Raw genomic sequence first — 288,358 nt, forward strand, 5'->3', positions numbered from 1 at the left:
ATTTTGTGTAGTGTTTTCAGGCTTAAACGATTGCAGTGTAAAACACATGTTTGCAATGACCTGTAATACACAAAATACCGCTAATGTTCATGTATGGCAGACAAGCATAGTCTTTGAAAGCTTTGATGTCTGTCTTGGTACTTGAGTCGACCAGAAATACAAAGTCAGCCTAATAATCTGTTATTACACAAAGTTCATTCCAAGGGGTAACTAAAGAAGCTTATAGAGGAAAAGAGTAGTGACAGGTTCGGCACTGGCCAGATTATCAATTAATAACATTATTAGACGAGGAAGAAAGCCAGCTGACAAATCATCAAACATTTTCATCTTTAGGATCTCCAGATGTCGCTGAAGACATCTGGAGAAAGGCACAAAGAAATACAATATTCTGTGTAGTGACAGGGCTCACAACTACTTTGCCATAAACCATTCATGCCTCTTCAAATTGTTCATACTGTATTTTTATTTAATTTCTGTTAAAATCACAAGCTTCAGGTTAGTGGAAAGAAAAAGATACATGGTTTACTTTTTTTTGTTTTACAAACAAAAATCTAAAAGCTGTGAATGTATTTACATTTATCCCTAATGAGTTATTACTTTGTAGGACAACCTGAAACTACAGCTAACAAGTAAGAGACTTTCAATGAACATTGCCTGTATAGCTTCACCCTTCCTCCAATCAACTCTGACAAGTTTCTTTGCAACCCCACAGCATGATGTTGCCACCACCATATGTCACCATCACAATGGTGTGTTCATTATGATGTACAGTGCTGGTTTTTCTCCAGACAAAGCTGCTACTATCTTGGCCAAAAAGTTTAGTTTTGGTCAAGAACACCTTCCACATGCTTGCCGTAAACCCCATCTAGCTTGTGATACGCCTTAAAGATACTTCTTTATTTTATCTTACAGGCATGATTTGTGGAATGCACACAAAAAAAAAAAAAAACAAAAAAAAAAAAACATTGTTCTGTCAAAATACTGTCCCAACTGAGCTGGGAGTCTTTGCAGTTCCCCCCTCTTATATGCCTGTCTGATTAATGTTTTCTCTGACCTCTCAGTTAAATAAATTACCTTGTCTCGGTAGGCTGTGCCATATTCTTTCCATTTTTAAAAGATGGACCAAGCAGTGCTCTGTAAGATGTTCAAAGCATTACATATTTTGTTTATAACCAAACCGTTATTTAAACTTCTCTACAACTAAGGAGTTCACAGAACAGAAATTTCACACAGGTAGATTAAAAAAGATCATGCCACTCTTCATTTTCCCTCCAAAGGTATGTACCCAAGAAATGAAATGGAAGTTTGTGGCTGCAATGTGACAAAATGAGAAAGTTCAAAGGGTATGAGTAGTTATGCAGTGCTCTGTTCTGTATATCACAATCACCAAAACACCTCTCATTTCCAACTGAAACATGAAAAACACAGATAACATTATGTAGACTGACTTTTCTGCAATATAAAGTAAAAAGCTATGGTTAAGGCAAAACAAAACAACAAAAACACTCAGTTTAAAGTAGAGGAAATATAGTTGTTATGTGAGCAAGAATTTATGCTCTGAGAGGGGATGATGCCATGAATTGTGGTTTCCAACAGTGAAAAGAGTCATAGATGTATACAGAGGAAAGCAGAAATTGAGTCCTATTGTTATTTTTCAGGTAACACCAGCCTGCACAAAACATATACTTTTCTAGCACTGACCAAGTATTTTTAGAAAATAAAACCTTTAAAGAAAAGAGCCTATGGAACAATAATTCCACTCTCAGATCCATCTATTATGGAAGCTCTGAAGTTGTATTTTTGTTGAAGTGCCAATATCCTCTCTAGACTAAAATGGGTTTTTGTGGATCTGTACGCCTTTAGTTGAGAAACTTTGTGTGTCCACTAAATTAATGAAATTAACAGAATATTGGAACCTGAGAATTTACAAACATATAATTTCCACCAGATTAGTATTTATTTGTCATAGTGTGCGGTTGTGGGTAGGACCAAAGGGCAGAGAAGGAGACGCCAGAAGTCAGATGAATGATGGTAAGTCCGAGATTTATTGTTCTCACTCACGGACCAGGCAGGGAAACCAGAACCAGGCCAGGACATAGGATACACAACCAGGTACGACCAGGACATAGAGATAAGTACGACCCAAGACACAACCGGGAACAAAGGCAACTAAGGAATATATATAAAAACAGGAAATGCAAAAAAACAAAGAAGTACCCAGAGCAGGGCCAGAAACCAAACCAAAACAGAGTTCAGCAGAACGACCGGGAGGATGTCCCGGCGAGACTCAGAGTTCAGGCGAACGGCCCGGAGGTCGGCCTGTGCAGACATAGAGTTCAGGCGGACAGCTCCCCCAGCTGTCCGCCGGGACGGCCCGGCGAGACCCAGGGTCCAGAAGGACGACAATGGGACCAGAAGCGTGTACAGGACTCTCGGAGATGCTAATCAGGAGGTCAGCCACGCGGAGAGGTGGAGCTCGGGAGAGTGGTGCAGAAAGCGCTGGAAACCTTGGCGAGGCCATGAAGATCTGTAACGGAGCGCCTGAGATGGAGAAAGTGTGTTCTCACACCCCTTATGGAGAGGAACAGGAAGTGGAGGCAGCTCGCCCTCAAGCTCCTCCAGAACAGGAAGAGGAAGTGGGTGCAGCTCGTCCTTGAGCTCCTTCAGAACAGGAAGAGGAAGTGGAGATAGCTTGTCCTCGAGCTCCTCCAGAACAGAAACAGGAAGTGGATGCAGCTCGTCCTCAAGCTCCTCCAAAACAGGAACAGGAAGTGGAGGCAGCTCGCCCTCGATCTCCTCCAGAACAGGAAGAGGAAGTGGAGGTAGCTCATTCTCGAGCTCCCCCGGGACAGGAACAGGAAGTGGAGCCAGTTCGTCCCCGAACCCCTCACGGACAGCAACAGAATGTGAGGGCGGTTTGTCAACGGACCTTTCCGGATGAGGACCAGGAACAGGTCCTGGATCTGGGAGTGAAGGCGGTTCCTCCTCAAACCCCTCTGGAACAGGCTTAGGAACAGGAACCTGGAGTGGATGCAGCTCGTTCCCGAGCTCCTCTGGAGCCGGAACAGGAGCCAGGAATGGAGTCCGGAGTCCCAGGAATGAAAAAAGCGTACCGATCTCAGCTCTCTGTCTCTCTATCTCCACCATCCCAGGAGTCAGGGGACTCTGGGGGAAGAAACCTCCCCATACCTCCAGCCAGTCCAATAACATGTTCGCCACCACCAACCTCTCCCAAAGTGAGCTTCTGGAGGAGAGGAGACAGGAGTAGCGCCAGAACAGCTCCTCTCCAGCTCCTCTCCAGCTCTGAACCCGATCGACCTCTCTCTCGCTTGGTCCATATGGCTGTGTCCTAATGTCATAATGTGCAGTTGTGGGTAGGACCAAAGTGCAGAGAAGGAGACGCCAGAAGTCAGATGAATGATGATAAGTCCGATTTGTTGTTCTCACTCACGGACCAGGCAGAGAAACCAGATCCAGGCCAAGACATGGGATATCCCATCCCATCAATGATTTGGAAGGTAAAATATATCATTAAGAGTTTTTTTAGCAGTGCTTCTCAGGGCCCACCTCAATATTAGCTTTAGCATATCACTGTTATTAACCCAGAATTTTCAACCAAATTTGTTCAAGCAGGTAATATCACAAAACATACAGATCCAACTGAACAGATTTCACAAACAAAGGACTAGAGGAAAACTGGGAACAACTTTCAGAGGGTGTAAGTTCTGCAAAAACAACCATGTCATTATTCTTTTGTAAACATCTGTGTTTGTCCTCTGGTCAAAAGAGAGGCTTTCTCTGCTGTTGCTGAAAACAATGGATCATTGACAGGTCTTGCCTGTTTTTTTCTAGGTCTCCCAGCAGTCCAACTCTATTACTACAACAAACAGCAAAATGTGAAACCAATTTTAGATGAAACCATTTCACATACCTGATGTCAACCAGCTGGGACTATATAAATATACTTAGGAAAATTCAGTATTTTTATACAGTGCCCTGCAAAAGTGCTTATCCCATCTGAAATTGGATGTTCTATGCTAGACTAACAGAAAGTCATACATAATTGTTGGGACCCACAGCCATGGAAACAACATGAAAGATGTGGTACACACTTTTCTGGAACTTTCAAAATAAATTGCATTAACCTACTTTAGGCACAACCAGGAAACGGGGTAACTTCCCATGATGCCACTGCCCATTTAAAACCCACACGTCTCCCACAAGTCTTTCTCTTCCACACCGGTGATCATCGGGATAGGGAAGGCACAGCGCGCCAATATCTATTTACTGGCAAACAGACATAAACTCTTCAACTGGATCCGAGAGTGTCATACGATCCCACAATCATATGCACTAAGTTGAGTACAGTAAGAATGAATTATTGTCTGTGTATCTGGTATTCATTCATGAATCAGAATCAGAATCAGAATCAGAATCAGAAAAGCTTTATTGCCAAGTACGTTTTTGGACATACAAGGAATTTGTTTTGCCGTAGTCGGTGCAATACAATACAAATTAAACAGTATAAACATATCTACAATATAATATAAATATATGTGCACAGTTTTAAGTGAGTGAGAGTAAGTATAGAGCAGTATAAGATGCAAGAGCAATACAACAGTGCAGGTGATCAATGTGCAAGTATGGCAGTGCAAGTAAAGCAGGAGGGGGAGGGGGGGGGGAATGTCAGGGTGGTTTCCGGGCTTTGTTAACAAGGCTGGTGGCAGATGGGAAAAAGCTGTTCTTGTGGCGTGAGGTTTTGGTCCGGATGGACCGCAGCCTCCTGCCAGAGGGGAGAGTCTCAAAGAGTCTGTGACCGGGGTGGGAGGGATCAGCCAGAATCTTCCCTACCCGCTTCAGGGTCCTGGAGGTGTACAGTTCCTGGAGCGACAGTAGACTGCAGCCAATCACCTTCTCAGCAGGCCGAATGACACGCTGCAGCCTGCCCTTATCCTTGGCTGTAGCAGCGGCGTACCAGATGGTGATGGAGGAGGTGAGGATGGACTCAATGATGGCTGTGTAGAAGTGCACCATCATAGTCTTTGGCAGGTTGAATTTCTTCAGCTGCCGCAGGAAGAACATCCTCTGCTGGGCTTTCTTGATGAGGGAGCTGATGTTTGGCTCCCACTTGAGATCCTGGGAGATGATGGTTCCCAGGAAGCGGAAAGATTCCACGGTGTCAATTGTGGAGTCACAGAGGGTGATGGGGGCAGGTGGGGCTGGGTTCTGCCTGAAGTCCACAACCATCTCCACTGTCTTTAGAGCGTTGAGCTCAAGGTTGTTCTGGCTGCACCAGTCCAACAGATGGTCCACCTCCCATCTGTACGCGGACTCGTCACCATCAGAGATGGGTCCGATCAGGGTGGTGTCGTCCGCAAACTTCAGAAGCTTGACAGACTGGTGACTGGAGGTGCAGCTGTTGGTGTACAGGGAGAAGAGCAGAGGAGAGAGAACACAGCCTTGGGGGGAACCGGTGCTGATGGTCAGGGAGTCAGAGACGTGCTTCCCCAGCCTCACGCGCTGCTACCTGTCAGACAGGAAGTCAGTGATCCACCTGCAGGTGGAGTCGGGCACACTCAGCTGGGAGAGCTTCTCCTGTAGCAGAACTGGGACGATGGTGTTGAAGGCAGAGCTGAAATCCACAAACAGGATCCTGGCATAGGTTCCTGTGGAAAAGGGGAAATTAAGGTATAAGCATTTTGCTTGACTTTCTCTCTAAGGCCTGCAGAAGCAAACTGTGTTCCAGAGAATTCCCCAGAGACGCTGTCTTTACAAAGCCGAGTGGAGTGGTTTTCCCCGGTCTGAAAGGACGACAACAGGAGCCGCGTCACCGTGGTAACTTGCAGTTTGGTCGGCCCAACAGAGCGGCCGCCCAGTCACTGCTCCAGAGGTTAGCTGAACCCTTTTGTTCACAGAGCTTTCTTCAAACGTCATCGTCACCCAGACAACTCCTCCTCAACATGTTTCAAACGAGGTTAGGGTTTGGGCAGAGAGATTTAGGGTAAAATGATCTGAATGTTTTCATTTTCTGAAGTTTGGTTTTGTTTGTGTGAAACTCTGCTATCTTAGTGCTAGCAGGCTATCTGCAGCACACATGCTCATTTTTGTGTTCTGTGTTTGTGTGATTTTAAAGTTAAGACAAACTTTATTTAAAGGGTGATTTTAAACACAGAAGATTGATCATAAAGCGCCATCCACGCTTAAGCATTTCAACCCTTTTATTAGCGGTATTTTAAAGGTGTGTCTTTGATTCTGGTGCTAAGCTATCAGCTTCTTTTGTTAGCTTTAACTGCTAACAGCTAAGAACACCGTTCTTGCCTGCTAAAGAATATTTACCCAGAAAGGTTGTTAGTTTTCAATCTAGTAAATAATAGTTCCCTAAACATTATTTTACTAAAGTTGATAACTAGGTAAACACGATTAAGCCCCAATTTCTCCAGAAAGATTTGGCTCTTTTCCAAAATATTTCCTTGAATATTTTACCACTTCCTTAATAATAGTTCTTTGAATATTATTTTAATAAATAATGGCATCTAATGAGACACCATTGAGAATTAGTCATCCAGAAGGTTGGTTTTATTCAGCAGATCATTTTTTAAAACATTATTTTATTAAAATATTTTATCTAATCTTGTATTGTGAATGGTTGTCTAAAGGTATGCTGATTATTGCCTAAATTAGTTCCAAGACTAACTTAACTTAACTTCCAGATTCTTCAGGATAATCCTTGGTTCTCAAATATAAACATTGCATGGTAATGTTGCATCACTCTTTTGGTCATGGTTTTAACCATCTTTAATCAGCTTGTTTATATTGAACATAGCACATTAGTCTTATCCTTTAATTCTGCTTAGTAGTTTAGTTGGATTGTTTTACCATAGTAAAGAGTTTGTTGATTGAAATGTTTGACTTTGAGTTGACTTATTTTTGTTAATAAAGTGTTGTATTTTAAGAAATTGTGTGAATTAATTCCATGTGTGTGCAGAGTTGTGCTGTTCAATAATGTCAGTGCTTGGCTCACCCTTTTGATTTTGTCCTATTACCACCACCTTACTAGGCTGGTATTCACAGAACAACTCTTAATAGACTGAAATATTATTTGATAAAATATTAAAATATTAATATGAAATAATATTCTCAGATTCATAGTCACAACATAATTGTGAAGTGCAAGGAAAAAATAAAAGTGTAGTGTGAATTTGTTTTCATCATGCTTTAATGTTATACCCATAAATAAAACCTAGGACAACTAAATGCATTCAGAAGCCACCTACTGAATAGAGTTCACCTGTGTGTAATTTAATCTCAGTTTAAATGCAACTGATCTGTGAAGGCCTCAGAGGTTTGTTAGAGAACATAAGCAGGAAAACAACATCATGAAGACAAAGGAACCCTGCAGACAGGTCAGAGATGAAGTTGTGGAAAGACTTGAAGCACAGTTAGGGTATACAACAATAATTCAGGCTTCTATTATCTTACTGGGCACTGTTTAATCCACCGTCCATAAATGGAAGGAGCGTGGCACTACTGCAAACCTACCAAGACCTGTCTATCCACCTAAACTGACAGTCTGTGGCCAAGAGGCCCATAGTACTAAAGGAAGCGAAGGTTTCTACAGCTTCAGTGGGAGAATCTATCAACAAGCAGCTATTGTTTGTCCTCCTCAAATCTGCCCTGTGTAATAGTGGCAGGAAGAACAGCGTTGTGGACAGTGGAAGAGCATGCTCAGGTAAAACAAAATTCAGCAAAACACTTCACCGGCACAGCACTATGCAGCACATCACTATTAACACACCACAGTGAAGCATGCTGGGGGCAGAATCATACTATGGGGCTGCTTTTACAGTTGGTGGGAAGATGAATACAGATCAGTCATAGGGAGCTGCAGAAACTTGAGACTGAAGAAGTTTGAATTTCCAGCAGGACAACAACCCAAAATATACAGAAAGAGCTTCAGTGGAATGTTTTAGATCAAACCCTTATGTGTTAGAATGGCCAAACTGAAGTCAAAACATAATTCAGTCTGTGGCAACACTTGAAAATTGGCATTCACAGGTGCTCTACATTAAATCTGACTGAACATGAGCTGTTTCATATAGATGAATTGGCAAAACGTTTAGTGTCTAGATATGTAAAGCTGGTACCCTAAAACATACCCTAAAAGATCTGGAATTGCAACAAACGGGAGCTCTAAAAAGTGTTGAGACAGGGGAACTGAATGCACAACGTTTCACAGATCTTTTATTTATTTTTCGGTTAAAAAAATTATAAAACCTTTTGTAAATTTTCCTTTTACCTCACAATGTTCCATCATATAAAATCTCCATAACATACAATGAAGTTCGTGATTATAGTGTGACAACACAAACACAAAGCTGTCATTTATAAGCTTTGGAGCATATTTCTCTGAAATGGCACGTTTAATGAGTGCTTTCTCAATTAAAAGCTACCCCAAACAGCAACTGTTGGCATTATGGTAGAAATGGGTTTGCAGGTAATTTAACGCCTTCCTGTGCATGCTGCTTATTGTGGAACCCCTGAAATGCCACTGTTTTATTGTCTGTGCACTGATGTATGTGTGTGTCGTATTACAGAGAGAAAGACACAAGGGTAGACAAAATGTGCCCCTCTAGCCTTTGCAATTATCTGCCAATTTTCTGCCCGTCAGTTGCCTTTATCTTTCCTCTCAGATCTCACCTGGGGGTCGGGGACTGTCACACTGTGGCACTTCCGTCTCTCAAAGCGTGCTGGATGAAATGTAGGAGTCCTCCTATTGACCTCTGCCTGCCAGCTCCTACTTTCCTCTCCCTTTAATTGTTTCCATGTAACAGGAGACATTTAGAGATAAGGATAATTATCAATCAGCTATCGCTGCAGCTATTTATGCAGCTAGTGTGGAGGAGGAAGTAGATGGATGCTACTCTTTGGAGTTGACTCAAGATGGCTTGATGAATAGTCTTTCTTTGTCTACAAAGGTTCTCCACTCGCACTTGTTCTGTAAGGAGATAGTGAATATAGTGCCAAAAAGAAATAATAATAACTGCCCTACGCAATTGCATTTTAAAAAATGTACTACAGTATGTAATATGCAAGTTTTGATGTTACAACAGGTGTAGATTTAATCATCTTTTGACCAAGTGGATATTTGCAGGCTGATTGCTTGGTTAAACTTCTTCCATTGACCTTGGTGTCCAATGTGCAACATTTAAACAAACAAAAAGATATGACTCATGTATAAAGAGCATTTAACAGCTTCAAACCGCTTTCCATCTACGTCAGGGTCACACATGAAGTGATAAACCTAATGTAAGCCTTACATTTCTGGCATCACTCATTATAAAATGTCACAACATTATTGGTCTCAAAGCCTCTCCGTCAGCCAAATGGGAGAAGCAGTAATTAGAAAACATGTTCCGGCCAAAGCAAGCGTGATGAACCTCTTGAGATTTTTAGAAAACACCATACACGAAAGGAATTAATGCATCTTGTCTGTTCAGCCTTTCTACTGAACTCATAGAAACCATGAGCGAAACTATTTAGCGTTTAAAGGCTTTCACTCTTTCTATCAGCTCAGACTGAGGAAAAGTGTTTTTATTTTTGTATTCACATACCCGTTAGGTCAGGATATTTGATCAGTAGTCCAGACTGTCACAACTTAGATTGTCACATTACATTACATTACAATACAATAAAATGTTTGATGTTTGTCAAACTAGACCAGCTGAGTTTAAACTGCAAATACAATTTTCTAAAGTTAAATATAATTTATCCGTTCATGTTTTGACTCTTTTTTGTAGTTTGGGTAATATACACTTGCTGGCCCCTTTATTAGGTACAGAATGCTAGTATTGGGTTGGACTCATTTTGTCTTTAGAACATCATGGCATAGACTCAGGCACATTCTCAAAGATTTAGGTCCACATTGCGAAGGTGCTCTATCGGGCTGAGATCTGGGAACTGTGGAGGCCATTGAAGAACAATTTGAGATAATCTGAACTTTGTGACATGGTGCATTATTATGCTTGGTGGAAGTACCAATCAAAAGATGAGTACACTGTGGTCATAAAGGGATGGACATGGTCAGCAACAATGCTCAAGTAAGCTCTAGTGCTGAGTTGGTAGTAAAGGGTCCAAGAGTGAGTCCAAAGAGAAAATATCTCCCACTCTATTACACCTCCACCACCTACGATAATCATTGATACATGGCAGGATAGGAAAAATGCATGCTTCATGTTGTTATAAATTCTGACTTTACCATCTGATAGTCACAGCTGAAATCAAGACTCTTCAGGCAACGTTGTTCCAGATTCATATTTAATTTCCTATACCTTTATTGTCCTTCAAAAGAGGAACTTTGGTTTACAGTAGTAAAAACACAAACTAAGTGAATATCAGTAAAAACAAGAAAAAAGCAAAAGTAGGCACATTTAAAAACACAAAAACAGCTGCTGGCACTGCTGCCTTGCAGCTAGAAGGTCCTGGGCTTGGATCCCAGCCAAGGTCTCTCTGCATGGCATTTACATGTTCTTCCTGTGCATACATGAGTTCTCTCTGGGTACTCTAGCTATCTCCCACCATCCATAAATGTGCATGTTTAGAGAATTGCCTGTAGGAGTAAGTGTGTGTGCATGTTTGTTCTCTATGTCTCTGTGTCGCCCTGTGGTGTTACACCAAGTGGTTATATGAGCTACTTCTGCCTTTCTGTAATCTCAAACCATGCTGCCTATTCTCTGCTGACCTGTGACATCAACAACACGTTTTGTCCATACATCTGCAGCTCACTGGATATTTTCAGTTTTTCAGACTATTCCTTGTAAACCTTAAATATGGTTGTGCTTGAAAAACCCAATAGATCAACATTTTTTAAATAATCAGACCAGCACCTCTAACATGAACTACATTAAAGTCACCTGAATACCGTATCTTCCCCATTCTGTTGCTCCATTAAAGTTCAGCACATCTAGATGCCTTAATGAATTGAATTTCTGTCATGTGATTGGCTGATTCACTTTTGTGTTAACAATCAAGTCAAAAGGTACAACTTGTAATGAAGCTGTCATGATCCACAACCATTTGTATTTTAATTGCACCCAGCTGTTTTCCATGTAGTCCTTTTCACCTCAGTTGTATTTAAGGTCCAGCTTTCTGTCCCTTCATTGTTAAGTTCTCCATTGCTGTTTCCCTGTTTCATTTGTCTCTGTAAGTTCATCATTTATTTTCATAAAACATATCTATACACCTGCCGACGTCCTGTTGCAGTTTTGGTCTTCAATGAACTCATACTGTGACAGTACCAGGGAGTCTATGATGCTAAAAGCAGTTATAAAAGCCTCATCCATGAATTGCATTTCATCTCAAGGTAATGATATTCATAACGAAAGCATGCTACATATGCTTTATATATGCTTTTTAAGCATCACCCCTGTCTAGGTTTAGGACCTCTGTCCCTTTTAGAATACCTGTGAAGCATCCTTACATGTGTGTTCAGCAGCAATAAAACCAGCCGGTATTGACATATGATTTTGTCACAAAATCCTCATCAAAACCTTATAACCTCTAAATTAATTGCTGCTGCAAGTCACATTCTCTGAAAATGAATAAAAAACCTTTAAAAATCAAAACTCAAAAAAGTTTGTAGCCTGTACCTGGGATTGATTTATAAACTTACATTATTTTAAGTTTTGAGCAAATAGTGATGCTTGAAATTCTATTAACTCTTTAGTAATAACTCTATATTTGTATGAGTAAAATATAAAGAAGAGGTGTTTTAACTTTTTAACTGTGTTCTGATGGTTACTTTTCATAGCATGCAAATGTATTTGTGCATTAAAGTTGCACTGTTATGCCCTGGAGCTAAGAATGAACTAGAATAATTAAAATTATGAAATGGAAATCCTTAAATTAGTGGGCTAAAATTGGCAAGTTGAAAGTACTCAAAAGCCTTACTTTTTGTTTCCAGTTAAAAACTAAAGATAATACTATTGTGATTTTTTATTTTTATTTTTTTCATTTTTACCTGCTCAGTAATAAATTAAGCATGCAATGTTTTAATGAAACAAAATAGAAAAGAACAATGACCAAATGTGTCCATCTGCATCAGCTCCATTTGCTGGAGGGCCAAATTTCTTCAGGTTGCACTGCAATCAGGGACCACAAAAAATTATTTCCCCACGTTCTTCAGTTGCTATTTCAGTTCCTATTTAGGGTTATCATTTTATGCTTGTGTTTAGATCACTCCCATGGATTCCTGTGTTAGATGAGTTTGTTTATATTTCCTAATAGATCTGGTTCTTCTCTGTTTAGGTTCTGTTAGATATTTTATTGTTCCTCTGGTCTCCCTGCGCACCTGTGTTGTGTTTGTTTGATTGCACTCACCTGATTTATGTTGAGTTTAAGCTTCGCATGTTTTCTGTTCCCTCATTGTCAGGTCGTATGTTTACCCTCCTGTTGCCCTGTTATCCTGTTAGGCCGTTCACCTGTTGTCCTGTTATCAGCCCTGGTTCCTGAGTTTTCCTTTGTGTCCTGTAAGTTTAGTATTTGTTTTATTTAATGCATCCATCCTTTATGCGCCTGCCGATGTCCTGTTGCCACTTTGGTTCTTCAGAACATCAAAAACACTGTCACCTTGTGGTCTTATACTTTTACACGTTTTGCTACTTCTGACTATGATTTATGCTGCTTAACAGACCAAATAGCCATTTGTAAAAGTAAGAATGTTGAGACAAAATCTGAGCAGGACTCACCAGACTTTGAGACTTCATGGCTAATTGAAATTAAAGCATTCAACCAAGCTATTTGAGAAGTGTTCTGGGAAAAATCTAGGAGAACAAAAATAAGAGCAATAAACCAAACCAACTAGAAAAAGCAAAAAAACATCATCTTTGGTTCAGATTGTAGGAGCACAAAATGGCTGCTTAGAAGTCGTGTTGAGTATTTCAGTCGCTATGAACAAGTCAAAACTTGTGGGAGGTGGATGAGAAATGGAGCTGTTGGGCTTTGAAAAGCATAAAACAATGATTTATATCACCTCTGGTTTCATGGTAGAATGTATGATTCTTTTAAACTGTCTTACAAAAAGGCACTGCTGTCTGAAGGTCAGACATTGTAGTTAGAACAGAGTTGAAGAAAACCGTTTAAATTTACTCTGCACCAATTCTCACCTAGTATCGTGTCCATGCTATACAGGTCCTTCTCAAAAAATTAGCATATTGTGATAAAGTTAATTATTTTCTATAATGTAATGATGAAAATTTAATATTCATATATTTTAGATTCATTGCACACTAACTGAAATATTTCAGGGCTTTTATTGTCTTAATACGGATTATTTTGGCATACAGCTCATGAAAACCCAAAATTCCTATCTCACAAAATTAGCATATTTCATCCGACCAATAAAAGAAAAGTGTTTTTAATACAAAAAACGTCAACCTTCAAATAATCATGTACAGTTATGCACTCAATACTTGGTCGGGAATCCTTCGGCAGAAATGACTGCTTCAATGCGGCGTGGCATGGAGGCAATCAGCCTGTGGCACTGCTGAGGTCTTATGGAGGCCCAGGATGCTTTGATAGCGGCCTTTAGCTCATCCAGAGTGTTGGGTCTTGAGTCTCTCAACGTTCTCTTCACAATATCCCACAGATTCTCTATGGGGTTCAGGTCAGGAGAGTTGGCAGGCCAATTGAGCACAGTGATACCATGGTCAGTAAACCATTTACCAGTGGTTTTGGCACTGTGAGCAGGTGCCAGGTCGTGCTGAAAAATGAAATCTTCATCTCCATAAAGCTTTTCAGCAGATGGAAGCATGAAGTGCTCCAAAATCTCCTGATAGCTAGCTGCATTGACCCTGCCCTTGATAAAACACAGTGGACCAACACCAGCAGCTGACACGGCACCCCAGACCATCACTGACTGTGGGTACTTGACACTGGACTTCTGGCATTTTGGCATTTCCTTCTCCCCAGTCTTCCACCAGACTCTGGCACCTTGATTTCCGAATGACATGCAGAATTTGCTTTCATCCGAAAAAAGTACTTTGGACCACTGAGCAACAGTCCAGTGCTGCTTCTCTGTAGCCCAGGTCTGGGGAATGCGGCACCTGTAGCCCATTTCCTGCACACGCCTGTGCACGGTGGCTCTGGATGTTTCTACTCCAGACTCAGTCCACTGCTTCCACAGGTCCCCCAAGGTCTGGAATCGGCCCTTCTCCACAATCTTCCTCAGGGTCCGGTCACCTCTTCTCGTTGTGCAGCGTTTTCTGCCACACTTTTTCCTTCCCACAGACTTCCCACTGAGGTGCCTTGATACAGCACTCTGGGAACAGCCTATTCGTTCAGAAATTTCTTTCTGTGTCTTACCCTCTTGCTTGAGGGTGTCAATAGTGGCCTTCTGGACAGCAGTCAGGTCGGCAGTCTTACCCATGATTGGGGTTTTGAGTGATGAACCAGGCTGGGAGTTTTAAAGGCCTCAGGAATCTTTTGCAGGTGTTTAGAGTTAACTCGTTGATTCAGATGATTAGGTTCATAGCTCGTTTAGAGACCCTTTTAATGATATGCTAATTTTGTGAGATAGGAATTTTGGGTTTTCATGAGCTGTATGCCAAAATCATCCGTATTAAGACAATAAAAGACCTGAAATATTTCAGTTAGTGTGCAATGTATCTAAAATATATGAATGTTAAATTTTAATCATGACATTATGGAAAATAATGAACTTTATCACAATATGCTAATATTTTGAGAAGGACCTGTATATTGACAGTCTAATGAAAGAGACTTCATCAATGGGTTATGACATGGATGAACATGGACTCTGAACTGTAAACAATGCCGGTAAGAACTTTCCAACACCTTTCAGTATCACACTAACCTACGCCTAACCCAGCCCAGCAAGAGGAGGAATCATAGCTAAATCCCTGTAACGTCACTGTCTGAACAAAAACACTGTGTTCCAACATGGTGGCTTCTTTCCATGCAGATCTCAGGCAAGAACCAGACAGGAGAACTAAAGTCCATGAATGTCTCCTTGCAGGCTTGCAGGCATATCTCTTCAACTTGGACAAAGTTAAGTTATGATCTGCTGTTCGACTACCCATATTCATTCATAAATAGGGGGTAATTAAAACAAGCTTGATATTCTCTTCTGAGGCCTACAGAAGCCTTTTCCTCAGCACGGTTCACATAACAGGTGGTGTTTTGGGCAGAGAAAATTAGTTGAGAATATAATAATCTGAACAATGTTAATTTCATAACATTTGCTTTTGTTTGTGTTGAGAAACTCAGCTATCTAGGTGCTAGCAGAATAGCTGCTCGGCTAATGATTTGTTCTGTGTTGTGTTGTAAAGTTAAGAAAACTTTATTTAAAGGGATTTCTTTTAAACACAGATTGGCCATATCACGCCGTCAACATTTATGCATTTTAATCCTTGTATTAATAGTATTTTAAGGTACACGTTCGACTTTAAGGAAGCTATAGGCTTTCCTTTGTTAGCTGTAATCAGTAACGACTAGCGCCGGTCAATTCAGGGGTAACGCTTGACCCGCTGCCATTTTATGAGTCCATAGGCTTTATCCAGAAAGGTTGTTAGCTTCCAATCTAGGAAATAATATACTGTATATAAAATATTATTTTACTAAATGTGATAGCTAATTAAACACCATTAAGAATCATTTATCCAGAAAGGTTGTTGGTTCTTATCCAAAATAATATTACCATAACAATTATTTTTGTCAGAATCTGCCTATGTTAGGTTTTGGGTTTGAGTTCTGTTTAACTTCTTTGCTCTGCCATGTTCTTCACTTGCTTTATTTCAGTTCATTTAGGCTTAAAAGATTCATTCTGTTAAGCTTCTGTTACTTCCCTCGTTAGATCTGGTTCCCCCTTGTTTATGTTCTTGGGTCAGTTTAATTGTTTACACTACATGCTCATTTGTGTTAATTAGTCATTCTCCATTAGTAGTTTTTTAGTCTACCTTCCACCAGTTGCTCCTGATTCTCCCCCTGATTAGCCTCCACTGTTGATTGGTCCATATTCCACTTCCCTTAGTATGTATCTTCTCTGGTTTTCATTGGTTGTCACTGGTTCCTCCTGTATACTATCCTGCTGCCTACTGGCTCCATGTCCATTTCACTGTCTGGCTTACCCATGTAAGTTGTTCTTCTTTCTTATTATTATTATTAAAAGAAAAACTCTTCAACTCTCCATGCTGTTTCAAAGCGTTGACGTGCATGTTTGTTTGACAAATACAAAGCGTAATATGACAATTTTAATATTTCCTTAATAATAATTCCTAAAATATTACTAAATGAATCTTATTAAATGCCATTGAGAATAAGTCATCCAGAAGGTTGATTTTATTTAGCAAATCATTCTTTGAAATATTTTATTAATATAATGTTTTATCTGATGTTACAGTGTGATTGGTGGTTTGAAGGTATGCCAATTATTGCCTACGTTGGTTCCATGACTAACTTAACCTTATTTCCAGATTCCTTGAGATAATGCTGGATTCTCAAACATAAATAATGTGTAATGGTAATGTTGGATCACTCTTTTGGTCATGGTTTTTAACCATCTTTGATACACTTTTTCATATTGTATATAGTGTGTCTTCCTTATTCTTTCATTTTGCTTGGTAGTTTTAGTTGAATTGTTCTAGGATAGTAAAGAGTTTGTTGATTGAAACATGTTTGACTTTGAGTTGAATTATTTTTGTTTATAAATTCCTGTATTTTTAAGAAATTGTGTGAATTTATTCCATGTGCGTGCAGAGTGTTGATGTTCAGCAATGCCAGTGCTTGACTCACCCTTTTCTCTATTGTCCTAATACCACCGCCTTGTTGGGTGGGTATTCACAGGACAACACTTAACAAGCTGACTTATTATTTAATTAAATAATATAATAATAATCACAACAATGTAATACATTTTAATTCAGCCTTATTACTCTGATGTCCTAAAAAAAAAAAATCCAGTGAAACCTTATTTATTTAGATATAAACTAATTAGTAAATAGAGTCCAGCTGTGTGTAATTTAATCTCAGTATAAATCTATCTGCTCTGGGAAGGCCTCAGATGTTTAGTGAATAAATTAGTGAATAAACAACATCATTAAAACCAAATAACACAACAGACGGGCCTAGGGTCAGGAAAAGAACTGCTAACATCAGACCCCACACCTCCCGGACACAAACTGTTTAGTCCTTCAGTTCAGTGCTACAGAGCGCTATTTGCAAAAACCAGCTGCCACAGAGTCAGTGTCTTTCCCCAGACTATCTCTCTGATGAACACTGTAGACACCGTACAGCCTGAGTAGTCAGCTATTCTGATATGAAACAAAGTAAGCATATTTGCAATGCCAGAGCCTGCCTTTCATTTTTCTTTTCTTTTTAAATTAAAAAACAAAAGTGGCTGTACATACACAATAAGCGCTTGGAAAAAAAGTCAAATTCCTTGTTTCGCACACAGCTTATGTCATTATGCTGAGGTTTTGCAGGACCAACGTGTGAACAGGAGCGTGGGAGCCACATGGTGAGTTAGAATATTTAATAATGACTGAACAAATGAACTTACATAACAAGGCAAGACATGGAACATGGCAGGCAAACAGCGTTATGGAGACAAACAGTCATGAACAGACTGGGTAAGATAAACAGTAGGATCCAGTGGAGAGCAATGAAAACCTGAGAGCATGAATAAAGAGGCAGGGCGGAGAGATGACCAATGAATAGGAAGATCTAATCAGGTGAAATGTGAGGCAGCTGGTGGCACGAAAAATGCAGAGCAACTGAAGGAGAGAGGCTAATTAACGCAGGAAAGTAACAAATATTTAAACATATATTTAAATACTTTTTTTAAGAATGCAGCAAATTCACTTCTCTTGCCTTACTGATAGCTTATCACATAGATACAAGGTAAATAAAAGCTGAAAAGAGCGGCGGGAGTGGCACACAGCCGGAGGTGCCTGATATTCCTCCATTGCAAAAACAACAATAAATCTTATATTGCAGTCTAACTGTCAAAGACAGCACTGCTTTTATTTCCACAGGTATATACTTTGCAGATCAATTGCTACAGGGACACAAAATTCAATTTAAACAAAACTGTGGGTTTTTGTAGGGAAAAAGTCAATATGTATGTGGTGGGTAGCTAACAAGTTTCCAACAGTTTGTTAACCTACTAGACTAAAATAGGCATGTGTACTGTAGGTGTGTTTTCCTGCAGAGCCTTTTTTCAGTCACTCACCTCATGCTGCTTTTAATAAATCATCATTTAAGATCCATATCCATTCCCTCTATACACGCCTGGAATCTATCAACATTTCTCCTTTCTATAAATGTCAACTCTCAAGCCTGGAATATAGATCAAAACTGAGAAAAATGGCAGAAGAAAAGTGATAAATTTAGCAATGAATTGTAATAAGTGTAGAGGGAAGTTGTACCGGCTAATAACGGGTATAAATTACATCTTTCTTGCCGCTTGAAGCTGCAGCTTGTCGATCTTTCTTTGTCGTTAGTCATCTGCTCTCAAAGAGCTGACAAAATACAAACACATGAAAAGAGGAGATGAAAATCTTTGGCAGCAATTCTGACCTTGTTTCTCTGAAAATCATATAAAAGAAGTGCTTTGAAATTAAAAGGAGATGGAACAAAGTCCTCCTGTCTGTAAATCATAAATTATGTCTCATCACAGGACTCAAGAGCATGTTTTCATTCAGTTTTTCCAAAACTCCATAGAAAAATTAGGTCCTGGTAATGAATACATTGCACTTAGAAAGTTTTATCACATTAACAAATCAAAAGGGAAAAACAGTAAAGATCACAACTACTGGGAGGACAGTTTGTGTTATATAAATGCTTCTTTACACACAAAAAATTGCTTTTACATTCCATATTTAGATGTGAATTAATTTAATTCTCAACTCATCAATTCATTTTTCATGTTAGATGAATCACAGGTAGCAAATTTCACAGCACACTGTTGCAAAGATTGAGTTTCCAGCAGAAGCTGGATGGAAACATAATAGCTCTGGGAGATAACTGATCTCCTCTAGTTGAACTGAGGTTAATTATTATAAGCAGTAATTAGGCGGGTTTTTTGGTGGATTTTTTTTAAAGTTTTTACTAGACTAATTAATAAGAAAGGAAACTGATTAATTCAGAGAGATTGATACTTTTCTTTGTATGAGGGGAATTTTGTTGCTACTTAAATCAAAATCCTAATAGGGGGGAAATAGCCTCAAGATTTTTCTTTTCACAGCAGACTTTAGACTGTGCTCTACACTCTTTGTCTCTCCTGGTAAAGATGTGGAAGAAGCTTAAAACAAAATAGACTTTTATTGCAGCAGACAATTCTTACACTTAAAAACTTCAACAAAGAATTATTGTGGTGATTATGCAAAACACAAGATTTGCCCTACTAATTAAGTCACACATTAACCAAATGTTTGTTTTTTCCAAAGTCACCAGTGTCTTACTTGTCTGTACCACTAACAATGTTTGTAAACTTTAGAAGCATTTCTTAAGTTTATGATTTACTTTTTAGACTGATCAGAGCTTCTAGGAACTCCTGCTTAGTAATGTGTGTCGGGAGAGGGAAGTCTATGCATCTTTGCTAACACTGCTGCTCCCGTATTCTGGTCCAATATAAGTGGAAGAACGAGTTACTGTATCATGAGACTGATGCATCATAATGGTTGATAGTACAACAACTGAATAATAGCAGCAATGTAATGTTGCAAACCAAAATATCAACAAAATCATATCAAAACAATACGTAAACAAATAAGTGCTCTGCATGGAAATATAATGAGCAGGACCAAGAAATAAGTTTAATAAATAAATATACTGAAATATTTCACACAGCTGTGTGTTTCAAGAAAGCTTTTCTATGTAAAGAGAAAAACTGATGTTAATGGTATTGTTCAGGGTACATGATGTGACATTATAAAAAGAAGAAAATAAGGATGTTCTGACATTGATGCAGTGATGTTGGATTATCGAATTAGATTAAAAACAAGCTGTCAACAGAGTGGCAGCTCTTCTCAAAGCTTCCATTTCACTTCATGAATGAATGTCAGTTTGTTTGGAGGTTATTTATAGTCAAAGGCTGATTGAAGAGTTTGTCCCTTCATCTGATAATACCCTTCTGTTTTTCTTGAGGTGCTGGTGGAGAGATGTTGATGCCTACAGCTACAGAACTCCACCTTTATGGCCAATACCCCAGCGCAGCTAGACACTGAAAGTATTAAGAGAGGGAATGCCTATAGCATGAATCTGCAAATATATGAGGAAAGCACTGTGTGCAATAATTCAGAGTGTGGGCCATGCCCCTCCTATGTTGCCAGCTCAGTGGACACACAACATGCAGGAGGCTTAGCTTGCTGCCATGGATAATTACCATAATGAATGTAAAACCCCAGACAAACCGACCCCAATTCAAAAAATAGCCTACACGCATATGCCACTTCACAAGACTGCTGACATCTTAAAATAGACGTAAGACCAGACAATATCTGTCATTGCATGATCGCTTTGCTAGAATCTTACCACATATTTGACTTCAGATTTGTTCTGGCTTAGATTTGCTAATTTGTTTTTCTCAGATGCTGAGTTATTACCCTCATGCCCCTATATGACATGCCAGCAGCTGCCCTCCAAGTGCTTTTCAAAGTATAAATAATCACCCACTCTGCTGTGTAATGCATGTTCAACATTTCAATTGCTACGATAACTAGCTGCACTGATGTTGGTAAACATTGTCTCTCCTCTGCAGATCACAATCCAGAAGTCCCTTTCTCCAAAACATTTTGGGCATCAAAATGAAGACTTGAATAGGTAAGTAAAAGTAAAAGCTGCACACTCCCATAACTGTGTAAACAATGCTTTTGGAAAAGCCAAAAAGAATCACCTGGCCTACATAAACAGTACTTTGATTAGTTAGGTGCTGTAGTTGTATTTCTGATCTCCTATGCAAATCCTGAGCCATCCATCATCCCTAAATAAATATGTCATTTATGAATGATGGCAGCTCATGTTCTATATGCAGGAACAAAAAGAAGTTGACCTTAATGAGAAAGAAGTGACCAAGAGTATGAAATAAGGAGAACAAACGAGTTTGAAAGTTCTAAAGTATTTACTGTTTCTTATTCTGCTACTGTGCTGTGCATGCAGGAGATAATATAATTGATTTAGTGTCAGATTTATTTATGGTTTGCAGTGGATGCAACACTTATTTTTGTCTAAATAAACTTTCTGCTTTCAGGATTTATTAAATAGGTGACAATATGACAAGCACATTTTTCTCAACTGCAGCTTCCGAGCCATGTGCCTTAGTAAATGTATCCCCCTACAACGTTGCTGCAAAACAAAGCTTGAACTTTTATTAACCATTAGTGCATGGAACAGCAATAATGGACATAAAGGGTTCAACCAATTATTAAAGTTTGAAACATTACGTCACTCATTTGGCTGTGTTAAAGTTTAATTTTAGTTTAACCGTTAAGGGAACTTTTGAAAATGTGTTTTAAAATACTTAGACACATGCAATTTACACAATACAACTTAGGAGGAAAGGAAAACCATTTCAAATGTACAAAAACATAAATTCTTTCAGTCAAGCTCAGGTTTTTATTCAAATTTGTTCAAAGGTTTTCCATCAAAGGAAACCCAGCAGATTGCATCCAGTCAGTGACGTGCAGCATTCCCTCCTCCCAGATAAGCATGTAGAGACAGTGGACAGTCACTGGCGTTGACTTTGCAGCAATCCCTCATACTGAGCATGCATGTAGCGACAGTGGAGAGGAAAACTCCCTTTTAACAGGAAGAAACCTCCAGCAGAACCAGGCTCAGTGTGAGCGGCAATCTGCCACGACCGACTGGGGGTTTGAGAGAACAGAGGAGAGACAGAAAGACAGAAAGAGAACACAGAAGCACTGATCCAGGAGTACTTTCTATGGGAAGGAAAAGTAAATGTTAATGGATGTAGCTCCTTTAGTGGTTTCATCTAGAAAGAAAAAACAGATCAACTCTGAGCCAGTTTTCAAGTTTAGAGTATGAGAGAGCATATACTGTTAGTCACGGTAAAAGCTCAGTCAGTAGCTATGTCTAGGAGAAAAATAGGGTTAAACACTGAAAGACAGGGCCAAGTGTATCAGTAGAAGGTGAGCATTAAGTTGTTGGCAGAAGAAGCTTGGACGATGCCCCTCTCCAGGAAAGTGTCGCAGGTAGATACAAAGTCAGGCCAGGTGTAGCTTCTAGGAAGAGAAAAGAGAGAGAACAAAAAGTTAAAAACTGAAATAACAGCATTTAATTCAAAATTGGAGAGTAGAATGAGAATGTAGCGAAGAGGGTGAAAGTGGTCATTATGTCCTCCAACAGCCTAAGCCTATAGCAGCATAACTACAGAGATAGGTCAGGATAACCTAAACCACTCTTAACTATAAGCTTTAAAAGGAAAGTTTAAAGTTAATCTTTAATAGGAACTAGCTCAGAACTAAACTCCAGCCAGTCATGTTCATATTCATAATTCACCACCTAAATATTTTGAACTACGTTCATTACTTTAACTAGTTCTTGTTCATTTATCTTAATTTATCTAATATAGAGTTTAAAAACATACATACTGTAGGTCACGACGTCATTCACCAAGCATATGGTTTATGCCATTGCCATCTCTTTTATTCTCTCCTGTTGTCTTTTTTCACATAAAATGTGTTATATAATGGCTGAAAAACAAATGCTCTCAGTCACATATTTTAATAGTTTCATTAGAGTTTGCAAGACTCAGTTCATATTCTCGTATACAAAGTGAGGTGGAAGGTTGGGCTAGTCAAGTTTAAAGCAAAGGGAGACACAGAAGCCTAAATTACCAATATAGCACCTCGCTAAAGCTGAGCTACATCTCTCCGGCCTACATATGCAAACGCACACACACTCAGCAGACACTGAGTGCACACTTTGGAGGGAAAATGCTGCAGCTCTTTCTTTGTAAAATATCCAAAGCTTGCACTGAGAAAACAGAGTGTAAATCTTTTGTTCATCCCCCACTGAGCACTGTTAAATGACATCAGGATGAGTTAAGTTATCTCCATGTTCCTCACTTAAAAAACAGTATTTTCAAAAATGTGAGCTCCTCTTATGAATGCATTCATGCACAACACTGGTCCCATTATAAAATGCAGTGTTGATTAAAAGTATATTTCAATTGCTTTTGTTAAAGTGCAAATGTGCTCTGAAAGTGCTGCACGAGTTAATAAAATATGCATTTTACCACCTCTTTATTAGAGGTTCTAACAAACACAACAGGATTCACTCCTAAGTAATGATCTAAATCCATCTTGGTTTAATTTTTAAATGTGAGACGTATAAAGGAGCTCAATCACAAATTGTAACAGTGTAAACGACTTTTTCCTCCACCTTATGAAACAGATGGAAGGACAACAACACAGAATACATGTTTATGTTATTTTCTGTGTACCATGCAGGCTTTCCAAAAGCTGCAGCTGAGCTACCTGCTGTGTTGGGGAAGAAGGAAGAGACAAGGTTGACAATAAGATTCACCATCTTCATTCATCTGCTTCATTACTATCTTCAGCTTACTGGGAAAAGGCCAATCTACAATCCTCTAGATTCCACTTAAGTAAGCAAGCTGGTAATTTATTACGATTAATAAGATGCTTCCTAGCAGTTGTGTTTTGTGGTTATTGCTTTTTGCGCTTTTTAAGAGTTATAAACTACTCCCTATAAAGAAAAATTGCTAAGAAATTTCAATGAAGAGCCCCTCTGAGAAGATGCTTTTTCATAAAAAATATTTTTTACAGCAGGCTTTATACATATACTTTTTTGCAATCTATTTTTGTTTCTCTGCATGCTTGAGTACATTATTTCATAAGAGTGCCTATTCTTCGGTCCTGTTGCATACAGTGGCAGTCAGAAACAAATTGATTGCCGAGGACAACAACAGCGTTATTCGAACTGTAAGAAAATATTTAGAGTGCAACATGTTCCTTTTCTTTACACACCACACTTATGTGTTAATGTATCCTTATAAATGTCAAATAAGTGCTGTCTCATTTTGATGCTTAAAACATGCTGCCTCTATCAAGGAATTATCAGAAATGTATGATTAAGTGAGAACAAGCAATTAAAGTTTCTCAGCTTGGCGCCACTGATTTTCTATGTATGGTTACCAAAAACACATTTATTAGGGCCTGTTTTCCCATATGCAATGACTGATTTATTGACCATCTGAATGACTAACTGGAAACAAAAAGGCTGTCTTGTCTAGCAAAAATCCCACCACACACAGGACACAGGGAAAAAGACATATAGATAATAAAGAATTTCATACTCCATATTCTATTGAGCTAAATTAGGCTCCATCACAGCTGAGTAAGTATGATGGGAAAGGACAGTGAAAGGCTTTCTTGTAATCATGCGTGTCAGAATAGATTTCTCTCGGGCTGAAAATATGGAATTAAGACAAGGAACGAAGAGCAGACAAACGAGGTAGGCAGGGTTTGATGAATTCCAGTAGGGGGATGACTGACGGCTAATTGAGGAGAGGTAACTGCATTGTTTGACTGCACGTCCCAGAGAAAATAGAGGGCAATTCAGGTTACATAAAGTCATACAGAAGATCTTGGATGTGATAGACTATTATGTAGGCAAACAGGATGAGGTGATTTATGCTGAAAGATGCAGAGGACACAGTTCCTTGGCGAAGCATGCAGTCACTGGAGTGTAAAAATTATAAGAACTTGGGTATTATGAGCTCAGACAAGTCAAGCTAAATGCACCCAACTTCTTCTCATGGGAAGTAGAGACATCAAAGCCAACACTGGAGGTAAAGTTTGACAATGAGTCCAGTTTCATCCTGTCAGCATAAGGGGTGGTTAGCAATGGATACATCACTGAATGCTTTTCGACTGGTTTTGTTTTGATGTATAAAGGGATGTCCCCTGAATTAATTAGAATTCTTGCATGAATGCTTTAAAGCATTCACACAAGAATGCACATTCATGTTGAATACTAACTCCTTCCTGATAGTTTATATTTTAGTTATTACATTTTTCCAATATACGGCTCATTCATGGTAGTGGGCTATGACTTCTTTTTACAACTTCTACTTATCTACTTATACTTTTTGAAATATTTAGTTTTACTAAAATTAAATAAGTAAATGGATTAAACTTTTATATCATTGAAACAATTTCTGTTTTTTAAAGGCAAACTACTTTCCCAAACGTTCAGATAGAAAAACTATTCAAGTTTAAAATAAGTCATAAAACATTAACCTGTTACTAAATCATGTGGCTTTTTCAATAAATTATACTGTTTTTTTGAAGTCACAGTGTTCATTTTTCATAGATTTTAATACTGCTTTTTTTTCCCTCCACTGTTAAGCTGAACACTTACATTACACATTTTTTGCAAGCAACATATTTCTGTTGTCACACCTTCAACAATAAATCAACAATTTCTATAGTAATGTAGGAAAATATTTGATTGTTTATACCCCCAGTCCACACAGCTCACAAAAAATATGAAGCGCCAAGAATTGCCAAATTTCAGGATTCTTGAATTGTAATAAATTTCTGAATTGGTAACTAATTGGTATTTTGTTTTGTATGGAAGCAAATCGTTACCATATTTCAAATGAAAAAGCATTTCAGAAAATGCTTTTTCATTTTAAGAATGTGGCTGCATTGTTTGACTCATAAATGAAATTAGTTATCAATAATCCTATTTGCATTTTAATTTTCTTCTTCAAGACTGCTCATTCTTTCACTTAATTAAAATGAAAAAGAAAAAGACATTTGAGATTTATTTTTCAAAATATGCCCCAGCAAATAGATACCAAAATTCAATTTGAAATGTAAAATTTGAAAATGAAAAAGCATTTCCAGAAATGCTTTTTCATTTTAAGAATGCGGCTGCATTATTTGACCCATAAATAAAATTAGTAATCAATCATCCTATTTGCATTTGCATTTTCTTCTTCATGACTGCACATTTTATGCCATAATCAAAAAGAAAACAAAGCAGACATTGCTTTTTCGTTTTCGTGGTCTGTCCGCAAAGTACTGCCCAGAACTCGAAAACGAAAAAGCATTCCGAGCTGCGGGCGCAGCAGAGTGACGTCAGCAGCCGCTCTTCCTCAGCCTCCTGCTGACCGAGCTACCCATCTTGTTCGGTAGGGGGCGCTGTGCACGTCCACATTGCATTACATTGCAAACGTGCCGAGAAGTTGATTGAATTGCAGCAGGGCCGAGCTCAATTTGTGGCAGTGACAGGCAGAACTGGTAGTTCCGGTGGCAGCCTTATGGCCTGGGACATCCAGCGTGTTTTTAAGCATTTATTTATAATTTTCTGTGAGTGACAATTCAGAATAGCTGCTCTATAATAAACCGGCTGTTTGTGCAATAAATCTTCGTCATCCTTTCAACACGTCACACATACACATAGTGCTATTTATTTTCCATGTCAAGTAAATACAATCACCTTATGTTATGGGTCTAAAGCTGTTTATTAAATAATAATCAATAATGAAATCATTATGTAAAGGTAACAGGCTATAACAACAATGACATCCCATTTGCCAATAGTCAGCATCAGCTTCCACAAAAACAGCGGCAACCGCATTGGCAAGCTTTTACGGCCGGTCTGGCACCTTCTGGCATCCTCGCGGAATCCCCTGCCACCCTGCGGCAGGCTGTGGCAGTTCCGGTGGCAGCTTCCGCCACAGCCTGCCACTGGAACTACCAGTTCTGCCTGCCACTGCCACAAATTGAGCTCGGCCCTGCTGCAATTCAATCAATTTCTCGGCACGTTTGCAGACGTGCACAGCGCCCCCTACCGAACAAGATGGGTAGCTCGGTCAGCAGGGAGCTGAGGAAGAGCGGCTGCTGACGTCACTCTGCTGCGCCCGCAGCTTGGAATGCTTTTTCGTTTTCGAGTTCTGGGCAGTACTTTGCGGGCAGACCACGAAAACAAAAAAGCAATGTCTGCTTTGTTTTCTTTTTGATTATGACATAAAATGTGCAGTCATGAAGAAGAAAATGCAAATGCAAATAGGATGACTGATTACTAATTTTATTTATGGGTCAAATAATGCAGCCACATTCTTAAAATGAAAAAGCATTTCCAGAAATGCTTTTTCATTTTCAAATTTTACATTTCAAATTGAATTTTGGTATCTATTTGCTGGGGTACATTTTGAAAAATAAATCTCAAATGTCTTTTTCTTTTTCATTTTAATTAAGTGAAAGAATGAGCAGTCTTGAAGAAGAAAATTAAAATGCAAATAGGATTATTGATTACTAATTTCATTTATGAGTCAAACAATGCAGCCACAATCTTAAAATGAAAAAGCATTTCTGAAAATGCTTTTTCATTTGAAATATGGTAACGATTTGCTTCCATAGTTTTGAGTCAGTTCTTGCAATTCTTAAGCCATCTGAAATTCATGGCACAAGTTTTGAGCTATTCAAAAATTTTATTTGAACAGCTTAAACTCCAGAATACTGACATACAAAATAGAACTCCAGAATCTAAAAAATCTCAGTTAATTCTTAACCTCCCTCACCTCCTTGTAGGTCAAGGAGGTGAGGGAGGCATTATGGAGCCCAGCGGGCCTGAGTGTTATCAGTTCGAGCTGCCAGCTCAAGGCGCCAACTCAGCAATGCCCGAAACCGCCACTGTAGAGACAGTGGAGGACAGAATGGGTCCAGAATGGGAAATTCTACTGCAGTAGCCACTAAGACTTGTATAAAAGTTCAGCAAATTCAATTAAGAAATCAGTTTTAAGTCTGGGAGGATGATAAACATTATACATGGACTTGATATTTTCAGTAGATGAGCTAAACATTCAAAAGTGAAGCAGCAACCAAATAAGACAGGATTTTGTGATAGACCATGCAAAAAGATGGTAGTAACACCATCACCTTTCCCATCAAGCCTTGGGCAATGTGCAAATTAAAAGTTTGGCAGAGAAGCTTCAGTTAATTCAATATTGCCTGTATTGTCAAGCCAGTCTCAGTAAGGAGAATGTAGTCAAAAGATTATGAGATATTATGATATATTTAAGATGAAGGTTTTATTACAAAGAGATCTAACATTAAGAAGAGTAAAACTGAGAGGGCTTGATATGTACTTCAGCATATCAGCAGAGGATGACCATGACCTACAGTATTTGGAATGGAAATGGAGTTTTGGGACCAGAAAACAAAGTTTACAAAGCGATCCAAGTCAATAAGAGCTGGAATCAGTTCAATTAGCTCAACTGTATTCTCACCAGAAAAACAATATGTGATGACACTGGGAAAGGATGAATGCCTGATGATGGAGTTTTCATTATCAGAATGACTGGGTTGTCGTCTGCCGCTAAAATGCTGCAGGTTGTAAGTTTGACTTAAGGAGGACTCAACAGGTTAGATTGATTGGCAGGGGGTTTAGGTAATGCTTTGTGTGCCCAGTGATGTGGCCTTGTGACCTGAAAGCCAAGTGCTGGGCTGCTGGTGGCCAATGCACACAGCTGGAGCTCCAAGCGTTGGAGGAGAGGCTGTGCTGCTGACATAAGGAGATGAAGATTGAGGTCTATACTAACAGTGGGGGAAACATTACACTGCAAAAGACTTTGAGGTCGTTGGCATTTTAGGAATGTAAAATACTGTGTCAGCTGGTCAGGGGATTGTGAGGTGGGGTGAGAGGATGCACGCTTTCTAGTGGGATCCGCTCTGCAAATTTGTAATGGTGGCTCATCTATGTCCCAAGGAAGCTCTGCCAGAGGTGACAGAAAGGTGAAAATCTCCTCTGCAAACATCAGAAGGGTCTAAAAGCTTATGAAAACGTCTTTTGAGACCCTTTACAGTCCTCCATTGTAAAGGGTCTCAAAAGACCCTTTACAATGGAGGACTGTAGAAGGTGCATCTAGAAAAGCGGCAGTGCTAGTCACATCTTCTGGTACAGGGGACATCCAAGTAACCTCGAGTTTAAAGCAAGAAAGCTGTTCGATGGAATGGAGTTCAGATTTTAGTTCAACTACCTCAGATAATGGAGCATGTTTGCCAGTTCCAAAGCACCTGCAGGAACCTGTTGTCTGTTCTGATGTGTCCTTTACAGTCCAGCTCTTGCTTTATATAGTTTTTTTGTGCTACCACGGCTCCACGTTCCTGACTTTGATACGGGTCAGATGAAAGAACCACTTTCCTCAGGAGCTGTGTCCACTTCACTAATCACCCTACTCTGCCTCATTCTTTGTTGCAATATTCTGTTCCACTCCACATGTAATGCTTAGTGTCCTTTGCTCTCTAGCCTGACCTTCTATTAAATCAGCACTCCTTAAAGCAGTTTGTCATCTGGTTGCCCAGTTGAGAAGCTGGGCAAACAGATAGGGCTTATACAGGTCCTTCTCAAAATATTAGCATATTGTGATAAAGTTTATTATTTTCCATAATGTCATGATGAAAATTTAACATTCATATATTTTAGATTCATTGCACACTAACTGAAATATTTCAGGTCTTTTATTGTCTTAATACAGATGATTTTGGCATACAGCTCATGAAAACCCAAAATTCCTATCTCACAAAATTAGCATATCATTAAAAGGGTCTCTAAACGAGCTATGAACCTAATCATCTGAATCAACAAGTTAACTCTAAACACCTGCAAAAGATTCCTGAGGCCTTTAAAACTCCCAGCCTGGTTCATCACTCAAAACCCCAATCATGGGTAAGACTGCCGACCTGACTGCTGTCCAGAAGGCCACTATTGACACCCTCAAGCAAGAGGGTAAGACACAGAAAGAAATTTCTGAACGAATAGGCTGTTCCCAGAGTGCTGTATCAAGGCACCTCAGTGGGAAGTCTGTGGGGAAGGAAAAAGTGTGGCAGAAAACGCTGCACAACAAGAAGAGGTGACCGGACCCTGAGGAAGATTGTGGAGAAGGGCCGATTCCAGACCTTGGGGGACCTGTGGAAGCAGTGGACTGAGTCTGGAGTAGAAACATCCAGAGCCACCGTGCACAGGCGTGTGCAGGAAATGGGCTACAGGTGCCGCATTCCCCAGGTCAAGCCACTTTTGAACCAGAAACAGCGGCAGAAGCGCCTGACCTGGGCTACAGAGAAGCAGCACTGGACTGTTGCTCAGTGGTCCAAAGTACTTTTTTCGGATGAAAGCAAATTCTTCATGTCATTCGGAAATCAAGGTGCCAGAGTCTGGAGGAAGACCGGGGAGAAGGAAATGCCAAAATGCCAGAAGTCCAGTGTCAAGTACCCACAGTCAGCGATGGTCTGGGGTGCCGTGTCAGCTGCTGGTGTTGGTCCACTGTGTTTTATCAAGGGCAGGGTCAATGCAGCTAGCTATCAGGAGATTTTGGAGCACTTCATGCTTCCATCTGCTGAAAAGCTTTATGGAGATGAAGATTTCAGTTTTCAGAAGAGAACATTGAGAGACTCAAGACCCAACACTCTGGATGAGCTAAAGGCCGCTATCGAAGCATCCTGGGCCTCCATAAGACCTCAGCAGTGCCACAGGCATTGCCTCCATGCCACGCCGCATTGAAGCAGTCATTTCTGCAAAAGGATTCCCGACCAAGTATTGAGTGCATAACTGTACATGATTATTTGAAGGTTGACGTTTTTTGTATTAACAACACTTTTCTTTTATTGGTCGGATGAAATATGCTAATTTTGTGAGACAGTAATTTTGGGTTTTCATGAGCTGTATGCCACAATCATCCGTATTAAGACAATAAAAGACCTGAAATATTTCAGTTAGTGTGCAATGAATCTAAAATATATGACTGTTAAATTTTCATCATGACATTATGGAAAATAATGAACTTTATCACAATATGCTAATATTTTGAGAAGGATCTGTATTAGAGGTTTTTCGTTCAGTTTTATTGAAAGGTCTTCATTCCTCAATAGCTCAATTTCCATTGCAGGGACCTTCAGCCAATGTTGGGATTTTGAAAGCCCTCTGCACATTTCAACACAATTTTATCCGAGTAATGTTGCTTTCCTGGGTCCATACTTTCACAGATAAAATGTCCTTGACTGGGAGTAGTATTTTTCAGATTCTTAAAGGGGCAGTGATCTGTGTAGCAAGATATCCCACAATGCATTTTGCCACCGGTAGTTTTAAATGGAGACTGGAGGTGTAGTACAGATATCCTTACAACTTCCTCATACGTCATTAGGCTGATATAAATACATGCCTTTTAGAGCATTGAAAAGAGAAAGCACACAAATTAGGGATTCCTTTTTACCTGAGTAAGAGTAACCCCAGGTATTTAAATTCCAGGATTTTCGGAGGAAAATTGGCTAATGTATTCTTTTGCAGTTTAGCTGAAGTATTTTTCCTTCCAAAAACAAAGCTCTTTATGTTCACTCCATGATCTCCTCTCAAATCACTGTCCTGTTGCCACACCTTCAACAATAAAAGAACAGTTTCAGTATAAATATAGGAAAATATTTTACTCTTTGCAAAGCTTATTGGGTACTCCAATACACTAGGCTAGTATTTCTGCTTGACCATCATCTGTGCAATCCACATAACCTATTTGAGCACCAATATTAAACATTTCCTCGTTAAATATGATACAACAACACAGTGATTACATTATGTAACCATCTTTCTGTGTTTCTGTATCACAGCAGAAGAAAATTGTTTCTGTGAACATAAATCAATAATTTTATCTAGAGGCAGTGAAAAGATTTTTGCTGTTAGGGGTGGAAAATTCAAGCTTCGATCGTAATGTTCACCAAGGATGTCATTGTTGAATGTATCATTATGTGCACCCCAATGTTGGCTTTAGACCCAGTTCTATTCGTCATTTCTCTTCATTATTTCCTCGCCTTTTCCCCCTTTCCTGCATAGCATTGCAGAGAGGGTCAGACTAAATTCTGAGAGGAAACCAGGGAACCTCAAAGATTAACTGGGTGAAAGCCTTGACATGGTTTATGGAAACCTGAAACTAAAAAACAGTAAAGGTTTTATATCCATTCAACTGTTTACAAATGAATGCATATTCTAAACTCTTTGAATGGCATGATGTGCCTTACTTGATTAAAACATCACAAAGTTTATGTATAAAAGCAGTCCTAATTTATTTATCAGGTTCCCTTGAAACATTTGTAAGTTTTATTTTAAATGTTTATGAAGAAAGTTTCTTAGCTAATAATTATGTTTTAGTCAGTCTCATGTAATCGGTTCAATCTCAGTTATTATGAGCACCGACAGAGTAGATGGTAACTTAGAATTTCACAACCATCAATCCATTTATTTTCTGTTGCTTTAAAGACAATGGGTTGAATTGGCAGAGGAAGAGGAAGCCCCATTTTCTAGTGATATCAAGGCATTCTGTCCATATAGATAAAAGTACCATGTCACCAACTTAACATTTTAAATGTTTCATATTTACTTGTGAATGTCGGCATCATTTGCTCATGCAGTGTGTCCGTTAGAGGTTTATACTGGTTCCTTTCCTATGTGCACAAACACAATTTACTTTCACCATTTTTCATGAAAGACAACATTAGGTCTGCCTCTTCTGCTCCTTTAAACTTTTATTGTGGCCTCATTAACCTTATTGGTACCACCAAGGAGAAACCGCTAGCAAACTGAATTAAATATAAAAGATTCAGAGACATGTGGGTGCGATTAAATTGGTTTGCAAAAGCTGCAATTATACATGCCTCTGGGCAACAGAACATGCTGTAGTTACTTCCACCAAAAATAACTTGAACATTGTCTTCACAAATCACAAATCCTTCATCAGACTGTATCAGTTTATTGCACCAAATGGGATGAAACTGACCCATATACCACACTACATGTAAAGTTCTCATTTTTAAACATAAGCTGACTAAAGTCCCTAATCGTTTTAAAGAAATGTCAAGCTTTTGATGTTCCATGGCTTCTTGGTGGTCCATATCTGTGTTAAATTATTTGACATGTACACCACGATCAAAAGCCTTAATGTTTCCTGTACGGCCCTGTGTGTTATGCAAATTGAGGTGTTTTAATGAAGGTTGCATGAATAATTCAGGAAAGATGTTTCATGGCAGACAAACGGCAGGAACACCCTTAAAAGAAAAAAAAAGAATTTCTTTAGAAAAATCGAACTGATAGACTGTCTCTTTTTTCTCATTGATATACAGAACTGCTCATCACTTGCTAATTAACAAAAACCAGCGAATAGAAAAAAAAAATGTTTTTAATTAGCTTGTGAAGTACAGGAGGTGCACATGTTCTGTATGCTCGGCTTGTCCTATGCTTCTGCTTATTATTCTAACTTCAAAAACCAAATATCAGAATATGTTTCTCGCTAGGCTGCATGGGGGCGTAGTTGTAAGCACTGCTGCCTTCCAGCAAGCGGTTCCTGGGTTTAAATACCTTCCAGGAACTCTCTGTATGGGTTTCAAACATTTGTTTTCATTCCCTGCTTGGTTTTTTTCTCGGTACTCCAGTTGACTTTCACTGTCCAAAAACATGAATGTTTTGTTAATTAGCCACTCTCAATAAAACTTCCAACATTTGGAAGAGACTTCTCACCTTTGCTATAAGTTGACTATAAAAACAATTCAAGTACATCAAAGAAGTGGTTTTTGATGTTGGTGATATGGTTAGTACCCAGGGTTTTGTCTTTTCAAGGTGTGTAACAAGTAAATAAGCAGAAAAAAACATAGGTTATCTGTCATTTATAACCTGAGTGAGGTTCCTATTTGCACTACCAGTAGTAGATGATTTAAGCACTACAAGATAATATGGTTGTATGTTGCAGTTCCAATATGGCACTAAACTGAAGGATATTTTCAGGGTTTTTTTATTAAGAATGGTGGCTGCATTTGATCAAAATTCAAAAATATTCTGTTTATGAAAAATAGAGCATTTTATGGCTTTGTTTGGCTTTAGGATTATTTTGGATTTATAGCGCAATATATAGACCTGTAAGTTGTACCTATTAATATGGGCCCAGATATAAAGAGAACTTCTTTAAGCTTGACAACCTGTTGTATTTGGTCTAGTCTCTTAAAAAAGAAATACTTCTTGGGTTCACAGTTTTATCAGGTGGGCCAAAAAACCTGTTTATAAAAACACTTGCCTCCACCGTTTTAAAATATCTTGCATGTCATTATTTTGGATACTTAGTAGGAAACACATAATTGTGACTTGGTGACAGACAAGATGCAATTTGTAAACCCTGCTAAAATACCCTCACTTTTAGCTGCTAATGGCCCTAAAATTGGCATCTTCTTTAGAGCGTACAGTTTTAAAATACAGGCCTGTTTTTACAGTTTTTAATGATTCTTGACTGCAGCTGATCATCTCCAAGTCAGAAACTAAAGTCATAAGGTAGCATAATTTTACACTGAACACAAATTCTTTAAAACACAGTCTGACATTTCTTAAACCTTTATTCTGCTTGTGAAAAAACAAAAAGATGATTTTAACATGTGGTTTTGACATTCGGATCACCTTGGGCCCAGACAAGCCTATGGACCGGTCAAACTTGGACTAGATCATTCTGGCCAGAATACAAAAAATCTAACATTCAGCAAGTGAGCAGGTGGAGTATGTAAACAGCTTTTGCTTTAACTGTGCAAGTTAAGAGTGCCATTTGCCACATGACGAGGAGTTTGATCAAACACTTGTGTGCAGATTGTGGTTTGTGCCAAGATGTTGCTTTGACAGCTCTGAGCTAAGTAACAAAGGTGAGAATAATTTTCCACCCACACAGCACTTACAAGTCTCTTATCTAATTCTGCAGCAGTAGTCAAGATGAAATCTTTTGTTGGATCAAACCCAGAATGTGTTGACCTAAAAAAAAAAACACACCAAAATGGCACTCTTTAATGAAACGTACACCTGAATAGTCTTATATCATCATCAAGCTCTTTTGGGTGGCTCTAAGTATTGTCATTAGGCTAACCAAAGCCAACCATGATTTTTCTTCCTCTGCACCTGCTGCCCGTTCACCTACAAGTAGAGCATGCAGTGTTGTGCAGATATCTCTGTCGAAGCAGACCTCTGTTCAGTGGCATAGGCATGCTGACATGGTAATCATATTACACATGCATGTTTCATTAGTTTCTGCCACGGTTGAATGTCCCTGCTTCCTACTGTTCAAGCACACAAAAGAAGCGCACACATGCACACAAACATCCACTCAGTCGCTGGCTAGCATTTGAGAGTGTCTGGGCTTGCATCTAAAACAGTTTACTGGGGAAATAATAGCCCTCTAAAAGGATTCTCTGTATGCAGAATCATTCCATTCCATTTGAACTTCAGTGAGACAAATTCAATTTTAGCAAAGGGAATGAACAGAAACAGAAAAGGAACACAAACTAAATGGGTTTTTTTTTAGTTGTGGAGACAGCTCTTACTGACGACATTTTTCATTTTGATTTTCTTTTTGTCTTAAAGATGGAATCAATATGTGTTGGGAAATTTTAATCGGAAAATGCATTTTTGACTGTTCCAGGAACAATGTGTGTTGGGGGGGCGGTTATGAAACAATGCATTCTTCTTCATATCCCCATCCTGCCAATTAAAAGCAACTTCTGTGTTCTCTTCAGCCAGAAACATATAGAAACAGTGAAAATGTTCTACTATTATTTCAGTCAGTCAGTCATTTTCTACCGCCTATTCCATAGTGGGTCGTGGGGGAGCTGGTGCCTATCTCCAGCAGTCTATGGGCGAGAGGCAGGGTACACCTTGGACAGGTCGCCAGTCCGTCGCAGGGCAACACACAAACAACCACGCACACACTCATTCATTATTATTATTATTATTTCAATTAACAGATAACTCCAGGATTTGACTTGATGAGGCACTCCTTAAAACCTTGAAAAAAAAATCTCGCAGGAGGAATCCCGTCATGATAGCATTTCTATATCGAGGTGATTTATTACATGTTATGATTTGGGGTTGTTTGGTTTTTGCTTTCGGGTTTTTTCCTTATATGTTTTCACTGCTCGAGTTTTGAATCATGCTTCTCTTTATTCTTTTCCTGTTTATGTTTTTGTTTCATGTTTTTCTAGTAATAGTTCTATTAGTTTGTTTCCTTGGATTTGCGTTCTGTTCAAGCCATGTTTTGCTCCTGTCACATTGTGTTCTCTGTTAATTATCTTTATCCGGTTCACCTGCTCCAAACTAATCTGTCTCCTAGCTCCACCTGGTTTACACTCCATAAATACACACCTGTTCTGTCTTTTGGGGTGGAAACATTTCTCAGATCATGTCTTGTTTTTTGATCATGCCATGCCTGTCGCGCATGTAGTAGTTACATGTAGACTTTTGTAACTTATAATGATAAATGGTAAATGGTCTGTACTTGTATAGCGCTTCATCAAGTCACGAAGCACTTTACACTACAATCAGTCATCCACCCATTCATACACACATTCACACAGTGTTACACTACATTGTAGCCACAGCTGGCCTGGGGCGGACTCACAGAGGGGAGGCTGCCATACAATCGCCGCCACTGAGTCCTCTGGCCACCATTAGCAGCAAGGCGGGTGAAGGACAGGGCGGGGGGTTCTAACCGGCAAATCACCAGTTACAGGACAAACCCCTACCATAATGGCCACGGTTGCACCCTCTCCCCCCAAAAAAGATCTGGGTTTGTCTGGATTCCGTATTTATAAAAAAGACAAACAGACTTGAAATAGAAGTTAGACAATTTATGTGATTTAAAAATGTATTTGCAAAATTATTAGATCCACTTCAGCAAATTAGTGTCATGATATGTTAGAATTTGTGTTTTTTTCTGTTATGTAGTTAGGTTTCTTGCAGTTAGGGTTTCTAAGTTGTTCCTGTTTTATTTCTGTCAGCCTGGTCCTTTCTGGACTGGTTTCTCCGTAGTTCCTGTTTCATTTTACTTCTGTTTCTAAGTTCTAAGTTCTGAGAAGCACAAGCTTTTTGGCAGGTTTGGCCACGTTTAGCACCTACAAAAACATGCTGTATATATCCTAGTGTTTCCCAACAAAAGCTAGGCAGATATCATTATTTCACAATTTTTTGCATCAGATTGCTCCAGAGAATAAGATAAATACACATTCATTTCTACAGAGAGAAATCTATTAGAAGATCATAAATAAGTCATTTTTGATTGGATGTCAAGGTCATAAGCTACCTTTCAAGAATGCAGAAACATGCTTTAATTCAAAACATACTTCCTCAGCCCTCCTTCTCTCACCTCATCCTAACCCCCTTTTTCTAGCAATATGTTTGTAGACTGGTCAAGAGACAATTTGTGTTTAACTGTAAAATATTTAAAAGCTAAAATCACAATGTTGGTTCACCTCAAGTTCCTCACTAGAAGCATTTTAAGAGCAAGACTCAGAAAACTAAAAGAGGAGATGGATTTCCTGAAGAGTATACCTCCAGACACACCTGTCACAATTCCCCACTCTGTGAACCCAAGAATGTTTAATATTGATGAGATCTTCATGGTCAAAGTTGTTACCATCCACCTCTCTGGGGTGTAAGCTGCAGTGTAAACGCAGTATGTGGCACCCTGAGAAAACTCCACACCTCCCTCTGTGGTGCTGTGTCTGCACAGCATCCTGCCCTTGTAGCCTCGATGCTTTTAAACATTTATCCAGAGTTGACTCAAGCTCCCAGCATGTGCAAACATGTTATCGATTTCTTCCCACAAGGCAATTTCCAGAGTACTTGGCCTAAATATCAGCTCCGATCACATCGAACGGAAGGAATTGATTGACTCTGAACTCAGATTTAAGCTGTACTTATGTTGCACCGTCTACCATGATGACATGAGCACAAGAGACGCAACAAGCAGGGCTATTCTATTTGACATGGTTATGGTCCTGATGATCGTTTCAGAGCCTGACTTCTAAACTGTTCACCTGTACATATCCTCAAAATAGATTTTATGGAGAAAAATGCTGCTTGTGTGTGTGTGGTTGTGGTGGTGTTTGTGTGTGTGTGGGGGGGGGGGGCTTAAAGGATTTATGATGTCCGGAGAAAGATGAGGGCTTAATCCCTGGCAATACAGGGATTATCCCTTTAAATGACCTTTATATTTAACTTCCCTATCCAATCTTGACTTTGATTATAGGAATATCTATTTCAAATAATCAGGCAAGCTAAACAGTTTTGAAGGTAACTTAAGGAGGCTATGAGGTGTGTTAAGATGTAAAATAGATTCAGGGGAAAGCAATGTTTTAAGGCTTGTTCTTAAATAAACGTTCACATGACCAATGGTCGGAAACTAAAGGAGCGCCATCCATCATTCTAGTTGGAGTTCTGTTTCCAATGTCAGCAACAGTCTAACAGCACAGATGGCCTGAAATATTAAGCAGCTAATATGAGTTGTGTTGGGCTACAAAGAGAAAAGCAAAAAAATAGGTTTATATTCTCCACAACAAGCAATCAAAAACTACTAAAGTATAGCAAGGAGTTTTATATTTTTGATGAGTATTAAAATCTAAATACAATAAAGTACATTTATATAAATGGATACAAAAACAATTTTGCTATATTAAATATGACGTTGTAATCAATATTTACTGTAACATTTTTGCATGACTAGACATAGTTATTGGTTTTCAATTTTAAATAAAAGCAATTATATCTCGGTAAACGTTCTTCTTTTAACTTTTGTTTGTAAGAACTGGAAAACAGATGTTTTTACTAAAGGTAATCGGTAAAAATATTCTAAATTGAAATAATGGTGGGAATAAAAGAGGACACTATAAAGATGTGAAGCAACAAAGTATGTATATAGCTATTGCTAAAAGTATTCACTCATCTGCCTTCACACACATCCCATTATTAATCCAATGGAATAAATATGATGTAGGCCCACCCTTTGTTGCTATAACAGCTTCAACTCTTCTGGGAAGGCTTTGTAGAAGGTCTAGGAGTGTGTTTATGGCCTTTGTTCCAGAAGTGCCTTTGTGAGGTCAGACACTGATGTTGGACAAGAAGACTTGGCTAACAGTCTCTATTGTAATTCTTACCACAAGTCTTCTATAGGGTTGAGGCTCTTCCACACCAAACAATAATGTTAGAACAGGAAGGGACTATCGCCAAAGTGTTCCAACACAGTTTGCAGCATTATTGTCCAAAAATTTTATGTTGAAGTATTAAGAGTTTCTTTCATTACTAGGAGCCTGAGCCCAACTTCTAAAAAATAGATCCATACAAAAATGTTTTCATTTAAATTGGTAGACAGGGGGTCATGATTCTTTAGTTCAAAGAGGGCATTGCCACTGCTCTAGTAGAGTTATGGAGTTTAAACGAAAATTCAACATGGAAAACTCACCATTACCTCCAGCTTCGTCTAATTACTCCTCCATGCGGCTCTGCTCCACCAATCAGCGTCAAGTCTGCATTTCTCCCTGGCCAATCATCCTTCAAGGCTCAGCTTTAAAAGATCTTCATCCATGGAACCCTCCGTTCTGCAGCTGAACTTTGACCCTCCTCCACCCCATCTCCACCACTTGGCTTCCAAACTCTTTCCAAATCTCCTCAGGCCTCCACTCCACCACCAGGATCGGATCCCAGGGGGGAAGACATCTTTAAATCTAACCCTAAGATGTTCATTCAAGCGCATGCCATTCTCAGCATTCATGTTTTCCACTGGGGTCCGAGCGCCAAAGATATAAACATTCACTAATAAACTTTTCTAATTGCATCCCTGTCTTCTCTTTGTGAGTCTTTCCAGGTTGAAATGCTTTAGAGCACTGCATCCAAAATTTTACATTGCCCTTAGTAATGCAAAGCTTTTATACAGCTGCTTGGCCATATAAACTTATTCCATGAAGCTCTCTGCGCAGTAATCTGAAGGCCACATGAAGCTTGGAGGTCTGTGGTTTTTGATTCTGTAGGAGCTTCCAAGTCTTCGCCCAATCTGTGCCTAGCAAAAGCTATTTTCAATTTCAAGAATAAATTCAAAATTTAAATAATTGTGACAAACTGTCCCAAAATGGCACAAAATGGCACAGTAGGGGTCTACCTGGATTTGTTTCAGTCTAAACATGTATAACTTTCAATTGCTTGTTGTGTTGACAAACCGGCTGTCTACAGATGTCACTCAGATGTTGTAATTACAACTTATTGTGTTTATTTCCTTCTTTACAGCAAGAGTAAGAGGTTTTGTACATCTGGTTTTTTTCAGGTGGAAATTTTATGGGGGGCATTTAAACCTCATTTAATGAGGTCCAGAATAATTTACAAATTTTCACATCCACATCATCCTCCAGGACATTTCTGTTAGTTGATATCAAGATTTGCAGTTTAGGCATTGTACAAGTTGGCAAATGCCTTGTAAAGTATAAGTATGCATTTTTTGGAGAAAATGGACTCTCAGGATTAAGAGGTTAAGATGCTTATGGCTTGCAGGACTTTCGTCTAGCATTCAAACACAGTGCCTTGCAAAAGTAGTTCTGCTCTTTGAACTTTTTCATATACAACCACAAACGTTATGTAATAAACCAGCACAAAGAAGTGCATTCTTCTAAAATGGAAGGAAGATAATACAATGGTATTACATTTTTTTAAAGATGTACAGGTCCTTCTCAAAATATTAGCATATTGTGATAAAGTCCATTATTTTCCATAATGTCATGATGAAAATTTAACATTCATATATTTTAGATTCATTGCACACTAACTGAAATATTTCAGGTCTTTTATGGTCTTAATACGGATGATTTTGGCATACAGCTCATGAAAACCCAAAATTCCTATCTCACAAAATTAGCATATCATTAAAAGGGTCTCTAAACGAGCTATGAACCTAATCATCTGAATCAACGAGTTAACTCTAAACACCTGCAAAAGATTCCTGAGGCCTTTAAAACTCCCAGCCTGGTTCATCACTCAAAACCCCAATCATGGGTAAGACTGCCGACCTGACTGCTGTCCAGAAGGCCACTATTGACACCCTCAAGCAAGAGGATAAGACACAGAAAGAAATTTCTGAACGAATAGGCTGTTTCCAGAGTGCTGTATCAAGGCACCTCAGTGGGAAGTCTGTGGGGAAGGAAAAAGTGTGGCAGAAAACGCTGCACAACGAGAAGAGGTGACCGGACCCTGAGGAAGATTGTGGAGAAGAGCCGATTCCAGGCCTTGGGGGACCTGCGGAAGCAGTGGACTGAGTCTGGAGTAGAAACATCCAGAGCCACCGTGCACAGGCGTGTGCAGGAAATGGGCTATAGGTGCCGCAGTCCCCAGGTCAAGCCACTTTTGAACCAGAAACAGCGGCAGAAGCGCCTGACCTGGGCTACAGAGAAGCAGCACTGGACTGTTGCTCAGTGGTCCAAAGTACTTTTTTCGGATGAAAGCAAATTCTGCATGTCATTCGGCAATCAAGGTGCCAGAGTCTGGAGGAAGACTGGGGAGAAGGAAATGCCAAAATGCCAGAAGTCCAGTGTCAAGTACCCACAGTCAGTGATGGTCTGGGGTGCTGTGTCAGCTGCTGATGTTGGTCCACTGTGTTTTATCAAGGGCAGGGTCAATGCAGCTAGCTATCAGGAGATTTTGGAGCACTTCATGCTTCCATCTGCTGAAAAGCTTTATGGAGATGAAGATTTCATTTTTCAGCACGACCTGGCACCTGGTTGACGTTTTTTGTATTAAAAACACTTTTCTTTTATTGGTCGGATGAAATATGCTAATTTTGTGAGATAGGAATTTTGGGTTTTCATGAGCTGTATGCCAAAATCATCCGTATTAAGACAATAAAAGACCTGAAATATTTCAGCTAGTGTGCAATGAATCTAAAATATATGAATGTTAAATTTTCATCATGACATTATGGAAAATAATGGACTTTATCACAATATGCTAATATTTTGAGAAGGACCTGTATGTGGAAACTGGGGAATGCCCTTGCTTTTAGCCAATAATTTGTCAAATCCCATTTTAATGCCATTGCAGCTGCAAATCTTGACCAGCTTTGCACATCTAGAGACTAACATCCCCAGTCTTATATTCCAAAATGCTTAAGCTCAGTCAGAGTGGACAGAGATCAGCAAGTCTCTATCCATTCTTTCCATTCAGTTTTTGACTACATTAGGGTTGGGCCATCTTAAAACAGGAGTAGGATTTGATCCAAATGATTCTTTTATAGCTCTGTGTGTTTGGAGTGGTGTTTCTGGTGAATCTCCACTCCAGACTCAAGTTTTTCCTTTTTTTTTTCTAGGATTGCCCTGTAGTCTTCCTAAAGCATGATGCTGCCACCACCAAGATTGAGAGTTGGGGTGGTATGTTCAGGGTGATGTGCAATGCTAGTTTTCTGTCTCACATTGCATTTTGAATGTAAGCCAAAAGGTTACATTTTGTTCTCATCTGACCCTATTTTCTAATGTGGGATTTTTGCAACATTGAATATACAGGTCCTTCTCAAAATATTAGCATATTGTGATAAAGTTCATTATTTTCCATAATGTCATGGTGAAAATTTAACATTCATATATTTTAGATTCATTGCACACTAACTGAAATATTTCAGGTCTTTTATTGTCTTAATACAGATAATTTTGGCATACAGCTCATGAAAACCCAAAATTCCTGTCTCACAAAATTAGCATATCATTAAAAGGGTCTCTAAACGAGCTATGAACCTAATCATCTGAATCAACGAGTTAACTCTAAACACCTGCAAAAGATTCCTGAGGCCTTTAAAACTCCCAGCCTGGTTCATCACTCAAAACCCCAATCATGGGTAAGACTGCCGACCTGACTGCTGTCCAGAAGGCCACTATTGACACCCTCAAGCAAGAGGGTAAGACACAGAAAGAAATTTCTGAATGAATAGGCTGTTCCCAGAGTGCTGTATCAAGGCACCTCAGTGGGAAGTCTGTGGGAAGGAAAAAGTGTGGCAGAAAACGCTGAACAACGAGAAGAGGTGACCGGACCCTGAGGAAGATTGTGGAGAAGGTCCGATTCCAGACCTTGGGGGACCTGCGGAAGCAGTGGACTGAGTCTGGAGTAGAAACATCCAGAGCCACCATGCACAGGGGTGTGCAGGAAATGGGCTACAGGTGCCGCATTCCCCAGGTCAAGCCACTTTTGAACCAGAAACCGCAGCAGAGGCACCTGACCTGGGCTACAGAGAAGCAGCACTGGACTGTTGCTCAGTGGTCCAAAGTACTTTTTTCGGATGAAAGCAAATTCTGCATGTCATTCGGAAATTAAGGTGCCAGAGTCTGGAGGAAGACTGGGGAGAAGGAAATGCCAAAATGCCAGAAGTCCAGTGTCACGTACCCACAGTCAGTGATGGTCTGGGATACCGTGTCAGCTGCTGGTGTTGGTCCACTGTGTTTTATCAAGGGTAGGGTCAATGCAGCTAGCTATCAGGAGATTTTGGAGCACTTCATGCTTCCATCTGCTGAAAAGCTTTATGGAGATGAAGATTTCATTTTTCAGCACGACCTTGCACCTGCTCACAGTGCCAAAACCACTGGTAAATGGTTTACTGACCATGGTATCCCTGTGCTCAATTGGCCTGCCAACTCTCCTGACCTGAACCCCATAGAGAATCTGTGGGATATTGTGAAGAGAACGTTGAGAGACTCAAGACCCAACACTCAGGATGAGCTAAAGGCCGCTATCGAAGCATCCTGGGCCTCCATAAGACCTAAGCAGTGCCACAAGCTGATTGCCTCCATGCCACGCCGCATTGAAGCAGTCATTTCTGCCAAAGGATTCCCGACCAAGTATTGAGTGCATAACTGTACATGATTATTTGAAGGTTGACGTTTTTTGTATTAAAAACACTTTTCTTTTATTGGTCGGATGAAATATGCTAATTCTGTGAAATAGGAATTTTGGGTTTTCATGAGCTGTATGCCAAAATCATCCATATTAAGACAATAAAAGACCTGAAATATTTCAGTTAGTGTGCAATGAATCTAAAATATATGAATGTTAAATTTTCATCATGACCTTATGGAAAATAATGAACTTTATCACAATATGCTAATATTTTGAGAAGGACCTGTATGTACTGAAATTGAAGGATTAATTAAGTTATTTTCAGGCTTTTTACACGTCTTTACCAGGGGTGCAGATAAATGTTGAGGATACTGTAAATGCAATTTGGTCTTTAAAGTATGCCTGATATGTGCTTCTAAAAGCCAAGTAGCCTGTTTCTGAAATACCAAAAGTATTTTGAGGTGATTTACTTAAAGGTTGTCTTGTACTTCTAAATGGTCATTGAATTTTAAAATGTATGTAGTTCAGATAAAAAAAAAGAAAACCTCTCACTGGTAAAGCACTGCAGCTGGAATCACTGGTGTCCTATTGTTGATTTCCTTTTATGTGTTTAATTCAATCTCATGAATGGTCTCAGTGTAATTTAAGCATACCATTGATAAATGTTTTAGAAACACATGGTCAAATCTTATCTTATGCATTAGGTAGATGTGAAATAAAATTGGTAACATCATTATGCTTTGAATGAACGTACTTGATTTGTGTCCATAATTTGTTTGAAATGGGTTAGAATAAATTTATTTTTTTTGTTCACAGTGAAAAGAGCTTTCAACAGGAACTTCAAATTGAGCGCTCGGAATATGAGAACAAGAGGCAGTTTTAAAAGAAATCCATTAAATAACTAGAGATAGCACACAGTATCTGATTCATCCTGGTACTCTGCACAATAAAGTCAGCTAATGTGAAAAGTTTGAAGGATTCTAAGGGTGTAAAAAATTGCTGCAAATTCACTCCAAAGGCCAAAAGGTGAAAGCATAATTCACCATTTAACTTTGACAGGTTCCTTAATAATTTAATTTAACCACATTTGAATTATTCTTAGTCAGTGTTTGTCAAGACGGCTTGCTGCAGTATAAAGTGAGGATCAAAATCGGTAGGAAAGGGGATTTAATTAAAACTGGCATGGTTGTTGGTGTCGAACAGGCCAGTCTGAGTATTAAAAAAAATGCTGATCTACTGGGATTTTCATGCGCAACCATGTCTATCCAGTTAGCGGCAATTATATGGAAAAAAAAGGGCACGTCCATGGCAAACTGGGCAGGCTGGTTCCAGATGACAAAAAGGTAGCAGTAGCTCAAATAACCACTCGTTACAACCAAGCAAGGTATGCAGAATACCCTGTGTGAATGGACATGGCGACTTTTAAGGCAGGTGGTCTACAGCAGTAGAAGACCACACTAGGCACCCCTCGTGTTAGCTGAGAACAGGAAACTGAGGCTAAAGTTGACTCAGTCCCACCAAAACTGCACAATAGGGCTTTGGAAAAACTGAATCTGCAAAATACATTTTTTTTTTCAGTCAGCATGACCCAAAATCTTTGAGGAATGTTTCCAAAACCATGTTGAATATATGCAGGAAAGAATTACCTAATACCTAATAAAGTGACTGGTGAGTGTACTTTCTTTTTGTTACAAACTGATGCTCCAAATAAATTCCAATAAGAAATGAAAAATATGCTCTGGAGATTTACAGACATCATTTTATTCTTGAGTTCACATTTTTCTTACATTTGCTGTGTCCTGTTTATTAAAAATGTAATTTAAAAAAAGTGATAGATCAGTACAAAAAGAAACTATTCTGACAGTAGAAAATAGCATATCTTCCGTAGTTATACTTGTTTATTAAAAATGTAATTTAAACTGTGCAGAAAGGAAAAAGAACAAAGAACAGCAAAAAGCAGGTGAGTATTTGTGGTAATACATGAACATGTGCTGTATGTATAAAATTGTGTAAAAAAAAAAAAAAGGAAAAACTTCAAAATTTTTTGTTTACTTTATGGAAAACCTTTTTGACTCTTCTTTTTCCGAGACAGTATAAAGATGTAAAAAAGTGTTTGATATAGGTTGGTTGGTATAAAAGCAATTTAGTGTTAATGTCAAAATTAAACAACTCTATTACAATATAGTTCATTCTTTTACAGTATGTACAGATTCACACGTGACATCACACTGATGTTTATGACAGAAATGTACACTTTCTATAAAACACCATGGACAAAAACTCTCCCACGAATAAAACTGTTAACACCCGAGTATATTTTATTGAACCATGTTTGGTCAATCAGACTAGGTCTAAAGTAGTAGTAGTAAAAGAAATTAAATGTACCGTCCCAAGAACTAATAAAGGCAATTTGAAGTGAATCCTGGCTTTATGCGGTGGCAGTGCTGGGTCCGCTGGGCTCCCTGATAGAATCCCTGTTCTTAGGTTCAGCATACTCTCCAATAAATGACCCATCCTCATTGAATTCTCCTTCTTCATCTGCGTAATCACCCAAGCTGTTTTTGCTGATGCTGTCCCAGTCTGTGTCATCTCTGGAACCCAACATAGTTCCCTTGAGTGGCTTTTTATCGTTGTCACTGCCATCAGTAACAACAGAGAAGGATTACTGCAGTTAGTGGCACAATGCACAAGCATAAACATCTCACAGCAAGCATACAATGGGAAAAATTGCACATAACTGTTTTTAAGAGACAATCCCAGACACATGCACATACAGCACCCTCATCATTTATTGGCCTTTGGTAAGACTGTGTAAACAAAAGTGTTCAAAATTTAATTAGATTACATTTATACAGTGGAAAAAATGTTTTTAATTATTTCATTTTCTACAAGCAACTCCTTGGAAATAAATGTAACTTAAGTATTTTTTTCTTTTAAAGCACTTTTTTGTCCTGTCACTTAAAAAAGTGGATTAAAGTGTTGAAAAATCCATGACCTCGTGACCTGACACATAGGCCCATTTTTCTTAGCCACTCTTCAAAATGGGAAAGACAAGAGAACATACCAATCAATAAAAGCAGCATTTTTGCAGAATTCTCACACTGAAAATCTGCTGTAGTTGTCTAATACTGAGCTTTTAAAAATGTTTTCCTCCCTTACCATCCTCCCCAAGGTTTGGTTGTAGTAAGATAAACACAGGTCGTCATTCAGCCTATTTGTCACAGGCACAGTGGTTTTATGTCTTAATCATCACTCTGACTGCACCGTTAAAATTCTGGCTGTGCAGGCATATCTTTTTTTCGGGCTATTTAAGATAGGTAAGTCCTTGTCTTTGTTTAGCCCCAAAAAATACAATGATAATGTGACTTTTGTTTGGCCCATATGTCCAAATTATTGCTAAACTAAGACATTTAAAGCCAGTCATTGTAAGTCCATTAAACCAGATTCTTTCAACATTTAAACAAAATGCAACATTGCCTTCTTTACGTCCTATTCAACCAAAATTAGCTTGAAGGTTGATATTGCAAGATTAGGCAAGTAATTATTTTTTATTGTCATTTTCGGACATTTCTGGTCAACACACATCTGCTTTACTTGAATCCCATGTTCTCTTCTATTTCCTATTTTTGAAAGAGAACTGTGTTTTGGAAAGTTTATAACCAAGGGATTCAGAAGGTTGTGGCTTATGTATTACAAATCAGAAAAAAACATAAATATATAAACAATACTGTTAGGAAATGATTTAGTTGCATTTATTGTATTGGAATACTTAGTAAAACCATTAATTGTCTCACCTGTAATTTTGAAAAGTAAAATACTTTCTCTATGTGGGATTTTTTCTCCACTAAATAAAAGCACTGCAACAAAAAATTATTATATTGTTAATTTAAACCTTTTTGTACATCTTTATCAGGGGTGGAGGTCGCAGTGCATTTCACACACATTGTATTTTTGGCAGTACTGAATGCTAGGCCATACTAGCCCACAAGCAAACAACAAAATACAGTATATAACTACATGCACAAGGCGGGGGAAGATGCAGCAACTGCACAGCAGGAAAAAGAGCACACGGGTGGCAGGGAGGGCTTTCTGCAATAACTTCACTACTTGCTAATTGCCAAGCCTCCAAGACCAAAGGCAATTTCAAATCTCTTTAGAGTCAGCGATGGAAATTGCCAGACTGCAGTGCGAAAGATGCCAAGTGGAAGGTTTGTGTCTGTTGCGGAAGAGAAGGCTGAGATTGGTAGAAGGCAGAAGGGGGGAGAAAAGGTGGAACGTATGCAATCCCAGACAAACAGCCTGTCATTCCTGGTATTCCCAGGGGCTCATGTGCGAGCTGAGGAGATTAGATGCCAATTTAATGCCAGGCATGTGGCCAACTTGCAGGTGTCTCCCTTTAAGACACGGGGTCACCTCAAAACACTAATATTCTTCCTCCTTTGCCTTTTTCCCCCAAGTCCTCTAAACTGTCAATTTTAATAACACCTCTCTTCCACTTTGATTTTGTATTCATACCACAAAGCAGTGACGCACACAAAAACTCAGGTGGCTCATACATGACACTGCATATTGAGGCATATTGCAGTTGACACCTGAGTCAAAAAGACGTACAAAATTGTGAGTAGGCATACAAGCACGAAACCCACGCTAAAGGCAAAGATTATACTTTGAGTCTCCTTCACGAGGACTTTTAATAACCAATCTTATCGAGCCCACTTTGTAAAGCCATTTATGATGCAAGCCACATAAGGTCCACATTACAACCTTCTTTTCCCAGGCTTTTCCTTATCAAACCTTCTTTCTCTGACGTCTCTGGAGCGCCGAAGATAAGTAGCCGTTATCTAAGAGCTGTGAAATGCCACTGCCACAACTGCCCGCCCACAGTGACTTTGAATACTGTGGCAAAATGGGGCTGAGAGTTTTTGAGCCTCAGCTTACTCAGGACCTCAATTTGCTGTATCTTACTCCTGCTTCAATAAAAAACCTGCTTCACAAATAGGTTAAGGGAGCCAATAGACTAACATCACTCCACACAAAATAATCATTTATGTCTTGGAAGTGATACACGTTGACTCAATTTGGGTCTATGGCAGGCATTTCAGGAGCCTTTTCTTCATTCTGCTTTTAAATTTTTTATTAAAGTCCTAAATAAGAACATCAAGAGAAACATTTCAGCACATCTACCAGTTTTCAAAATTGCACATTACCTAAAAGGATATTTATTCAAAGATGAGGGAAAAACATTTACATGAGTCAAGCAACTTGGTGCATCAATGATACCTGCTGTTTTCACAGTGAACAGAGGGGCAAAAGGCATAGATGGCGGTCTCAAAGGAGAAAGCATCAGAGGCATAATTACCACTTGTTAGCTCCCCAGACACATGGGATACCAGTGGGTGGTCTATTGCCTTCAGAGATTCAAAGGGCACAAGAGAGCCCTGAAAGCATCTCTGAAGGCAGCCAAGCAACATCACAGCAAGGCTAAGGGCACTCTGGGGGGACAGCACTGCAAACAGCCTCATGAAACCAACCATGAGAAGCATTCTAAGTAGTTTGTTGGAGTCTGTACACGCTCACTAACAAACTCTCCTGTTTGCTGAGGAGATATAGTAACTCTTTATAACACAATATCAGACTATCTGTGTTGTTTCTTCCTACATAGTGCAAAAGAATGGAACACTTGACACTTTTTCACATTTTTAATCACATTGACAACACAACCTTCAGTTAATTTTATTTGGATTTCTTGTGATTGGGCAACACAAGTAGAACATTTTATAAAGTGGAAGAAAAATAATACATGCTGACAGGCTGAACAATGAACGCAGCCAAGAGGCACACGGTAACTACGTAGTAGCTGCAGAAATTCACAGCTCAGGTCGGGGAATCTTTTAACAGGACAACTATTAGTGTTGCCCTCTACATTAATGTAGGAGTGACAAGAACAAAGCCATTGTTGAAAAAAAAAAACAAAAGAAGTTTGGAACAAGTAACATGTATAAGAAGGTGCTCTGGTCAGATGAGACCAAAAGAAGAACCTTTTAGTCCTGGGCAAGTAAATGCTGTTTGGTGGAAAACAGGATCACCCTGAGCACACACTCTCCACAGTAAAACATGGTGGTGGAGGTTCACCTTCCAATAGAACAACACTAAAAATACAGTCAGTAAAGGTCCAGACCTAAATCCAACTGCAAGTCTGTGTAAATTCCGAAAATTGCTGTTTAGAGGCTCTCTCCGTGCAATATGACTGAGCTTTACAAAGAAGAATGGGCATAATTTCAGTGTCTGGATGTATAAAGTTATTACAGACATGCCTCAAAAGACTTGCAGGTGTAATTGTAGAGAAAGGTGGCTCCTTAGAACTGATTCAAGAGTTGATTGAAATGCAGTCTGCAAAGGCAAATTTCAGATTTTTATTTTCAAAGATTTTTGAAAAATACATATATAATTTTCACTCCACTTCACAAATATGCACTACTTTGTGTTGGCCTTATAAAATCCCATAAAATACCTTTATGTTAGTTGTAATGTGAGAAAATTGACAAAAAAGTACAAAGGGTATCCATTTACAAGGCACTGTATGTACCAAAAATATGCAATTATTGTTTACTGCTCTTTCCTTCACAAAAAAAAACTCCTTTGAAATGTGATTTGAAGCCATACTATGTTGATATAAAACTGTTTAAACCGTTAAAAAAAAAACAAAAAAAATGTCGTGTTTAACAGGAATGTAATTTTACAATCATAGCAAAACAAAACAGCAACTTGGCAGGAGCCACACAATTGTGAGTAAGCATGCTCTGAATAATATGATTACAGGCAGAATATAGGCAGAGGAGGATATTTCAGGTGATTTCTGCTCCAAAAAACATCCTATTGTGACACTGTTCATGCAGTCCAAGAAAATACGGTGGAGTTAATTTTTCCATCGCTGCCATTGTAGCAGCTAAACAATGTGAAGCATAGAAATTCAAAAGACGTTTGAAAGCTGTCTGCTTGAAACTAGAAGGCCTAGTTTTTCACCATTTCTAATGTTTAGTTTATGCCTGCTTCACTTCCAAAACCTGTCGATCTGCAGTGGAATCTTCTTCTGTTGCGGTCTCAGCTGAATATATTTCATGTAATATACTCTGTCTTACAATGTGAAATTGTGAAAAGTTTCCAGAGTCGCAGAAATGCAGTGTTAAAAAAACAATCTGTATCAGACAGCATTAAAACCGAAGTAGGGTACATTTTGTAATTAGTTCATTAGTTATGACCTTTTTCCAGACAAATAATTCATTAGTTTATTAGTTATGACCTTTTTCCAAACAATTGCAAATAAATGCATAATTTAGTTTTGGGTTTATGCTAATTTCTTGTCTTATTGGTATACATTTATTTAGCAAGACACTATGGACCTGATATTGAAAAGGTTTGCATGTACAAAACCACGTGCAAACCTGTTTGCATCCACAAAGCAGATCTACAACCCAGGCACTAATCGGATTTCGTGAGTAAAATCAGCTAAACAGCGGACACAAAGTTATTAGCATGTTTGCCTTCATCAATATGTAAAACATATGATAATGACCCAAACATGCAAATTTGTGGGAGGGGATATGCAAATGTAATCCTTGTATCTTTTGATTTTATTATTTCCAACTGTGTCCAAACATAAAGCATCGACTCACAGAACAACTTCAAACTCAGCCTTCTGCATGCGCAATTATGCACTCATAAGCGCCCAGCTCAAATGAATAGATAGGAGAAATAATCTCATCGGGGCAGAGGCTGAGATGACAAACCTGCTGCTGTGAATACCAACAATCAAAGCCAACTAACTGTGACAGTCCAGAAAAGCAGGAGCAGAATGGAACAGAAGGAAAAAAATCTGCAACTGGATCATTTATAATGATGCAGTGCAACAACCCCTGCATGTTTCTAGGAACACAGCTTTTGCTCGCTTTTTCGTCTAGTTCCGCTGGGGGCAGTAGCTGCCAGCCAGTAGCCCCCCAATTTCCTCATTTAAATAGGGCGGTCTGCACCGCTTTTGCACTTGTAATCCATCGCACGCAACACGCCCACTTATTGCACATGCTATTTTTTTTGTGTACAAGCAATTCAGCGCCCGTTATTTGGGATCTTTAAAGATCACGCCTTATGTATTTTATGGATTTCATAGATTTTTAATCTAGTAACTCCAGTTATATTTGCTGAGGATCTCATCCAATTCTGAATAACTTCCCATGATTATTGATGTAAACAACAAGAATGTGAGTTAAAATAAACCCCCAAACCATCAGTCAAAATCCTGTTAACATCACCTAACATCTGGCTTTTGAGCACAATGGAAAAGTGATTAACTGGAAGTCTGACTCATATCAGAGGACTCTCCAGAAGTTCCTGATATTAATTTGCTCTGGTTCTAATCAGCATTAGCAGGTGCACATATTAATTTGCATTCTGGGGCTTCCGAGAGGGCCTTGAAGATTTGAAGCAAACCAGCTTTCATTACAGAAACACATTTTAAGACTGTAGCATCAAACGTTGATGGTTTCTAACTGAAAGCCAAACAAAAGAAAGACACATTTTAGCTTTGTTTTATTGTGACCACCTATAACATTTATTTTAGGCATTTAAAATACATGTTTGATTATTTGCAGGAAAACCCCCTACAATCTGGCATCATTAAAAGAGAGTTATGCTAAATGCTCTAGGATCTCTACCTAGATCTTAACAGCTCATTAACTGGTAATCTGATCCTGTTTTGGGGAGGGATTCCAAAGTAGTGTTTCTTCTGACATAAAAAGAGACGACGGAGGATAGAAAAGGACGTATGGAAAGTTTTGACCAACAGTGTTTTCTTCTGGAAGTGGGACAACTGTGCCGCAGTCAAACTAGTCTTGGCCTTGTCATGGACCAGCAAGAACAAACTTTATGAGCTGGACCATGGCTATATCCAGTCTGTTTTACACCGTGTTCCATGAAAAGAGTTTTTTGATAGTTCCTGTAGGTCACGAACAGAATTAGGACAAAGTTATTTCCAAGCATTTGCTCCTAAAGTATGAAATGACTTCCAAAACGTACTTAACTTCACTTAGTACTTTTTAGGACGTTTTAAAGGCTTTAGCAGGACTGTCACCTTTGCTGTAATGCCATTGAAGATTTTTCCATTGATTGTTGTGGAGGAAATAAATAGTTTTCAACATAACAATTTTTTTTTTATTAAACTCGAATAAAAACATATACTTGTTTTGAATAAAGCTTGTCTCATTTCAGAAACAACCATCTTGGTTAAAATAAAATAAAATAAAAAATACATTGAAGTAGTAAAAAGAAGGGAAGTTTGTCTTTGCAGTAAACTAAATAAATAAATAAACAAAAACTGTCTTTATATTCTCTAATAAAAATGTGAAGTTGATGCCTTTTGTTCCTGCAATCTTTGCATTATTCCATAACCCCCTTGATTTAAAAACTCCCAAATACCAATTAATCAAATATGTTTCAAACAACCTCCACCCATTTCAGGTTTGCTTAAGGACATAAGCACATCTGTACACTAATTTAAAAATTCCAAACTCAAACACACATACTAACATTAAAACAGCCTACATGCACAATGTGGGAAACAGTCTTAAAAGCAGAAACACACGTACAATCCAAATCTAACTACAGAGTAAAAAAACATAATTCCAGCTAAAAGGGAACAAAGCTTAAGCTGAGGGTTATCCACTACTTTGTCTACACTTTGTGATTACCTAGCCCATTAAATGATGAGTACACTGGCTTCCAGGTTGATCCTGGTAAACGTCATGAGCGCAAGGTTTGCTTTTAGGATGGAAAGGGAAAAAAAAAACATAACTGATTTGTGAGTACTCTTTTTTTCCATTTACATTTGTGGTTGTTTGAGGCTTGCAGTGTTGCTAGAACATAAAGCCTAGCAAGGAGCTGAATTAACTTCATTATTATCTGGACTGCAGCTGTGCCCAGCAGCAGCTGCAGTAGCAGTGCAGGGATGTAGCTTACCTGTATTCATAGGTGTCATCATTCATTCCTTGTGACTCCGTGTCAGGGAAGAGATCTTCCTTCTCTTTTACTGAAATAGGCAAATACAACAGTTTAGCAATACTGTTTCACTTTTACAATGGGAGGGAATGATGTTCATTATTGTTGCTGCAGACATTTAAAATACTCCAAACTGAGATTTGCACAAAAATTTATGTATTTTTAACATTTTACCAAGGGAAATAAATCAGATAAGATTATAGATATTTTGTTCTTTCTCAATGACTCCCATTTACACTTAGATCAGGCATTGCAATAAATGTTCAAAATTGTGACAATTTTATATAAAGCTTGACATACTGTGTGCGCATTACATTAAGCTATAACATGCAGAGCATCTCTTCTGCATGTGTGCACAAAGTGCTGTCAGTTCCCTGACTAAACACGCTCTGAAAATAACATGCTTTTGAAGGACACAATAGAAGGAGGTTTTGTAAAAAGACCTAGATGGACAAAGGGCAATCCAGAGACACTGATTAAATATTTAGTTCTTCTTGTCAAACAAGAAGGCAAAGAAGCATAGTAGCTATAGTGGGGAGAAGTCTGGAAAGCAGGTTGGAATGGGAAATAGACCATTTACAGGGACAAAATGCTCTGAGATAGAAACTGGCTTTGATAGTGAATGCTTATTCTCACTTACCATGCTGGACAAGAAATGCCATTATTTTTGCCAAGCAGAACTAACAGGATGGTACAACTTCCAGTGTTCGATTTGCAGGTATAATACGGCAGATGCAAACATTAGGATCGTTGCCCATTCTTCTTTGCAAAACAGCTCAAACTTGGTCAAATTGGAATGAGATTGTCAGTGATTTTTTAAGTTATTTCACAGATTATGAAATAAAATAAAATATAGGTAATTCTAACACATAACCATACTTTGATCCAAAGAACTCCATTGCAGCTGTGGTTGTAGGTTTTGGTGTGTTGTTAAGGTGAACCCCTGCCTCAGTCTTAAGTTTTTTTTAAAAATATTGATCTGTACTTTGTGCTACCCATTTTCTGATCAACTCGGACTAACGTCCTGCTCCTCCTAAAGGAATGTATCCCGACAGCATGATGCTGCCACCACCATGTTTCATGAAACGGATGGTGTGCTCTGGGAATTAGTTTTTCATGATTTACAGATTTTTGAGGACCTTATTAATTTTTTAATTCAAAGTCTAGGCTTGGAACAAATTAGGAACAGTCACTTTTGATTGGCCTAAACCTAGATTAAATTTAATAGGTCTAATTAGGGCTATGTATTAACCAAACATTGACAAAAATCGTGTCAATAAGGGTCTATGTTCAGCTTAAATAATAAAATCAGGTGTATTGCATACTAGATCTTGGTAGTGAGCATTTACTATGTCCACTACTTGGTTTGTGAAAAACATTAACCTGGGATTATTTTAGCTTTCTATCAGCAATTCATTAAGCTTGCTACTCTCCCATGAAGGCCAGATTTGTGCAGTGTATATGTAATGGTTGTCCTGTCAACAGATTCTCCCACCTGTGCTGTGGATCTTTACAGCTCATCCAGAGTCACCATGTGCCTCTTAGCTGCTTTTATGATTATGCTCCTTTTGCCTGGCCAGTCAGTTCGGCTAGATTTCCATATATTGACAGGATTGTGGTTTAGCCATAGCCTTTCCATGTTCCAATGGTGGATTGAACAGTGCTCCATTAGATGTTTAAAGCTAAAACAGTTGTTTTATAAACTCACACTGCTTTAAATGTATTCACCACATTATAGAGCTGCTGCATTTATACAGCGATTAAATTACACACCGATGGACTCTATATACTGAATACATCACTTCTGAAGGCATTTGGTTTTACTGGATTTTGTTTAGAGGTAAAATAGTAAAAGGAGCTAAATAATAATGCAGGGCACACTTTTCAAATGTTTTTTTTTTTTTTGGTAAAACACTTTGAAAACAATTTTATTTTCCTTCTGTCTCACAGTTTTGCACTACATGCATTGAGGTTTGTGGTTGGTACATGACAAAATATGAAAAGCTTCTAGGGGTCTAGGGGCACTGTATGGCAAGCATCTCCAAACAAGGTTAGGGTCAGAGTTGACCAACTCTAAAGCAGAATAGATTTTTTTCTGCAGAATCTTTGATTTACTTCCCTGAGCAAAATGATAAAGGGATCCTTTTCTGGTCAAGGCTAACTGACCTTTTCCCATGGAGAGCGTGTCTTGTTGCTGGCGTGGCAGCATACCTGCATATTTGCCACCTTTGTTTCTCATCACAAAGCACATGATAACTGCAACAAGGGTGAGTAATGCCACAGCACACAGCGTCCCGATGAACCAGCGCTGAGTTGTAAATCTGGCCATTGTCCTTCCCACACCTGAGAACAGAAAGAGCAAGAGACACAGAGCTCAACAATCTTCCAGACCTCTTTAAGCATAAGCAGATGTTTGAGTGGCTAGTTCTACATTGAATTACACTCACATTCCCTTCATCTATAACACGTTGTCACTTCTAATAGAATATTAAACAGGAAAAAATCAAAACAAACACAGATGCCTGAACAAAGTCAACCACTGCATTACATTCACCAGAGTCAATAAACCACCAAGTCAGTGTGTCACTGAAGAGCAGGCATCATTAAATCTTTAATCATCGAAACTCTACTGACAATAGCTTTTTCCCAAAACAGTTCGTTTAGCTGCAGTAACACCTCTTTAATCTGTCTGTGATTATTTAGAAATCCTGAACCGATCTGCCTATGCCCAATGGAGATGTGAGCATTTCTAAATAAAGTGCCTTTCATATAACCAAAGAAGGCATGGAGTGGAACTCAACTGGGGCAATGCTGAGCACTAGGCATAAAATGAACTGTATATAGGACATCTTTCCTTCTAAAGATGTAAATAAAACAGAGTTGTATGACATAAAAAATGTCCCTCTATTATTTGTTTCATTTTTTAGAACATACGGGCGTCTGGAAGAATGCCGCTGCTAAATACAATGGTCAATTCAGTGACCTGTTCAGCATGTAAATGGCAAGAATTGAGAAGTATCAGATACAACACCACACAACTCTCATGGCATAAAAACAGATTAGTTGGTACTAGAGGCTGAGGCTAACTGCTAGTCTGAGAAGCTCAAAGGCAAAAGCAGACTTCTGAGCAGTATTTTGGTAAGATAATTTTATGAATGGTTAAACTATTGTCATGTTTGGATTAGACGATTAAAAACAAGGAAGAGGATGATCATCTAAAGGATTCCCCACCTCAGTAAGTGGATGATAGCAAAGTAAGGCAGCGTCAAAATCAATAAAATAGCAAAATTACTATAAAATATTTTTGCATTTTACACTGCTTTATTTTTATAACAGACAGTTACTTTGACTAGAATTGTTTTGCATGTTTCATTCTAAGTACATTTGACACAGAAGCATTGGTAGCGCACTGCCTCCCACCTCCTTTTCCAGCACTAAAAGGCGTAAGCTAATCTGTACCATAACTGTCAAATACAAATGAGAAAAGTTCATGAAGAAGTATTTGCAGTTGGTTTAAGACAGAGGAACTCTGCGTTGGTCTTGGTTCCTCTCAGACTAGTTGTAAGCTTTAGCTTCCAGGACCTTCTGATTTTGATCATTACTAAATTAACCCCTGGAGAATAATCAAGAGAGTTAAGGTTATGATGTAGAAACATGCCCTGGCCTCTTGTAAATGAGAACTAGTACCCAAACATTTTACCAGATAAAATAAAGGATTAGTATTTACAATTATATACTTCAGTAAAGATATTAAGTCACTGTAATGTTTTAACAGAAGTTCACTTCAAAATTCACAACTATTCCGGCTGGTTCCAAAAACCATCTGTCATCACAACATAAAGTTTAAATGATTTTAGGTATCTTATGATTGTTCAGTCCTTTTAAGGTCTGCTGATTATTTTTAGCATTTTTGTATGAACATAAGGATTCTATATTGTGGTGTATTAAAGCTATTTATCAAAATTAGCTGAACAATAAATTTAAGTTCTTCATTCATTTGGAAGATCCAGTCATAGTTTTATTAGTTTTCAAAGCAAACAGGCCACACATATGTCGGATGTCCTCATGTACTGTTTCAATTAGGCACACTCTAAGTTAATGGGGCTGTTCCTACCTTTGCAGCTGAGTCTTGATTTGAACTATTTTGTGAAAGGGGCTAATGATTGTAGATATGTTTATACTGTTTAATTTGTATTGTATTGCACCGACTATGCCAAAACAAATTCCTTGTATGTCCAAAAACGTACTTGGCAATAAAGCTTTTCTGATTCTGATTCTGATGATGCCTCTTTGCATCCCACCACTCATTTTTGTCATTTCTCTGGATATTGCCGTTTAAAATGCTAGTTTTATCAATTAGCTCCTTGGCCATAAGGAGCATAGTGTACTCTGTCCAGGGTTTGAGCCCGTCAATAATGTAAAAGCTTTGGGAAGTGATTACAACTACAGAGAAGCACCGGTTATCATCACCTAAACAACCAGGCGGAGGATCTTGAGTGGAAGTCAGTGTCATCAATTAAACTATCGAACGTATTTGTTGGAGCAAAAATAAATGTAAGTATATCTAAACACAATCAGAAATAGTTGTGGAAATAAGTAAAGCAGAAAGATGTATATTTTTAGTTACCAAGTATTCCTACTGTACAGGTCCTTCTCAAAATATTAGCATATTGTGATAAAGTTCATTATTTTCCATAATGTAATGATGAAAATTTAACATTCTTATATTTTAGATTCATTGCACACTAACTGAAATATTTCAGGTCTTTTATTGTCTTAATACGGATGATTTTGGCATACAGCTCATGAAAACCCAAAATTCCTATCTCACAAAATTAGCATATTTCATCCGACCAATAAAAGAAAAGTGTTTTTAATACAAACAACGTCAACCTTCAAATAATCATGTACAGTTATGCACTCAATACTTGGTCGGGAATCCTTTTGCAGAAATGACTGCTTCAATGCGGCGTGGCATGGAGGCAATCAGCCTGTGGCACTGCTGAGGTCTTATGGAGGCCCAGGATGCTTCGATAGCGGCCTTTAGCTCATCCAGAGTGTTGGGTCTTGAGTCTCTCAACGTTCTCTTCACAATATCCCACAGATTCTCTATGGGGTTCAGGTCAGGAGAGTTGGCAGGCCAATTGAGCACAGTGATACCATGGTCAGTAAACCATTTACCAGTGGTTTTGGCACTGTGAGCAGGTGCCAGGTCGTACTGAAAAATGAAATCTTCATCTCCATAAAGCTTTTCAGCAGATGGAAGCATGAAGTGCTCCAAAATCTCCTGATAGCGAGCTGCATTGACCCTGCCCTTGATAAAACACAGTGGACAAACACCAGCAGCTGACATGGCACCCCAGACCATCACTGACTGTGGGTACTTGACACTGGACTTCTGGCATTTTGGCATTTCCTTCTCCCCAGTCTTCCTCCAGACTCTGGCACCTTGATTTCCGAATGACATGCAGAATTTGCTTTCATCCGAAAAAAGTACTTTGGACCATTGAGCAACAGTCCAGTGCTGCTTCTCTGTAGCCCCGGTCAGGCGCTTCTGCCGCTGTTTCTGATTCAAAAGTGGCTTGACCTGGGTAATGCGGCACCTGTAGCCCATTTCCTGCACACGCCTGTGCACGGTGGCTCTGGATGTTTCTACTCCAGACTCAGTCCACTGCTTCCGCAGGTCCCCCAAGGTCTAGAATCGGCCCTTCTCCACAATCTTCCTCAGGGTCCGGTCACCTCTTCTCGTTGTGCAGCGTTTTCTGCCACACTTTTTCCTTCCCACAGACTTCCCACTGAGGTGCCTTGATACAGCACTCTGGGAACAGCCTATTTGTACAGAAATTTCTTTCTGTGTCTTACCCTCTTGCTTGAGGGTGTCAATAGTGGCCTTCTGGACAGCAGTCAGGTTGGCAGTCTTACCCATGATTGGGGTTTTGAGTGATGAACCAGGCTGGGAGTTTTAAAGGTCTCAGGAATCTTTTGCAGGTGTTTAGAGTTAACTCGTTGATTCAGATGATTAGGTTCATAGCTCGTTTAGAGACCCTTTTAATGATATGCTAATTATGTGAGATAGGAATTTTGGGTTTTCATGAGCTGTATGCCAAAATCATCCGTATTAAGACAATAAAAGACCTGAAATATTTCAGTTAGTGTGCAATGAATCTAAAATATATGAATGTTAAATTTTCATCATGACATTATGGAAAATAATGAACTTTATCACAATATGCTAATATTTTGAGAAGGACCAGTACATAAGATACTCCCTAAGCTTCCTATCAATGTTTACCTAGGGCTGGGACAGGAAAAGTAGCTTACAGTTATTCAAATAAGCCACATAAAGCTGAGAGTGCCCTGCTCCTCTCTGGCAGTCCAGCTGATTTTGGCAAAGGTGTCACTCACATAAGCGCTTATGTTGAACAGGGCTGGAACTGATAACGGAGAGAAGAAACAGGAGGAGGAAAAGAAACGAGATAGGCACAGAGAAAAGGAGAGAGATGGCGGGAAAAGAGGATTAGCAGAGGAAAACAGGATCCCCCGTGGCTTGAAACCAGCGCATCTCGCAGAAACTCTTCAAGAAGACAGTTCAAAAGCTAAATCTGGGCCTCAGACGTAATTGAGAGGAGCTGTATTTACTCTCACGAAGAGAAGATTTCCAGATGGGAAGAGGACATCACATTTGGTCTTCATCCAGTATTAAGCATAACGACAATTCCTGACACCACCCACCAAGGACAGATATGAGAAAAGGTTGAAATTACGCTGCATCTATTAAAAATGAGATTACATGAGCATCAGTGGCTGTGCAAGGAGAGTGTTAGTTTTATGCCTCTAAGAAAACAAGAAGAAATGTTAGGAACAGGGCACGGGAAACAGGTTGTACTTTAGCACTGCAATAAAAGTAAAGCCTCAGATGTTGGATTTCTGCTGCAATGCTGTCAGGTAGCATACTCAACAAGGGAGCACAATTGACTATATTAAGTCGGGGATGTTACAACACATTGGAAAACTGTTAAGTCAAACTTTTACTGGAGCGAGAACAGTGCAACTAAAGCAAAGTGTGATCAGTAAGTAAGGATCTCTAAACTAACAACTATTGTGTTGCTTTTTCTGAACTGTCAGAAACAAGAGATCATCTCTAAGATTTCATTAGCACAGCCTTGAAGGACAAGCTTTTGCTGAGGCTACGACCAGCTCTGCACTACAAGAATAGCACTCCTACAACCTTGTCTATCGGTATACCAGCTTACGTCTATGTGGACTAGCAGCATCAGCTGCAGGCGCTGGTACATACTGTTCAGAACAGGAACCACAGCTGGAGCAAGGGAAAAATGTTCAGGAGAAAAAAAGGACAATAAAATACAGCAGAAGAAGACAGCAGCAATCTGGCTTCAAGGTTTACAGAGCAGGCAGGCTCAGACATATTTCAACACAGCTGCAGGAATGTAGCAGCCTTACAAACACCAGAATGAGCAATCTGCTTGTTAGTGACATAATTGAAGAAATAATTAAATTAAATTAAAATCATTATGTTAACTATTAAAAAGAGCAAAAGAAAAAAAAAATCATGGTATTTTGCCTTTTTTCTAAAAAATTCAAGCAAAGTCATTTAGGTTATCATTTTAGCAAAGCTAAAGCATTCACTGTTTTGCTTTTTATGAGAATGATGGTGACTTTGTTACTTTTCAGGACTTTAGCATTATCCAAAGGTTTATCAGCTTTAAAGTCAAGTGCTCTTTCTCCTCTGGTTTACAAAATACTTTACCTTCCATAGAATATATTGCTCATTATCATATAATGTTAGAAAATGGCTTTTGTTTATATTGGCCAATTTTCTAACATTAAAATATCAAAATTTGCATACAAGGTTTATACTGAAGCAATTCTATGCATATTCCTTGCATTAACTTTGCACAAGATGACAAGTGATCACTGTTTTTTGTTTTTGTCGGATATGGCTTTCTGCCCAGGAAGGCAAAACTTGGGGTGGCTTTGCAAAGATAAAAAAAAAAAAAAAAAGATTTTTCTTTTACTTACAGTTAAACCCAAAATAATACATAACCCTGGTAGACTTAGGTTTTCATGTATTTTCTTTCAATCAAGAAGTTTATTTTTGATAAGAAATGAGACTGGCATCACTTAATAAATAATCTTTACTGGCATTAAAGCAGTGATCCAAGTGTTTAAGGTTGGAAGGCCTCATAGATGTCAGAACTCAGGCTGGACCAATCCAAAACATTAATATTGCCTTCAGTCAAAAGAAACACTTTGATAAAATTAAACGTTTTAAACCATAATCTGCAAGTGGATGGAAATTATTTTGGCGTCAACTTAATTTGCATGTCCAAGCATTTGGACATGCAGACTTTAAGAAAATATTTTTGTACACAGCAAGTGGCTGATGATGCTAACGTTTGTGTCTCATTCACAGCTTATGATTTGATGTTAAACTGAAGGACTTTTTTAGTGTTTTAAGATGTTTGGGAAGTTTTTGACCCTATCTGGTTTATTTTTTTTTTTTTTTATATTAAGAATGGTCAGACCTCAACTGAATAATTCTGCACCCACAGACTCTAATGGTCTTCTTACACTGTGCATTGCAATCTTAGAAGACTATTCCATGGCACACTATGCGACAAGGATCTAATAAACCTTGGAACAACGTCAAGTTTGATGTGTAAACATTGCAAGATGACTGTTTACAACTAAATCAGTTACGACGAACGGCAATAAACATCATCAGCGCACGCCATTGATCTGTGCCGCCAGAGACAGCCACAACAAACAGACAATGAAGAACGCAACCCTTGTTGTGGCATTTATTTGCCTTGAAATAAATAAAAGCAAAAGGAGAAGGAGGTGGGGAATGTGGATGCCGTTGTGGCTGGGGAAAAGAGGCCAACTTGGGATGCCAGTTTTATGCTGCAATTCAATTGGTGGATTAGGAGATGTAGGTAGAAGCAGCTGTCACACTGCGAGATAGTCATTCAAAATATCTGGCACTTTCAGATATTTACTGCAGGTCATCTTTGGTCGCAAGACGCTAACAACGGCCGTTCTTGAACTAGTCTCACAGTGTGACGTAGGAACGCAGATTTAGAGCCATGACCAAAGATTTCTCCACGATTTTCCTACAATCTTCATCTTTCGCCTGGGACAGCCCAACATTGCACAGTGTATACCGGCCATAAGATACATTTTGCAATATGTGAAACATTTAATTGATGTAAAAAAAACATTTTAAAAAATTGCATTTTTTATTGTTTCTTTGCAGCAGAATCACCTTCAGCCCCTGCTAAATTAATCAGGATGCTTTTAATATTAATATGTATTTCCTTAATTTGGGGGTGGGGGGAAAAACATTGCAACAGTTGAGTTGCCTCATTAGTTTTTGTTTTTTGTCATACCCTCCTCTCAGTATTCACATTTTAAGCCTTAATTTCAAGATAAAGTCAGGACAAAGCCAGACAAATATGAACAACATTCATAAAAAGGACTGCACAATTTAGTTTTCAAGCTATTTGCTAAGGCAGAATTGGAGCCTCTGTGTCGTTTTATTTAGCAGTCTTTGGATATACAGTCCACACCACAAATTTAAAAATGCTTTTCTCACCATAAACTCTGTTTCCTTGTGGCTGTGAAGTGCAAATAGAACAAAATATACATAGAATATTTATATTAGTGTGGACAGAAATCAGGGCTCATCCAGGACACCATTCTAGCAAGAAGTATTTTATTTCATATATAGTGGTCAGGAAACAAATTTAGTGCGTCTGCATTTTTAGTCCATTTTTTTTTTTTTATGAACTGAGTTTGTATGTATGTCCTCACCTGTTTTATTAATTGGACTGTGAAACATGGATACCATCTGCTCACTCTGATCCTTCATTTTAAGAAACCACATTGACTGACTGCTGCTTTTGAGAAAACAATATTTTTCATAGTGACGACTGATCCCATGCTGATAAATGTGAAGAGGAAATCAGGCCTTGATTAATGCGGTCACATCTTAACTTTTAGGTTTAACATCCTACGGATTGATTTGTGAAGACAGCTGCTCTACCAGGCAGCAAGTTATTTTATCTGTTGAGAAGTGATTTATTTTTATGTGACTTTCTAGGCATATACTCCTCTGTGTTTTCTGTCTTTCTTTGCAGCCTACTGAAGTTCTGCGTTTCTCTTGCTTTCTTATCTCATGAGAGTTTTCTCTTTGTTCTATGCCAGCTGTTTGAAATTCTCTCTCAGCTTTTTCTGTTTTGTTTTTCTAGGTTTTTGCAAATGTTTCTGTGTTTTCATCTCACATTTGTGACACTCCTTTGGCATCATAACATTTCCAAACAAAGACCTTTGGATGTAAAGAAAGATCTGTTGAAATCTAGATGTTTTGAGTCAGATTATTGTTCAGAGAAGCAAACGCTAATTCAAGCGCTTCCACCACTTAAAGAACTCACAGTCACGAATGTAAAAATAAGATCCCTTATTCATATGCACTCATTTTGTAAATTTATCACCATATTCCTCCTGTTTATATGCCCAGACTCATGGAGCCCCTGCTCTGTCCTACTGGCATCCATAAATCTCTCCTCTGGATTGATACCCTGAGGACACCTCTTGTAAACAGAAGTATTTCATCTTCCCATCAAGCCTCCGCTCAACTACATTTACAAACAATGTATCAAATGGCTCTCAGGCTGGGCATTCACTGATGCAGGAAGGCGTTTCATCTACAGATGTTTGCAGAAATATAAAATACAAATTTTTGTCTTGTTTGGGTTTATAATTTACTAACATTCTCTTATGTTTCCCTTTTTTCTTGTTCTCTTGCTCTGCAAGGTGATGGCTGGAGGCCTCTGCAGGGCTTTATTTATTGGTGACCATTACTTATTCCACATTTGAGAAAATCTATACAAATTACACCTCCTCTTCCCAACACAGTCATTGGCTTGAGAGAATCCCTTCAACTGCAGGTCATGTGACTCACAATATACAAGATAGCTTCCTGTGAATTTAACTGCACACAATGAAGCAATCATTTTCGTTTATCAGTCATCGATAAGTGTGTCATAAGTGGCATTCATAAAACTACATTTATGCACTTGAGTACATTTCAATAAACTCAAATATCTTCAAAAAGTGTTTCTGTAAGCACTTATTTTGCCTACCTTGTAGTCCACTGTGAAGAGAAGAAAAAATAAAAGATTTGGTTTTAACTATTAATCTGGAAAATGATTTGCAATTTACATCTTAAACCACTAATCCTACTTGAACCTTACATTTTCAATTTGCAAATGGTTGATAAAAGATTAACATGCACAAGTCTTAAACATAACTGATAATTTTGTTGTCAAAAATTCCTCAAACATTTCTATCAGATTTTATCTTTTCAATTGCTTTAGGTCATGGTTGTCTCATTAACAGTACAGAAAAAACTACTTTTGGCTGGGCTTTTAAAATCCTTACTGAACAGTTTTTGCTTCATAGCAAGGTTATTATCCTGTTGTAAGATTCTACAGCCACCTACGGTTTCCATGAAATGTTGTTTATGGTCTGCAACAGTGCTTGGGTAGGTGGAATATGGACTGACTGTGGCTCAATGGGAAGAGTAGTCATCTTGAAAATCAGAAAATTTTGGGTTAAATTTTCCTTCTCTTTTACATGTCCATTCGCAACAGGTCAAGTTGTCTACGAATCCGCATATCGGTATAAGAATATGGGTCTGTGCATTTGTGAGTGTGCTTTGAGTGTTCAGTATCAAAGTGGTATAGAAAAGTGCTAAAAATGGCAGTTAAGTCCATTTATCATTTTGGTGTGACACACACAGATGGCAGGGGCCAACGTTTCCCAGCAGGACATTCCCCAAAGCACTCTACCGACTTGCCTTCTTCCCGTAGTGAATTCTGGTGCAATGTGTTCCCCAGGTTCATACACCTAGTGAGCCACAAGATGTAAAAGAAAACTTATTTAATCAAATCAAGCCACATTCTTTCATTTTTCTGTGGTCTATTCCTTGTTAGTGAACAGGGGTCAGCATAGGCACCCTGACCCCTGTTAGCCAACAATAAGCATAGGTCATAATGTGTATCCTGAAACATACACAACAAATTGCAATGCAATGTGCATTCTGACAGCTTTTTATCATAACCAGCATGACGTTTTTCAGCGCTTTGGGCAACAGCAGCAACTGTTGGATCCAGTGGGCCACATGGGCCAGACTTTCCTCCCTACGTACATCAATGAAGTTCCGTTCACTTTCTGTTTTTGTGCTTGCATCTAACTTTAAAACTAATAATTCAAGCAACATGTTGGTTTGCAGCCACTCACAAAGCCAACCCCCTTTCTTTCTATTTTGATCACCATAGCACAGTTAAAACTGATGCAACCTTGCTTTCAGCTGCTCCAAGGCACATCGCTATGTGGTTTTGGTATATCAAATAAACTAAAGCTGTGAGTTCAGCACATTAAACAAAGCAGTGTTTTGTGTCAAGTCTGCCTCATTTAAGAGGGAAAAATACTCATTTGTAGCTGCAGAATAAGCTACAAGTAGAGCACACAGTTTATTTTTCTCCCTCATTTACCTGCAAGGTTTATAAAAGGGAAATTAAACCCTTAGTCATTTGATTTGGCAAAAAATAAGCAAATGCTTTTCTTTTTTCTGCTTTACTAGCTGGATTGTGGTAGAGTGTGTAGGCTGACAGTAAGAGAAAAGGTACAATCATTTCAGAGAAGGATTGCTAAATTTTCTGAAACTTTCCTTGACCTCAAGGCCAAGGAGAAGAACAATCTCTAAATCTTTATTTCTCGTTCTACGGACTGAACTGTTTTGAGGCTGTGGGTGGAAAGAGAAGTTAAGGTACCTGGAGAAAACCCAAGCATGCGCGTCAAAAGGATAGCTCCGATGAACTGCAGACCTTTTTGCTGTTGGGCAACAATAAAAAACCACCACATTGCCATGGTCTGTATGTTTCTCTATTACTAGCATGTTTCCCAATCCTTATTCATGAGAGCATATACAGAATAAATATTTTCATAATTCCAAACAATAGCTCAGAACTCCAAAGAAATCTCCTGCAGTTGGCCTATTAGATTCTCTATTGCAGTTTTTTTTGGCCCAAGAACTCTCATTCTTGAACTGGTTTGGTTTGGGTGCCTTCGAAGTTTGGTGTTTTGTTGACCACCGATACACCTTTCCGCCAGTTTTGGGGACTTAGCATGCGTCATCAACCATGGGCGTTACGCACAGGGAGAAAGCGTGGTTGTGAGACAGCGGAGATTGCAAACAATGTTCCTTTTAATGCAAAAAGAGGGCATCCATAAACTACAGTTAATACGGAAGGAGAGGGATACGTACAATGTTTTCATTTGCATATGCTCAGTATACACAAGTGTAACGGAAACAATTTGTTATACAATGCTTGTTTAGTGTGTTTTTACAAACATATATATAATGTTCATACTGTACGTTCCTCGTCTTTGCCACCGTACTTGTTGCTTTAATTATCTGCAGCTTCAACCCGCCCATGGGTGACATTAAGGTTCGGGCAAAAAAAACAAGTATTTGGCAGTGCCCAAAATGAACCTGAGTTGAAACTCTTTTCGTCTGGTGGAAACACGCGTCATCGGTTGGAAATCACTTTCGGAAAGCTGAACAGGCTCCGAACCACGTCAGTGGAAAAGGGGTAACATAATAATCCTACAATGTGTACCATATCATTATAGAGACAACTCAATGTGCCTTTTCAGGGTGTATTCACACCAGGAATGTCCTTTGGTCCACATATTTGGTCCGGACCAAAAGCAGACTTTATTTTTTTATTGTTTGGTGCAGTTCGTTTTCACATTGTACTTTTTGCAAGTAAACTATAGTGTAAACAAAGCCACATACGTGACAATTGTTGCTCCCATTGGACAGAAATGACTAGGGCAGGACAGAGCACAGACCCAAAAATGGAGGAAAACTATCATAGAAGTAATGCCTGCTGCATTTCTTTTCTGCACGTTTGTGCAGATATTACACCTGCAAAATCATTGTGAGCGTCAAGAGCAGCTCATTCAACGCAGGTTTCCCAAGTTCTATTTCTAAGTTTAGAACGACATCGGTGGATGTGTGCTGCAAACCAAAGGAGATGATGTGTTCTGCGTGCTCTGATTAACAGGATTTTGTATTCACATCAGAAGTGAAATGCACCAGAGTCCGTTTGGAAGCGATTCGAGACCACCTCAAAAAGTGTTTCTCGGTCCGGTTGTTTGGGAACCCAGAAAGAGACATCAAGGGGACCAAGGGGGGAAACGAACTCTGGTCTGTTTAAACCAAACATGGCAGTTGTGAATAAACCCTAAGGTAAGAGCTAGGCAAAAAACAAGACCTTTTTAATGTATCCCTCCTCCTCAAACTACTTTATATTCTAAAACATAAACACGCTTTGGTTCATATCATTCCATTGTAGCTCTGGCTGTCCCAGTAACATCAGTCCCAGTCTCAGGTTTTTGGCAGACACAAACATGTTTTCTTCCATTATTGCCCTGTGCTTAGTCTCATCTCTGTTCTCATCAATTCTGACCAGCTTTACTGTCTCTGTGAAATAAAAGCATCAGAGGAAGACCAGAATTATCACTTGCATTTTAAAAACATAACTGTTAACATAATGATTATTTAAATAGAGTTTGTAATTTCTGAGAAAAACTCAGTTAGATTTGGGCATATTATTTCGAGCATAAACTTCAAAAAACCCTTTGGGTCTTAAGAGGTTAAGCTACAGGCTTTATGTGGCAACAGACCAGTTGTTTCCCCGTGATTATGTGTCTTGCCACTAAAGGCTGAAATGCATCATGTTGACATAGGGCACACAGACTGGCATAAAGCAGCCCAGTTATTCGAAATGCAATTTTATTCCGATCGAGCAGATTCCGATCAGAATATTCTGATTGGCGCTTTTACATGACGCATTTTTATTGTGATCAGCCCTTTACTACTTTAAATACTTTTTTCCACATAAACATGCCTAGTGTCTTTAAACAATAATTTTCAAGTCTTGCCACAGATTTTCAATTGGATTTATGACCAAACTCGGACATGTCCCTGCTGAAGAGTCCCCACAGCATAATGCTACCCTCACCATGTTTTACATTGAGAAGGGTGTCTTCAGGGTGTTGTGCAGTGTTACTTCTCTGCTTTGCATGCTGACCAAAATGTTCAGTCTTGGATACATTCAGGTGAGTACTAAAGGCAACTGGTGGCTCTAAATCTTATTTATAAATACATAAGCATGTTATATTTTCTTTTATTTGTAAACAATTTTAAAAACAATGTATCCTTTTCCGTCCACTTCACAAATATGGTTACTTCATGTTTGTCTATAACAGAAAAATCCAAGTTTGTAGCTTTAATGTGACAAAATATCACAAAGTTAATAGAGTATGAATACTTTTGCACCTCTACTTCAAACCCAAAGGCTGAGTTTCGTTTCACCCAAAGAGATGCAAACATTAACCCCAGTAGATGCAGTGATTTGATCTACTTACTTGCAACAACCCCAGTTCTGTACTCCTGGGCCTGTGTTGGTCCACATCCTGCTCGAGTGCATGCGCTGAGGTCGAAGCGGAAGAGGCTGTCCCTAACTAATCCCCAAAACTGCTGCTGAGTAGCGTCAGGCGATGTGATGTTAAGCTCAAAGGAATCAATTACCTCCAGCGAAGTCTCATTTACTGTAGAGGAGGGAAGAAAGATGTCAGGTCAGTTTAGATGACATGGCAATTGGGATGGATCAGCGCCAAAAAAGCCATCATTGGTAAGCCATGTTGTATCGTAATGCTACCCAGCTTAAATGGGGGTCAATGTTTCAGGGAGAAGGAAGACGAAGAGATGTCATACTGGATCATACATAAAGCGAAAATGGGAGATACAAGTGGTGACAGGTAAGCCGAGGAGGAATACATTACGACGAAAGGCAAGGAGATGAAAGGTAGAACTGGAGAGCTCAAGAAGATGAGGTTGTAAACAAGTGGCAATGGATAAAAAGAGGAAGATGCAAAGGTGGTATGATAGAAATACAAAAAAACAGATACAATTTTCAGACATTAAAGGGTTAAATGTTTGAAAAGTGTTTAAATGTAAGGAAAAAACGAGAACAGATAAATGGAAATAAGACAGAGTCACAACAAAGAGCTGAAAATAAATTAGAAAGCCCTGGCAATTACAAGTTCAGTAGTACAGCTTTTACATCAAAGAAAAGCCTACATGCAGACTGGTGAAAACAGCACTCTTATATCCTCCTGAAAGCCCTCTCAGTGATGTCACCACTGTGCAAATGTTGGAACTGCAGGTGAGAGCTCGGCATGCCAGATCTTTTGTGCCACTTCGGCGGCGCACAGCGCTGCATATTTTATGTTTCCGGTGACAACAGATTACTCATTTATCTATCACATAGCTGCTATGTGAACCAGCTGTAAGTGCAGACTGCACATATACTGTTGCGCCACATATTCTGTTATTTTTCTCATTAACAGCAAAACTAAATTTTAAACATGCTTTAGTAACATATTAAATCAATTCAGCTGAAAAGAAACATTCAGACACCCACAGATTGCACTGTGTGGGAATATCTGTGTAAAGTCGGACATCTGATACTGGAAAAATAAGCAAAGAGGAGGGGGGGGGGGGGGGAGCAGAGTGTATTGAAGAGCTGGCCAGACTCTGTGGGTGCAGATGGAGGCGGTGCAGGGCTGTCTCTGCATTCACATTTTACACAAAAGACTTCAGAAATGTCAGCAAACGAGGGTGTAGGCTTTGAAAATACAGATCATAATGAAAGCTTCACTCTCGCTCGTTCACCCTAGCTGTACTACCGCATAGAGGCGCTTTCTCGCATAAAGAAGCGCTTGGACGAGGAGTGATAAATGTCAGTGAAATTTACACAAAAGGCACCACCAGCACTGGCTTAAACATTTCTACCGGGAATTAAAAGAAAAAAAGCTGGCGTCCAAGCAGAAATGTGGGAGCTGTTAGAACTTAGCTTTAAGGAGAATGTGGTGGGGGTTCAGTGTTAAACAGTGCCCCCAACTGTCTTATGAGATAATACACCGGAAAAGAAGAAGGATGGACAGGGTCGTTGGAAATCCGATTCTCAGATAGAAATAAATATTTTTTTATGTGTTAAGAAAAGCCCTGGGGTTCTGAACCTAATGCCTCAAGACCTTCTCCATTCTCACAAAATCTTTTACACAGTTGGGTTTTATCAACTGTATTTTCCATAAACTATGAAACTACACAATGCTGGAGTTCTGGTCCAGCTGTCTGGTAAAGGTCTATTTCACTGCTTTTATTGATTTAGATCATTTCTATTTCAAAAATTATTCCATTTGGACTTTTAAAATCAGGACTGGGTTAACCTACTTTGAATTCTTATTATTTATTTCACCATTAACTTTATTTTCTTTCCATATATTGAAAAAAATATATATTATCAGTGGTTTGACAGTTTGGCATCTAAACTGGACTCAGTTTAAGATCCACAGGTCTAGTTTAAAACCCGGATTTAAGAATGTCTAGAGGCCAAAAGCAGCAAAAATGTTTTTAGCATTATTATTATTTTAAATGAGTGTGCATAGATCTGTCAGTTCTGTCAGGTCCCCAAAGCAACACATTCAACTAGTATGGCAAAAATGTACGTTTTAATATGGCAAATCAAAGATAAAAGGCAACATCTAAATGTAAATTAATGTATTAAGGCCTTCAATTTGCACATTGTTTTCTCTCAGTTAAATAAGGAAACTGTTCTGAAAACACAAACATGGGTAATCTGGTGCCACATTTTAGAGAAAGATCAGTAAAATAATATTTTTTCTGGACAGAAATTATGAACATAACACTGTTAATATTTAAGTTGCACAAATCAAAAAGATAGAAAGTTTGTACAACAATCAGCAGGAAGCAGAGCAGCACTGTGTGTTTACATACATTGGTGATACTGAAGAAGAAATCCAGTGAGGATGCCATTTGTCACCGACGGTATGCCCCACTCAAGCAGAACAGAGTCATCCTGAATGTTGGAGGCAATCAGTATGGGCACTTTCCCTGGAACTATCAAAAAGAGAACATTTCAATATGCAAATACAAAAATACAAGAACAAAAGCCACAAATCAGACAATTTAACCAAATGACAATTCAGAATTTTTATTATTTTCAAAAATATACAAATTAGGATAAAAAAAAAAAATTTCATTTCTTTTTGTGTTTTTTACGATAAATGCCTCCATTTCTGTCCATTTTAGTCTAAATCCTGAGCATGAGTCAGAGTAGTTAAATTATGTGAAATGCTAAAAATGGATCCATCTGTTCCTTATTGTCAACAAAGATAAATTTATAGACATAATTACAAAAGAACCATATCTACAACCAAGACCTTTTTTCATCAGTCTTACAAACCTAATAGTATGTCTGCAAATGCTGCAGATCTTTATTAAATTTGACGCAATAACAAAACAACTAAATAATATTCCTTTGTTCAGAGGCTTGTGGAAAGCATAAGCAGACAACATAGCTGAAGATCTCTACATCAAATTTGACAGTAATTGCATTTTTGCTACTAAATCCTATTTGCTTGATTATAACAATTTCCCTGGATACAGTAAGTAAAATAATCCAACTAAACCACAGCATTCCACATTTTAAAGAACTACTGCCTATGGTAAACAGAGAACAAGAGAGAACTGACTAAATCCCAAGAAAATACAAGTGAAACATTTTTGAAATTTTAGGAAATGCACATTTTTTCAGCAAACTCCCCATTGTTTTGAGCAAACAAATGTGATCACGTCAAAATGCTAAATAATTTCCTTCCTTATTTTGAAGGTGGAAATTTGTAATTAATATATGGGTAGACTAGTCTAGGGAACTAATACCACTGATGTGAACATCGTTGAGATGTCGCTATTTATTGAGGAACTTGTTTAGGTCTGATGTTCTGTCTTTGAACTACTTCACTTGTATTATTACACCTTATTTGCACAAATTCATATTCATGATACAATATTTATGCAGTAAGGGTGTTAATGTATTCTGTTGTTATCATACTTCCTTGTGACAGAATTTTTTTTTTTCTTGTAACTGTTGTTTCAAGCATTATTTATTTATGTTGCAGTACATATTTAAATTATGAAATCAATATTAAATTGGGAGAGTTTTACACAACAAAGAATCAATTGTTTGAGGAATAAAAACAATGTTGGTTTGTTTATATACACTGAATAAATAGATATTAACTATATTAACTTAACAGAAGATGTAGAAAGACGGTTGGTCTAATAGAGGAAACCTAAATCCCTTTCTTACAAAGTGTGATCTCAGGTTCAATATTAGGTCTTTCTATTATAGATGCTAAGTGAACTGCAGGGCAAGTGACAGATCAATAAATCAGAAGAACTTTGAACTATAAATGTATGCTTTAGCATCTGAAATCAATATATATTTAAAACCTGATATTTAAATACACACTATATAAAGACACAAGAGACTTTGTTCTAAATGTCTGACATAAATATTTGTGTTAGTCCTAACTGAACCAAAACAAGTTTTAATGTGAATCTAACACTGCTTTTGACGAAACACATCACTTAGTTTATCACAGCACATCTCTCCAGAAATGTAAGTATTTGTTCCTGACTGCATTTGCTACGTGTCTTCTGGCTTTTTATGTTGGTTTTGGAGTAATGGCTTCTTTCTCACTAAGTGGCGTTTTGGCCTATGTCAGTACAGGACTTGTCTAACTGTTGATATTGAAACTCTTTTCCAGCTTCGGCAATACCTTCACAATGCATTAACTTTTGGTCTGGGGTTAATTCTGGGACTGATTTCATACCAAAACATCTATATCTCTGGGAGACAGAAACCATCTTTCTCCTGCACATTCTCAAGTAATTCATAATTGCATATAATAGTTTGAACAGATGAATGTAATTATTTTATTGTGCCGCACAAGAACGCATCGTTGTCTTAAAATACATTCCCAGTTTGTCTCCATTTAACTCGAATGTTGTGAAGCTTACAACGCTATGACATCATCATCAGGATTTCCCCATTTTTTTTTAAATGCATGGTAATCTTATTGCATTTTAAAATTGAGGAAAGTAATAAAAAAAAAACTCTCAGGAAAAGCTCAGTCAGGTTTAATGCCAGACAGTGAAAATATTGATTTGTGTGTTTTTATATAGTGTTTGTAAATGTAATTTTGACCCACTCATGCATTAGTATACAATAAATACTAATGCATATAAGGCTCCAGACATCCTTTTTTTGAAGACAGTTTAACATAGCATTGTAGTTACACCCATTTTCTCTCCATTTTACTTTTAGGTCAATTTTTAAAGACAGAAAAGCAAAAAAAAAAACTTTTAAAAGAAGTTATATCATTTTAAATGACTAACTTTTAAAGATTAGTTATTATCTACATGAATGCAAAAGAAGCATGAATGACTTGTTTCATGGTTTTGCCATCTTACCACCCTCTGGAGTATGGAAGGTGACTGGATCACTCTTAGGTCCTTTTCCCTTCTTGTTAAAAACGCTGACAGTGAGTCTGTACTCCGAGAAAGGCTCAAGCCCTAGCACGATGGCATGAGTCCTGTTTCCAGAGAAAGACTTAGAGTCACGCTCCTCTAAAACCTCGTCAGGACTCAGGAAGCTTTTTATTTTCTCCCAGTAAACCTGTGAGATGACAGCAAGTAGGTGTCAGATAGAAGGGAGAATGTAAAGAACAAGAAGTGCATTCTTTCACTAAATAAGACTCTTTCACTAAATAAGATCATTAACTGTCTCACACATGTTGTACATGTATATTATTTTTTGATCCAAAAGTTCATTATAAAGACATCAGATGCTAGGACTGCAGAATCTTTGCAAAAACACAAAAGTGACCCAAGTTGGAGACCTTTAAGCAACCTGAAAAATGGCTGGTAGCCACATGGGAATTATTAAAGAGACAAATTCAAATCTTTAAGCACTCAGTGAATGCTTCAAATTAAGCACGACAAAGGTTAACCTTACACCCACACTCTTCAGTGTGGACACTGTTAGTGATAGAAGACTCCAGGTAATCTATTTTCACTATCAGTCGCAAGTTTAAAATAATGTCAGAGGAAGCACAGAAACAGCAGGCTATAAGCAGGATTCCAATACCTTATAAAAAGCTATTTATAGGTAATCTGTTTTGTAGCACATGTCAACAAGTTTGTGGGTCATTCTGCAAGACATCAAGAGGGAGCAAGACCCAAATAACAGGCTCTGTTTTGTTCTTTTTGGGCTTTCTTTTTTTTCTATATTCTCTGGAAAACCCACACAGAATAATCAGTTCTTGTAATGCCAATCAATAAAATACAACATTTTATGGCCAGTTTAAAATGTCTCTTTCTTAATTCTGTTGTCTTTGTTTTAAAATATTAGACAAACCCTGTTTCACAGCAACTGCTCACTTAGTGTGATGTCACCTCTGCTCCTAATCTAAATAATAAACAGGCAGGATGAAATATTTTCATTTCTGTATCTGTGCCTTAATATATTAAAGATCTGAAAACAATCATAATCTGACAAAATTGTTATTGGCAGGTGACACTTGCCAAAAATGAAATGAAATTTGTCAATAAATTTTGATTGATGTAACTCTACTCATGGATCTGTCTACCACAGGAAAACCAGAGGGACATTGCTTCAGGTGCTTGTGGCAGTTTAATGTTGTGAAGGAAGGTGTAAAAATGTCTCTTCCTGCTTTTTAGATTGTGGCTGACTAGAGGCCACGACACTGAGACACCAGCATGCATGTCCACTGCTATAGTTTCAAATACCAAACACTTGTTTATTTATATTAATTGTAAACTCACTAACACTCTTCCAAACACTGAAACTCCACGAGTATAGTAAAAAAATATATATTTTTCAACGACAGGCTTTCCTCAGAAATAATTATGGTGAAAATGTGATATCTTTTATAAGGTGTATATAAAAAGTAAGCAAAAGAAAAACATAGTAAGACCAAAGAAACTCACATTGTAACCACCTAAATGACCTCGCACTGTGGCTGGGAGAACTGGGCTCCAGCTGACTCTGAGAGCAGTGGTGTTGATCACCTCCACCGCCACATTGCGCGGTGCTGTGGTGGGAACTTAACAGGAAGGGAAAACAAATTATAGACACAAATATAAAGTGGTTTTGACATTACAAGAAAAAAAGTATATAAAAATGAAGAATTCATCACAAAATAAAATTAAGATTATCTAGATGACTATGGCATCCGGTTTAAAATAACGTAAAACCTGTGTAGAGGTCAGTCAAAAAATGTTTTAAAGATTTTTGTTCTCACAGAGAAGTTATAAATAAAGAAATAAAATGTTTTGATATTAGCTAAACATAAAATAAGATAACATAAAATTAGTGCAGAAGAATTTGTCAAAAAAAACATTTAAAAGATCTTTGTTAAGACTATGCAGTGATCGAGCTTAATTCTTGTTGGGTTCACAAATGAAAACATTACATATACATTACATTACATAAAGAAACATTAAAAAAAAAGACTTAATATAAAAGCCACTAAAGCTAAAATTACATTCAAAGCTAGATAATTCTAAATCCTATTACTGCAGTTTCTACAAGACTAAATAAAAGCACTGATGTAAGAAGTGGAGGAAAAAGCTCAGTAGACCTAGAGCACATAATATGTCGTGATCTGTCAATTGTCTCACAGCTTCTGACTCAAAGGTGGAAATTTGACTTTCTTCTCTTATACAAAGGTTATCTGCCACCTGCTAGATATACCAATTGTGTTTTTCTTGTATTTGTCAGAAAGGTCAGAGGGGAGGAAAAGTCACGACTACACACCTGCACGTGGTAAAAACATTTGAGTAAAAGGGAAAAAATAATAAAACAACTTAACCTGACACATTTTCCCGCAGACAGTGCCAAAAGACAACTGAAGACGCAGATGGAAAAGATAGCACAGCAGGTTCAAAGTGAAGAAAGAAAGAAACAACAGCCAGGTGTGGGAACTTAGGCTTCAGGGTTTATTAAGACATCAGAAAATCAAAAATAAATAAACTGACATGACAAGATTACATATGACTGACCATCTTCTCCAGAGTAACCAGTTATGGGTTTCGGTTGTGGACCCCAGCCGAGGCTATTCCGGGTTTGAATTTTGATCTCATATGGTGCAAAGGTGGAAGTGTTCCTCACGATGAAGGAGGGTCTCATGACCAGGTGCTCCTGCCATTGATCCTCCACCTCCAGTTTTCTGTAGGATACTTTATACTCAAGTCCCGGACCATTATATTCAGTAGGTAACAGCGGCTACAGTATAAAATGGGACAAATTAAAATAAAGATTGTTAAGAACACAAATGCATCTCTGTAAATTAGAATATTACATAAGACCAACAAAAAGGGATTTTTAATACAGAAATGTTGACCTGCTGAAAATGATGCCCATGTACTATCCAGTATCTGCAGTCCATACCTGGTCGGGACTATTTCCAAGAATTACTGCATCAATGCTGTTTTGCATGGCGAGAATCAGCCATGGCTCTGCTGAGGTATCAAGGGAGCCCAGTTTGTTTTATTAACAAAGAATGCGACAGCTGTAGTTCATGTCCTGGATATTTTTCTGTGTTTGGTGGATCTTGAAGCACTGACTGCAGTTGCAGTTGTTGCCTTTTGAATGTGCCTAAAACTCTTGAGTGGGCTTTGCTTTACACTCCTCTCAATGTTGAGGTTATCCCTGTTGTTTGGGCACCAGTTTCTACCACACTTCTTCCTTCCACTCAACTATCTCTTAATGTGGTTCTAAAGAGCAGTCAGTGAACAGCCAGCTTCTTTAGCAATTGGTGAGAAAATGTTTGTGGGAGGACCGTCAAGTCACCAGTCTTCCTCATGGTTGTTTAGGCCATAACACAACATTTCTGTATTAAAAATCATTTTTATTGATCTTATGTTAGATTCTAATTTTCCAAGAAATCTAATTTTGGCTTTTCATTAGCTGTACACCATGATCATCAAAGGTAACAGAAATAACCACTTATATATTACTATATATATATCACTCAGTAAATGTGTTTCACGTTTTATTACATAAATAAAAATTTCAATGATATTGTAATTGATTGAGAGGTATTTTAATTAGAACATTTTTGAATGTCTCAAATCCCAGAAAGGCTGTTTTGATTAAAATGACACATCAACATAAAAAACCCTCTTACGTCCCAGGTGATGTCCATTTCATGGGGAAGGTGGCCATGAATTTTGATGTTTTCCGGGTTTCTGTCCGGTGCTTCAAAGGGAGAAAAAAATGGGTATATAATCAAGCTGTTGCAAAGAAGAGAATGTATCCTTTTTTTTATGTCTGCTATAAGTCACTTGTATTACACTAAACTGAAAGGCAAGAATTCATATTTCATGATCAAAATATTTTATCTTGCTGTAAATATTGCTTTCAGGGCTTCAGTGACGTGAAATCTTTCACACCCCTGACTGGTACAAAGACATATAGCTGCAGGCTGACTTTTTGACCGACAACTTTGAAAAGAAATGTTCAAAGTGAGATGCTTTAAGAATCTGGACATTACCTCAACAAAACATGCAAATAAAAAAGCAAGTCCTACCAGCAGGGGGTGTCTTGAGTCTCTCTGTGGGCTCACTGGGTGGTCCAGGTCCTACAGCATTAACAGCATAAACTCTGAACTGATAGTTGAGGTCTCCGTAAAGAAAGAGCTCAGCTGTTGCCTGGTTACCGGCAACTTTCTGCAGCTCCTTCCACCTGCCGGGCTCCCAGTGGCTCTCCTCATACTCCACCACAAATTCTATACAAATAGAGGAGAGAGGATCAGACATATTTAATCATCACCGTACTACTGAAAAAAAAGTCAATGAATGCTCTCAGAGGAGGCTATAATTGCCATTTACACAGAAACAGGGTCAGTTAGTTCCAGTCTGAAGCTCAAAGATAATGAGTCAGAACTAGGTGTTCTTTCTATGAAGCTTATTAACCATGGTATGTTTAAATATTGTCTGTCCAGGTCTATTTATTATGCAACTGTTTATTTTATTTGGTTACCCCAGAGTGTTACCAATCCCATTTTCCCAGCAAATAGCCCCTCTCGTCAGCATTTATGAAAGTCGGTCTCAGATTTGTTAGGCAAACACATACACACAGATCTAATTGTCCCTGCTAAGTAGGTGGAAGAAGTATGTTGAGAAATACAGCATTGCCAGTGGTGGTTCTTGCATAAATGGCACTGTGAGTGAGGCACAGCATTCAAAACAAAAACAAACACCCACTCCCTCAGTGAAGCCCCTTCTGCAAAAAACACAACACACCTTAATAAGACACACATCAAAAACATTAAGAACTAAAACATTTTGTTCTGGTAATAACTGATATGAATGGACGAAAGGACGAACGGAAGGCATCTATACTCATTGTAAAATAATTCAGCCTGGATCTGACTAGCCAATGTACAGGTCCTTCTCAAAAAATTAGCATATTGTGATAAAGTTCATTATTTTCTATAATGTAATGATGAAAATTTAACATTCATATATTTTAGATTGATTGCACACTAACTGAAATATTTCAGGTCTTTTATTGTCTTAATACGGATGATTGTGGCATACAGCTCATGAAAACCCAAAATTCCTATCTCACAAAATTAGCATATTTCATCCAACCAATAAAAGAAAAGTGTTTTTAATACAAACAACGTCAACCTTCAAATAATCATGTACAGTTATGCACTCAATACTTGGTCGGGAATCCTTTTGCAGAAATGACTGCTTCAATGCGGCGTGGCATGGAGGCAATCAGCCTGTGGCACTGCTGAGGTCTTATGGAGGCCCAGGATGCTTCGATAGCGGCCTTTAGCTCATCCAGAGTGTTGGGTCTTGAGTCTCTCAACGTTCTCTTCACAATATCCCACAGATTCTCTATGGGGTTCAGGTCAGGAGAGTTGGCAGGCCAATTGAGCACAGTGATACTATGGTCAGTAAACCATTTACCAGTGGTTTTGGCACTGTGAGCAGGTGCCAGGTCGTGCTGAAAAACGAAATCTTCATCTCCATAAAGCTTTTCAGCAGATGGAAGCATGAAGTGCTCCAAAATCTCCTGATAGCTAGCTGCATTGACCCTGTCCTTGATAAAACACAGTGGACCAACACCAGCAGCTGACACGGCACCCCAGACCATCACTGACTGTGGGTACTTGACACTGGACTTCTGGCATTTTGGCATTTCCTTCTCCCCAGTCTTCCTCCAGACTCTGGCACCTTGATTTCCAAATGACATGCAGAATTTTCTTTCATCCGAAAAAAGTACTTTGGACCACTGAGCAACAGTCCAGTGCTGCTTCTCTGTAGCCCAGGTCTGGGGAATGCGGCACCTGTAGCCCATTTCCTGCACACGCCTGTGCACGGTGGCTCTGGATGTTTCTACTCCAGACTCAGTCCACTGCTTCTGCAGGTCCCCCAAGGTCTGGAATCGGCCCTTCTCCACAATCTTCCTCAGGGTCCGGTCACCTCTTCTCGTTGTGCAGCGTTTTCTGCCACACTTTTTCCTTCCCACAGACTTCCCACTGAGGTGCCTTGATACAGCACTCTGGGAACAGCCTATTCGTTCAGAAATTTCTTTCTGTGTCTTACCCTCTTGCTTGAGGGTGTCAATAGTGGCCTTCTGGACAGCAGTCAGGTCGGCAGTCTTACCCATGATTGGGGTTTTGAGTGATAAACCAGGCTGGGAGTTTTAAAGGCCTCAGGAATCTTTTGCAGGTGTTTAGAGTTAACTCGTTGATTCAGATGATTAGGTTCATAGCTCGTTTAGAGACCCTTTTAATGATATGCTAATTTTGTGAGATAGGAATTTTGGGTTTTCATGAGCTGTATGCCAAAATCATCCGTATTAAGACAATAAAAGACCTGAAATATTTCAGTTAGTGTGCAATGAATCTAAAATATATGAATGTTAAATTTTCATCATGACATTACGGAAAATAATGAACTTTATCACAATATGCTAATTTTTTGAGAAGGACCTGTATTGTCCTTTTCATGCTTGTTTCAGTCGTATGTAGTTATAAAGCCAAGAAAGCATCAAAAATATATTTTTTGTGTTTTTTACGAAAGATTTTATATGTCCTAAAATATGTTTAATTGTCTTTGGTATATTGTTACTCAGGTGAGGCCTGAACCAGTCAGAGATTGTAAGGTTTTAAAGTAAAGATGGTCAATGCAGCCCAGACTCATAAAAAATTGTGACATAGCTTTTTCATTCAGGATCCCGATAGAAATCCATAACACCCATATCAGAAACAAAGTTGGAAGTTATAAAATAAATCAGATAAGAAGTCATCCTCTTTATGCTACCATCACTTATCTTTTCTTAATCACAGTGACCCACACATCAAGTGTCAGTGGGTAATTTCAGAAAGATCCTCTTTATTGTATAATGTTAACTACAATGTGACACAGAAACAGAAGCTTCTTTTGTTCAGCATGTCTTATATTTAACACAAAACAGTCAAATGAAACGAAGCCCAGGAGGCCTGCCTTGAACTAGCTGGAAAAAAGCAGGTCTATATGAAAATGAAAGTTGTATAGGAAATCATTAAACTTTATGGTGAAGTTGAAATTTAAAAAAAAAAAAACTTTGAAGGTTTACTTCCTTTAAACAGTTGGTCATACTTTTTTGTCAACCTATCAAAGCTACTTATTTTTACAAGTCTGCAAGAAAAAGTCTCTTATTTAAGTCCCTGTAAATTCCACAGCTAAATTATCAATTTTTGAAAGCATTAATGAGAAACAAGCTTTCCTGCTGGGTTTTATTTGAGCAGCAGTTTGCGATGTTCACTTATTGAAGAATTTTATTTAGACTCCATTGACAATCAAAGGGGTTGAACTTTCTAAATCTTCCTTTCTTGAAAAATGAGAAAATTTGTTATATCTTCATTAAGTAAAAGAGGCCTCTAACAGCAGATAGCACATTTTACATAATAAGTCAGCTTGCTGCCAAGCAGTGTTTTGTGAAAAGACGTATCACTGCATTAAGAAATCCCAATACAAATTACTGTAATCAGTGGAAAACTGAAATCATGTTATCAGTCAAATTTCTCTTAACTTTAGTTGTGTGCAGTGCCTGTTTTTTATCTAAGTGATACGGCTTCATCCAGAGTGCAATGGCCTACCAGGAATCGCGATTAATTTAAAAGAAAAAAAAGAAAACTGAGTCCTCAAAAGCCTCCCAAACAAGTTTTGTTTTTGATTTAGTTGATTTGCTTGTTCAGGCAATACAGACAGGGCACCACCATGTGTAGTGCACAGAGTATGGATGTACATAGCAAGTGGCTAATGGACCTGAAGTTGGTGTCTGATTTTATATGTTTTTGTAAGGAGTGTAGAATGCTTATGAGTATCTCTAGTTAGAAAATCTTAGATAATCTGCCTGCTCAGATCTTAACTGGATTATTGTTCACTGAAGAGATTCTTTAAAACAAAGTTTGAGGTTTAAAACACATTTACTCTATATTTTATTTTATAGAACGGATATTTCCAATACTTTCTTGGCACTGGGACTGTCTAAGACTGAAATTGCAATAAAAAACAGAGCATAAACTACAGGTTAAAAGTTTAAAATCAAGGACGGATGTGCATTAGCCCCTGGCTGTTCTGGAGACCCGGGCCGTGCCCAGTCACCGGAAAGCGAGGTCGGGTCCCGAAGAGGAGCGGAGCTCCGGCAGCGCCGTCGTCCCGGCCGAGAAGAAAAGCCTGCAGGAAATTCGGCGGTGGCTGAGGCAGCTGCGGACGTGGTTGGCTCGTTTGAGGCAGCTGCAGACGTAGATGGCTCGCGACGACGGGGCCTACGGTGTGAGGAGGAAGACACTGAAGCAGGTGGAGTAGCAGGTTTACTATGGGGAGGTGAAGAAGACTTGCAGCGAAGCAGGCCGGTACCAGGAAGGGCGATCGCCAACTTGGAACCTTCAAACGGCGGCCTCTGCTTCTCCTCCTCTGCAGCCTGACGAGAGCTACTTTCTGCTGCACGTCGGAGGTAGTCCCAGAGGGTTATCTCCTCTGCCTGGTCCTTGTGGTCACCTCGTACTGTCATAGAGTGGTTTTGGGTCGGACCAGCTTGCAGGGAGATACTTGGGAGTCGTGAGGTTAGGTTTTGTTCCATATTTACTGGAGGTTAGCAACGCAGGAGGCTCAGACAGAATTCAGAAACAGTAGACAAGTCAGAAACTTACAGGAGCTGAACTGGAAACAGGCAGGGATACTGGAAAAAAAGCAGGAGCATGACAGGTGATAGCAGGCAGAGTGAGGCGACAGGGAACAAATTAAATCGGTAAGCTTATCTACAAGGAGGGTTAATGGTGAAACAATGGGAACGAGAGGAGTAGTTAATCAGTTTAATGCTTACAGGTGTGCTGGCCAGGTGAAGGGAACTGAGGTAATGGAGGTTGCTATGGTGACTGGAGCTAGGGAACCCAAAGGCAGGAAACTAACACTAAATTAAACTGGGAGGAACAGGGAAAAGATATCTAAACATAAGCTGACGTAAATAGTAACTCTAGAAATAACTAAATCTAAGGACGTGGAAGGGACTACGTAAAAGCAGACTTACTGAATAACTGACCGACAGGAGCTAAAACGAAGAGAACTATTACTATAATATAATCAAGAGGGAACTATACTGTAAGGCAAGGCTGGGGAAGGAACAACTAATATTAAGGGGAACAAGCAACTGGGTAAAAAATAACAAAAAGGGGTCTTAAGCCAAAGGGGAAAGGGAACTAATAAACTAGATTAATGCCGCAAGACTAAATAAACCTAACTAACAATGAACAAGCACAGGAACACTAAGCGAGAAAGTAAACAAGAAAAAACAAAGAAGGAAAAGAGAACTGTACTAATAATAACCAGAGGAGAAAACCATTCTAAGTAATAAATAAATGAGAAAGCAACCACCAAGGGAACTATGGGCGAGGGAAGAAAGAACTACTAAAACTAGGGGGCAGGAGAGAGAACAAAACTGACATCAGGATGACAGAAGGAATAAACAAACATAACTACTAAACCCAAAAGAATAGAAACACCTTACTGAAAAAGCAAAGAAACACAAAACCCAAAATGGCAGATCCTGACAAGCAGTTTGAGGCAAATTTGCAACAATAGTCTGCAAGGGGTTAATGTTTCCTTTTTTGCTACTTTCACACTGCAGGTCTTAATGTTCAAATCTGATTTTTTCAGGAATAAGATTTTTTTGTGCGGTCGTTCACATTACTTTGAAAATGTCGCAGATCCAAACTGATTCACATGAACATAAGAACAATTAGTGTGTCGTCAAGCGCAGCTCAACAGTAAACACGGAGAAATGGGGGTTATGGTTTAAGTGCAAAACAGAAGCCATTTATTGTCAGCGGGTGCTGTGTGGGAAACACATGAATAAAAGGAGAGTGAAACTCTCCATTTTAGGGAGATCTGACTGCCTATTCAGCACAACAAACTGCCAGCAATGGTGGGGAAGGGATGTTAACAACTTTACAGAGACCGAGTTTCTTCAGAACTCGAGGTAAACTTGTAATATGTCACCACCTCTCCGCTCAACTCCACAGGCAGAAGGCTTGATGCAATCCAGTGTATCGGACTGCAGCAGGGGCAGATCATCACATAATCTGTAACCTCGATAGCATTTTAAAGTCCTCTGTTTGAACGGTTGTATACGAATTTTACAATACAAACTATGTCCCACATCCAGATTATTCCTATGAGCCTTTCAATTAGGCTTGAATAACGTTTTATATCTATTTATTAATGAGCTCTAACGTCTCGCTGTCTCTCCACTGTGCAGTACTATTCTAGCACCCTGTCTGTTTCGCTAACTGCTACCGTTTCCTGCTGGGCGGCCCGAAATTGTGACGAATGCAACGGAATGTGACGTCAAAGTCACATCTAATGTGCCTTGGTCGTTCCCACTGGAGTCACATTCCAAAAGATCAGATACAGGTCGGATTCAGGACCACATATGGACGTGGCTCAAATGTGACTTGAAAAAGTCAGATATGGGACAGATATGAGCGTTCACACTTATTTTAAAAAGTCTGACCTGGTCACTTGACGCCCCAAAAATCAGATTTGGGCCACATTTGCCTGCAGTGCGAATGGGGCCTTGGATAACTTGAATAAACAAAATGTTTTTTCTGCAGTATAGGCTTTGACAGGGGAGCAAATGCGCAACTGATTGTGTGTAGGGTGGCAGAATGACATCTAAGAACTGCCACTGGTGGTGTTTAAAAGAAATACTATGGTGTAAAAAAATTCTTTACACTAACTGTGCAGAAAGCGTAGGGCATGAAAACAACATTTTATGAACAATCAAATGCAAAAAGATTGTATAATTTACAATATTCAAAAGCAGCTGATACGTAGAACGTATAAGAAAGACTTGTCCAATATTATACAATATGCATACAAAGAATTTAAGAGATTTGATCATTTAAAGTGTGTTTTTTATTATTTTACTCTATGCAACAGCTGGGTTCTCAGTCAGCGGGCTCATGTGTGAAATATGCATATGTCAGAAGCCACAGTCCACTGCATGCTCACCCAGGATGAGTGAATGCTGCAAGTCAATGAGTGACTGCAATAAATAATTTATTTAGATAAAACAATTTAATCAAGTTGAATAATAAACTGAAGTTCACTGCATTGTTTGATAACTAGGAACAATATGGAATGTATGTAACTGACTTTGAATCTGTCAGTATGATTGGAATGAATACTTTTTGTAGGGCTTTGAGACAACGTATGTTGTGAATTGGCACTTTATAAATAAACGGAAATGAAAACTGAATTTACGATCTGCTCAAAATCATTCCATGAGGACAAAATATCTACCAAGCCTATTTGTACCATAATTATTTATTGATCACATCATTATGTGACCTAAAATGTAAGATCAAACAGAATTGAAAAAGTAAGGCTGCACCAGTAGCTGCCGATGATCTCTGGGTAAAATGTTGCTCAGTGATAAATTATTCAGCAATACTCCCACTGTTTCCCCCTACACCCGACTTCAGATGATCTGCTTCATTCTGTTAAAACTTTTACCTGTCACAGAGCTGTTGTGATCCCTTCCTGGTATCCAGGACAGAGTAACATTCCTTGATTCCTGATCAGAAATCTTTAAACTCATAGGAGCATCAGGGACATCTGTGAATAAGGAGTGAAATCACCACATACATTTAAGATTATAGTTTAATTAAAACATTTTAGGAATTTTGACTGTGATGGAGACCAAATATGGAATCATACCCAGCACAGTTACAAAGGCAGTAGCAGTATCCTCATCAAGACTTGTTTGTGCAATGCAAGTGTACAGTCCCTGATCATCGAGGTTCACATTCATGATCTGCAACAGGTCACCTTCCATAATGTATCTGAACAAATAAAAACATTTCTTACAGCATAGAAGAAAAGTTTAGAAGATATTTTCTGATTAATTGCGGTTACTCAAAAGCTGCTTTTGCAGTAATAACCAAAGTGTGAATCGGTCGTAGTTTAGTAGTTTTGTTTTCAGTTAAGCAGCTGTTAAGCAGCTGATGAAAATGGTTGACTAATAACTGATACCAAAACAAAATATGGTAATATTATATTACTATGAATGAATGAATGAATGAATACATTACTATGGGTGAACCTTTGAGAAGAGAGAGAACCCAGGACCCCCTCCAGAGCTGGCTCTAACCATTTTGCTGCCCTGGGTGAGATTGTGGTTGCCCCCTATCCTGGTATTCTGTATTTACTATCAAATATATTTTATTTCACAACTTTTAACATAATAATAGAAGGTTGTAGGATTGTTTTTGATTATTGAGACTGTTGATTTTCTAAAATGAATTCCTTTTGACAAGGTCAAAGATGTATCAATAGAGTATTTAAAAGAATACATGTAGAGTTACAGTTCACATTGTTTGTCTCTCTGTGGAGATTAAGAAAAATTTGAAAGTTTAGCCATTTTATTGCAACAGTAAAATTTTAGTTTCCGAGAAACCATGTGTGGAAAGATGTAGCAAAGGTTTCTTCAGTGCATCTGTCCAGGAGAGATTGATCTGATTGACCTGTTGTTGCACAGCACAAGCAAAACATGTAGCTGCAGCACACAGACTACTTGATCTGTTTAACATAAATTATTAGGTAAAATTATTGTTTTTTTAAATAATGGAGGTTGGCACTACACAAAGTTACACAACAGCTACAGTTGCATTAATATCAACTTCACTTTATTTCAATTAAGCTAGTTCTAGAAAATCAACCTGTCAACATAACACGAAAGCAGAGCTTCACCATGTTCTACATCCAACAAGAACAAATAACCTCACAAACAGGGGGCTGTTCCTGCCAAACAACATTTAGAGGAACTCTGTTCCGTCCAATGATTAAATTTGCCAACTACTGAAGAATATTAAAAGGGGGGCAAATGATAACATTCTTCAGGATTTCATTCAAAGCTTTGTTGTCCTATGCTCTTCACACTAAGAGCATGACGAATAAACAATCACGTTATTTTGTTTAATATAGGTGAAACGTTTCATCTTGACCTTTCCAGTCATTTGAAACAGGAATACAGCGTTCTGATTCCATCAGAATCAGGAACAACAGGGCGCAAGAGGCCAGGTTGTTGTTTATATATTTTATTTTCCATATAGAGCATTAGATAAGGATGCCAGACAGGGCTGCACGTTGTTGCTATTATTTATTTAATTCTATGTTTTTTTTATAAAGTTTTCTAAGTTGTCTAGCAGCCCCTTCCAGCAACAGGTAGCAGAAGGACAAGGACCACTTTTTGAGACACTGGAGATTTTATTGAAAAGAAATATTACCTAACATTGAAGTGTTTCCCCAACCAAAAAGATGTACTTCAATTATAGGCTGCATTTTCTAAGTATGCTACTGCAAGAAATGCATTTATTTTAAGGGTTTGTACATATCTCCAATAAGTCCCTGGTTGAGATAAGCAATCACTTCATTAACAAAACAAAAGAGCAATAAAGTGCTTTGTGAGGGAAATGCCTTTGATGAGGACAGCACAAAGCTTATGTTACTTTGCTCTTGTTTCTACCATTGCATTACTACCGAATGCACCAAACAAAGAACTCAGAAGCTCAGCAAAACCACAAACACCATCAAAGCACCTGCAGTTACCTGTAGCTTTGCTCAGAAGACCGAAAGATCTCCTCCCCATCCTTCCTCCAGATCACCTCAAAGGTGTCCTGCAGACTTCTATCGAACACTGCACGGCACATCAACCGAGCCGAGGTCCCACTGATAATATGCACATCCTGAGGTGGAGCCACGATTTTTGTCGGGTCTGAAAACAAAACAGAATTTCAGGGAGAGACATCAAACAGAAAAAGGTGATGACTTGTAAATATTATATGGAATGGCAACAAATAAATTCTGCATCAAAATTTAGATGATAAACACATTTTTTATTCAGACTAATATATTCACAAAACCTGCATAACTCTACAACTTTAAGCACTTACTGAAACTATGTTTGCAAGGTGTGTATTAATTCAAACCAGTGTTTTCACTTCAGTAAGTACTTCTCTTAAAAGACGAATGTAATTTTTTGGCTGACATACCTTTCACTTCCAGCTGAGCTGTGAGACTTGATGTGCCCTTTGTGTTATTGGCCATGCAAGAATATGTCCCTTTGTCTTCTTTTTCTGTGTCGATGATCTTCAAGAAATGCCCGTTCTCAAAAACATGAAACCGTTCTCCTTCAATAAGTGTCCCCTCTTTGGTCCTAGACGGGAAGATTTGGAAAAATATCCATTAAAGAGTGTGTAGAAATGTGCTTTAATTGTTTTTTAGTTTTTTGTTTTCAAACTTATTTCAAAGTAGAAAAATGTAGGTGTCAGCTGTAAGGTCTGTCTCCCAGGCACAGTGTAGTATCTCAAAACAGAACACTGCTATTTTTAAAAAAAACAGCTTTTGCATATAAAGCCATAAAGGCCTGGATTACAATCTCTTCAGAACAGAAAATATATTCAGATTATGCTATCTTTTCCAGAGAAGCAAATAAGGATTTTAAGTCTGCAAACCTGTCAGCATATGAATATATTGATTTATGACTTCTTTGTGTGTAATTTTATTCTCTTTTATATATTATGAGACATGTTTTGTAGTCTTTTCTTAATCTTTTTCATTTCTGTTTATGTATTTTATTGTCTCACGATTCGTCACCTGTCACTGTGACAGCAGATGGATCTTAGCTGGAAAAAGCTCCAACCTGATGGAGAACATCTCTTTGAGCTCAATGTTTTGTGTACATGGTTCAAGATAAATAAACAAATAATCCGCATTCTACAGATGTAGGTAATTACAGCATATTAGCAAGTTACAGTTTCAGAAAAATGTCATTCTTCTTAAGAAGACATTAAACTGTGTATTGTTGAAAGCACTGTTGCATTTTGGAAAAATATAGTTAACAGATTTAGTCAGAGTCAGATCAATTTCAATGGCAGCTTTATCTTATAACAGACATTTTTGCATCAGATTATAATACACAGAAACTCAAAGCAGGATAGGATTATTTCCTCGCTGCCTGCTGTATTACTGTTTAAGCTTTGACTTAGTCTGTTTCAAATGTTCTAAATCAAGGGGACATAGAAGCCTTTTTTATTTTAAGACACAAAAAGATAGATCAAAATGAGCCTGGTGTGAAGTATGGCAAATTTCACTCTACTTACCAAGAGATGCTGGATGGAGGAGAGCTGAAAACGCTGCAGTTCATGACAATGTCCCCTCCTTCTATCACTGCATACACTTGGAAGTCCTTTGTCAGCATAAGAGGTGCCATATCTAAAAGCACATTGAGGGAAGCGAGATTACAGTGGCTTGAATGTGAAGCTATAAATAGCAGAATAGGCAGACCCACTCTTATGAATCGCAGCCTGATACTTGACTCTGTTCTGTGGAGCTGAACAATTTAAACACCAGGATCTCAGGAAGACATTTTTTCTGAAGGAGGTAAAATAAGAGCGATTTATACAATACAGCACCATACTTGTTTCTATAGAAGAAAACTATTCCTTTTGATTTTTTCAGTCTTGCCATCTCACAAACACTAGCAGCAAGACGTTCAGTGTTAAAAGAACATTTATTATAATAGCTTTCAGCCACACATATTAAAGCAACAGAAATCTTAAAAAGAACTGAATGCACTCACTACACTAAATATCTCAAATAATGGTTGCTACATGACAAAAATTAACAGATCATAAACAATCCCTTAATCTTTAAGGTAATGGTTCAGAGTTGCTTTGGATTATTGCTTTGGACTATTTTTCTGACTTCTTACAGCAGCTAGCTGTGCGACAGTGGTAATGCTAGCTGGAATATACACAAAAACAAGTTGAGGTTTTGTGTGTTGGTGTGTGTATTGCTCAATCTGACCAGTCATGCAACCTGTCGTAGTAGATAATATTTATTACAGCCATATAACAACATTTTCTTAAAAGCAAACTATGATTACATTACAGAAAATTACTTTAAATATTTGATGCACAAAACAACCCCCAGTAGACGGCACCAATTATTACCAGAAAAGTCAACCAAAGCTGCAAGGCAAAAAAATTAAATGACCTCGAAATTTTCCTCTTTGTTTTTGTTCCAGCTGCTGACGATCCGTCATATTTTTCCCCTTTTGCCAAAGAAGGAAGGCCGGCCGTCTTTGAATTTGTTATGGACACGTAACAAACTCCCGCCCCTCTCCCTCTGCTCCAGAAAAGATGACACCAAGTAAACCCGTTTTGTTTTATTTCTTTTAGAAATAGCTTGGGTAGGATAGAGTAGGATTTTGGGGCACTTTATAATCGCCACTTATAGTCCAATGTGTTCTAAGTTGTATGTGCATGCAATGTCTTATTGAAACTTTGATTGCTGTTGGACTCTGAAAGCCGCCACGCTTTGAAGCTGTGCGTGTCTCACTGTGTTTGAACACCTGAGCGCAGACTCAGGTGAACTTAAAGTTGGACTGCTAGAACCTCATGTTGGAATACTCACTATTCCTTTGTCTTCACTCTTAGTGTTTTTCCACTGGTTGCCGCCTAAACGTTTTATGACCCTTTGTGTTTCACTGACCTCCAACTTTGGGAGTTTTATGACTGCAGCCTGGTGGAGGCCGCTCCCAAAGCTTTGCTCAGTACCATATTTTCTATTGTTTTTGCCATTACCAGCTGGTTAGATTTTCATACACACTCAATGCTGTTTCATCTTGTTTAGTTAGTTATTTTACCCCTTTTGTGTAGAATTTTTGCATGCTTGATTAGGTGAAGATTATTGAATCAGAATAGCGAGGTGTATCAGGGCTGTTGATTTAATAAATATTCACGTAGAGAAAGATAAATCGTTTGTGTTTATTTTGAGCAAGAGTGATTTGTCTGTCAAAATAAGGTCAAAGTTCCCCACCTTCGGTGAAGCGGTTGATTAAACAGTGACATTTAGTAATAGTTATCAATTATTACTGAGAATTTAATAATTGTAATTATCAAGGGCTTTGAGCCATAATTACAACACCAGAGGACATCTCTGATTTCGATTCGTAAGTAATGATTTTTTGGTTAAGAAATAAAAAGAAATTCAAATTATGATTTTAAATTATAATTCTTGATAAATATTAATTAATCAATAATCATAATTCTTACAGCAGTACGTGACCTGGCAGACTGAGCATGGTTGAAATCTTGTGATTTTACTCACCCTTGACTAAGACGTTAATGTTGGCGAGAACACTGCCATGATGGTTGGAGGCCTCGCACTGGTAAACACCACTGTCCGCTGGTTCGGCCTTGTGAAGCATCACAGTGTCATCGAGCACACGTCTGTTGTTCACTCTGTCATCTGACAAAAACAGAATGTCAAAGCCTTCAGGAGAAAATCTGAAGCTTTATTTTTAAATCGTTTCTTTGTATATAAGCATTTTTTAATCACAAAAGAAATATCTTTGTTTAGAATATTTGCTGTAATCATCAAGAAATATCCTTTTCAGTGATTATCTTTGGGTTTTGAAGTGGATTTCAGAATGAAGTACCAAATGTAGTTGTTAGTAAGAAGAAACATTTGATGACATATTTTGAATTGTAGAATGTGAAGTAATCAAATAGAGAATGTAGTCTGCAGATTCATAAAAAGTATTTTAAATAACTATTTATTGACTAATTTGCTTTTCTACAAAATGTTTCCAATAAAGAGGCTTAATAGGCTTGGTTACCCTGACCTCATGTTCATGTTTAGCTTTAGTAAATGTTAGCCTTTAAAATTAACCTTTTTATTGTCACTCAGTCTTTTAGACTTTAATTACACATACATTCTCTGTAGAGTAATTAAAAATGAGTACCCCTTAGCAAAATGGTATGAAGCAAGTTCTCTAAGTAAATTCAATAGTTACAGTGTACACCTAAATTCAGCATGCTTTTGCTACATAAAGTCCACCTAGTTAACCCTGTACCACACTTAACAAAGTAGTGACATAACACAATGAACTCCACGTCCTGTGGTTTAAAAGTTGCAGGACCTTATTTCTGCATCTTCTTTTACACAAATGGCAATAGAGACAGAATACCCCAGGCACAATTATTATCTCTGACCTCTGAATATTTCTCCATTTCTCCTCCACGTAATGACTGGTGGTGGTTTTCCAGTCACCGAACACTTAATGAGAACTTGTGACCCAATCACAGCCAGCTGGCTCTGAGGAGGTTCTGTAAGCCATGCCGGTGGTTCTGGAAGATGTCAAGAAGAGCTGTTTGTCTCAGCAAAAACAAACAGCGTCTCTGTGTCATTAGTTTTGTCAAGAAAGACTAACCTTCTACTATCACATCAAAGTAATGGACATCCTTTCCGGCTGCGTTTTCAGCCGTACACATGTATTTCCCCTGATCCCTTTCGTCCACAGCAGGGATGGTCAACAGCTTTTTAAAGTTATCCAGTATTATCCGATCAGTCAGAGTTTCTCCCATTTTCATCCATGTTATACTGGGGGTGGGACTACAACATAAAAGAGCAACAGGTTAGAAAATACAATAAATAAACAATAAACTAAACATACTGATAAATAAGCATGGGCTGGGGACAGGCATCAAGGTATACTAAGGTTGAAAAAAGTCTATCTATCTATCTATCTATCTATCTATCTATCTATCTATCTATCTATCTATCTATCTATCTATCTATCTATCTATCTATCTATCTATCTATCTATCTATCTATCTATCTAATGAATTTTGTAGATGTTTCATGTTATATTTCCATGAAAAGAACATTAAATGTTATAGATAGCATTTTTATAACTTTATATATCTAAAAGTTACATTATTTTGGCAGCAGTGAAGCAATAAGATAATATTAGATACAGTAAATCCACATACTATCCTCCTGGTATACACTCAAGCTGAAGATCCTGTCCTTTCAGCAACACCTTCACTGTCTGGACACCAGAGGGCAGCAGTAGGCTAGGTGCTTGAACTGGGAGAGCTGTGGATGTATTTGACAAAAACAACAATATTCCACATTTGTGTGCAAAATTGAATCAGTTAAAACCACACAAACAAGCCGAAAATCAGTTGGTTATCGGCACCTTGTAGCAAAACACAAATCAACTTTCTGTTTAGATCGTGAAGGACTTGGTGTGCGAATATCACTTACAGGAACTATCACTTTCAGAAGAGTTGGTCTCAGATTTCACTGAAAAAAAACGAAACAACATGAGCTTAATAGTTGTTGGGACAGAGGTGCTTTGTTTTATCAATGTGGATTACCTCATTGTCTTTGAGCTTAAAAATGACAAAGCAATGCTTGATGTTTAGTATAAAATGTATATTTTAGTAATAAGTTTAAAAAGAGTGCTAGTGTTCTGCATGTTGGTGAAACCTACATCTCTGCACTTTAACAGACATGGTGGTTTTCTGGACAATGGTGCGTATCCTGGTAAAGGCAGCGAAGCAGCCGTAGTCCTTGCGACTGTCTTTTGGTAAGGCATAGGAGAAGTACAGGTTGCCATTGGTTCCCATGCAGACCCTCTCATCCTGCTTTATGTGCTCCAGAACTAGAAAACATTTGAATCGATAGAGACATCAATATCAAAAAAGTTTGTTTCCTAATTTTCGTTTATTCGTCTGTGAAAAACACTCGTAGGGTTTAATAACAAAGTGGGACACGCAGGAGTATATGTGATAAATGAAATGGAAACAGCTTTAAGCAATTCCTCATTTAATTGTGCTCTATGAAAGCAAATATGTTTTACACAGATTCACAGTTCAGTGCATATCTTCCCATGAGCTGGGTTTAAGAGCTATATATAAGGATATAGCCATCAGCCACTGGTGGTTTTATCAGTGTGAATAAAGAAACCTAATTCAGATTTATAACGTACTGTAGCTGACAAAGAACACAAACTTAGATGCACATCGTCCATATGTTTTGTGATAATCTAAGAAAACAGCAAGTCCTTCAACACACGTTTTTCTTATGTTCAGAGTATTTACTGCCATTAATGTCCCTGGATACATGTAGTTGCCAAGACATGGCAACACTTGAACTGAATTTAAAGCGAGTGCTGTCCCCAAATGTTTTCATTCTGTGTGTCAGTAAGCCTCTCCTCCTGAGCACTTAAGAAACTCTTGTGGTTTTCTTTCAGACATTTGTCTGGTTTGTTGGTAGCAGCTGAGAACCTTCAAGAGGTTCAGGACAATGCAGGACCCCTCCTTCCATTGCAGGAGTACTTCAGTCCAGACAGAGGTTACCTTTTACACAGGAAATCAATTTATTTCTTGAAGGTGGTGGGAAAAGAGTCCTGATTGGAGATAAACCTCTGTGTCTCAAGTGGGAAGCTTTGACATCACTTCAACTTAAATACACACAGTACTCCACTTCCATTGGATTTGCAAGGAGTAACCCAAGATGGTGCATACATTTCAAAACCCTGGTTGAAGCATTTGGTAAAAATTAAATCCCTGAACTTTGGCGTGTCTCAGATTATTAGAACTCCATTGAATATACCCTAGCCTGTGTTCTTCAGGAGTTAATCATGTCAAGCTTGTGAAGTGATTACCCAGGTGTACACAGAAGTGAAACATGCTGAGATTTGAATTTTAGCCTTCATTCCTTTTATGTACATGAATACCTGAGTGCACAGAGCAGGAGAGACCAAAGGCATTCCTAGCATGTCTCTATAATTGCAGGAACTTTATGAGCCCTAAAGTTCATTTTGTATCGGCCTCTGTGGGTTTCTGACAGGCATCTGCTGCACTGTCAAGCTGCTTAATCTCTCAATCTCTTTTATTTTTTCTCTGCACAAGATAGCTGTGTCTCAGGGTGATGTGTAATGTTAGCTGTGTCTCAGTAACACAATCTTTATATCAAGACTGCAGTTTTTTTTTTCTTGTAGATGTGCAACTGTATCAGGTTATAAGAAGCTGAAACAGATGTTTACGTGCATTGTAAGCAACCCATTACCTTTTCATTTATCAATGTCTTTTGATGTTGCTGCTAATTAGTTTTTTTATTATTCTGGCTATGTAGACCTTTAATTAATAAAATTAATGTTTGGCCTTTTATGCATTCTATCGTGGCTCAGTTTTCAACCATTAAAGCCTAAGTCTCATTGCAATGATTAAGAGCATTTTCGTAACACCTGACCCTAACCTTTTTCTAAAAGAAAATAGCTTGAGCAATTTTCAAACCGAAGGCGCAGGGATGCGACCCTCTCATCCACTGGGGTAAACCCCAACACTGCATTAGCCCCATTTACTCTAATATCCCTAGATAAGGTGAGGTAGTGGAAAACTAACATTACACATCACCCTGAACACAGCATACTCACAAGGAAACACATTTGTGGCAACATCATGCTGTGGGGAGCAAATTCTCCCCACAGCATGATGTCATGACCTAAATCAAACTGAGAATCTGTGACAAGATTTGAAAATTGCTGTTCAGAGACACTCTCCAACCAAGCTGACTGAGTTTGAGTGGAATTACAAAGAAATTGACAATAGTTTAGGTTGTAGGCATGCAAAGCTGGTAGAGACATATTACAAACATGTTAAAAAAAAATTTACAAAACGTAAAAATAAATGTAAAGGGTATGAATAGTTTTGCGGTATATGCCATACCAATTTAGCAGAAAAAGCAAAACAAAACCAAAGTTCAAATGACCTAACTATTAAAAAAAATATTATCTTAAGTATTTATTTATTTTCTCAAATGAGCTAAGAAAGTTTACAGAGAAAAACAGTTGAATGGTGGCTTACGAACAGTCATCCAATAGATCTGGCGTGGGGGCACACCTTCTGGGGGGTTACAGTGCAAAGTAATTGGCTCTCCCTCCTTAACGACAATAGTATCCAAGATTTCCTTTGGGAACTTGGGTGGAGCTAATAAAAGTAAACATTGAAAAAACAACAATCTACTGATTTCATGAAGATTATGAGAATCTGTCATCGATCTAATGTTCCTGTGTGCCTTTTACTTACTGGGAACTATGATTTCGATCTCCTCCGTCATGGCAGTTCCTAGCTTGTTGAAAGCAAAGCATCTGTATTTACCCCGGAACTGGGTAAAGTGCTTCTTGTGAAACATGAACGTCCCATTTCTGTTGTCTGTTTTGATTGTAGGGATGTTTGGCAGGTTTAACTCCTGGCCATCCTTTGTCCATCTGTACCTGTTAGAGTAAAAGATGTACCCAGACTTAACAGCAACTGATGTTCTCTGATTTATCTTTTCTGTGCAAACTGTTATTACTTACTCTGGTGGTGGGTTACCCTTGGCGTCACATCTGATAGTAAGTGTACTGTCAAAAGGAAGGGCAATGATGGGACCTGCTGTATGGTTTGTTATAGTTGGAGGCTGCTCCACTTTAATAGAAGACCAGAAAGAGAAATGTTAAATCAAAGCAGTAGGGATAACGTTTTAACTCAAATGTAATCCACACATTTGTTTATCTTATCTGTTTTTGTTTTCGGCTGGTTATTTTTGCTTAATGTGAAGCTGAGTGAATAGCTCTGTATAACCCGAGCAAACAGCTGCCCTAAATAGACACTGACCTGAAATAACACTTGAAAGCTTGATTACCATGCATTCCCCACTTTAAACAAGCCTTCAACCTTCGCCACATAAACAATTTACCTCAAGCTTTCCATTGTTTGCCAAGAGTTTTAAAATCAGTTAACAATCCTGCTCAAGAAGGATTAACTGATGTGTTTTGACATCAAAAAAGCTTTGCCATCTTGTGGATATCTTTTATTGCAATGAAGCGTTGTAAGTCAACATGACATAATAGAACTCTGTAAGCAAGCATTACTAAATATAATTTCAGTTAGCTTTGTGACAGTCCTACCTTCGAATGGAATATTAAGGCTTGAGGCCCTGGATGTGAAGGCCCAAAGCAGAACTAGCAGCTGGCCACCTGCCCACCTCATCACACCCGAACGATTATTGAAGAAATTTAAAAAGAACGTGCTGATCAGCTGTTGTCACTTGTAATGTGTAAGGCACAGCGAACCTGAAACGGTAGGAATGGGAAAACAGAGATCTTATGTTCCACAAACGAAAGAATCAGAATATGCTCACAGATCAGTGTGCAACACTCGTGTTCCCATTTGGCACAGGCAGCCCTGTGATGAGATCTTATGTTTGAACATTAAAACAGCAAAATATCAAAGTTAAATCTGTCTCATGAAGTGCTATACTGATGCTGTCAGCATGAAACTTTGTCTGGTAAAGTAAGTCTAAGATGTTATTATGAACCCCGGATATTAGGTGAGTGGTTTAAGCTTGACACCTTGTTGACTCCATAGAGATACTTGTCTCCAAATATGAAACTCTTATTTTTAAAGTAAGAAAGGAAGCAATTCTTACAATCCCCAGTTGTGTGAGTCAATTAATAAAGATTGTCGGTTACAAAAAGTGAAAGAAGCCCCCACTACTTTTAAATTACAGTCATGTGAAAAAGAAAATCGAATGCCCTGTGAAATCATGTTTATTTGGCCATATTTAATGTTTAATAGCCATTTTTACATTACTGTGAAATTCAAGTAATTTAAATAATAAAAACTGAAGAAAACTTTGCATGTGAAAAAAAAGCTGTTTCTGGCAAAAAATAAATTAGGACATTCTCGCATGTATTACCAATTAAAGTGGTTAAAATTAAACACATGCTTATCACATCAAGCAGCTATGATTAGCACATTGTTACTCAGCATTTTGAATGAGGTTTGCCCTGGTTAAACCACAGACATTTAATTTGGTGAGATCCTGACTGCTGAAGTGAGAGTGAATGCCATGGTGAGAACTGCCAAAAATTCCCATGACTGCCAGTCCAAGCAGGTTTACACTGAAAGCAGATTTCAAGATGCTAAAAACATCTCCAAAATCCCTAAAATGTCATCGCAGGACCTACAGCAGGTTCTTCCAACTGAGATGAAAGCGTCTGCCTGTAAGAGACAAGTTTAACTATTATAGAAGGTGTGCAAGTAATGAAACTTTTCTCTCTAAGAAAAACACAAAGGCCAGATTAATGTTTGCCAAAGAGAATGCGGACAAAGACCCGAACTTCCTAAGAAAAGTAAGTTATATACTTGGCATTAAATGAAGGTTCAAAAAATACAAATGTAGTGGTTTGTCCTAATTTTCCACATGACTGTACTTCTGTGACAGTATTTACGGTAGTCGGTAGAAAAAAGAAAGACAAGATATGAATGACTGGTTGACTGTTAGCCACGCCACACCTGGCATCTAATTTGAAGCTTGAAGGACTGCATTTGTTGATCCCTGATTAAAAACTAAAATATTTAACCTTGAACCTGAACTGGGTGATTCACACTAAACAGAAATTATTGAAACTTTTGTATTTGACTAAAGACAAACAGGGAACATTTTCAGTGTTTTATATAACAACCTTAAAATTAGACAATAAAAACTCAATTTATAGACATTCTCAGACCTCTACTGGAATATTTTACACTATTTACAGATTCTTTGAAGGACAGTTTGTGATCTGCAAAACCTTTTTTTCTATTTCTGAAACCAAACAGGGGGGATTGTTAAATTTTCCTAAAATCATTGTTAAAAACCTGTCTCATCCTGATAAACCTAATATCCTGCTTTGTGTCTTGGGCTGGATCTATAAGCACACCCCTATTGTTGAACCCAAATAGAAAAAAAGTTTGCCTTGCATACCCCGTCGTTGCCTAATAACCGCTTCATTTGAATCTTTCCATTAAAACATGGTAGCTTGTGAAAATTAGACAGAAGTGAACTCAGATAGCAAATTTAATGGTAAAAGAATAAAAAGTGCATTTCAGAAAACAGGGTAAAAGGATGAAACAGATTCTGACATTACCTTCACACTTCAGATCATAATATAAAGTATCCTTAAAAGAATCAGGAGATGATCTCATATATATTTGCATTTCAAAGAGGTGCCCTAGATTCCAGTGGCATGACAGGAAATACAATGTTTTTCCTGTATTTATTTTCGAACATGCAATAGTATGTGAAAGAAAGAATAAGAGAAGGGAAAAAAGAACAAGAAAAGAAAAATGGTGGCATGTTGTACAAAACTGGTGTATATATATTCAAGTGGTGGTGTGAGCTTAAAGTTACCCACCCCTTTGGCGAACACACTTTCACACTGATCTGATAGCATGTTAAGTTTTTGCTACTTGGCCTCTTACATTTGTTCAACAGAGCCTAAACATGCATCTTTGCTTGCTCGTACAATTTGAATCAGTAAAACATGTTGTGTAAATAAGCACTTCTCATGTATTTTTTGCCCTTATTTGAATAAATATTTTATCAATTCCAATGTGAAGGAAAAACCTGTCTAATGAGGTTTTAAAAACCTGCACATGACAATGTTCATTGTTTTTACACTGTAGATTTGAACTGTACTGCTGGCTGGTGGAAACCCATGTCACGCTAACTGTAAACCTAAATGGCACAAAGGCTAAGCTGACGTCTTCTGCAATCAAGAGATCCAAAATGGCAGTCTACTAATTGGACTAAGTCGGTCAGTGTTTTACAGCTTAGTTCTCACAGCACTGAGACTGTGGCGGCAGGGCTGCCTGTGCCACATGGCTTCACCTTGCAGCTAATCCCGCTATCAGGAGAATAAAGGCAGGGACCTCCAGCAGTCACAAGGTATAATGCTGCAGAACGGCTGCGATCTACCCGGAGCTCTCTGGAAGACCCAACTGTTTTGGACTAGATTAAGCTTCTTGAATTTAGTATCAATTAAAACATATTAAGAGATTGGGCATTATTTGCATTAGGTACTTTTGAATTATCTGTGGTTTAAAATAACTAATCTAGTTCAGTGTTTATCTTTATTTCACAGCAATATTATAATATTCCCTCATTGTTGGCTTTTCTGAACAATATACAGCTCTGGAAAAATTACGGGATTATCACAAGCACATATCATTCTGTCTAATAAGGTATGAATGAGGTGGACACCTGAACCCAACAGCAATGTGAAATATTTGAGGAGGATGTGATGAAAATTACACCAACCATCGATTTCTGAACTCTCCCTAAATTAGAAATTTCTATTGTGTTGTTTAGAAAAAATATTAAATAGTTTTCTTTGTGTTTTTTTGTTGTCTGAAAACACAACCTTTTTTTTTTAAACAATTTGTCATTTTCTCCAAATAAATGCTCAAAAAATAGTTTTTGGAGAAGTTAGGGAAAAATGTTCTCAGCAGTAAAAACAGAATAAAAATAATAATTTTACTCAAACATGTAACTATCAGATGTCCAATCTTTATTGAACAAGGGCCAAAATAATCAAATCAGATGTGACAAAAAAAAACTTTAGTTTTTTTTATTAAAAATGCTAAACTAATTTTACTTTGAACTTTTGTATTCTAACATGTTCAACAACAAACTGAACATGAAACAAACAAAGTAGGGCTCTGTAAATCATTGTAGATCAGAAACATAAAAAAGGGTCTTGAAGGTTTGCCATATTTGGAGAAAGACATTTAATCTCCCACATTTTTGTGGATCAGTTGTCTTCTTTTCTGTCTGCACTTTGGACACCCCTTCTGTGAATGATAAACTAATGTGTGGCTGGAGTGTTTTAAAGTTTTCCTGGTCTGTACATGCATTGAGAAATCGACTGGTGAGCAGAATTGGATGATTGTTTGCCTGATCAGCTATGACAGGTGACCGAAAGCTGAAATATCCTATATTTTTCTGACCAGTGAACACATCACATGTAAGTGTTTCCATTTAGCAGTAAGATACCAAAAATAGCAAACTAATTCAAAGTTATTTTCAGTGTCATTGAGGAGCTTATATGAAGTCATAAAAAGCACAGAAATGTAAAGCGTTGAAAATAAAACTTTTCTACATACATGTATTTTCTACATGTTGTAAAACATCTGTGGTTCATTTAGGCTGTGAGAGAGCCAGAAAGAGCTGAATATAAAGCAGATAACAGGAAGACTAAACAGAGTACATGAAAGTTGTTTTATCCTTTTGAATTTTTAACCTCCAGTCTCATCCTACATTTGGAGATGTTGGCAACCTTCTAGAAATTTTTGTGATAAGGTAGCGGTCCACAATTGTTTGGTTAGTAACAGGTTTTACTAACACTAATCAGTCAGTCAGTCATTTTCTATACCACTTCTTCCATAGTGGGTCACGGGGAAGCTGGTGCCTATCTCCAGCAGTCTATGGGCAGGAGGCAGGGTACACCCTGGACAGGTCGCCAGTCCATCGCAGGGCAACACACAAACAACCATGCACATACTCATTCACACACCTAAGGAAAGTTTAGATAGACCAATAAACTTAACAGTCGTGTTTTTAGACCATGGGAGGAAGCCAGAGTACGCGGTGAGAACCCACGCACACACGGGGAGAACATGCAAACTCCATGCAGAAAGACGCCCGGCCGGGAGTTAAACCCAGGACCTTCTTGCTGCAAGGCAACAGGGCTACCAACTGTGCTACTGTGCAGCCCCCATGCTAGTCTCCATGTATGCTTACCACAGTTTATGATTTGCACAATAATTTTGTCTTGGTTTAAATATATAAGTAAAAGATTTGGAGTTTTATAGAAACTCCCCTCACACACTGAACTGACGTAGCCTCTGATATCACCTGAAGCTCTACCGTACAGGTGTGCGAGAAACCTTAAAGGCATTGAGTTTAGATTTAGATCAGATCAAGCAGACTACATCAGGTGGCCAGCAGAATCTAAAAAGCCCTTGCCAGGTGGGAAGCCCACATCCCTGAAATGACACGAGAAGTGTGCTCTTTTATTAAGATTTCTGCTGATCCTCACAACACAGCAACCACCGAAGCAGGCAGTTTTTATTCATGTGCAGCAAATCCACTGCTCTACTGCTGCACAACCAAAAACATTGTGAAGAAAGCAAATTACTGGGCTTTGTAAGCACATGGAGCTCTGCAAACCAGCCTCTTCAATACTAAGCAGAACAAACCCGACACCATTCATTTCAAAAGAATAAATCCTTGGAGCACAGAGTGGCAAGGGGTGCCTAAGTAAACACATAACAAAGCAATTGTTTTTGGAGCTAAGGGATCTATTACCTGAACAAATGGCAGATCACAGTCACAAATCCGCAGGGATTGCATTACCTAAGCCATTACTCGGCCAAAGGCATGAAGAGTGTCACTACTACACAACTAATCCCGACAAACACATGCTGTACACAGTGACCCGCCACACTTCCTTTCTTCCCTTCTAATAGATTAAAATCTCAGTTGCCCAAAGAAGAAACTTCAGCACACAGTTTAAATTCGGGCAGTAATAGTCTTGTGTTAATCTGCTCAAATTCAAAGTAAGGAAGCATGTTTCCACAGAAAAATCCAAGTTTTAGTAAAGTTACCATACTTACAATTTTTGATTGATTTTACATCTTCCACCTTTGCCAGGGGCCTGAGGCAAACACCCCACACATCCATATAAGAGTAAAAAAACAATCAGTAGTTCACGCAAACAACTCTTTCACACTCTGTCTTAAAACAAACATCTCTGACATCTCCTTCCTCTTTCACCACACACTCCTCCTCTCCTGCTGCACAGACACGGCTCACTCCCCACCGCTCCACTCGAGCCACTAAAGAAGTGACAGGAGACCTGCTGAAGTGACATTCCCAAAGCCTCTCACTTGGCAAATAAGCTCTCAAATCCTACGATAATGACTCCGTACAAGCATGTCTTAAACTCTTTCTTTCCCTCTTTGTTTCTTTCTCATCTTTATCCAAGATCCTTCCATGATGCCACCACAAACTGTGTAAAGCAATTTCAACTCAGCCCATTCCAAGTGATTTTATTGCAACCATCTACTTTCTGAGGCCAACACTTTTTGTGAACCTTCATTTCCATGCAGTGCTCCTGGGTGTATGAAAGATGCAGGCTTGAGAAAACCTACTTGCGATAGACAGTATGCTGTTGATACAAATCAAGTTCTTGCATCTTCTTCCAATTTTTCTTTAAGTGGTTTACTGTCAAGCGCCTCTTCTTATCTGTGGACATTTTTCATTTCCTTCGGCATCTTTTTTCCAGCTATTTAAACAATTTATATATCCGGTTTTACGTAAAGGTCTCTGATGATATCTATACTTTAGTCAACGGCTATAAATACTATATTCTCAGGATCAAAGCATGGATTCATCCAAGAGACAGAATAGCAGAGAATATCATATAGAGATATTTCCAGCAGTCAAAAGTATTTGAAATTGTATCACTGAATAGCTAAGGTTAGTTATTTGTACAAATCCTGAAACTTGCACAGCATGATTTGTTAAATCAAATGAAGACAGCACAGGGGTACTCACTGCTAATACAGGGGTGTGCAATTAATTTTTAATATTTCTTTTTTTTGTTAAATTTGTTTATTGAGACATTGCATATTAATTGACATTATCATATAAATATGCCAGATTGTGGCTCAAGCTGATTTATATCTGTAGCCCTTAGATTGAGTGATGTTAAACCGAACTAAAAAACAGGGCATTTGTACCAGTGTACAAACAGCATTCCACCACCACACCTTCCCAACCATCCATCCAATGCATATTTTGTCTAATAATTATAATTTGAATTGTAATCACCTAGAACAGCAGGGTGTTTTCCACTAATAGAGACACTTTATCTTTAAAATCAATAAAAATAATACTAAAGACAACATTACAATTGCAACATTATGGCTTCCAACACTCTCTGTAATGTTTTGCATTGTGGGCACTGTCATCAGTACCAGCTGTGCAAAATGAGACTCCATCCAACAGGCTAATTCTGTTATTGACATGGAAAGTGTATATTCATAACAATTGAAAATAACTGCAAAATTGCATTCCAAACAATCCTTTGGAATATTGTTAATGTACACACTGCAGTTGTGATGGTGCAGCCCTTACCTAGAAGTACATACAGTTAAAAGCTCTCCATTCTGTATGATTCTGTCTTTAGAGCAAGAACCAACTTTAGTGCATGCATGGCTGCTAATGTGACAGCAGTCCCCTTCAAAAAAGGTATGGGATTTTCAAATTAAAGGCAGTGTATGTCTGTAGATTATTAAAGATGTGCTGGCAAAATTTCATTGGCAGTCTTACATTGAATCATGTGTTGCATCATACCGGTAAAAAATTACCAATGTGTGAACAGTAAGATTGTAAATAGTTTTAGAAGGTATGAATATTTGTAATTAGATCAATTAAATCCTAAGCGACCCCATTTAAGGGCTTACATGCTTTATGGTAAAAATGCAGCAACATTTGGCATGTTATACATTCAAAACTGCCATTCTAGATGAGCAACATATCCAGCCTTACCTACAACTCAGACTGAATTCCCTGTTACTGTCTGAAGTATAGTCTGGACATAATTACACACTTCATTTAAGACTGTTTTTACCACGTCATAGAGACCTAGTTGATGTCTAACGAAGCGTGGCTTCTATAAACTCTGGAAAAAAAACAAAAACCTTAAAGCTTAGTCTCAAAAGTAGCAGCACATCAACTGCAAGCCTTTAAAGAGATAAAACTATCAAAAAGCATTATATTATTATTAAATATTATTACGAATAAAATTTAATCATTGCTTTATTGCACATCATGCATGGTAGAGGCAAACAGATTTACTTCAGCTGCTTGAATGTAAGAAAGAAATGAGAAAAAGAAAAGCTTGACATACCTCTACTATGTTGTCGCACCTGTCTATGGTTCCACTGATGAATACCCAGTGAAAAGTATCAAAAAGGGCATGTGACTTTGGCCAAACAGTATGAATTCTCATCAAGAAGCAAGAGATTTTTATCATGTGCTGAAATATTCAATTTTTGGAGGTTTCTGCCTAACTGTGACAGAAACCTGACATATATCTGAAAAAACACATTTTTTGCTATATTGAAATCTTCTTTTTTTTTTTTTTACTTTGTACTATATATTTGACATAACATTCATGAGCAAAAAAATGTCAATGTTGAACTAATCTTTTCTTTGTCATTCTTTAGCCCCAGGTGTCATGCTGCTCCATATTCTCTTTAAAACATCATGAAGGTCTATAAGAACTAAGGCAACATACCTCAAGAAGACCACTGAGGTTTTTCGTTACTGAAAATGTGTCTAAATGGTCCATAGATATTTTTATTCCAAATATAAAACATCTATATGGAGTTTCAGATATATAAAATGTATTTCTATTTAACAAGAATATTTAAATAACACCAAGGCCAGGAATTGAACTGAGGTCCTCTTCAGATATGGCACTAACGGGTCTTTGCTTATTCAGATACAATAGACAGCTACAAGCATAACTGTTCACACAAGGCACTAACCATAATCTCATGTGCTCTAAATGCAAATAAATGCATAAAGATGTCTCATAATGGGCGGTTTAGCCTTATCTAGCTAATTAAAAAAAATTTAAGTAAGCCTAATTACGACGCCTCACAAAATATTCATAACCCTTCGATGTTTTGCATTTTGTCACTTTACATCACAAACCTTTACATGTTTCAATTTAATTGTATGTAATAGGCTGGCACATTAATGCTTATATTTGTGTGGAAGCACAATTCAATTGTACATGGTTTATAAAAATGTTTTACAAATAAAAGTCTAAAAAGTGTGGTGTGCATTTGTACTCAGTTTACTTTATTCTGGTACACTAAAATAAAATCCAGTGCATCCTTTGCCTTCAGACATCACCTACTTAGGTGAGGTTAAAAACAGCAGGATCATTTCATGAAATAATATCCTAAAATTTAAACATCCCAGCAAAATTACTTAATTCAACTTTTAAGAATGAATAGAGTATGGCATGAGTATATAATACAAAAACATGGCTGTACACCTAAACTGGCAGGCTAGGCAAGGAAAGTATTGCACTGAATCATAACAGTAAAACATGGTAGTGGCAGCATGATGGTAATGGGAAGGACGGGGAAGATGGTCAGATTTGATGGCATGATGGACAGAGCATAATACAGAGCAATCCTAGAAGAAAATGTCTGGAGGAGTCCAAAAGACTTGATACTAGGGGGGAGGTTCACTTTCCACCAAGATAACAACCTGAACATACAGCCAGAGCTACAGTGGAATAGCTTAGATTCCATATTCATGCGTGGCATGGTCCAGGCAATGTCCAGACCTAAATGCAATTGACAATGTTTGATAAGGCCTGAAATTTGCTATTCACACACTCTGCATCTAAGCTGACTGATCTTCAGGTGTATCACAAAAAAGATGGGCACAAATTTCAGTCAGGCATTCAAAAGGCACTGTTTCTTAAGATATAATATTAAAATGTTGATGTATGTTTTCAATACAAATGCATTGGCGGACTGACAACATCGAAACTCTAACTAGTACATAAGGTATGCATGAACAACAAACGAGATGCACAACTACAAGTCATGGCTGCTCTTCCACTAAACCTTTGTCATGTGATATTTCTGACCCAGCCTGTAGTGGCCTCCACTACCCAATAACTACAAAAGACATTAGAAACAAAAAACAAAGAAGTTATTTTTTTCTCACTTTAATTGAAGTTAACAAATGACAAATACAACAAACTGGAGAAAGCTTAATCTAAATCATCAGCAAGCAAATATATCTGTATATGTAAAACAGAGAACCACAAGCACACCCACAGTACGTGGTTTAAAGCACAAGAGACAATAAACAAAGGTATATTGTCAACCAAAACATGATAAATCTGCAAAAATATGCCACAACTCAGAGGAATTCTGCAAGGGAACAAATGCAAACTATTGTCACCCCTATTACTCATTTTAAAAATCTAAAAAGAAGAAAAAATATTTTTGTTCCAGACCTCCAGTTTTATTCCTGTTAGTCAAGATGAACATTTTATATGTTGCTTATCAATCAGTAAAGATCAATACAAAAACCGTCTAAAGTCAGGCTTCCCTTTAAACAACACTACTACTATGTCCTTAACCTCTTCCAAAACTGTCAATGCCCTAACATACAGCTTATTTGTATTTCTCTAAGCTCTTAAATATACAAACTGTGCAAACCTGGAATCCACCCAAACATCTCTCTGGCACATCAAACGCAACGTTTTCAAACCTGTGCTTCCAGTATAATGAAAAGAAACAGTAGCGCAGCACATTGTTTACAGGCAGGCCAGGTTTAAAGCAAAGCACATAGCTCATAACTCACAGCATAAACACATTTGACAAAAATGCGTTAACACTTACATACGCATGTAAAATATGAGAAATGCATGTTTTTCAGTTGTCCTCCTGCTCTTTGTACTTCATACTCATCATTTTTGAAATACTGCTCAGATTTGTACTTTCTAACCCTGATCAGTCTCAGCTGGCAACAAAATTTAAGCTTACAGGTTTTTTAATTATAACTGCCAACTTTCTTGCAGAATCACTCCTCCATTGTTTATAATGAAAGCCTTTTACAGTGTGCTAAAGGTGTGTGTATGTTTCTGTATGTGTGTGTGTGTGTGTGGCTCATCAACATTCACTCAGTTGGTGTTTGAATATTTCCTGTACTAGAACATTGTGATTAGTGGAGTGACATGGGGAGATCTGCCTCCAAAACAGGAGCTGGCCTTGCACGCAAATACATAGCATGCTATGACAACCACAGATTCCTCAGTCAAAGGTTTGGTATTTCACTCATGCACAGTTCATCTGCTACTGCTTCTTCTGTCTTTAGTTTTTTTTTCTTCTTCTTTTGTTTTGTGCAGATATCACATTCATTAGAGTTTTTACAGTGAATTTATATTCAGAAATGTTTATGTAACTAAAAGAGTCAAAGTCCTCTTACTAACATAGGCTACAAAAACAAAGTAAATCGCCATGGAAATATGTCCCTTGCATTTGCGGAGTGACAAAGAGTGTTATTCAGGAGCTAAATCAGTTCTGCACGGCCAACAGCACAGAAACGATTCAGACGCAAGAAGTCACACTCAGCTTCCTCCCATCAAACACTGGAGCCATGAGAGCATCCCGTCACTCTTTCCAAAACTCTGACATATTGTTCATCACTTTTTCAGAGAAGCAAATGAGAGAAACAAAGCAGTCTGGTCTGAGATAAGCTACTAATTATTTTATGGGATCATCTTGAAGGCCTAAAGTGGTATTCAAATGGGCTTTGTAAAGTGGTCAATATATTCTATATTTTTTTGTCTCAAAATTGTATAGGAGTAGTCCATTTAATTTATGAAGTTTTTAATGAAGCCTCCATCTCCACTGGCTCCATTTGCAGTTGTTGCAGTCTGTTTGGATGTTTTCTTAGAAAAACAGATCAACTGAAAAACTGGCATTTTAATGAATTTGTTGCAGACCACAATTGTTTTTTCTATTTTTAATAGAGCGAAATACAACACACACTTTTGTAGACTATCCAGTAAACGTTATGTGACTTACTAGCTTTGATTTTCTTTACCTTAGAAAACGTTTATTTGCACAGTGATTAATTTTCACTGAAACTTTAAGGTGAAAAAGGAATATGTTATCCTAATATCTTATCCAGTATTGGTAGATGTCTCCTGCCATTAGCCATGGGTTTTCACAAACATAATTGTGAACACCCTGACTCATATATATGTTCTCTCTCAGTGTCCCTTTAAAATGTGAAAAATCTAGTCTGGGTGTCTAAATGTAATTTTTTCTGTCATTTTCCCAAAACAAATGTGGCGTTTCAAAGGGCTTTCAACTGCAGTCTTCTCAGAACAATCAAAAAATGAAAAGTAATCTTTCAGACTTTACTTCTATTTGCCTGGATTAAATGAGTTTGAGAGAAGAGTTGAGTCCTAAATGTATGTGTGACATTTGAAGGTGTTCCATTTCCATATAATGGATTATATGACTTCTAGCAAGTCAAATAATCCATATAATCCATTTCTCCAAGTTTTACAAACCAATGGTTGAAATTCATCTTTTATTTACATTTCCAAATCCATTAAACTGACATATCAACCCAGTCTTGCTTTAGTGGCATTAAATTAGTTTTGAAAAGTCTGCTTCACTGTGTCATTAGAATAAAAATGTTATTTCTCCAAGATTTCCTAAAACATCATATTTAACAATTTTTAAAAGAGAAAATTACAAAGGTCCAACAGCTAAAAGTAATGCTTAAACCTGGAAAAACACTGGTCTTTTAAAATTACTGTGTGTAATGGTTAAAACAGAATTAATAAGAGGGTGGTTAAAGGAATCATCGGCTTTGAAAAACACAATGATACCATTTTAGATGCTAAATGCAGCACCTTATGATCTGGTCTACCCACCAATGATAAGCTAATGCAGAAATGTCAACATCATCACAGAATTTGTGAACATCTCTAAGTGCCAGGATTCATCTTATCTTCGCATTCTCAGATTATAATTTTAGTCAAGGATTATTGAGTTTGAGACAGCAGCAGAATATTCAGTCAACCAGAGACAGCTTCGAATTATTAGAATATTACAAATATGTTATATAATAATGCTTTAATCTCCTAACACAATAACCATTTCCCTTTTTAGCTGCACTGAGTAGCAGTAAGACTTTCTCCAGACAGCAACAACACAAGATCTGAATAATCTGAACAGAACAAAAAGGACATCCTACAAGAACAAAGGATGTGGTACCAAGTACAGAGAAAAACAACAGTGAACTAAACACAGATCCCTGTGAAACCTCAATACTAATGATGCAGGTTTCAGAGACCAAATATACAGGACACAGAAATCTGCCTGACAGAAGCCACAATATTCTGAAATCTGAAGTCTGATTCCACAACCAACAACCAATACTAACTGTTTAGGCCATATTAAGATTGAACAAAATACAAAGTGACTTGTTTATGCCTATTTCTAACTGGCTTTTACCTGGTTCAAGCAATGTCATGGCTCACAGCTTGGGGCACTTGAGGAGATTTTTAGCCTTGGTTGTTGCGTAAACAACTCTTAGGACAGCTACCATAGAAGTTGAACCTTCCATCAGCTTGTGTGTGCAGCAGCACCACTGGTGTCTGACACAGGCTCCTGAAAGGGGGACCCCTGTGAAAGTGTCAGTGCCTTTCTGCATTTGCATTTTTGGAACACCATGAATTAAAAAGTTTCTTCCTGTCTGTGTCCTTAATTAAAAGGGACCATTAAAGAGTGTTTTAGCAGCTTAACTGCATTTGGTCAGTAGTTTGGATTCTGGTGTATAAAAGTGCATACATTGTTCTGAGATGGAATCAGTCCACATGTGGATGACTCCCTTGACAACTTCTAACAAGTCAACAGGTGTGCCTTGTAAAAAAAGCTACAACCCCTAATCATTTTGGCACCAGTAGAAAAGAAGTTCAACAATGTGGTTGGTCTTATATTCAAAGCCAAGCATCAGGGAAAGCCTATTTACTGAGAACCAGAGATACAATATGCCTTGTGGCAATTCCCGAGCACAGTGCTGCTGGAGAAAAAAAAACAGTCAATACCAACAATGTTGTAATACACTTTTGAGAATTCTTTCAGGGTTTCTTTCCTTTTATCCAAGCACTGTCAAGAAACCTAAGATTGGATTATTTTCTTCTTCAGTGCACTGACAAAGTATGCATTAGAAACAACTTATAACTACCACAGCACATAATTGTATTTCAACTTGATGCAACAGTAAGATTTTGGCTAGTTCATGCAAATATAAAATACAGATATATTAATGAATATTAGAGGACAAAATTTGTTTTTCTTACCTGAGGACATTTTTAGAAATGTTCTGCCAGTTTTAGTTGTTCTTTGTTTGGAGGATTGTGTTTTTTTTACATTTTTCATATCCAAAGGCCAGTAATCTATCCAAAGGCTACTAATGAAGTCAGGCAACATACCTGGCAACAATTATAATTAAAAATCATAATTCAGGAAAATAATTTAGTTTTATGGACAAAATGTGCAATTTGGGTTAACTTGGAAAGAGAAGCCCTTCTGGTGTGCTGATGTCTCGATTGTGGCAATCAGCTGGTAGACGGTGGGCTGCGCCCTTAGCCACTAGCAGCTGATTGCCCTAAATCTCGAACAAAGGGTCATAAATCTATGAGGAGAGAACTCAGCGGAAAAACTCCAGTAATAAAACTGTGGCAAAAGACGTTGTCAGGCCACGAGGCCCAGACCGCACCTGCTTTGAATGGAAAAACTTTAAAAGTCCAACTTCTAATTCCTGGTTAATTTGGGATCAGCCAGACAAAAACATACACACGCACCTTGCTGATGGCATCCGCGCTCCACGATTCAGCACACTTGCACAGCAAATCAAAACAGCTCAGGATAAAACACTTCAATCAGTATTGCATGCAACAAGTTGATACCTTGGATTAACTACTGGTGATTCTAAATCACCTTAACTATGCCTCACCCTGCCCAGACCTCTAAATGCACCTAAAAAGAACAAAATTACTTTGACGTTGATTTCTTCTCTCCACCGTTTGAGGATGGGTCAGGTCTGAAAAAAACGGGGGGGGGGGGGGGGGGGGGGGGGGAACACGCGTCCATGATCAACTAAAAAAAAAAAACTAAACTTCTCATCCATCCAAAATGGGATGGCTGTATACAGACTGTAAACAGATCATACAGCTGTCTCAAGGAATGTTCAGTTTCAAAAATACTCAGACTTACATAACCTCTGGCATCTGAATATGAGTTTACCCCTTAAAGAGGGGTTGTTTGCTATGTTCGTTTTTAAATGGATTATGTTCTTGCTGAACACGTGGGAGACTCTATAGGCTTTTATTAGAAGGGAGATAATCCCCAATGTAGCACATATGAAAAAGCAAAGGAAGAATAAATTATCTCAACTAGTCCAACTAGTCCAACTCCCTTTATGCAACCTCCAAGCTGCAAGATATTTATAAAGAGAGTACCAAGGGAGTATAAAGGGAGTACGATCTAGAGATGACACAATACCCCACAGAACCTTTGTTGTGCTCAAGGTCTAGATATTATGAGCAGAGAGATAGGACAACCAAACTATTGTCACACCATTTACGTAATACGTTGTCTTCTCAAGTAACTCGACAGATTTAATCTCGGATATTACCTCAGATTCTCTAGAAATCAATAAAATGTTTGTGGCAGGTCCTTATACTCTTCTGAACATTAATTCTAAACGTGATTTCAGGGCCTTTTTGATCAGATCAATATCCCCACTATTAACCCAAACTTGGCAGACATTCTAGACATACCAATTACGGTCACTGAACTCGAACTAGCGGTCAAATCATTGGTTAGAGGTAAATCCCCTAGTTACAATGAAGGCCCTACTGCATTAGCCTCTCTCATTTTCGCCACGAGCTTATTCTAAATGGAGTGAATTTTGACAGGCTTTCAAAATCTAAAACACATTTCTTTAGATACCTTCAGGTGTGCAGCTTTATCAGAGGTACTTTTGCAGGCTTCCCCTTGCTCCCAGATAACCAAGATTTTGATTACATTTCTCAAACCCATTTTTTCCATGAAATGTGCCATTTCAAGCATCTTCTTGAATATTCTTAACCTTCATCTAGACTGCTCTGGTGTGGTCAAACTGGGAAACAGATCTTTGTTAGGTGATGTCGGATTGGGTCTGGAATAAAATTCTACACAGGGTACATAAATATTTTATTTGTGCAAAACACAGCATTACACAATGTAGAAGTCTACACCTTACTTATAACACTAAAGCTAGGATTGCAAAGATGTTTAAAGGGACATCTTAATCTTGTGACCGCTGTCAGTTAGAGCCTACAGATTATCTTCATATGTTTTGGCTACTATCCTGTGAGGCATAGCAGGACTGGTAATCGGCATACTGGTCATTTACCCAGTGGGCACTTTAGAGCTGATACTTTTTTTCTGTCTTAACCAGACGGTCCACAAACATTTCATTTGGCAGAGTCAAATCTCTTAACCAGCCCTTCTGAACATTTCACGGTTTCCACCACTCCCTTGTCCTGTCTCCTCTTGATTTCTTCCCATCACTACAATTGAACACTTGGTTTACAGTGGGATATACTCATTGTTTCTGTCAATGACTCATGCCAGAAGCAGAATGAAAATCCAAAAAAGAAAGGGTGGTCCAGAAAAGGTCCGAGAAAAAAGGAAAAATCTGCAAACAGATGTTGCTAAATGTTTAAAAATTACACATACTGTACATTTGATGTAGCTTTGACTTCTGCAGCCACAGTCGTTAAACAATAACATAAAGGAGAGGAAAAAGAGAGAGTGAAGAGAGAGTAGTGGATGATGTGTTAAGTACCAACATTAGCAAAACAATGAGGGAGGCAGTGACTGTGTGACAACAAGGACCTAATGTTTTGGTAAGCATTGTTATCAAGCCAAAAATTGTTTTCTAACTTTGTTGTCAATTTAGTGAAGTAATGCAAACTGACAAGCACAACATTATTGTGCTAAAATGTATGAATATATATAGAGTATAGCCTGGTGAGTGAAAAAGCTTTGAAATGGAACACCTCCATGTACAGCGACATAAATTGTGGCTTAAATTAAGAGAATCATGCACTAATGGTAGTTTTCTATTAACATTAAAATAAAACCTAAACATGATTACAGTGAAATCCTTAGGTGGTACCAAGGATCAGTGTATATCAGTAATACAGCCTACTTTAATCAATATAGTTAGTAGCATCAAGTATAATGAACACACTAAATACCATTTGTTAAAACTAAAGTAAAAAGTACACCTGTATCTTTCCCTGTATGTGTAAATGGAAAATATGCTATTTGTTTAAGTTTTAAAAAATTGCATTATTTTTATTTCAGAAAGAGTTATACAACTCTTATATATATATTTGTAAAATTGTTTTCCATCCTAATACCAATGTACACACACATATTTATAAGGACCATCTGTAGAGATCAATTTTCTGATGATCAATCCTGGAGGACCACCTGGACCAAATGCCTGGGCCACACTTTCTTCCCAGTACTGCTGTTAGGAAGACATTGTTCAGACTGAGAAGAAACACAACCTTTCTCAAACTATCATTATTTATACCACCTGAAGAAATCAGAAAGTGCACAGGTCTCTCTTACAGCCTGTCTCACACCATAATTGTGCCACCATAAAAACATGAAATCCAAAAAAATCTAACATAACACAACGCGAGAAAAGAAAATAGAAGACATGAACGACAGAATAGAAATACACAACTCATGCTTACTACAATTTCTATAGGTCTCCATCACCCTTCTCAGTCACCTTTGCTCTGTACCTCCTGTAGTCTTAATATCCCAACTGTGGGACAATAAAGAATATTTCTATGCTATTCTACCATGCAATCCTATTTGCTGTCAGAGAAGTTGTGATTTCAGTGATAATATTTGCACTAAGAGTGAAGCACATTTCCCAGCCCCTTCGGATAGACTGGGCCAGTGTGCTATGAATGTAATTTCAACCTGGAAAGACTCACATAATGGAGAAACAACAAGAAGACTGTTAAAGAGTTTATTAATGAAAGATTATTTCTTTGGCGCTCAAACTCCTGAGGAAGATGTGAACGCTGAGGATGAAATGAGCTTGAATAAACATCTTATGATTAGGTACGTCTTCCCCCCTGGGATCTGATCCTGGTGGTAGCGTAGGCCTTGGTATGGAAGAAGTTGGGAGCTTATGGTGGAGAAGGGGTGGAGGAGGGTCGAAGCTCAGCAGAAGAGCGGTGTCTTCCGTGCAGATGGTCTTTAAAAGTGATGCCCTGGGAGATGATGGTCGATGAGGAGTGCGGACCTGCCGTTGATAGGAGCAGCCAGTGAGGAGTGATTGGACGAGATGGGGTGGTGAGTCCTCCATGTTGAATTTTCGTTTAAACTCCATTTCAACCTGGAAAGACTCACATAATGGAGAAACAACAAGAAGACAGGTAGAGTTTATTAATGAAAGATTATTTCTTTGGCGCTCGGACCCCTGAGGAAGACGTGAACGCTGAGGATGAAATGAGTTTGAATGAACATCTTATGATTAGGTACGTTTTCCCCCAAAAAGGACCGAGGCCAGGCTGAGGCTGAACTGATGGAAAAAGGAGATTAGTTATGGATGATCTGAGATGAGCGGGGAATTAAAACTCAGCCCAAAAAATCTTTAATGGATGCCAGGTCGGTTGAAGATGGGCTGCACCTGACCAGCGTCAAGGTGGCTAGATGAATGCCTGACAAGGCATAGGATTGAGATGCCTGCCAAGGCATGTTTTTAAACGTCTGCCAATGGCGTGTGTGAGCCCGATGGCTGAATGAAACGCCTGCCAATGGCATGTGTGAGCCCAACGGCTGAATGAAACGCCTGCCAATGGCGTGTGAGAGCCCGACCGCTGAATGAAATGCGTGCCAATGGCGTGTGTAAGCCCGACGGCTGAATGAAACGCCTGCTAATGGCGTGTGTGTGCCTGACAAGGCTGAATGAAACGCCTGCCAATGGTGTGTGTGAGCCCGACGGCTGAATGAAACGCCTGCCAATGGCGTGTGAGAGCCCAACCGCTGAATGAAATGCCTGCCAATGGCGTGAGTGAGCCTGACAAGGCTGAATGAAACGCCTGCCAATGGCATGAGTGAGCCTGACAAGGCTGAATGAAACGCCTGCCAATGGCGTAGATTATATTTTGTGCCAGCGAGGCATCGAGAAACAGAAGCATTGCCGCGGAGGCAATGAGCAGAGAAGGCAAGGAGAGTGAAGGAGAGGCCAGTGAGGGAGAAAGAGAAGAGAATTGAACCTACGAGAAGAAAATGATGAAGATAAATGAGGAAGACGTGACAGTACCTGATAAGAAGAAGCATGAAGTGAAGACTAGGGAGAGGAGTTTAAAGATAAAGTTCATATCTTTGGCACTCGGACCCCGGTGGAAGACATGGATGCTGAAAATGACATGAGAGGCCGGGGCTGAAATAGAAACAGTATGGGAGTTAGTATGAATGAAGGTGGTCTGACTGGCAGGATGAAGAGAAGGGATAATCTGTGCCTGAAAGGATAGCAAAGAAAATTAGTGAGTCTGGCAAGGCACGAGGGATGAGGTGTGTGCCTGACAGGGCGTAGAGAGGGATGAGGCATGAGCCTGACAAGGTGTTGAGGCGGATGAGGCATGAGCCTGACAAGGCGTAGAGAGGGATGAGGCGTGTGCCTGACAAGGTGTAGAGAGGGATGAGGCGTGTGCCTGACAAGGTGTAGAAAGGGATGAGGCATGAGCCTGACAAGGTGTTGAGGTGGATGAGGCATGAGCCTGACAAGGCGTAGAGAGGGATGAGGCGTGTGCCTGACAAGGTGTAGAGAGGGATGAGGCGTGTGCCTGACAAGGTGTAGAAAGGGATGAGGCATGAGCCTGACAAGGCGTAGAGAGGGATGAGGCGTGTGCCTGACAAGATGTTGAAGGGGATGAGGCATGAGCCTGACAAGGCGTAGAGAAGGATGAGGCGTGTGCCTGACAAGATGTTGAAGGGGATGAGGCATGAGCCTGACAAGGCGTAGAGAGGGATGAGGCGTGTGCCTGACAAGGTGTAGAGAAGGATGAGGCGTGTGCCTGACAAGATGTTGAGGGGGATGAGGCATGAGCCTGACAAGGCGTAGAGAGGGATGAGGCGTGTGCCTGACAGGGCGAAGAGAGGGATTGTCAGAGTAAGACATTTTTGGACTTTGTGGCTGTGTTATTCAACTTTTGCTTAGATATTTCTATCTTGGGTTTTGCATCATGTCTTCTAGTTCCTTTGCTCCCTCTACCGCCTCCTAGTGTTTTCCCTCTTAGGTTTCTTTATGTTGGTTTTCTTATGGCCTAGTATAGTTCATTATTAGTATTATTGTTATGGTAATTATTATAGTTCATTGTCTTCCTTGTATTCTCTAGTTTAATCTCTCTTTTAGTATCTGTGTGTTTATTTATGTTTTGGTAAATTGTTCCTTTGCACTCTTCTTGTTTACTAGTTTCCTTTCTAGACTATTTAAGTCAGTATGGTTAGGTTTGTTCACTTTTGTATTCAGGTTTTCTTTATGGGTTCTTTGTTTGTTCTTAGGTTGTTATTGTAGTTCCTATGTTCCCTGTAGTTTCTCTGTTTACTTTAGTTAATAGTTATTCTAGTTTTCTTATGCTTCATCTGATTAAAAACCATTTCAGGTGACTACCTCTTGAAGCTCATCAACAGAATGCCGAGTGTGCGGAGCAGTAATCAAAGCAAAAGGTGGCTACTTTGAAGAACCTAGAATATAAGACATATTTTCATTTGTTTCACACTTTTTTGTTCAGTATATAATTTCACATGTGTTACTTCATAGTTTTGATGCCTTCAGTGTGAAGCTACAATATTCATAGTCATGAAAATAAAGAAAACTCTTTGAATGAGAAGGTGTGTCCAAACTTTTGGTCTGTACTGTAGGTCGACAATGAGAGAGGAATAGGTATATCGCTTATTCTATGCTCAGGTAACAGAGCAGAAGACGTCTCAGTAATTCTTAAAGGCGTCCGAAAGCCCGCCAAAGGGGATTCTTACAAAGGTGGGGAGTAGATAATTTAAACACAGCATTAAAGCCATCAGGGAAAGCGATACAGTGGTCAACCTCGGGAGATAGTAAAATGAGAGAAACCAGATTAATGAGCTGCCCCTGCAGGATTTCGAGCAGAGCCTGAGTGAGATGTTAGAATGCATGGAAGTATATGATCTACCTAAATGTAAACGAGGAGTGGGAAACACAGAGTGCTTAAAGGGCATATGAATGAGGAAACAGATGAGAAAAGAGAATGAGTGTTACATCTCAACCTCAGAGATGAGCCAGGACGAACGTTGCCATGGTGAATGTCAGTGGGAGGAGCCAGGAGCGGGTTGAACGTTGTCGAAGCGGAGGAAATGCTGATGTGGCAGAATTGGAGGCAAACTCCCAGAGGAGCTGAGTAAAAGAAGATATGAAGCTCTGGAGACAATCCATGGATGAGATGAATGAAACAGGGAAGATTGTGGGATGACTGGAGTAGAAGAAGACGTCGCGGCCTGGGGAGTGTGAAGATTGGTTTGAGAGACGAGATCGGAGGAGAACCACTGCAGAAGCCGGGCCGGGTGACGCAGCGACGGGAGCCGCGGTGAAGGCAAGGCGACTTTGGCGACGCTTAGTAGGAGGATTGGAGGAGTTCTTAAGGCGCTTTCCACATGCCCGGAGCTGAGACAGGGGAAAAGGGGCCATCAAGGCAGGAGGCCAGTCGAACGCTCCTACAAGCGGAGGAGGAGGGGGGAATTCGTCACAAAACAGTGCGAGGAACCACCAAGTCGCCAGAAACTAGTCGGACATGTCGCAGCTGATCGTTGAAGCTCAGCAGAAGAGCGGTGTCTTCCGTGCAGACGGTATTTAAAAGTGATGCCCTGGGAGATGATTGGCTGAGGAGGAGTGCGGACCTGCCATTGATTGGAGCAGCCAGTGAGGAGTGATTGGACGAGACGGGGTGGTGAATCTTCCATGTTGAATTTTTGTTTAAACTCCATAATATTTGGAGAACTTTAGTTGAACCTGGTGAGATGACTATTGCTTTTTCTTTACAACTTGATTAAGGTTATCCCGATTATGCAATTCAAAATTTGTACCACATTACAAAAGTACAACAACAGTCATGCACATAAAGGAATCAACATAAAAAATATACAATTATACAATATATAATTAAAGTAGAAACTTTACATACACTTCCAATCAGGGCAAAAGTTCCATATATTCACATCTTTGTGCATATTTGAACTGGTGGATCACAACCAGGTTGCACAAGAGGTACAAGAGACAAAACAAATAGTAGGACAATTATTCCCATGTTAAAACTCGAATAGGGTGTTCCTAGGCTGATAAAAGGTTTAACACCATAGCCTAAAAAATTTAAAATTAAAATCTGCACATAAATCAGACTTTCATATTATTTCCTTAATGAGATTCACTTAATGAGTCATAACCCTCAGATGGCACAGGCAAAACGGGTTTCTGTCATTTCAAGTGGCAAGATTGTTAAGCTCCCCAACCAAGTGTTTCATCTTTGCCATGAGTTTGGTTGCAATAAGAAAGTCATTTCAAATATTTTAAAAGATTCTGAGGGTGTTTGGACAAATAAGTCAAGCTGTGAACCCAACAAAATGCACCTGGTTAGGCTAAGCCACAAGATGTGAAGGGCTGGGCACGGCGCTGGTGGTGTAGGGGTTAAGCGAGCGACCATGTGCAGAGGATATAGTCCTTGATGTGGCTGTCCTGGGTTCAAGTCCTGGATGTCTTCCCCTCTATTTTGCTCTCTTTCCTGTCTAACAACTGTCAAAAAAAATAAATAAAGGCCTCTAGTAAAAAAAAACAAGATGCAAAGGGCTGCGTGCTGGCACATCTTCAATCCAAAATTAGACCCTTACTGATGCAATAACCATAAGACAGCATCTGTAATAGCAGGACTTAAAGAACAAATATGACTTTAAAGTCCACATCTTCTTCAATGCTACTACATACTTGACCCTTTGGACTTTGTTGGAGAGCACACAACATAGGACAAGTTTTATTCTCTGACAGGAGAACTTTTTATCTGGATGGTCCTTGACACCTTTTGATGATGTTAGTGGTGTGATAAGAAGATCACACTGAATATATTTTCTACATGGCACAGTAGAGGAGGCACCATCATGCTGTTCTGGGCTTATTACTTCAATGGAACAATGGAGCTTCGGGTTTTGTGGGGGGAGTCAAATGGGGGAGACTATGTGAAGATGTTGCAGCAGGCATCCCCTTTTGACTGAGGGTCCTATCTGTGCCATGATGACTGGATCAATCGGACATCACTACAGTTCACAACAAACATCTGACAAAGGACCTGCTCTGGGTGAATTACACCCCTAAAATTCAGAAATAAATTTCTTTTGAAAACGTTTGAGGATGGATGACAAGGGAGGTTTATGAAAATGGGGATCAGTTCCAGAACATGGACTGCCTTTGAAACCATCCTTTTTATTGAATTTGTATGTTTGTTTCTTTCATCGATTCCAAGTGTTTTACGATTTTCCAACCACAGTGAGTACAATCAATACAAGAATCAATACAGAAATTACAAACTGAGATAATTTACTTATGAAGACACTCCACACAACTGTCAAATTATCAACATTCTCCCAAATAAAAGTGACTGTTGTTAACAGCACTGCTGGAAATCCAGTTCAGCCTCAACATATGTTGTTAATACTGATTGCTGTTGCACCATTTTAAATAAGCCAACAACTGTTCCCAGTCTTTCACATGCTCTTTCTAATAAGTCAAATTAAACAAAAACATCCTGAATAGAGTAATTTCAAAGTATAGCCAGTGGCGTCAGCTTGTGATTGACATTTCAGCTGAAACGATCTGAGCTTTACTGTTCACAGGCTAAAAAATCCTATGAGACTGTGTTGCAAGAAAGTTCATGTTGTCATGTATATTCTGAATTAGCTGCAAACCAGCCATTGAAATTCTTAACACAAAAAGAAAAGATTAAATGCCCAGTGGATAAATCAGATAGGCTGTGGCAAGCCCTCTCAGCAGTCTGTTTGTCCTCAACACATAAAGTCTCTACGGTTAAAGATGGAAAGGACTTCGTTTTTGTCACAAAACTAAATCTACACACACCGGCCACAATATTAGGTACACTAGTTCAATTGCTTGTTAACACAAATGAAGAATCCGCCAATCTCATGGCAGCAATTCAATGAATTTAGGCATTTAGACATGGTAAGGATGACTTGCTGAAGTTCATACTAAGCAACAAAATGGGGAAGAAATGAGATTTAAGTATCTTTGAATGTGGCATGGTAGTTGGTGCCAAGCGGACTTGTCCGAGTATTTCAGACACTGCTGATCTAGGATAATAATGCCTTGTTGATCTCAGAGGTCAGAAAGGTATGGCCAGACAGATTTGACATGATATAAAGGCTTGAGTGGCTCAAATAAACACTTGTTGCAACAAGGTTTGCAGGACATCATCGCTAAACACAAAACACGTCAACCCTTAAATCACATAGGATACAGCAGCAGGACACCACACGGGTGTCACTCCTGTCAGCTAATAATTGAAAATGGTGGCTACAATTCCCACAGGCTCATCACATTTAGACTACAACAAGTAGTATTGCCTTGATAAGTATTGTTGCAACATTCAGATGGTAGGGTCCATCTTGCCTTGAATCAACAGTTCACGCTTGTGGATATGGTATAATGGTGTTGGAGATGTTTTCTTGCACATCTTGGGCCCCTTAGTACCAACTGACCATGTTTTAAACACCTGACTATTCTTGCTAACCATTTCCAGCTCTTTATACCCACAGTGCACCAATCTTTTGATGGGAGCTTGCAGAATAGCAATGAACCATATCAGTCAGTCAGTCAGTCATTTTCTATATATCTTCCATAGTGGGTCACAGGGAAACTGATGCCTGATGACACCTAAGGGCAATTTAGAGAGAGCAATTAACCTAACAGGCATCTCCTTGGACTGTAGGAGGAAGCCGGAGTACCCGGAGAGAACCCATGCATGCACGGGGAGAACATAGTCCTGGGTTTCTGAATAGCAACAGTGCTACCAACTGTGCCACCATGCAGCCCCTTGAAACCGTCTCATAGAACTCAAAAAATCTAAAACTGGTTTTAATGGACATGACATTGAGATTGCCTTGACTGACATGCTTTTGGTGGCATTATTCTCAAAGTTGCTGTAAATCTTGGTGCAACTGCTAATGCTGGTCAAACAGGTTTGCACATAATTTGCATCTGTATTCATCTACAGATACATCCCAAAAAATTAGAATACAATGTGAAAGTGCAATATTTTTGCCGGTCATGTCAGAAAGTGAAACTCATTCTTATATAACATAAATTTATACAAAGTAATTACTTTATTTGTTTGTTTTGAATTTACTTTAGGTATGCCTTTTTTTATACAGCATGGAAGTCTGATACTTTACCGGAAATGTCTTATTTAATATTCATATAAATCTGTGCAAAAAAGCTACAGGGGTTGGACAATGAAACTGAAACACCTGTCATTTTAGTGTGGGAGGTTTCATGGCTAAATTGGACCAGCCTGGTAGCCAGTCTTCATTGATTGCACATTGCACCAGTAAGAGCAGAGTGTGAAGGTTCAATTAACAGGGTAAGATCACAGTTTTGCTCAAAATATTGAAATGGACACAACATTATGGGTGACATACCAGAGTTAAAAAGAGGACAAATTGTTGGTGCACGTCTTGCTGGCACATCTGTGACCAAGACAGCAAGTCTTTGTGATGTATCAAGAGCCACGGTATCCAGGGTAATGTCAGCATACCACCAAGAAGGACGAACCACATCCAACAGGATTAACTGTAGATGCAAGAGGAAGCTGTCTGAAAGGGATGTTCGGGTGCTAACCCGGATTGTATCCAAAAAACATAAAACCACGGCTGCCCAAATCACGGCAGAATTAAATGTGCACCTCAACTCTCCTGTTTCCACTAGAACTGTCCGCCGGGAGCTTCACAGGGTCAATATACACGACCGGGCTGCTATAGCCAAACCTTTGGTCACTCATGCCAATGCCAAACGTCGGTTTCAATGGTGCAAGGAGAGCAAATCTTGGGCTGTGGACAATGTGAAACATGTATTGTTCTCTGATGAGTCCACCTTTACCGTTTTCCCCACATCCGGGAGAGTTATGGTGTGGAGAAACCCCAAAGAAGCGTACCACCCAGACTGTTGCATGCCCAGAGTGAAGCATGGGGGTGGATCAGTGATGGTTTGGCATTCCCTTGGCCCAATACTTGTGCTAGATGGGCGCGTCACTTGAGGACCATGTGCATCCAATGGTTCAAACATTGTATCCTGAAGGCGGTGCCGTGTATCAGGATGACAATGCACCAATACACACAGCAAGACTGGTCAAAGATTGGTTTGATGAACATGAAAGTGAAGTTGAACATCTCCCATGGCCTGCACAGTCACCAGATCTAAATATTATTGAGCCACTTTGGGGTGTTTTGGAGGAGCGAGTCAGGAAACGTTTTCCTCCACCAGTATCACGTAGTGACCTGGGCACTATCCTGCAAGAAGAATGGCTTAAAATCCCTCTGACCACTGTGCAGGACTTGTATATGTCATTCCCAAGACGAATTGATACTGTATTGGCTGCAAAAGGAGGCCCCACACCATACTAATAAATTATTGTGGTCTAAAACCAGGTGTTTCAGTTTCATTGTCCAACCCCTGTAGTTTCACAGTTGCAGTTACACTGTGTTTAGTCAACCAAGGATGCCACTAAAATGTTTCTTAAGTCAGCAAAGATACGGTAAATTATGTTTCTATCTTTTAAAACATGTACAAAAACCTGATACCCTGTCAGAAGCAATTGTTTTGTATAACAATATTGCTATCAAGGAAAATGTTTTAATATGCAGCAGGAAGCAAAGGAAAGCTATTTGACCTTTTCCCATCTGGAATGTGTACACAATAAAGTGAGAAACAAGACACCTAGATCAAAATATTCTCAACTGAATTAACATTTCAGATTTTCTGGAAGATGCGATCTGATTTTTGCAAATGCAGTGTCCGCATATCAACACTTTCTGAAAGCGCAACATTCTTACTATGTAAAACGTCCCACTGGAAACTGGGGGGAACAAGGTCATGGCCACTGATATAAAGAACAGAGGATGAGAAAAACCTATACCCCGAAATTGTGTGCCAAAAAAGTCTAATGTTCACAACTTTATAAGGAACAATATTTAAAATGTAAAACAGAAACTATCATCAATCTGGAAATCTAACATTTTTTGTGTTAGATGAGAAGTAACACATTTGCACAAATTCAAACAGCTAGTTAGGACACAGGAGGATTAATTGGCACCAATAATTTTTTTTTTTCTAAAACCCACGTATTTATTTCTTTACGAGTTACAAATGGTACCTTTTAAGTATGACAATTCATTTAATCAGCATTATTAGCAATTTCTAAAAAGCCTTAAAAAGTGACTTTTATTGCAATGGCATAATCTCACACTAAGAAATATATAAAAGTCCAGCCTTTAATTTAAGTATATTTATTCAATGGGAAAAAAGTTCAATGTTAAGAAATAATTATTTTTAACAAAATCACAGATAGAACCCTTACTGTCAATACAACAGTCTTTTGAACTCGACAGGTCTTCCATTTGCAACATTTCTCTTATCTTCTCTCATCTTCAGTTCCTCCAACAGTATTTCTGTATAGTATTTAGGTCTGGGGACAGAGAGGGCAATGGACAAATTTTAATCACGTCCTCGCTCATCTGCCCATATCTTTTAGATAATTCCTGTGGCCCCAAGGGTGATCCATTTTATGTTTACTGGTAAAGCCCACAGATTTTGATGTATACTGTGCTGGTATTTCAAATGGTTTCTGATGCCATCTGCTTTAACAAGGTTTCAAGGGTATTTTGAAGAAAAACTGTCCCATTGCCTGACAGATCCTCCACCATGCTCAACAACAGGAATTAGGTTATTTTCTGTATATATGCATTTTTTTTTTTATGTCAAGTTTGGTCTCATCTGACCAAAGCACATTCTGCCCCATGTTTGCTGTGCCCCCCTCCACTGAAAGTGGCAAACGGTAATTGGGACTTTTGAAGCTTCCTTTCAACAATAGTTTTCATCTTTCCACTTTTCCATAAAGGCCAGATTCATAGAGTGCTAATACCTTACAGTTATCCTGTTTACATATTTTCCTACCTTCTGCAGCTCCCCCAGAGTTACAATAGGCATTCTAGCTGCTTCTCTGATTCATGCTCTCCCTGCCCTCCTTTTCAGTTTAGATGAATTATTGGTTTGCAGTTTTGCAATATTTTCAGAGGGTTTGAACAGTGTTTAAGGCTTGTACTCTGCTTAAACATTTCCAACAAGTTTAGCCCTAGCCTTTCTGGTGTGCTTTTTGTTCTTCGTGATGCTGTTTGTTCACTAATGCTCTTACAAACCCTCAGAGCTTTTCACAGGGGGATCTCAATACAAATGCAGGACACATTTTTTAGATTTTTATTTGAAAACCTTGTATCATTTTTCTTCCAGTGTCATTCTTTTCTTTCCAGTATGTTACTTTGTGTTGATCTACAAAATTAAATATTGAGGTTGGTAGTTGTAAATCGACAAGGAGTGAATAACTTCCAGAGGTATGAATACTTTTGCAAGACACTGTACTTTGCAGGGTTTAGGAGGCCAGTTTTATCCCTTCATCAGCTGTGTGAACAGCATTTGCCGGAGGAAACAAGTATGAACACGACTATGCATCACAGCAACTTCTTTATCTTCTCTCCACTAAAGAAACCTATCAATAGGTTTCATCAAACATCTTAAATTGTAAGGTTCTGTTTTGAATGTTTAACAAACCAAAATACATTTCAGATGATCCACTGATATTATAACTTCTACATCAAGCAGAAAGAACATGCTGTCACAGTCAACAAGGTGATGAATCACAGATGTCGCAACTTATTTCTGTATTTCTGGCTCAATGTGAGTGTTTGTCCTGAGGCTTAACAGTGAGGGCACTGTCCAGATGAATCGTGGGAGAAGAGCATTTTAAGAGCCAGCAAACCATACTCCTCACTCACTAGAAGGAACGCAGCCTATTGTCCATCAGAACTGCTCAGAAGTTCCCAAACATTAAGCACATGTGGGGGTTTTGGCCAGCATAAATGACCAGAGTTAAACTGGATCATCCAATTCAGACAGGGTTCAGTTATTTGTGCCTCCTGCGTGAGGCACTGATTCCACCAAACATTTGTCAGCTGGAGCGGTCGCGACCTTTGCTCTTCATAGTTATGAAGAACTGGCTCTGAAGGGCAAAAAGCTAGACTCCATGGTGACCAGTATCCTGGTATCTATGCTGGCAGTGTTTACTGGAAAGTTTTCCTCAGAGCAGAAGCATTAATCCACAAGACAGAGTAAAACTCTGAAGCTAATAAATCTATCAACAAGTGTTTTAAAAGGCAGATGAGACTGAAGGCAATCGGTTTTTTGACAATGTCGCCTCTATTTTAAAACACTGTGTTGAGCGCTTAAGGTTTCCCGTGTGTCAGTGACTGAAGTAAATATTTCCCAGGCATTCCAAATGTGGACTGAGTGTCCTCAGAGTGCAGAAATAAATTCTCCAGACTAATACACACATCCGAGCTTTAGTTTCTCTTTCATGGTCATCTTCCTGCAGCATCAGTAGAGGACTAAGAAAGATGTTTGTAGAGAAATGCTGGTTGTCTTTTTAAGGCTAAATTTCAAGCTGGAAGTGGCATGATAAAGAACTGTTTAACATTTCATTCAACATCACACATAAAGAAATTACAGAAAAGTCAATAGGGCTGTTATTTGGCCAAGATTGGTAGTAGGTTGTTTTTTTGAGGTCTTAACCTGCCAATGTTGGATTTGTTTTTCTGAGGACTGAAGCATAAAAATATGCTGCATGTTTGTTGATAGAGGTATTAGTTTTATATTCCACATAATTAAGCAATTAATAGATTATCCCCATTTATGTCATGACTTGTGGGGTTTAAATTACCCAAAAACAGACAGGAGGCAGGCAACACCACATGAAGCGTGGATATTTAATAACAAAACCAAAACTCAGGAAAAAACAGGGACCATAAATGCTGACGGCTTATTCCTCGAGTGAGGAAATGGGGAGTCGAATTAACAGAATGTGGAACAGCTGTAAACTCAAAACTATGTAAACACCACAGGAACACAGGAAAATATATAAAATAGAAAATTACTAAAGATTTGCATTCTTTGCAAAATCAGAAAATTCTGTTCTGTCTTCCAGGACTATTGTTCTTGTAGCCCTGGTTTGGGGGTTCCTGCAGCTTGTTCTTGACACATCATTTGGGCAGAACTTTTTGATTGTGTGAAGAAGATTTTACGTGGGTTTGGTAACTACATGGCTGCAGTGTTAGGGCCCTATGATAACCTCCCAGAGGTTCAGCACTTGGGTTTCATTCTGAAGTATGAAATGGTCTAAGCAAAGCAAACATTGTTCTTCTTCTTGCCAACTGAGTAAAATAACAAATTTGCAGTATGTATGGGTAAGACTAAGAACAAACCTAAAAAAGAGGCATCAACACCCAAAGGAATCATAACAATTTCAGCATCAAAGCATAGTGTCATTCATATTTCCTTTATTTTATCCACATTTTGTTACATTACAAACTTATTTCTATTTTGAATAAAAAATAAATCTAAATACCCAGTAATGTCAAGTGAAAATATGTTTTCAAATATGTTTTGTAAAAGAAAATAAGTTTTAATATTTAAGCTCAATAGGCACAGTCATTTTAACAATCTTTGCTAAGACATTCGGGTGCATCTGTGGTTGACAGTGCATATCAGGGCAGAAACTTAAGGCTCAGTTATAGTCGAGTTTGGAGATGTTGCGCAGGACGCCACTTAGGGCGCACAAGCCTGAACAAGCACTGTGACATTTATACTTGACAGTGACATTATTGCAGCATTCTCTGAAAACACAGGGGGCAGTGGAACTGTGGAAATGTAGTAGAAGAAAGAAGAAGCACTCAAAATGGTTGTCTGCACAATCAAAAACATTTCTTATCAACCTGATTCTGTTTCTTGCAAATAAGCCGCTTTTTGACCTCTTTTTAAAATATCTAAAACTGTACCTACATACAATTTTGTACTCTTAACAAAAAAAAAAAGCTAAGGCAAGGCAAATTTATTTATATAGCACATTTCAGTAGCAAGACAATTAAAACAGCTGTACATGAAACAAAAAGAGACATAATAGGAAAAGTACATTGCAGTGGCATAAAGATAATTAAATAATTAAAAAGAATAGAAAATGAATAATTAAAAAGATAATCATAAAAAATGTATTGATTAATGATAAAATTATTGATAAGAAAATGAAAGGAAAGTTGGACTGAAAACTTAACTACTAATGTTTACATAACACATTCAAAGGCCATTCTAAACAAATAAATTTTTTATCTTAATTTAAACCAATTTAGGGTTTCAGCGGTTTTACAGTTTTCTGGGAGTTTGTTCCAGATTAGTGGAGCATAAGAACTAAAAGCTGCTTCTCCATGTTTGGTTCTGGTTCTGGGTATGCAGAGTAGATTTAAGCCAGAAGACCTGAGAGGTCTGGGTGGTTGATACACTGACAACAAGTCTGTAATGTATTTTGGTGCTAAGCCATTCGGTGATTTATAGACTAACAGAAGTATTTTAAAATCTATTCTCTGAGCTACAGGGAGCCATTGTAGGGACTTTAGAACCGGGGTGATGTGCTCCACTTTCTTAGTTCTAGTGAGGACGCAGGCAGCAGCGTTCTGGATCAACTGCAGCTGTCTGATCGACTTTTTAGGCAGACCTGTGAAGACACCGTTGCAGTAATCAATTCTATTAAAGATGAACACATGAATTAGTTTTTCAAGGTCCTGCTGAGACATTAGTCCCTTAATCCTGGAGATGTTCTTTAGGTGATAGATGGCTGACCTTGTTACTGTCTTTATGTGCCTCTGAAGGTTCAGGTCTGAGTCCATCACTACACCCAGGTTTCGTGCCTAACTGGTGGTTTCTAGCTGTATCAACTGAAGCTGTATGCTAACTTTTAAACGCTCTTCCTTTGGTCCAAACATTATTACTTCAGTTTTGTTTTGATTCAATTGAAGAAAATGTTGGCACATCCAACCACATGTGATTTTTGTGGTCTCTGACGTAAAGTTACCTAATGACACAAAAAAGTCCCTGTCTTTCAAGTAGGATTTAAACCAATCGAGTGCTGTTCCAATAAGGCCGACCCAGTTTTCCAGGCGCTCTAATACAATGGAGTGATCAATTGTGTCGAATGCTACTCTAAGGTCCAATAATACCAGCACTGTGGTTCTGTGAGATGTGAGATCCGGCTTGTTCAAACAGAAACTACTTGCTTGAAAAGGTGTCTTTTTTCCCAAAAAATATTAAAGTTGTTGATGAAGTTCACAGATGTAGTAGCTAAAGCTTTCTGTTTATGAAAAAGTAATTTATTTGTGCGTGAAATGTTTGCACCTTCAACTTCATTGATTCTGAATGCAGCCCATCACAACAGCGCCTGGGGCCCTTGTGCTGGGACAGCACTGTTGGCACTCGCACCCTCGTGCCCTGTTTAATGTGTCAAGTATAGATGTAGCTTAGGCACTGATGTCAAAAAATATATTCTTTAGACCTCGGGAAAAAAAAATAATGAACGGAAGAAGAAGAAGGGCCTTTGTCAGGAAGAACCTAGTGGTCTATGGCAGAGCTCTAATGTTTCCTTATAGAGATCGGCGAATCTTATACACTCCACCAATCAAGTCTTTGTGTTAGGGTGGGCAGACAGAAGTCATTCCTCACTGAAAAGCAGACCAGGAGAAACAACATATACTGATCCAATGAAACCGGAATTAAACTTTTTAACCCTAATCTCCCAGGGTCATGCTTGCAGAACACCAGACTCTGCTCATTCCCATGGCTAAATGTATGACTACAGCGAAGCATGGTAGTGGTAGCAACATTCTGTTGGGATCTTTTGTCTGCAGCAGGAACTGGACAACTAGTTTGCATTGAGGGTGAGAGATTTTACAAGAAAACTTGCTCATGGATACTCTGGAACTCAGAGTAGGCTGGCAGTTCATCTTCCACCATGATAACCTGAAGCACACAGCCTAGATACTAAGATATAATAGATATAATAGAAGTGGCTTTTGGAGCAGTGTGTGAATCTCCTTGAGTGGCCAAGTCAGAGTCTGGACTTGAAACCCAACTGAAGTCCAGACAAAAAAACACTGTTTACTGACGCTGCTTTTTTAACTTTACTGAGCTTTACAGAATTTGCAGGGAAGAATGGGAAAAAAAACTCCCCCAAAACACAAGGGCCAAACTTATAGAAAAATGCAGAAAAAGACTTGAGGCTGTCAGTGCTGCCAAAAATGCTTTAAGATACAAATTAACCCATGCCTGTGAAAACAAATTATGTTTAAGTATTTAATATTTTCATTAAGTAAACAAATTATAATTTTTACTTTGTTATTGTGGACTATTTCGCGTTCATTTTTAAAGAAGATTATACAAGTGTGACAATAAGTCTATAATTTAACAAAATGTGAAAAAATATCTGCAGTCTTTATGGAAATTTTTATTATACCCCAAAAAGTGCTCTTGGTTGATGCATTCATGGGTCAAAATGGTGGGAGTTCATAGTTATTGGTCAAATAATTAGCCTAATCATTTCATCAGAACATCATGGATAGAGTAAAGCTGCATACTGGGTCTAATACATAAAGATGAAATAAAATCCTGTTTCCACACAGAGTAATTAAAGCAGGCAAAAATCAGTTATGACATTTCCAACAGATGTATACATTTAAAAACATTGCAGAGCACAAGGACTGTTTAATTCATTCATGTATGCATTACTGTCAGATTATCATCCTAAATAGCATTAAACAGCTAATCCACATGAAGGCTTTCTCTAAGACCATTGATTTGTAAAATATATGACTATTGCGCTTCTCAGAGAAAAGCAAACACTTACTCCTTCTTCTCTACAGGGAGCAAGAGATAATTTGGAGCCATTGCTCACTTAAAAGATTCCCTGCATTCAGTTTAACAGGGACATAATTTTCTATGATTTGTGAGTGGCTTTACAGTTAAAACAAAGTGTTGATTCAAACTGTGCTTGGATTTTACATGTGATAAGGTTTAGCATCTTCCAGGCAGCTAACTACTTTCTTTGATATTATGAATTTTTTTTGTTTTGGTCTTTGTCTCTGCCTTTTTTCTAATTACCTCATAAGCCAAGTTTTACCACCAAAATCAATTTCCTGCAATGCACAACAAATGCACAAATTACAGCCCATGAGAGTTCTCACGTGAAAAGTTATTTTACAACCAACTTTCTTTTCCCACTAAATTAGATGACTAGGTCATGCTCTGTTCCTACATGCAGTGGCTTCACAATGATGCCATAACTTTGTTGACTATAAGTGACTGCCATGGAGATTTGCCCTTCCCAGCACAGCACTGATTAAGTGGCAGAGAGACTCACCCCCTGCCTGGTAAGGCTCTTAAACTGCATGAGCTGATCTTAATGGATAACAATGAGCTACTCAGATGCTGACAGCAGCTAAATATACTCCGTTCTGTCACACCATATCTATTATATTTGGCATTTTAGATTCATTAAATTTAGTAAATCAGAAACATTATTTTTGTGTACATGTGTTTCAGAATGACTGGAATGTTTACCATGCGCTGGACTGGAGGAGGTGTATTTGTTAGCTCTCCACCTCTGCAAATTTGGGGTTTAACAGAGCACTGCAGCAGCATGCACCAATTATGCAATTACCAAAGTTGCTAAAGGGGCAGTTAGCTCCAAATGTCTTTGACAAGCAGAGAAGCAAGGCGGAGACAACATGCCTAGCATGTTGCAACATATGCTGTATCTACCTGTCTGTGAGTGTAGGATCACTGAAAAACTAGGAGATGATTTACATCTTCTGTCTTCATTCCCACAGGGGAGCATTTGGGTTGGTGATTTTCCATGTTACAGTTTTTTTTTTTGTACCATGCTTGGCAGTTGGTACAGTTTTGTAATTTGAACAGTTAACTTGAATTTCAGCACTTTCCTCACTGTTTTGAGCAAAAGCAAGTTTAGGGACATGTTTTTTTTTTCTCTTTTTAAACATTATAAAATAGAAGAGAAAGAATTGCAAAACAATGAAGTTGCATTTTGTATAACCTAAAAAAGAGGCATCTAAGATATATTAAAGTGAATTAATGGCTGGGTTTTGCCCCCAAAAGCCAATGAAGTATTACTCTAATGGATTATGTTGTGGCAAACTGAGCCTATATCTCTTTCACTTTCTTTTGATTTTGTTTGGCCACATCTATTTTCTTAGTAGATTAAATCCTAAGTAAGGTGTTTTTTACTATTCTTGTTCTTAGATTTACAGTAGGTAGATCAGCCCCATAATATTTAAAAGAGGCTTACTTTTGTAAATAATATTTGATTGCTTAAGTGTTAAACATCTTTTTTTCATACTTTCTCTGCCTCTAATAAACCAGAAAACACAATTCATTCAGTTAATTAAAGCCTGAACAACTGACAAAAACAGATTTACCTTGAGCAGGCACAAATCACTCCTGTTTGAGGGCTTTATGGTCCAAGTATAGCTATAACACTTGGGAAACTACAAGCTTCTTCAGTGTGTTATCTGGTAACTGCTACTTTGACATTTCCATGTGCGTCTACATCTGTAATTTATTCTATAAAAAGTGACCTGTCAAAACACTCCTTCGAAGACCAAATGGTTCATGATTCCATAAAAAGGTGATCTATGGACAGTTCTTGCAAATCAAAACTGTGTTTCTATTAGCATAGATTGATGTTTTTCACTCTCATGAGCTCTAAAAAAATATTTTATGTTCCATAATTTTGTATTAAGTTACTATAATGAAACGGAGCTAATTAGTCAAACTTGACCCTTTGTCATTTTCCACAACCAACTTTTTAGTGAAACATTTTGCACCCACATAAACATTTTAGCTTTAAGCAATGAAGCCTTGTTCATAACAGGGGTGCAAAATACTTGCAAACATGCAGTTACAATACTACTGTTAAATTTTGCTATGATGGTATCAACTGTGACTGACCCTCATTTTCCTAATACTTTTTTTTTTACTTTTTCATCATACCCCTTGAACTTAAGCATCTCAATTTAAAATCTGTGTCAAGTGCAGGCTTCAAGGGCAGAGAGAGTCCATCCAACTGCCAAAAGATATTACTGACACCTAGATGTGGAGATACATTGTAGTGAAATATAAAAGCCTACAAAATATTGCATCTAAGCAATCCTTGCGCTTGTGATTGTGCATAGACTGATGCTGCAATGATGACTGTGATTTAATTTATTGTACAGCCCTGGTTTATGAGCAGCCGTTGCACAGTAATAAATGAGCTCTTTTCATTATACTGATCAGGCATTAGGACCATCTGCCATATAGTGTGCTGGTCACATTTTCCTGACAAAACAACCCTGACATGCCAAGGCATGGACTCCTCTAGATCCCTAAAAGATGTGTCATATCTGGCACCAAGGTCATTTAAAGTCCTTTAAGGCCTCCATGGAAACACATCTGTGGCACATCCCACACATGCTTACATTAATTGAGATTTGAGAAATTTAGAGGCACAGCCAAAATCTCAGCCATCAGTAAATATCGCTTCCACCCTGACTCATATGCAGATATGCTGCTATGCAGCAGGCACAACACACTTTCTCAAAACAGCTCTGTCATAAACCTTAAAAGAAGAGGCCCTGTCTGAGCTCCCCCTGGCTGTTCATAAATCTATAAATTACGTCACAAATTAAATTAAGAAACCAAAGGAGGCGTAGAGATGAATATGGTTGACATAAAGTTTTAAATATACATATATATATATATATATATATATATATATATATATATATACACATATATTGTCAGACATCTACTACTCTAAAGAGTTAAACACATCGTTGGCGTGTGACATCTTTTTGGTTTTGTTCTATTTTCAATAGTCATCACCACTGCAGGAACTAGCTTTGGCTGAGCTCTAGTTATCTGTTTTGTTTTGGCACGCTTCACTGCAGCCTGTTGAATTTGTGTTTATAGCAATAAATTATGTGCATCAAATATGGTGGTGTATGTGTGTTTACAGCTGATACAAGGCAGTAACTACGAAGCTTGGTAAGTCAGGCTCTTCAGTTCCCCTCTCCACCTTGGTTCTTTCACCAAACATGTATGGATGGCAAAAATGCATCTAAGTTCTGACAAGTAAATATTTTTTGTTCCTTTCAGCTGGTCACAATTGTATGTGTAATTGCTGTAGATGGTTTTTAAATGGTCTAAGTTATTCAAATATATACCATAAACTACTTTCTTTTTAGGTGTAACAAAGTTACAGTGACCCCAGCATAATATCAAATAAATAATATACCAGATTTATACCTGATTGTTTTTGAGTAAAAGTAGTAAGTTTTTCTTTATCTCCTGATCTGGAACAACATGACACAACATGACTTTGTTTGTGGAATAGAAAGGGATCTTACGACTAACCCAGCACAGGATGTGTATCAGGGTGTAACCTGATTTCATGTGAAAGCCTGCTCTCCTGTCTATTAATCTGCTGAAAGCTCAAACTAAACATCACAGCAGGGAGTAAGATTCCCTGCAATTATCACAATTGAGTCAAGCTGGGTCACCTACAGAAAAGGACACGAACCTATTTTGCCCAAAGCTTCACACCGCTGAACAGCCTAGCCAAATACTCTAGTCAAATATACGACCCGCACTCCCCTTCATTCCCAAACCAATCAGGGACAGAAAATGAGTCTTACCATTTACTTCCCTATAGAATAATTACTCTAAATGCAAGTGAGGTTTTAAACAGAATTTATTTCACTTTTTTATGGATTAAAATTTAATATTTTAGATAATCTAAAAAATTAATATCAGACATAAATAACCTGATTAAATACAAAATATGGTTTTCAAAGAATCATTTTATTTTGTAAGAGAAAAATGACAATCCAAACCAACCTAGCCTTATGTGAGAAAGTAAGAAGTGGATTGCAGACTCATCCAGAAGGTCACAAAACAAGCCAGAGTAACATCTAAACCATTGAAGACCTTACTTGAGTACAACTACAAGAAAGAGACTGGGCAAAAATGACCTTCACTAGAGATTCAATGTAAAAATTGCTGCTTACCTAAAAGAACACAGAAGGTTCCTATAAACTTTGCCAAAAAATATTTTAAAAAGCCCCATTTGTGGAGAATATTCTTTGGACATAAGAGAAAAATTACACTTTTCAAAAGATGTACATCCCATGATATCTGAACAGTATTTCAGAAAAAAGCATCATACTGATAACCAAACATAATGGTGGTAGTGTAATGGTCTGTGGCCCCTTTGCTGCTTCAGGACCTGTGTGATTTTCCCTAATTAACTGAACAATGAATTCTGCTCTCTGGTAGAAAGTCCTGAATGTCCAGCCATCAGCGCACAAAAACAAGGTTTTGGAGTGGCCTAGTTCACATGTGGGCTTAAATCTGATTGAACTGCTGGGAAAAACAATTATGCAAAGAGTGGGCCAAAATTCCTCCCCGTCAGTGTAAAAGACTCATTGCCAGTTATCACAAACACTTGATAGCAGTTGTTGCAGTAGAGTGGAACAACTACAGTAGTTATGAGGTTTAGGGAGCAATAATTTTTTCACACAGGGCCAGGTTGGTGTGGATGTTTGTTTGATCTAAAACATTTAAGTGCAACAAAAAAGGAAAAACAGAAGAAATCTATAAGGGTTAGATACTGTAGGTGGCTTAAATGGCTGAAATGATCAAACTTGATATTTTAAACAGTGAATTTAAGTATTTTTCAGGTCCTGTGTTTTTAATCATTCTTTTGAAACAGTTTTGAGTACTTTGCCTTAGCTTCTACAGTTTAACTGAAAATTGCAAAAAAAGTAAAAAGTAGTCATATTTGTTAGTCCTGAATGTAAAACCTAGACCCCAGGCTAGCAAGGGGCCCTAAACAGCCGCAAACTCTGACTATAACTTGAGCTGGACCGGAGGTTCACTTATTTAACCAATGATAAATACAATAAGGAATGTTTTTCAAAAGCTTTGATTACATTTTTCACAGCATGTGAGATGCAAACTTAATATTAAATTAAATGTACTGCACATCAGCGGGTGTATTGGTTTCTATGACCGCATAAAGGTTTTACACTCTAAATCCACAAATCTGCACAGATTTTATCTTAATTTCCTATCTTTGAGCTCCATACATACTTAGCTGGAAATTTTGACTTCGTGCCCTGTAATTCTGTCTCTAATTTACGGTTGACGAGGTGTAGCATCAGAAAGGTTTTAAGATAGGAAAATATAAAACTCACCCGCAGAGCAGAAGTAGAGCAGGAACTGTTTTGGGTTCTGAAGAAATGTTTGGAGAAGAAAAAGTCCACTCCGCAGGAGGACAAACAAACGTCACTATCGTGTAAACTTTACCACAGGTTTGATAACCTCCGCTGCAAGTCTTTTGAGTGACGGGGAAAAGTGCGCTGTCAACAACTGCCGCTCCGACTCAAGTCTCCGCAATGTTGTTTCTCTATTTTGGAAGCTTGTGAGGTCAAAGGACAAGGAGCGACTCTGAATGACTCTTGTCACAGGACATGATCAGTATGTATGTGCTTGGAGTAAAATGTGGCTAAATGTTTTTTTTGTTGCGAGGCTGTGCGTAACTGCAGCGTCATTCCTCTGCCCTCCAGCATGTATATTTACTGATCTATGCGCTACCAAAGCAGCCTGGACATTATCGGTGACTTGAAATTGTAACCGTTTATTCAGACACGTTTCCCGCCGAGATATCTTTTCTCACTTGTGTACCTGAATTTAACTGAATTTGCACATAATAATGACACTTATTCATGATATGTTGCATCATATTGAGTGCCTGTAAAACGCAGGTGCCTCTGTTTGCACTCTATTAATCCACACCCATTTGAGTTAACGCAAACACACCAAACACACGTCCGCTCTATAAGCCAGTGAATACCATTTCCATATTCAACGAGTGAAAAAAAATGCTCGGTGTATTTTACTCACCAAGAGTTGAGACATCCTGTAGGCAGATGCGCTTTTGTCACGTTTTTTTTTTTTTTTTTTTTGCAAAAAGGAAATGCTTATATATGTGTGGATGTTACTTTAAAGCGAACACAAAGAGACTTAAACCTGAACGGGGAGTAGGCATTATGGCACTAATGCGGGTTAAACTAACAGTATCAGCATTTAATAACCACGCCTTGTGTCATAAACATGTCAGACTTTTTTCAGATAACTTCACTATGCTGTAAAGATGTCTGTGAAATTTCTATCTATGCACTATGATTCAGCAGGAACATACCCCTTGACCTTTACCCTTGTATTTAACCCCCCCCCAGTCAGTTTATTATAGAAACACCTTTTGTTGCAGTTGCAGCTGCAAGGATTATGTCTCTAATAAGGTTTGCACCAATTTCAAGTCTTTTGCAACTCCTAACAGGTTACCAATCTTCCCATCAACTTTGACCAGCTTCCCTATCCCTGAAGAAATTGCCCCCTGTTGGGACCTACAGCCATGGATTTCAACATTAAAACGCCGAAGGGGAAAAGGGGGGTAGCAGAGGACTTCCCATGATGCCACTGCCCGTATAAGACCGCCACCCTTCCCACATATCGCTCTCTTCAATGCGGCCTTCCAGAGGGACCGGATAGGGGAGGAAAGCGCGCTGATGTCTTTTGCTGGCAAAAAGACATAAATTCAACTGGATCCAAAGCCATACGATCATCGATCATATGCAAAGTTAAGTAGAATGAAATACTGTCTGTGTATCCGGTATTTTCATTCATGAACGGGGATAATTAAGGTACAAGCATTGCTGACTGTCTCTCCGAGGTCCCGCAGATGCAAACGGTGTTCAAGAAAAGCCCCGGCCTGAAGGAAGACGGCAGAAACCGCAGCGGACAGGACGAGCCGCCAGCTCTCCGGAGCTAACTCTTTTGTTCACAGAGCGGACACAGAGGTTAGCTACCGAACTAACCGCTTGTTGACTGTGGATACCTTCTTCAAACTTCACCCTTGGACAACATTCCCTCACCATGGTCAGAGGTTAGGTTTGGGCAGATTAACAGTTAGGATGAAATAATCTGAACGTTTTCATTCTATGAAGTTTGGTTTGTGGAACCTGGCTATTTTAGTGCTAGTAGGCTAGCTACGGCACGTGCCGGTTCTGTGTTCTTTGTATGTTTTAAAGTTAAGATAAACTTTATTTAAAGGGTGGTTTTAACCAGAACATTGCTCATAACGCGCTGTCCGCGCTTATGCATTTTAACCCTTTTATTAATCCTGGTATTTTAAAGGTATGTGTTGATTGTGGTGCTAAGCTATCCGCTTCTTTGTTAGCTTAACGGCTAACCGGTAGAGAACATGTGCTACTAAAGACTATTCAAAAGAAAGGTTGTTGGTTTTCAAGCTAGTGAATAATAGTCCCTGAACATAATTTACTAGATTTGATAACTAAGTAAACACCATTAAGCCCCATTTCTCCAGAAAGATTTGGCTCTTTTCCAAAATACTCCCTTAATAATATTTCTTCAAATATTATTTCAATAAATAAAGGCAGTTAATTAGACACCGTTGAGAATTAGTCATCCAGGAGGTTGGTTTTATTCAGCAGATCATTATTTAAAACATTAGTTTATTAAAATAATATTTTATCTTATCTTGCTTTGTGAAGGGTTGTCTAGATGTTGCTGATTATTACCTAAGTTAGTTCCAAGACTAACTTAACTTCATTTCTGGATTCTTCATGATAATCCTTGGTTCTCAAACATAAACATTGCATGGTAATGTTGCATCACTCTTTTTGGTCATAATTTCCAATCATCTTTAATCAACTTGTTTATATTGTACATAGTCCATTAGTCTTCGTTATTATTTAATTCTGCTTGGTAGTTTAGTTGGATTGTTTTAGCAAAGTAAAGAGTTTGTTGATTGAAATATGTTTGACTTTGAGTTGACTTATTTTTGTTAATAAATTCTTGTATTTTAAGAAATGGTGTTAATTCATTCCATATATGTGCAGAGTTTATGCTGTTCAATAATGTCAGAGCTCATCTCACACCTTTCTATTTTGTCCTAATACCATCGCCTTACTGGGCTGGTATTCACAGGACAACCATTAACAGACCAAAATATTATTTGATAAAATATTAAAATATTAATATTGAATATTAAATAATATTTTCAGATTCATGATTACAACACCCCACAGTCTGATCCTACCACCACCACGTTTCACCACAGGAATGATGTATTCAGTTTGTGCTGGTTTTCTATCAAACACATGGTGCTTTCAATATAGGGCAAAAAAATGTTTTGCTTTCATTTAGCCAGGAGACCCTTTTCCACATTTGCTGTGTCACCTACATGGCTTGTGGCAAATTGATAGCAGGACTTGTTATGGCTTTCTTTTTCCCAATATTTGAAAAAGGCCAGATTTGTAAATTGCAGAACTAATTGTTGTCCTGCGAACAGAGTCTCCCACCTGAGCTGTGGATCTCTGCAGGTCCTCCTGAGTTACAGTTTGCTCTTGGTTGCTTCCCCAGCTTGACGGTGTTGGTAGGTCATGTCTTGGGAGGTTTGCAGTTGTGCCATCCTCAAGTTTCATGATTGTTTGAACAGTGCTCTGATGTTCAAAGCTTGGGATATTGTTTTATATCTTTGGCCTCCCTGCTGTGTTCTTTGGTCTTCATGATGCTGTTTGTTCACTATTGGTCTCGAACATACTCGTGATTCCTTAATAGAAAAGCTGGATTTGAAATCAAGCTCAAGTGCACACAGGTGAACTCTACCAATTAAGTGACTTCTGAAGACAATGTTTGCACTAGATTTTATTTAGGGTGATCAGAATAAACGTGGCTAAATAAATGCATACTACCATGAATTTTATTTGTAAAAAAACAAACAAAAAAAAGGTTAAAAATTATTCTTGTCCTTTAATTTAACAATTATAACAGTACAATGTGTTGGTCATGAAATCCCAATCAAGTATTTTGATGTTTGTGGTTGTAAAGTGGAATTCCAGCATTATGAACCATTTTGTAAGGCACTGTACACTAAAAACAGCACACTGACCAAACTCGACATTATTACAGGGATTGATAGATCCATTGTGTAAATTAAAAACTTTAAAAAAATAAAAAACTACTAAAAGACCTGGTTTTTATTCTTGTACACTGTCACATTTTATGTTGACATTTAAAACTGTACACCCTGGATAGGTTGCCAGTTTTTTACAAGGCAGTGCAGAGACACACAGGACAAACAACCATGAACACTCAGACACTCATACCTAAGGGGACTTTGGAGAGACTAATTAACCTGTCATGTAACAAGCATGTTTTTTGACTGTGGGAGGAAGCCGGAGAACCCACACATGGAGAGATAGAACGCAGGCAAGAATTCATAGCCAGGACCTTCTTCCTGTAAGGCAACAGTACTCACAACTATGGCTATGTCAGCCACCTGACATAGCCATTTTATATATTGGGTTTTTTGCAGTTCTCTGTTTCTGTTTTTCTTTTCTGATTACAGTTTTACTTTACTTTTCATTCACTTCCTTAAACAAAAAAATAAAACATACAATTAACTATTGTGTTGTTCTTTGTCACCTACAGTTCAGATGTGACTGGAGGCCACCACAGTGAGCATTCAGTCCAAACACTGCAACCCAGACTTCTGGAGATGGATGTAACTTTCTTGTTGTGGGAGCAACAAATCACTGTAGGAGTTCACAGATTTTTACCCATGATGAGGTCTTTGCCTCATTATTGGTCTCTTATCATGACCATGAGTTTTCTTTTTTGTCTAGCTCGAGGCACCTCACTGTTTTTAGGTACGATCTGTATAATGTTGACTACATCTGATTCTCTGCACAAACCAGTTAAAGTCAAACAAACATTTAGCCTTAAATAAAATCTTAGTTTATTTTTTATCAGTTTTAACCCATAGATAGACAGAAAATATGCAAATTGTACCACAAAGAAAAAAAGGAGAGGAGCAAATGCTGTTGCTATGGTAATATATGTATATTTTATTGGCAGTTTTTCCTCCTGAGGTGTGACAGTGCCACCTAGTGATATCTGAGATTTTTGGGCACCCCAGGGATGCAGCATCACAGAACAGAAGCAGCTTTTTCCCTACATTTTATTACATTTATTATGTTTCAATTAGATACAGAAGATCTTTCACATACAAAGCCTGGATTTCCTTAAGGAAACAAATATTATCTTTCAGCATCAAAAGATTGTAGCCTAACAAAGATTGTTGTTTTGTATTTAATGTTAAGCATGTCATGCCTTTTCACGCTTTCTTCTGTTGATACTTAAAAAAATAATTTTTAGCCACGGACATGTTTTTTTTTTTTTTTCATATTTCACATAGATCCTTTTTGTCTACATCTTGTGTACTTTACAGCCATTCACAAACTGATGTTTCATAAAGTTGTATTTACTCATACTGATTATCTAACAAAGTGCGGTGCTGAAGAAATAAAGCACCCTGATACACAGTGTGACAGCAACTCTGCTTTCAGGTACAAACATCATCATACACCCATATGTTCACATACCAAATAGTGGTTTGCTGCTATATTGAAGGTTAAATGTCATGTATTGATCCTTTAAAGCCAATTATTCTAGTAAAGGCAGCAAAGTGCACAGCGTTGATAAAGAACTGACTGAATCACACTAATTCCCCATTTTAAAAAATTTTCAAAAACATTTATCTCTGAATGTTTTAATTAGCATTCTGAAATGTGGGTCTACTTTTATTTGCATTTGAATAATTCATTTTAGATGTTTCTGTTTGAGTGGTCGGAGAAGATTTAGGGAGATATTAATGAATAAACATTGTCCCTGGGCTGCACGGTGGCGCAGTTGGTAGCACTGTTGCCTTGCAGCAAGAAGGTCCTTTATTCAATTCCTGTCTGGGTGTTTTTCTGCATGGAGTTTGCATGCGTGGGTTCTCACTGGGTACTCTGGCTTCCCCCCACAGTCCAAAGACATGCCTGTTAGGTTAATTGGTCTCTCTAAATTGCCCTTAGGTGTATGAATGAGTGTGTGCATGGTTGTCTGTGTGTTGCCCTGCGATGGACTGGCGACCTGTCCAGGGTGCACCCCACCTCTTGCCCATAGACTGCTGGAGATAGGCACCAGCTTCCCCGTGACCCACTATGGAATAAGCGGTAGAAAATGACTGACTGACTGAACATTTTCCCTATTCAACCAAAATGTCTCCCTGCACAAAATATGTCAACATTCCACCAAAACTACATTTACACAGGTTAAACCTAACTGTGTAGAGATGGTCAATTGTTGGACTAAAACGTTTAAGTAGCTAAGTGGTCTTTCAGAGTCATTATTAAATGCATGAAGCCTTAAACAAGATGGCGCCGACGATGTCAGCCTCGGAGCTTCGCTCTCTCTTTGTTTTTGTATTTTGTGTGTTTTTATGTTTTTCGAGCCACAGTTCTGTGGTGTCATTCAGTAGAGAGGAACTTCTCAACATCAGAGAGTCTTCTCTTGGGATTTTTTCACCATCTTTCGATCCGAGGTTCACTGAGCTCCTGGCAAGTGGAGCTGCGGCACTATATGGGATTCTGCGCCGAAAGCGTCAAAGGGCAAACCGTGCTGGCGCGCTGGTAAAGCTCCGCAAAAGAGGACTTCGCACACCACTGCCTTCAATCCACCTGGCAAATGTCCGCTCTCTAAACAACAAGATGGACGAGCTGCTTCTCCTCACCGGTAAAAACTCAGACCTCCGGATCAGTGGTTCTCTGCTTCACCGAGACATGGCTGAGTGAAAACATCCCGGACCGCGCACTGCTGATGCCGAGCTTTCAGCTGTTCAGAGCGGATCGCAGCGCGGAGCTATCGGGGAAGAAGCAAGGAGGCGGAATCTGCTTTTATATAAATGAAGGTTGGTGCAGAGACGTAAAAGTGCTGGGAAAAACATGTAGCCCGGATCTGGAGTCATTTTCCATAATCTGTAAACCGTTTTATTCACCAAGAGAGTTTTCCTCGTTTATAATAATTGGCTCATATTTTCCACCGCATGGCTGCACTTCTGCTGCGGAAAAACATCTTGCTGAGCTGATTACAGACCTGGAGAAAAAACACACGGACTCTTTCATCATAATACTGGGAGATTTTAACAGAGCAAACCTCTCCCATGAACTCTCCAAATACAGACAGCATATTAAGTGTCCCACCAGAGACAAAAACACACTGGACCATTGTTACACAGCTTTAAAGGACTCATATCATGCTGTTACCAGGGCTGCTCTGGGTTTTTTGGATCATTATCTTATCCACCTCATCCCAACCTACAGACAGAGACTAAGAGCTTCCAAACCCAAGGTTCACACAGTTAAGAAGTGGAATGAGGAATCAAAGCAGATGCTACAGACCTGCTTTGATTGCACAGACTGGACTGTTTTTGAAACCTCGGCCACTGACCTAAACCAACTAACTGATGTGGTGACATCATACATCAGTTTCTGTGAGGACATGTGTGTGCAGACCAAGACCTTCTGCACCTTTGGGAATAACAAGCCATGGTTTACTCCACACCTCAGGAATCTGTGCAGGGAAAAGGAAGAAGCTCACAGCAGTGGAGATTGGGCGCGGTACAGGCAGACCAGGAACAGACTAACAAAAGAGATCAAAGCAGCTAAGAGAAGCTCCAGTGAGAAGCTTAGGAACAGCCTTTCTACTGGTGATACTTCAGCTGTATGGACTGGTCTGAGAAACCTGACTGCCTATAGGAGCCCCTCCACCCATCCTGAACAGAGTTGTCTCCTGGCAGACCGTCTGAATGGCTTCTACTGCAGACATGACAAGAAGCCATTCACACCTCAAATCATCCCCTCCACATCCCATTCAGGAACAAATTCCTCCCACAAAGCTACCAACCCCCTACCTTCAGATCCTCTGCCTGCACTAAAGATCTCAGAGGAAGATGTAAACAGGCTCTTTCAGCGCATGAAAACTAAGAAAGCTGGAGGACCTGATAACGTCTCCCCATCATGCCTGAAAGCCTGTGCAAATCAACTTGCTCCGATCTTCATAAGGATCTTCAACAAATCACTGGAGCAATGTGAGGTCCCCTCCTGCCTCAAACGATCCACCATCATCCCGGTTCCCAAGAAACCCACCATCCTAGGATTAAATGACTACAGGCCTGTAGCCCTGACGTCTGTGGTCATGAAATCCTTTGAGCTGCTGGTGTTGAAGCACCTGAAAAACATCACAGGCCCCCTGCTGGACCCCCTGCAGTTTGCCTACCAGGCAAACAGGTCAGCAGATGATGCTGTTAACTTAGGTCTACATTTCATCCTGCAACACCTCGACCACCCAGGGACGTATGCCAGGATCCTGTTTGTAGACTTCAGCTCGGCCTTCAACACCATCATACCAGACATCCTCCACCAGAAGCTCACCGAGCTCAATGTCCCAGCCTCCACCTGTCACTGGACCAACAGCTTCCTGACGGACCAACAGCAGCAGGTGAGACTGGGGAGCATCTTCTCCCGATCCGGATCAATAAGTACTGGTGCCCCCCAGGGGTGTGTTCTATCCCCACTTCTCTTCTCTCTGTACACAAATGACTGCACCTCATCGGACTCGTCCGTGAAACTCCTTAAGTTTGCAGATGACACCACTGTCATTGGACTGATCCAGGACGGTGATGAGTCTGCATACAGACAGCAGGTGGATCAGCTGGTACACTGGTGCGGTCAGAACTACCTTGAACTGGACCCACTCAAGACCGTGGAAATGGTGGTGGACTGTTTTTTAAACCTCAGCCACTGACCTAAACCAACTAACTGATGTGGTGACATCATGGTGCGGTCAGAACTACCTTGAACTGAACCCACTCAAGACCGTGGAAATGGTGGTGGACTTTCGGAGAACCCCACCCCCATACACCCCTCTCACCATCCTCAACAACACTGTATCAGCCGTGGACCACTTCAGGTTCTTAGGAACCACCATCTCTGAGGACCTGAGATGGTCTTCACACATAGACACTGTTCGAAAAAAGGCCCAGCAGAGACTGAACTTCCTGAGGCAACTCAAGAAGTTCAACCTTCCACAGGAGCTGCTGGTCATCTTCTACACTGCCATCATTCAATCTGTCCTGTCTTCATCCATCTCAGTGTGGTTTAGCTCATCCACAAAACAGGACAGGTCCAGACTGCAACAAATAATCAGAACTGCAGAGAGAATAATCAGAGCTGACCTTCCCTCCATCCAGGACTTATACAGGTCTAGGGTCAGGAAAAGAGCTGCTAAAATCTCTGCAGACCCCACACACCCTGCACATAAACTGTTCAGAGCTTTACCTTCAGGCCGTCGCTACAGAGCACTGTTTACTAAAACCAGCCGCCACAGAGACAGTTTCTTCCCCCAGGCTGTTGAGTATAAAACAACAGCATACAGATGTTGCAAATGCACCTTTTTATTATATATGTGTATATTGTACATTGTAAATATGTATATTCTGTAATGTAATAACAAAACAAAAGAGCAAAGTGTACCGGAGTCAAATTCCTTGTTTGTATGTACGAACTTGGCAATAAAGCTGATTCTGATTCTGGTGAAGAATGTTGGTAACTCGGTGCAAACGTCCATCTGGGTTATTCTTCAGCGATGTAAGATAAAAAAACATTTTGGCTTCTACAGTATATTTCAAAACATTCATACTTCTTGAACTTCTCACCTGTTACTTTGAAACCACAAACAATTTTATTGCAGTTTATGTGATAGTCCAACACAAAGTTTGTCATATCTGTGAAGTGTAAGTAAAAGAATCCACGGTTTTCCATTAAAAAAAAAATCAAAAATGTGTGGCCTGCATTTGTATATATCCCCCTGAGTTGTCAATACAGTGAAGAACCACCTTTCACTGCAATTACAGTTGCCTTTCTAATGGGGTATGTCTCTACCAGCTTTGCACATCGAGAAACAAAACATTTTGCCCAATTAGATTTAGTTGTGCAGTTTGACTGGGCCTTTCTAACACATGAGTATGAGTTGATCTAAACCTTTCCGCTGTAGCTCCTAACTGTATACTTAGGACTGTCGTCCTGTTGGAAGACCACCGACCCGGTCTCAAATCATTTGCAGCCTCTATCATGTTTTCTTGCAGGATTGCTCTGTATTTAGTTCAATTTATCTTCTCATGAATTTTGATACACATTGTGCTTTTTTCCTGTAAGAAAAACACCCACACAGCAGGATGTAACCATGGGGTAGGAGTGATAACCCAGTCATGCAGTGGTAATCCCCCCCTCACACATATTTTATTGCATGCAGGCAAGTCAGTTTTGTCTCATCTGATCATAGCACTTTCTCTCCACGTGTTTGCTGTGTTTTCCACGTGGCTTCTGGTAAATACACAAAAAGGACAACTAATAGTTTCCCTGTTGGTAGATCCTACCACCTGAGATGTGGAGCTCTGCCACTCCTCCAGATTCACCATGAGTCTCTTGGCTGCTTCTCTCACTGATCCACACATTGGTCGTCCTTTAAGTTTAGGTGGACAGTCAAGTATTGGTAGGTTAGCAGTTGTGCCATACTCTTTCCATTCTCAAATGATGGGTTGAACAGTGCTCTGTGAGATGTTAAAATTTGCAAAATTGTTTTTTGAGCTAACCCTGCTTTAAACGTCTCCACAACTTTATCCCTGACCTATCTGCTGTATTCTTTGGTATTGATGAGGTTGTTTGCTAACTTAGGTTCTATAAAGAAAACGTTTGAGACTTCACAGAACAGCTACATTTTATGCTAAAATAAAATTATACACAGATGGACTATTTACTAATTAGCTGAATTATGAAGCCTGCACTGGATTTTATTTAGGAGTATCAGATTAAAGGGTGTTTTCTTTCCTTTTCACAATTGCTGTATCCACTACTTTGCTAAACTATTGTGTAAAATCACCCAAAAATACATTTGGTGTCTTGCAACAGGGCCTTACCTTTTGCAAATAGTGTTCATTAAAGTGCTGCCATCCACCCCTATGAATCAGCCTTTAATACTGTAAGTCAATTAAAACAGGAATATAAACAGTCGCATGAGTACACAATACTACTTTGTTCTCTTAAATTTCTTTACACTGACCAACAGTTATTTTTATCTGTCCAGTTCTCTTTAATTCAGCTTGATGTATCTGTCTGTCGTGTTTCAGCCATTTTCAGGTGAAGTATCTGATTCAATCAACCCTTAAACTGTCATGCAGACTGACAAAAGCCAGCCACAGACAAAGGTATGGTAAAAAAAGAGATGATGCAGTTTAGAGCAACACTCTTTCTGAAGACGAATGCTTTACAGAATAAAGAACATGTGCCAATAAAGAATTTTACACTGCGTTCAATGACTTCCTTATTGGCTGGCCTGGGAACATCAAGCTTTATGCAATCTATTTTTGTTGTACGGACAATGGATTATCTCATGGAGTCCCAGCAAGATAAGCTCTATGCAATGTGTGCTAAATGGAGATGGACGGGGAGTGAATGTGGACTGATAAGTGCAATCAAAGCTAGCTGTCTTCAGTTATTGACTCAAGACCCAGGGGTGTGTGAGTACGTGTGTAATATCAGTGTTGCAGAAGAATACTGGGAGTTACATCATCGCCACTTAACACTGTTACAGGCCCCTCGCTAGACTACGGCAGCCCAGGGGAAAAATTGGAAGTGAAGTGTTAAATGACTTTAATATAAATGCACATTGGGAATATATTATGAAGAGATGATTTTGAGTATCAATTTGTTGATCTCTGCTTGTTGCTCAATCTCACTTTGCCTTTTTATTGGCACAAAACCACTCCTCTTCGTGTAGATATCAAAACAAGTGGGTGTAAGGAAACGGCTCTGGGTGAAGGAAAGGTTTAGGAAAGTGTGGTCACATCTGGATGAGGAAAGAAAACTCATAAATTTTTAACATCCCCTAAAACAAAGAAAAATAAATATGTGCATTTATGTGTGTGTGTGTTTGGTGTGTGGGGATGGCTTAGTTTGATGGGTGTGAGAGACAGATCGATACGAGCAAACAAGGAGGGAAAATGTGTGGACACTTTCAAATAGTGCTGGCTGACAGAAACCTGACTGTCTGAATCATATGCAAATCAAGATTTAATTGAAAGAAATTGCAATGTCAGCAGAAGGAAATAATAAGTGTTGTAAATTAAGAACTGCTGTCAATTTCATTGCTGTGACTAGACTTATAAAGGCCCTGGAGAACCATAAAAGTGTTTGCCCCTTGCAGATTTATTTTGCTTTTTTGTCACACTTAACTGTTTCAGATCATCAAACACATTTTAATACTTGACAAAGATAACCTGAGTAAATATAAAACGTTTTCAAACAATGATTAAATTTATTAAGGAAAAAAGCTATCCAAACTAACCAGTCTCTATGTAAAAAGTAATGTTCGTCTTGCTAAATCATAATAAAATTACATTAACAGCAGATGTCCTGCCTGATCTAAACAAGTTCAAGAACCGATACGAAAGAAACTCTTTGACATCTATCAGTCTGGAAAGGGTTACAAAGTAATTTCTAAAGCTTTGGGACTCTAGCGAACAACAGCGAGTGCTGTTTGCAAAAAACATGGAACATTAGGGAACCTTCCCAGCAGTGGCAGATCTAACTAAATTATTCAAAGAGAATTTTGACAACTTATACAGGAGGTTACAAAAGAAACCAGAACAACATCTGAAGCATTGCAGGTTAAAGTTCAATTCAATTCAGTTTTATTTATATAACACCAATTCACAACACATGTTGTCTCAAGGCACTTCACAAAGTCAGGTACATACATACCAATTAATCCTAACCATTGAACAGTTCAGTCAGAGTTAGTTTTTTATTCAAATTGGATAAAAAGTTTTTCTGTCTAAGGAAACCCAGCAGATTGCATCCAGTCAGTGACTTGCAACATTCCCTCCTCCCGGATGAGCATGTAGAGACAGTGGACAGTCACTGGCGTTGACTTTGCAGCAATCCCTCATACTGAGCATGCATGTAGCGACAGTGGAGAGGAAAAACTCCCTTTTAACAGGAAGAAACCTCCAGCAGAACCAGGCTCAGTGTGAGCGGCCATCTGCCACAACCGACTGGGGGTTTATGTTCATTATTCAATTCAACCTGGAAAGACTCAAAAAAGGGAGAAACAACAAGATAATGATTAGCGAGTTTAGTATTGAAAATTATCTATTTGGCGCTACTGACCGAAAAAGACACCCATCTCACATTTGCCAAGAAACATCTTGATTATTGATAATCCCCAACACTTTTAAGGAAAGTACGACAAGACAAAACAAAAGATATGCATCCAATTACACCAGGCATAAAACCCACACAGCATTTCAGAAAGAGAACATCATACCAGCAGTCAAACGTGGTGGTAATGTGCTGGTTGGAGGCTACCCTGCTTCTTCTGGATGTGGACAACCTGCTGTAATTGATGGAACCATGACTTCTGATCTCTAGTAGAAAAATGTCTGAACACAAGTTTCTTTTGATCTCATTTAAGAACTGAAATCATCATTTAAAAACTGCCCTTTGTATTTTTTCTGCTAATATCTATATCATATCAAAATTTGTTTTGTGATCTGAAACAGGTGTGACAGAAAAACAAAAACAGAAGTAGACCTATCTTTGGGAGCAAATTATTTTTCATAGCCCTATATCTACTGTACAACTTGTTAAAGCTTCAAACAAATTTACAGTTGAAACCCTGAAAGTTACATTAAATGTGATGACTTATCTCTGTTTTAAAACACAAACTTTAAATTTGTATTGTAGTTAATAATACATTGTAAAAACACTTTGCAGGACCTTCTCTTAATTTGCTCAATAGAAAATAACTCTTCCCTCTGAATGGTTGACAAAATTAGGTCAGGTGTTTATACTGGTGGCAAACTTAAGTTTGTCACCACTGTGTACACCTTTTAAAATAAAGAAAAAGTCTATTTTTTTAAACAACCTGCTGACTCTCTGTGTTGTAGCTGGTAATAAATGCACATTAACCTTACATTTTAACTTACTACTTGCAATAGAATTATGATTTTATCTTATGTTTAGCTGAAGAAATACATTTGTAAATCATTGTCATGAGCAAATGAAATAGCTCACTTAGATTTTGTATAGAATGACTGTCAACACACTTGCTCCATTTGTCTGTGACAAAATTAAAATATTAAATAAATGTTACAAATACCAATATCATAACCATAATAATCAGGGTCATATTATATAAAAAGCTGTAGGATAAGTGTTTCTTTTATGTTTTAAAAAAAAGTGATTTTGCCTTGGTAACTTTATTTTAAGTTTTTGTATTTTGTAGATACTATGAAAACAAGTCAAACCAGACCCCTGCTGTGTTAAAGCAACTCGAATAAAATGTCGCATCAGATCATACAAACACCATTTTAGAAACCTTTGAACAGCTGTCATATTTGGATTGGATGGTTATTTATATAGAGTTCTACAGTTATTTACACTGAAATTCACCGTTGGTTGTAGTCTGTAACAAAGACCTTTCCCTGTGAAGCACATATAGCAAACCAGAACACGTTGTGCCCACTGAGCAACTATCGTTATAAAAGTAATAGAGTGTAAATGACAAAAATATTAAACCAGTTCCAGTGAGCACCATTTTATTACTTTTTACATTGCATTTCCTTTTCTTCAGATAGTTGCTCTGGGTGGATACATTTAACACTTTCCGCTTAGCACTCATTGTTTTACATCATCGATGGACCACCTAGAGCACTTCAGTGTAGGTAACTATAGGCTTGAACCATTAGGCAATGGTCTCTCTTATCTACAATAAGGTATATGTGGCAACAAAAGCTCTTTCTTGGAAAACAAAATCTGCACAGGGAAGAGAATAATTATGTTTGTGACTCAATCCTTGCTGTTATGAGTTAAAACTTGTTTAGGCCCATTACTGCTTATTATAATTTAAGGTACCTCACAGAGGCCAAATGTGCAAATGCAAGTTAGCTAGGAGGTGCTCAGGTTTGGATCCTCACTGTAACTGGTGTGGCAGTGATGAGGCCACTTTAATCCATATGTTGTGGACATACCCTGCCTTGACAGGGTTCTAGAGGGAAATGACAGACCAGGAACCGATGCTTGCTGCATTGTAATTTTTTCCATTTGATACAGGTTTGGTTATCTACCTTCGTTCAGTGTAAGGTCAAGGGAACACATCCTCTGATTAACTATAGCCAGAAGGAATATGTTAGATTTCTTAAATGTGCTTTTTTTTTAGGTATTTTTTCTGGACAACTTTTTTGGGATGGTTGAGGTGGGAGTTTATTTCTATTATTTAATAAATAAATAAATAAAAGATATACCATTTTTATGAAGCACTGTAATTTTCTAGTTAGAAGCTGTTAGTTTCAGATTAACTGTTAGCTTAATCTACTAGAATTAACAAATATATATTTATACAAAAGGAAACAAATACAAGTCATCTATTGCAGGTAGAATATCCACTACTCAAAACCTCTCCATAAACTCGTTTAAGATGTACATCAAGTAATGTGGTAGTATATGTGATAAGCAGGAAAGGGGACTCAATTGGACTAATTTGGTACTGAAGTAAAGAAAAGGAATACATAACAATAACAAATGTCCCAATTCAAACAGCTTGCAGTTTTGTAGTTGACCAGATTTATCTTCATAAGTACATTTATAGTACAGATATGCATCTTTATGTACCGGTCAGCATGTTGACAATTAAGTGATCCTTTTTGTTAATTGCGTTATTTGAATAATTCATGAGTCTGACACTGAAGGCATCTGGAAACAGATGTGTCCACCCTTAACCAGCTAATGACTCCATAAAAAATCTTAGAGCCTGGCAGAAGTGATGTTTGTGTTTACGATGGTAAAACATTTCCTTTTCCCTTTATTTCTGCATCATTTGTTACCTAAAATTGCTCAAGTAAACATTCAGGAACTGCAGAGTAGTTGCTTGTTACCAGCTGTTCAAGGTTAATTGCATTCTTTCAATTTGCTTGAACTTGCTAAAGAGATTTGTTTTTCACCCTTTGTTTTATGTTATCAACTTAAAGTCGGTGGCTAAATGGAACAGAAATGCATCTAAATAACAAACCTGAAGTAATTTTTGTTTTATATTTTAGCTGATAGGCTTGTTGCTTTGTAACATATGTTAAGTGCAGCTATGCTTTTGTTATTGACGAGTTAAAACATTCATTATAAAGAGAGTATTGAAAATCCGTAAAGCTGTCTGCACCTAGGATCCATACATACCTTAAACTCAATCAACTGGGATAGATCTTTTTATTGAACTGGCAAAATACTGCGAATACAAAACCATTTGCACATATGTTGGTTTGACATCCTTGCTCTTGGTAGGCAAAGTATGGGTAAACAACTTGGTTTATAACATCCCAAATTGTTTGTTCCATTACACTACAGGGTTCACTTAGTTTAAGCCTGTAATGCTCTCAAAATGAAAGCAAACATAACTTCCAGCTCCCCAGGTTTGACACTAAGAAGGTAAAATAGTTAAGGTGAAGTTAGAAAGGACTGAAGGTTTTCACCTTCTTTTTTTTTCTTTCCAAAATATTAGATTATGACACCAGGAATGGCATTCATATATATATATATATATAGATAGGCTGGCAGTCACCATCAGTAGGATTACCCAGAGTGGATTGGATGGATGGATGGATGGATGGATGGATGGATGGATGGATGGTTAGGCGGACGGAAGGACGGATGGAACAACTAAAGATATTAATAAATAGTGCAGATTCAGTGATATTTTTGTCAACAAAATAAACTCCAGTTTGATGCTCTTTCATGAGAATCAGGCTGATTCAGTAGTTTTATTGACTGGCTACATCAGCGAAATTATTGTTACGGAGGTTAAGATTTACCAGTGTGAACAAGATAGTCACATATAAGCACACAGCCAATAAATTCTGCTAAGTTTGGTTTTATCTACAAAGTATCATTAACAAACTTGTCTCAGGATGCTCTGCACTGAGCATGATTTCCACCTAGGAGGAAGCACTAAGGCAACACATAAGATGAGTCAATGTGAGAAAGCAAAATGAGAACTAAAATATTTATAGGTAATGAATATTCTGCTGAGAGTACTGTTGTACCCAGAGCCCTCTGCAACATTTTCTCCATTTTAAATATTCATAACTCCTTAAACAAATAGAACTGCCACACAAGTTGTATATGAGTATAAACATGCCATATATGGTCCCCATGGATGGGAAGACTTTTCCGTGCTTAAATCTGTAACACATTTGCAAGTAGCTCTATTTGATAATCTCCTCTTTCCACCCTTCAGTGGACTTATATTATCCCATCTCCTCATAGAAACAAAAGCATTGCTGCAATTTTGATTCATTTATAAGTTTACATGTTGCCATTGGCAGATTTTATGTCCAAATCAACTGTGCAAGAAATGTCTGCTCCGATTTGGCATGAGGATGTTGCCTGTAATATCTGCAGCCACCTGCTACTTTTCCAATGTTCCCTGCCCTCAAGTGCAAAACTACCAGCTTTAACTCTAATTCTTTCTGCACTATGAGTTCAGGATTTAGGGACTTTTTGCCAGTGTCATCAAGGCATCACAAGATAATGATGTCAAGAATTCAAGGGATGGCCCAGAGGCAGAAACAGCAACTTCTAATAAACTACTGTAAGGAATTAGGATATTCTGTCGAGTTGTAGTGCAAGCCACAAACTACAACGTCTCTGTTATTACAGCTCACACACACCGCCATAGGACCCTTGAGTAATTCACATAAAACCTCAAATTACTGCAGGTGTAATGTTCTGCTTAAGAGACTTTTGGTTCACTCTAAGTTACCTTATGTTGACTTTGAAACTTTCTCTAAAACTGCATTTTGTCAGATATGTACTGTTGTACATCTGCACAGAATGCTGGAAGATCCAGTGTTTTGCAATTTGTCACAGTGCCACAAGTTACAATGTATTTTATCTGGATTTCATGTAGTAGAACAAAAAAAGTTGTGCATGATTAAAAAGCACACGAAAGAACAAGCATGATTTTCTGATATTTTACAAATAGAAATCTAAGTCACAAATCATCTGGAGTATGTCTCTACCAGATTAAAATGTGTCATTCTTCTTGTAAAAAAAAGCTCACGCTTAGTCAGATTAGAGAGAGTCATCTATCACGATCAATTAAATGTAGGTCTGGATTTGACAAGGTTATTGTAGGACAGTAAAATGCGTTTGTCTAAACTATTTTATAGTTTAGACAAAGGCAGTTTTCGGCTGTTTGTTTGGGCTCTGTGACCTTCCAGTATTGCCCTGTATTTTTTTCCATCCATCTTTCAATTAACTCTGATCAGTTTCTCTGTCCCTGCTGAAGAAAAGCATACATACAAAATGATGCTGCCACCAAAATGTTTCAGTGTGGGGACTGTGTTTTGGGGGGATGTGCAGTGTTGTTTTCTTCACCACACAGCACCTTCCATGCAGGCCAAAATGCTAAATTTTGGTCATCTAACCAGAGCTCCTTTTTTCAGATGTTTCTCCGCTACACGCCTTGTGGCAACACAACATGACTTAATGTCTCTGTCAACAGTCACTTCCTTCTTGTCACGTTTCATAATAGATAGATTCATGGAGTGCTCAACTGAATATTTTTCTTGTCATCTGATTCTCCCACCTGGAGATTAGCTGTGGATCTCTGCAGATCATTGGAGGTAATGCGGCCTCTAATATGGGACTATGTCTCTGATTAATGCTGTTCTTGCCCAGCCTTTTAGTGTAGGTTGGTGGCCATGTCCTGCCTAGGTTTGTAGTTGTGCCCATTCCATTATCCAATGATTGACTGAACAGTGAAGATGTTTAAAGCTTGGGATATTATTCCATAACCTCACAATGCTGTAAACATCTCAACAACAATGCCAGGATTACAGCATACATTGAGTGACTATTTACTAATGTGGAGTATAATTTCCACTTCACACAAGTCTATCACATAAGATCTCAATAACATGCACTTAGGTTTGTGTATGTAATGTGAAAAAAAATGAAAAGGTTTAAGCTACTGTTACTTTAAGGTACTCTATTTAGCTATAATAGCACAGGTCAGCCAGCACTCAGAAGGTTAATGTTTTGAGGCTTCTGAAATGTGCAAGTGTGTGAACGAAAAATCGTACTCGTATTCAAGTAGACATACTACATAAATGCAAATGCATCCTATAGTGTGAACTACAATGAAAACAAATGCTAGAAAATACTTACATAGGTCCATTTACTATTTAGAAATGACTCACTTGTGTGAAGCTACCATTTTTTCAGCTGTTCTCCCAAACCACTAACACTGTAATTATACATAAGCTTCACAGGAAGCATCTCCCTAGATACCATTTGTCCGTCGGAATAATGGACAACTGGTCACAAGCAGAGCATCACCAATACTGAGAAAAACAACAACTGATGTTTAACAACAGTATATTCTCTAAAATGCAATTAGGTTGTCAGGATGTGTGGTTCTAGAAGCTGGACCCCATTGCAGAAAGGCAGGCAGAAGCAGCACAGTGAGTTAAAAAGTTTAATAAACGAAAAGTAAAAATGTACAACCAGGCATGAGGCAACAGAAGCAGACATGGACATGGGCAGACTTGGCATGAGCAAAACAGTATGAACCAGCAAACAGAACTCATAAGTCTATATAGGGCGACGTGCAGCTGAGACAGGGAGAGTGATTGGCAAGACACAGGTGGACTGAATGGAACTAATTGTATGGTGGCAGTAGCTCAGAGTGAGAACCAAAACATGATAGAAACTAAACGAAGATACATGGATGCAATCTAACCAAAGGAAATAATCGCAAAAATTTAACAAAACTCCAAATGCAGCAAATGCAGTATGCCACCTGATCAGAAGCAAGACCCAAACAATAATAACAAAGAGATCCTGAAAATAAACCCAAACATCAACACATCGTGACACCGGTTTACACAAACCTGTAGCATGGTTGAGTTTAACAAAATATACCTAAATGTCTTCATTTCTATGAAATTGGTAAATGCCATACAAATAAATGAACACCTGATGACCTACACAAAACAAGAGATTATGGTGCCTTTAAATTAAATAGTAAATAACAAGGGATTATTTTTTACTTTCACAATTTGAAATAAATTTAAAATTGGCTTCCAATTGCAAAAGAGATGGCGACTGTTTAGGCTTGTCTGAGAGAAGATTAGTGTAATGCTGCCATATGCATTTCAGTACTATAGATACACAAACAGATTGATGGATCTCTCCTTTCTGAGAATACCGGATTCCCCCCAAGGTCAAACCTCACAAGCTAGATTTATTTCAAGCCTCTTCTGCAGCCAAGTGAATTTCGTATTGACCAAAATAAGATTTATCTCAAAGTAGATTTTTCCCTTTAGCATCCCTGAGCCTGGCCTCGTAATCAGCTACGGTGGAAGGTACATTTTTGATCCTTCACTCCCATGAAACTGCAGACTGCACTAAAATGTATGCTGGCCCATTAGTCTTCTGTGCAAGACTATAAGGAACTCAGCTACTGAACCCAATGGTCTCTAATAAAACAAACATGGAAATCTTCATGTGTTGGCTGATATTGAGGTGAAAAATATACACTGCTCAAAAAAACAAAGGGAACACTCAAATAACACATCCTAGATCTGAATGAATGAAATATTCTCATTTAATACTTTGTTCTATACAAAGATGAATCTGCTGACAACAAAATAACACAAAAATCATCAATGGAAATCAAATTTATTAACCAGTGGAGGCCTGGATTTGGAGTCACACACAAAATAAAAGTGGAAAAACACACTACAGGCTGATCCAACTTTGATGTAATGTCCTTGAAACAAGTCAAAATGAGGCTCAGTATTGTGTGTGGCCTCCACGTACCTGTATGACCTCGCTACAACGCCTGGGCATGCTCCTGATGAGACGGCGGATGGTCTCCTGAGGGATCTCCTCCCAGACCTGGACTAAAGCATCTGCCAACTCCTGGACAGTCTGTGGTGCAACGTGACGTTGGTGGATGGAGCCAGACATGATGTCCCAGATGTGCTCAATCGGATTCAGGTCTGGGGAACGGGCGGGCCAGTCCATAGCTTCAATGTCTTCATCTTGCAGGAACTGCTGACACACTCCAGCCACATGAGGTCTAGCATTGTCCTGCATTAGGAGGAACCCAGGGCCAACCGCACCAGCATATGGTCTCACAAGGGGTCTGAGGATCTCATCTCGGTACCTAATGGCAGTCAGGCTACCTCTGGTGAGCACACAAAGAAATGCCACCCAACACCATTACTGACCCACTGCTAAACTGGTCATGCTGAAGGATGTTGCAGGCAGCAGATTGCTCTCCACGGTGTCTCCAGACTCTGTCACGTCTGTCACATGTGCTCAGTGTGAACCTGCTTTCATCTGTGAAGAGCACAGGGCGCCAGTGGCAAATTTGTCAATCCTGGTGTTCTCTGGCAAATGCCAAGCGTCCTGCACGGTGTTGGGCTGTGAGCACAACCCCCATTTGTGGACGTCGGGCCCTCATATCATCCTCATGGAGTTGGTTTCTAACCATTTGTGCAGACACATGGACATTTGTGGCCTGCTAGAGGTCATTTTGCAGGGCTCTGGCAGTGCTCCTCCTGTTCCTCCTTGCACAAAGGTGGAGGTAGCGGTCCTGCTGCTGGGTTGTTGCCCTCCTACGGCCTCCTCCACATCTCCTGGTGTACTGGCCTGTCTCCTGGTAGCGCCTCCAGGCTCTGGACACTACGCTGACAGACACAGCAAACCTTCTTGCCACAGCTCACATTGATGTGCCATCCTGGATGAGCTGCACTACCTGAGCCACTTGTGTGGGTTGTAGAGTCCGTCTCATGCTACCATGAGTGTGAAAGCACCACCAACATTCAAAAGTGACCAAAACATCAGCCAGAAATCAGAATCGGAATCAGAATCAGAAAAGCTTTATTGCCAAGTACGTTTTTGGACATACAAGGAATTTGTTTTAGCATAGGTACTGAGAAGTGGTCTGTGGTCCCCACCTGCAGAACCACTCCTTAATTGAGTGTGTCTTGCTAATCGCCAAGGATTTCCCCCTGTTGTCTTTTCCATTCGCACAACAGCATGTGAAATTGATTGTCAATCAGTGTTGCTTCCTAAGTGGACAGTTTGATTTCACAGAAGTTTGATTTACTTGGACTAATATTGTGTTGTTTAAGTGTTCCCTTTATTTTTTGAGCAGTGTATTTAACTTCCATGAGAGCCTCTGTGATATATTTGATTGTAGTACAAGACACAACTGCAATGTAATGGATAAGAATTGTTTTCAAATAGAAATTATGACAGAAGTGAAGAGGATGTTCATATGTAATGTAATATCGTTACACGATACAAAGAAGTATGGGCTGTCTGGTAATTGTGCACTGTATGTATGACACAAACAAATGACATATTCTGCTTTCAAATTGTAAGTTACCTTTATTTTTTGCTCTTTTTTGTGTTTTCTCATAGTAGACCCTATCCTTACACATCTTCATCTGCAACCCCAAAACACTTCTGTCAGGTGTTCAACCTCCTCTATGATTAAAAAAAAACCCACCATAATTAACAGCTTAAACTTCTTCTAAAGGGTGCACGTTTGAGATACCGTCCTTTACGCTGGGGGGAAATAGCTGTGCTTCACTGCCTATTAACCAACCCACAGAGTGAGAGAGCAAATTAGGTGGTGATGTTTGCCTCTGCAAAACTGGGTTAAACAAGGGGGTCGCTGCATTGTGCAGTAAGTGCACATCTTGCAACCGTTTGCTCTTTTCCTTATACCTTTCAAATTAGCCGAGACAGTAATAAAGCGAGAGAATTTAAAAGTCATCTGAAGGTTTGAATAATAAGACCTAATGACTTTTGCAGCTTACCTGAAGCAATAAAGGCACAATGCCAATTGCCATCATATGCACGAATACCACAAGGGCACAAATGTACACAAAGACACACTCACGCACATAGTGAAGGAAGTAACACCTTTAGGGGTTTGCTATTAAAGCGGGTAATCCATGGGCCTCGGGAGGAGCAGGATAATATATTCCTCGAGGAAGCTTTTCACAACAAGCATCTTGGATCAAGAGCATGAATAAATTACAGGCATAATTAAAGGAAATGTCAAACGACTGTTGTATAGAACATTATTAATGATGTTGTGTCCATGTTAGAGAATCCTGGGCTTGAATCAAGGATGATGATCAATGTAAGTTTAATGTATTTTCTATTAGAGAGGGGTACTGCAGATGTTAAGCATCACTGTGGAAATTGACCTTTGTCTCTGTGAGTGTTTGGCAGGAAGAGTAGCATGATTTGAAGAAAAAAGTTTCAATGCTTCTGTTTGAGGGAAAACTCAGAGCTAAAGAAACAGGCTTAAAAAGAGAGACGTCAACACTTGTGGCTGCTCAGTTTGTTTCATTTGGCATTTGTCATGATTTTCAGGCAATATTTCTCTAAAGTCTTCATAACCCGAGCAGGGCTCATTCCCTTTCATCACAATTAGTTTGGAAATACAGAGGGAGTTTTAGCAGAGAGGATTGAATTCCTTATACTTGAATGTATTTACACTGTATAAAAATATTACTGTCTGACATTAAATCATACAAAGCCTTTCCTGTTTAAAACCAGAATTAGTACAATATTTTGTTTTTACTAAATGGCAGATTAAGTTTTAGAGGATTATTTATTACTTTCTTTGAATTCAAAAGTTTACATACACTAAGATTACACTGAATTTGGGAAAGGTCAGGTGATGATGCTGTATTGACTTTTTAGGCTTCTGATAGGTTAAACCACAATGTCAGAGCTAAGTGGAGGACAACCAGTGTATTTTAAGACAGCACCTCAACCACACTCCCTCCAGGTGTGACATCAATTAAAAATAGAAATAATTTAGGCAATTTATCAGAAAGTTAACTGTGGACCTCTACAAGACTGAGTCATTCTTGGGTACAATTTTCAGAGGCCTAAAGGTGTCATGCTCATCTGTTCAAGCAGTTACTGGCAAGTAAAAACACCATAGGTAGACATCTAACAGTTCAGAAGGAATTAACATTCAGTGTCCTAACACTTTTTGGAGAAATTATTTGCATATAATCCCTAGAACAAAAGCAAAAGACATTGGAAAGATGCTGACTGAAGCTGGTGAGAGAGTGACATTATCCACAATGAAACAAGTCCTATGCCAACTTGGGCTGAAAGGCCTCACAGAGGGGAAAAGCCATTATTCTAATAGCAACATCAAAAACACATTAGTTTGCAAAACACTTAATAACACAAAGACCTTAATGTTTGGAAATTTGTCTGGTGCTCTAAAAGTAATAGTCCTTGCCATATTGACAATTATTACATTTTGGAAAAAAAACACCATGTCAGTTGTGATGTACAGGGGTGGCAGCATCATGCCATGTGGGAATTGCGCTGCAGGAGGGACTGGTGCACTTCTAGAATAGATGACACCATGAGAAAAGAACACTGACTTCGACTGTATATGTGATAGATAAATAAAGAACGTCATACTGTTTTGACCTGTTATTTTTGACACACTGCCAAAAGGTTTGCAAAAATTTAAATCTTCCTCTTATTCTTTTATAAGTGCCTTTAAATGAATTAGCCTTTCTTGTAATCCTCTAAAGTGCTCTGTCTCAGCAGTTCTTCAAGCTTTGTTAAGCTTTCCGTTCCATTTGATTGCTTTGTCACAGATTTTATGTTCAGTCCTTGCTACTGACCATGACAGCGTATTCAACAGTGTGAGGCAGGGTGGCAAAAGAAGGAGTATGAGAACTCAAAAAACCTAAACTACCAACAGTACATAGATGAACTTGTAATGGTTGGTTCTATGAAGCCACAAAAGCAGGCATAGTGAATGGTGCAAATGTAAGGTGGCAGCTGGGTGTAAACTAAAGGAAAATGAAAATGAACAACAGAATCCAAAGAAAAACATTTTAAGGCAATTACTTCAATTACCTTTGCTATTGATGACACTGAGATATAGAGTGAGATCAGGGGCATAGCAGAGATGTAAGTAGGAAAAAACATTTATAAATCAGGACTCCATTTTTTACTAAATTGATTGATGACAACTATTTGTAATAACATTTAAAACGGATGCTGCAAAGCATTTTCTTTATAGAAACACCACCCTATAGAGTTTACAGGACTCACATCAGGTCAGACCTAAAAAGCTGTAGTCAGGAATGCGATTAAGAGGGAAATTAAATAATGCCTCCATGCAATTACAGGCCATCTCAGAACACATAAAAATCATTTAAATTATAACCCTAACCCTATTATAATTAATCTACTGATAACAGATTATATTGTGTGTTTTATTATTCAACCATATTTAATGAAAATCCGTGAGCGGGTAATGTTTAGATCATACATACAGTGAGTGCAAGTCACTGATACGGTCTATAAGATAAAAAATGTCCAAGCTTGTGTGGATGGACATAATTATTTTTAATAGTTTAAAGATAATAAAAAAAAGTGAAATAAAAATACCATTAAGAAAAATGTGGAGTTTAGAAAAAAAGGTGACCATTGCTTCTTGCTTTTCTCTTTAGGGCAATGCAAATACAGGTCCTTCTCAAAATATTAGCATATTGTGATAAAGTTCATTATTTTCCATAATGTCATGATGAAAATTTAACATTCATATATTTTAGATTCATTGCACACTAACTGAAATATTTCAGGTCTTTTATTGTCTTAATACGGATGATTTTGGCATACAGCTCATGAAAACCCAAAATTCCTATCTCACAAAATTAGCATATCATTAAAAGGGTCTCTAAACGAGCTATGTACCTAATCATCTGAATCAACGAGTTAACTCTAAACACCTGCAAAAGATTCCTGAGGCCTTTAAAACTCCCAGCCTGGTTCATCACTCAAAACCCCAATCATGGGTAAGACTGCCGACCTGACTGCTGTCCAGAAGGACACTATTGACACCCTCAAGCAAGAGGGTAAGACACAGAAAGACATTTCTGAACGAATAGGCTGTTCTCAGAGTGCTGTATCAAGGCACCTCAGTGGGAAGTCTGTGGGAAGGAAAAGGTGTGGCAGAAAACGCTGCACAACGAGAAGAGGTGACCGGACCCTGAGGAAGATTGTGGAGAAGGGCCGATTCCAGACCTTGGGGGACCTGCGGAAGCAGTGGACTGAGTCTGGAGTAGAAACATCCAGAGCCACCGTGCACAGGCGTGTGCAGGAAATGGGCTACAGGTGCCGCATTCCCCAGGTCAAGCCACTTTTGAACCAGAAACAGCGGCTGAAGCGCCTGACCTGGGCTACAGAGAAGCAGCACTGGACTGTTGCTCAGTGGTCCAAAGTACTTTTTTCAGATGAAAGCAAATTCTGCATGTCATTCGGAAATCAAGGTGCCAGAGTCTGGAGGAAGACTGGGGAGAAGGAAATGCCAAAATGCCAGAAGTCCAGTGTCAAGTACCCACAGTCAGTGATGGTCTGGGGTGCCGTGTCAGCTGCTGGTGTTGGTCCACTGTGTTTTATCAAGGGCAGGGTCAATGCAGCTAGCTATCAGGAGATTTTGGAGCACTTCATGCTTCCATCTGCTGAAAAGCTTTATGGAGATGAAGATTTCAATTTTCAGCACGACCTGGCACCTGCTCACAGTGCCAAAACCACTGGTAAATGGTTTACTGACCATGGTATCACTGTGCTCAATTGGCCTGCCAACTCTCCTGACCTGAACCCCATAGAGAATCTGTGGGATATTGTGAAGAGAACGTTGAGAGACTCAAGACCCAACACTCTGGATGAGCTAAAGGCCGCTATCGAAGCATCCTGGGCCTCCATAAGACCTCAGCAGTGCCACAGGCTGATTGCCTCCATGCCACGCCGCATTGAAGCAGTCATTTCTGCAAAAGGATTCCCAACCAAGTATTGAGTGCATAACTGTACATGATTATTTGAAGGTTGACGTTTTTTGTATTAAAAACACTTTTCTTTTATTGGTCGGATGAAATATGCTAATTTTGTGAGATAGGAATTTTGGGTTTTCATGAGCTGTATGCCAAAATCATCCGTATTAAGACAATAAAAGACCTGAAATATTTCAGTTAGTGTGCAATGAATCTAAAATATATGAATGTTAAATTTTCATCATGACATTATGGAAAATAATGAACTTTATCACAATATGCTAATATTTTGAGAAGGACCTGTATATGTGGCTCTGGTCCAGTCTTGTCGGGCAGCGCCTGGATATTTTTCCAATAATCCAAAACAACACTATTTCTGATGCTCACATGTTTACACGTTATTCCTCTTCAATCTCATATGCTAAGATAAAACAGCATATTGCTCTTATTACCTTTCTACTAAAGTGGACAATCATGTTCAGTTGTACCCACACTCCCAATATACAATCAGAAAGACCGCACACAAAGTTGATGGAACAATCACAATTTTTGAGTATATTTAACTCCTTTGCAGCTCCATGTTTTGAAACTATTGCAGATCCTCCGCATTGTGCTTTTTTAGTGCATGCATACTTAACTGCTAATGGCTCTTGTCAACCCCAGATATTGTAAACGGCAACCACTCCTGCCACAACAGCTTACACATATCCACCCAGTTTTATGCTTCCATGAAGTGCAAAATCAAGCTAGTAACAAAGACATTATTGGTAAAACAAAATAGTTAAAGGTGTACTTAGTTTACTCAGCCTTTTATTAAGATTCTGTCCCTTTATTTTAGCTAGAAAATCTGTATAAGAAGGTTACAAAAATAATAATAAAACGCACAGGAAATTGGCCATATTTCAGCCAAAATAAGCTTCACAGTCATAGGAAAGGAGCAGCAAATTTATCTCAAAGATCTTTCTTTCTTCTTTGAATTTTTTTAATGAAACAATTTCCGACGAGAGAAGACTCAGGACCTGCAAAATGTGGAAAATTAAATGTGATGGTTAAATAAAGTGGTTAAATAAAGTCATATGTTCCACTTTCACTGCTTCTCTAAGGTTTTATTCTGTATTTGTATTGAGATGCATTAATCTGCACTTCATATTAACACATTCAATCAAGTGACAGAAGATGCACAGGTGGAACTAATAACATTAAGGGGTGTTCATGCAATAAATCACTCCAGTGAGCCATCATGCAAAATAACTCATTCAGCCAGTTTTATTATAAACTACTCCTGAGCTCGTCAAGATATAATATGGCTAAATGTCTGGAAAGAAGCCTTTTTGTCATGTCAGTAGGATTGCTGCTATGTTTCATGAGAATGTTATCCATATAATGGGATTTGTGCCTATTTTGAACTGAGAACTAATGCATTGTGTTTTGTATTTTTGTTTCTGTTTTCATATTTTAATGAAAACTTTTAGTCAAGTTTTAGGACAACAGAATCAGCACAGAATCAAGGATCTCATTTTAGGGCCAGTTTTATTTAGGCTCGAAGTTTTTCCTTTCAGACAATTTATAATTAACTATTTCTGCACTCTTTATTTAGCTAAATGTCTGGACATAATTATTTTATGCCATGTCAATAGGATTGCTGCTATATTTTATCAGCCTGATCATTATAAAATTGAATTTTTATGGGTTTTTGTTTGTTTGTTTGCTTGTTTTTGTACTGAGAATCACTGCAACATGTTATAAAAAAGTTTTATTTTTGCTTATTTTGTTGACATTTCTTTATGTTTCTTATGCTGCATGTTCTCCCCATCCATGTGTGGATTCTCTTTGGGTAATGTGGCTTCCTCCCGCAGTCCAAAAACAAGACTGTAAGAGTATTTAGTCTCACTAAATTGCCCTTAGATATGAGTGTGTGATTGCATGGTTGTTTGTCCAGTGTGTCTCTATTTTGCCCTGTGATTGATTGGCAACCTGTCCAACTTCTTGCCCAAAGACTACTGGAAATAGGAATCAGCTCCCCATGATCCTGCACAGACAAGCTGGTGTTGACAGTGGATGGATAGATAGACATTTATTTTTCTGCTTTTACAGATTCATTTAAAATCTTTTATTGTTTTTATTTTAATCCCTGTTTTTTCTTTTTTTTTTTTGGGGGGGGGGGGGGGGGGGGGGGGGGGGGGGGTCTTTAAACTGTCACTCTGTCTGGGTCATAGGCTACACAATCATGGGGAACAATGCTGACTTGACAGATGTCCGGAAGACAGTTGTTGACACCATTCACAAGAAGGGTGAGCCACAAAAGGTCATTGTTGAAGAGGCTGGTTGTTCACAGAGTGTTCTGTATTCAAGTCAGACGCATCTTACCTGGTCTAAGGAGAAAAGGGACTGGACTGTTGCTTAATTGTCCAAAGTCCTGTTTTCAGGTGAAAGTAAATTCTGTATTTAATTTGGGAATCAAGGTCCCAGAGTCTGGAGGGGCACAGAATCCATGTTGCTTGAGGTCCAGTGTAAAGTTTCCTCAGTCAGTGATAGTTTGGGGTGCCATGTTCAAAATGCTGCAGCAAGAGTTCTGATGAAAATTAAAAAGAGAGATCACATTTCTCCTACTTTAGCTTCCCTTCATTGGCTCCCTGTTAAATCCAGAATAGAATTTAAAATTCTCCTCCTCACATATAAAGCCCTTAATGATTTAACTCATACATCAGAGATCTGATTGTTCCATACGTTCCTAACAGGGCACTTCGTTCTCAGACTGCAGGTTTACTGGTGGTTCCTAAAGTCTCTAAAACTAGAATGTGAGGCAGATCCTTTAGTTATCAGGCTCCTCTCCTGTGGAACCAGCTCACAGTTTTGGTCTGTGAGGCAGACACCCTGTCTACTTTTAAGGCTAGGCTTAAAACTTTCCTTTTTGATAAAGCTTATTGTTAGAGTGGCTTAGGTCATCTTGAGCTATCTCTGTAGTTATGTTGCTATAGGGTTAGGTTGCTAGAGGACATAACAACCACTTTCACCATCTTCACTATATTCTCACACTACTCTCCAATTTTGGATTATTTGCTGTTATTTCAGCTTTTAACTTTGTTCTCTCTCCTTTCTCTTCCTAGAAGCTACAACTGGCCTGACTCTGTCTACCTGTGACACCATTCTGGAGATGGGCATTGTCCAAGCTTCTGCCAGCAACAACTTAATGCTCACCTTCTACAGATGATCCACTTGGCCCTGTCTTTTAGTGTTTAACCCTTTCTCTCTCCTAGACATAGCTACTGACTGAGCTTCTACTGTGACTAACTCTATGTGCTCTCTTTCAGACTCTAACTTTGAAAACTGGCTCAGAGTTTATCTGTTCTTTCTTTCTAGATGAAATGACTAAAGGAGCTACATCCATTAACATTTACTTTTCCTTCCCATAGAAAGGACTCCTGGATCAGTGCTTCTTTGTTCTCTTTCTGTCTCTGCTCTGTTCTCTCAAACCCCCAGTTGGTCGTGGCAGATGGCCGCTCACACTGAGCCTGGTTCTGCTGGAGGTTTCTTCCTGTTAAAAAGGAGTTTTTCCTCTCCACTGTCGCTACATGCATGCTCAGTATGAGGGATTGCTGCAAAGTCAACGCCAGTTACTGTCCACTGTCTCTACATGCTCATCCAGGAGGAGGGAATACTGCAAGTCAATGACTCGATGCAATCTGCTGGGTTTCCTTAGACAGAAAAACTTTTTATCCAATTTGAATAAATAACTGAATCTGACTGCACTGTTCAATGGTTAGGATTAATTGGAATGTATGAACCTGACTGTTGTGAAGTGCCTTGAGACGACATGTGTTGTGAATTGGCGCTATATAAATAAAACTGAATTGATCAGAATTGAATGTCATCTGCTGGTATTGGTCCTGTGTGTGTGTTTTCCACAGTTAATACAGCCATTTATCAGGACGTTCTAGAGCATGTCATGATTCCCTTTGCTAACAAGCTGAATGGAGATGCTGATTTTATTTCCCAGCAGGACTTGGCACCTGCCCACACTGCCAAAGGTACCAAAAACTGGTTCAATGACCACGGTGTTCCTGTCCTTCTCCCCTGACCTGAACCCCAAAGAAAACCCATGAGCTGTTGTCAAGAGGAAGATGAGAGACGCCAGACCCAACAAGGTAGAGGACCTGAAGGCAGCAATCAAAGCAATCTGGACTTCCATTACACCTACTCAGTGTCACAGGCTGATCGCCTCAATGCCACAGCGCATTGATGCAGTAATTCATGCAAGAGGAGGCCCAACCAAGTATTGAGTGCATAGAAATGGGCATACTTTTAGAAGCCTGACATTTGTCCTTAAAACATCCTTTTTTAATTACTCTAATGTGATATTCTAATTTTCTGAGACACTGAATTTAGGGTTTTATTTACCTGAAAGCCATAATCATCAAAATTACAAGGAATAAAAGCTTGGAATATTTTACTCTCTGTGAAATGAATCTCTATGAAATAACCATTTCTGAAATGACTGGCAAAAAATATTACACTTTTACGCAATATTGTCTTTTTTTGAGATGTACCTGTAAGTGATAAGCAGGGATAGCCATAAGCTCAGAGATGAGTTTAAAGATAAGCAAACATCAATATTTGAAAATGATTGTGTCCTTGTCCTGACCACATCTCTATAGAAATGTTCCTCAAGAACATGCTAATGAAGAAATGAACAGCTACCAGAAGCCAAATGATTTTTGCATGTAGGTGTCACTGCAAAGTTATACAGTGAAGTGCCACATATGTTTAAGGAAAAAAAATACAAAAAATAAGGACAGCTGAAATAAAAAATCACACCATTTTATGAAAATACTGCCAGCAGCCTTTAGCTTGGTTTAGCACAAAAACTCAACTGACATCTTTAGAGTTCACTAATTAACACTTTTGTAGCTCCTGTGCTAAATCTGCACAAAAAGCAAAGTGTAAAAAGCTGTTCCTACATGGCTTACAGTGACAACAAGTCTCCAGTGAGCTGCTGTTTGTACTGTAGATTCTTGTTTCATTAGTGGATATGTACTGGATCATCTATCTTTCTGCTCAAAAATTATTTCCCAAAATGTCTGACTTTTCTGTAAACTGTCTTTTTTTAATTTAATTAGGATGCAAACATGAACGGTTACTTACAAGTAAAACGTGCTTGCGAAACCTTCATCACCGAGACAATATGACAAGGTTCAGCCTGTTAGGACTTTACTCTTAAAAAGTTTGCAGAGGAAGACCATTCTCCACATTTGATTAAAGTCGAAACTGTAATGATGGCTAAATGTAAGCCATCATATCAAATGATATAGCCAGATATTTAGTCAGATGTTGCTAATTCCATTTCATTGTAGAGCTGACTTAAAGTTGTTATGCTGGAAGGTGATCCCCTGTCCAAGTCTCACTTTTTGCAGCCTCTGACCGGATTTCTTCCTGTATTTAACTCCATCCATCTTCCCATGAACTCTGAATCACGTCTCTCTCCCTGCTAAAGAAAAACAGCATAATGGTGGCACCACTGTGTTTCACAGTGTTCAGGGTGATATGCAGTGTTTGATTCCCACCACACCTTGAGTTTTACTTGAAGGCAAGAAATGTTTTATTTTGGTGCCATCTGACCAGATCACCTTCTTGCACTTCTTTGTGCCCTACATGGCTTGTTACAAACTGAAGATGGAACTTCTTATGGCTTTTTTGAACAACAGCCCTGTTCTTGCTATTAGTGTACAACTAGTATTTGTTCTTGTCGACAGATACTTAGCTAAGCATCTCTCCAACTCCTCCAGAGTTACCATGGATATCTTGGCTGCCTGTCTAAATAATACTCTTCAGTCCCTCCCTGTCAGTTTAGGAGGATGACAGTGTCTTGGTAGATTTGCGGCTGTGCCTGCTTTCTGGATGATGGATTGACCAGTGCTCTGCGAGATGTTCATGCTTTGGTTCTATAACTTAACCTTTCCTAAAATGTCTCCACAACTTTATATCTGACCTGTCTTCTGTGTTCCTTGGTCTTTATGATGCTGTTTGATCTTCAATGTTTTTAAACCTCTAAGGCTTTAACAAAACAGTTTTACGTACTGGATATCAAAAGTTTAAAGCATTGAATAAAACACATTCGCACAGGACATGAAATCCCCCAAAAATATGTTAAAATGTGTGGTTGTACAAGGGAAAAATATAAAAAACCTGAAGAGGCATGACTACTTCTGAAAGACACTGTAAGTCAAACCCATAAATGGTAAATGAATTGAACAATGCTTTTCTATTCATACCAAACAATTAAAGTTATGAACTTGTGGTTTTACAACAGAGCCTCATTGCACTACCAGTATACACACATACATATAAACAGATACTAAGGTCGGTAGGTAACTTAGGGTGCCTTTCCCACAGGGGCATCAAGGTTGGAAGGGTGGAGGCTGGAAGCAAACCCACAACCTTCCAATTGCAAAAGCAGTTATCTTACCAATAAGCCACAGTAGTATAAGAAAAAGATGTTAGCTTCTGCTGACTGCCTTTGAAATTTACTATAAAAAATATCAAAGTAAGCCATATAGACAGAAATCTATGAAATACAACGTTTCATAAAACCTCACAGTTCATCATAAGAGGCTGTGTGAGAAACAGACGTACAGGGGCTGTTAAGCAATTTGATGTTAATTGGCATAAAAATAGTAATTAGGCGATAATTCCTATTAATTGAACTTGAGAGCAAAGAAAGTATGTTTTTTGCTGCCAATTCTGAGCAATGGACTCCTGCTGCTGTTCTGAGTCAGAATTAAAGTGATTGCTGTAGATCTCATTAGCATCCAAAGCCTCTAGTGATTGAAATTCTTCTGAGAGCATTTGACGTCTTATGTTTCCTGCTGCAACACAGGTCTTTACATTTTATGTTTTAATCAAAGAATGAGATTTTTTCTGATGCAAGAGAAACATTTGTGCTTAATAAATTTCTACAATCGAAGCCACTGAGGCACTGCTGGTCCACTAACAGGAACCTTGTAAATATTAAATAGCTCAGGGTTACTTTGGAGACATACCCACTGTACTTTTTCACATTTAGTTATCTTACAATCACAAACCTCAAAGCATTTTATTTTGATTATGTATGCCAGACCAGCACAAAGTAATATACGATTATGAACTGAGAGACAAATGATTCACGGTTTTCAAAATTAAAGAAATAATTATTAGTAACTCAGGTCCACTTATGTTTGTTTTATTCTATAATGGATATAAATCCAGCTGTTCTGTGAATGACTCAGTGGTTGTTGGAGAAAATCTGTGAATAAACAGCATCATGAAGACCCATGAAGACAGCAGGCAGGTCGGGGAATAAAGCTGCGAGGACTACGACAAGTTAGAATGGCTAAGTTAATAAGTAATATTATGAAACTTTAACATTTCATAGAGGATTATTTAATCCGTTATCTGGACCAAGACATGACTGTCTACTTGAACTGACAGATTGGGCAAGGAGAGCATTAATGATGCAAACCTCTAGGTGGTGTAGAAAAATGACACTACTCTAAACCTTGAACACAACATCTCCACATTAAAACACAGCAGTGGCATCATCATGTTATCAGGATGCTTTTGTTCAGCTGGGACAGGGAAGCTAGTTTGAGTTGAGCTTAACGCAGGGAAGCATTGGAAGGAAACCTGCTAAGAGACTGCAACAGACTGGACATTACCCTTGCATCAGGCCAACAACCCTAAACATAGCCAGAGCTACTGTGGAATGGTTTAGTTCAAAGCATATTCATGTGTGAGAATAGTCCTTTCAAATAAAGATCTAAATGCAACTGAAAGTTTGTAGCAATGCCTAGTTCTACACCGCAGAAGTCTCTGAGGGATGCTACAACCCTGTGCAAAAAAATAACATGATTGTTCAAGCTAAGATGGCATTTGCTGTTTGTTTAGTAATTTTATGAACTTGTGGTGCTAATTGTAATGGTCAGATCGGCAGTGTTGGTTTTTTGGGGGGGTTTTGTTTACGACTGGCTGATTTCAAAGGCATTCACTGTTTTTATTGTCTAATATTAATTTACACATGTTTTTAGTAAAGTAGCTGGATTTTGGTTTAATTTCAAGACACGAACAGTAAATGCTGATTTGGTTCAGTAATATTTCTGTTAGAAAAGCCGTAGAGGGTACTGTTAGAATATTTTCAGTACATCAAAACGTAAAGGAGGTGCTCACCCAGGGCGTCATTCATGAAAAACCGGTACTGGTGGCAAGCGTCAAAAATCGTTTTTCCACAGATATCTATCCAATTTGACTAAGCTAGAGCTTTTTTACTGCTGGATGTGCAAAACTCTAATGTGTAGATGTGGAAATCAAAGTTGCTGTAATTACAGGAAAAGGTGATTCAACAAAGTATTGATTGAGGGCGTTATAAATGGAAGCACTTATACATTTGTCCAATGTTATATGTAAAAACAAATTCAAACCTTGTTTCATTTCCCTTCAAATGTACAATTATGCACTACGTTGTGTCGGTCCGTAAAATAAAATGGCAATAAAATATGCAGAAATACAATGAAGCTGCTTTAGCCACAGACCAACCTAGCCTCTTTTCTTTCAAAAGGCATATATAGCTTGTTTTACTGTGGGAACCGCCTGCAACGCCAGCGAAAATACTCACTGTTATATGCCCCGTGGGTGTCCACAGATACACAGCAGTTTAGTGGTCTGACGCGGAGGGGCGCGCTTCTCCCTCCAGGTGCGTCCGCCTTCCCTTCCCCGCACCTTCCTTATCCCAATCGCTGCTGCTGGTTGTGGCCACTACCAGCCCGCCACTCCTCCTCCTCCTCCTCCCTCTTCTTTGCAGCGGAGAGCCGACTTGATGCGCATAATAAATCATCTCTGCAAGATCCCTATGCGAGCTCAGCTTCAGAAAGACGCGTGTTGGATTTGGGAGCGTAAACAGAGGGGCGAGAGGCGAGCTTCGTAAAACAGACGCGGGGATATGGTTTAAACGCGATTCGGTGCTGCAAACAACGTGGGTGTTGTGTGTGTGAGTGAACAAGTGAGTGCCTGCAAATTCTTCTTATTTATTTTATTTATTTATTTATTTTGTAGGGAGTGGAGGAGAGGAGGCAGAGCAGCGATATGAGACGCATGTGTTTGAGCCTCCTCGCCACCGGCCAACACAGACTCACTTTCACCTGTATGAACGACCTTGCATTTGTGACCAAAATTTTCCTGACAACATTATTTCCATGGAGGATCAATTTGTCGTTTTTTTCTGTGAGGGCTGAATTTTGCTCCCGCTGGTCTCAAGACACTTCTAGGCAGGAGGTAAGACAAAACAGCCTCAGTGTGCGTTTGTGTGTGAATATATAGGCACGTTGGTTGTTTAGACATTTAAAATGTTGACCTGGATTGCTGTTTAAAACTGATCCATTAATGAAATGTCCCGAATTTGATCAGAATTGTGTGTCTTAAGACTGGAGCAGCGTGATGTACCCTCCTAACCACAACCTTTCCTCCACAGCGGTCTGATCTTTAAAGAAAAACCTTTTAGGAATAAAAATAAATCTCTCTAAATGTTAGTAAGGAGCTCAAACATGCTTTTCTTTGTCAGTGATGAAAGGAGGCAAGGATTTCAGCCTCCGACTGCTCCTGGTGTGATACCACACTGCAGCCGGGCTCCACATTAAGTCTGAAACATATGAACCCACGGGATATTTCCAATTGATTGGATTGTAATAAAAAGGGAGTTGAGCCTCAGGTAGAAATGAATACATGATGTCTGTATGTACTGAGTGGGAGAAATCAATCATGTCTTGCCAATGATGCTCTTTCAGATGTGTTTTAAAGCAAAAACACTTTCAGTGAACCTTGGGAAGTATGCATTACTAAACTAGAAAGGAGGTGCTGACACACACATAAGCAGGTAATACTTTTACCTAGCAACATTATCAAGTTAATTGCATACTTGTGTGCCACTATGTCAGCTTGGATATATCTCTGATGAATGAAGCCCAGGCCTTCAAACAAAATTGCACACCCACTCTTCCTGCTGGGCTATTTTGTTCACGAAGGATGCAGGGCAGCTCGGGTGGAGGTTGTAGCTGATGTGGTGTCTGTGCATTACTGTGTCTGTGTCAGTTAAACCCGGAGTTGGTTCCTCCTCATTGACTGAGAGGTAAAGGGATTCACCCCATGAGGCTTCTGCAACCATTAAAGTTATCCAGGAGTGCAAGCTGAAAATTAGTGTGTGTGTGTGTGTGTGTTTGTGTGTGTGTGTGTGTGTGTGTGTGTGTGTGTTTGTGTGCGTGTGTGTGTGCATGTGTATACAAAAGTGAGTGGTTGACCATCTGTGTGCTTCTTTCAAAATGTGTGAAGAGTTTTGTACCCGTGTGTGTGACAGACAAATACAGGCCCAGGCTATGAGATTCTCACTGTATTATAACCCTGAGCAGAAACACCACAGTTTCATTGTAACAGCATTTTAAAACAGAAATGTTATTTATGATGTCATATATATTCAAAATATCTCCTTATCTATGTCTTAGCCTGACTTTTTTGTGGCCCTGACAAGAGATAGTCCATTGTTCATTAAATTGAATAAAGTCAGTTCCACAACAGGTTGAATAGCCTGTTATCTTTCTCTTGTAAAGCAAATCTGCCCCAATATGGTAAGGCAACCAGACCTCTTTGCTTAACCAACTGAACACTTGTCAACTTTAGTTTTAAAGAAGTGATATCTTAAAATTAGTGATATGTAAAGCTCCTGGAGTTTCCACTAAACATTCATCGATGCATCTGTAGAGAGCATCGCTGTGGATAAGCATGTTCCTGTATTCATGCTAGGGGGATATCAGGAAAATATGTAATTCCAATACTGTTGCTTACAATTGTGACAACCAACTCTAATAAGATTAACCCACATTTTCCTCACTTTTATCTTTCTTTATGATTGCGCAATATCTCCCTAATGGTCCCTGAGCTTAAGCATTGCAGCTACTCAAAATATACATTGGATGTGGGCATTCACATGTGTAGTCCTTCCAACTGGCCAAATGTTTTATTTTGAAGTGAAGTGGGAATGTATTATTCTTTAAAACTTACCAAATATTGCGTCTAAGCAGTCATTTGCAATTAAAATATCACACACAGTGTATGTCATAATAATAAGCACTTTAATTTCTTCCCCTGCATGTAATCTGGCCCATCAATTTTTTTGTCTGCCGACTGTTTGCCGTCACCCTCTGACTGGGAATATTACTGTCGCTGTCTGTGCGCACAGTCAGTTTGGTCACAAAAATCTGGGCTGCACGGAAACATCAGCCCCTGGCAGACCCGCGAGGGTGGATGCAGAGAATGAGATTTAAGTCACACGGGGACAATATAACCAGCTTAACGACTGCTTAGCAACAGGTGGGAGAGGGGCCGCACTGCTTTACTCTCCGCTCAACACAACGAGTGAAAAATCCAATCACTGCGCCCTTTTTTGGCATCTTATATGCCTACAAGAAATTTAAGCAAGGATATGACAGAGAATTTTGGTTGTTTTAAAGTTTTAAAACCTTGACATGCTATCATACTGGTAACTGGTAAATGTCTTGTTACAAGTAGTGGTTATTTTGGTTATAAACTAATTTATCAGTATTTTTCCAGATAAAAATGTATTACTATTCTTTGTGGTATTTTTAACAGTGGCCATAAGAGTTACAATGAAATCACTACTTTTTTGGTTACAAATCTCTCATTGAATGAGAGTCAGAGCCTCACAAAAACAAATGATGTTCTGAAACCTACCAATTATGAAACCACTATTCCACTACAACAGCCAGATTTAGTGTTGAAATCAAGTAAACTGTACTATATGGTTTTGCACAGTAACAATAAACAATATAATATTCACCCATCCTTAAGCTGCACATGTGAAGTTCATGGAGATCCTTTTACATTATAGTATAGGTTCCCACAGTAAAATCAAGTTGTGAAACATGTATTTTAAAATACTTCTTCATTTTTCTTTTGTGAACTAATTCAAAAACGTCTGTACTTAAGACAAGTCCTATCTGAACTGAACTATTCTTTGCTGATTACAGACATTTTGAACAGTTGGTGGTTTGTTGAGCAAAATACACTTATAGGGTTATCTTGATTATTTTATGTAGAACCAATTTTATATTTTAATAAAGAGAATAAAAGTTTGCCTAAATCAGATTAGATAAAACAGATTATCTTTCTTAATTCAGTCCAGGTTTGATTAAATGAAGTATTTTATATTTTGAACTACAGCTGATGAGGCACTCCTTTGCTCAAGTATTGAAGTAGTTCACTACCGCTGCTAATGTGTTAGCAAACATCGCTATAATATTATTGGTCTATTAACCATTATTTGTTATTTTTAAATGAAATCACCTACCTTTCTAGGCTTTATTCCATTTTCAAGCATCACTGCTTTAGATGAAACTATCCATGGCTGATGATTATTAATCTGTCCTGTCTCAGCGACTTCAGTGCGACGTCTTCACCGTGTGCTAATAGCATACGCAAAAAATGGTGTGCACAGAGTAACACTTTAACTCCTTGGCACCTTAGACCTTTCAGTGTCTTTGAACCCAAAATGCTTGTACCTTGCTGATAGGCACATGCTTGTTTTTCATACTTTTTGCTAATCTCTGATAAAGGACAATAAAGCAATGGTTGGTTCTCTGTCTACTAATAAAAATGTATAAATGGAGAAAACTGCAAATCTTCCAAATCTGAGTTTCTGAAAAACAAGCATTTTTTATGTTTTCTTCTTTGGTCATTATCTGACAGTTTTCTATTTCTGCTGTGTGCTCAGCCCTGCCCTTTGAATGGTGGGATTGAATCTGTTGACTCGTGCAGTCAGCACGTTCACAAAAATCTTGACTGCAGGAGGACGTCCGGGGTGACCCCTGGTAGACCTTTGCTGGTTAGTACAGATGACAAAACTGATGTCACACAGGATTTCTGGTGTTGTAGACAGTAGAGAGGTCTGAGAGGTGGGGATAAGGAGTACAGGGCTTGTGTTTTATATGTTCATGGTTACAGTAGTGCCACTGTGGAAGCGGGTGTAGTCTGCATTCATTCTTCTGGCAGACTAATCATTGCAGCCTATTGACTGATCAGATGTGCTTAAAAAAGTGTCATCATCTGTTGATGCCACTCATGACGAAAACCCCTTTTAAAAATCCTAACCGTAACGTGCAAAGTTGACAAGGGGCTAATACCAACTGCATCCCCAACCCTCCCTCACACCAATCCTCAGCACAGGAGGTGCCAGCAGTTTGCACGCTGTGCATGGGTCTATACCTGAGGTAAGGCTTTCAGGGCTCTTCGGAAGAGGAAGCATACCAATCCAATTTTGCAGACTTTGGGGGGAAAAAAGCCTGAGCAAACATGAAAGGTAGAGAAGAAAATCCTGGCTTAGACCCCACATGTCTGATATGACATCTGTGCAGCTGACAAACAATTAGGCCTTCCATAAGTAGTACTCTGAACCCGACTTGCCTCAGGATTAAACCACAAATGAGCTGCACATCATGGCTTATGTCTTCTAAATGGAAAGTGAGAGTATATGTATGTGTGTGTACGTGTGTGTGTGTGGAGGCTAGCTCTTATACTGTATGCGATACACATGGTTAGAAAGCAAGTTCAGTGTGTAGGTGTGTGTGGGCTGTGTGACATTCAGCAGATGGATGTTATTATCTGTCCCTGGCCTATCTTGAACACCTCTCGAGGAGACCCTGTAGGTATTTCTGTGCACAGACGAGCTTTATTCATGCACACGGCCTCATGCAGGTGCAGACTAATGTACTCAAATATCCATATACTCCGCACATGCTGCACCGCTCACTTAACTGCTGCATTATTGCGTGTTCTCCATTGTGTGTACGTTTGACATTTCATAATTGCATCATTACTTCCTCAGTGCATCGCAATTTGCAACACACGCTTCAAGCAGACAGACTCTTGCCCTTGATTATGGACCTGAGTAGAATGGGGTTCCTCATCAGGCTGTCTTGATTTGCCCCAGCATGTGGGGAGACACATGCTGCTGTGGGTGAATCTAATTGATTGGATGGCACCCAATTCCCAGGTCCAAGTCTCCTCAGGCAGCCAGAGTGGATCCGTCCAAGTGAAGGATGAGGCGTTGGTTTCCCTGCTAATAGATTGGCATGTTCTTCCTCTCATATGCCTCAGAAGTCTCTGAGGGCAGTTTGGCCACAATGCGGGGCATAAAGTGGCATTGTCACTGATTAGAAAGTGAGAATGCATTGAGGTTTGGAGCATCTGATACGAAACTTCACTTCCAGTTTATGCTTGCATGGCAAAAACAAACATGTAACATTTGATGTGTGGACGGTCCTCACTTTGAAACTCAATGCAATTGGATTGCTAATATAAAGGGAACTGCAACATAAATAAACATACTATTGACAGAGCATGAAGGAAAATGTATACTTACCCTGACTTCACACCAGAGGTTGCACTAGACTTTCTCGTTGTCTGTCACTTTGACTGACAGGGTCAAAAAAAATCCTGTCATAACTTATTTGTACCTGTCACTTTATATTGTAAAATAATAATGATTTCAGGACAGGTTGGGTGGGTGCAGATTTCTGCATGTTCGTGCATTTTTGGACTAATCCATTTTTCATATTAGCTTTTTTAGACATGTCGCAGAACACCTGTTTGTTCTTTGTCTTCCACTGCTTCAGTCCTTTTGTCACCTTCATCAACACCATCATCACTATTGGGCTTTCTGAAGAAACTTCGGACACTCAGCTGCTGTGGCATTTATCCAAATGAAGCTAACAAGTATGTGCATCAAATGAGAAAACAGCTAATTAATATGCTAAGTCCCCACCAAGTGGTTAGGGGTGTGAATTACAATCTGTCAAAATGACAGATGACCTTCAGTTTTTTCCATCACCCTTGAAAAAAAAACTGTCAAAAACAGAAAATATTTGGTTAGCATGACCCCTACTTCACACAAATGTTTTACAAAGTAAAGTTACCATACAATTCTGTCAAATGAAACACTGAACAGCCATACGTTGGGGAACGCAGCCGAAAAGAACTCGCTTGCTGGCGGAGTCCTCAGGTGGAAGTTGGTAGACTAATCAGATGGGGACGTTGGGGTAATCATGAGGAATAGCTCACATTCACAGTTGCTTATCATGTCGTGATACAACAATTTCAAACAAAAAACTGATAGATAGGTAGATTTTTTTTTTTCTTTTTTATAAAGAGCAGAAAAATGTATTCAAAAACAGTATGTTATTATGTTTATTGTCTCAGTTGGTCAAATAGGTAGATGGAATTCAGAAGCCACTTAGATATAAATATTTGACTTGAAAGTGTCATTTTCCTGTATGGTAAAAGAATAGATGAAAACACTTGCTAGCAGTATTGATTTCCTTGATGGAAGGATATATCTTGGATTCAGTTGTACTGTAGAAAACATTGTAAATAACAATTTGGTCCATGCAGATGTATTTAGTAGTGGCTCTGTTCAGTTCTTGTGTTTCTGGTAATTTTGCATCATATTTTCATTGGTGTCAGAGAGGCTGGCTACCACAGGTTTTGACTAGTTTCTGGTCAACTTTTGTCAGTTTCAGTCTGGACCTTGAAAAAATAATGTTTCAAGACCCCAAATTCTTTACTTCTTTAATAAAATTAGTTTTTTAACACTGAAAAAATGTGGCATGTATAACATTTATATTAAAGGTACTCATGTTATGATTAGCTATAGCTGCTAATTTGTTCACTGTTGAGCAGATGAGGGACACATCAATTTAAATCCTTTATCATTTCATGGTATGAAATGATGCATGCTGCTATACGTTTTGTACCAACCATATGTTAATGTGTACCCACCACAGTGTTGGATCCATAACTCTGCAGGTTGTTTATATTTAAACAAATACTGGCATGTTTAATACTTTGCTGTTGTAGATGCAGTGGTTTTACAGAACTTTTTTAAATTCATTAGACATCAGACTGTCCTCCTATTAGATGTTTCGCCAAGTTTTTGTGCCATTTGACTTTGTAGGTACTCAATGTAACACGGCTTGCATTAGGACTTATGAAAAGTTTTCGGCTTTTACTGTTTGTCAACATTCTAAAGGTGATGCAAAGGCTGTCCTTCAGAAATACATATATGTATTGTGAGTTTTAAATTTACTGCAGTAGCCCGCTGTTTTGTCAGTCATCAGCGCCTGTGTAGCAAAATCATGTTCCACCTGTGGAAAATGAATACTGCTCTGTTTATATCAATTTTGATACAACTTAATATCTTTTTTTCCTCTTTTAGTATTATTTGCATAAAAATATAAATTATTTTGAACACCATCTTGCTCTGGAAGTCAGCTCCAAAAATTCCATTAAAAATAATATCATTGCACAGTTTTGGCCTTAATAGTTTAATCATGACTTATGTGTTTTCCATATTCAATCATCACCCTGTAATCTCAAGCATCACTTTAAAAAGACTGTATTGCCTTTAGAATTTTTATACAATAATCAGTATCATCATTTATCGTTAATTATATATATTGTTTTAAAACATTCAGGATGTCAGAATCTAATTGTCGACCTCTTTGCTCAGTTTAGTTTAATAGAAACTTTCACATATGCTTCAGTTAAAGAACCTGTAGACTAAAAATGTGGCAAAACAGTAAAATCCTCTTCCATTTGCATGGATAAGAGTCTGCTCTGACTAAATCTGTGGTCCAATGAGGCCATTTGAAGTGACCTGCAAAAGTAGGCCCTGTAGATCACAGTTGACATCTGATGTGTCTGTTTGTGTGCTTTCCTTCAACTTGCTTGATTTTTTCCTAAACATTTTTTAAAAACAACATATAAAGCTGTTGGCATTTAGGGGGGTTTTAACTTGAAAATGCTTGTTTCAACAGGTCACGCTCTTTTCTCTTTGAGAACACGAGTGCCATTTTAAAGCTTATTGGATGAAAGTCTCATTTACCCTTGGCTGCCAAAGATGACGCTGCCATGGAAACTGCTTCTATTGCTATCAATCATCGACCGTCTGACAGGTAAAGCACCTTTTCATACAAATGATGATTTTTTTATCCTTTGGACGTTCACAAATGTGGTATAGTGGGTGAAGAGATGTCAGAGATGATAGGAGGCACTGGTTTAAAGGAGTACTCATCAGTATTGACTTCCATTCACACCGCAGACACAATACACTCAATCTTCTTCCTCGCGCCAGTGAGATTATAACCCGATGGGGAGATATGGTGCTTTTATTCTATAATCTTTTCCTGGGCAAAACATTGAGGAAGAGCATGCCCCCTCTATCAGTGAAATGCATTGGTAATAAAAGTCAGAATGATTCTTTTCACCAAGAATAAACAATAAAATGTTACTCCTCTGAGTCCATCTTTGACATGTTTGGTCCCATAGTTTGGTGACAACATTTAAAAAATAATAAATGTTTTTTCTGTTTCATATGAAGTTATAGCTTCATTTTATTTATATCAGCAGAATTCATTTTTTTCCATTGAAAACAACACAAAATGAATGCTAATTTAATAATGCACTCTCAGATGTCGATTTTATTCACTTTATTTGTTTGGAAATACATCCAGATCTGTATCGTATATGAAACTCAGCCTTTCCCACTTTTTAAATGCATTTTTTTGTTTTGTTTTTGCAACAGCGTTCCTTGCAAAACCAACAGTAATGAGCAATAACTTTATCACATAGGGTAATCTTTATGCTCAGGCTGTTTCTGTTTCTCTGAAAGATTGTCTGGACAGTGCATCATATCACGGTCCACGGTGGAGGATGGAGCCAGCCGACCTGTTCATCCCCATCGACTCCATAGAAGAAGAAGCCACCCTGACTTGTGATGCTAAAGGCACCCCTCCTCCTCAGTACAGGTAAGATGTACCTAAAATATACCTGAAAATTATTTTTTTATGTAATATAAATGGTGCCAAAGCTCCGCACATAAGGATGTAACTATTATCATTTGCATGAAAAAGCGACTTCTACTACATAATCACCAATTCAAATGAACTTCCTGTCATTTGTTGCCATTTTTATTTGTAGAAGTGTTTTATGCTGTTTGTTATTATAACATCTTTTTTTGGATGTGCAGCTTGAAGTTGCATTTAAAAAAGATTAATTAAAATTCTCATTTACTAATAACATAATAACGCAAAAATTATAGTGGCATTTGTGGTTTATGGTTTATTTGTTTCTTTTGTTGTTTTTTTTTTTCCTTTTTAAAATATGCTGGTGTGCTTGAGCGCAAATTGAATATTCTGTGGAAAACAGGCCTGTATGAAATCCTTAAAGCATAATTTCTTTGATTAGAAGTATCACAGTTCCAGTTTATTTATACAAAAAATGTCTTAACCGGATGTAAATGTTTTTGTTTAAAACGAGAAACAACTGTTGTTTGTTTTTGCTACTAAAAGCTGAAAACATTTTGTTTAATACCAGGATCTATATTTTTTTAATGATCAGATTCACTTAAGAGTAGACATTTGCAAATATGTAATTTATGCCCAATGCTTCATTAAAGGTAATAAAATCACTACATATGCCTGAAAGTTTAGCAGCTCCGAAGTGCAGTAAAATACCACATTAAATGAGTAGTAACTCAGTCACCCATGATGTTATTTTAGTTATGTTCAGTCTTGTTTTGGTGCTGAAAATGTACTTTGGAGTTGTGGCCAGAAGGTCATATTTGGTTTCATCGGCCCTTTCGTTGTCCGCTGAGCCAACCCCTCCCTCCTACTTCCCTATGTCTAAAGGGATTGCTCAATCCAGCTCTCCATCCAACGGGTCCGGACTTCCCTAAACCTGAGAGGTCTTACTAAATAGGTTTACTGAAAGTTCTGTTTAAGCTGGTGTCGGGAAATGACTCGCCTAGCCTCTGACAGCCTACATCCAAAAGTCTCACCCTTCTTCAACTGGAGGTGACCGAGTAGCCTCTCGCAGTCATCCACACCTTCGACAGTCACTTTTGTTCACGGCTGCTCATCCCCTAATTTACAACTGGCACTTGGTATATGGGCTAGGTTAATTTTAGTAGCTCGGAACAAGCTTCAGGGGCGCTGTTTTGTCAAACTTTGGCTAAGGCAACCAATAAAAACCTCCTAATACATCTCAGAACCAGGCAACAAGACTTTTTACCACCACTGAAAAGCCAACAGTATAGTGACTCAAATAATTGAATGTCCATGAATTAACTAGAATTTTATATGCTTGCTTTAATTAGTAACGCTTTGGCTGGAGTCAGTAACAGCTTAAATTCAGCAATACAAATAATGATCACAAAAATAGAAATGAATCAATCAACTCAACCTGTCTTTCCCTGATGCTGAAACTAGTGGATTTAAAGAGGCTTTTGAAGACGGAGACTCATCAATGAACCTGATGGAGAAGAATTCTTCTGGTAACAACGAGTGGTTTCTTGAAGGGAATAAGACTTAATCTTCAGTTTTCTTCCTTTAAGTGGCAGGTACTGATGCTCCAAACTTTGATGATTAAACTGGATCTTTGTTGCTCTTTGTCCCCAAAGGCAGTGGTTTCCAGGGGCTGAAGAGTTGAGGGAAAACCAGAGACGCAAATGAGTTTGACTCAGGACTTCCAGATGCCTGAATCTTGGAGCAATCAGCTGTTCACCGATCAAGTTCACTTCTGTTGTCTGGATAAAAAAGCTTTCAGATTAAATCAGATTCCTAATCTTGAGACACGGTCCTTCAAAGGCAACGGGTTGATTCTCTGTTAAATGCAGTCGATCAGCTGGGCTGTGTCTCTGGTCCTGTCTCTGGTCCTCTGATTCCTCTGTGGCATCTCTCCGATCTTGTTTGCTGGTCTTCTGCGAGGAATACAACCATGTTTCCTCTTTTTTCATTGCTTTTATAGTACTTGAAGTCCTCCTCAGTCAAGCCCTTATTAGGAAACTTAGTTGTTGTACACTCATTTATTTCAACCTCATGATCATTGCTCAATGTAGACGTTATCACGTCATCACATCACTTCATTTTCCAGTTCTTAATCACATTTCTATCATACATCTTTTAATTTGTTAATCAAAATCTACTAACTTTATTCATTACATGTGAAATGTATAATCATCAACTAAACTTTATTCATTACATACAAAAATATAGAATCATCATACATTATTCCTTGGATATAATTGTTTATACTTTTGCATGAGAAAACATAAGACAGATAATTCATGGCCTCTCCAGCTTTCCAGCTTGATTATAAGAACATTGCACACACCACACATAAGGATATTTTTGTTATAACTTTCATGGGGTTAATTGTGAGCACACTAAATGCAGCATGGGTTAGTTACATGGTCAGATCTCACCTTATTTTGATAGCCCATAACTCATTCTTCCAGAAGACCTTTGAAAATGTCATCCAGGTATGGATAAGATATTTCTTTAAAAGAAAGCACATCTATTTTATCCACCTTATTTTTGACAGTGCTGCTGGAGGATTGTTTATGTTAGCATCTTCCAATATGATCCAGTCAAAAAGGGTTCCTGGAGATCTCTGTGGTGAGGTTGAATAAAATCAGTATGTTCAGACTCTACTGCTGATTGTCTGATTGGTTCTAGGTTTACCCAGCTGCATCTGCAGGGAAAAAGTTTGTTTCACTAACTGGTAAACGGTATTTTGGAAATAACTTGTTAGCAGTTTTGCTTTTACGGATGACCTTTCACAGCTCAGTCATGTGTGAACTACTTGCGCTATTTGCAGCTGCACTTTGATCAGAAGACGCGTTGCCTTTGGCTTCAGCTAATGAGGGACAAATGTGGCTAAGGAATCTAAAATGAAACCAACCACCAAAATCTCAGCAGCTGTGCTATTTTTACTTCTAAGCTAAAGCCCAGGGAGGACGAAAATCCTTACCTTACTGCTCGGGCTATGGCATACCACCAAAAAAGAAACTTAGGCTTCTGAATAGGATGAACAGTGCTGCATATCAGGTACAATTTTATGTTTCAGATATTACAAGCAACATAGTTCATATGTATTAGTGTTAAACTAACTCTAAATTGTAACTCTGTTAACATAACTTTTAAACTAAGAAAGTTTTATGTGATTTATGTGGAACTGGTGCATTTGCCAACATGGCCTATGTGAATTGAATTCTCCTCAGGGCTCAAGCATTCGTAAAGTTTGCTTATACCTTGGGCCAGCCCAAATAACCATCAAAATTCCCATTGTACTTACCTTAAGCCATTGTTTTTGTGATTGTACATTTAATACATTTAATATTTAGCTATATAATATACTTTAATGTAAATAATGACTTAAATGGATAATAATTGTTTAGCTGTTTGCTTTGAAAACAGATATTCCCAGACATATTTGGAGCCTGCCCTTAATTCATGGACATGCACATTACGTTAAAATCAAACAAATAAAACCAAATTCCAATTCTGTTTGCAGCTACCCATTCTGACTGAGTGAGCTGCAATTTTATTTGGTAAAAAATGAAGAGAGAGTTTTTTTTGGGGGAAAAAGATATGTGCTGCCTCTTCTAATCATTTTCTCCTAATTAGATTGAAATGCATATAGACACTTTGGGCGATGGTGTCAGTATGGCTTTACTAACTCATATTGACTAGCACACCACCAATATCCCTCCTTTCTCACCACTAGAGAGTATCTTGGAGACACATGTGCAGCATCCCAATGATCGGCCTCTTAATTAAAACACCATGAGAATAATGCAGGTTGCCAGACACCAGTTGGCGCTAAGAGGCATTGATTACAATTGTCTTCTGTGCTTAGTGTTGCATTTACTGCAGTGGGAGCTCACCACCTGAGCTGCAATGGTAGCGTTTGTAAGGTGAATGCGCTCATTATTTCAGGCTTTTCACATTCCCCCCTCCTAAGACGAGGTATTTCCATGTACTGATTAAAGGTGAAATGTTTAATGTGCTGTCTCGTCAGAGACTGACTGTGCAAGGCTCTGCGTGCCCCCACAACCTTTCTGGCTCAGCTCTTGAAGTGTAAATGGGTTCACATTTTCCCTCTCCCTTAACCCCTTGTCTCTTCTTTACCTTCCTTTTCTTCCCACTCTGTCACTCCCAGAGATGTAAGACTTTCATTCTATGCACACAGTGGCAGCATAATAACTCAATGGAGAGAACCAGTTCTCCTATTTAAAGAAAAATAATATTTTTTACAGCATTCTTTAAATGCATCTGAGCATCTAAGCAGGAAGGCTAACTGTAACATTCACACGACCCAAGTTGTGTACGCTTTGGCTCACGCTGCAGGATCATTCAGAAGACTCGAGTTTTTCTGTAACTGGAAGGTCAGCATGTATTCAGAAAACAAATTTAAAGCAAAGTTGTTTGGTTTTTTTTTGTTGCCAGTCAATCCTGGCAGCACAGAGCATCAGAGGCTCTTCAGAGGAGGTCGAAAATAATGGCTGAGGGTCAAAAAGCTGAATGCAAGTAGGTGGACACAGACACCTACACTCATATGGCTAGTATCGCTAGCACAAGTAACTGTTTAGGTATTTATTCTGCTGCCTTAACAAGAAAAAGCTTTAAAGGCAGTTAATTCAGCAGTTTAGGCAGAAGATTTGTAAAATGTAGCAGCCTGTATATTCCTTCAGAAATTATTTTGAAGGTTGGACCTTACACCTTTGGGAAAGCCTACAATTATTGCATCCATTCCTTTCATTCCCACTTAAAGAAAGCAGAATATATGAATATAGCTCATGGTAAGAATTGGGTATTTTCTATGCTGATAGAAAAATGATTGAACATCCTTAAAAAGTGCCTCATCTTTGAACCCATGTATGCCCGTTTTTTTTTAAACACATTCAAAAAGAGATACATAATGCCATTGTGGCAGAGAATGGAATAGAATAATTTCTCTATAAAAGATCAGAGTGATTTAACCTGCTGCTTGAGTTCTCTCAGGTGTCTCATTTATTTATTTAATAGCTCAAACCTACTGTCCAAATATTTTTGTCTCACGTTCCCATGCCAACCTGTTGTAAGAAACGTGCGGCAGAGAGAAGTTTAAAAGGCATTTTCTGTTGCATCAGCTCACTGTTACCTCTTGCCAAGTGCTAATGTTGAAAATTATAAGTCAAAGGTGGGATAGTGTCACATTATGTTAATACAATGTGACAGAGAGGATGTGATTACAGTTAAACTGACGATAGTCTCCAAAACTGTGATCTTTGACTACCCTTTAATAGCAGAGAATGGCTTTGTGCGAGTGAGATACTGGAGATTAAAATTGAATGATCCCTGTGGGTAGAATAGGATAGATGAGGCAGCAACTGGTGTTGGAGCCAAATAAAGGGAACAGAGTACAGAAAACAAACACAACATGAATCTGGAAGGCTTTTTAGTAAGAACACAACCGAAAGTGTAGAGTATTTGTCTATTTGCAAATTCAATTTAGTTGCACCTGTTTATATAATGCCAGTTTGCAACAAATGTCGTATCAAGGCGCCGTACAAGATCAATACATATACAGTAGATGCATATCAATAAATTATAATATCTTAAAAAAGTTAATTCATTAATTTTAATAAACTTTTTTATATATATATATATATATATATATATATATATATATAGTCAGTTATTTTCTACCGCTCATTCCATAGTGGGTCGCGGGGGAGCTGGTGCCTATCTCTAGCAGTCTATGGGTGAGAGGCAGGGTACACCCTGGACAGGTCGCCAATCCATCACAGGGCAACACACAAACAACCATGCACACACTCATTCATACACCTAAGGGCAATTTAGATTGACCAATTAACCTAACAGGCATGTCTTTGGTCTGTGGGAGGAAGCCGGAGTACCCGGTGAGAACCCACGCATGCACGGGGAGAACAATTTATCACACACAGATGAATATATTCCAGACGTATGGCTTACAGCTCTTAAAAACCCAAAATTAATTTCTCATAGTATTAGAATATTACATCAAAAACAAGAATTATTAATACAGAAATGTGTACCTACAGAAAAGTATGTCCATATATTGGACAGTAAATGCAATCGATATTTTATCGGGGCAGCGTGACACAGAGGTAATCAACCCGTGGCTCTGTTGAGGTGTTAAGGAAGACCATGTTGCTTTAATAGCAGCCCTCAACATGGTTGCCTATGTCCTGGATACATCTGTGTGTGATGGATCCTTACAGATCATCCTTCTGTTCCGTGATCTACTCGTGTTTATTACGCCTCCCAATCAACTGAAAGGAACTGACACAAAATTGAGGGTTGAGATCTTCAAGATTTGTTATTTACTGTTTACTGAACAATATTATTCAGGCCTAACTATTAGATTATGGCAATTTTGAAGAACCCCCCCCCCCCCCACAAAAAACAACAAAACACAGGGGGGGGGGGGTTTAGAATTTAAGCATTAAGTTAGCATCTTGACACCAGCCTGTTTTTTGTTTTTTTTTTCACGTTAATCGACTGATCTGATCTAATGCATTTTTTCAAAATGCACCTTTGTGTTTTTAAAATGGTAAAGGGCAGTTTTTATCCTTGAAGTAGTTCTGGATTCTACTTGTAATCTGGTGTACAGAACAGTTTTCCAGTGGGAAAAGAGCTTTGAGGCTGGGATAATGAGTTTGCAAACACTGGCGGCCCATCAAACAAGAACCACGGCCACTTGCTTTATATTATTTACTGTGTTCAATCCTGGGCCTGTGGGGAGCATGCAGATCTCAGCAGGCTAAAGCTTGGCTGAGATAAAGAAAATACTCGAGATATTCTGCCACTTCTAACTTGTTTTCTGATTAGTCATTTAATGTTTAATTAAAACTCTGCTTATTGTTTTTAACTTAATTAAACACAAGCTACTAAGCTGTTTTTTTAGTCAAACTTGCCTATATGATTATTTAAAAAAATACATAAAAAACATGAGCAGAAGAGCAGCTTTGTTTCAAAGTTGTCTGAATTGAAAATCTGTATGTTAACAAAATATGAGAGAAGCAAGCAGATGTGAAGGACTGGTGCAAGCTAGAATGCTAATATTACTCTGTGACGCATTGAAAATTCCAACTAGAGTGCAACTTATCGGAGGATATTTAGTGACTTTTAGTTGCATTCCTTTGGCAATGCTTAAGTGTGAAAACTAATTTAAAAAAAAGGTGTGATGAAAGAAACAGGAAATTTGTGTGTGTGATGAGGTGGTGGGATGCTGGGGAGGTGGGAGTAGGGTCACACAGTTAGGAAAGAGTTGCATGTTTGAAAATAAGGTTTCAGATATATACTCTGACTTGAGGAGACGTGTTAAAGCACTGACAGTGGATAATTAATGAGAAACATGATACCAACGCAGCTTGCTGTTCATTTAAAGATGCTGCTATTCACTCCAGCCTATAGTGCCTCGGAAAAGTATTAATGACCCCCGGAACATTATGAAGTTAAAATCAGGGTTAGGTAATAATAAAATATTCAATGGCTTGGACATTTCACAGAGAACTGTTTAATTCATCATTTGAAAATGGAAAGAGTATAGCCCAACTTCAAACTTACCAAAACCATCTGTCTACCTAAACTGACACGCCAGACATAAAAATCATTAATGAGAGGTCATGTGGGTGCTACCCTGGCATGGAAGTGGGTCTGACTTGCGGGTTTTTTGTCATGGGGTGCTGCAGCCGTTGGCACTTGGGTGGGGGTAGGCTTTTGACTGCAACGCCCTCTTACCTGGCTTGCTGCTGCTCCTGGCTGTTATTGGTTGGTGCGGGGCCGGGCTCCTGACGGGCTTAGGGCCTGCTCTTGCTCCCCATGGGATGGCCACCTTCGCTCCAGGTGGAGGGTGTCTCTCAAGTGTCTCTGGCCTGGCAGGAGGGGGCTGGTAGTTGTGGTGGCTGGAGCTTGGTTTGCTGGGGGTTTGGGGGCACGGATGCGGTAGACTAAGGGTGCGGTACTGAAAGGCTGGGTCGACCTGCAGGTCATAGAAAGTGGCAGAGGCCAGTTGTGGAGCCTGCCCTTAGTGGGGAATTCCCCGCCACACCACGTATATGCAACACCACACAACAGTAGGGTCTTGGGTTTGCAGTGATGTAGCTTATTGGCATGAGGAGGGCAGAACCATACAGTGTTCCCCCTTTCCTTAGCCTGGTCCAAAGAGCATGCATTATTTTGGGAGGCACTGTAAATCTCCTATGTAGTAAATGTTTTCTTCCACTGTTCCGAGTTGTGTTTTCCATTCACGCCTTGCAACACCACCATGGTTGCTAGAAAGACTGACGGCACATTTTGCCGCCGACTGATGATGTCTTTGCTCTCACAGATGGTCACTAAATGGGACTTTCATAAATCTGGGCCTGGATCGTCGGCGGCGCCTGTCTGGGGGCAACCTCATTATAGGCAATCTGGACCGCTACCAGGACGTAGGGATGTATCAGTGTATGGCTTACAACACTGTAGGAGCCATACTCAGCAGGAGAGCGCGTCTACAGTTTGCCTGTAAGTTAATTAAAATGTTTGGTGTTTTTACTCAAAACTGCATCAAAGCTCTAGTGTAAAATGAAAAGTAATTGGAATAAAGCAATGATGCAGTCCCTATGTTTCACTGTGTAATCTCTTGCAGACTCTGCTTCTGTGATTTCGCTCTTTCTGTAAACCTGTCAGTGCCCTTTTCTCAGTTTTCATGGCATGCATTAGATATCTGTTAATTAGGCCAGTGAGCACTCTGGCTTAATCATGCACTTTTTTCATGACAGTGCACGGGATTAACTGAAAATGACATTAGAAGAAACAAACACAAAGTCAGCCATAACACTTTATTGACATTGTATAGGATTTTCACAGGGCCAAATGTGAGGTGCTAAAAGATGTGGCCTAGGAAAATAACACTGAAAGAGATTGAGAGGTTACATCATGCATTTTGGGAAAAAAATGCATTGTTTTAAAATGTTAGGCTAAGATAGTAAGAGTGGATCACTAAGAGTGGATCACTAATGCCAGCACGGTGTAGGAGGGTTGTTGATGTGGTTTACATATTGAACAAGGTTGGAATAGTTCTGGATTTTTCATTATAGTTTAGTTTTATTTTGTTCTGACTTTTTTTAATCTAATTCTGTTATGTTTAAATTAGTTTTTAGAGTGAGTTTGATAGTTTTTATTAGTTGTTATTTTAATAATGCTTAGTTTTAGTTTAGTTCTTATTAGCTGAAGTACTAGTTTTAGTTTATTCCTCCGTTAATTTGTAGGTGCAGGATTCAAAAAGGTCAGCATATCGTATTTCCGTACATACAATTATGTATGTATTGGTTAATAAAGACTCACAAGATACTGTTTTCAAAAAATGTATTCAAATACTGTTGAACAGCCAAATGTTCACAAAAACAGTCCACGATAGCAGCCTTAAATGCAAAATGTGTGTAATGGAGTTTTGAAAATTCAATCTGGAAGACTCACCCCCTCCTCTGCTCTGTCCAATGAGTCCACCATGCATTCCCACTCCAGCCAATCAGCATCAAGTCCAAATTTCCTCTTCAGCCAATCACAGTCCAATGCTCCACTTTAAAGATCTTCACTCACAGACTTCCTCACTCTTCAAGTTGAGCTTCGACCCTCCTCCTCCCCATCTCCACCATCTGGCTTCCTAGCTCCTCCTGATCTCCCTACCTCCTCAGGCCTCCACTCCACCACCAGTCGGATCCCAGGGGGAAGATATAATTCTATTCATAAGTTGTTCATTCAAGCTCACGTCATTCTCAGCATTCGTGTCTTCCTCCGGGGTCCGAGCATCAAAGAAATAAATATTCGTAAATAAACCTCTCTAATCGCCACCTATGTGTCTTTTCATTGTGAGTCTTACAGGATTGAAATACCGCAGCTGCTGAATATAGTCCATGAACTAAGGACAGACGTGAACATAATGATATCAATAAATACATTAATACTACGCAATATAATGTAAACTTAATCTCACTCACATAGTCCTGTGGACATGCCAGTCTCAGAAAACATATTTACTAGCGCATCCTCCCGCTTGCGTTCCTGTGTATTTGGCCAGCAGCTTGGTCGACGGTGGAAGCATGCCATTATGGTTGTTTCCTCGTACTCTAAATAGGACTCTGGCGCTTTCTCCCAACTTAACATTAGTGCATAATAAAGTACCACGTTGTGTTAGTCGATCATCTAAAAATCCAATAAAATATAATAATAATTCATATCAGTTTGCAAGGCTTCTAAAAAATGGATAAACATGAACAAAAGGGTATTCTGTTGATAGTTTTAGTACGTTTTAGTTGTTTTAAAAACACACAAGATAATTGTAGTTTTTTCCTTTAAATTACAGATTTTATTTAGTTCAGTTACCGAATTTGTTTTCTCAATTTCATTTTTTTTTTTTTTGTTCATTTTCACTAACTATAATGCAATACAGTGTTTGATAGCATGCCTGAGTTTAATCCACTTCGAGTAATCCACAACAAAAGGTGGCCAAGGATAACCTTACTCTTCTTTGCAAAGCTCTTTTGCAGCATTCTAATTGCTACTGAAAGGTTTAAAGGTCAAACCAGTGTAAAATGTTATCCATCATTTATGTAGCTTAGTTCTTACAGGGGATACATCAAAGTTTTTACATCTTTTCCTTTTCATTGGTGCTCAGGATCATAGCTCATTTTGTTATATACAGTCCTATGTCTGAAATGTTGGGGGCTGAAAAAACTTTATAAAACCTAACTGCTGTGAATGGAAGCAGCTGAAAGTCTCACTTTCTTACACATAATTAGACCGTGTTTTTACATGAGGGCTTAAATGTGCTGCAGTAAACTAGCTGTCAAGACATTTCTTGGAGGTCACTGTCTAGCCACCAAACATCTGAAAATCCACCTAAAGTTAGTTTTCTTAAAACATGTTGTTTGGCTGTAAGAAGTCACACAAACAAATGTTGTGTTTGGAAGGGAAGTCAAAATACTGATTCATTGTCATTCATTGGCTACTAAGAAAAAAATGAGTCCCAGCTGCAGCTTATTATCTTAAAGCAGGCAGTAAAGAGTGGTCATTGATTTGTTTTAAAACTGAGAGTTGTGGACACCAGAAATGTACTGACAGAAGTGACACAAATGAATATTATAAAACAACACATTTTCTTAACAGATAAAGTTTATGCTGACAAGCATCAGTTGCCTCAATGGTCTCGCTGCTGACTTCCTGCTTTAGTTATCTTTTGTCACTATGGCATGAGCTGTGTTTTATCCTCTTTCCTGAGCCTTGCGTTGCTCCTTTCCTTTAAGCCAAGTTATATTTAGGTTGTAAAGATATGTACCTCCAAGAGCTCTTTTTCTGTCAAATAACAGTTTTTTTATATTGAAAGTTATAGAACAGCCATTTATTCATGTTGGGTTTCCTGGCATTGCAAGATGATATTTGCTATTTAAACTTGAAAACAAGTTAAACTGAGACTTCGGAAAGGTCTCCTCCATTACTTTGCTGCCTAATGTGTTTACAAAATTATTCCCCTGAGAAAGGCGAAGCTAACTTTTCTATTGTTGAACATTGAGGTTTGAGTCTTAACATTTCAAACAGCCTGACAGCACTGTATTTGGTAATAAATAATTGAATCTGGGTACATACAATTTGTCTAATAAGCTCGCACACAGTACAATTTAGATCGAGCAGATTTCTTTTTCATGTGTCAGTAACTTACAAATTTGTTGTTCCACACATAACTGTGTTTTCACTTCCTTAATAAAAAAAGATCCAGAGCTGATTGTCGTTTATTTCTTTTGTCTGTCCTCAGACTTAGATCATTTCAAAGTTCACACCAGAAGCGCTGTGTCAGTCCGAGAGGGACAAGGAGTGGTGTTACTGTGTGGGACACCAACTTCATTTGGAGGTAAACTCTCACGGGCAAATTTATGAAGCTGTTTAGAGGTGCTAAACGTTTACAAATGTGGGTTTGCTTGTCGTTCTAATTCTGAACATGGGTACAAAGGCAGGTCTGCTCCTAAAAAAACTACCAAGCAAATACCGTCCCTCTGTGCTGATGCAGTTAGCCCACATTTAGATAAGGCTTTTTGAATGGATTTAAGAGAAAGTCCACTCATACTTATGTATATTTATGCAAATTAAAGCCAGAGGGAATAGCTTGGCAGAAAAAATACAAACTGCTGAAAACTGGTGGTAATATTGGAGCAAGAGAAGAAAAAGGGGGAAAATGCAACCTGCTGCACTGACGGCTCTATAAAAAAATGGTTCTATAAGGTAACAAAACATTTGTCCTCTCTTTTTGTGAGTTCTGCCTATTTTTGACCTTATTATTTCTAATCAAACAATGATCTAAATCAAGTTTGAAATCACGTTATCAATGATTAATTAAAATTTTAAATCACATCTAATAGCACAATGGGTCGATCACTTGTTCGGATGCATTCTTGTTTGTCTTTCAGATCTTACGTATGCGTGGGTCTTCAATGAGTATCCATATTTTGTTCAGCAAGACAATAGGCGGTTTGTCTCCCAGCAGACAGGAAACCTTTACATAGCTAAGGTGGAGCCCTCTGATGTGGGGAACTACACTTGTGTGGTGATGAACAGTATCACAAAAGGCAAAGTTCAGAGCTCACCTACGTCTCTGATCCTCAGGACAGATGGTAAGATCTAGCGTATGTTCATGACGTTGTGAAAAGTTAGTTCCTCTTTTTAAAGTCCCTTTTATCACCAGATTAGCAAAGAACTCTCTTTGCCCTGTTGTCCATCACTTCACCCTGACTCCCAAAAACTCAGTGTAAATAGTTGATGCTCTACAAAGTCCCCAAATCTCCCCCTTTGTTGACTTTCATATAAATTGCATTCCCTTTAAAGGCCTTCCTCCTGCTTTCACTTGAATTTTCAGGATTGTTCTTGGCGCTCCGTTGTTCTGTTCCCTGTTATGGTTTCATAGAAAGTGTGAATAAAGATTGCCTCAAATGAATTAAACATGAATCATACGTCACTGGTCCATTACATTGAGTGTTCTGGTGGCTCAACCAGTTAGTTTCCACTCAGTGTACTGTACATGTAGCTGCATAAATTTAAATCCCATTGCATCACTGTCTGATCCCCATCTTCTGTGCCTTTCTTGCATACTGATATAAACAATAAAACTGCCTGCTCAAGCTTTGAAATAATAGATAAGAAGCTGCTGACTAAAAAAACAAGACATTAATTCCCCCCTCCCTTGCTGAGGTTTAAATTACCCCTTGCTGGCATGCATAACATTGTGTGACTGTACATTTAAGTGATCCACTGCTAAGAGTTTGCACATTAGAGAATGTTTGTTCATGTGTCTTTTATTTGTCCTCAGCACCATTGCTTGAACTGCTGTGCCTGTAGTATTGTTGGGAAGTTATAAATAATAGACGACTGAGCAGGTTCTTGTGCTTGCTCCTTACAGGAGTGATGGGTGAATACGAGCCAAAAATAGAAGTTAATTTTCCAGACAATGTACCTTCTTCGAAAGGATCAACAGTTACTCTGGAGTGCTTCGCCCTTGGGAAGTAAGTCAAATTCCTTGAATAGTGTTTTAAATTTTCCTTAGTCAATCATTCCAGACGAGAAAACTTCAAATTTAAAAATTTAAAAAGATATTCTTCTGGCAATTATATTTCTCAGTGTGTGGAGAAAAAAAGTCATAATTGGTTTTAAGAGTCATGCTGAAAAGCTTTTATTTTTTCATGGTTGGATTGGGCCTAATCTGAACTATTCATCCACAAAAAAAGGCTTTTATACTCTGTCAAATGCTTCATTATTGCTGGATCATTACAGGAACCTGCAACCCAAGCACATGCTAAGGTTCAACTACTTTTTCTGTTGCAGCCCCGTCCCAGAAATCACCTGGAGGAGGGCTAACGGAGTCCCGTTCCCCAGCAAGGTCAAAATGAAGTACTCAAATGCAGTGCTGGAGATCCCCAGCTTCCAACAGGATGATACGGGAGGGTATGAGTGCGTGGCCGAGAACAAGATGGGCAGGAACACGGCTGCTGGTCGACTGGCTTTTTATGGTACAGTGACTTTAAGTTACCTTGTTCAGATAGACAAACTATTAAAAAATGTACCTACACAAATGTTTAACTCATTTATTTAGCTGATAAATTGGCATGCCATAGCTGATAAATCTTAGGATGATGTTTATCAGGTCCTTTATCAGGTTCCTGTTGAAGTTTCTTCACAATGTGATTTCAGATTCTGTTCATTTTGCATAAAAACCTTTGCATGCAAAAACTGCATGAATAAATGAAGCAAAAATCAACAAACAGTTGCCAGATACTGGACTGAAAATGGGTAAATAGAAATCAAAGTAGTAAGATCTTCAGAAATTTAAAAGACGCTTTATTCAGACCCACTTTACGAACCATAAAAATGTCTTGCTCAATGGAAACATTGTATAATGATTTAAGACTTTTGCACAGTCCAATAATTGGTTCAGTTTTTGCAACACATTGTCATTCAGAAATGGAAGAAACCAACTTACATATTTCTGTTTTTAGTCATGTATTTATGTTATGGACTTTCAAAAAAAAAACTCTCCTACTGAAAGTTCCTCTATGGGGAAGTTTTGTTGTGATATCTGTTTAAATTATCTACCTTTACATGGGAGTTTTCTTCTTCATTTTTGACAAGCTCATATTATAAATATTTACAAGTTTAGTGGTTAGCTGTGTCGCCTCGCAGCGAGCCGGTCTTTCGGGTTCTAACCTGACTGTGTGGCTTTTCTGTTTAAGTTTGCATGTTCCCCCTCATGCATGTGTGGGTTTTTTCAGCTTTTCTCCAGAGTCCGAAAACAACCGGAAAATAGATGTTCCCCCCATAACACGTTAAGTTGCTCATCTTATAAGACAGATGGTTTTACAATTTGATGTTAGAGCTTAAAAAGTGAAATTAAGTACAAAAAAGTCAGCTTGGTTTTCATATTAATTTTATTATTTGAGTGCGTTGAGGTTGTTCTAGTTTAAATTTGGCCCCTCGGCTCATGCCAGCTGCTGTGTTTTTTTGTGAATTCATTAAAGAAGCAAAAAGGACACCTGTGACATTGAAACTGACAGTGTGCACGTTGCCTGCAAAGGGGATGTGCTTATTATGAGCCCTGCATTCTTCCCATAAAAAAACAACAAAAAAAATATGAAAAAGTTGTGCATATGTAATGCGGAAGGTTGTGTTCAGAGGTGATGGTTTTTCTACACACACTTGAGGTGACAGGTTGGGGTGAGTGGCAATGTTGGGTGCACTCCAACAGTGGTGAGAAATTTTCCGCTTTGTGATTCAGTGTTTAATGGTAATCTTGTGTTGCCACAGGCTTGTGAAACATTTGAGTGATAAAATATTCAATCGCTTCTCCTCCAGCCCCTTAAAGACAAGCCCTTCCCGCTTGCGCTGGCAATCTATGCTTCCTTTGAACTATTTGGAAAGCAGCATACTCAATGGCCCGTTGCCGCCTCCTTGAAAAGTGCTTCCCCTGGTCCATGTGAGATGTTTCACGAGAGGGTGTTTCTGTGTCCTCAGCCAAGCCTCAGTGGATCCAGACCATGAAAGACACTGCCATGGCCATAGAGGAGAGGTTACACTGGGAGTGCCGCGCCAACGGCAAGCCCAAACCCTCCTACGCTTGGCTGAAGAATGGCCAGCAGCTCCAATCAGAGGTAACGCCAACCTTTTTTTTTTTGTTTAGATAAGCTCGGTGCAAGAACTTGTTGCTGGTTTTTCCAGAGTGTTAGATGAGAGTCTAAACATCTAGCGAAGGTGTGCCAACGATGATACTTGGATTTTACTGGGGCTGGATCAGCTTCACCTTGGCAGATTACACCATCTTAGAAAGTGGATCAGTCGAGTTCCCAAGAGATTGCTCCATTTCGTTTGAATGGAGTCGAGAGTTGTTTTTCATTATTCATGATGCATATTTAAGCTCCTTGAGATTTAGGGACAATGGGCTTAATCTACTGTGAAATATACTATATGAAACTGCACACCTGAGTCTAAACCACAAGAGACATATTCTCAGCTCAGCTGCTTTAAACTTGGCTGATTTTTACTGGCTGCTGTGATGTATTTTTTGTTTTATGATACACAGCGAGGCACACTGAATTACACAGCACATATAATTACTTTTTACATCTTTATTAAAGAGACATTATTAAATGTCACTTTTTATTTTCTTGACACTTAACATTTATCAGATGAGAAAAGAGCATCTACAGTGCATTGCAAAAGTATTTATACCCCTTTAACTTTTTCACGTTGTGTCACATTACAACCAGAAGAAGCATTGCATTTTAATGGGAATTTTTTTGGATAGACCAACAAAAAGTAGTGTATGCCTGTGAAGATCTTACAGCCAAAATTGTACTTCAAAAAGTATAATAGTCCATTCCTTATTTGCCAAATACAATAAGTGCAGAAATAGAGATTTTCTAACTTAGTCCAAATACTAAAAAGGCTACACCACACAAAAACTGCAAGGCTGGTTTCAGTATTATGTGGAACCTACAAACATAGCAAGACTACTATTTAAGCAATTCAATACAAATGCCAAAAACTGTAGTGTAAAATGTGTAGTAACCCTGTAATACTATTCAGATGTATCTTGTTATAGCACAGACTGCAAATGACTGCTCGTAACATAGTGCATAATAAAGTACCACGTTGTGTTAGTCAATCATCTAAAAATCCAATAAAATGTTCTGTTTGCAAAATGACAGAAGGTGACAAAATTCAAAGGGTGTAAATACTTTTGCAGGGAAATGTTCATTCAGTATCAGATGCACAGCCTATGATACTGGTAAACAAGCAAAGGTGTATTATGAAAATGCACATGTAATAGCCTAGACTACAAGTGTTTATTGGTCTCTCATAGTACTTGACCTAAGCACCCATGGCAACAACAGCAGCCTTGAGATTTCCTAGTGATTCCTACAAGCTTGGTACACCTTTTCATTTGGAAGCTCCTTCCTGTCTTCTTGACAGGAATATTTCAGTTTTACCAGATGGGACGGGGAGCAATAGTGCTGAACCATTTTCAAGACTCTCTAGAGACCTTGGTTCAGATCCATTTCTCACTGGGCGATTCCTGAATAGTTCTAGATCTCTCCTGAAGCAGCTTTTGTGTTATCTTAGTTCAACACACAGGATGTTGTCTTGTTAAAATGTAGACATCAGATCATAGCTTGTGTCTATCCCTCTATGATAAAGCTGTTATAGGTGGATTGCTGCATTGATTGTTCTTTCATCTGTACAAAGAAACTGGTGTCATTCACATTGACCAAAGATGTGTTGGTTACCGGCTGATTGCAGCCCTTCATTCCTCTGTATTAAACTGTATAGGCCCTCAGAAACATTTTTATTTATTTCCACAGATCTGTGCCCAGAAACAATCTTATCTCACATCTGTGGACACTTCACCTATATCTCACATATGCTACCATTTATGAGACTTGTTTTATTAACCTAATTATACTGCTTTCCACAACCGTTGAGACCTCTGATAATGTCCTGTCTTTCCCATTTTGAAGAGTGACTAAGAGACATGGCTGTCTGTGTTATTCTTAGCCCATGGAACAAGGAAGTCAAGAGTTGCTAATTAACAAAACATTAATACTACGCTGGTAATGTTGTGTAAACAAACTAGAGTATCATAGTATTTACACAAAAAGAACACACATTGTGCACAATTTGTTACATTTTCAGTATTTTTTTCTACTTCGGTGGGCAGTAAATAATGAATATGTTTCTATTTCTGATATTAATTTGATTTTATTATGTTCTAGCACTTAAAAAAAGTGGAAAGTATAGAACTTACTGTAGATTTGGTTGGATTTTTTTCTGTGAAAAAAGTAGTATAGACAGGCATAGCCAGTGCCTAGGTAAAAAGATGATAAAACAATTTTAAATATGACTATGTCCATATTTGAGAATAAGACATGTTTAAATCACTTTTGGGTTGCTTTGATATTTGGACAACCTAGTTTCCCAGCCTTACCTGAATGCAGCATGTGCAGCTGATGGGAAAATCCCCTTTTATCGACAGGATTCCTCTAAGTTGCATTTAATGTATCGCGTTTGTGCCGATTGTATGCTATGGATATATGGAGGTAAATTTGTCTCAATATTATTCAATCAAACAAAAAACTAATCTCAATCAAAAAATATTAAGTTGTGATCAAAACTTTCAGAGTTGTAACAATTTTTTTTATTATGGAATATTTTATTTTGGGGAGAAAAAAAATTGTTTGAAAAAACCTTTTTTGATTAAAATAACTCATTTTTTCTCATGAAGAGAAAAAAGTTATTTGCAAAACATAAACTTTTATTTGCGCATGTCAAACATCTTTGGTTACGACTCTCACTCTTTTGGTTTTGACTCTCTGTTTTTGGTTGAACTCAAATAATTTTGAGTGTTGGAAACATGAACATCCTGGGCGGGGCCTAAAGACGAACGCTGTAAGACATTTCCCTATTGGTTAGGCAGACAAGCACGGAGAAGGCAGAGTCAGTGGAAAACGTAGTCTTTAATTTAAAGAGTCCACTTACAGATGGTCGAGGTGCAGGGTAACAGGATAATCCTGATTACAAGGCATCATTTCAAAATTGGATCAAACAGGATCTGAAGCCAGAACGAAATCCAAAGCGAAGAACATCAAGTGACATCAAAAAGACATGATGACACTGCATGGAACAAAGGACAAAGACAAACTTAAATACAGACAAAGGTGGACATGAAACAATAGGGCAGGTAATCAGGGAAAACAGACACGTGTGGAACAGGCGAGCGGGAAGACAGAGGGGCAGGTGAACCAGATAGGGATAAACGAGAACATGGAGGAGCTAGATGAGGAACAAACTGTAAACAAACCCAGGGCACCAGAACACATGGGAGAGAACAGAGACAAGAAGGACAGGGCAGGAAATAAACTTCATAACTAAAAACAGGAGGAACAGATCTAAACAGACATTCATCAAACCCATAAAACACAGAGCAAAGCAAAACCTAGACAACCTATAAGGAAAGGAAAACACACCTGAAACATAGAACCACGAAATAACCATGCACTGAAGTAAACAGAAAAAACACCTGGCTGAATAATCGTAAACAAACACCAAACCAATATTCCACATCGTGACAGTTTTCTCCACTGTAGCTACATGAGAAACCAAAGTTCCCTAATAGGAGAGATTTTAAAACAAGGTTGACTTAATAAAGATCATAGGTGGCACTGATTTAGTTTCTGCTTCATAACTCCCCCAGTTTTTTTATGATTTAAAATATTTCCAAGGAATAAGTGTGGTAACATTCTTTGAGCCATCTGACCCCAACTACATATACAGGGGTTGGACAATGAAACTGAAACACCTGTCATTTTAGTGTGGGAGGTTTCATGGCTAAATTGGACCAGCCTGGTAGCCAGTCTTCATTGATTGCACATTGCACCAGTAAGAGCAGAGTGTGAAGGTTCAATTAGCAGGGTAAGAACACAGTTTTGCTCAAAATATTGAAATGCACACAACATTATGGGTGACATACCAGAGTTCAAAAGAGGACGAAATGTTGGTGCACGTCTTGCTGGCGCATCTGTGACCAAGACAGCAAGTCTTTGTGATCTATCAAGAGCCATGGTATCCAGGGTAATGTCAACATACCACCAAGAAGGACGAACCACATCCAACAGGATTAACTGTGGACGCAAGAGGAAGCTGTCTGAAAGGGATGTTCGGGTGCTAACCCGGATTGTATCCAAAAACCATAAAACCACGGCTGCCCAAATCACAGCAGAATTAAATGTGCACCTCACCTCTCCTGTTTCCACCAGAACTGTCCTTCAGGAGCTCCACATGGTCAATATACACGGCCGGGCTGCTCTAGCCAAACCTTTGGTCACTCATGCCAATGCCAGACGTCAGTTTCAATGGTGCAAGGAGCGCAAATCTTGGGCTGTGGACAATGTGAAACATGTATTGTTCTCTGATGAGTCCACCTTTACTGTTTTCCCCACATCCGGGAGAGTTACGGTATGGAGAAGCCCCAAAGAAGCGTACCACCCAGACTGTTGCATGCCCAGAGTGAAGCATGGGGGTGGATCAGTGATGGTTTGGGCTGCTATATCATGGCATTCCCTTGACCCAATACTTGTGCTAGATGGGCGCATCACTGCCAAGGACTACCGAACCATTCTTGAGGACCACGTGCATCCAATGGTTCAAACATTGTATCCTGAAGGCGGTGCCATGTATCAGGATGACAATGCACCAATACACACAGCAAGACTGGTGAAAGATTGGTTTGATGAACATGAAAGTGAAGTTGAAGTGGTCTAAAATCAGGTGTTTCAGTTTCATTGTCCAACCCCTGTATCTGCAACAAAGGAAGCTGTATTTAAAGTAAGGGAAGGTTTAACCTAAGTAAAGCGAAACATGTAATTGGAATGAGCATGTCACCATGGACGCATCTTTACGTTTTAAATTATTAGCTACTTTTCTAAATATATTTACACACGTACATAATACAAACTGACATCATTTTAAATATAATTCTGAACGCATTACCTTCATTCTTTTCATCTTGCCTTACAACTGCCAAAAGTAAGGAAAAGAGGTGAAAACAAAAAATGGGAGGGAAAACAGGGCCAACTGGACAAACCAATGATTGTTTGTGCCTTCCAACCTCCTACATACGGTCTGCAGATATACCGATCTCAGCTGATCAACAGCGCTAAAGAACAAGAGATGGAGGAACAGAACTGATATTCTGTGCTCTGAACAACTTGCCAAATCTTTGGTCAATACAGCCGCTTCTATGGCATCCATAAAAATGGTTTGTTGGTAAAATGTAAATTGTACATGAAAAGATGCATCTGTAACATTTCTTTTATGGTTATATTGTTTCTTATTGCTGTTTTTCCCCCATTAAATACATTTAGATAAATTAAAAGTTGGATTTTTCCAAATTTTCTGGAGTGAAATAATGCAACTGCAATAAAAGATAGATTTTTTACACAGGTTTGACAATGAATGTGAAGAGATCTGTATGTCTTATAATTTGTATGTTGTATGTTGGACAAGTGTTGAAACTGGCTGTTTTTAATAAAATAAAACATTTTTGCTTTTGTGAATAATGATGTTCATACAAAATCTGAAGGAAGAAAAACAGCATTATGCTGATTTGATCTACAAACATTACAAAATGTTTCAAAAATCTGCCTTTGCTAACATTTATTAGAGTGTGATATGCAACAGCAAAGTGCTACCTTTAACTCTCGGGCAATAATTGCTTTCTTTAATCCCTTTCTTCACAGGACAGGATCCATGTGGAGGATGGGGTCCTGAAGGTGTTGCCGCTCACGCTATCTGATGCTGGCATGTACCAGTGTGTGGCTGAGAACAAACATGGCGTCATATATTTTGCGGCTGAACTAATGGTTTTAGGTAGGATGCCATTTATCTTTTAAATCCCCAAATCATTGTTACCAATAACAATCTAAAGGTCATCTCACAGTCTTTCTTTAAGGTTTTCTGGATTATTGGATAAATGGGTCAAGTGAGGATGATTTTGTGGTGTCAAACACATTTAAAGTTATTCTTCTCTGTGTGGCTGTCTTTACAGTGCCTTGCAAAAATGTTCATTCCTCTTGAATTATTGTTTTTCCCATGTTGTCACATTACAACAACAAACAATTAGGATTTTATGTGATAGACCTACACAAAGTAATGCATGATTATGAGGATAAACAGAACTAAACACAGGACAATACTGTAGAAAAACATGTTAGAAGCCGCAAAAGACTTAGGATACGGGTGGAGGTTCAATTTCCAGAGGGCCAAAATCCAATTAAGAATCTCTTTCATGACTTCAGAGTTGCTGTTAACCAATGCAATCTATCCAGTTTGACTAAGTTTGAGGTATTATGTAAAGACAAAAGGGCTGGTATAGGGAAATACCACAAATACCTGGTGGTGGTGGAAAGATGCTTCTACAAAGTATTGGTTCAGGTGGCCTGAAAAGAACTGCGCAACATGCGATTTAGATATTGATTTCATTAATGTAAAAAGAATAAATTAAAAAAATCCCTCCATATTACACCAATACAGTACTCTGTACCAGTGTGTTGCAAACGATCATGTTTGTTGCTTTAACATGAAAAATTAAATGGGTGTGAATACTTCTGCAAGACTTATATATGACCAGGACCAATTCCTAGTTCAGCAACACGGTTTCAGTAGATCCAGTGCAAAGTTCAATTTCCAGACAGAATTGTCTTGTAAATTTGTTTTTTATGCATTCGTTTAACTGTAGCTTTTATTCAATGCGACCAAACAAGAGGGAATAAAAATCACAACATTGTTGCTTTCTATATCCATTCTATTCTCATTACAAATAATTAAAGCATCTGTCTCCATCTCTTCAACATTTATTGATTTTCACATATTGAATTACAGCATGCTTCAAATGCCTCGTGAGATCTGCTGCAGTCTTATGCTAAAAGACAGTTTGCTTTTTCCCATCAGCTTCTCCTCCAGACTTCACAGGGAATGTCCTCAGAGCTTTGCTCAAAGCCAAAGCAGGAACAACGGTGACTTTGGACTGCAAGCCCCAGGCCTATCCCACAGCAAGCATTTTATGGAAGAAAGCCAATCTCCCTATTCACACCGACGACAGGTAATCAGAGAAAGCGGTTACCATTCCTCTCTGGAAATGTAATTAGGATGGCATTGGCATTTATTCCCACGCTCTCCTCCCTTGGTCTGATCAATAGTGACTCCTGATACAAACACTGATTAACTATAAGAACCTCATGCAAGTGTAGAACACAGAAAAAAATGAAATTAATGTTTATGTATTGATTAAGTTACAGTTGAAGCAAGATGTTTACATTAAGTTTATAAAAAAAACACCTAACCATTTTCCCTCCCACAGGAGATTACTATGCCTTTGAACAAATCAGGAAAGCCCACATGTTGGTGTCATGCCTTTGCAAGCTTCTGATCACATCATTTGAGTAAATGTATTTTTAAAAACACTCTGCTTCCTTTTGTTACATCATGAAAAACTCTAAAGAATTCAGCCAAGATATGAGGAAGAGAACTGTGGACCTTCACAAGTCAGGTTCATCCTTGGGTACATTTTCCAGATGCCTAAAGGCTGGTACCTTTATCTGTTCAAACAATTATATGGAAGAACTACAAACACAGTGAACACCTTGGGAATATGTAGCCATCAACTCAAGAACAAAGCAAAAGACCTTGTCAAATGTCTGCTGAAGCTGCTAAGAGAGTGTCATTATCCACATTGAAACGAGTCCCGTACCCACATGGGCTGAAAGGCCACTTAGGGAGGAAGAGGCTACAACTTCAAAAGCATTATTTAAAATCCAGATTAGTTTGCAAATGCACACAGGGACTAAAACCTTAATTTTAGGACACATATCATCTGTGTTTGTGTTTGGCCATAATGACAATTGTTACATATGGAGGGAAATAGGGGGAAGCATGCTTGCTTGAGAGCAGCATCCCCGCTGTGACGGTGGCATCATCATGTTGCTGCAGGAGCAACTGGAGTTAAGTTTGGGGACAAATAGGTTCTCCAAATGGAACAATAACTCTAACCATATTACCAAATTAGTTACAAAGTGGCTTTAAGGGCAGTAAAGTTGATGTTTTGAAGTGGCCATCACAAAGCCCCCTTCTCCGCCCTTTGCCTTCAGAGCTGAAAAGGTGTGTGTGAGCAAGGTGGTTGGGTTATACCTATTCTGTCAGGAGAAATGGGCCAACACTCCTTCAAAGTGTTGTGAGAAGGTTGTGAAAAGATACACAAACACTTTGCCCCAGTTTAAAAGGAAATGTAAAAAATACCATCTTGGCTTTCACAATTAATTTAAAGGCAAAGTAATCTTATTGCATGTATGTATGTATGTATGTATGTAAACTTCTGCATTCTAAGAAAGTTATAAAATCTCCCAAAAATAATGTGGGTAATTTTAACTGATCTAAAACTGTAAAATTAAATTAGACCAAATTTTTCCTAAGTGAGAAAAATCCGTTTTTGGTAATTTTATACAGTGTATGTAAACATCTGGTTTCAACGTTATGTTGCTGCTGTTTCTGTTCACCTCTACCTGTATAGGATCACACTTTCTCCAGATGGAATTCTGAGGCTTGCAAATGTGAGCAAGTCGGACGCAGGCAGCTACACGTGCTTCGCCAGGAACAGATTTGGCATGTCTAGCACAACTGGAAGGCTCCTGGTTACAGGTGAGCTGTGCTGTTAAATAAGACTCCCCTTACTAATCACAATTCACTGCTCAGTATGCGTCAGCACAACAAGGAGCTGCTGCATTTAGGTCATTCACAAAACAAAACCTTCAAGTTTTGCTATGTGAATTGCATTTAGCATAGCGCTTTTTGCATACTTTGGCAAAACCTGAAATCTTGTTTTTGTTGCATAATCAAAACGTGCTCTGCAGCTTGAAAAAGCTTGTCTTTCAGCAGTTTTGTGAGGCTGCAATAATCCACTCTGAACGTATTTGACAAAGTACTTGAACACTGTTTTCCTCAAAGCAGCTGAAGCAACCAATTTACTGCAGCAAATGAAAGTGCCTTGAGTGGAAGCAATGAAAGCATTAGTGAGGTGGTGTCACAGATGCTGTTATTGTCGAACGTGTTTTTTTTTCCTTGTGCCTCTGGAGTGACAGCTTAGTGTCTTCTTATTGGTTTTGTTAATGTGCTGAATGATATTGTCTGCCGCTATGATTGCCAAGGCCAGTTATTTCTCTAAATGACCCTAGTATTTCTCGATGCCATAAACCGGTCAGTGATGCACAGCTCTGACCGAGACATTGATTCTTCACCAGCTTAGGAGCAGCAGGTATAATTTTTCATGCAACTTTTCTCCTACTTCTTGACATTCAATGCAAGGTATTCCTTTATGATCCACCTTCTTTCTTTGATTATTTCACTTTGATTATCATGCCTTATTGAAGCTCAGAGGACTTCTCTAAATGATTTGCTTTAGCAGACTTTAAAGCGACACTCCTCGTTTCACGTACTGAATCTACACTGGAGCCTATTATGAGAGGTTTTATCTGATCAGCAGCGCATTGCAATTTCCATCAGGATTTCAGAAGATTATACAATCTGTGTCATCCCATTACCCATTTTAGAGGCAGCAGGCTGCATGTAATCACACATTATTTGACTGGGACCTTTCTGTACAAAGACAGCACTGCTAAGCCTGTGACTCACTGTTGTACAGAGCTTGTATTCCAGAAAGTGTTGCATCTCTGTTTCTGTTTCATTGAAATCAACAAAAGGTTTGCTTGTCTATTTTGTCTGTCAGAATTTATAGGTTTTTTGTGTCATTTGTTTTTATGGCAGATCCAACCAGAATCATTCAGGGACCAGTGGACATGGAGATCATTGTAGGGGAGAGCATTGTGTTACCCTGCCAGGTAGCCAGTGATCCTGTCCTGGATGTTTCCTTCTCCTGGGCATTTAATGGACAGCTGATAACCAAGGGAGATGGCCACTTTGAACTCGTAGGCGGTGTGAGTGACCCTTACTAAAGTGCACAAATGAGAATTGTAGCTAATTTCCAGTTATACACCAAAACTATAATGAACAAAATAGAATATTTTTTTCTGACCAAATTAGCTCCAGTGCTAAAGTAGTGCTAGTGTTTGCTTTGCACCAGTTCTTAGTGTTTCCACTGCCACAAGCACTGATCAACCAGTGCTATCAAGGCTCCAACTCATAGCTGTGCCAGAAGAAAGAAATAGCATTGAAAAGTGGAGGTGGGCTCAGAGAGACTAACAACCAATCAAAATGTTTTGAGCACCATGTTCAAAACTCCTGAATTAGTTTTGCTTTTGATCTGCCAAATTTAGGATGAAAAAAGTAAAAACAACATTAATAGAAATTCTAACTAGACTGGAAATAACATCAGCTCACAGTCTCTGGTCTTCCTGCTGTTTATTTTTCATGATGTCAAACTATACACCCTATTATTTTCTATGAAACAACTCAAACTGGGAGCTTCTGGTCAGCAGCTATTCCTTTCTACGCTTTTTAATAAACACAAATACCACTACATTCTGGCTCCCATAGCTGCTCTTCTTCTGTGCTGCTCTGGTTGTTCTTTTTTTGTTGAGCACGGTTTGTGGTTGGATAATAGTTCAAAATGGATGAGGAAAGATACATTTTTGAGGTGAAATTATATCTAAATTACTCACAATTTCATTATTACAAAAAGAATGTCTAAAAAGATATTCTCTGGTGATCGATTTCTGTTAGATTGGCAACTCTGGTGAGAAATCTAGTCTAAGTGAAAATATAAAGCATGACAGTTATATTTTGAAGTAGATTTGCATAGTAAACATTTTAGGGTATAGTAAATAAATTTTGGTGTAGCAAGTTATTTGTTTCTTATGGTTGGATATCCCACCTGCTGGCATGTAAATGGATATTTGCATTTGGCCAAAATCCACAGATCTGCTCAGTTGCTTCCAATGTGTGTTAAAGGGGACCAATCATGCTCTTAAAGCCTTCCTTTTCACACTTAAATCATTCAGTTGTGGTCTATGTAAAGGAACTGCAATGCTTTGGTCTGAATTCCTTGTTATTGTAGCTCCATAGGCTCCTCTTTTACCCTTGTTCTGAGGAGCGTCTGAGAGCAACTCGTTTTGGTACCGTCTCTTTAAATGCTGTTGAGGCGCTTTACACCCCGCTCCCCTCAAGGTCAAAGAACGCTCCACTTTAACCCATTAGGCCATTTTTGTGGTTTGATAACAATTATCTAGCGCCTTATAAACAAGACAAAAACGGCAAAAACAATGCAAAAGTGTTTATATAATTATACTATTCAAAACACGCAGTCCTCAAGGAGCTAAAAGCAGCACACAGCACTAACATAAGCAGAAGGCACAATGCTACTGCTATCAAAACACTGGCCAGGACGTCGTATCAACACACAATAAATTCATGTCTAAAATGTAGTTTGCTGTCATTTTATTGTTATTTACAGCTTACAGCTTTGCTGCGTCTTTCGTTTCCCTAGACAGAAGGAACTGACACCTTAATCAGATGAAGTCTTTCAGCAAATCCTTCTTGGTGCTGGTGGAGGTTGCTGAAAGCACTCGTCCTTGAAGTGGCGGATTTAGGAATTTCACCACTGATGTGGGTAGATTTCCATGAAAAATAAAATTTAACCAGGCACTTCGAAGAGGTTCTGTTGTTGGGGGGCGGTGTAATGAATTGTGTGGGTTTACACAACCAACAAGAGAACCGAACTTATCCTCTTGCAGTGTAGGCATATTTGAGCTCGGACTACAAAATCGCAGCAAGAAATAGATATGGGGGATACGTGAAATTGATCAGCCAGAAGTCCATGACATTACTCAGCTGTTCTGCAGGAAACCCTGTGACGTAACAGTTGGACAAAACATAAATGATGATAGAGAAAACTGAACCAACTGAAAAATATGACCCAAATAGAATATAAAGATATCTCCTGGAGAGACTAAATTCAACTTTTCTGCAGTCCTACGGACTTCAAGCACACAACAAAATGTATTTAAAGGCTAAAAAAGTGGTTTTGCATGATTTGTCCCATTTAAAGGCTTCATTTGACGCACCTGAAAAGACCCGATGTGCGGCAATGTGCCTGATGTGCTTTCCCTTGATTTCCCCAAATACAGTTTAAATCATTCAGAAGCAATCACAGTTGCTATTTTTCACTGAGGCACCATTTTCAAGTCAGTTGTTAAGCACCATCAACTTTAAATGTCTGTTAAGAAATCTTGCTGCTAGTTTAACTGCTAGTACCAATCAGAGATCAGCTAGTCAGGACTGTGCAGTTAAGCTGTCTCCCTGCACTGTGATCATCCACAAACATTCTGATTAAAATAGCTGATAGAAAATCAAACCATAACCGGATGGGCAGGTATTGACTTATTGACATGGGTCCAAGATAGCTCCCTGGTTACAGAAAGGGGCTACCTTTTAAGTTCAGCTAAGAACTAAACATCAGCCCTGGTTAAGCACTGAAGCCACTGTGGTAAGGCAAAGTTCTAGCTTTTCTGCCATAGACAGTCAAGAATAAATTATATTAGAAGTGGAGGCAGCGTCCACCCTTTAGGGGAGTATAAGCAGTTGCTATAAAACAGGGTTTTATTATTTTAAAACAAAGACTAATGATTCAGAATTGAGATGTTGAACTGTCTGTAGCATATTATATCAGCTTAGCAATTAGCATGATTAGAGCCATTAGCATCACAAGCTATAATCAGCAGTCTACATGTTGTCCAAAAGGATAAAACTTTTCTGTAACACGTTTAGCCTGTTATCTGCTGAAGCCCGCTCCGAGTCATTAAACCTGTTTAATTATTAAACAGGTTTTATTATTATTATTTTATTTTGATGAAACGTTGCTGTCTGTTGTAGCCACCTGAATAAACAGCCAACATGTCGCTGTAGAAAATACATTTCCTTTTACAGAGCCTCTAACAGCTTTTGTTCTTCCCCTGACATCTTCTTTAACTGGGTTTCTGCAAGTTTCAGTTGTTCCAATTTAAAACATTTTGAAACACTTTGTATGACCATTGTGATGTAAACTCAAGACCTACATAAATTATGAAAAATAAACAAGTTAAGTACGTTATTTAATAATGTATTAACTAAAAAACCTTTTTAGATGTTTCTTTGCTTTAGAATGTGACATAATGGCTTTTGCATTTCAGTTACCTAACTTTAACTCAGTAGCAAGTATAGTAAGCATCGTAACGAGTTTAGCTAGCTACTGGTCTCTGTTTTATTTTTTCAAACAGACATTGGTTCCTGAACAAATTTCCTTCTCAGGTTTGCAGGAATGGCTAAATGTCAGTGCATAATCTCCTGCATTGGAAACACTCTTGTCACAACATTATAACACTCTAATTCCTACGCCAGCAAAAAATCTAATTGCATTTGAAAATGAACAATGGTCAAACTGAAGAAGCACCAAAAAATCTGGACATGGTTAAAGCATTTTAACGCCTACACTAATCAAAAGTATGATTTTTTTTTTTTAAGACCTTGTGGAACCTCTGTTTAAACTTGACTTACTGATTCTGAAAGTAGCTAACTTTGAGTCTTCTTCTTCTTCTTTGGCAGTAACAACTTCCACACCAAAGAGTGTTGATGTTCTCCGAGTGTTATGATATGTTCTCGACTGGAAAACGGTCAGGCCAATCAAGCTAAAAATCAACTAGTTCTGTTCACCAGCTTATGGTTCTACATGAGTGTCTTGCTGCAGCCGGTGTAATACCATTCATTTTGCAACTTTAAAAGTCTCCTCTGTGGCATAAAAACCCTGTGCTGTTAGGTGAAAATCTATGGAAGAAAGTGCAAATAGATTATTGGAGTCCTATGTGCTTACAATTGTATTCCTGTGAATGGAAACAATTCAGTCCCTATGCTGAAATGCATTTCCCATATAAAAGTCATTATGTAAGTAATGTACCAGATGTTCAGCCATTGTGACAGGTGGAAATCATTTTAGGTAGTCTTCTTTAACTCCAGCTCTGTCTCAGCTCAGCTCATCTACTTTTTAATAAGCTCTGGCTCGCCTTGAATTCTGCTTTGACATGGCCTGTTGCACAGCCTCATGTAACAGGAAGTGGATGCACATCATTAGATGTGTCTTCTGAAGGAATCAAAGCGTGGCAAACACCCAAATGACAAAACATTTTCTGTACATTCTCGCACCCTTGAGACCAACCATTCTTCCTGCCCGTCTCACCGACAGTGTTCTTATCTGAATAGAGAGTCCTTACCCAGAAATACCAGAATGTCTCCACTCCAAAGAGATTATCAACTAAACTTTGCTGCTTCGGGGAGTTTAATTTCCATAATTAAACCTGTCAACGCTAGTAGAACAATTTCACCACTAATTTACTACTCGCTGCTTACGAGTGTCTTCTTAGATGAGATGGTAGAGGGCCATTTTTTCCTAGAGGCTGAAACCTTGTCCACTAAAAAAAAAAACTATTTGTAAACTCTGGCCGTGAACCTTTTTATTTTCAGCGTTATTTCTGCTCTGATCATATTTTTAGTTTAACAGAGTTTCCCCTCAAAACCAGCAAATATTTACAGCATCACTATTTACTGGACCTTATACATGCTTCAGTACTTTCTTTAATAAGCTGCCCCGAGGTCTGTTATCTTTCATGCTACATAAAGCCTTCTCTCCTCCTTAGCAGAGAACCGCCGGAGATCTGATGATCAGGAACATTCAGCTTTTCCATGCTGGCAAATATATCTGCGTAGTGGACACGGATGTGGAGAGTCTGTCAGCCGTAGCTGTATTGATTGTAAAAGGTAAGAAAACCATCCCTCCTCTTGGTATTCTCTAATTAAAACAGTGCTTGCAGCCAGGATTTTTTTAATTGGTTTCTTTTTAAAAAGGGAAGAAGATTAAATTCCAGTCTTCGATGTAAAGTTAATGATAGATTTGGGTTAAAACGGAAGGATATCTTTAGCTCGTAACAGCTACGAAGCTGTGTTTCCCTTTTTAGGACCCATTTCTTGGGCTATTCCTTATCCCCTTACCTCTACAGAAATTTATTCAAGGCAGTGACCCTAGAACGGTGGTAGTGCTTTAGATATTGGTTTAAACCTTTAAGGTGGAGCTTAGTGAAGGGCAGATGCTTAGCTTTTTTGAATTTGTAAAAAAATATTTTCAGAAACCTTTAAATCGCGTACAGTATCTGCTTCTGGCCATCTGTGGTGGGAGAAGATAAATTCAACAGTCAACATAACATTCTAGAGTTTAAAGCATTTATGTTATGAACTAACAAAAAACAACCGCAGGAATCAGTGGCATAAACGACAAAAGGTACACCATCTGCATATGTTCAGATCTTTTTTGAAACATTTGGCGCAGGTTTAGTTTATAAACATCTGTAAATGTCACATATTTCCTCCGAAGGCAGGGGTATTTTATTTCTGTTTCAGTGTGTAGCTGCTGTGAACAAATCTGTAGTTAAGGCTGTAGAACACCAAGTTGCAGGCCCCTTCAGAGGTTCCATTTAAATATGGTACAGTTTGGAAACTTGAAGGATGGAGTCACCTTACATAAAGCTTCTTTTTTATTTTGCAACAGCAGCTTTTTTGCATTTGGCAACACCCCTCATCTAGCAGTTGGAAGCTGAGCACCACTGACTTTCAACCTGATCAGCATCCACAGAGATAATGTTCATAAAGAGCACAAGTAGTCGATACACAAACAGCAAAATATCCAGGAGACATTGATGGTTCAGGGTAATTAATGATAATTTTTTTAATTTGATTTGGAATATCATAATTCCATGTTGGAAAAAGTAAAGGATCAGGGTGAATAATGGTGTGTTTTATTTGTACTCAGAGTTTATAATTTAAGAATTACAAGTTTGAAAATCAGATGTCAGAGTAGCAATTAATGATGCACTCTCTTTGTATTCGCAAGTTGGAATTTCAGAGTTTCAAGGCTCGTAAAATCTAAATGATTGTTGCCTGAATTTAGAACTCTGATCTGCAAAGTTATAGGTGTGGTCATCCTTAAGTTCACATTCAGTGTTGCCATTGCACTTCTAAAATATTTTAAAAGTTATACGAATGTTTATTTGCAATTTTTACACACAATTATGTACAATATCAACTTTGAGAGAGTTCAAATGCATAAAGTGGATATAAATAATATTGTATTCCTAATGGTATTTAGCCTGATCAGTGAGCACAACAAAAAGCAACTTGCACCGGTTTTACAATTTGAACTTATAATATCATCCACAAATCTGAATTCTGACTTGTGAGAAAAATGAAGTGTAGCATAAGTATTGTGGGGGATAAAGGCTCAGTGAAGAATAATGGAAACAATCCTAGTCTTAGAGAAATTTAGAAGATTTTGCAGAATGTAGACTTTCAGGGTGTTCAGATTTTCCAAGCAAATTGGCTTGTCATTGCACATGTTTCTTCAAAGCTATTATAAAAATCAAGGGGATAAATATTTTCCCTCTCTGTTTATATCCAATAACTACTGCTTGTTGGGTTTCCCATTTCTTCTTTTTTTTTTGTCAGACATGTTTTTTGGCCAAGCAGTTTAAAATTTCAATAATAGTAACTATGCATATTTGACGCTGTCTTTGTTTCTCTGTCTCCTTTTAATGACTAATATCCAGTGTTGCTGCAATGTACCTGAGAGTAGAATGTGTTGACGAGGAACTTCTTCTTGTTCATGCAGTATGCATTGCTCCAGAGAAACGGTGGTGGAAAGCCGAACAAAATGACTTTGGCTACAAGGAGTTACAGCTAATGTTTTAAGGAGTGGCAGTGTTTTAATGCAGGGGCGAGAAGAGAATGTTGTTTCTGGCTTAGATCAATAACAGCCTTGCAAATTGACACAACACAAATATGCTAAATGTCAGATGAGGTGAAGGATAATCTTAGTGTCAGGATTTGAAAAGGTTGGATCCATATCTTTATCTGTAAGCATACCTACCAGTGATTCAGCCTGGCATGTTAAAGATATTTAAGAAAAATTCCAGTAATGAACATTAAGAACTATGGTGAAATAATGCTTGCTTTTCAATTCGAAGCAGGAACATGCCAGGGAAAATAAATTGGCCTAGAACTGACTGGAAACAAACTTCACTGTGACTCAGACTGTGCATTATTTACACTTCCTGCTCACGGCAGCTGTCACGGATGTCTCATAGTTTGGATTGAATAGCTTCAAAAAGCATGAAGCTGAGTTAGAGAGCTAGCCATGGAGGAAGGAAAATGTCTTTATTTGATCATTGCAGACCTTTAACAAAATGCCAGGGGCTGCATGCATGTGTGCTGAATTCACGTGTTCTCCTGCTTCACCAGTGTCCTTACACCTGTGTGAGCCACAGATGAGGAAAAAAAATCAAAGCATCAATCATTAATAGGTTCAGCTGTTACTGCTTAGGTTAGTTTTAATGTTTTTATCAGTTCCTGTTGTTTTACAAGTTTAGTCATGTACATTTTTAGAGGGTCACAATAACTAAGCGGTGTTGTGAAATGATTCATTCTGCAGAGATGTGTTTTAGATAACTCATGCATTAAATATTTTGTTTCTGCTCAAAGTTGTGCTTTAGTTTATCTTCAAATACCAGTCCATTTGAAAAATTCTGAGAAATCCGCCTGGATGCTGCTGTTCTTGGAAAATTAATCTCTGTTCAAGATTTGATTGTTAGGCCTTCGCCAAATAGTTTAACAGAACCGTTTAGACAGTCTGCATGCAAGCATCGAAAAACATTTTGTAGCCTATTTCTTGCTTTTGTGAAGCTTTTACCTGTTTTACCAATTTTAACTACTTCTGATTTCTGTGTAAAAACTATATATGAAATAAGGTAACCAGATTTCTGAAATCAAATCTGGGGACATTTCCAGCTCTGCGAGTAAAGAATTAAACGTAAGATATAATAAACACATTGGTACACTTACGGTTTGATTTATTTTAAAAAGTGTATTCATAATTAAACAATAAAAATTGTTGTATAAAGTTTAAGTGTAATAGCAGTAAATAAATGTCTATCCGTACTGTTGTTAGCATTTCCTAAGAGTAATTAAACAAATTAAGTAATAGTAGTATTAATGTCTTCTTTCCTCTCCTCCTTTCTCTGTTTAACACTTTCTTTACCCACTTCTTAGCTTTACTATTCTTTCTATGAGTCTATTTTCCTCCTCTCTCTTTAACTCTTCCAATTTTCCTCTGCTCTTTCACTCTTGTTTTCTGTTTCTATTTTCCTCATCTTTCCTCTTCTATCAGTTTTTTTACTATTCTAAAACAGAGTCATTATAAAATCACAATCCTCTGCAACATACTAAAAAAATTTAAATTTAACAAAAGAAGATTTTTGTTTCAGATATCTAGATATCTTGGTTGCCTCTAGATGAGAAACTAGGGTAATCCTGATAAAATAATTATATAATAATAATTATATATTAATAATATAATAATAATTATATAATTATTAACGTACTCGTCTTCTGCTTTATCCGGGACCGGGTCGCGGGGGCAGCAGACTCAACAGAGACGCCCAGACGTCCCTCTCTCCAGACACCTCCTCCAGTTCCTCCAGGGGGAGCCCAAGGCGTTCCCAGGCCAGCCGAGAGACATAGTCCCTCCAGCGTGTCCTGGGCCGTCCCCTGGGCCTCCTCCCGGTGGGACGTGCCTGGAACACCTCCCAAGGAAGGCGTCCAGGAGGCATCCGGTATAAATGCCCGAGCCACCTTAACTGGCTCCTCTCGATGTGGAGGAGCAGCGGCTCTACTCTGAGCCCGTCCCGGATGGCCGAGCTCCTCGCCCTATCTCTAAGGGAGTGCCCGGCCACCCTACGGAGGAAGCTCATTTCAGCCGCTTGTATCCGGGATCTCGTTCTTTCGGTCATGACCCAAAGTTCATGGCCATAAGTGAGGGTAGGAACGTAGACCGACCAGTAAATTGAGAGCTTTGCTTTTCGGCTCAGCTCTCTCTTCACCACAATGGACCGGCACAGCGCCCCCATTACTGTGGCAGCCACAACGATCCGTCTGTCGATCTCCCGCTCCATTCTTCCCTCACTCGTGAACAAGACCCCGAGATACTTAAACTCCTCCACTTGAGGCAGGAACTCCCCTCCAACCTGAAGAGGACAAGCCACCCTTTTCCGGTCGAGTACCATGGCCTCGGACTTGGAGGAGCTGATCTTCATCCCAGCCGCTTCACACTCGGCTGCGAACCGCCACAGCGCATGCTGTAGGTCTTGGCTAGATGGGGCCAGCAGGACCACGTCATCTGCAAAAAGAAGAGACGAAATCCACTGGTCCCCAAACCAGACCCCCTCCGGCCCTTGGCTGCGTCTAGAAATCCTGTCCATAAAAGTTATGAACAGGACCGGTGACAAAGGGCAGCCCTGCCGGAGTCCAACATGCACTGGGAACAGGTCCGACTTAGTGCCGGCAATGCGGACCAAACTCCTGCTCCGCTCGTACAGGGACCGGATGGCCCCTAGTAAAGGGCCCCCGATTCCATACTCCCTGAGCACCCCCCACAGGGCATCACGAGGGACACAGTCGAATGCTTTCTCCAGGTCCACAAGACACATGTGGACCGGTTGGGCAAACTCCCATGAACCCTCGAGCACCCTGTAGAGGGTGTAGAGCTGGTCCAGTGTTCCACGGCCGGGACGAAAACCACACTGCTCCTCCTGAAGCCGAGGTTCGACTATCGGTCGGACTCTCCTCTCCAATACCCTGGCGTAGGCCTTACCAGGGAGGCTGAGGAGTGTGATCCCCCTGTAGCCCCCTGTAGTTGGAACACACCCTCCGGTCCCCCTTCTTATGAACGTTTCTTTGATTATTTTACCAGTTTCCTTAGCTGATAAAACATCAAAATGGCTATATTTAGCAAAGAAACGCACCTGTTATATTTAGCAAAGAAACACTTCCGTTGAATGAGCCTGTAGCTCATACAACAGACGAAACTTTACTCTTGCTCTAAAACGGGGACTGTCCCCGAAAATCAGGGACGTCTGGTCACACTAATATAGAATGTAGGAACAGAAAAATACGTTTTTTTTCTAGCTTTCTCTCCGTAGTGTCAGGAATAGCAGTTGCTGAAGAACAAGGTTTTTATATTCCTCATCAAAGATACAGTGATCACAGAAAAAAATGTTTTAAATTGTCTGTAGCATTTTATGTCAGTGATTAGCTCAGTTAGCATAGCTAGGGTTGTCAACACAGAGACCTGTGTGTTTTTACTGTTCAGCTTTCCTGTTGTTTTCTGGAGGTCTCACTTTCTCTCTCTCTCTTGTTATCTCACAGCCTGATCAACCCACAAATGTTTCAACAGTCCGTAGAAAATACAGTTTCATTTTAAAGAGCTACTTTCAGCTCTGTGCTACCTCTGGCTTAATTCTGAACACTTCATTGATACTGAAATTAGCTAACGTTGAGCCTTCTTCCAGCAGTAACAACTGCTGTAAAGAGTGTGATTGGTACACTTTATATGGAGTGTTAACTGATCTGAAAAAGATTGGATTTTAAGTTTCTGACCTGCCAGGTCAGGACTCTTCAAACTGTATATTTGGTTGGAGTTCAGGCTTTCCATGTAAGCTCTACTAGCATTTGAAACAAGTAAAATGTTTTGTTTTATTATTAAGTACATTTCATTCCTGTGTACATTTTTATTTTTTTCGAGATGTTTTTGCAAATTACATTTCATTTCAATTCTATCTCAATTACATTTGAGTCAAACTGTCAAAGCAAGATGTCATTTTACTCATATAACTTTATTGGCCTTCAAAATGAACCAGTTCTGTGTACTTCTGACACTGCATCTGCAGCTGTCCTGACTCAGTGCATAGCAATAGCATGTGTATCATGCAGTACTCACATAATGTTCAATCAAGTAATATATATCGATGGCTGCCACACAAGTTGTTTTAAGCATGTTTTAATTCTGAAATGTATGTGTGGTGGAGGAAGACAAGAGATAATAAAAGAAAAATCACAGGAAAAAGATCCAGAATGCTATAAATTTGCGACAATATAATAAAGAAAATTGTACCTATTCTAGATTGAACAAAGAGAAATCAACAACTGCCTTTCTGATTATTGAGATTGTTGTTACATTATCAGTTTTCACTTTTAAAGCAATAAGGAGCTGCAGTGTCCTAAATAATTGTGCAATGAAGTGGCATACAAGCGTGACAGAGAACATTTTCAGTGAGTCTCTGTGAAAAAGCATAACACACCTTGAACCATGCATTGGTTCTAAGGGTCTGTATGCATAGACTTTTAACAAGGTGAAATAAATTCCTGTATTAACAATGTTTAGATGTTATAAAGGAATCAAAGTAAGCTTGTGAGCTTCTGCATAACTTTCCGCATAACTATTTTGCATAACTGTGAGGACTTAGCCTGCCATCAAATTGATTTAGTGTCAAAAAACATTTTCAAAAGAACAAAGCCAGAACATTTGTATTTTTAAAGGGGCTAATGTAGCACTCAGGCAGGACAGATGCAAAGTTTGAAAGTTATTCTCTCTCTACATACCTTTTGGCGCCTCCAGGAACTCTTGACAATAAACAAATGCCTTTAATTTGATGCTTCTGACATCCTGACAACTCATCTCTGGACAAAGTTAATTAAGATGACTCTGCTCTACTTTTTTATGGGAAGAATATGTCATGGAAAGATGATAAATGACTGAATTGACTAAACAGTGGGCCGGGGTGTGATCTTACTTTAAGGGTTCCCAGTTGTGATGGACGAAAGGAAAAAGCAACTCTTATTGTAGATTTAACCCAGGGGAGGTTCAAGTGAAAACAATATTGGTAACACCTGACATTGTAAATCTGTATCCTTGATTAATTAATGTGTGTATTACTCAATTAATTAAGAGATTATTTAAACAGTAATCCATCAATAGAACATGTGATGGCTGTCACAAATTGGTTTACTTGGTAGGAACATCTTTAGAATGTTCTATTGACAAATAATTGTTGTAAGGGTGTAGGAGAGTTTTTAAGACACAAAACTACAGGGAAACATATTTTTGGGAATATTAAGACATAGCAGTATCATAATTACCTTCTGTTTGAAATAGATATTTTTAGGTTGCTGCAATCCTGCCAGTTTCTTTTTGGGTCATTGAGAGGGACTTAATCTTGTGTTAATGGGTTCTTACTGTAAATGTCTGGGTTGGGTCAGTGCAAAACATCCCACTTGTTTAACTGCTGCGGAGCCTGGATTGTGTTGGACACATTTTAGTTTCCATCTCCGTTGAGTCATCCATGCCACTTTGCTGCACTTGATTTAATCAGAGCAAATAACATTTAGCTTTATAGCTCACATTGCATCTCTTGCTTTTGTGCACTTTGCAAAGAATATTTGGATGTTTTCACATGTAAATTCAGGTCTGCACTGGAGGCAAATATTTTCTAAGTAAATATGACAAGAACATTGTTTTGCAAACAGCTGAAATTGTGTAAACGGGTATTGTCTGAACATCGAGATGCTTTTAAAGCTCTCTAAATGTAAATGTAAATATTCCTAATTGGCAGCTGACAGGCGTACTGAATTGCTTCACCATCATCATTTCGGCAATGTATGCTCTCAAATAGATTTCAAAGCCTGATGAGCCTTTTTTTCATCCCTCTTTTTCAATAATTAACTGACTCATCTTTAGGGTGTCAAATGAATATATAGGTATATTATATGGACTTATATGCAGTATAAAACCTGTCAGGCCACTTAATGACAAAAAAAGAGATGGAAAAAGGTTCATCTTACTGATCTTTACTGTTTTGTTTACACAATAGATAAAAAGATGCATTAAGAACCCCTGAACAGCATTGAGGACCATTGAAATGAAAAGTGCCTACTATTTCCTATTAAATTAGAAGCCAACAAAAATGTTACATTTGTATTAGCTAAACGAAACTGATATGATTAAGGCAGCATTAGAATTAGAAATGCATGCACTTTAGATTGACAATAAATAGCTTTAAAAGTAGGTTTGTAGTAACGCTTGATTTGGAAGGTAGATTTTGAGTTACAGCTAAACATTTGATGTAAACGATAAATGGAAAATAAAATATATGCCACTTGAGTAGCCTAGAAAGGTGTATGTACACTGCAAGCAGCAAACACAGATATGTGATGCAGCAATTGCAATTTTTTTGTGTTGATTTTAATTTCAAGTTTGTGTGAAGCTCCAACTATCTTGTCTCTCAACAAGAGCTTTAATTAAAAGCATTCTGAGCTTTTTTTATTAAAATCTGTTTAACTTTAAAATTATTTGAGTGTTGATATTACATTTAACTTTAACAGCTTTTTTTTCCAAATGACCTAACTGTAATTTTTCTTTCTGAGTCATTAGAAATTTACAAATGTTATTCTCTTGGTTATTTGCAGGTTTTGTTTTCTACAAATCAATCCCTAATGAAAAAATGCCAGGATATGTCATGTAGAAGCTATGTTACAGCTTAACAGTTTAATCTTTTTTTTATGCAAACTTCAGAACACAAAATCCATATGACAGGGTTTCTTTTTTTTTTACACAAGTCCATTTAATATAAAATGCAGGAGAGTCCAGCATAAGGTCTGATTTACAATAAGATGTGTTAGATTGTTCAATCATCCTTTCATTTTCTGGTCACTGTAGAGTCATTAATAATTGTTGTTAGGAGCAGAGGTGATCTTAGAAACGAGTGTGTATGTGTGAGAGACGAGTCACTGTGCTGGGTGCAGCTCTAATGTATGATGTAATTTAACGCAATTGATGAAATAATAATTACAGGTCAGCCATTTTTAACCTGTCTTTGAAATGTTTTTTTCATTATAAACAAGGCTAGCATGGCTAACTGTGACAACCAGTTGGTTTATAGCAGCTAGCAATACGCATTGTTGCTAGCAGTGGTGCATTCATGGACCAGAAAGAAAACAGACTTATTAGTGCCCCTCTAACCATTCACCATTCAAGCAGTGCAAGCGGAATACCAGCTAGTTTATGTCAGCTGGAGATTGTGTTGTCTCTACGAACAGTTCTTTCGTTAATGTGTTCATCTTGCAGCCCAGGAACGATCTACAGTTGAAATCAGATATTTACATACATTGTACAAAAATACACAAAATCATTTTTCATTGTCTAATATTAAATCAGACGAAACCTTCCTTGTTGGTTGTAGGTTAATTACTATTACAAAAAGTATTACTATTTGGTAAATGCCAAAATAATGAGAGGGACTGTTTTGCGTTTTTTTTTTTACTTTCTTTTTATTTAGAAGTTAACATACATTTCTGTTGTTTCTGGTAACATTGCATTTTAAATAGGTACACAGATTTGGGTCAAACTTTTTGGGTCGATTTCTACAATCTTTGCTGGAAGTTTGACCAATTCTTCCTGACAGGACTGATTGTAGGACACCTTGCTCATACACCTTTTTAGCTCACAAGAATTTCTATGGGGCTGCGATCAGGGCTTAATGGTGGACAGTCCTTGTTCTTAAGCCCCTTTGTAACTAAGTTGATTCTTGGACTTGAGCCAATGTCCATTTGGAAGACCAATTTTTCCAATGCTTTAACCATCTGGCGTATGTTTTGAGATGCTACTTCAACATCTAAACTTAATGTCCTTTCCTCATGGTGCCATTTATTTTGTGAAGAACACCAATCCCTCGTGCAACAACAACAACATCCCCTGACAACGTGATGCTACCAACCCTGTGCTTTACAGTTAGGATTGTGTTGCTGGGCTTGATAGCTTCCCCTTTTGTCAAAAAATGTAATAATTGTCAGTATGGCCAAACAGTTCAGCTTTAGTTTCATCAGGCCACAGGACATATTTTCCAAAAATAAAGGTCTATTTCCCTGAGTGCATTTGCAAATTGAAACCTAGCTGTCTGAATGGCCTTTAAGCCCATGGTGTACATATTAGTTTCACAGTGGTCAGCATCTTAGCAAGGTCTATTGCTTTTGTTTCAGGGTCTATACATACATTTCAAACCAAAATACATCTCTGGGACACACCAACCCATCTCCTTCCTGCAGTGTGATGGCTGAACAATCCCATGGTGTTTTTATTGTTTCTAGTTGACAGATGGACAAGGCTTCTCCAGGGGTCTGGAAATTGTACCCAAGGATGAACCAGACTTGTGGAGGTCCACAATTCTCTTCCTTATATCTTGATTGATTTATTTTGATTTCCCCATGATGTCACAGAAAGAAGGAATGTGTTTGTGGTTTTTGAGGTCTACAGGTGTACCTTCAATTAACTCAACTCAGAAGTTTCCAAAGCCATGATTTCATCATCTAGGCTTTCCAGAGTATCTTGTATGTAAACTTTTTCATTTAAAAAAAGTAAGAAACACTTTACCTGAATAAAGCTCCCTGCCATTTAATAGAATAAAACTAATTTTGGTAATACTGACTGTCCAACATATGAAAGGAGTAGTCTGATTTATTGTCAGACAGCGATAAAAGGTTGTAGGAATAAGGCAGATAGCTGTGCAGTTAAATTCTGTAAAAAGATTATTTGATACATTTGGAATTTAATAGAAAGTTACAGAAATAAAAGCCTCTCCAAACGTAATCAAAAATGATTAACTTTCTTGGGGAGTAAATGAAACCTCATTTTGCTTTCATTTATCTCAGTGGGTACAATTCATGGTTCTTACCACAAGGAATCGTTTTCTATTTTGATTATTTCAGGCTGACTAAAGACATAAATAGCACGCATCGTCCTTTGTAATGACAATAACAGAAAAAGTGGTTAACACTGTTGTTTGCAATGATCATATTTTTTGTATTCCTATATTTTTTCGTCATGTTTCAGAGTGTGATTTTCAGTCTTTATTTGGTCCCCTCTGCTCCGCGCACTGAAGGTCGATGATAATCTCTTCTGTCACAAAAGGCTCTTGAGTGATCATCTGGATGCTTGTTTTCAACAATAGCAGCATTTAATGCTTTAGATGATGCCTCACAAACAATCCTCAGGATGAGGAGGATGGTTATGGAGAAGGTCACTGTGTAAAGATAACATCATGGTCAATAACATTCAAACCACTTGGGGAACACTCTCGCTATAGTTTAACAGCTGCATCCCCTGTTGCGGTCCTGAAAAGGAGATACATCAGTCACTCCGTTTCGTGTGCTGCTTGAGTTTTATTATTGTTTCACCACTGATATTCAGAACTGACAAGTGAGATTGTACATTTCACAAAGTTGGGTGAGATTCAAATCAGATCTGCATAATATTGCCGTCTGGCTGTGCCGAGTGAGAAATAAAAACCCAGACTGACACTTGTCTCGTCTGTTCATGTTAATGAGAGATCACTGAAACGCTCCAGGGAGACTCGCCACATCCTGTTGCCTTCAGCCAACCAAATATAATTAAGAGGATAAGGAATTGATCCTTGATTGTCTCCCCCATTAATATGTATTAATGAGGCCAGTATATTAAAGTTTTTGTTATCAAGAGCCACTAATGAGTTTTAAAGTGATTAATATCTCTAAAGCCAAAGCTTTAAGGCCAGACATATGAGGGCAGCAGGAGAAAGGTGTAAGCTGCAGATCAGATGTTACTCGTTGAGGTTCATTCATACTCATTTGTGGTTGTTGTTTTTTTTTATTTATAAATTAAAATATAGTCAATAATTAGAATTATTAGCTGTAAATTAGGAGCCATTTCTCTGAATAGAGTTGGGAGCATTTTTTTTAATTATTCTTATTCTGCAGTCTGACTCGCTGTTCTCCAGTGGTCCATTATTTCTGATGAGCCAACACATTCAATAAAACAGGGAGCTAAAGTAAAACATCACACCGCTTAATTGGTGGGATAATTCAAATAAATGATAAAACTTTGGCTCCTTGGGGGTGCAAGGACCCTGTCTTCATCTTTTAGCTTTTAATTTGACTCCCTGCTTCTCTCCTGTTCAATCGATCTATTACCGCGAGGACCATGAAAGGCAGGGATTACATGTTGGGAGAAAAGAGGAGGATAAATCCTGAATTAACTTTTAATTCCTTGTGAAGGGCACTGCTTCCAGTGGCAGTTTTTTTTTTTTTTTTGCAGAATGTTCTTCTGCTAGTGTGAATCTGAAGACCTAAAAGCTGTGGAGCATTACAATTTGGGCTGGTTCTGTTTTCCAATAATTGCGTTCTCATATTTTCTTTGCAGAATGTGCAAGCACACCCATCCTTGTCAAATCGCTGTCGTCTGTGCGTCCTCTGCATGTGCGATTTCCTCAAGGTGTCTGTTCCTGTGTTTGAGCCAGGTCCACCCAGCCCCCCGGACTCAGTGACGGTGGAGGAGGTGACAGACAGCACGGCCCAGCTGGCGTGGAGCCCCGGCAGAGACAACGGCAGCCCCATAACCAACTACATCATTCAGACAAAAACTCCATTCACTGTGGGCTGGCAGAGGGTCAATACAGGTTCTCCATGCTTTTCCATCTTAAAGCATATTCATTGATGTGTCATATGCATGTAATAACTTGATGGTCCCTGCAGGGAGGTTTTGGATTTCTTCCTTTTCAGTCTCTTTGATGGGTCAGAGTGTCGGGTCAGATGCAGAGTAAAACACCTCAGTTGTTGGCGTTTCAAGTTCTTTTTCAATATAAAATTATTTTATTTATTATTTTAAAATAAATGTCCATTCCATCTGCTTCAAGACTTTTTAGCTGATACTTCATTTTTGTTTCTCAACATCTGAATTGATGTTTTTGTAAATATTGATAGACACAACCTTCAGATTGAAATTAATGTAATCATGTCATTTTATTAAAAAGGAGGCAATAAAACATGGATTCTTTAGGACAAAACAAGCCCTAAGTTAATAATAAAGGGCTTTTTGGGATATTTTGAAGTGGGGTTCAGTCGAGAGGTTTCATAAACTCAATATCTTGTCTGCAGTAGATGCAGTAACTCTTAGCATCTTCACCAACACCTAAATAGAGCAGGACTAAGAGCAAAGTAGCTTTCTGCCAAGTTCACATGACTCCAATCTCAAAAAGGGTCTTAACAGTTTATACAAATGCTGCTATATAAACATTTAAAATGTATCTGCTATGCATTAAATGACAACTAATAAATAATTTAAAAGTTGTTTAAACTAAAGACCAAGTTTTTTGTGGCTATCAACAATTCATTCTTTGTTTAAAAGAAGGGGTCCTACACACTATTTAATTTGCTTTTGGGTTTTTTTAGGTTTGGATAAGTATGAAAAATACAGTCATATTCAGAAACATAGAATATGTGTTCCAATGAGAATTGTTTGTCAGTGTAGGAGTATGTTTTGAAAACAACCTTTAAGCATACCTTTCAAAAAGCCCACGTTTCTGTATTAAAACAAAGTTTTTTTTTATTTTTCTAATCTTAAATGTTGTGTTTTCATTAGCTGTAAACAGAAAATCCTCATAATATACAGAAATAATGGCTTGAAAAGAATTTAGATAATTTCTTATTACTTTCTTCAAAGTTTACCTACATTTACAATTTTACCAGGGGTGACGGTCTGAGTCGTTGTGTCGTTGGGCGAGACACTTTACCCACCTTGCCTGCTGATGCTGGTCAGAGTGCCGATTGTATGGGAGCCTCACTTCTGTCAGTCTGCTCCAGGGCAGCTGTGGCTGCGATGTAGCTCTCCACTGTCAGTGTGTGAATGTGTGTATGAATGGTGGACTGACTGATTGTACTGTGAAGCGCCTTGGAGTCCTTGGACTTGATAAAGCGCTATATAAGTACTGGCCATTTAGCATTTCTTTAGTATTTGGTGAAACTTAAGACTGAATGGCTTGGGTCAAACATTCTACAAGCTTCTCTTAAGAGTTTGTCTGAATTTTGGCCCATTCCTCCTGACGGAACTGGTGGAACTGATTTAGGTTTGCGAGCCGCCTTGTTCACGCACACGTTTTCTGCTCTGCCCACAAATTTTCGATATTACTGTGATCAGGACTTTATTGTCTCTCCAAAACATTGACTATGTTGTCCTTTGGACACTTTTTACAAGTTTGACAGTAATTCTCCATTTGGAAGACCCATTTGTGCCCAAGCTTTAACTTTCCGCCTGGTGTCTTGGGATGCTGTATCTATTTACACACATGGCTCTTTCTTTCCAAAGTCATCTAGTGTGAAATCTACACCAGTCCTTCTTGTTCCAAAGCACTCCCACAACAAGATGGCGCCACCCCCGTACTTGACAATTGTTATGATGTTCTCCGGCTTGCAAGCTTTAAAATGTTTTATCTATTAGTGACACCTTAAATAGCTATGCTTATTTGAAACAACATGTAGAGATATTTTATGTAACTTTACCTTTTACTTAAAGAACACCCCCTGTTGCCAAGAAGCTGATGCCAATAAAAAAACAGAAAATCATTTTGATTTTAAAGATAAACTCATGGGGAATTAGAAAAGGTTTAGCCTGACCTAACTGTTGACATTTTCATTTTTATTTGTTGCTGTGGGAGTTGTGCTCATAATAATATTTTGCTCCCAAACAAATGGCTTATTAAGGGATTTGTTTAACTGTTCTGTCTTTAAAAAAGTTACACATCAAAATGTACACAGCGAAGATAAATAAATGCAAAAAAAAAAAAAATCATGCATCACAGTGTGTTACAGTCAGTACAGTTAATAATAGTATTATTATTTCATATAATATTAATATTAGACCAAAATATAAGATAAAACATAAGGAAAGGGAGGTGTTTTTAAACCACCTTATTCAATGTTTTCACATTTATTATCATTACTTACATGTTACGCTTGTTTAAGCTCATCAGTTGAATGTTGTAATGTGTTAATGGTCTATTACCCTTTTCATTTGTGGTGAATAATGCAAAAGCGTTTGGGCCTTTTGTCTTGTTTTGCAAAAACAAGAGGTTAACGTATCATTTCTTCATACCAAATAACTATAACAAGCATAAACAGTATTTGAGTTCCATTACTTGTATCACTTATCCACAATAATTTCAATTTTTGTGTACAGTTTTTTTGGTTCTTGCTGATGTGTTCAGCAGCAATATTTTGCTGACAAACTTCTTATTTAAAGCTACAAAATGTTGAATATTATCATTAAAAAGCTATTTTGCTTCTGCTCCCCACAAGCTGTAAACAGAATTGTTAATGCAGTGGCACTAAAGTGTTTTGCAGACATCAGTGCAAACAGCAAAACCTTTTAAAATGTATTTTAGTTTACCCAGCATTTGTCCTTTTATATTCAGGAATCCAAATGAAATTTTTCCATAGTCGGTTCAAATAAATTTGTTATTTTCTGTGGCGTTCATTTAGTTGCAGAATCTTTGCATTTTTCAGTTCTAAGCATCCAGATAAACTGTGTGTTAAATAGAAAGTCACAAACACATTTTGTAAGGGCAGTTCTCGCTATAATAGTTTTCCACTTCAGTGAGATATTCAGTGAATTTATGTAACATTCTAAACCTAATTTTGATCTGCCTTCCTTGTTTTGTGTGTGCACATTGCAAAGCCAATTACATGCTATAGCCAACTTGCTTTATATTTATTTATTACATTTATATCATTCAACAGTGGTCTTGTGTGTAATATAAGACTTGTTCATATAACAATGTGTTATTTTTTCCAGTTCCAGAGGTAATTGATGGTAACACCCTCACAGCTACTGTGGTTGACCTGAATGCCTGGGTCGAGTACGAGTTCCGGGTATTGGCCAAAAACGGTGTTGGAGTCGGGGAACCCAGTCCCGTGTTGGTGAAGACCAGAACAGAGGACGCAGGTGCAGTAAATTCATTTAACATTAAATCCTACTGCTTTATTTTTATGCATGCAGATGAGTTGCTCAAGTTATTTTGTTTTGCAGTTCCTGATGCAGCCCCTAGTGATGTGGGTGGAGGGGGTGGAAGCAGATATGAACTGGTGATCACATGGGAGGTAAGTCATCAGTCTTATGTTCTTTTCTAGCTATTATTCACTGTGTTTACAGTCAGTCTTTTTTATCCTTGTGTGAGGTCAGGGGAAGTCTGATGATGCATTTAATTTTATTTATTTTATTAATGTAGATATAACAACCGTTTCCAGTTTGTTAAAGTACAGTGTGTTGAAGTATTCGTGCCCCTAGATGTTTTCCACATTTTGTTACATTTCAATCTCAATCTTCTATGTATTTTATTGGAATTTTCTGTTACAGACCAACACATTGTGGTGTATAATTTTAAAGTGGAATACTTTACAATTATGTAAAGTAAATACATTTCCTGGGCCATCCCCTGGGCCTCCTCCTGGTGGGATGTGCCTGGAACAACACCTGAGGGAAGGGTCCTGGGGGCATCTGACAGATGCTAGAGCCACCTCAGCTGACTCCTCACAGTGTTGAGGCGCAGCGTCTCTAATCCAAGCTCCTTCCAGATGCGCCCGGCTACCCTGTAGAGGAAGCTCATTTCAGCAGCTTATATGCAGGATCTCGTTCTTTCGTTCATGGCCCAAAGTTCATAACCATAGGTGAAGGTAGAAACACAGACCGACTGGTAGATCAAGAGCTTCACCCATCGGCTCAGCTCTTTGTGGCACAACAGACTGGCGCAGCATCCACATTGCTGCGGTGGCCACCCCAATCTCCCATGCTATTTTCCCCTTCTTCGTGAACAAGATCATGTTTCAGTGTAGAAATGGTATGTTCAAGATGATGTGCAGTGTTAATTTTTCACCACACACTGTGTTTTGCTTGTAGGCCAAAACAGTTAATGTTGGTTTTATCAGACCAGAGCCCCGTCACCTTGTTCCCGTGTCCCCTACATGGCTTGTTGCAAACTTTAAACACAGCTTCTTATGGCATTCTTTCAGCAATGGCTTTCTTCTTGCCACTCCTTCATAAAGGCCAGATTTGTGGAGTGCCTGACATATAGTTGCACTGTAAACAGATTCTGTGGATCTCTGCTGCTCAGCCAGAGCTACCAGGGATCTCTTAACTTCTTTGATTAATCCTCTTCTTGCCTGCCTTGTCAGTTTAGATAGACGGCATGTATTGGTAGGCTTGCAGTTTTGCCATTAGTGGCCATTTTCCACTCTGGTTGTATTCCATTCGGTCTTTTTGTATGATGGATTAGCCATGTTGCCATAATATATTCAATGCTTGGCATATTTAATAGCCCAACCCCACTTTAAACTTCCTCCTGACTTGTCTAATGTTTCATTGTTCTTTATTCAGCTGATATTTCTACAATGTTCTCAAACAAACCTCTGATGCCTTCAAAGAAGATGATTCATGATTACATTAAATGACACAGTGACAAAGTGGATTCTAACATGGTGATCTTCTGAATGCAATTAGCTGCACTAGATTTTCTTTGGGTATGTGCAACAAATGGAGTTTTGACGAAAATTCAGAATGAAAGACTCACCTTCACCGCCTCCACCTTCCAATGACTCTTCGGTGCGTCTCCCGGCCTTCCAATCAGCATGCTGTCCGTCTGATTCTCCATCCAATCACCTTCCGACACCTTGCTTTTAAAGGAGCTTCTACCGTGTTCATCTTCGCTTGTCAGCTGAGCTCATCCCTCCTCCACCCCACCTCCACCATCTTCCTTCCCATCTACTCCTGGCTTCTCGCTCCCTGGCCGCCAATCCACCACCAGTGTCAGATCAGGGGGAAGACATATTTAAATCTAAGCCTTACAAATGATCATCTTAGCTCATGTCATTCTCAGCATTCATGTCTTCCTCCCAGATCCGAGCGCCAAAGGAATAACCATGTAATTTATCATCATTAAAACTTCTCTAATTGCCATCCCTTTCTTTGTGAGTCTTTTCAGATTGAAATGCACACCACACTTTTTTAAATTTTTATCTGAGACCATTTGAAAACCATCCATCCTTTTCCTTCCACTTCTCAATTATTTATTACTTTGTTTGGTTCGTCTTACTGAATCTTAAAAATTGCAGTTTCAAAATAGAATAGAATAGAATAGAATAGAATAGAATAGAATAGAATAGAATAGAATTATCCTTTATTGTCCCAAAGTGGGGAAATTCAGCAACGTAAAAGGCAAATGGAAGCATACAGGTACTAAAAAAGGTAGCATAAAAAAACTATAAAAATTAAAATGTACGGTAAGAGTAGACTGTACAGTAAAGGAAAAAAAGATCACAGCAAATAATTACTGCAGCTCGCTCAAGTCAGCAATGATTAAGTCTAAAATTTAAATAAACTAGTTTGGTAGCTGGCAAATGAGATTAGGTTCTGAGTTAACGAGCTGACTTCCTATTTTATTTAATAATTTCCTATTTTATTAAATTAAGAACTTAAAAACTGCCTGCAAGGTCTGTAATTAGCACAGACGCCTTTTAAAATCTGACTTCTTGTTTCATTATATCAGGTAGAACGTGAAAGCAATTTCTGGGTCATGCATGTCTGAGTCTGCAGTGATTGTGCAAGCCCAACACCGGAGTGAATGTGACTGGTCTGTATATATTTTAATATCACTATAGTTTTGTGTTTCACTCTCAGCCTGTCCCTGAAGAACTGCAGAATGGCGAGAGCTTTGGCTACATCATTGCTTTCCGTGCCTTCGGAGAAGTCAGCTGGACTCACGTGGCCACCTCGGCCCCCGGCGCATCTCGCTATGTGTACCGTAACGACAGCCTTGCGCCCTTTTCTCCATTTCACGTGAAGGTGGGCACTTACAACAGTAAAGGACAGGGCCCCTTCAGCCCCGTGGTCACCATCTACTCTGCAGAGACAGGTAAGGATGGATGAAATGGGGGCAGAACTTAGCAAAGCTGTTTCTTTCTCTGAAAGGGACAAAGATCACAAAAGTGGTTTTACTGTATCTGCTGCTTTAGACTTTAGAAATCCTTTTTAAAGCAAGAGAATGGCAGAAAATGTGGGATACAATTGCAAGACATTTATGTAAGAGTAGGTAGTGCAGTTTTCTCCAAATATCACCACTCACTTGAATGACTTTACCTAGGTAAAAACCAGTTGGCATTTAGATCTATGCTCCCTCTCAGTGTGCTGAGAGGCAGTCAGTTTGTGCTGTAGTGTGTGTCTATTTACCAGCAGCACATTAGTGCAGTGACTCATCTGAGCCCAGATCAAGATTTATAAATGTAGCATTATATATAAATGGAAAAAAGAAAAAAAAAAGAAATATATATATATATATATATATATATATATATATATACCTCAAAGCTGCAGCATCCTTACAGTGCTCAGTCTCGTGTCGTCTGTTTTTCAGAGCCAAGCGGTATGCCAGCAGGGGTTTGGGCTCGTAGTGCCACAGCCTCTGAGATTGAAGTGAATTGGCAGGCTCTCACCATCACCCCTGAAAGGGTTCTGGGCTATGAGGTACTTTCTTTTTGTTATTTTTTCACTCATATAAATGGAAACAACTATATCAAACACACATTTCAAAACGCTTGTCATCACCTCAGTTTGCACCTCAAAGCCATTTCTTTCTCACTCCGTCGCCATGGAAATGGCATTCTTGCGTCTCTTCCAGGCTGCAATTATGCATGTCTTTGTATCAACATGACAGGAAAACATGTCAGACTTTTTTTGGGAGACGAAAGGAAAATTACCCATCCGCATGCTCGCTCTGATCTTGCTGTCATTTATGCAAAATCATGATACACATGACCCCAAAGAAATGCTGGTCCTCATCTCAGAGAACTAGTATTTCACACAAGAAATTGTAGGAACTGTAACAATGTGCTGACTTTTGATTGTAATCTAAATAAAAATAGGATGGATTGATTTTGAACTCATCAGAAACTGGGGCTACCTGATTCATCTGTCTGCTTGTTCAGAATTTTACAATATTTGTCTGTAAGAAAGTTTCTTTTTCATAACCAATCTCTGTCTTTGATCATCAGCAAATACCAAACAAAGAGGATAAAAAAGGAAGTAAATGTGGGCTGGATGTTGCCTGGTATCATGCATTGTTATTCTAATGATTAGGGGTGGTACAAATGATTAATTATGGTACATATCAATTTAAAATTTAATCAGTCAGACTTCAATTAGTGTAATTATTTAAATTTTGTACTTTAGTGTGTGATGCATGATGTATTGCAGAGTTGAATAATGGGACAATAAATTCACAGGCTGACTGACAAATTGTTAATTTATCTAATTGTTTTCGTCATTTAGATTAATTGAAATGGTGAACAGAACCTTAATTGCCTGTTTTGAAAATATTTCTTTAATTATAGCGGAAAGTTTTGCATTTTGATGCCATCATCTTAGGCCGTGTATTAAAGACTGATTTTACAAAAAGAATATCTGAAGTAATAACTAAAATAAATGATTTCTGGCCTAAATTAAGCAGCCATTCTTTCTCTGATGTTTAAGCATAATGAAGGTTTCTCGGAGCAAGTGGAAAAATTCAAGAGCTTGTCTTGTCAGATCATCAAAGCTGACCTCTCTTTAGAAGATACACCCAGCAGCATGATTTCAGTTAAGCTTTCTCCCAGTTGGTATGGAACCAGCTCAAATGTTGTCTTGTCCAACCAGATACACATTTTGCTGAGGTCTAAAGATTTTTACAGTGCCTTTGAAAAATAGTCATACCCCTTAAACCATTTTAGAGTTTGCAATTTTACAGTCTCAATGTATTTTGTAATAGACCAACACAAAGTAGTGCTTGATTCTGAACTGGAATCAGCTTTTTAACAGTTCCAGATCAATCAGATTGGATGCATAGTTTCTGTGAAGATCAATTTTGAAGTCCTGGCAAATATTTTCAATTGGATTTAGGTCAGGACTTTGACTAGGCCATTATAACACATGAATATGCTTTAATCTAAACCACTCTATTGTACCTTGGACTGTGCAGCATGTTTATGGTCCAGTCTCAAGTGTTTTACAGCCTCTGTATTTTATATATATTTGTATATATATTGTACTTTACTTTATAGTGTAACTCTAGTACTTCTCCAAAACTTTATCATTGATTTCTAACAAACTTTTAAAGACCACTGTATTTATGCTTGGGTAGATTTACACTCAGGCTGTGGCAGGCAATTAGTTTCATTTTGGGGCATCGGAGTACATGGGGCTAAATACAAATTCACACCACACTTTTCAAATTTCACTTGGAAAAAAGATTCTAAACCATTACTTTTGCTTCCAAAATATGCACAACGTTGCGTGGGTTCATCAAATAAAACCTTATTCAAATACTTTGAAACTCGTGGTTATAATGTGGCAAAATGCAAGAATAGTTCAAGAGGTAATTATCTTTTTGCAAGGCAGTATATTATCTGTTTTGCATTTGCTCTGTGATTCAAAAAGGTGGTTTACTGGGAGGATGACACCAAACCAGAGACGATGGGGAAGGTTAGAGTGCCTTGGAACCAGACATCTGTTACAGTAAACAACTTGGCAGGAAACACACAGTATTTTTTAACAGTTAGCGCCTTCAACACAGCAGGCACTGGCCCATTCCTACCTGCAATCAATGTGACCACAAAAAAGCCACGTAAGTTGTACACAGTTTTGTTACAGTAATTGTTTTGTCAAGCTTGTGTTCGCTTTGAATCAGGGCTTATCAGTATCAGAATCAGCTTTATTGCCAAGTTCGTACATACAAACAAGGAATTTGACTCCGGTACACTTTGCTCTTTTGTTCTGTTTTTGCATTACAGAATATACAAATTTACATCTTAGTAGACTTTAAAAAACAATATAATTTGCTAATATTGCTTTTAAAAACAGGCTGATATAGTAATGTGGTGATTCCAGTATGCTGATAATACAATTATTTGCTTCTGTACCCACACTTTGAAGTAAATCATTTTTATATCATGCAGCGCCTGCTCAACCACCGCTGAATATAGAGTGGACCCTAATTGGTTCTCAGCTGTCCCTTTACTGGGAGCCTGTGGTAGCAATGGAATCAGAGTCAGAAGTTACAGGATATCAGGTGAGTTTCTACGAGCTTGATGACACCACATTTATTAATGCCATACTATAGGCTGCGAGAACAGGATGCATATTTACATTTTGTCTCTTTTCCTTTTTCCTCCCTCCCTCACTCAGCTTTCATTCTGGAGACAGAGACACAAAGAGGTAAACACCTTCACAACGGCTAATTCGACAGCAGACCTGACCCTCCCTGAGAACAACGACGACTACATCATTCACATTCAGACGCTGAGTGAGGGAGGACTGGGTCCAGCCTCAGATCCCATACGGATCCACAGACTGAGTAGGTTTTTTGTTCATATTTTATCGAGTTAAAAAGGTGAAAGAGGTGCAATCCTAGTTTGCCTGCTTTTTTATTTAGAGAAGTAAGAATAACATTAATTCCATGGTATCTCAGTTTCTCAGAGCCTATGTGTTATATTTTTCACTGCCTTTTATGAATGAAATCACTCAACACTTTTCAATTCTGACAGGGAAATTTTGTCCTCCGTTAACTCACCAGTACTAATGTCCCTTGCCACCCTCATTTGGCTCTACTGGGCTCATGTTTTTGCTGAAATATGCCACGCCATCCATCTATGTTGCCAGCGCTCTTTTTATTAGGAGCTATTACCGTCTCATACAGCTCCAGGAGGGCTCCTTTTCCCCTGTAATGCTACTTTACATTGAGTTCTGGGTTGAATCCTTTCAAAACAGCAGTTTATGGGGAGTCTGAGTTTCATGCTGGCTTTTCTTTTAAATAAAAACTTATCTTTTCTTCTTCTTTTGGACACAAAGTGAAAGCTGTGTGCAAAACACATTAGCAGGAAAAACATACATGCTGTTTACAGAAAGTGGATTCTCTGACAGTAGTTCAGATTGCATCCAAGGCAACATTTATACATTTCTTTCTCTTCGGGAAGATTTTTATGTGGACTAAGAGATTATAAAGGAGAAGCCAGCAGCACATGGCTGTTAATTTAGTCACAAATGTCATGAAAGTGTTGCGATTGGAAATAAACTTAATCAGGTTCATGGTCCATTTACACACAGTTATAAGGCAGGTTGAATTTTCTTTCCAGTAGATAGTTGTCAGTAGGGTCTTCTATAGTGTTTATGTACAATGATAACAATAAGTTAAGCACAAATTAATAACTTTTGCTATGTTTAATTTTACTGTTCATACTGTGTTTATTTTTCAAAATATTATTGATTGCAATCATTATTGTGTGCTGTTTAGCAGGACAGTCGAATGACCTAATGTAATTAGTTTAAAAAAGAAGCTTACTTGATCATTTTAAGTTTTAATTTTTGAGCAGCATCTGCTTTTCTGAGACTAGACCGATTGAAGGTATAGATTTATAGCCAAAAAGGTTGTGCTGATTTTTGTACTTAGTAGAAATAGGGAGTGTTTCTCTTGCCTATACACTAGGAGCGCTGCAGTGTGTCTTATCAACTGACACCTTTTCCACTCACTGAGGTTCACCTGGACAGAACAGATCACTGGACTTTAGTCATGGGTAGTTTTATTATAAGCATTGAGTCTTATATTAATAGAATAGGTTTAAAAACGTTCGCTGGGCAGCGCAGCTAGTAGCGTGTGCCGCTCTTAAGGCTAATGCTTAGCCAGACCAGGGCTTCATTTGGAGTGAATTCCAGCTATATAAAACAACTCAACAAGTCAAAAATCGCCTACCAGTGCAAACCATTCCTAAATCAGCGGGTTATAAACTTAAACATGTTTACTTAAGACTGTTTTAGTTTGTTGATATTTCTTCAGCTGTATGTTCTTGTCACTACTGAAAATCTACTGAACAAAGCGGTCAATTTTTACTCTGTTTTGTTACAGCTTTGATCTGATCCTGATTTTAACCAATATCAATTTCTTCTCAAGAACTGTATTTAACTAGTTCTAATCTTCCGGTCATGACTGTTCACATAGCGCCACCTGCCTTAGAGCAATATCGCTGTTTTACACATTTTAAACAAAGACAGAACTATTTGAAGTTACCTTTTTTTAGATTTTGTAGCACTAGTGATCTTTGTTCACAGTGTTTCATACAGGAAATGTAGAGAGAGATGGGGGAGGACATGCAGCAAAGGTCCTATGGTAGGGAATCAAACCCCAGGCGGCTGAGTTGAGGGGATGGGTTGTCTGCTCTTCACTGGTCTATCTTTAGCATCTTAGTAGTAATTAGCATGCTTAGAGCAATTAGCATCACTAACTGTATGCTTCGGCCTCTGTGTATGCTCTCCAGAAAATGTATATCCTTACTTTAGCTGTGAGATGTCCATTTTTGAATCCAGCTGGTTCTGTAACAGACAAGAGCTGAATTGAACAGAGCATCTTTGCTGTGCTCCATTCAGCCTTCCTCGTATCTGATAAGGTTGGCTCCACGTCAGTGTGCTCTTTCACCTGTTCGACCCAAGGTGGGTATGAATTGATGTCCGTTTTGTACATGAAAAAAGCAGTAAGAAAGGATTTGAACTGCAAAAAGTATAAAACTGACAATAGATAAGCGGCACCTGGCAAAGTCTTGCTCTCTGTTGTAGCAGCCTGAAAGAAAACCCGACAGGCCTCTGTAGAAAATAGTTTCCTTTTTAAATAGCTTTTTGCAGCTTTTATGCTCTCTCTGGCTTTGAGTTTTTTACCGACGTCAAGGTTTCTCAAAATAGCTGTTTTTGTAAGGCTTTCAAACAAAGGCTGGACCCAAAAATGACACCAAACAAGGAGAGGATTTAAAACTTTATAGGCTGTCTGCAAAGTACTTCAGCTAACTTCCTGTCAGCTCCTCTGGAGGAGATACAGATAACCAGACATTGCCAGGCACTGCTACTAGAGTGACGCCACAGTGTTTTTTTGTTGTACTATTCACCAAAAGGCAGGTTAATACTTTAATCATTTAACAATTACAACAATAAATCAATATGAGTAAACGGAGGATTTATGAAGACGAATTCAGTGTGACAGATAAAAAAAGGTACAGGAGAATTTACTTGATGCAACGCCACACCTTGATTCAACGTTACCTCATCTCCTCACCACATTTTATATGAGACTGGTCTCTGGTCCTGCCATATTTTCTAAAGGAACAGTGGTTTAGTTGGTGCTTGGGCTCGCTCTAGATCTAAGTCTACCAAAAATACTTTTACAGACGTGAGCTAGTCATTTATTTTGAAAACCCAGATTAATTGAAAATATTGTCTTAGTTCATGCACATTAATTCACGAAAAAAGTCCTCATAGTAACAGTCAATTGTATCGTTTTAGGCAGGCTGGGTGTGTGTTGAATATAGACTTATTGCATTGAAGCTTATGAAGCTGTTGTAGATTTTCAAATAAAAGCTCATGGCCAGCAGCACTTGCTAATAGTTAAATAGAAAAATTTGCACCTTGCCGGTAATAACAACCCTGGGTTAGTCACTGACACATCTACAGTCATATTCAACAAATTAGAATATGCGTTCCAATGAGGCTCGTTTGACAGATTAACAGAATCATTTGAAAATAACAACCTTTAAGCAGGTATTAAACATACTTTTCATCAAGCCCACATTTCTGTACTAAAAAGGTTGTTTTTATTGGTCTGATATAATATTCTAATCTGAAATGTCATGTTTTCATTAGTTGCAAGTGGAAAATCATCAGAATAAACAGAAATAAAGGCTTGAAAACATCTGTCTGTGTTTAATTAATCTATATAATGTGTTCACTTAGTGAATTTAGTTATTGGCATAAATTAACTTTTCAAAAATATTCAAATTTTCTGAATATGACTGTAGTTAACCAAGCGTAAACTGGTTGTCTGCTTCATGGACAGCACCAATTAGTTGTCCATATTAATGTGTGAAATGTTTGGTAGCCTAAGCACTCCATTTGCCGTTTTATTAAATAATTTCAAATGTTCTTTGAAAACTGCACTGTCTTCCTTTGACAACTGCTTTTAATGTTTACCTTTTTATGATATTATGGTTACTGTTGTTGTTTGTCCTTTCAAGATGGCAAGATTGTATTTTTGTGACATAATTCCAAACACCCTATTATCACTAATGAAAAATTATTATTATTAGCAGGAACCATATCTCCTCAATCTCTACGTGAATGGCAAGGTTAGACAGTGTTTTAGAAAGATTAACAAATATTCCCTAATACATATAAAGGTTACCCATGTTAGTCTGACTCCTTGAGCCTCCTTATTAATCCTGTGCAATGGTGGGGCAACCACAAAAGGAACAAGAAGCGAGGGGAGAAAAAACAACAAACACTAGGAGGCAGTAGAAGGAAATAAACAAAACAACCATGACAACAAAACCAAACTAAAGTCAAAACACAAACCACAACAAAGTCCAAAAAGTTGCACCACGACACATCTAATAAAATATCCAATAATAAAAAACAACAGTCAGGCTAGGGTCAGGCACAAGAGCCAAAAAATCTGTAACTCAAAGCGCCAATGGTGCATAGCAGAGGCAGAGTCCAAACAATAGATAAACGGGTCAGTATCAAGGCACAGGAACAGGGCCAGAAGGCTGAAAAGCTGAGACTGGAACTGGGTTCAAACAATCTGGCAGGGGACAGGTAGGACAGAGTATTATTTCAGCAAAGAGCCACAGTTACAAGTTATAACTACTCAGAGCTCCTAGAGCTGCAAATGATGCATTCAAGTGCAGTTTGGTGAGCACAGACTGCAGCTCTCAGAAGCTTTGACTTTTCTTCCAGAACTCCCACACTGAAGAGTGTGACTAAAGGAGTTAAACATGATCTGGTAGCGGTTAGCTATGGTGCATTCTCTTATTGGAGAATATTTAGTTTTAAAGGTTCCAACCAGCCGATTGCAGGCCGATCAAGCTGAAAATTGACCAGTCACTAGCAGGTTTCCCTGTGCTCTCTAGATGCTACTTTAAATTACATGTGGACTACTGGTTTTATCAGCAAATAATGAGCTAAGGCTCATTATGTTTCAGCTCATTATGACATTATTACAATAGCAAAGATGACTTGCGTGTTTCTGGGGAGATAAAAAAAACATCTTTATGATCCAGAATTATACTGAGTAACAATAAATGTTTGTTGGAGAGAAAACACAGAGCAGAGCGGTAAACATAAAACACAGTGTAGCTGGTGGTACACATGTGATGACTGTATTCTGCTGCCATGACATCCTGAATGTTATTGCACTCAACATGCAGAATTCAAAGCTTTGCCAAATTCTGGTATTTTGATTAACTTTGGCTCCAGTCCCACACATAAATTAATAAGAACATCTTAACACAAAAAGGTCTCAATCCAAATGTTTTCTTAACTTTTAATAGATTTGGAGTTTTACTTGTGGAAAGTCCAGAGATGTACCAAGAAATCATCGATGCCAGAATCAGACCACTCTCAGCTTGACCAGCCCTGACTGGTGATCAGCCAGTCTGAAACTCAAAAAAAAAACCTGATAATTGAATTGACCAGAAGTAAGGGCAATCAAGTCACCCTGACAACAACACTCTTGAGAGGCAATGCAGTTACTGAGTGAAAGTGACTGAAAGTTAGCTATTTTCAGTAGCAGTAAGGTGATTAACAAATTAAGCCAGAGGAAGGGCACATTTCTAAAAAAAAATGTTGAGACATGTCTGTGGGTCATTTGGGCTACAAGAGAGCGAGAGAAAGCAAGATTTTTAGCAGATAACAGGAAGGCTGGATGTCGAAGGGTCTGCTTTATCTTTTTGCGTTTCATCATCGGTCATTTCTTAAGCATGCTTGATTTGGGAATGTTGGTAGCCATTTGGAAATCCCAAAGTTAAAGGACCTTATATTTTAGTAGCTAGTGCTACTAAAACAGAAGCTGCTGTTTTGGTAGCTCTAGCTGTCCTGACGATGCTAATCACTAATACAGGTCCTTCTCAAAATATTAGCATATTGTGATAAAGTTCATTATTTTCCATAATGTCATGATGAAAATTTTACATTCATATATTTTAGATCCATTGCACACTAACTGAAATATTTCAGGTCTTTTATTGTCTTAATACGGATAATTTTGGCATACAGCTCATGAAAACCCAAAATTCCTATCTCAAAAAATGTGCATATCATTAAAAGGGTCTCTAAACGAGCTATGAACCCAATCATCTGAATCAACGAGTTAACTCTAAACACCTGCAAAAGATTCCTGAGGCCTTTAAAACTCCCAGCCTGGTTCATCACTCAAAACCCCAATCATGGGTAAGACTGCCGACCTGACTGCTGTCCAGAAGGCCACTATTGACACCCTCAAGCAAGAGGGTAAGACACAGAAAGACATTTCTGAACGAATAGGCTGTTCCCAGAGTGCTGTATCAAGGCACCTCAGTGGGAAGTCTGTGGGAAGGAAAAAGTGTGGCAGAAAACGCTGCACAACGAGAAGAGGTGACCGGACCCTGAGGAAGATTGTGGAGAAGGGCCGATTCCAGACCTTGGGGGACCTGCGGAAGCAGTGGACTGAGTCTGGAGTAGAAACATCCAGAGCCACCGTGCACAGGCGTGTGCAGGAAATGGGCTACAGGTGCCGCATTCCCCAGGTCAAGCCACTTTTGAACCAGAAACAGCAGCAGAAGCGCCTGACCTGGGCTACAGAGAAGCAGCACTGGACTGTTGCTCAGTGGTCCAAAGTACTTTTTTCGGATGAAAGCAAATTCTGCATGTCATTCGGAAATCAAGGTGCCAGAGTCTGGAGGAAGACTGGGGAGAAGGAAATGCCAAAATGCCAGAAGTTCAGTGTCAAGTACCCACAGTCAGTGATGGTCTGGGGTGCCGTGTCAGCTGCTGGTGTTGGTCCACTGTGTTTTATCAAGGGCAGGGTCAATGCAGCTAGCTATCAGGAGATTTTGGAGCACTTCATGCTTCCATCTGCTGAAAAGCTTTATGGAGATGAAGATTTCATTTTTCAGCACGACCTGGCACCTGCTCACAGTGCCAAAACCACTGGTAAATGGTTTACTGACCATGGTATCACTGTGCTCAACTGGCCTGCCAACTCTCCTGACCTGAACCCCATAGAGAATCTGTGGGATATTGTGAAGAGAACGTTGAGAGACTCAAGACCCAACACTCTGGATGAGCTAAAGGCCGCTATCGAAGCATCCTGGGCCTCCATAAGACCTCAGCAGTGCCACAGGCTGATTGCCTCCATGCCACGCCGCATTGAAGCAGTCATTTCTGCCAAAGGATTCCCGACCAAGTATTGAGTGCATAACTGTACATGATTATTTGAAGGTTGACGTTTTTTGTATTAAAAACACTTTTCTTTTATTGGTCGGATGAAATATGCTAATTTTGTGAGATAGGAATTTTGGGTTTTCATGAGCTGTATGCCACAATCATCCGTATTAAGACAATAAAAGACCTGAAATATTTCAGTTAGTGTGCAATGAATCTAAAATATATGTATGTTAAATTTTCATCATGACATTATGGAAAATAATGAACTTTATCACAATATGCTAATATTTTAAGAAGGACCTGTATAAGACGCCAGATACAGTTTATGATGCTAACTCCTTTATCATTTTGTCTTTGTTTTTGAAGAGTACAATCCTGTACCACAGGTGCGCGCACAGCTTGTTAACTGTGTTGCTGTACGTAACTTGCTACGGTTGCAGCTTAGAAATTGGCCAATTATTATTAACAATAAAAAAGACAAATATGTCTGTCAAATTAATTTATTAGTTAGTTTGCCTCCCTTGAACTAAAAAATTTTTTCAGAGACTCAACGTGTTGTTTTTTGGTTTTTTTTGAGAAAGTTCGGAGTTTATCATAAACAGCCACAATATTTAAGCCTAAACATAATATTAGCAACATAAATATAGTTTGTTGTAGGAGTTGGCAATATGTATACGATAGCTTTGCTAATTTTAAAACATGACATCACATCACTGTCCATTTAATTTAAATTTAACATTTACGTATGTACAGAAAAAAAAAAATTTTTCCAATGATTGTACTGAATTTGTTTAGTTTGTTTTGCCAATATTTTAACAGTTGATTGTTTCAACTGTTTCAATTGTGCTTTGGTGACACAAAATAATTTTTTACTGCATAAACCCTCCCGTGGCATATGTTCACATTCAAAGAACATAATCTGATAAATAATAAACTGATCCATCTCTATTTGCTTTGCAATTGAATCTGCCTTATAATGTATTTATGTCTTTCCTATGAATTATATAAAGCACGGTGGGTCCTTTGCATGCTTCCCTGGCAGATGATCAGTTATGTGCGAACTTCGCCATGATCAAGTTTATGCGTGCTTCAGCAGCAGGGGATCTCACTGACAGCACTGTTGCGCTGGAACGATCCAGACAGAATTCAAAAAGGTGTTCTTAGGAGATGTGTCATGGCTTCTGTTTGTGATTAGCTCCAAATCGGACCTTAGTGTGTGGTCCGTGTGGTTTTGTACACGCAAACCTTTTGAAGATCAGACCCTATGTTTTCCCTAATACCAATTAATAATAAACAATATAATAATTTTCCATTCATACTGGTAATGACTGCTACAAGATATTGTCTTCCTCTTTCTGAAAGCTGACTTTGAGAACACATTTCTATTTCAGAGCTATTGACATCTACTACACAGAATCTCAATGGAAAAGAAAGCCAAAATTCTTCCTTTATTATGATAAATGCAACTTTACGTCATGTTTAGTGGTGGTTGTTGAAATGGACCACATGGGTAGTCTCCCAGGGCAGCATTAGATTAGCATTAGGTTAGTCAGTTGTGCTTTGAACAAGTTTTCAAGTACGCTTATGCATGTTAACTCCTTGGAGAGTTAATGCCTTCTCTTTTTTACTGATAATAGAGACTATTTTATGGGCTTTTTGTTGCACTGCACTGTGTTTTATCCAGCCCCAGAAGTTAGGTGTTTTCCTGTATATTGATTGTTTCTCTGAGCAGCAGAATGAGAAGCCTCATGCAAGGACTGCCACTGGTCATATTTTTTGTGTTCCCATTTCTGTTTAAATGTTTTCAGTTTACAGTTTTTTGAGTCAAACTCAGGATTAAAGACAGTGTATTGGATGGATATAAGCTGAAGGACTATTCGTTTTCACCATGTTTTTTTGTGTGTGTGTGTTGTAGGTATGAGCGCCCGTGGCTCCAAAGCCCTGAGTGTCGACACGTCCCCGCTCTCCTTGTTCTTCACCATTGCAATATCTACATTCAGGTCAATGTTGTGACAAGACCTCTCTCTGCTTTGTTTTCCAACATTTTTCTATTGTTTGAAAAAGTAACCATGCTTTTTTTCTTGACTCTTGTTTGAAGATGACAGTTTTATTGTGTTCTATAGAAAGTATGAGGCAGTGCAATATTTGAGCGTGCTGTCAGACAAAATTAAATAACATTATTTGCTTGCCTTTAATATTTTTTGTACGTGGGTCTGACATTTTTACCAGTTGGGAACAATACTCCATTTCAGCTCTATACTTTGACTCTAAAATAACACAGATGCCTTACTTCCATTCATGTGCCAAAGTAGTTTCAGCTTTCTTCTTATTATTGAAAAAGATAGCTCCATGCTTTTCTCAGCATTCAGTTTCATGCAGTTTACAATCATTAAGCACTCAGTGTACCTTTTTGAGGGCCTCGGAGTGAGATTTTAGTTTCATCTCTAAATTTCCTGTGCTCCCTCTCCTGCCTAAATCAGACTGTTTGGACATGCTCATTCACACATGCTTGTGCCTTTGAAGATTCTCGCAACACCCCCAATCATAGAGACATCCAGCAGCCTGTCTTTATATATATATGCTCCATTAAATATAGGTTGTTCTCCATATTATGGTCAGAAAATGCCTGAAAGTGTTATCCATTTTCCTTATTATTGTTTAACCTATTTATAGCTGAACGTGGGCTACTTAAGGCATTAAAGCCTTAAGAAAATAACTGTAGTGGACTGCTGCCTAAAAATCTGGACTTGGCATTTAAAAATGTGTCATGAGCCTACAAACAGCAATAGGAGCAGTGCTGCGTAGTACAAGTGCCAGCAAATTTTCTGTTTCCAAATTACTAGGCAACTACAAACTGAAACATTTACTTCCAAATAGCATATACTTTTATGTGATGATTTGTACAATATGCATTCTGAATTTATTCTATTTTGCAGTTAAATACATGACTGTCCTAATGTTTTTTACAGCTATGACCCACATACAGTAAGCAATCAGGAGACAGAGTTTGACGATAAGGATTTTATTTACAAAGGAAGCTAGTAGATGCAGGAAACAGGAACCGGGATGCAGACTGTAAAAATAAGCAAGATGGTAAGCAGGGGGTAATCAGGAGTAAGATGCAAAACAATGATTCTAGCTTACTGTGTTGAAGGAGAGATCCGCCAGAGGGGGCTGGAGAAACTAAGAGGAAGTGTACCCGTGTGACTGAAGACGGTGAATACAGGAATGCACGAATGTCAGTGGATTCAGAGTTTGTTGGAGTTGGCACTGTGGATGGAGGAGGGTGGACAGGGTTCACTGGAGGAGGTCCAAAGAACGAAGGAGTCGGGAGACTGCCAGCCGATTTAGTCCAATGAAGTAACAGGTGGCTTGGTTCATGAAGCTTGAGAGCTCTTTTCCAGACGTCAGCAATCCAAACAGTGTTTGACACTGCGTTCGAAGTCAGGTTCAGGCAAATTCCTGTAATGTAGCAAAAATCCAAAATTACAACAAGACAGGGCAAAGTCAGGACAAAGATAAATGTGGCTTGAGTTGTACCACTAAGGGCAACACTCTGGCAGTGAGTTGCTGGCAGCCTCCTCCTTAAATACTCCTCAAGAGATGATCAGGAAGATGGAAAACACCTGTCACCTCTCCTCCAGGTTCCAACACCATCTAGAGGCTTAGCACAGTAAAACACCAAAACACACAGACATGGCACACAGATCCTGACATCAATGATGGATCACAGATGAAGGACCGGGACACCCAATAATGATCCTCCCGACCATACCCCTCCCAGTCAACGAGATACTGCCATCCGCGACCACGTCGACGGGAGTCGATGATCCGTCGGACCGTCCAGACAGGGTGCCCCGACTGGTCCAGGGTGGGTGGCGGGGGTTCGGCCAGAGGGCAAGATGCACTGGAAATGAAAGGTTTGAGCTGAGAGACGTGAAATACAATACAGCATGAATACGTAGGGTAGAAGGCAGATGACAGAGTCAATAGTGTAGGGACCAATGAAGCGAGGAGACAGTTTCTTGGACATAGCTTTTAACGGAATGTCTCGAGAGGACAACCAAACCTTTTGGCCCGGACGGTATACAGGAGCAGGCCGCCGTCTCCGATCAGCATATTTCTTATTTTGGTCCACTGTACGAAGGAGAGCCCTGGAAGCAGTGTCCCAGATCCTCTTACCGCGATGAATGTGGTGACGAACGGAGGTAACTGCTATGTCACTCATCACTAGGGAACAGTGGAGGTTGGTAGCTGATGAAGACCTCAAAAGGAGATAGGCCAGTAGCTGAAGAAATCTGTGAATTTATGGCATATTCGACCCAGGGGAGATGAGTACTCCAATCTAACGGTTCTGTGGCAGTCATGCACCCGAGAATGGATTCCACCTGCTGGTTCAAACGTTCGGTATGTCCATTAGATTGGGGGCGGTAGCCAGAGGTCAAGGGGTCTTAGTTCCCAGAGCTAAACAAAACTGCTTCCAAACACGAGAAACAAACTGAGGGCCACGATCTGACAGAATGTCCAGTGGAATGCCAAGTAGTCGAAAAACATGCTGAACTAACAGCTGGGCAGTTTGAAAAGCAGATGGAAGCTTCTTTAAGGGTACAAGGTGGCAAGACTTAGAAAAACGATCCACTATGGTGAGGATAACTGTCATACCCCTAGAGGTGGGTAATCCAGTCACAAAATCAAGAGCTATATGAGACCAAGGACGTTTGGGGACGTTGAGTGGTTGGAGTAACCCATAAGGTGGCTGGTTACCTGACTTTTGCCTGGCACAGTAAAACACCAAAACACACAGACATGGCACAGATCCTGACAATGACATGTTGTGTTTTTAACTTCCCATTTTTTAGTAACTAATGAGACAAGCATGGGCTGTTCTAGGAAGGGGCCAGCAGGGGCCAGTGCTCCTGTAGAACTGGTCTTGGCCCATGTTATGGCCCCTGTGCTGAAGACATAATACTAAAACAATTTCTGATGATGATATGCAGTGGCACAAAAACTGTAACTGATTGGTCCCTTGGACCAATTTAAATTTACAGTTTTACTTTAACAATTACTTAAAAATTAAGGTGTTGCACTTTTAGCTTCGGCGACTTGTCCAGGGTGTACCACGCCTCTCGCCCGTAGACTGCTGGAGATATGCACCAGCACCCCCGTGATCCACTATGGAATAAGCGGTAGAAAATGACTGACTGACTGACTGACTGAATGACTTTTAGCTTCAGCCGTGTTGAGATAGGAGCTCACTTTTCATCTGCAAGGTCAGGGGTCTACAACCTGCCGCTCCAGAGCCGCAAGTAGCTCTGTGACTCACTCAACATATTTATTAATGAAATATTGCCCTTTTTTTGTTTTATTCCTTTCTTCTGTGCTGCCATGTAAAAACACTGGCCCACCCTGACCCCTGACCCATCCCGGTAAATATGGTCTAGAACTGTCATTGGGACCAGGTGATCTATAAGACTAAGATGTTTAAAAACACAGTGCTTCAGCAATGGTTTCCCCCTGAGCAAACACGTCAATGCATGCAGAGGCAACATTCACTTCAATCTATACAGGGAGAAAATGTAGTTGACAGTTGAAAAGTTGTTGAAAAAGAGATGTTTACGCTAGTGTACATGTTTTTCAAAAACCTGACTTTCAACGTCTTTGTTTAGGCTAAATTTTGACAAGATGTACGAACAACAGACAAGGATTGCCTGATCTGAAACAGCCATAAAAATCTTGTCTGTGGATGTCCAGTGTTTAGAGGGATAACCTTTCTCTATCTTAAACTTATAAGCTGTAGAGTGATTTTGATATTACATTTAATGGGTAATTCCACATTTTATGAATGAAGCATTCAACTACCCACCTTAAAAATGTTAGACAAAGCTCTAATGTTTATATACAGAGGTGAGGTACATTGATTTTGCTCAGTATCCATAAATATAGACTACAAATGTATTGTAATGGAATTTAACAAAAGCATATATTTACTGGCCACTTTATTCGGTAACCTGTTTCTAGAAGTGATGAAGAAAACTTGCTGAACTTCCAACAGTGCACAAGAAAGAGGATTTAAGTGAATTTCAGCATGCTGTGGTTGTTGGTGTTGAGATTATCACACACAAGCATCTCTTGGGTTTAAAGAGAATAGTCCAAAATAGAAAAATGTCCACTGAGCAGCAGCTGTGAGGATGAAAATGCCTTTTTGATGTCAGAGGAATAGGCAAAATGGACAGCCTGGTTCAAGATAATAAAAAGGCAACAGTAGCTCAAAACAACAAGGTATGCAGAATACCATCTCTACACGAACATCACATCAAACCCTGAAGCAGATGGGCTAAAGTAGCAGAAGACCACAACGGATATCCCTGATATCGGCTCAGAACAGAAAACTGATGCTGCAGTTTGTACAGGCTCACCAACATTGGACATTAACAGATTGGATCCACATTGTGTGGTTGGATGAGACCCAATTTAAGCTGCAACATTCAGAATTTGGTGTAAACAACATGAAAGCAAGGATCCAAACTGCCTTGTATCAGTGATTCAGACTGCTGGTGCACATGGTGTAATGGTGTGAGGGAATTTTTCTTGGTACACTTAGACCCCCTTATTACCATTATTGAGTACATCCTACCGGAGCTTTGTTGCTGACCATATGCAGCTGGCTAAAGCAGTTCTAAAAAGGTGTACCTAAAAAAGTGGCCAGTTAGTGTATATGAAATTGGGATGACAGTTTGGGAAACAAATTTCAGCTGCAGTATGTGGCCTCATTTGATGCTTGAAAATTGTGCACATCGTTTATAAATTCTGACCTTCCAGAAAACATTTACTAAATATAAAGGAACAAGGAAATCCATTTAAACTATTGGCACCAATAGAGATGGATGTAGTCACCAGGGTTTTCAAGCATTAATGTTGATTGGACAACAAATATATTTCAATGTTCTTGTGAAACATTTATTTGATCTCACAAAGAGAAAGAGTTTTAAAACATTTGACAAAATGAATGAGACTTCTGTAGATACAGAAAAGGCAGAGCAACACAGTGCAGGAACGTTAGCCTTTAAATAATTGGATGACAGGGAGAAAAATAACATTCAGTGTCACTAGTTTTGTGACACATAACTGCATCAAAAAACTGCCTAATTAGTTAATCTGAAACACTATAAACTGTACATAAAACATACAGTGTAGCTACTTGCCTAAAATACTAGATTTTAAAATGCCTCAGGGCTTCGGTACCATCTGACTTCAAGGATTAGCAGCGACCCCAACCCCCCTGCTGTTTTTTTTTCACATCTCCAGCATTTGAGAAAATACTGGAAATGAATTCAACACATAAATAACCTCCAACTGCCTGCTCCAACAGACAATCTGCTCCTGCACATGACTTAACCCATATATCATAAAATATTGTAGCTGTTTATATAATGTTTGTACAAGCTAGTTCATTATTAGTTCAGTTTTCAAGGTGTGTTTAATTTCTGATTTAACAAATTTGGCACATGTAAATTCAGAAATTTCTTGTTACCCTTTGATCACCACTGTTACTTTTCTATTATTTACTCTGTAATTCAAAGTTGTGATAAAGTGGAAGGAAAGATCATTGACGAGGATATTATGGCTATTACAAAATGAAGTCAAAAAGACTGAAAACAAAAAACCCATGCGGTAAAACAACTTCTACATAAGTGTGACTTTTCATACCCAGTGGCTACATCCATCTGTTGTACTGCCTAGCATTTTTTGTCACCAAAACCGATAATCCGACGTTCACCTCACATCCACTTCACACCCTCTTCGCACTGCCACCAGGCAAGTGGAGGTGAGAAAGGAAAATGGCTTTCAACATCTTTCTCACTTGTTTTGGTAACAGATCCTTGCATTTCAACAGAGTTAAATATTGCTAAAGCCTTTGCTATAAGACTAAATATATGCTATCCGTATTTTAACAGTTTTTGCAGTTTTCTAATATGTGGCAGTTCAAAATACTCATAAATGAATGGCAACATGACATCCTGTTCTTGAATGCAATACCCCTGTGTTCAAATTAAAACTTTTATTTCCCATGTTCTTCTTAAATAACTAATTCACCAAATCAAGAAGAATATAGTAAAACATTTCTCTTAGTTCAATCTGAGGCTGGTTTTTAGCACTACTTTACATACTTTTAATTTTGGTAGATTTTAATTCATATTTTTGAGTAAAAACATGGCAGTTAACGTGTAAGAGACACTTAAAATATTTAACTCTCATCTGGTTTTAAAATTAATTACTCAATAAAATTAGTATAATTCTGAAAAGAAAATGTATTTCACTCAAATGAATTGAAATACTCAAAGAAATCAAAACCGAATAAATAAGAATTGGTTTGTGATAAAGGCATAAAAAGATACTAAAATTGTAATAAACTTTTTAAAGTGCCGGTGCGGCTGCCACAGTAATGGGGGCGCTGTGCCGGTCCGTTGTGGTGAAGAGAGAGCTGAGCCGAAAAGCAAAGCTCTCGTTTTACCGGTCGGTCTACGTTCCTACCCTCACCTATGGCCATGAACTTTGGGTCATGACCGAAAGAACAAGATCCCGGATACAAGCGGCTGAAATGAGCTTCCTCTGTAGGGTGGCCGGGCACTCCCTTAGAGATAGGGTGAGGAGCTCGGCCATCCGGGAGGGGCTTGGAGTAGAGCCGCTGCTCCTCCACATCGAGAGGAGCCAGTTGAGGAGGCTTGGGCATCTATGCCTCCTGGACGCCTTCCTCGGGAGGTGTTCCAGGCACGTCCCACCGGGAGGAGGCCCAGGGGACGGCCCAGTACCAGTACATGCTGGAGGGACTATGTCTCTTGGCTGGCATGGGAACACCTTGGGCTAGGTGCTAGAGGAGGTGTCTGGGGAGAGGAACGTCTGGGCGTCTCTGCCAAGTCTGCTGCCCCCGCAACCCGGTCCCGGATAAAGCGGAAGACGACGAGTACGGCTAAACTTTTTAAATCTGTTATGCCAAGGCAGTATATAAATAGTTTCACTCATCGTCACAGCTAAATTCATTGCTAACAATTGCCTCAAGGTTAAGGCTCTTAGCTTGCAAGCAAGTTTGACTTCACAGGTCTTATAACAGCTCTTTACTTTGGTTGTTGGTATGTTCATTCACATTGCTGTCCCTAAAACAAAATAGCTGAGAAAAACAGCTTATTCAATGAACATCTTCAATTAAATTCTAATAAAAATGTTTAGGTAGAAACTGTTACCAAAATATATCTCCTAGTGTTAGAATGTAACAATTACTGAACATTGCATTTTCAAACTAAGGTGCTTGATGTAAGTCATTTTACCAGCTAATACTTGTTATCCTCAAAAGTTCCTTTTTATAGTGTGGTTTTAGTTGTATTTTGGAGGTCAGTGTTGAAAGAATGACCCAAATGTTGGTTCACAGTAGACAAGATCTAAAATCCAATAAACCTTAAGGTAAAGGGAAAATTTGACTAAAACGGACTTTGGAAGAACTTTTATAAAATAAAAAAGGAAACAAGATTTGAAGTAACAAAATCAAATAACTACAACTCAAATACATTTGCTTTCAGAAAAATCAACCTCCACCTTTGCTTGACTCCAACGTCAAACTCAAAGTTCAAGGAATTTAATTAAGTCCAACCATAGAGCATGTATGTTTTTATCAGATTGTGTAGCAATAAATCCATCTAAAACATAGCTAATTTCAATAAGTTAACACATTTCCTTATGTACAATATCCAATATTACCAGTTTGCATTAATTACAGGTAGCCTGCTCAGTTAGCACATTGTTTAGAAGATGTTACTGGTTTTCCAGTTTGCACACAGTCCAGCCAGGTAGGATATATTTCCTACGTCAAAGCTCCTGACTTGCAGCATGTGTGCTAGAGATGCACTGATCAGATTTTTTGGCTGATTTCATTATTCCTGTTTTTGTAAAGCTTTCACCTGCCACCAATGATTTTGTCAGATTCTGATTTATCTTTAAGAATTATAACAACATAATAGAACAGCAATAAAAAAATTATTTGAAGCCTTCTTGCCATAAGCAGTTATGAAATACTTATATTAGAACAAGAGGCAACCTCACATTGTGTGTGTGACCGAGCAGTCGCTCTATAACAGATTTTTTCAAATATTTTAAAACAAATAAAATTATTTGCGAGTTTACGTTTGAAACTATCTGTAGCATCCTATATTAACGATGGGTATGGTAGGCAATGGCAACACTGCAGTCCTAGAGCATATTCCCTAGAGAAGGCAGACCCTTATCTTTACCCCAGATCCAAAAGGCTGACAGAGGTTTAAGCAGCATAGTATAAAACAACCTCTCTTATTTACTCTATCCAGCCTTCCTGTTATCTGCTTGAAATCTGTCTCTTTCTTACAGTCTGAATAAAATGCTAACATGTCTCGACATTTCCAAAATACAGTTTTGTTTCAAATAGCTTTTTACATCTCTTTGCTTCCTCATTTTATCTTTAAACACCTCAATAATATTAAAAAAGGCTAACATTTAGCTCTCCCCACTCGGTATCAGCCTCCAAACTGAAGGTTTGAGGCTGATACTGTGTGGTGGGTTCACTGAACTACGGATTTCTCCGTGCACCTTTAAGGCACACTTTGGTTGCAAGCTTCAGATAATTCTGGTTATTATGATGCTATATTACCAGTTTACTGTCTTTTTTCTATGGATCTTCATTAAAGAAAGGACATGGTGAAGGTATTGTGCCGGATCACTCCAGAAAGATACAGAGATCTTCTTGTCTTCTAGAATGTCAAATTATCTTTAAATCGTTAGGCTCCTTAACTGTCATTTTGTCTTAATGAAATAAATGATCAGTGAACTTCTCCTTGAACATTTTGAAATAGCAACATGGACATTTGAGTACAAGAGAATGAAGGACCTTTTGGAAACACTAATGATTTATTCATTAATAGTGAGGGAAAATTGAAACAGGACTTTTATTCTTTCCCTACATCCGTCTGGGCACCCAGCCGAAGCCAGCCGATATGCATCATCATCAGCCATTATAGTTGGGACGAGACGTTCAAAGTGCTGCCAATTGTGCCAGTCTGAAAACTGAAATCTAGCCACCAGCTTCGACATTATTTGGCTAAATAAATGGTCAGCTGTGTTTTAATAGTTTGTGAATCTGTCCTTTGTTGTTAGTTGTATTATCGGCCATTTTTGTGTAATTTGTGCTGTCACTGTTTGCTTACGTATTTCAATGAAAAACCGCCGCCACCACCACTCAGGTACTCAGACCTGCTTCACTCTATCATTCAAATGCTCCAAGGTGGCAGGAGCGAATAGATCAGAGAGGTATTAGCTCAGAACACAATGGGCCATTTAACAGTCTGACTTGATGAATGGAAAGCCTGACATGTGCCATGATTTAGAAGACATTAAAACATCTTAATAAATTAGAGCAGGCCTGAGGGGCTTCTGTGGGGAAAGGGCATTGGACTAATGGCACTAATGACACCCGCACAAGACTAATATATCAAGATTTAGGGAGGACTAAATCAGGACGGTTCTTTCAAGATGACACCAGGAAAGGGATGGACATGAGACAAAAGACAGAAAGTTGGTGAGCAAGATTGTGTATGGTTATCACCTTAGCTTACGGAGTCATGGACAAGTGATTTTAAGAGGACCATTCTGGTATTTAAATATACATTCTCCACTCTTTTTATCTTGGTAACAATGCTTGCGGGTGCAGGGTTAGTGAGGCATCACGAGCATTCGTGTAGAATAATACAAGGTCAGTGTCGCGGGCACAAAAATGGATTTGAACCAGTCAGGAGCTGAAATGTCTGCTTTTCTGTTTAATGATCATAGATTGCCAGAGTAAGGGAACAAGTGGAAAAATCCACAGAATACAGGCTATGTTGGGTGCATCTTTCTGATTAAAGTGTGTACCGATATATTATTGTTACCATTTTCTTCCCCAAAATATGTGTATATGACTCGAAAACCCCTTTGAAGTCTGAGTCTGGTTATGTTTTTTTTTTTCTTTTCTGTGGCTCTCTGTGCAAGACAACCTATGTATGTTCTTTCATCACTTTGTTTTTATTAAAACGAACAGATACTTACATGGGTAACACATGCTTTTGGCCGATGTATGAATCATACAAACTGAAAAAAGGCAACATTTATGTCTTTGGTACATGGAAGCATTGCCAGCCTTTTTGTTTTGTAATGTATTGGTACTGTGGAGATGATTTGATTTGGATGTTTTCTTTCTAAATGTTTGATATGGTTCCTAATTGTTCCTGCTTTATTTTTTTTTCTTCCAAAAACTCTGCACAAAGGTCAAGTGTTGTTTAAAATAATAATTAGGAGCCAATGTTTTCCAATATGAATGCCAGTCTTTATTACCTTCTTACAGCATACGATTACATACAGCACCCTCTACAATAATCAGCGGATGCGTGAAAAAAGCTCAAAATAAATGTATCTTTTATTGCAGTTAAGTAATCTCACACAAAAAACGGCTACAGTTTTGTCAGTGCTAATTTGACAATTTGTTTTACCATTTTTCATAATAACCTTGGGTCCTCGTCCAGCCAGCTTTGTCATAGTTCCAGTTGAAACGTTTTTTGTTATAAATTTGGGCCAGTAGTTATTTTACTTGAATCCGTTTCCTATCTATTAAAGGTCAACACACATCTGCTTAACTTTTGAGTAGCATGCCTTGCCTTGCCATGTTTTCTTCTCTTTTCTGTTTTGTAGAGTGGCTTAGAGACATGGGGTCTTTATGTCACATTATATTTTATCCCTACGGAAACAGGACGTCAAAGGTTCCTAATTAAATGTTCCTAGAGACTCTAATCAACATAAAAAGGAAGGTTTGCACTTTCTAGTTTCTGCTGGATTTTTTAAAAAGTATTACATTTAATCATCTCAATTTTAGACATTAGGAATGCTTAAATATGTACAGATGTGCATTTCATTACATCTTAAATTTAGACATCATTTGTTTTTTCCATTGCTGTTTTTCTAATCTTTCCATTTCATTTAATGTGTTTTTTTCTGTTTTTGAGAAATACTTCAATCACTCTGTCCGTGTGTTTTAGTTCTGGCTAGTTCTGCACCAAAACTGTAGGATTCTTGATGAGAATGAAAGATGAAAGGAATTAATCACCCGACATTCAGCCTTTCTCACAATCCAGCAAATGTTGCCTTATTGATGTTTGTTTAGGGAATTAAAATCAAAACCTTCTTGTTACTTTACCTACTAGCACCTCATTTAGGAGAGTTAGTATTTAATAAGATCTGACTTGAAAAACACTGCTTCGATAGTAGACTAAAACCTGTTCTTACAAACTCTTATGATGTGTACTGTGTAAAAGGCATTAAAATTTGGTCATGTAACTGCAAAAGCAACTGACTCGCATGCCAAACCCAAGAATCATCAAGATAAATTGACAAAGTGGTATTTATCTTCCTTATTATATACACATGTTATGGTAAAGGTGTGGTACTGAAATTGGAAAATATGGGATAGTAGTTTATTTTGTATTTGGGATGTAATCATTTTGGAAGGAGATTTCAAAAGGTGGTAGCGAACATTAGGTCTTTAATTCTCCCTGTTTCTTTTTGAGCTGCCTATTTGTACTGGTCCTTCTCAAAATATTAGCATATTGTGATAAAGTTCATTATTTTCCATAATGTCATGATGAAAATTTAACATTCATATATTTTAGATTCATTGCACACTAACTGAAATATTTCAGGTCTTTTATTGTCTTAATACGGATGATTTTGGCATACAGCTCATGAAAACCCAAAATTCCTATCTCACAAAATTAGCATATCATTAAAAGGGTCTCTAAACGAGCTATGAACCTAATCATCTGAATCAACAAGTTAACTCTAAACACCTGCAAAAGATTCCTGAGGCCTTTAAAACTCCCAGCCTGGTTCATCACTCAAAACCCCAATCATGGGTAAGACTGCCGACCTGACTGCTGTCCAGAAGGCCACTATTGACACCCTCAAGCAAGAGGGTAAGACACAGAAAGAAATTTCTGAACGAATAGGCTGTTCCCAGAGTGCTGTATCAAGGCACCTCAGTGGGAAGTCTGTGGGAAGGAAAAAGTGTGGCAGAAAACGCTGCACAACGAGAAGAGGTGACCGGACCCTGAGGAAGATTGTGGAGAAGGGCCGATTCCAGACCTTGGGGGACCTGTGGAAGCAGTGGACTGAGTCTGGAGAAGAAACATCCAGAGCCACCGTGCACAGGCGTGTGCAGGAAATGGGCTACAGGTGCCGCATTCCCCAGGTCAAGCCACTTTTGAACAAGAAACAGCAGCAGAAGCGCCTGACCTGGGCTACAGAGAAGCAGCACTGGACTGTTGCTCAGTGGTCCAAAGTACTTTTTTCGGATGAAAGCAAATTCTGCATGTCATTCGGAAATCAAGGTGCCAGAGTCTGGAGGAAGACTGGGGAGAAGAAAATGCCAAAATGCCAGAAGTCCAGTGTCAAGTACCCACAATCAGTGATGGTCTAGGGTGCCGTGTCAGCTGCTGGTGTTGGTCCACTGTGTTTTATCAAGGGCAGGGTCAATGCAGCTAGCTATCAGGAGATTTTGGAGCACTTCATGCTTCCATCTGCTGAAAAGCTTTATGGAGATGAAGATTTCATTTTTCAGCACGACCTGGCACCTGCTCACAGTGCCAAAACCACTGGTAAATGATTTACTGACCATGGTATCACTGTGCTCAATTGGCCTGCCAACTCTCCTGACCTGAACCCCATAGAGAATCTGTGGGATATTGTGAAGAGAACGTTGAGAGACTCAAGATCCAACACTCTGGATGAGCTAAAGGCCGCTATCGAAGCATCCTGGGCCTCCATAAGACCTCAGCAGTGCCACAGGCTGATTGCCTCCATGCCACGCCGCATTGAAGCAGTCATTTCTGCAAAAGGATTCCCGACCAAGTATTGAGTGCATAACTGTACATGATTATTTGAAGGTTGACGTTTTTTGTATTAAAAACACTTTTATTTTATTGGTCGGATGAAATATGGTAATTTTGTGAGATAGGAATTTTGGGTTTTCATGAGCTGTATGCCAAAATCATCCGTATTAAGACAATAAAAGACCTGAAATATTTCAGTTAGTGTGCAATGAATCTAAAATATATGAATGTTAAATTTTCATCATGACATTATGGAAAATAATGAACTTTATCACAATATGCTAATATTTTGAGAAGGACCTGTATATCTAGTAAGTTTTGTTTTTGATTTGTTTTGTTTTCTTTTAACTTATCTTTGAAACAAATGAATGTTAAACTATTTTAGTAAAGATATTTTTCATAAATTATGCAGGAGTTAAACTTAAATTATAATAGTCTTACATTTAACCTACAGAAAGTTGCAGAACACCTGCATTAGAAAATGTTTTGGTTACATTTATACTATAGGAATTTTTAGAGGTGTCAGTAATAAAAAAACAACTATTTATAAATGTGGATTCATTTTCCACAGAACATTAACATATTCAAATCAAAGGTTGAAGTAGTAGTAGACTAATCTACTGTCACAAAGCATTAATTCATTTAAAGCATTTTCTAATGTCTTAAGCAGCTGTGCCAAAAAAGTAGAGGACTCTGTGCTGTATGTATATATTTGCTGTTGAATCGAGGTCACTCCCCGCTCCATTCTGAGACCTGATTGTGGCGTCCTATTTCAAATTGTAATTCTCAGTCACAGCTTGAATTTGAAAAAAAAAAAAAAAAACTGCCCCAGCTGCTGCCTCACAGTTTTCGGTGCACTGTAACAAAATGTTACAAGGGGGTCAAACTGATGCATTGCACCACAAAGGTAATTCTCTATCAATACCTTTTGTGTTTTTATACAGTTTTTTCAAATTTTGCAGTCAGTAAACTTAAATTTGTAATTTGATTAAAAAAAATATTACTAGTGATTATGAAAATTGGAGCTCCAGATGACAACGCTTGGCCTTTCTTCTTTGTTACTCCTCAGTATTTTCATGTCCCAGTGATCTCTGTGAGATCTTCGACTCTTAACATTTTTCACATTGAAAAGTGAACGGTCTTGATATGCGGAAGATGTGCATGTATAATATTGTTTGGTGCATTTGTGTTTTCTAAATGAGGGACTTAATAAAAACAGTTCACTGAGGATTTTCTTCTGGATTTGTCTGCTTTTCTATGATTATTCTGTGTGGGTTGGGGTCATTTTCAGCATCAGCAGTTTTAGTGTCTTTTACTGCAGGAGGAATTTGAGTAGAGCTTCGGGGCACCATCGTACCTATAAAACGGATGATATTATGAAAAAGCTAATAAATGGGGGTAAAAGGTTGCAGTAATGTCTTCTTTGGTGGATAAAGGAACACAGTCCATAAAGGTCTTGCTTGATACATTAATTGTGTTGTTGCACACCGTTATTAGGGCCATTATCAAAGAATATTTTGTGAGTTTAATTCCACACCCAATATCTACAAGAACGCACTTTCCAAATCTGTCAAGCTGTTAGCTTTGCACAGCTCTGTCTCTTTCAACAGATCTGGTTTATTAGTTCATTTGCGAAGTTCAGAGAATTTCCACCGAAACAACAGAATGACACGGAAAGCTGCTGTGAAATATTGATTGAGCCAGTGTTGCAGAGATGCTTTTTAGATAATAAGGAGAGGACCTCTTGAAGATATTGATTCAAATGGGAAGTGAAGAAAAGAGAGGTTTCTCCCCACACACCACAGATCACTTATAATGAGCTGGTGTGTCAATACTTTGGCTCTTCACATGCTATCGACTGCTGGACCACTACACTGGGCTCTGTGTGGTTGATGTTAACACAAAGAGAAAAAGGGATTTACAATGAGTATATTCACATCATAGTGTAACTCTGCAAAATGCTTTGAATCCAGATATGGTCTGGATATGTTTCGTAAGGAGATGCTTGTGAATATATGATTGGTGCATATTGCTTCTCCCAGTGCCGCAGCTGCTGTCCCATGGTTACCACAGATTCAAAATGTCCACACTGCCCCCTTATGGTAGCAGCATCCCGGTGCATCTTTCTCGGCCAAGCTGGAGGAGATGAGGCAACACAGAGGAAATGTTGATGTGTCTGCAGTGTTGCTACATTGGATGGATGCACTGTTGACCAGCGTCTGCTCCTGCAGGATTTGTGGCCAAAAGCAATTAAAATTCAAAGCAGACCTTAGTCCACATTGCTAAAGCATCTGAAGATACTCCCTGGGTACATAGTGGCGCCTTTTATCTGTGTTATTGTTTTTTAAGTTTGTAATTTTTTTAAGAATAAGATTGCATGAGGTCCTAAGCAAAAATTAATTTTGGGCCCACCTTCAAATAAACCCGCTAGCTACCTCTGCACCACTGGCTCCCTGTGACCCCTCTGACCACATTGCGTTTTGTTTGTTTGCTACTTACTTTTTTTAAAATATTTTTTTTTAATTCTGCATTTCACTATTAGGGAGCTTTCACTATTTTGTGTTTACCAGCAACCATGAAAACACAAAGTTGTTCAGTGATTTTAACTATGTGTCTTTTAACAAACTGAAGGTGCATGCTTTTGCAGCGCAGATGCAACCAACACAAATTATTACATTAGCTGTAAATTATGACCCTGTTAACATACGTTACAGACTATGAAAAAATAAAATGTTATTAGTTTGCAGTTAAACTGCTGTGCAAATTAACCAATCAGATGCTAAGATCTATTAGACAAGCCATAAACACAAAGTATATATTTAAATAAATTCTGAAATAATTATATACAATTTTAACACACAATTAACTGAAACTCTAATTATTAATTTACACATTCATGTATTTGTGAAATAAATTATTAAATCATTTATGAATATTGATTTTTATCTATTTAATGTATTTATTATTGTTTATATTAGCATAGATAGATAGATAGATAGATAGATAGATAGATAGATAGATAGATAGATAGATAGATAGATAGATAGATAGATAGATAGATAGATAGATAGATAGATAGATAGATAGATAGATAGATAGATAGATAACGCCGAACAGGATGTTTTTGCATTCAGTTCCTACACCGACAGGAGGCGCTGTAGGTATTTTGGCGGCATTTAGCACATCTCCGAAGAAAACACTCACGAAGGGAGCTCCTTCCTGTGGCACGCATGTACACAACAGAGATTAGACGATGAAAACCTCCAAGAAGAAGGAATCCACAAACAGTAGACCTCAGGATAATAATTCAGAAGCCCAATGCGAAGAGGAAAATGAGCTGTGTCCTGGTTTCAAAGACGTCGACGCCTTCGTTAAAGTAAGTCTGAACCAAAATCTTGGTCTTGGGAAAGAACACAACGTGGATGAGCCTGTGTTAGCTATGAGCTAATCACATCATATCAAAAGCTCTGATAAATGACAAACCAACAAGGACGCTTCCAATGTGACCTTTAATCAGTTTTCCCCAAGCTAGTTGCTACTTAGCTAGTGAAAAATATGTTTTCTGGTTAAATATCTCTTTGTAGTGTAAAGTTTATTGACAAATGAATTTTAAATTGAAGAATATACCTATATGTCTCTCAGGAGTAACAGTTTTGATGTTAAAACCAACTGAAATCCGAAAGTGATGGAGTAATTAATGGAAACAACAACATAGTTAAGAAAAAAGACGTGGGGGGGGGGTTTACTAATAGTTATTTTCGCCATGTTTTTTTTTTATTGTAGCTATAATGTAGCACTTGCTTTTAAAGCAACTGCCATGTTCAGTGTCCATCATTTCTCTCTCCCCCCCCCCCCCAGACAGACTATCTTGGTATGAATTAAAATGTACATTTAAGCTTCTTCAAATGAAATCACCTGTTTTGACATGAAACATAAATTTATTTTGCAATGGCTGTTTTTAATGTGATGGTATTACCAGTAAATAGCTGCTGCTGCAGACTCACCTTAGAGATGGTTTTGCTACTAACCTAGATTAAAAGTTGGTATAAAAAATGAGAATAACATCATGGCCCAGAAACTGCAGTAAGATAAGATTTTGTCCCAGCTGTCCTTGGGTAAAAATGCCTCATCTTGCATATTTTCCTTGTCTTAAAAATCTGTATGATTGTGTTACAAGTGCTCTATAAGAAGAGTGTCTCCTGTTTTTTCTCTACAGTATGGTTTGGGGGCTGTGCTATCAGCCACTAAAGCCTCTGCTGGCTTACCTCAGACAGGAGACAAATATGATTTCTATCGGAGCTTTCCGGGCTTCCAGGAGTTCTGTGAAAGTCAGGGAGATAAACTTTTACACTGGTGAGTGTTGCTTTTATTTGATTCTGTCGAGCTCCCATCTATGGGACAAAACACTTCCCCTAATTAATTAATCTACATGTAAGTCGAAAATTCATAATTTCCTTAGTTATTATGTCAGGACCTGCAGATACACGCCTTCATTATTAATTTTTTCTAACGTATACTTGTATTCTTCTTAACTTTAATGTCCTAAATAGCTTTGCTTTTGAAAGTTGGTTGAAATGTATGTCTATTAGTGTGAAAGCCACAGTTCATCCATCAGTGAGATGCCTGGGTAACAAGAGCCATTTGCCCCTGTTTCTTTGTGTTAGCATGAGTCAGATAATGCAGCACCATGGCTGCAGATCTCACATAAGAGACCGGAACAAGCTAACCGGAATTGAGGAGAGGTTTGACTTGGTTGTGGACTCAAATGATGTTTTTCTCGAAAGAGCGGTAAGCCCTGAAACTTTGTCTAGGAAACAGTTGTTTATTTTTTTTATAAAAACATTTTTGCTCACCAACTAAACTCTGCTATAACTTCCAGGGGATTCTCCTTGATGAAGCTGATGGGGTGAACAGGAGCCAGAAACCCATTATGCCTGCTGGGTTTCAGCCTCCAAAAATTGTTGTTTCCAGCTGGAATCGTAAGGTGAGATCATTGACCTATCAGAATCTCAAATCCAGAAATGTATATTGTGTGCCAATCCAAACATCTAATCTGGGGGTGTCAAACTCCAGTCCTCGAGGGCAGGTCTCTTAGATCTCTTAGATGTATTCCAGGTCCAATAACGTTAAATCAACTGGCTCCATTGTTCTGCGTGTAGTCGAGGTCCTGCTAATGGCCTAATTATGGGTTCATCTAAAAGTTGCAGGACCCCAGCCCTCAAGGACTGGAGTTTGGCACCGCTGATCTGATCATGCAATGTTTTTTGTGGGAGATGCAGGAGAAAGACTCCAAATTAGTTTTTTTCTGTGTCACCGAGGTGTTTAAAACCCTTCTGCTTCCAATATAAATATCTAATGACAGCTCCCCACATGTTGTTAATTATAGTTCTGCTGTGTTCACTTTGGTGCCTAACACTGTTTATCGTTTTTCAGGGTTCCAGCTCTGGCAGTCGATCGGAGACATTCCGACTGCTCCACGCCAAGAACGTGGCGAGGCCCCAGCTGAAATTTAAGGAGAAAGTTGACAACAGCAATACGCCTTTTGTTCCCAAAATCTTCATCAAGCCCAATGCGTTGAAGCCACTTCCATCATGTATGCCAAGCCTTTTATCCTCATGGGTATCACATGTAGTTCTCATTGTTTTACCGTTCTGCCTTGTCCTAAAGGATTCGTTTTCTCAAACTGTAGATTTCTCAAACAAACAAATACGTAAAGAGAGGCCAGAGGACCTCGATGTCCCGGCTGCCCTGGCTGACTTTATCCACCAGCAGAGGACTCAGGAACATGTTGAAGACATGTGAGGCGTTTGTTGTGTAATGTCAACGCTCTTTGTCTCTTTGTTGATCTGACGATTTTGCTTCATGTAGGTTTGCACATCCATACCAATATGAACTGGACCACCTCACCATAGCAGAAAGTTTACTGTCCAAGCCACAGCCTCAGGTAATGCAGTCAGATATAGTAATTGTATAATATAACCTTAAACCTTTCCCTGCCTAGCATATTAAGACCCATCTTTAAATTACTACTATTGCTAAGCTTTTAGAGATGGTTGTGACTGAGCAGCTCACTTCCACTGTGGGGAAAAATCAAACATTCTTTATTAAGTTCAGTCGGGTTTCTCTAGAACTTTGGTGAACTTGCAGTTTGTAGCATCTGCCCTGCTCACGCAGGAGCTGACCTCAGCCTTTGATACAGCTGACCATCATATGCGATATGCTGAGGTATTGGTTCAGTGTTTCTGGATCTAATTTGAGGCAGTTTTCTTCATATCTGTTCGACTATTCCTTTTCTGTAGCTGCTTTAAATTACATCCCTCCTTCAAGACCACTATAATATTCTGTGGTTTGTGCTTTTGGGCCCTTGTTGTTTCTGTTGTACTTGGTCCATTTTTAAGCACTTTTAAGAATTTTCTTTAGGCGTAGACTCTGATAGCTGAAAATATTTTGTTGTTAAATGTTGGATGTTCGTGTCTAATATCTGGTTTCCTCCTTTATTATTTAAGAAGTATTGCAAAGTTGATTTCCATTGCATCATGATCAGACCTGGAAATTGTCATTAATGCATTTACACCATCAGCACATGATTATTGTAATTCTACTGCCTAAACAGAAGATCCATGGATGTTCTTTAGGTTCTGATAAGCACCTCTGCATGGCTTCTAAGTTAACCCACAGCTTTTAGTCATTTCTTTAAGGAAATGTAATTACAATGTTTTATTTTGTACATCGCTGTGAATTCATGGCTTGAAAGGTGAGACTCAGTCTGATGTTTTATCTGCTTTTGTGTTCTAGATGTACAAACCAATGGCTGAGACCAAGCTATCCTTTATAGACTCACTGGAGGACCTGGTGGTTCTTAATGAGAAGCTGTGCAGATTATCTGAATTTGCAGTGGACCTCGAGGTATAAATATCACATTTAATTCAAATCAAAGTAAAAGGAACAAAACTCAAGCCATTCAACATTTTTCAGGCATGTAGTGTCAGGCCAGAATGCATTATTAGGACTTTTGTGATTTAATGCTTTGAGCGTTTTTTTAAGGTGTTTTTTAAGACATTTTGTTCTCCATGGCAGCACCATTCCTACAGGAGCTTCCTCGGCCTCACCTGTCTGATGCAGATCTCCACCAGAGAGGAGGACTTCATCATCGACACTCTGGAGCTCCGCAGCGAAATGTACATCCTGAACGAGGCGTTCACTGACCCAAGTATCGTAAAAGTAAAGAAACAGTTCCATTAATGAGTTCTCTAGTATGTTGTCTGAATGTATGAGTATACATGATGGGGTAAATTTGATTCAGTTATGGCAGCTGCTTGCTCTTTAAAGGAATTTAGTTTTGGTTGTTGAAATGGTAAGATAAGCTTTTAGACTTTATTGATCTTACAATAAAGAAATTCACTTGTTACAGCAGCTCTGTAGGGTGCAAATAGTTAAGAAATGTGCAATCAAGGAAGAGCAAGATGCATGTGTAGAGGATGGTAGAGGCTACCACAGTCAGAGTTAACCTACAGATATTTAGTCATTAGGAACACAGACAGCAAATCAGCATTTTGTTGAGCAAATCAACCAGATATTGCACTGCCCTCTGCTGATCTCCCTTTTTGGACCTACGAGATTTAATATTTTAACGAAAGAAGAAATTGCAAAGATTTTAAGCCTTTATTTATGTTGTGAAATTATTATTTGAGCTTTAGCACATTTGTGAACCACAAAAATGCAGTTTGTGGTTGTCCAAATATAATTTTCTGTGGATACCGTCTGGTGCTTGTCTTCTGGACTCTTATTGTTTCGGGCCAGATTCTGAACTGCATTGTTTTATTAAAAGCTGACAGCTCTCTTGGAGGGAGGCTTTTAAATATTTTCCCATGTTTGAAGCTGCCAGGCCAGCTCAACAGTCTGAGCAGACTGGCCATTTTCCAGCAGGAGGCTCAGACATTTGTTGCTGTGGGAAATCGGTTTGACAAAATAACATTTGCGATGGACTGGCGACCTGTCCAGGATGTACCCTGCCTCTCGCCCATAGACTGCTGGAGATAGGCACCAGCTCCCCCGCAACCCATTATGGAATAAGCGGTAGAAAATGACTGACTGACTGACATTTGAAATAATGAACTTCAATGTAATTAATCATCTTTCTAATCTGTTCCTCCTAAAGGAAGATGTTGTAATTTATTTTTTTAGCTAAAGCTCTGGACTTTTTATTATGTCTCTCAGAGACCAGTCATACTCAGAGAAGTTTGATGAAGTTGGCAGGTGTCTTCTGATGCGTGGGAGCCAACATGACTCACACTCAGTAGGGGCACCTTTGGACAAAGTGGGCTATGTTGACTCAATCTGCCAACTGATTTGCAAAAATCATCCAAATAAAAAATAATCATCTTGTCTTTTTAATACTCTGCCAAATGTCTTTCTTTTTTTCCCCCCACCCAGGTTTTTCATGGTGCTGATTCTGACATCGAGTGGCTCCAGAGGGACTTTGGCTTGTACGTTGTCAACCTTTTTGACACCCATCAGGCGAGCCGAGCCCTGAACCTGGCCAGACATTCCCTCGACCATTTACTGAAGCAGTTCTGCAACGTGAACTCAGACAAACGCTACCAGCTGGCTGACTGGAGGATCCGGTGCGTTATCAGCTGGAACCAGTTATTGTTTCATTATAAAACATTTCTTTTTTAGTTCTTTTTAACTTTCTCAAAAAACTATTATGTATACTTCCTTGCAAATGTATTCCACATTACTCCAACAGACGTCAGTGTAATTTATTGGGTTTTTATGTGATAGACCAACAGAAGGTGATGCTGTGAAGTTGAAGGAGAAGTAAACAGATTGTGGCAGGTGTTTGTTTTCACCCCATTTTTTCTCTGATACCCTTGAATAAAATTCAGTTCAGGTATTTCTCACCTAAGAAGTCACCAAATTGGTAAACCTCTGCAGTTCAATCTCAGTATAAATCCAGCTGTTTTTTTTTTTTTTTTAAGTTCTTAGAGATTTGGTAGAGAACTTCAGAGAACAAACGGCCAGATGAAGACCACAGAACACAGCAAACAGGTCTGAGATAAAGTTGTGAAGATATTTAAACCAGGGTTAGCTTAAAAAAAAACAATATCTCAAGCTCCAAACGTCTCACATAACACTGTGGAAATGAAGAGTCTGGTACAACTGCAAACCCACCACCACCTGATCTGGCAGGTCGGGCAAGTAGTATTTATCGGAGAAGCAGCAAAAAACCGCATGGAAGTCCAGTTTTGTTGCCTACATGTGAAACACTGTTGAGGAAAACTGCACATCACTCTGAGCACAACATCCCTTCAGTAACACAGTGGAGGTAGCATCATCCTGTGGGGGTGCTCTACGTCACCGGGGACAGGGAAGCTGGTCAGAGTTTTGTTAGGAAAACGTGAAAACAATGTTTGTTTGTTTTTTCTTTTCTACTTTATAGTTATAAGGCACCATGTGTTGGTTTATAACATACAATAAATGTAAGTTTATGGTTGTAACAAGGCAAAATTCGAACACTTGGAGAATACACTATATTTTAAGTTGGATTTAACATTACCTGAGAAAAAGGAAATTAATTGTAGCCATTATGATGTCGTTGTAGCCCCTTGCCAGATGAGATGATCGATTATGCTCGAGCAGACACCCACTATCTCCTCTACATCTACGACTCCATGAGAGTGCAGCTGTTGGAGTCCAATCATGGGCAGCCGGGCCTGTTGCAGTCTGTCTGGAACAAAAGCAAAGATGTTTCACTGAAGGTTAGCCCAGCTCTCGCTTCATTTTCATAAATTGCTATTTAATAATTAGCATTTTTAGATGTAGATTTTGAACAGACTTAACTTGCATATTGTGATATTTTAACCAGGATGGACCAAGTTTAAAATAATTTTACCTTTCTTTGTTGTTCTTTGTTACAATGCCATAACATTCTTTATTATCCCTTGTCCCATTTCACCGCATCACCCTCCTCTCCCTCTGCCAACAGAAATACTTGAAGCCGATCTACACCGAGGAGTCATATTTAGAGCTGCAGAGGAAGCAGAAAAGGTCTTTTAACACCCAGCAGCTCACCACGTTCAGGCTGCTATACGCCTGGAGGGACAAGCTGGCCAGGCAGGAAGATGAAAGCACCGGGTAGGCAGTGTGAATTTAGTGAACCTGGTGTTCTTGAAATGTCCTGTATCCATTTTTGTTTTGAGAGTTTATGTAAATCCACTCATTTCAGCCCACTTGATTTGAAGTTTTTTTTTTTATCGTGTTTTAATGTCTGTTTTTTTTCTGTTCAGATATGTCCTGCCCACACATATGATGATCAAAATATCTGAAGAGCTGCCCAAGTAAGTTTATTAGATTTAACATTTTTGAAACAATTTTATGTCACTCGTTTTTCCTTTTTATCCAGATGAGCTTTTATTCTGTCCTCAGAGAGCCTCAGGGCATCATCGCCTGCTGTAACCCCGTCCCACCGCTGGTGAGGCAGCAGGTCAATGAGCTTCATTTGTTGGTACAGCAAGGCAGGGAAATGCCACTCCTGAAGGTGAGGAGAAATTGATGGCAGCAGTTTGAGCTGTCGCTCATTATTTAGTCAGCGCGTCAGCATCACTTCCACATCTAGCTTTGGATTTATTCCATTTTGTTCACATAGGCTGAGATTGTAGCTCAAAAGAAGAAAGGACTCACATCCATCAAAAAGGTTGGCTGAAGACATTTTAAACCCAGAATTTTCAGTCTTAATAATTGGGAACTGGACTCACCATACTAGGGTTAATAAATGATTATCTGTATCCAGGCAGAAGTCACGTTGTTTGGTCCACATGATACTTCCCGGGGGTCTGAGAGCGACAACCCTCAGTTAACAGCTGATGGTAAACTTGACTGTTACACCTTGGAGAAATAAAAATGGGTGACTATGGTTTTTATTTTCTAATTCATAATTTGTTAATTTCCAGAAGTCCCAATAAAACAAGGAATCCTGTTCTCAGACGAGGATCATAGAATGGATGTTGATGAGCAGGAAATAAGCGGCCTCTTGGCTCCAGCTAGAATCACTCTTTTTCAGGTAAATGCAACACCTTCCAAAAGTGTTCCAAGCCCCTTAACATTTCCACATTTAGTCATTTTACTGGGATTTTATATGATGGGCCACCATAAAGTATTGCATAATATGGAGTTGAAGGAAATGATTACCTGGTTTTAAACATATTTTACGAATAAAAGTCTGAAAAGTGTGGCATGCACTTGAATTCGGTACCCCTGAATCAGAATTTGTAGTACCACCTCTGGCTGCGTTTACACCTGCAAGTCCTTTGGGGTATGTTTCTACCTTCTTTGCACATTTAGAGACTGAGATTCATACTCTTTCTTCTTTCAAAATAGCTGAAGCTATTATGCAGTACTTATTGAAGTCCATGGTGGACAAAATGTGAACGAGTTCAGGGAATAAATTGTTCTGGAGGGGTTCTAATAAAGTTGTAGTCAACTTTCTTTCAGCTGGTATGTTTGTTTCTAATTGTGATTCAGTTTTTATTAAAACTCTTTCTTTCAAAGGAACTGGAAACTCCTGCTGACAAAATGTCCCTCTCTGTAGCCCAGATGAAAGCCAGGCGTATCATCGAGTCTTTTGAAAATCCTTTCAGAATGGTAAAATATGAGAAAAGATGAAGCTACTGAATTGTTATTATTATTAAACAGTTTAATCCTATGTTTTTGTTTGAAACTTCAGTATTTACCCTCCACTGGTGCGCACGTTAACAAAAATTCCAAGTTTGACCCATCTTCAAAAATATTTGAGGTAATCTAAGCTCTCTCTTTGTTGTTGCGTTTTTCTTGGTGGGTTTTTTTCTCCCTCTTAGAGAGTTTTCATAGTTTGCTTTGTTACCTCAACAGATCAGCAAGAGATGGAAACTGCAGAGTATTGAACAGCAGCAGAAGGAGCTGGAGGTCAAGAAGAAGTCAAAGGAAGAGGCAAAACAGCAAGCAAAGAAACTGACAGGTAAAAAAAAGGATGTAACTATGTCTATGGTAATTGATTTTTGTTCATGTATGTTCCACATTAAGTAGTTGCTTTTTTTTCCACAGAGGAAAGAACCAAGGCTAAACGGAGCTATCAGGAGTCTGTGCAGAACATCACCACCATTCGCCAGCAAGCAGCAGTAAGCCATTCCCTCTCCTGTCTTTTCCACTTTAGGTGGAACATGCTTGATGAAAAGGTTGAGCTGCGTGTAGCCAGGAGTCTGGTACCGCATGTTAAGGACAGTCAGTTTAACCACGTGTGGTAGCCTCCGTTTACTCCAGGTACAGCTGTCTTTCCAGCGTAGGATTACTGTGAATGACAAGCAGGGGAACTACATCTGTCAGCCTGCAGTGCCAGCAGAGTTGTTATGTTTTTTAATATTTGTATCTGTAACATAACGTGCCTGGGGAAGAGTCAACGCACAGCGTGGGACTGCAGCGCTGAAGCCTTTTTCCTCATCGCATATTTCTTCCCTACTGGGGAGAAACGGGAGCTTCTTTCTCCTCTAAAGCCACCCTGCTGTCAGATCACATTCTCTGAGGGTATTACACGATACCTACTGAGTTACTCATATACAACCTTTCCTTCAGGTTCTATTCTATCTGCGTTCTGCATTTAATATCCGAGGTGGGCTTCAATAAAAGGAGATCACGCCCTTTGACTTCCATACGTGTTCCTGCCAGCTTTACTATTTCAGTCCTGCAGGAGTGATGAATGCCAAAATAATTTAGTCTGTGATTCTTCAGAGGATCACAGCAAGCTGGCTTGTTAGCGCTGTCTGGTGGCATGGATCATAGTCTGAAATACAGGCACAAACCCTGCAAAAAGTAACTGTCATCCACCTGCCAATTGCAGAGAAATATTGGCTGTAATTTCAGCAAATTGTCATTTTCAGATGGTCCCTTTTTTGTCTAATTAGGATTTTATTTAAAAGCTAGATTTGTTGTTTTTGCTTTTTCTCTCCTAGCATAACATTAATATTGTGGAAGACACTGTAATCAGGCTCCAAAATCAGTATTTATTCTGGTCTCTAGAAATGTTTTGCATGAAAATTAATTAGATGAATAAAATTAAGAACCATGGAGCTGCCATCTATATAAACATATATTCAGCTGTAAACCTCTGAAATATTTTTGCACAACAAATAGGAAAAGGACATTTTTTTTGTGGTAAAAAAAATATATATATATATATATATTTGTAGAATGAGAAATAATCTAAAGACATTTCTAAAGAAATTAGATTTGTAGAAATTGGAAGCTAAACATTTTCCACTCAGGTACAGCGCTGAGGTTAGCCTTTGTTGTGTGTAATTTTTTTTTAAATCCCGTTCATTATTTTTCATTATTTCTTTTAAATATTAACTGCATTTGATCATCTGTTTAAAATCTAAAATACTTAGATTAATTCTACACTGATTACAAATTCTTTCAAATACAGTTTGGATTTTTTTCTGAAATATTTATTTGGTTCGTTAACATGAAAAAATGTTGATTCAATTCACAGTGATGAGAAAAGAATCTCGTCTCGTAAACCTAATATCCCCCATCATCTCGTCTCATGGTAAATGGCCTGCAGTTGTAAAGCGCTTTACTCTACCATCAGTCCTCCACACATCCATACACACATTCACACACCTACTACATTGTAGCCAGAGCTGACTCACAAAAGCAAGGCTGCCATACAACTGGCACCACTGGGCCCTCTGACCACCATCAGGGGGCTGGGGCAGGTGTTGTGTCTTGCTCAAGGACACAGCAACTGAGACGGACAGAGCGGGGGTTTGCATTGGCAACCCACCGATTACAGAATGAATCCCTACTACCGCCACCTCCGTCACCCCTCATCTCATTAGCTTACTGTATAATTAGACATTTTAAAGCAATTTCTGCAGACATATTTCCTATTTTCTGACCTAAAATTACAAAAAACGTTCCTTGTAATTGATTTAGCAATATGGCAGATTTTGAGACCACTGAAGAACCTAAAAATGTGGATCTAAGTTGTTGCAAATTTACTTTTGCAGCTTCTTTGATAAACTTTTGATCCTTAGTATTTACTTGGAAATGTTTTTTTTCTGTTTTTTTTTTTTTTTTTTTTTAAATAATCCTTGGTTTTGCCGTTTTTATTTACTTTGAGAAATTCAGCAGGCAAAATGCTGAATATTAGACAAATGTCAGCTCGTGTGCAGTGATGTTTTATCATTTAACCGAAGCGATTGTTAATGCAGACAATGTTATTGAATGAATTAGAAAAGTTAAGTTTTCTTATATTTTTTTTGTTTTGTTTGTGACCTATTATTATTATTATTATTTTTTTTTTTTTCAGGAGTCAAAGGATGGTGGGAAGAAAAGAGCGAAGGGTGGCAGTGAGATTGGAGAGGTGACTCCCAAACCGACTAAGAAGCAGATGAAATCGACAGACAAACCGCAGAAGACTGAACCTCCGTCTGAAGAAAGCTTCAAACCCTTTGACTATGCTCAGTCAGATCTTAAAGTTTTTGATGGTAGGATTATTCAGTCATTCGTTGTATTCTATCGGAAAACCTACATCCAAATTTTTTGCCAAATTCTGTTGACGTTCAGTATGAAATAAACCTTTTCCTGCCCTGCTTTAAAGGTTCCAAAGCTAAGGACAACACACAGTTTGATCCAAACCGGCAAGCCCAGGATTTTAGGAAAAAGGTGGGTTGGTGGTTGGCTTATATTTACAAAATATATTTACAGAAATATGTATATTTTCTTTATGCTTAATGCATTTAAATATTTTGCCCAACAGAAGTTTCCTCAAGGAAAAAAGAACAGCCTTTCTGCAGGAAACAAAAGCATGTCATATCTAAGTGGCAAACTAGACAGGTAAACATTCAGAACAGTAAGGTTTGTATTTTTTCTGGTAATTCAAACGTCCCCGCATGTTATTAATATTCTGTTTGTTTAATACTTACAGAGGATTCCGGCATAACTGGCCAAAGAGATAGACACTCTGCATTTTTCTTCCACCTTTTTAATAACCTGGAATACAGATATTATAATTTTTTTCCCTTATTGCAAGGGAAACAGTATTTCAGAATCTGTTGGTTTTTGAAAGTATTTTTTTCTCCACCTGTGATACTGACTGTAAATATGTGGAAGCACACAATTAAAGTTGATTTTAAAAGAAAACTGTCTGCCTTTTGATGTTTTGTGTGAATCATAATTTGAGTGTTCGTCTAAGGTATGACAGGTAAGTACGTAAAATATGCATCACTCAGTCCTATGTGAATAAAGGGGAAATGTTCAGGATCTGAATTCTTCCATTTAAAAAATAAATTGTTACATGTTTGTCTCGGTTTTAAAATAGTGCTATATTCACTGACCAAATTGCAAATAATTAGCAAAAAAATCATCTTGAGGACAAACAGCTGAAGACAAAGACAATACAAAAACCTTTATTTTGTTTTTTGATTCATTTAATTAGGACAGATGCATAAGTCATTAAAGAAACTCTTACTCTTCAACTGTGAGTGATGGAAACTAAAACAAAAATCCAGAAAATATAATATTGTGATTTTTGTAAGTAATTTATTTATTTATTGCATGACATAAGTATTTGATCACCTAACAACCAGTAAGACTCCCGGCTCTCACAGGCCTGTTAGTTTTTCTTTAAGAAGCCCTCTTGTTCTCCACTCATTACCTGTATTAACTACACCTGTTTGAACTCGTCATCCGTATAAAAGACACCTGTCCACACACTCAATCAAACAAACTCCAACCTCTTAATTGGTGTTGTTTTGTATTTGGATTTTAAATCTTGTGTTACCATTGCCTGTTTCTGTGTAATCATAAGCCTGACAAGGGACAGACATTGAAACTGTCCTGTAAATGAGTTCACCCACATGAGACTTAGTGGTGAAACCAGGCCGGCGTAAGAGAACCGAGAGCCATCCAGCTCCGTTAAAACGCCAAGCTAAACTTGAGCACCTATTATTGGTACTGGCGCTCAAAGCACCATAAAAGTGGTAAGAACGAAGCTTGTAACTGTCTTTGCAACTAGATTTCTTCCAGATCTCGATGATGACACACCAACGAACTATCTTAAAGGAAAACGTGGGGCGTGATGTTGAGTGCCGGCGTATTGTCACTGGGAACACCAGATATAGTTCTTCTAAAGTCAGTGTGGAGTGTGAGAACGTGGCAGAAGTGTATAACCCAGAGCTGTGGCCAGAAGGTTCGGTGGTGCGACGTTACTACGAACCACAGAATAAATCTACAACGTCTAAAGGGCCTGGAGTGACCAGCTCCAGTGATTCCAGAAGAACCTTCTGACCAATTAATGCGTGTTATTTCTTACAATTGCCGGGGACTGCGTGTCGGTAAAACAGCTGGAGATAAAGCACGACGTCTGGTTGTGGATAGACTGTTGCAAAAAATGTGATGTTCTTTGTTTACAAGAAACTTTTTTTTATCGAAACAGGATTTGGGAAGTCTGAACTGCATTAATGACTATTTCTGTGGAGCTGGTGAGTCTACTGTGGATCTTTCTATGGGTATAGTGAGTGAGGGGGCGAATCGCAGGAGGAGTAGCCATTCTATGGCACAAAAAGCTGGGTCCAGTTTTAAAGGTCATCAGAACTGGTGTATTGCTGTGCATTTAAAAGTTGGAAACAAAGAATTTGTCATTATTGTCTACACGCCATATGAGTGTCCTCAGAATGAAGACATTTATTTGAATACTCTTGCTTTTTTGAACTCTTTTATTGATGACCCTTATTTTACCTCTGTATGTAGTAGGTGATATGAATGCAGATATATCTGATCTTCATTCGCTAAACATATGCATCAGTTTTGTGATAACAGTTTCGTATTGTCCAGTCAGCTCCTGCTACCTGCAGAAAGCTACACCTATATAAGTGAAGCTTGGCACACAATGTCATGGCTTGACCATTGCATTAGCTCTGCTGATGCCCATGCTGTTGTAAAATCAATAGAAATCTTATATGAGTATTCTGTCAGATCATGTTCCATTTTCAATGATGCTGGATATTACACGTTTTCCAGAGTTTATATGGGGGACAAATGATGCCCCCACAGTTAAGTTCAAATGGTCCAGACTATCTAAAGATGACTTATTAGCATATCATATGAAAACTGATCTTCTTTTGAGTAAAATAAGTCTTCCTCTTCAATCTATTATGTGCTCAGATGTTAATTGCAGTGATATTTCTCACTGTACTGACCTTCATACTATGTATGATGGCATTGTGGATGCTTTGTATGAGAGTATAAACCAGACCTTACATGCAGAAAGGCAAATAACATAAGGCCAGGTTGGAATAAACATGTGGCAGGATATCATGCAGAAGCTAAACAGGCATACAAGATGTGGGTACAAGCAGGTAGACCAAACTCTCCTAGATTATAAACAAACTCACCAGTGCAAAATTTAAATATGCCATTCGATACATTTCTAAATGTGAGCAGAACATGAGAGCAGACTCCATGGCTGAAAAACTGCTTTGTAATAATGCCATTGGCTTCTGGAATGATGTCAGAGCCTTAAACAGGTCTGCTGCATTACTCCCCAGTGCCATAGAGGGCATATCTGGGGCTCATAATATAGCAGATCTATGGAGACAGCACTATTCTGCCTTATTTAATTGTTGAAAAAGTGAACCCTATCGACTGGGAAACATCGCTAAGAGTGATGCGGTTATAATAACCCCTAGTGAAGTCCAGCAGGCTATAGTGTATTTGTGTGAGAATAAGGCAACAGGTTCTGATAGCATTACAGCAGAACATCTGAAATATGCTAGCCAAAAAGTGGCTGTGCTGCTTGCAATGTGATTTTCTGGTTTATGACCCATGGGCAGTTGCCTGATTCCTTATTATCTGTTACCCTTGTGCCAGTAATTAAGGACAAAGCTAGTAAGGTTGGTAGCCTTAATAATTATAGACCAATAGCTTTAGCTAGCGTGATATCTAAAGTATTAGAAAAGATCCTGCTTGGTTGGCTCAATCAGTTTATTAGTACAACAGATAATCAATTTGGTTTTAAAGCCAAGTTGGGAACTGATTTCTGTATTTATGGCCTGAAAGAAGCAGCAAGAGCATATCTAAGGAAAAATTCATCGGTGTTAATTGGGTTTGTTGATGCCTCTAAGGCCTTTGATCGTGTCAACCACTTTAAGTTATTTGACAAATTAAAACAGAGAGGTGTTCCAGATATTATTACATGAATTTTAGTTTACTGGTACTCTAACCAGAAAATGCATGTAAAATGGGGCAATGACATCTCTGCTTCCTTTGGTGTGAGTAATGGTGTGCGTCAGGGTGGACTTATTTCGCCTGCCTTGTTTAACTTGTATATGGATGACCTGTCAAAAGAAATGAACCTCTGTAAAACTGGATGTATGATTGGTGATACGTTGATCAATTACTTCATGTATGCTGATGACCTGCCTGTCCTCTCACCCAGCAGTGCAGGTTTTCAGCAGTTATTGAACATTTGCTCTGATTATGGGTTGAGTTTTGCCCGGGCAAACATTCTGGGGAGGAAATTCCATATGTGCACTGATGAGGTAAAAATAAGCCTATTTAAAGCTTACTGTACATCTTTGTATACAGCTCCTTTGTGGTGCAAATTTAAAAAAGCTAGTATGCAGAAGCTTAAGGCTGCCTATAATGACTCTTTGAGAATTCTGCTCAAGAAATCCAGGATCAGCAGTGCAAGTGAGATGTTTTGTAATACATGTCAGAACATTCCAAGCACTTGTGAGAAATCTGATATACAGGTCCTTCTCAAAAAATTAGCATATTGTGATAAAGTTCATTATTTTCCATAATGTCATGATGAAAATTTAACATTCATATATTTTAGATTCATTGCACACTAACTGAAATATTTCAGGTCTTTTATTGTCTTAATACGGATGATTTTGGCATACAGCTCATGAAAACCCGAAATTCCTATCTCACAAAATTAGCATATTTCATCCGACCAATAATAGAAAAGTGTTTTTTAATACAAAAAACGTCAACCTTCAAATAATCATGTACAGTTATGCACTCAATACTTGGTCGGGAATCCTTTTGCAGAAATGACTGCTTCAATGCGGCGTGGCATGGAGGCAATCAGCCTGTGGCACTGCTGAGGTCTTATGGAGGCCCAGGATGCTTCGATAGCGGCCTTTAGCTCATCCAGAGTGTTGGGTCTTGAGTCTCTCAACGTTCTCTTCACAATATCCCACAGATTCTCTATGGGGTTCAGGTCAGGAGAGTTGGCAGGCCAATTGAGCACAGTGATACCATGGTCAGTAAACCATTTACCAGTGGTTTTGGCACTGTGAGCAGGTGCCAGGTCGTGCTGAAAAATGAAATCTTCATCTCCATAAAGCTTTTCAGCAGATGGAAGCATGAAGTGCTCCAAAATCTCCTGATAGCTAGCGGCATTGACCCTGCCCTTGATAAAACACAGTGGACCAACACCAGCAGCTGACACGGCACCCCAGACCATCACTGACTGGGTACTTGACACTGGACTTCTGGCATTTTGACATTTCCTTCTCCCCAGTCTTCCTCCAGACTCTGGCACCTTGATTTCCGCATGACATGCAGAATTTGCTTTCATCCGAAAAAAGTACTTTGGACCATTGAGCAACAGTCCAGTGCTGCTTCTCTGTAGCCCAGGTCAGGCGCTTCTGCCGCTGTTTCTGGTTCAAAAGTGGCTTGACCTGGGGAATGCAGCACCTGTAGCCCATTTCTTGCACACGCCTGTGCATGGTGGCTCTGGATGTTTCTACTCCAGACTCAGTCCACTGCTTCCGCAGGTCCCCCAAGGTCTGGAATCGGCCCTTCTCCACAATCTTCCTCAGGGTCCGGTCACCTCTTCTCGTTGTGCAGCGTTTTCTGCCACACTTTTTCCTTCCCACAGACTTCCCACTGAGGTGCCTTGATACAGCACTCTGGGAACAGCCTATTCGTTCAGAAATTTCTTTCTGTGTCTTACCTTCTTGCTTGAGGGTGTCAATAGTGGCCTTCTGGACAGCAGTCAGGTCGGCAGTCTTACCCATGATTGGGGTTTTGAGTGATGAACCAGGCTGGGAGTTTTAAAGGCCTCAGGAATCTTTTGCAGGTATTTAGAGTTAACTCGTTGATTCAGATGATTAGGTTCATAGCTCGTTTAGAGACCCTTTTAATGATATGCTAATTTTGTGAGATAGGAATTTTGGGTTTTCATGAGCTGTATGCCAAAATCATCCGTATTAAGACAATAAAAGACCTGAAATATTTCAGTTAGTGTGCAATGAATCTAAAATATATGAATGTTAAATTTTCATCATGAAATTATGGAAAATAATGAACTTTATCACAATATGCTAATATTTTGAGAAGGACCTGTATAAGTTTATGTGTTGTTTGTGCAGCTCATTGAACAGTCTTATTGTAATGTTTTCACATCCATCTCTTAGTGCGCTAAGATACCAGTCGGCTCTGTGGAAGCATTGGTATGCAAGTCTTTTATAATTTTTTTTTTTTTCTCTTTTTATATGTTGTGGTGTTGTTTTTTTGTGGACCATGAGTCTGTTGAATAAAGTAATCAATCAATTGTGAATTGGCTATAAATGGTGTGGTGTCCTTATAAACAAACGAATAAATGAACATTTCAACAATGATGAAACAATAGATTAACAAACACTGATAGTGCTTAGATTATAGGACACTGACGACAAATAAAAAGCTTATAACCCTTTTTTACGTACATAATTTAAGTACATTTAAATAATTAAAAAAAAAACGAAAGTTAACTGAAATTTAAAAAAGAACTGACTCTTTTGGGGGGCCGGGAGTCGAGCCAAAATAATCGGATCACAGAATGCGATCGGAACTCCCATCACTAACGTGGGGCTCCTCAGCTCACACAGGGCGGTGCCAGCGATGCCACGTCAAACAAACTACACACTAGCCTGCGCATGCTGCCATACTATTGGTTCTCCCAATTCCATGTGTTACGTCAGCGTCATCCTATTGGTCAAACTGTAAGGCAGCAAGTTTAGATTGTCGGGAAATGGCTGTGTAGTCGTAAATTGCTCACGTTGCTGCTCTTCCACTCGCGTTAGTGTTACTACCTGTGGCTGTGGACAGCTGCCATGGACCAGATTAAGGATGGGTGGTTTACCGAGTCCTGCGCGATGTGGCCGGGGCAGGCAATGAGCCTGCAGGTGGAGGAGGTTCTATACCACAAGAAATCCCAATTTCAAGATGTTATGGTTTTCAAGAGGTGAGTACTTCAGTTTTCCAACTGTGGCTAATAGCTGTTAGCTCCGGTCAACCAGCACTGATTGAGATAACCAAACCTTGATCCACGTAGTCATCATTAGACGTTTACGTTTTTCCACAAATCGATACATATGAATGATTAAAAATGTAATCTAATCTTAGACGGCCAGCTTTCTGAGAAGTAAGACATCGTAACAGTCGAATATTGCACGTAATAAAGCCCACCCCCCTGCATTCATGCTGTACTTTCCCTATACCAGTAAAACCTATGGAAACGTGTTGGTGCTGGACGGGGTGATTCAGTGCACGGAGAGGGATGAGTTCGCCTATCAGGAAATGATTGCTAACCTTCCTCTGCGCAGCCACCCGGGCCCCAAGAAGGTACCCCCTGCCATGTGTTGTGCAATCCATGAACATGACTTGTTCATTCAGACAGGGTGGTCCAGGTTTGCGTGTCACGACCAGAAGCCATCAACCCGCAGCTTTCTTCTGTTTCTCTAGGTGCTGATCATCGGTGGTGGAGACGGTGGAGTGTTGAGGGAAGTGGTGAAGCATCCGCTGGTGGAGTCGGTGGTTCTCTGTGAGATAGACGAGGTGGGACCAACAGCACTGACTTAAAGGAGCATGCAAGAGTATTGAACCTTTCCACACTTTGTCACATTCTAATCACAAACTCTATTTTATGCAAAGCGCCAACACCAGGTAGTGCATAACGGTGTAGTGGAAGGAAAAAGTATGCTTTGCTTTAGATTATTTTGTAATACTAAAAATCTGAAGTGTGGCATGTATATTCATTCAACCCCGTTCTGCTAATAACCCTAAAAGAACCTCTGTAAAACAGTTTTTATTTTAGAAGTCACTTAATTGGTTAATATTTGACCGATATATAATGTTACCTCAGTATAAATGCAACAACTCTGTGAAAGTCTCAGAGATATTGTTGGAGAACATGAATTATTACACCAGCAAGTAGCTAAAAGACCCATGATAACTGGGAGAGCTGCAAAGATCTGCTGCTGAGATGGAAAAATCTGTTTGTTGACTAAATGATTAGGAGTTGAAGAGTGGCAAGAAGAAAGCCATCCAAATTCCAGAAAGCCATGTATTATTGGGAAATATTTTAGCTTCTCTGTCATTTACCATCATCAAAGAGTAAACTAGGTCTGAGAGGTCTTCTCATGAAAGTTGACGTTCTCTCCTGTGTAGGATGTCATTGAGGTATCAAAGAAGTACCTCCCGGGAATGGCCAAAGGCTTTTTCAATCCTAAGCTTACCCTCCATGTTGGTGACGGCTTTGAATTCATGAAGAAAAACCAGGATGCCTTTGACATCATAATAACTGACTCCTCAGATCCAGTTGGTGAGTGACATTTCTTCTTTCCTTAGTTTTTGTTCCGTTTTTTTTAGGTTGTAACCCGATTTAGAGTTTGGTGTTTTTGTGTCACAGGACCTGCAGAGAGTCTGTTCAAGGAGTCCTACTATCAGCTTATGAAAGCAGCTTTGAGAAGCGGTGGCATTCTTTGCTCCCAGGGTAAGTTTATGTTTAGCTAGACTGTTATTGTTTGGAATAATGACTAAAGCAAATCTTATAACAATGACAGTTGCAAAAATATCCATACTTGTTCACATTTTTGAGCAACCTCAAAATTCAAGGCATTGTAGTGGAATTCAAACCAAGACAAACTAGCTCATAATTTTTTACAAGTATAAATCTGAAAAAAGTGGCATGCATTTCTAACTTCCCCTTTACATTAATACCCCTAAATAACATTTGGTGCAACTAGGTTTATTAAAGAAAATGACTGGCCTTTATAGAAGAGTGTAATACCAACACCATAAGCAGTCCTGTTTGCAGTTTGCCGCAAGCCTGGTAGAAAACACAGCAACTTTTTGGTCTACACACAATGCTATGGGTGGTAGAAGACTAACACCCTGAACACACCATCCTGATGATGAGACATGGTGGTGGCAGCATCATTCTATGGGGGTGGTTTTCTTCAGGGAAAGGGGAGCTGATTCAGAGTTGTTGCGAACATGAATGTAACATGTAAATATTTGCTCAAACTCTTTCTATTCAATCTGGTTGAAGAAGAATGACCAGATATTTCAGTCTCTGGATTTTTAAAGCTGGTGGAGGCATTCCTGAAATTATTTAGAGTTTTCTAAAAACCATGTATCATTTTCCATCCACTCGGCAGTTATGAGCTGCTTTTTATTAGTCTAACATTTAATCTTAAAGTACTCTGAATGACATTGGAGTTTGTGGTTGTAATGAGACAAAATTTGAAAAAGTTAAGGGAGTTATGAGTACTTTTGCAGGGAGCTACAATTGTTTCTTTTTGAGTCTGATTTCTACTGTTTACATGACGTTTACGTGAAAAGTGTTTCTGTTAGTTTACACAAAAGCGGCGCACATTTTTTCTGAAAATGGTGTGATTTGAGAACAGTTTTCAGAGTGTAACTGTATGAAAATAACCTGGTCTCCGTTTTTGTATAGAGGAAAAACAGAATCTCCCTGCATGGGGAAGCCCTGGCGCATGCGCAGTTTGACTACAATCAGTAGAAATTGATGCGCCAAACATAACGGCTGCCGACCCCCTGAACACGAAGATTGCAACAATAACAATGGCAGATTACAGAGTATTTAATTGTGGTGCTGACTCTTATGAATCTAACCCCCCCCATGTTTTCAAAGCAGGAAGTGTGTGATTCTTGAGTTTCAAGTTTCAAAGAACATACTGGTGCCATGTGGATCAATGTCATGTTGACAGGGCCTTAGTCTTTAGACTACATGCTGGGAGCATGATGTTAAAAGGTAGTTTCAAACTGGACACATTACCATTCATTCTCTTTTTGTTTAATCTTTCCAGGAGAGTGTCAATGGCTCCATTTAGAGCTGATAAAGGAGATGCAAACCTTCTGCAAGACACTTTTTCCTGTGGTGGACTACGCTTACAGTACGATCCCAACTTATCCCAGTGGCCAAATTGGATTTATGCTCTGCAGTAAAAATCCTGTAAGCAGGCCTCCTAGTTCTTGTAGATGCTGGCTTATTTTAAAATTGTTCCTTAACACATTAAATCATTGATTTTTCAGGAGACAAACTTCAGGGAACCGGTGAAAGCACTCTCTAAAGAAGAATTGGAAAATATGAACCTTAAATATTACAACCCTGACATTCACAAAGCCTCCTTCATCCTCCCTGAGTTTGCCAGAAAGGTAAGATGCAATAATCACTTATGCAATAAGTACAATGCATGGCAGAAGTATTTATACATTTTGTTAATATCCCAAGCTTCTATGTTTACTTGGGATTTTATGCAGCAGATCAGCACAAAGTAGTGCATAATTATAAAGAAGAGCAATACATACCGTATTTTCCGCACTATAAGGCGCACCGGATTATAAGGCGCACCTTCAATGAATGGTCTATTTTAGAACTTTTTTCATATATAGGGCGCACCGGATTATAAGGCGCATAGAATAGAAGCTACTGCAGTCAAACGTTTGACTGGGGTTGCGTTATGCATCCACTAGATGGAGCTGTGCTAAAGAGAATGTCAACAAAACAGTCAGTCAAACTTTATTAATACACTACAAACCAGCGTTCTGATAACTCCATTCACTCTCATGGTAAGGTCTCCTCTACATAGAAATCTATTGACTAGAGCCAACCGCACGTTAGGAATGCATTGGAGTCTATGAAGTTGAAGTTGAAATCAAACGTTAGTTAAAACGTGAAAGGGAACTTTTCCCTGATTCAGTAAACACGTAAAAGAAACAGTTTGATGCACTAAATCAAACGTTAGTACTGTTAACCTTTCCTGTTTCTGTCCCCTGACCGTAGTCTGATGACACAGGGGAGACGCTTTCTCCAGGGCCGAAGTTACTAGTTTCCTCGGGGTTAACTCCCTCACTCATACGTTGCTGAGTTGAACATGAAGAAACAGCATCAAAACACTGAGTTGTTGACGAGATTCGGGGTTCTTTTTAATGACTTTGCAGCACGTAAAAACACAGGGCTTACAGACTCATACACCGCTGCTCCGGTCGCCGTCTCTACCCACCACACACACACAATAATACCGACGTCACTCCTTCACTCTTGATTCTCAGCTACGGCAGCACACAGCGCCACCTCTGTCCGGAGGAGTAATGTCAACATCTTCCATTCACACACACGAAACATACACCCCACACACTGAGCTTCTAATCACATATAGTTCAGGCAATTCCTGCAACAGTACATTCAAACGTTATACACACACAAGTGGTGTTGGACTAGGAGTAAGCACAGTACAGGTGTTTACGGCTATTACTTCGGCGACGCCCCTGACTACGGTAGCCGTAATGCTGCAAGCGGTGCGGCTACCAGTCGTACTGAAACATTTTGACAGAGCGCCGTGTACAACCAGTATGGATCAACCAATTAACCAATTGATCCATATATAAGGCGCTCCGGATTACAAGGCGCACTGTCATTTTTTGAGAAAATTAATGGTTTTTAAGTGCGCCTTATAGTGCGGAAAATACGGTAATTACCAATATTTTGTGAAAATCTGAATAGTTTGGCATGTTTTTGTATTTAGCCCACCTGAAGCAACACTTTGTACAACCAGCTTTTGTTGCAGTTACTGCCGCTTGATATCTTTACCAGCTTTGCACATCTAGATTTAATTTTTTTAGCTTATTCTTCTTTACAAAATAGGTCAAACTTAGTCAGGTTGCATAGAGATTGTCTGTGAACATGAGCTTTTAAATCTTTTCACATCTCTGTTCGATTTTGATCTGGTCTTTGATTGGACCATTCTAACACCTAAATGTGTTTCGACCTGTGCCATTAAATTGCAGCCCTGGCTGTGTGTTTATCATCATAGGTTTACATCTGCCCCAGTCTCAAACAACCATGTTTCACGATGGGGGTTGGTCTGTTCAGGGTGATTAGCTTTAGTTTTTTTTGCCTTATGTTTTTTTTTTTTAATGTTGGCCAAAAAGGTAATTATTCGACTTCTCTGTCCTGAGCACATTTTTCACGTGTGTCCGGGCTTGTGGCAGACTGCAAACAGGTCTTATGGCTTTCTTCAAATATGGATTTCATCCTTCTGCTCTTCCTTGGAGGATCTAGCCAAATTGGTAGAGCAGAACTAATGGACCTCTAGTCATTAGATTCTTCCACCTGAGCTGTAAATCTGTGCAGCTCCTCCAGAGTTGCCATGGGTCTCTGGGCTGCTTCTCTAATGAATCCTCTCCTTGTCTGGCGTCTAGGTTTATATAGACGGCCCATGTTTTGGTAGGTTTGCAGTTGTGCCTCACTTTTTCCATCTTTTAAGGATTGAATGGTGCTCTGTGAGATGTTCAAAGCTTATTGTTTTATAAACCTGCTTAAACCTTCTCCACAACTTCATCCCTGACATGAGAATACATTACACACAGTTGGACTCTATTTACTAATTAGATGACTTCTATAAGTGGGGTTGAATTGTATTTACTTATTAGTATGGCTGCTGACAATACATTTAAAATCACTTTACAGTTATTTACTACTTAGTGTTGGTCTAACATACAAAGTCAAAATAATATACAATATGTGAAAAACTTCAATGTGTATGAACTAGTCTTACAAGGCACATTATTTACTGAAACGTAATTGAGGACTTGTCGAGTTGTTGCTGCTTTTAACTGAGTTTTCTTCAACCTTACCAGGTTCTCAGTGATGCATGACCTGAAACAGGACATCCTCCTCCTCTGCTGGGCCCTCAGAACACATGTAAAAACAAATAATAACCTTGTTCCATGACTTTCCCACATCTTCATCATAAAAGTCAATGTCACCCAAGAGAAATCATCTGGTGGGAACCTGCTGGATTTACTACCCTGTCAGTGTTCCTCTCCTTCAGTCTTACAAACTCTTTGTGTTTTTTTTTTTTTACTTTGGTTAATTTACTCCGGTTACCAATAAGTTTTTTTTTTTAAAGCATTTTAATGGGCTGGACTGACTGGAAGATCATTGTGATAAAATCCTGACCTCATTCTCCAACAGTACACTGTCTGACTCGGTATGTTACATAACATGTTGATATATAATCTGTGTACGTTGGATGCACATCTGTTTTTCATGTTTTTCATATATTTCTTTTTCTTGTGTTCATTTAAAAATATGCAGCATCCATATATCACAACTGTGCATTCAGGCAACTCATCACTCAGTAACACAATAAACCTATAGTGCCTGATATTAGTGCTGTGTTATGGAAAGAAAACATTGTAGCGTCCTACACTGAAACTGTAGGGCCAGTGTTTAGAAAATTTAAGATAAATTACAACTTAATGATGCGTAGCTTTGAACATCAGTTATAAAAGCTTTCCGTTATGCTAGAAAAGAAAGTATGTGATGGAGATTTAATGAAAGAAATAGACACCTTTTAAAACTAAATTCATTGTGCAAATTTATCTTGCAGACTTTAGTATTTTACTTGATAGGTTGGCTGCTTTCATAGTGAACCTGTAATCCCACTGCAAGATGCTGATAATCTCCATGTGGAAATCTTTCTGTTGAGCTGTGGAGTTGTATATGCGTAATTAATTTGTTTTTATAAGGGTTATGAACTGTAATAAATTAGTAACACAAACTTAAATTTGTAGTTTTGATTGTTTCCTAAGGATTTAGTCATTAAAAGGAACATCTGAAGCACCAAGGTTGAGTCTTTCTTATGTGCCTGTGCATCTCAATAAAATAGAATATCATTTGGAATTCAGTTCAAAATGTGAATCCTAGATTCATGACAGAGTTGCTGTTTATAATTATATTAATGGAAAGTTGAGTGGAAGAAAAAAAGTGCACTGCCTGTATACTTGTGTTAATCCACTGTTGAATGAGACAAGTCGCAAACGCTGTACTTGGGCTAAGGAAAAAAAAAGCACTGGACTGGTCCAAAGTCCTTTTTCAGAATAATGGAAATTTTGCATGACTCTTGGAAATAAATGTCTCAGAGTCTGGAGGAAGAGAGGAGAGGCACAGTGACTACGGTGCTTGATTTATTGTGATGGTTCCACAGACGGTGATGATTTGGAAAGTCTTGACATCTGCTGGTGTTGGTCCACTGTTTTAGCCATTTAGCCAGAACATTGTAGAGTATTCTCTGCTTCCCTCTGCTGGTAAGATTTATGGAGATGCTGATTTCATTTTTCAGCATAACTCTGCATTTGCTCACACTGCCAAAAGTACAGTGCCTTGCGAAAGTACTCGGGCCCCCTTGAACTTTTCAACCTCTTGCCACATTTCAGGCTTCAAACATAAAGACATGAAATTCAAATTTTTTGTGAAGAATCAACAACAAGTTGGACACAATTGTGAAGCGGAATGAAATTTATTGGATGTGTTAAACTTGTTTAACAAATAAAAAACTGAAAAGTGGGGCGTGCAATATTATTCGGCACCCTTGCGTTAATACTTTGTAGCGCCACCCTTTGCTGCAATTACAGCTACAAGCCGCTCGGGTTTTGTCTCTATCAGTTTTGCACATCGAGAGACTGAAATTCTTGCCCATTCTTCCCTGCAAAACAGCTCAAGCTCAGTGAGGTTGGATGGAGAGCGTTCATGAAAAGCAGTCTTCAGCTCTTTCCACAGATTCTCGATTGGATTCAGGTCTGGACTTTGACTAGGCCATTCCAACACCTGAATACGTTTATTTGTGAACCATTCCATTGTAGATTTGGCTTTATGTTTTGGATCATTGTCTTGTTGGAAGATAAATCTCCGTCCCAGTCTCAGGTCTCTTGCAGACTCCAACAGGTTTTCTTCCAGAATGGTCCTTATTTGGCTCCATCCATCTTCCCATCAATTTTGACCATCTTCCCTGTCCCTGCTGACGAAAAGCAGGCCCAAACCATGATGCTGCCACCACCATGTTTGACAGTGGGGATGGTGTGTTCAGGGACGGCCGGGTCTTGTTAGATTTGCAGTGGTCTGATACTCCTTCCATTTCAATATGATTGCTTGCACAGTGCTCCTTGGGATGTTTAAAGCTTGGGAAATATTTTTGTATTCAAATCCGGCTTTAAACTTCTCCACAACAGTATCTCGGACCTGCTTGGTGTGTTCCTTGGTCTTCATGATGCTCTCTGCGCTTTCAACAGAACCCTGAGACTATCACAGAGCAGGTGCATTTATACGGAGACTTGATTACACACAGGTGGATTCTATTAATCATCATCAGTCATTTGGGACAACATTGGATCATTCAGAGATCATCACTGAACTTCTGGAGTGAGTTTGCTGCACTGAAAGTAAAGGGGCCGAATAATATTGCACACCCCACTTTTCAGGTTTTATTTGTTAAAAAAGTTTGACACATTCAATAAATTTCATTCCACTTCATGATTGTACCCCACTTGTTGTTGATTCTTCACAAAAAATTTGAATTTCATGTCTTTATGTTTGAAGCCTGTACATTCAGTGCTTGGTCTGGACAGACCAAACACTGAATGTACATATCACTTTTTATTATTTGTCCTATGTAATCACATTTTCTAAGAAAATTGGGACTATATTAGCTGTCTGCCACAATCATGAAAATCAAATTCTAAGATTTTTTTGTAGAGTTTTCCCTTGGTAAAAAGTTATTCACAAAGCACCTTAAGCCTTTGGAAAGCTCCTAAGGTGAAAAACTGTTAAGAGTAGCAAGAAGGAGTGAGCCTGAGAGTGTCACAAACAGAGAAGATGGTGGAAAGACAGAGACAGGAGAGCTATTCTCTGTTCAATTAGCAACAATGACTTAATAAAATGATACTAGCTTCGTGCAGGGACCCATCTCCTAAACAGCTGAGTATATGAGCACATAAACGTTTATAGCAGTCATACAATTATTAATAAAGAGATAAGATCAACTTTATCATAACCCTATGGCAAAATTAAATAGTTTCAGCAGCAGGACAGTAAGGTAATTTTAGGAAGTTTAAATAAATAATAGAAATAATAACCATGAATAAAAAGTGAAAATATTTACAAACACTGTAGTACAGAAGAATAAAAAAATTAATGTACATAGTGTAAAATGCTTTCAAAATTAAACATTTGAAAAACATAAAAAAAAAAAAAATAGATATACATAAATATTAACTTTAGACAAGATTGATCTTGTCATTGATCTGCTCGGTAATGTGCTCCCAAGTCTGCCTCTTAGTTATCTTTCAACACTCCTCTATTCTCCTCCACGAGCTGGGCCAAAAGCAGGCACTGTTCCTCTGTCCAGTTCGGTTTTCTTAACCTTTTTTATTCATTTTGTTGTGAACATTTTGCCAAATCAAACCTCTTTAATATGCAAACACAATCACAGTAAAATGCTTGAAAGGTGAGTGTCCACATTCATATCAAATACAGGTCCTTCTCAAAATATTAGCATATTGTGATAAAGTTCATTTTTTTCCATAATGTCATGATGAAAATTTAATATTCATATATTTTAGATTCATTGCACACTAACTGAAATATTTCAGGTCTTTTATTGTCTTAATACGGATGATTTTGGCATACAGCTCATGAAAACCCAAAATTCCTATCTCACAAAATTAGCATATTTCATCCGACCAATAAAAGAAAAGTATTTTTAATACAAAAAACGTCAACCTTCAAATAATCATGTACGGTTATGCACTCAATACTTGGTCGGGAATCCTTTTGCAGAAATGGCTGCTTCAATGCGGCGTGGCATGGAGGCAATCAGCCTGTGGCACTGCTGAGGTCTTATGGAGGCCCAGGATGCTTCGATAGCGGCCTTTAGCTCATCCAGAGTGTTGGGTCTTGAGTCTCTCAACGTTCTCTTCACAATATCCCACAGATTCTCTATGGGGTTCAGGTCAGGAGAGTTGGCAGGCCAATTGAGCACAGTGATACCATGGTCAGTAAACCATTTACCAGTGGTTTTGGCACTGTGAGCAGGTGCCAGGTCGTGCTAAAAAATGAAATCTTCATCTCCATAAAGCTTTTCAGCAGATGGAAGCATGAAGTGCTCCAAAATCTCCTGATAGCTAGCTGCATTGACCCTGCCCTTGATAAAACACAGTGGACCAACACCAGCAGCTGACACGGCACCCCAGACCATCACTGACTGTGGGTACTTGACACTGGACTTCTGGCATTTTGGCATTTCCTTCTCCCCAGTCTTCCTCCAGACTCAGTCCACTGCTTCCGCAGGTCCCCCAAGGTCTGGAATCGGCCCTTCTCCACAATCTTCCTCAGGGTCCGGTCATCTCTTCTCGTTGTGCAGTGTTTTCTGCCACACTTTTTCCTTCCCACAGACTTCCCACTGAGGTGCCTTGATACAGCACTCTGGGAACAACCTATTCGTTCAGAAACTTCTTTCTGTGTCTTACCCTCTTGCTTGAGGGTGTCAATAGTGGCCTTCTGGACAGCAGTCAGGTCGGCAGTCTTACCCATGATTGGGGTTTTGAGTGATGAACCAGGCTGGGAGTTTTAAAGGCCTCAGGAATCTTTTGCAGGTGTTTAGAGTTAACTCGTTGATTCAGATGATTAGGTTCATAGCTCGTTTAGAGACCCTTTTAATGATATGCTAATTTTGTGAGATAGGAATTTTGGGTTTTCATGAGCTGTATGCCAAAATCATCCATATTAAGACAATAAAAGACCTGAAATATTTCAGTTAGTGTGCAATGAATCTAAAATATATGAATGTTAAATTTTCATCATGACATTATGGAAAATAATGAACTTCATCACAATATGCAAATTTTTTGAGAAGGACCTGTAGATGAAGTACTAAAATGACCAGCATGGCAAGTAAATATAACCATAAGCAAATCAAAATAATGATGAGCATGTAAATAGGGTACATTCAAACATTTTTAGCCTGTGTGGCAATTTAATTTAGTGAATTTTCACCATCACTTAAAAATGTCTAAATCCAGTTTAAATTCTATGATCGATTAATTTCTCTCCACTGATTACTAGGAGTGCATTTGTTTATTTTCTTTTGTAACAACCAATCACAGCTCTTAGGAGATAGCATCTCACCTAGCATTGGGGTCAACCACACCTCCTTACTGAGATGAAAGTCTCTGTCTCCTCCTTGCTCAGAGTTCCTCTCGGCAGCTAGCTGAATCACTCTTAAGCTAAGACTCCTTGCCAGGAATTTTTAGGCTAAGTTAGGAGCTCTCTGAGAGTCTTTGTGAAACATATCACTCAATGCTCAGATATAGACAACAGGCTGTGTACCGAGAGCTGGAGGCCTGCTTGTTAGTATGGTGTGGGAACCGTCATCTAATCTTAAATGTGAACAAAACAAAGGGAATAGTTTCAGGAGAAACAGGAATATGTCAAACACTATTTCCATCATGGGAGAATAAGTGATTGTGGAGGATTAATCTCTCTTTTTCACCTGGACAAAACACTAGACTGGAGGCATAACAGGGAAGCTCTACAATAAGGGAGCTCCTACACTTAGAGTACTCCTTGGGGAAGCTTCGATCCTTCAGTTTTTAGCAAGATGCTGCATATTTTCTATAAGCCTGTTTTGGAGAGTGTAATGCGTTCTGCCGTCATCTGTTAGGGTAGCAGCATCGGAGTCAAAACTTAAAAAAGATTAACAAGCTGATAAATAAGGCTGGTTCTGTTATAAAGACTGCTCTGGAACATTTGGGGATGATCATGCTTAATAAAATTAATTAATAAAAGAAGATAATAGACAC

The 288,358-nt window shown here is 38.8% G+C and overlaps 4 protein-coding genes and 1 long non-coding RNA gene across 7 annotated transcripts; 4 read left to right on the forward strand and 1 right to left on the reverse strand.

Moving 5' to 3' along the window:
* Nucleotides 1–12,428: 12,428 nt before the first annotated feature.
* On the forward strand, nt 12,429–24,162 carry LOC124875353. 2 transcript variants are annotated; one of them, XR_007040022.1, is made up of 4 exons: nt 12,429–12,524; nt 20,604–20,670; nt 20,774–20,835; nt 23,484–24,162. It is a non-coding gene; the product is annotated as an uncharacterized LOC124875353 (long non-coding RNA). The 2 variants fall into 2 exon arrangements; XR_007040021.1 differs by lacking the exon at nt 12,429–12,524 and adding an exon at nt 16,016–16,146.
* Nucleotides 24,163–45,440: 21,278 nt separating this feature from the next.
* Nucleotides 45,441–136,365, reverse strand: LOC124868915 (neural cell adhesion molecule L1-like protein). 2 transcript variants are annotated; one of them, XM_047366571.1, is made up of 26 exons: nt 136,225–136,365; nt 97,170–97,334; nt 96,579–96,687; nt 96,307–96,494; nt 96,085–96,207; nt 93,708–93,878; nt 93,479–93,517; nt 93,202–93,307; nt 92,640–92,821; nt 92,422–92,556; nt 91,535–91,675; nt 89,524–89,635; nt 88,414–88,577; nt 87,971–88,136; nt 86,081–86,205; nt 85,877–85,978; nt 78,388–78,585; nt 77,986–78,056; nt 76,859–77,081; nt 75,785–75,900; nt 74,246–74,450; nt 71,705–71,827; nt 69,271–69,453; nt 55,960–56,091; nt 53,710–53,779; nt 45,441–46,337 (listed from the first exon to the last, which is right to left on the reverse strand). In XM_047366571.1, the coding sequence occupies exons 2-26, from the start codon at nt 97,249–97,251 to the stop codon at nt 46,130–46,132; spliced, it is 3,474 nt and encodes a 1,157-aa protein (XP_047222527.1). In that variant the 5' UTR covers nt 97,252–97,334; nt 136,225–136,365; the 3' UTR covers nt 45,441–46,129. The 2 variants fall into 2 exon arrangements, with proteins under 2 accessions (XP_047222527.1, XP_047222518.1); XM_047366562.1 differs by having other exon boundaries at nt 55,915–56,091.
* A 43,439-nt stretch (nt 136,366–179,804) lies between these two features.
* cntn3a.2 (contactin 3a, tandem duplicate 2) lies at nt 179,805–242,714 on the forward strand. Its single transcript, XM_047374338.1, has 22 exons — nt 179,805–179,932; nt 180,649–180,784; nt 189,177–189,352; nt 192,639–192,734; nt 193,288–193,491; nt 194,274–194,376; nt 194,696–194,880; nt 196,379–196,515; nt 202,159–202,288; nt 203,369–203,519; nt 204,984–205,111; nt 206,234–206,403; nt 211,093–211,210; nt 223,657–223,815; nt 226,986–227,135; nt 227,220–227,290; nt 229,863–230,097; nt 230,596–230,705; nt 232,653–232,839; nt 233,171–233,283; nt 233,400–233,568; nt 242,365–242,714. Exons 1-22 carry the CDS (start codon nt 179,878–179,880, stop codon nt 242,460–242,462), a joined length of 3,081 nt encoding a protein of 1,026 aa, XP_047230294.1. The 5' UTR covers nt 179,805–179,877; the 3' UTR covers nt 242,463–242,714.
* A 15,855-nt stretch (nt 242,715–258,569) lies between these two features.
* exosc10 (exosome component 10) lies at nt 258,570–270,559 on the forward strand. Its single transcript, XM_047375991.1, has 25 exons — nt 258,570–258,758; nt 259,599–259,735; nt 260,047–260,170; nt 260,262–260,366; nt 260,816–260,975; nt 261,072–261,180; nt 261,251–261,326; nt 262,178–262,288; nt 262,460–262,603; nt 263,816–264,006; nt 264,987–265,143; nt 265,371–265,519; nt 265,672–265,722; nt 265,811–265,922; nt 266,031–266,078; nt 266,175–266,250; nt 266,335–266,444; nt 266,933–267,025; nt 267,108–267,176; nt 267,272–267,377; nt 267,464–267,537; nt 269,727–269,904; nt 270,018–270,082; nt 270,177–270,253; nt 270,345–270,559. The coding sequence occupies exons 1-25, from the start codon at nt 258,636–258,638 to the stop codon at nt 270,373–270,375; spliced, it is 2,676 nt and encodes an 891-aa protein (XP_047231947.1). The 5' UTR covers nt 258,570–258,635; the 3' UTR covers nt 270,376–270,559.
* A 5,861-nt stretch (nt 270,560–276,420) lies between these two features.
* srm (spermidine synthase) lies at nt 276,421–283,290 on the forward strand. Its single transcript, XM_047385247.1, has 8 exons — nt 276,421–276,656; nt 276,916–277,036; nt 277,157–277,249; nt 277,862–278,015; nt 278,103–278,186; nt 279,526–279,671; nt 279,752–279,874; nt 282,359–283,290. Exons 1-8 carry the CDS (start codon nt 276,526–276,528, stop codon nt 282,374–282,376), a joined length of 870 nt encoding a protein of 289 aa, XP_047241203.1. The 5' UTR covers nt 276,421–276,525; the 3' UTR covers nt 282,377–283,290.
* Nucleotides 283,291–288,358: the final 5,068 nt, after the last annotated feature.

Source organism: Girardinichthys multiradiatus, chromosome 1, assembly GCF_021462225.1.
Source record: "Girardinichthys multiradiatus isolate DD_20200921_A chromosome 1, DD_fGirMul_XY1, whole genome shotgun sequence".
Lineage (NCBI taxonomy): Eukaryota > Metazoa > Chordata > Actinopteri > Cyprinodontiformes > Goodeidae > Girardinichthys > Girardinichthys multiradiatus.

Bases quoted from the DNA above. Each gene is read 5' to 3' on its own strand.
- exosc10 (XM_047375991.1), top strand. From the start codon at position 258,636: ATGAAAACCTCCAAGAAGAAGGAATCCACAAACAGTAGACCTCAGGAT. The intron at 259,736-260,046 runs GTGAGTGTTGCT...TCTTTGTGTTAG, and splicing joins GGAGATAAACTTTTACACTG to CATGAGTCAGATAATGCAGC. The intron at 265,144-265,370 runs GTTAGCCCAGCT...CTCTGCCAACAG, and splicing joins GCAAAGATGTTTCACTGAAG to AAATACTTGAAGCCGATCTA.
- srm (XM_047385247.1), top strand. From the start codon at position 276,526: ATGGACCAGATTAAGGATGGGTGGTTTACCGAGTCCTGCGCGATGTGG. The intron at 277,037-277,156 runs GTACCCCCTGCC...CTGTTTCTCTAG, and splicing joins GCCACCCGGGCCCCAAGAAG to GTGCTGATCATCGGTGGTGG. The intron at 278,187-279,525 runs GTAAGTTTATGT...TAATCTTTCCAG, and splicing joins TGGCATTCTTTGCTCCCAGG to GAGAGTGTCAATGGCTCCAT.
- cntn3a.2 (XM_047374338.1), top strand. From the start codon at position 179,878: ATGACGCTGCCATGGAAACTGCTTCTATTGCTATCAATCATCGACCGT. The intron at 189,353-192,638 runs GTAAGTTAATTA...GTCTGTCCTCAG, and splicing joins AGCGCGTCTACAGTTTGCCT to ACTTAGATCATTTCAAAGTT. The intron at 194,881-196,378 runs GTACAGTGACTT...CTGTGTCCTCAG, and splicing joins TGGTCGACTGGCTTTTTATG to CCAAGCCTCAGTGGATCCAG.
- LOC124868915 (XM_047366562.1), bottom strand. From the start codon at position 97,251: ATGAGGTGGGCAGGTGGCCAGCTGCTAGTTCTGCTTTGGGCCTTCACA. The intron at 93,308-93,478 runs GTAAGTGATATT...ATACATCCACAG, and splicing joins TTCTGAAAGTGATAGTTCCT to CTCTCCCAGTTCAAGCACCT. The intron at 77,082-77,985 runs GTAAGAGGGTTT...TTTATACTGTAG, and splicing joins AAATGGACATCACCTGGGAC to CCGCTGTTACCTACTGAATA.